Genomic DNA, 244,308 nt, shown 5'->3' on the forward strand with positions numbered 1-244,308 from the left:
GGAGGGATCAAGATGGCGTCTTTGAACTTAGAGCAGCCTGTCGAGTGTGTCACTGGGACCCCAGCGGCCCTTCAAGATGTCTTTGGGCCTGTTGGAAAGTGATGGGGTCTTACTAGCGCCCCTAGGCCTCAGTCGGCAAAGGGGGCAGGCAAGGAGTCCACTTGTTCAAGCCAAGTTTATGGTTTAGGGCCAACAAAGTCCCTTCCCAAGTTTATGGTGTAGGGCCAACAAAGTCCCTTCCCCAAGTTTATGGTGTAGGGCCAACAAAGTCCCTTCCCAAGTTTATGGTGTAGGGCCAACAAAGTCCCTTCCCCAAGTTTATGGTGTAGGGCCAACAAAGTCCCTTCCCAAGTTTATGGTTTAGGGCCAACAAAGTCCCTTCCCAAGTTTATGGTTTAGGGCCAACAAAGTCCCTTCCCAAGTTTATGGTGTAGGGCCAACAAAGCCCCCTCCAAGGTAAGACTGTGCCAAAGTTAAGTCCCTAAGACTCCATCCGACAAAGCCCTCCAGAACCCCCTACATGCAGATGTAGACTCCCTGTCTTCCTTGCCGAGTGAGGCTGCAGACAGCTCAGACCCAGCCCTGAGTCCACCTGGACCGGTGATTGATAGGCGCTGCGCTAAGGGTTTACATGGGTCACCTGAATTCCTTCCCATGACAAGCGTGTGACACTGGTTGGAAGTTAAAGTACAGAGAGCCCAAGGTCCAAGGTCAGCAAGTAACCAAGCAGGACTGGGCACAGAACCTCTCATCTGACACCAGCTTCCCCCACCCCACCCAACACCCTGTGGGTGGGGATCAAGATGCCCTCGGGGACACAATGGGCTGGTGAGGCTGCATCCACAGATCTAAGCTCCAAGGGCTGGGCGGGGGGCACCCTCCAGATACCCTGCCCCATCTGGGGAACATGTTGGTCAAAGGCATACAAGAGCTCATTCAAAGAGGTTACGTGTTCTTGCGGCTCTGAGATCTAGGTCACACACAGGATGGAACCTGGGGGGCAGGGGCGTGGCAAAGGCACAGCTGTGCTCGCAGGGGCACACAGACCCCAGTAAACCAAGCAGCCCTAAGGATGGAAACGTTCTGCCACTTCAGCAGGAAGCTGGCCGACCTCTGCAGAGGCCACTCCGCTCGCTGCACTCACTTCTTTAGTAAACCAAACCCCGTGGAATGAGCACTACGCAGCCTTGACCACCTTTCCCAAAGCAACAGTCTTTACCTGGAGCTGCCTCCCGGGACAGTAAGGCTGAGTAAACTCCAAAACCTGGTCCTGCATCACTAGACATCATGCCCCCCTCCACCCCCCATTCCTCTCTCCCCCCTCCCCCCCCCCCCCGTGTCAGTTCCTCATCTGCCAGCTGGTGAAAGGCAACCCTTCCATTGAAGATGTGGTGTGGGGTTGGGCGTGGGGTCCCGCAGAACGTGACTTTCTCTCAACCCCATAAGCAGGTTCTGAGAGAACTGATTTGTGTTCTGCAAAAAATCTTCTTGAATCTCTTTATAAAGCGAGGATGTGATCTATGTTAGCTGTGCCCTCACAGGCGTGGACGGGGAGGGGGCGGGGGACTGGCGGTGAGGACCTGGGCAGCTGTCCAGCGATGCCCTTCCTGACTCTGCCTGTCTTTCCTAGTCTTCTCAAGGGAGGCAAAGGCTTTGTTACACTGAGTTAGCAAATACTGAGCACAGGTCATAACAAGGCTGTACCAAGAACAGACCGAGTGATTCTTAGGTCTTGAGGTGACCTCTCCAGAGACCATGCTCTCCCCTGCAAGTCAGGGGTGATGGTGTTCCGAATGACAGTCACTCATTACCCAACAAGTCAGAATTTCCTATATTCTTGAAAATGGCATTTGTGGGTCTGAAAGGGATTACCCAGGTTCATTTTCTAATGAAAATATTTTCTTATCCACAACAAGAAGTCTTTTGGGCCTGGGTCAGTGCAGAACTTTGCTGTCAGGGGTGTGTTGTGAAGATAGAGGGGCAGAAGGAGAGGGAGAACATTTAAAAGAGGAAGTTAAGGGTTGACACACAAAGAGAAGTCCAGGAGAGCACAGAGTAGACAGAAAAAGGACGCCTGGTTGCCTGCCGTGGGAATAGGGCCTCTTAGCTGGACTGTGGCTGCTCCTCCCTCTTCACCCCTGGCCCCAATGGAGGACCCTGACCTGGTGCCAGCTCCTCCTGCCTGCTCTGGCCTGGCCTTGCCCACCCAAACATTAGCTCCATCTGCAAATACTAACAGGACAACTTATCTGCATTGCCTAACCAAGGTAAACAGCCCTACATATGCCCAGTCACTGCCTTCACCCCAAAGGGCAGTTGCTGGGCCAAAGGTATGCACAGGGACATTTTTTCAGTAACTATTTCCTCCTGGCAAGACTTCTGGATTCAGATGGTTTCGGTTGAGTAGTTAATGTCGTCATAGAAACCTGAATCTAGAAGGATTTTTAAAAATATATTTTTATTGATTGATTTCAAAGAGGAAGTGAAAGGGAGAGAGAGATAGAAGCATCAATGATGAGAGAGAATCATTGATCGGCTGCCTCCTGCACATCCCCTACTGGGGATCGAATCCACAACCCGGGCATGTGCCCTGACCAGGAATCGAACTGTGACCTCCTGGTTCATAGGTTGATGTTCAAACACTGAGCCACGCTGGCGGGGCTAGAAGGATCTTTAAGCAGTTATGAAGTCTATTCCCCGCCCCTTCCCCAAACTTTCTGCCATTTTTGGAGGAAGAAACCCGTAATGGCTGCTGGCCACACAGTGATTCACCCCTTTTTCAAACAGGAAGTCTTCCTGAGGTTTAAGCTAAATCCTCCAGGTTTCAGGGTGGGCCTGTCCCACTCTGCTCTTGTCTCTCACATAATCACCCATAGGCTTCACTACATACAGCCCAGCAGGGCACACCCATAGCAGGACTAACCAGCTGTGTGACCTTGAGCAAACCTCTCTGAGCCTTAGTTTCCTCATCAGTAAAATGAGGAAGGAGGCTGGACTAGAAGGTCTCTTGGGCCCTGTTACAAACTGAATGGATCCCTCCCCCCCCCCCCCCAAGAAAAAAATAATTCATATTGTAACCCTAAATAAACCCCCAATGTGACTCTATTTAGAGATGGGGCCTCCTAGGACATAATTAAAGTTAAATGAGGTGGTTTATAATTAAAGTTAAATGAGGTGGTTTGGGTGGGGTTCTAATCCATTGGCTGGGATGTTTATAAGATGAGGAAGAGACACCAGATTTCTCCCTGCTACACACACACACACACACACACACACACACACACACACAGGAGAGGTCACCTGCAAGACCAGGAGAGAGGCCTCATCAGGGCCCAGCCCCACAGGCACCTTGATTCTGGACTTCCAGCCTCCAGAACTGTGAGAACTAAATGTCTATGACACTTGATTATAGCAGCCCAGGCAGACAGGCCCTTCTCCTCTGTCATCCTGGAGTTGTTGAGATGGCTTGAACCCTGGTGGGAAAATCAGCAACCCCCAACCCCTCCAGAGATTCTGAGCAGGAGCTCTGTTTTTGGTATTGTCTATGTCAGTGAGATTCTTCTGCAGTGTTCTTTCAGCTATAGATCAATTGCTGTCCTTCACCCGCCCCTACTCACCACCCCAATCTCTCCACTGATGAAGGGCCCCTGACCGGAGCCACGAAGAACTGAAGGGCTAGGGTACCAGAGCGAGAGGAAAAGCGAAAGACTAGTGTATGTGTGTGTAGGGTGGTTCACCATGCTTCATCAGTGCCCCTCTCCGGGAGGTCTTTCCTGTCCCCCAATCCATACCTCAAAGTCATCTCTATGACAAGCACTACGGCCATGTCAGTTTGGTGATCTCCTTCCAAACCTTGCTGGTTACATCTTTTTGGCCCAAAGCAACTACCAAGGCTCTTAGCTAACAGAGGCCCATCCCCCAGTTATGACCTTGGGTACCACTCCCTTGGTCCACAGCTGACCTGGCCCCTCCCTTTTTATTCTCCCTGAGTGGTTTATGAACCTGGGCTCTGGAGAGCAGCTGACTTAACTTCTATCAAGGCCCCAGCACCTGGTAGCTGGACAATGTCAGGCCAACTACAGAGCCTCTTGAAGTCTTGTTTCCTCATCTTAATGTAGGGTCGCCTGCTAAGGTTACTGGGAGAATTCCCTATAATTACATGTGTAAAGCACTTAGCACGGTGCCTCTATAAATGTTCTATAGATTCTATAAATGTTCTGTAGATTCTATAAATCTATAAATGTCCTATAGATTCTACTTACCATTATGACTTCCAAAAATAGGCGCTGTGATTTTAGTTGACCACACCTTACTCACTCAGAGATGTGGGGACGGGGCCTGACTTTGGGTGCCTAAGCTGGGTTCTCCAACTTTCCAGTCAGTCCTATGAGCCTCCAGTACACTGACATAACCAGAGCTGGTCCCTGCTGTTTGTGACTACACCTCTGGAGCCCTCACTGGCCTCAAACTCCTTCAGCCCCAAACTCCCAGCAGCTCCCCATATGCATTATGCTGCTGCCACTGGCTTTTACTCAGGATCTCTCTAACTGTGCTCTTCTTTACCCAAATAATTCCCACTTACTCTTTGAAAGCTCTCAAGGGTCCTCTCCTTCAGGAAGCCCCTTGCCTGCTCCCTTCTTCTGAGCTCCTGTAGAACCTGCACACATAATATGGGGTTCATCAATCCCACTGGGCTCTGGGACCCCTGGGGAGTGTGGGATGAAATTGAGTTTTCTTTATCCTTCCCTAGTGTCTGGAGCACAATATTTACTTAATAAATGTTAGTGGCTGGTGGACAGATGATGGATGGATGGATGGATGGATGGATGGATGGATGGATGGATGAACGGATGGATGGACAGATAGATAAAAAATAACTGTGTCTCTAGTTGTCCCTGCTGTCTCTCCTTTGAGTGATTTTCAGCTAAAGTCTGACTTGGCTCACTTCATGGCCCAAATACCTTCAGAGCTTGTGCACTGCCTGCCAAATACAGTTCAGTCTCCTCAGTCTGGAATCTGGCCCCTAACTACTTTTTCAGTTCTTCTCTCCTTCTCTCCCACTATTCTCCAGCCAAATCATATAAGCTGTTCTCTACATCCTTGCTACTTAGAGCTACCTGCAGCATCAGCTTTACCTGGGAGCTTGTCAACACTCTCAAGCCCTATCCCAGACCCATTGTTCAGAATCTGTATTTAACAAGATCTCAAGTGGCTCATGTCCAATGAGAGTTTGAGAATCACTGCTCTAAGGTGTCCCCAAAGCTCCTGCCAGTTGTCTGTCAAAATCCTATACAACTTTTAGTGCTCAGCTTGCCTGTGCTCCACTACCTGTAACCCACCCCATCCCACCTGCCCCAACCAAGCCCACCTACACAGACTTACACAGGCGGGTACACACACATGCTGTGTCCTTCCCTGGAACTATCATAGTACTTGATTTATGCCTCTCTTATCACAGAGCTCACATTGTTCCCGGGGTTTAAGTACCTAGTATTTGAAACTCATCCCTCTGTTGTAAATTACAAAGGTCTGAATAAGGACCTTGTTAGTCTATTTTTTCCCATATCATGCCTCAAAAGATACCTTGCACCTAGCTGGCATTGGATAAGTGCATTAAAAATGTGAAGAGATTGTTGGAGTTAGGAACAAATGAAGGTCAGGTTCTTAATACAGAAAAATCCACAGAGTCCCCATTGGTGGCAGTTGCCCCAGGCACCTGAGGACAAGAGTTTTACATGCTTTCTCCTGGCATCCTTCCCTGGAACAATGGGGAGTTTTCCCATCCGCTCTGCACCCTGGAGTGAAGGGGAGTGAGATACAGCCTGTGGTGGCACAGGACCCTTTGGAGGCTGCCTGGCTTCCCATTCATGGGGTCGGGGTTGGGCGGGGGGGTGTCGGGGGGGGAGAGATGGAGAGGAGAGCTACCTTGTTGGAGAAGCACAGCAAAGCCTGCACTTTATCAGCAGTACTGAGTTCAACCTCTTCTGTTGTCAGTTCCAGTACTGAAATGTCAGGACACTCACAGACTTCCTGGCCTCCGTGAGTTCATGCACCTCCCAACTCATCTCTTTGGGAAGGCTTCCAAATGCCCTCACCCAACCACTGCCGGGCTGACCAGCAGGCCCTGAGCGACAGATGAACAGATTACTCTGACACAGGTTTCTGTGAAAGAGAGGCTAAGGGGCTGTTTTACTTGAGAAGTAAAAGCAGCCCTGTGCGCCTGCCTCATTGGCTTTCTATTGTAACAACAGCTTGAACTCAAATTAACCTCTGATATAATCAGCAGGGTAAGTATCCTTGAGAAAATATATGCTTCTACAAGGTCGGGTCTTTAAAGAATAAACAGAGAGATTCTAGCAAAACACCCCAGGGGATCGGACTTGTTTGGAAAAGTCGAGGTAGGGGCTGCTGCCTTCGATAAGGTCCCCTCAGAGGCCCCTGACCTTTCAGAGAATCCTCCTTACAGACATGCCAACCAAGTCCTGCGCTTCCCCACAAACCACCCCTTTTGGTTTTGCTGGCTGTAGAAGACAGAGGGAGGCAGCGAACTTTCTGCTTTGGAAGGTTGGGGTCTGCAAAGCGCATTCACTGCTCGAGTTCTGGTTTTGTAGACTAAGAAAAACAAAGAGAGTTACAATAACAGCAATGGTTAGTCCGATCAGGTACCAATTGGTTTTAGGAAACCACGTGGTGGGGTCTATCTACTCTAAATGCTCCTTTACCGTATGCCAAGTAGTAGGCTGCTTTCTATGTTCATTGATAGCAAGTAAGGACTCTCTAATTTGCCTTTGCAACATGTTTACTGCTTTAGTAAGGTTATCATGAAAGACTCCCTATAGATGCCTTTTAACATCAATCCAGTGATGGTGACTATTGTTCTATTTTAAAGGGGTGACACATATGTGTTTATGCTCCTAATCACAATTAAGCACTTGCCTGAATACTATAGGGTCCTGTATTTTCCCTAGATACTCAATGACTGCCTCTATTGCCTGTAGTCTAGCTAATATTTTTTTTTTTGTTTATGTGCGGTTGTATAGTGAATTCCTTAGTTATATCATAGGCCATCTTGTCTATAAATGTGGCCGCCTGCACTAACTCAGAAAGGGCTGCTCCAGCGACGCTGGCAGTAGTAAGAATAACAACAGCTGAGATGACGGCTGCGATGAGCATTCCCAAAAACCTTTTGGGCCGTAATTGGCTCAATGCTCTTCCTAAGACTTTGATAGCTGATGAGCCTTGCCATTCCCTGGTGAGATGAACGGGTATCAGGATTTCTGCTTGTCTTCTAAGGACCATAATAGTGCTGATGTTCAATGAAGTAATACTCTGAGTGGTAATAGAAGATGCAAAAAGATAAGCTCCTTCTCCAACCTGTATCAGAAAAGATGAACTATGGTTTATTAGTAGATTGGGGCCCATAACAAAGACATAGGGGTGAGTGGTGCAAGTCAGGCTATTGTCAGTATGATTATTAGCTAAAGTTATACTAAAGTGGCCAGAGGAGTTCTGGGAGTCACCGTGCCACAATTTCAAAGGGCTGAAAACATGGCCTAATCTCCATAAAGTTTCCTGAACTGGCACGCCTGGTACTTGAGGTCATGGGGAACTCATCCCTCCCTCAATCCAAACCTCGGGTATGCCTGCATAACTGATGTAACTAGCGTTAGATGTATGGTATGCCAGAATGTCAATGTGGTTGGCTTGAGAATGACCATGTAGGCTCCAACCTGTAGGTCTCCTGGGCCGTCAAAAGGGTATGATTTCCTTGACAAACTTCCCAATGGAACGCCACAGCAGAGGGGTCCCACCGCGTATTTTGCCTACACGGAAGGATGGGAGGCACAGTAGCATTGGTCAGATTACCACAGGCCAGACTGCCTGCTGAGAGAAATACTTAATTTACTAAATTGTTTTAAAAATGCTTCCTTATATCTGAAAAACAAAAAGTTTAAGAATTAGTAATATTTTTAATAAAAGTTACAAAAACTAATCATTTTCTATTTATTTAGTTCTATAATAAAATTGTTTCTTCTTACAAAACACAATATTTCATAATATTATAACTTATAACAATAGGTATAAATGAAAGCACATTAGAATTTATTTAATATGCCTATATAAATAGAATATAATTATTATTTCCTTATTTGACAGAGTTCCCCATGTATTTTAAGTATAAAATTTCCTTTAAAAGGTGAGAAAGTAAATTTTAAAATTTAAACCCTGGGAAGGTAGTCAAATATATTATTATATGTTATGATGATGATGATGATGATGATGATTAAACAGTATTAAGTATTTTATTTTAAATAATCAAGTTTCTGATTAATATAATGTAATTATTTTAATAATCTATATATATAAAAAGCCAGCGACCAGAACGCCAGAACGACCCGACCGACTGGTCACTATGGCGCCCACTACAGCCAGTGAACCGGCCAGATCGGGGGGCGGGGCCGGCAGCCAACCTCCCCTCGGCCCTCCCCCCACCCCCCAGCCGGCCCCGCCCATGATTGGCCCAACCCACCCCATCAGCCTGCGGCCCCTCCCCCTGGCTGGCCCCACCCCTGATCACACCCCCACCCAACAGGGGGCAGGGCCAGCCTGCCGACCACCTGCAGCCCCTCCTCCGGCCAGCCCCTCCCCCAATGGGCCCCCACCATCCCGATCAGCCTGCAGCTCCTCCCCCCGGCCAGCCCTGCCCCTGATCGCCCCCCTCTGCCCCAATAGGGAGTGGGGCCAGCCAGCCAACCACCCATGGCCCCTCCCACAGGCTGCTGGTCCCCAACATGCCCCCCACCCCATTTTGGGGCCGGGCTTTGGCCAGCCAACCTCCTGCAGCTCCTCCCTCCACCTGGCCCCACCCTAGATCGCCCCCCCCATCAGAAGCAGGGCCAGCTGGCCAACTGCCTGCGGCCCCTCCCCCTGGCCGGCCCCACCCCTGATCTGCCCCCCACCCTGATCAGAGGCAGGGCCAGCCAGCCCACTGCCCACAGCCCCTCCCCATGGCCAGCCCCACCCCCGATCAGCCCCCCCCCCCCCCCCCCCGCCACCCCAATCGGCCCATGGCCCCTCCCCCCAGCCGACCCGGCCCTGATCGGGCAGATTGAGGCAGGCTGGCCAGCCAACCTCCTGCCGTCTCCTCCTCCCAACAGGCCTGACCTCGATCCGCCCCGATTGGGACCGGGCTGGCCGGACCCCACCCCTGCACGAATTCGTGCACTGGGCCCCGTGTGTGTGTGTGTGTGTGTGTGTGTGTGTGTGTGTGTGTGTGTGTGTGTATAAAACTTTGCTTCTGAGGTAAATACAGGAAAAAGCTTCTTTTTTTCCCTTTACTTTTAGAAATAGGCTTATTTTTTCTAATGGAAAACATACATTCTTAAGAAGCATCAGAGAGATTGCATGACCTTGACAACTTTCAGGAGGCTGGAGGAAGGGAGGGTGTGTATGGGGCAAGATAGCAGGTCCTGGGGTTTGTTCCCAGGACTGCAGTAACTCCTGGGTCTTTAACGGCTTTAGTGTAAAAGTAGCTTTATTTTTTTTCTTTACAAGGAGAGTACTCCCCCACCCCCACCTTACTGCTGCTGCCACTTCTGCAGCTATTCAAGGGTATTTCTGTAGCTCTAGCCTTCTAGGATAAATTTTTGGGGAGTTTAAATAATTATTTCCCATATTTTTTTCTCTTTTTGAATAGATTAACAATATGAAATTATGAATATAAGAAGAGATTTTAAAAACAAAAACAAAAAACATACAGTAAATGAAAGTACTCACAAAAGGGTGAACTGGAACATTAGTCTTAGAACTTTATTTTATATGAATCTAGTATATTAAATAACATCAATCAGTAACTAAGTTATATTACAGACAGACAAGAACTTCTACTAGCTAAGAGTTTCTAACTGCTAATGTCTTGAGAGGGAGAGCAGGAAGGTCCCCAAGAATAAGAGTTCTTGGCAGCTGCTGGGAAGTTCTTGTAATCCCTGTCATGAGTTCAGCCTGTTACAAGTAGCTGGGGCCTCTAGCAAAGTGAAATATGCCTCATTTTTAAACAAATTAAACCAAACAACAAAGACACAAACCAACAATTAACAAAGACACTCTATGAGCAACATTTATAGACACGCACAACCTAATAAACCAGAGTCCTTTCCATGGATTTTTTCAGAAGATGTCTTTTAGTGCCTGGGAATGACAGCTAGGTGGCTAGTGAACACCTACAAACGGCCTGTTGTGCACAGATCTCATTATATTCTGTTCTCCATAAGAGATGTTGACTGGCATCCAGAGTTGTTTTTGCTAAAATCTGCCGGTCCCAAGGAGTCATGTGATAATTTTCAGACAAGGCATTAAGGAGTCCTTTTGTAAATGGACTGTTAGCCCCATTTTCTGTAACACTTTTCCTTATTTCAAGGTATTAAAGGAGAGCGGCTCATAAATTCTATTACCTTGTTGATCTTGCATAACTGGGCAAGACAAAAGCTCTCCTTCTAACCTGGCTTGCCTGACACAGGACCCCATAACTGAGGATTCAGTTGATGAGCCTTCCCACACCGGAGGCGGAGGATCGGGAAATATTTCCTCCAACGGCAGGGCTTTGGATATTACAGGCTCTGCTTCAGGAGAGGGCAGTGGTAAATCCTCCTGTTGCTCTGTAGGTTTTTGATCCTCCATGTAAAGTGGGCATAATGCAGCTCGAACAAGAGCTCACATAGTTAATGATGATAAGGGCACTCGTTTTCCCTGAGCCTAATTTCTTTTTAAATTCCTGCCCACTTGCTTCCAGAGATTAAGGTCTAGCATTCCAGCATCAGGGAACCAAGGATTATAAATCATAACAAATTTTAATAACTTTTTTAGTTGTTCTTCTGGAACACCAGGCACCACCTGCTTTTAATAACTGTTTCAGCACTGTGACATATTGCTGCTGTTCTGTGGACAACTGTTGCCCCATTATGAAACCTTAGCTGAGAAAGAATTCCCTTGAACTTGGAAATCTGAAGCAGGCTCCAATGACTTACTGCACAGTTACGTTCCTTTTCTTCCTCTTCATTTTCGAGGGTTTCACCGTGTTTCATTGTGTTCCTGGCCTCCTCACACGGGGCACCAGCTGCCGGGGCTGACCAGCAGGCCCTGAGCGATGGATGAACAGATTACTCTGGCACAGGCTTCTGTGAAAGAGAGGCTAAGGGACTGTTTTACTTGAGAAGTAAAAGCAGTCCTGTGCACCTGCCTCATTGGCTTTTTATTGTCACAACAGCTTGAACTCAAATTAACCTCTAGATACAACCAGCAGGGTAAGTATCCTTGAGAAAGTATATGCTTCTACAAGGTCGGGTCTTTAAAGACTAAACAGAGAGATTCAAGCAAAACACCCCGGGGATCGGACTTGTTTGGAAAAGTCAAGGTGGGGGCTGCCACCTTCGGTAAGGTCCCCTCAGAGGCCCCCCACCTTTCAGAGAATCCTCCTTACAGACATGCCAACCAGGTCCCGTGCGTCCCCACAAACCATCCCTTCTCAGGACCCTAGTACTGAGGACTTGGTTTTCTCTGTGTTAGCACTTGAATTAATAGAGTCAAGAATATCTATCGCCCTTCCCAATGTGGGCATCATCCAATTCGCTGAGGGCCTAAATAGAACAAGAGGGTGGAGAAGGGCAAATCTGTTCTTTGCTTCACCTGAGACATTAATCTTCTCCTGTCCTCTGACATGGTGCTCCCAGTTCCAGGGCCTCCAGATTCAGACTGAAATATACCACTTGCTTTCCAATATCTCCAGTTTGCAGAAGGCAGATTGTGAGACTTCTTGGCCTACATCATTGAATAAACCAATTCCTATAAATCTATCTATATATAGCCTATTCTTTCTGCTTCTCTAGGACCTCTAATATCCCAGGTGACAAAGGGTAGCACATCAGAGCTCCTCTCTGGCAATGAAACGGTTCTGTATCTAGATTGCAATGGGGTTACATGACTATACATGGGATCATATTATGTAGAAACACAAACATACTTCTAGCCTGATGCAGGGGAGCAAGGATCACGGACACCTTCAGCTTGGGCTGCCTCTGTTATGTCTCCAGAGTTTCTCAGGAAAAGAGGCAAAGCAAACAAACAAAAGTCAAATTAAAGGAAAAGGAAAATCCAGGTCAGGCCCAGCAGAGTGAGAGATCAGTTTACAGTCAGCCCCTTTCTCACCAGTGACCCAGCATTACCCTCACTCCTCAGGCCCGGGCTCACCGAGGACAGGCAGGGCCTAAGCTCTAAAGGCTTCGCATAGAACAGTTCTAAAAAAGAGCACTCCCACCCCCTTCTTGTACCTCCTTTCCCTTTACCAGAGCAATGTCACCTCAGCTCTCTGGCCAAGACCTTTGCCTGCCCACCTGCAGGCTAGGATGTCTCCAGGGACCGGGTCCATTTAACCATGGCCATTTTCACTGGCAGCTTGTAAAAACATTAGGTATGGAGCCAGGCTATGCAAATTACTCAAATGGAGGAAGCGGGAGCCTCCTGACAGCTCTCCCTCTCAATGAGTGACACCACCTGGGGACTGTCTGTGTACACTCCTTCTCAATACCCCATCCACTCAATTGCTCAGGCCAGGATCCCAACAATCCCTTCATACCAACCCTGCTACACAGACTCCATCATCAAGCCCTCTCAGCTCTACTTGGGAAATGTATCTTGAATCTGTCTCCTTCTCTCCACCATCACCCCCATTGTCTCTGGTTGTTCCCTCCTCATAGGTCTCCCCAATCCTACTTTAGCTCCTTCAATTTCCCTCTCCCACTCAGCAGCCAGAGTGATCCTTTAAAATCAGATCAAATCCATTGTATCACACCTGGAAAATCCAACTTTCTCATCCTGGCTGACAAAGTCCTCTCTGATAAGGGCCCTGCCTCTCAAAGCTCTTCGGATTCTTTCTTCCACCTTTCACTTTTTCCCTCAGTTATTCAAACAAGCCATGCTCTTCCTTTTCTCCCTCATCTTGTCTGGAATCTGCTTCCCATCTTCAAGACAGTCCAGCCTGTCTTTGCAGAGAGGACTCTTTCTCTACAGGCCCAATCTCAAGAGGCCAAGCAGTCACAGCACCTCACCCGACAGAGCACTTGGGTTGCAGTCTGGGTCTCAGGAAAGCAGACCCTGAGAGGAGCTGAGAGCACAGGATGTTCATTAGGGAGCTCTTGTGGGACCAACAACTGTGGAAGGGGAGCAGGAAGGGGGTCAGAGGGGCAAGTTGGCTGCGATACAGGCTCAACAACAGCTCCCGTGTGGAGCTCTGCCGTTGGAATGACCCTGGACTTGGATCCAGGATGGCCAGGTCTTTGTACTTGTATACCGATCAATCTTTGCATGCGGGCCTCCCTAGGCCATCTCCAGCAACATCCGTGGCGGAGCCCATCCCAGAAGGAACTGACAGCTCAAGGCTGCTCGCCAATACTGCTCCCAGAGCAAGGCCTCCAGAGACGGTCTGGGTGGCACATCACAGTACCCATCGTAGCTTATCTCTACTTGGTATTTTTCTGAGTTTTTCATTATGTATGTCTCCCTCTCCTAGAGTTTAAGTGCCATAGAAGCAAGATTTTGCCTTGTTTATCGCTGTGACCTCATGAGTGATGAATGAATGCTTCCCATTTAATTTTCACAACCACCTAGAAGATTCATAATTCTATTCTCATGGTACAAATGAGTTAAACAAAGCTTAGGTTAAGAAATTTACCCAGTAAGTGGCAGGACCAGTCAGCTCTGTCTAGTTCACAGCCAGCACCCCACCACACTGGGATCATGGTATGCGGCAGTGTGGTAGCTGGTCTTGTGTTGATGTGGGAGGGTACACATTCCATGTGTGGCTTTGAACAAGATTATAAATTACTAAAGGATTTGGATCATTCCCTACAATTCCTCCTAGTCTCAATGCTTAAATCAATGGCCACTCTGCACACAGAAATCCTAGTAAATGTGGGTTCACTGATTTGAAAACCAATCCCCTGATGCCCTTGTGCTTAACACACAAGCAAGGGGTCAAACAGATTAAACTGAAAAACAATTCTGCTTTCTCATGTCAAAACTGCTTCCTGGTTGGCTCCTTTCACTTCCTGTTCTTTGCCAACGCCCTCAAGAAGCCCAGCAAAAACCCACCTCAATCTGAAGATGACTTTGGAGCATTTTCCTGGCCCACTCTGTCTGTTAATAGACAAGTCACCAGCCTATGTGGTTTTGAGGATCCCCGTCTCTTCCAAAGGGCATTCTGGAATTTTGTCCATCTGACCCCCATCCATGATATATCTTAGAAAAACCCTCAGGGTGGTTTGACCCAATAGCTCACTCTTATTAGAGATACTGGACTCAGAAACTGCCATGATACTTTTAGAGTCATATGAACTACGACTACCATGCATTTGTCTTTAATATTCAAATCAAGCACCAACCCGTTATTGAGGAAGAAACATACAGGAAAAAATTCATGCGAAAATAAAAGGTTTATGCTTGAATCTAAGTGGTCAGTGATTTCTGGAAAATGGGGACATTATTTCTCTATTTGGCAAGGACACAGGACTCAGTCCAGGTCAGAGTGGCCTGAAAGATGGCATTCCTACTGCTTGCTGTTCAGGCACATTTTTCTGTGGGCAATCAAGTATTGTTTACTGGAAATTATTATTGAACTTTATATTCACTCTTTGCACACCTGAAGGGTTTATGAATTCTTCAAGGGCAAAGTTGGCTTGGTCAACTTTGTATCCAACACTGTATCTGGTACATAGAAGCTGTGGTAGTAATACTATCACTACTATCAGTTAACCTTTACTGAGCACTAACTATACAACAGCCACTGTATTAGGGCCCTCATGTCCATTATCCCATTGATTCTTCACACAACTCTAATAACTTATCCTCATTTTACAGAAAACTGTGGTCTATAGGTTAATAACTACCCAAGGTCATACAGGTAGGAAATACTGCAGCTGGTGCTCAATAGACATCTATGAGTGAGTGAATGACCATGGTCAGCCTGGCGCCTTCACTGCCCCTCAAACCTAGTAGGTATCTCTTGCCTCTGGGCCTTTACTGAAAAAAATGTAGCAGACCTGAGTGCTCCCTAATGGCAAGTGTATACAGGTGCACAGAGCTCTGGGGGAAATACATGAAGCTCACCTGTTCACCTCTTCCATTACAAAGCAAACAGTTCATGAAACTAGAATGACATTCTCTACCCATCAATCCAGATGAGAAATTTCCTGCCAGGAATTTCCAAATTTCCTGATCCCGAAGTTGCCTTGCTACCATCCAGAGTCAGTGAGAACCGGGAAATGTAGTGGGACCTGTTTCCACTTTCCAAATTCCCGAACTCAATTGATCAAGCCAGCCAAGTAAGAGCAAAGGTCAGGCAGAATTTGGGTCAAGGGCAAAAGTCCTGTTCTGAATGTGGCAGGGGCAGGTGGTTCAAAACATGGCCACGTGCATTTCCTGGGGGTTTAGCAGATACTTCAGAATTCCCATAGTCTGGAGGGAAGCATTTGCTGAGCACTTCACAGGGATCCTCCATTCCTAGCCTTGTAGTCCCAAATAAAGGCTCTGCTTTTCTCTTCTGCAAAACAGCAGCAGAGCAACCACATTTCATTAAACCTCATCTACTCCCTCCCTGGGGTGGGCAGGCAGGCAGAGAGGCATTTTAATAAAGCTCAAGTAAAGCACCTAAATCAAATGGTGACTAGTGAGGACATAGCAAGGTTTCCTAGAAGAGGCAAAGTCTGGACTGAATTTTGAGAGGTAAGTAGCATAAGCCAAGTAATACAGAACAGGATATTCCCAGCAGAGGAAACAGCAGATGCAAATGTGTAATAACAACAGTAGCTATCATCAAACAAATCCTTCCTATGTGCCACTCCTTGCAATAAACACTTCACAGGTATCAACACTAATTTAACTGAGTTTTTCATATCTTGCCTGTTTCCCCCATTAGAATGTCAGTTACATGAGGACAGGGATTTTTTCCCACCAGTGTATCCCCAGTGCTTATATCAGTCTCTGATACAGAATGTACCAAGTATTTGTCAACAAATCTTTCTCTTCCAATGGTTGCCAAGTATTTATATAAATATTTTGGTCTTATTTTATTCTTAAATTTATTGAAGGTAATGTTGGCTAATAAGATCATATAGGTTTCAAGTGTACATTCCTATGATACATGATCTATACATATTACACTACTAGAAGCCCGGTGCACTGCCCTCTCACAATCCAGGTCTGCTGGCTCCCAACTGCTTGCCTGCCTGCCTTCCTGATTGCCCCTAACCGCTTCTGCCTGCCAGCCTGATCACCCCCTAACCACTCCGCTGCCAGCCTGGTTGATGCTTAACTGCTCCCCTGCCAGCCTGTTTGCCCCCAACTTCCCTCCTCTGCCAGCCTGGTCACCCCTAACTGCCCTCTCCTGCAGGGTTGATCACCTCCAACTGCCCTCCCTTGCAAGCCTGGTCCCTCTCAACTGCCCTCCCTTGCAGGCCGGGTGCCTCCCAACTGCCCTCTCCTGCTGGCCGTCTTGTGGTGGCCATCTTGTATCCACATGGGGGCAGGGATCTTTAACCACATGGGGGCAGCTATATTGTGTGTTGCACTGATGACCAATCTGCATATTATTCTTTTATTAGATAGGATAGAGGCCTGGTGCACGGGTGGGGGCCAGCTGGTTTGCCCTGAAGGGTGTCCCGAATCAGGGTGGGGTTCCCTTGGGGCGTGGAGCGGCCTGAGCGAGGGGCCTGTGGTGGTTTGCAGGCCGGCCACGCCCCTTGGCAACCCAAGGGGAGGCCCTGGTATCTGGAATTTATTTTCCTTCTACAATTGAAACTTTGTAGCCTGGAGCGGAGCCAAGCCTGCTGCTCCCTCCGGGGCGGCAACCATCTCTGTGGCAGTTAATTCACCTTCTACAATTGAAACTTTGTAGCCTTAAGCGGGTGAGCCCAGCCGGCAGCCATCTCTGTGGCAGTTAATTCACCTTCTACAATTGAAACTTTGTAGCCTTAAGCGGGTGAGCCCGGCCAGGGTGTGTGGAAAGCTTTGCTTCCCCTGTTGCCGCCGGCAACCCTGGCCTGCTCTCTCAAGCTCCATTCTGCCACCATTTGTTTGAATTTGTTTACCTTCTATAATTGAAACTTTGTAGCTTGAGTGGAGGCTTAGGCCTGCAACGGCTATGGAAAGCTTGGCTTGCTCTGTTACCTGGGAAACCTTGCTCACTGTGGCTGTAGCCATCTTGGATTGGGGTTAATTTGCATACTCGCACTGATTGGCTGGTGGGCGTGGCTTGGGTGGTGGGCGTGGCTTATGTAGCGGAGTGATGGCTAATTTGCATATTGCCATTTTATTAGAGAGGATATGCCCATGCATCCCAAATAAAACTGACTATACAGTATCATGTAGGAAGCCAAAAAAAAGGGTAAAACCATGAGTCCTTATACACATAGATGCACACACTCAAGAGAATTTGAAATGCTTTTCCAATAACTATACAGTAGAACCACTTCCAAGGAAACAAACATTTGAAAAGTAATCCAACAATTTTGTTACTCCTCCAGAAAGAAGCATATTTAGATAACAGAAGATGGTTAAGTTTCCTTTGGACTTCCAAAGTAAAACACCCACACACACAAACACATACGCACGCATGTGCACGCACACACCACACACCACACACACACACACACTTAAATAAGAATGCCAAAAATATTACTTGTAACATGCTAAGGATTTCTAAATTTACTTTAAATTGACTCCATCTCCATTTTGTTTTAATGTCTAGGGAAGAACACCAGATTGAAAGCTGGGACAACTACACCCAGGGGCCAGCCATAGAGTAAAAGGGATGTTTTACTGAGAGCTTGTACTGATAAAAAAATTCATAATTCTTTAAAAACCAAGCTTTAGAAAGCTTACAGCTATGTGGCAAATCCACATTTAAAACCTGAGAGAGCCCAAATTTTGCATAGTGAGTGTAGGAAGTGGTCCTCCCAGGTAATTATGAAGGATCCTGGAGAGTGGCCATACCACCCCCTTGACCACAGATCACTGGTCCAAGGACAGACCTCTATGCCAAGTGGGACCAGCGGTTCTGTGGGTATGGAGATTTTGCTGCAGAGCACCTGTCACTTCTGTACATGCAAGACATAAAAGTCAGGGACATTTGGCAGCCAAGTTTACAGTTAGTGTTATGAACTGAATTGTATCTCCGTCCCCCCGCCCCCTGCTTTAATTCATTGGTTGAAGCTCCACCCCCCAGTGTGGCTATATTTGGAGATGGGGCCTTTGAGGAAGTAACCAAGGTTAAATGAAGTCATGAGGGTGGGTCCCTGACCCGATGGGACTGGTGTCCTTTGCAGAGAGGAAAGGCCATATGAGGACACAGTTGAGAAAACAGCCAATTGCAGGCCAAGGCTTCACCAGAAACTGATAATGCTGGCACCTTGATCTCGAGCTTCCTGCCTCCAAAACTGTGAGAAATAAATGCCTGCTGTTTAAGCTGCCCAGTCTGTGGTATTGTTATGGCAGCCAGAACAGACTAAGACAGTGAGGAAGAATAAAGCTGAGAAACAGAAAGCACACGAGAGTATTTAGTCATTTCTAAAGCCCAACAATACTCGTTGTCTTGGTTTCAAACTTTAGGATCCTTACAATAACCTCCCATGAGTTTAATAGAATTTAAATTGGGCATCTTTCATTTGCAACTAAATAACATACTGGCTGGATTCTGGACAGTTGGAAGTAAAAAACTGAATGTAAAAAACTTTAAAGCCATTTTGGAAGGGAACCTGAGATATATTTCATCTCTGCCTTTTAATTTAAAAACATTATTTTTAAAAATAGAAAAAAACAGCCCTAGCCTGTTTGGCTCAGTGGATAGAGCATCAGCCTGCGGACTGAAGGGTACTGGGTTCGATTCAGTCAAGGGCACATGCCTGGGTTGCGGGCTCAATCCCCAGTGAGGGGTGTGCAGGAGGCAGCTGATCAATGATTCTCTCTCTCATCATTGATGTTTCTCTCTTTCTCTCTCTCCCTCCCTCCCTCCCTTTCCTTTCCTCTCTGAAATCAATAAAAACAAAAACAAACAAACAAACAAAAAACAACCATTACCTCAGGTTTTTCAGAATGAGTATTATAAAGGTATTTTATGACACGGCTGTAGTTATTAAGAAATCTGAGGTCTGCTTTTCTTTGCTGGTGGCCTCACCATTCTAGGCCTATTTCCTTCTTTTAATGAAGTTATTTCTATTAATTACAAAAAACTCTGACATCACCAATGACTGATCTCAAAGCACTGAAAGGAGTTAAGCCCTCACACCTCTGCAAACTGAGGGTTTCTTCTAATGTTAACATTCCACCCATTCCAGGACCACCACCCCAGGGCCTGGCAGGGTCTGGGCCAGGATCACTCCTCTTTATATTTCTGTGTTTTGCTTATGTGTTCACTTTTCTAGTCTTGCTTGTTGTTTGGCTCTTCTAGGTACTATGTGCTGTGTGTATCCATTCTTCTGTCTAGCCACCAGGTTCTTTCCATGGGTCAAGTATAGAGACTAAGAATATGCAAGGGCCTGGGCAGCTTTCACCGGGACACACTCTTAGGTTCCCAGAGGTCTTTTTAGCTTTGCCCTTTAATCCTTTTGGAATCAAAGGATTAAAGAGCGGTCCAAAAGACTGGCAAAATTATGAGAATAACAATATTTTCTAAAAATCAGGCGGCTTTCCCCTCATTTTTTTCTTTTTTTTTAATATAAGCAAGCTTCTTGGTGTTTAACACAGAATCTACCTTACATATCACTACTCTTTTGGTCACCAGTAAGCTATTTTTGTTATAGTAATCTAACTGAATAATGTACCATCTTATTTGATCTTTCTTTATGGTTCCCAAAACATACTACACTTGTTCTGTCTAGATGACATATGAAAGGCAAATGAAGGTGAATTACAGCTGACTTTCAGATATCCTCTGAGTTGTGCATAATATACAGTATAATTATCTCTGGCTCCCCAAACAATTTAAAACAGAAATGACAAAACTTGTAAACCATTTTCCCCAACACAAAATAGTAACAAATAGCATGTAGGTCAGCAATGAAGATGGTGAGAAGTATTGGAGAATAGGGTTAACAGTTGTTAAGGACTTTCAAAACTTTCTTTTAAAATTAAAATTCTATTTCTTTTCAAACTCTAATGACTCTCAGCTGAATTTAAAAAATTTTAGCAATACTGATTACAGGCACTCCTTTGGATTATGTAAGTCAGCCCTGGAATGAACACCTAGAAAGAAATGGAAAACAATGGTTCTTGTGATTCTTTTCTGAGTTGCCTGCCTTACAAAGGCTTTTATCACCCAGGTTTGCACACATTCTGGTAAAAACATAAACACTCCTCATGTTAGACGTGCTGTGCCAACATTTTCTAATTAGCTTTAAGCCTATTTATTCCACTGGACTCCACAGGCTACTTTTTGTACTGATCCAAAGGTAAGCTAATAACTCAGGCACCCAGGAAAACAATGCAAATACAGAATGCTAAAGTGAGAGCAACAATACTGGTGACATGCTAAAGAAATCGTCTCTGAGACAACTTTATAAAGGATGAAGATGACCTTGGAAGATACTGATTTATCCATTTAGTAGGTTTCCAAAACCAAAACCAAATAAAATCCAACTACAGCATATTTAAATTACAACACTTTATTGCAGCATCGGCAAAGGTCAGATTTCTGAAGCTGGTGAAGATTGGGCAGCATTTCCATGTGAAATGTTACAACTTTACAAATTTTGTTTCTTATTTAATTCTACATGCAGAAACTGAAACATGGTAAAAGAAAAAATGCAAAATAGCTAGAAAAAAGATGTAATCAAGTTGTAGCATACAGATGTGCTCTTTAACTAAATTTACTATGCCTATTGAAAAGCAAACGAAAGACAACTATCCTAATAAATTAACAGATTGCCAGAAACAGACTAAGAACCCTCATTTCTATTTGGGGGAAGGGAGAAGGAACAAAACAAAACAAAACAAAAACAAAAGCAAAATAAAAGCTCTACTGTTTCCATACTTTGTTTAGAGACAGAGGCTGTAAACCCATGAAGGTCAACAAAATCTTCTGATCCACTTCTTACTGTCCTTCGTCCATTTTCTGTGACATGCTGACTGGCACATTTGTTTTCAATGATACTTACAATGGGCTCAGAATCCCTCTTCTCAGGCTGGTGTGACTTCCCTAAGTCATCTGAATCCATGCTCTTTGTAATACTAACAGTCTTTCACATTTTTCTTTTACCCAAATAGGCAATTTTATATCACTGACTCTGATGGATAAAACTGATTTTTGTCCCTCATCCCTTGTTCCAAATTCTTGAAACAAATTCCTAAACAAAAGCCTTCCTGGTGGATTATCTGGTACTTTGATATTTTTCATCATTTTGTTGTCCTGCATGTAAGTTTTTACTAGAAGATTTTACTGCTTGCGCTATACTTTCCTACTGTAGTTCTGGAGCCCCCAAATGTATCTTCTTCCAACATGGGATGTTCAATTCAGAGACACTGTAACTCAAATCAAGTTTAAAACTCAAGTTCATTTCCCCCTTACCATTACCATTACAATCACTTCTTCTCAGGCTCAGTTATCTCACTGACGCTCTTCTGGGTGTAACTGCTCAGTAGTCAAGTTAACCATCTCATTTCTTGACTGCCATTCTCAGAGAAGATTAACCCTCACGTGATTTCCATTACAAAAGGCCGTTTATGCCTTATCTGGAAGCGGCTTGTTCCGGTGTTGGCAGAGGCTGCTGTTTCTGCCTCATGGCCCCAGCCTGTCCCAGGTTGTTCAGATTCGCAACTCTCTAGACCGACATGCTGAGATGTGTCCACTGCTCTCATTCAATTGCTGGAGGACTCCACTATCCACAACATCAGATACAGGACCTAATGAAATGACACGTGCTGCTGGATCAACGTCTCCTAGAAGCACAAACAGGGCAATGTTAAAGAACTAGTAACGAGGACAAACCTCTGGTAAGAAAAGAACCCCTAAATACCACCAGCCATTGTTTACTGTAAATTAATCAGTGCTTTTTAAAGAGCACACAAACTCCTATTGGATTAAGACAATAGGAGCCTGAAAAGGGGCACTAAAAAAAGCAATTCTGACAGTGATCCAGGTATCTTTCCTACAACTACTTTCTAAGATGCTAAGAATTCGTGATTTTGTTATGGTTGGTTGAATTGTGTACTCCAAAGTCATGTTGAGGTCTAAATTCCTGGCACCTCAGGATGTGACCTTCTTTGGAAACAGGGTCATTGCAGATGTAATAATCAGTTAAGAAGAGGCCATATCAGAGTAGGATGGGCCCCTAATCCAGTATAACCATGTCCTTAGTACAAGGGGAATTTTGGACACACACACAAGCAGAATGCCACATGAAGATGAAGGCAGAGATCAGATGATGATGGAGAAGACAAGGGGCACCAAAGATTGCTGGCAAGACATCAGAAGCTAGGAGAGAGGCATGGAACAATTCTCCCTCACAGCCCGCAATAGGAACCAACTATGTAGATACCCTGACTTTGGATTTCCGGCCTCCAGAACAGTGAGGCAAACAATTCTGATGTTTAAGTCACTTAGTTTGTGGTACTTTCTTATGGCAGCTCTAGCAAACTAACAATTAGTTTTCCACAAGACAAGTACATTAGCAAGAAACTTTCAAAGATTAAAAATCCAAATATAAAAAAGTACATATTCTCCTGGACATATCCATAATTCATGCAGAACTGAACTAAATGGTAAAAAGGTCAATTAACACAAGTATTCCCTGAAAGAAAGAGAAGATAAAATTCTCCTGAAATCAAGAGAAAGCAATGGTCTAAAATAAAATACTTTAAGTACAGGAAGAGGAACAGAGTTAGAAAACCTATGTGAAGAAATAATGTCAGAAAACTTCCTTGATGTGAGGAAGAAAAAAGTCACACAAGCACAGAGTCCCAAACAAGATGAACCCGAAAAGACCCACACCAAGACACATCATAATTACAATGGCAAATGTTCAGGACAAAGAGAGACTCTTTGACAAAGAATCAGGACAAAGGCTACAAAAGAGAGACAGAAAGTTACATACAAGGGATTTCCCATTAGATTATCAAATGATTTCTCAACCGAAACACATCAGGCCAGAAAAGAATGGAAGGAAATTTACAAAGTGATACAAAGCAAGGGACTGAATCCAAGAATACTCTATCCAGCAAGACTATCATTCAAACTGGAAGGGGAAATAAGGAGCTTCATAAACAAAAAAAGGCTAAGGGAGTTTATCACCACTAAGCCAGCAATCCAAGAAATGCTCAAAGGACTGGTGTAAAAAGAAGAAATAAAAAGGTAAGAAGGAACACAGGAATAAAAAATAAAAATGGCTACAAACAAGTACCGATCTACATTAATAAAAGAGAAATATGCAAATTGACCATACCTCCGCAACACCCATCAGCCAATCAGGGGTGGGTATGCAAATTAACCCAACAAAGATGGTGGGTTAATTTGCATATGCAGGCCCAGAGCGGCTGGGTGAGGCGGGACGCCTGCTATGAGGGGGAGGGAAGGGGGCGGAGGGAGCTCCAGGAGCGGCGCTCCAGCCGGGAGCGAAGACTTGCAGGCTCCCAGGCGGCCGGGAGCAAAGCCAGGGGAAGGAAGGCCTATTCTTGCACAAATCTTCATGCAACGGGCCTCTAGTCAATAATAACTTTAAAAGTAAATGGACTAAATTCTCCAATCAAAAGATATCGAGTGGATGAATGAATAAAAAAAATGACCCATATATATGCTGTCTACAAGAGACCCACCTCAGAACAAGGGACTCACACAGACTAAAAGTGAAGGGATGGAAAAATATCTTTTAGGCAAATGGAAGCTGGGGTAGCAATACTTATATCTGAAAAAATAGACCTCAAAGTGAAGGCCATAACAAGAGATAAGGAAGGCCACTTCATAATACTAAAGGGATCGATACAACAAGAGGATATAACCCTGACAAACATATATGCACCCAATGCAGGAGCACCCAAATACATAAAAAAAAACTCCTGAAAGATATCAAGGGAGAGATCGACAACAATACAATCATAGTAGGGGACTTTAATACACCACTGACATCAATGGATAAATCCTCTAGAAAGAAAATCAGCAAAGAAACAGCAATCCTAAATGACTCACTAGAGCAGATGGATTTAATTGACATCTTCAGAACATTTCACCCCAAAGCCATGGAATATACATTCTTCTCAAGTGCACATGGTATATTTTCAAAAATAGACCACATATTGGATCACAAGCAAAGTCTCCCCAAATTCAAGATTAAAATCATATCAAGCATCTTCTCAGACCACAATGACATAATATTAGAAATAAACTACAATAAAAACAATCCAAAAAAATTCAAACGCTTGGAGGCTGAACAGCATACTATTAAACAATGATTGGGTTACCAAAGAGATCAAAGAAGAAATTAAAAACATCCTGGAAACTAATGACAATAAAAACACAACAATCCAAAACCTATGGGACACAATGAAAGCAGTCCTGAGAGGGAAGTTTATAGCTCTACAGGCCTACCTCAAAAAACAAGAAAAAATGGTAGTAAATCATCTAACTCTGTATGTAACTTAAAGAATTAGAAAGAGCAACAAGAAAAGCCCAGAGTTAGCATAAGGAAGGAGATAATAAAGAACAGAGCAGAAATAAATGACATAGAGACACACACAAAAAACAACAATACAAAAGATCAATGAAACCAAGAGCTGGTTCTTGGAAAGGATAAACAAGATTGATGAACCTCTAGCCAGGCTCACCAAGAAGCAAAGAGAGAGGACCCAAATAAACAAAATCAGAAATGAAAGAGGTGAAATAACAACAGACCCCACAGAAATACAAAGGATTGTTTAAAAAATACTATGAACAGTTCTATTCCAACAAACAAGACAACATGGAAGAAATGGACATCCTATCTAATAAAACGGTAATATGCAAATCATCACTCCGCTACACTCACAAGCCATGCCCACCAGCCACGCCCACCAGCCAATCAGAAAGCGAATATGCAAATACACCTAACCAAGATGGCTGCAGCCTCGGAGAGCAGCGGTTGTTGGAACTTGGATATTGGAGCCGAAGATCAGAGGGGAAGATCGGAGCCAGTGGGGGTCCCCTGCAGGCGATCGAAGCCAGCTGGGAGTCCCTGCAGGCGATCGAAGCCAGCTAGCTGGGGGTCCCTGCCCAGGGCCCGAGCCTCAGCCAGAGGCTTGCAGCCTTGGCTGCTGGGGCAGAGCCTGGCGATGGGAGCCAGCTGGGGGTCCCTGCCCAGAGCCCAAGCCTCTGCCAGAGGCTTGCGGCCTTGGCCGTGGGTGGAGCTGGGCGATTGCACCAGCTGTGGGTCCCTGCGGGCGATCGGAACCAGCTGGGGGTCCCTGCCCAGGGCCCGAGCCTCAAACAGAGGCTTTCGGCCTTGGCTGGGGGTAGAGCAGGGTGATTGGAGCCAGCTGGGGGTCCCTGCCCAGGGCCTGAGCCTCAAACAGAGGCTTGAAGCCTTGGCCCGGGGCAGAGCCTGGTGATCGAGCCAGCTGGGGGTCCCCTGCCAAGGGCTGTAGGCTTTAGGCCTTGACAGGGGCGGAGCAGGAGATCACAGGAGATAGGTGTGAACTACAGAGGAAACACCTTTTCTGACCGCTCATTGGCTAAGCTCCCTGTATGCCACTGGTAACATTCTTAGTAACTTGCGTATAAGAATCCAAAAAGGTGATCTAGGGCTTTTCCACCACACTCCTGGGGAAGAAAACGAAGGTCCACTGCTGGAGGGCTAAGAAATGTCATAACCTGCCCTACACAGTTTGGCTCAGTGGATAATGCCTAGGTTTGCCAACTGCAGAGTCCAGGTTAGATTCTGATCAAGGGCATGTACCTAAGTTGCAGGCTCCTCCCTGGCTGGGGCCCAGGTCAGGGCTCATGAAGGAGGCAAGCAATCTAAGTATTCCTTTCACTTTGATGTTTCTCTCTGTCTCTCCCTCTCTCTTTCACATTCTCTAAAAGTCAATGGAAACATATACTCAGGTGAGGATAAAAAAAAAAAAAAAGAAATGTCATATTCTATGAAAGACACATCTTGAAAATGCCTAAGGAAAGTTGTCATTTTTTCATGATGAATGTACTAGAGTCTGTGTTGATGAAAACACCTTGGTGGCTGTGGTGACTGGCAGTGGCTCCAGCAGCAGGGTGATGGGGCTGGTGCCTTTCCCTGATCAGCCTGGTTGTCTCTCACAAAGGGAGGCCAGACTTGGGCTTAGGCCCGCTCCTTATGGGGAGCGGGCCTAAGCCGTCAGTAGGACATCCCCTGAGGGCTCCCAGTATGTGAGAGGGGGCAGGCTGGGCTGAGGAGACCCCCCCACCCAGTGCATGAATTTCATGCACCGGGCCCCTAGTATTCCTAGAAAAATACAACCTTCCAAAACTCAATCAAGAAGAATCTAAAAATCTCAATAGGCCAATAACTATGAAGAAATTGAAGCAGTCATCAAAAAGCTTCCAGCAAACAAAAGCCTGGGGCCAGACGGCTTCCCAGGGGAGTTTTATCAAACATTCAAGGAAGAACTAAAACCTATCCTCCTCAGACTATTCAAAAAAATTCAAGAGGAAGGAACACTTCCAAGATCATTCTATGAAGCCAGCATCACCCTAATACCAAAACCAGATAAAGACAACACAATGAAAGAGAATTACAAGCCAATATCCCTCATGAACATGGATGCCAAAATCCTCAACAAAATTCTAGCAAATCGAATACAGCAGCACATCAGAAAGATCATACACCATGACCAAGTAGGATTTATCCTGGGGATGCAAGGATGGTACAATACCCACAGATCAATAAATGTGATACATCACATAAACAAACTGAGAGCTAAAAATCACATAGTCATATCAATTGATGCAGAAAAATCATTTGACAAAATCCAACACCTTTTCTTGATAAAAACTCTCAACAAGGTGGGAATAGAAGGATCATACCTCAACATAATAAAAGCCATATATAACAGACCCACAGCCAACATCATACTCAATGGGCAAAAACTAAAACCATTTCCACTAAGAACAGGAACAAGACAGGGATGCCCACTCTCACCACTCCTGTTCAACAGAGTACTGGAAGTACTAGCCATTGTGATTAGACAAGAAGAAGAAATAAAAGGCATCCAAATTGGAGAAGAAGAAAGAAAACTGTCCTTATTCGCAGATGACATGATACTGTTCATAGAAAACCCTAAAGACGCCATGAAAAATTATTAGACTTAATAAATGAATTTGGCAATGTAGCAGGATACAAAATTAACGCCAAGAAATCTATGGCATTTCTATACACTAATAGTGAACTTACAGAAAGAGAAACTAAGAAAGCAATCCCATTTACCATTGCACCAAAAAAATTAAGATACCTAGGAATAAACTTAACTAAGGAGGTAAAAGACCTATATGCGGAAAACTATAGGACACTGAAAAAAGAGATAGAGGAGACATAAACAGATGGAAGAACATACCGTGTTCATGGATTGGCAGAATCAACATCATTAAAATGTCCATACTACCCAAAGCAATCTACAGATTCAACGCACTTCCCATTAAAATACCAACGGAATATTTCACAGACCTAGAACGAACTTTCCATAAATTCATCTGGAATAAAAAAAAGACCCTGGATAGTTGCAGCAATCCTGAGAAAGAAGAACAAAGTAGGTGGGATCTCAATACCAGATATCAAGCTGTATTACAAAGACACTGTTCTCAAAACAGCGTGGTACTGGCACAAAAACAGACATATAGATCAATGGAATAGAATAGAGAACCCAGAAATCTACCCAAACCACTCTGCTCGATTAATATTTGACAAAGGAGGCATGAACATACAATGGAGTATAGTCTCTTCAATAAATGGTGCTGGGAAAATTGGACAGATATATGCAAAAAAAAAAATGAAACTAGACCACCAACTTACACCATACACAAAAATAAACTCAAAAAGGATAAAGGACTTAAACATAAGATGGGAAACCATAAAAATATTAGAGGAATCCACAGGCAGCAAAATCTCAGACATATGCTGAAGCAATTTCTTCACCGATACTGCTCCTAGGGCAATGGAAACTAAAGAGAAAATAAACAAATGGGACTACATCAAAATAAAAAGTTTTGCACAGCAAAAGAAGCCATCAACAAAAAACAAGAAAGCCCACTGCATGGGAGAACATATTTGCCAATGTTATCACCAATAAGGGTTTAATCTCCAACATTTACCGGGAACTCATACAACTTAACAAAAAGGAAGAAAAACAGCCCAATCAAAAAATGGGCTATGGAACTAAATAGACACTTTTCAAAAGAAGACAGAAGGAAGGCCAAGAAACATATGAAAACATGCTCAAAGTCACTGATTATCCGAGAGATGCAAATCAAAACGACAATGCAGTACCATCTCACACCTGTCAGAATGGCTATCATCAACAAATGACAAGTGCTGGCGAGGATGCGGAGAAAAAGGAACCCTCGTGCACTGCTGGTGGAAATGCAGACTGGTGCAGCCACTGTGGAGAACAGTATGGAGTTTCCTCAAAAAACTTAAAATGGAATTCCCATTTGACCCAGTGATCCCACTTCTAGGAATATATCCCAAGAAACCAGAAACACCAATCAGAAAGGATATATGTACCTCTATGTTCAAAGCGGCACAATTCACCATAGCTAAGATTTGGAAACAACCTTAGTGCCCATCAGCAGATGAGTGGATTAAAAAACTGTGGTACATCTACACAATGGAATACTACGCTGCGGTAAAAAAGAAGGAATTCTTACCATTTGCAACCGCATGGATGGAACTGGAGAGCATTATGCTAAGTGAAATAGGCCAGTCAGAGAAAGATAAATATCACATGATCTCACTCATTTATGGAATATAATGAACAACATAAAGTGATGAACAAAAACAGATCCAGTAACAGAGAAGCATCAATCATACCGTCAAACCTCAGAGGGAAGGTAGGGGAGGGTGGGGGTAAGGGGGAGAAATCAAGCAAAGGACTTGTATGCATGCATATAAGCCTAACAATGGACACAGACAACAGGGGGGTAAAGAGCATGAGTAGGGGGGGTGGGAGGGCAATGGGGGATAAGAACACATATGTAATACCTTAATCAAAGAAATTTTTTTAAAAATCATAAAAAAAGAATACTTTAAGTAAATTCAATGAATGATAGGCAAAAAAAGATCCTAGTCCTTGGTAAATAAGACACAGTTATATCACTTATAAGTGTAGGGGGTGCCACTTGACTAGTTTATAAGCAACCAATGATTCTGAGAGATTTAAAAATGTAAGAGCCCAAAAAGTACTTACAATTTACACTCTGGACTCCAGAGGGACTCTATTTTTAACAAAACTATTACTTATTTAACCTTACAGTAAGAACACAAAGAGAATATCTAATAACATATGCACACTCTCCTTAAGATGGATAAAAAAAAGTCTGATAGTCTGTAACCCTTTGCTACTCGGTTTTGCTATTACCTGGGAGCTTGTTAGAAACTAAGCAGAACCAGCAGTTTAATAAAAGATTATTAAAATACATATTTTAAAGTTTAAGGAGCAGGGATGTAATCCATATGAATTTGCAGCATATAAACCACATTAGTACTAACACCTACCAAAGATGCTAAGTTGTAGTTTTTTCAACACTAGCAGAGTGGAAAACAACCTTGTTCTGCACTATCAGATACCCAGATAATTGTTTACTTAGAGCATTTCTGCTATTTTAACTTGTTATAAACAAATGCTTATAAACAAGTGTTAGAGCATTACTACCCCATGAGAAAGACTGAGATTTTAACTTATTAGAAAATGAAAAAAACTGTAACACCTCAGAGCCTTATCAAAATCCACAGGTAAGAAAAACATTAAGCTGCTTTGATAACCAGTTTCTAAATAAACTTCCCTTTATCTGCCATATAACATCAACAATATTAATAACGTTTTTTAAAAGCACTAGCCAAGTTAGGAGTCAAATTGAAAACAGTTTTTGAGACCTCATTCACAGAATTTTCTTTTCACTCCTTTGTATAGGAATTCCCCACTCAGCATGTTCTCCTGAAGACATCTGGTGAACCACTGCTCTACATATACATCTTTCTGCTAAGTCTGGCCCAGCGTTAAAAAGAAAAGAAAACAAAGAGGCGCCAAACCACCAGGAAAATCCACCCCATCAGTTAGTATGACTACATTTGTTCACTTAAAAACAACTTTAAAAAACATTTGGTGCTCAACAGACTAAAAAACTCCTATTTACATGTCTGCTTATTCCTCTACACTGCTATCACAAGGACATTGTAACATCAGCACTGGCTTTGGAAATATCACAATAGTTGGCAGAGAGCCATTTTCAAGAGTGATGGACAAGTTAGGATTTTATTTTTGATTTTAAAAAGATATTTAAACCAGGTACAGAGGGGAGCTCAAGAGTTGGGATTCTCACAAAATCAGGAAGAGGGAGAAGAACTAGGGAGCAGAACATGTGGAAAAAGTTTATTAAATGACTACACATAGACTTGTAAAAGGCCCTTTGTCCATTTAACAAATATTTACTAAGCATCTATGTGCTAGGCACTAAAAGCTTTGCCTTTGCCCCCATTCTTCAACCTCACGGGGAACATCTAGCAAGTGATTGGCAGTGTCTTTGGAAAGACCCTGAGCCAGGGCAGCAAATACATACTGACCTATGTCAGACTTTAGAATACCAAGCAGACACCTGCTGGAGGAGTAGTGTTGCCCAGGGATAAAGCACGAGAGGGTTCCAAACAGAGGGAGGTGAAAAGATGGTAAAAGAATTAAAAGGCCAGCTTGGTTGGGAGTGGGGGGCAGGGGGGATTAGCAGGAGATTAAACCAATAAGGTAGTACACTCTCAACATGTTACCCAAGTGGAGGAGTTTGGACTTTATCCTATAAGCCATGAGGACCCACTGAAGAGCTCACATAATCAGACAGCAGATTTCATTTAAGAAAGAACACTGTGGGTACAGCAGAGACAATAAAATAGAAGGGGTTGAAATTGAAGACTGAGAAGTAGATCAGGAGGCTACTGGCAATAATGCAATGGTGATGGTAGCTGGATCTAGGATCTTGCAGTAGAAGTGGAATAAAATAGGAAAGTGTAAGAGCCATACAGCAGTAGAATTAGAGAATTTGTTAATTAACTAGATATGGAAATTGAGGGAGAGAGGAATCTAAACTAAAAACCTCCATTTGTAGTCTGGACAACTGGGTGGGCAGTGTTTCTATTCACTAAGCCAGAGAACAGGGAAGCAGAGTGGCTTGGGGGTTGGGGACACACTGAGGTTTATGTTCCTATGAGACATCTAGGTGGCTATCTAGAAGATAGTTGGATATATAGTCAGAAAATAAAGACACAGCATCTCTAGGCAGAGGCAAGTCCAGAAAGGAGTAAGGAGAGAGAAGTAGGATGAGTCAGTGAAAGAAAAGAAAGACCAGAAGACAGCAGAGCCAAGTGAAGTGAAGAGAGTGTGCCAAGAAGAAAAGGTCCATATGCTAAGTGCTCTGACAGCCTAAAAGACTCCTGAATGAAGCATTCAGAGGCAGCTTGGTGGCTGAAAGGCAGTTTCAGTGAAAAGGCAGGAAGACAGCAGACTTCAGTTAGCCTCACAATGTGAGGTGAGAAAGAACAAATGTGGCCAATTCTTCCAAGTTTGCCTAACTAGGGGCAGGCAGAGCTGCAGGGAGGAAAGAAAAACAAATTTTAACAAAAAATTTTTAAAAATGACTGAAAAACTGGTGCCAAATTAAGAAAGGCATGCCTTTGTGCTCATATATACATCCATTATAACATGTAAGTTTACACTACTGTTTTCCAATATTTTTGTTCCCTACTGCATAAGAAATGTTTGGTACTTAACAGACTTTCAATCAATGATTTTTTTAAAGAAATATATGACTAGGGCAGAATTAGCTCTCTCAAGTTACCTGTATTTGGTTTTCCCAGTGGACTATATAAATAGAGGGTTAACACATTTTTTCCCCCCTGACTTTTCAATTTTCCATAGTGCAGGACTGAATCCCTGGTAGGTGCTGGATGCATGTAAGTTGAGAGGAGCAAACCCTACTGCAGATATCAATTGTGTATCACCCAATGCATTTAGAAATTAGGAAGATGCTACACTTGCAATATGGACAGGTGAACTTGATAGAGAACATCAAGGTAAGAATATTCTAACAGTTCTTTCCTCCAATCATAAGACAAAAATAGGAAACAGGTATTATCAAGAATACTGTGGTATATATTTAAAGCTACTCTAAAAAAACATAAAAGCAGGAAACTAATATTTCCATGGCATGTTAACCTAGCTAGCTGCTTCTACATTTTGGCAGCAATAAAAGGTTTTATTAAAGAACTTTAATGAAATTTGGATATTAAATATAACCTAATATCGCCGAAACCGGTTTGGCTCAGTGGATAGAGCGTCGGCCTGCGGACTCAAGGGTCCCAGGTTCGATTCCGGTCAAGGGCATGTACCTTGGTTGCGGGCACATCCCCAGTAGGGGGTGTGCAGGAGGCAGCTGATCGATGTTTCTCTCTCATCGATGTTTCTAACTCTCTATCCCTCTCTCTTCCTCTCTGTAAAAAATCAATAAAATATATTTAAAAAAAAAAAAAAATATATATATATATATATATAACCTAATATCTTACTATGCTTAATTAGATGGGTTTGTATAGCATTTCTTTTCTTCCTCCCCGCCCCCCAGCATTTCTAACTTGAATTTCTAAAAACATTACAGCTAGTAGACGTTAAAAACAGATCCCTAAACAGTCATGACAAACCAATTTTCTAAATTTCAATTTTATTCAAGTGTCCTAGGCGAACATACAGTTCAAAGAAAACCATCATCAGGAACACACAATATATTAGTGAGTAAAAGATATAGGCTTAAAGAACATCTGCATTTTCGAGACTCTCCTCAACAATGAGCTACTCCTACTACTACTCGCAGCACACTTCCTTCTACACCTGTTCATCTGGGCCCCAAAACAAGGTGACATCTTGGGTCTGTTGTATATCCTCAGCCTCAATACTAATACTCAAGAGAGAGCTCAGTAGGAGCAGCAAAGCCAATGGCACTTTGACAACAAGAAAGAAAACTGAGTTGATGGTATAAGTTTTAGATGAGGTCCCAGAAAATCTTTGAATAATTTTATTCTTTAAAAGTAGATTTTAAAAAGAGGCTTTATTAGGGAACATGTTCTATGTGAAATTCCTTATAGAGTTTTAATTATTTAAGGTTTAGCAATTCAAGTTCAAGTAGAAATGACATAAATCCCAGCAGGACATTTCATCATTTAACAAACAAACAAAATAACTCAAAACAAACTCAACCTGCTTGCTTGCTTGAAAGTATAGCAAGCAGGTTTTGAGTTTTTGTAAACATTAAGATGACTAAACACTGACCTGAGAGATACTAACACAAAGCCTATGATTTCTCTCAGACTAATCTATAAACCAGTCTTCTCTAAAAATGCAAAAGAAAAAACTTAAAAACAGAAAAGACCCCTTGGAAGAGTGAAAGCCAACATCAGTGTGGCTGAAATCAAGACTTAAGAAAAAAACCAAAAACCTGTAACTATTTTATAAATAAGTTTTCTTTTCTCAAATACCTACAACACAAAGACTTTTCTATTTTGCTAATAATTAGGTCTTTATCATGAACTATAATCCAGAATTACCTAATTTATTCACAGAAGAGCTAAGGGAGAAATGAGAGAGACGGTCCTACCTCCCACCAGTCTTAAAGATTAGATCCGCATTAGGCGCTCCCTTTGGATGTTGGTAACGGGGCCTCCGCTCACGATTGGTGTTTGCTGGAGCTGGGCGCTGGGCAAGAGACTGCAGCATTTCTGTCATGAGGAGCAAAATAGAAAAGGTAGTGAACTCTGGTAAATGTTCTCTCCCATGAAGTCTATAACACCCTAGAGAGATCAAGTGTATTAGTTCAGTCAGGTTGCTAACTAAAGAAAAATGACCATTAAACAGATTAAAATGATTAAATACTGAAAGATCACATCAAGAAATGAGATGCACTCTTTAAAATCCAATGTCTCCATTACTGTCAATTTGGCCTTTATGTAAGTATCTTGTGAGGCAGTAAAACAGTATGAGATACAGTAATTATAAGCATAGTGTTTTTGGAACAGGATAATATTGGTTCAAATCCCAGTTCTGCTGTTAATTAGTTGTGGGACTTTGGATTCAGTTTCCCTAAATATAAAATGTAGATAATAATCGTTTATAGAATTGTGAGGATTAACTGCTTTGAAAAAGTACATAAAACAGTATCTGGCCCATAATTATACTGAGTATTAGCTATTATTGTTTACTAGAGGCCCGGTAGGGTCCCTCGGCCTGGCCTGCGGGGATCAGGCCAAAACCAGTTCTCTGACATCCCCCGAGGGGTCCCAGATTGCAAAAGGGTGCAGGCCAGGCTGAGGGACCCCACCAGTGCACAAATCTGTGCACCAGGCCTCCAACATCCCCCGATGGGTCCAGGATTCGGGTGAAGCAGATTCGGGGCTGACACTGCCCCAGCAGCAACCTAACCCACGGCCGATTCCATGAGGAATCAGGCTCCCTCCTCTACTGGTTGGAGCGTCTGCTCCCTGGTGGTCATTGTGCATCACACCTACTGGGCAAACGGCCAAACGGTCGGATGGCTTTTATATGTATAGATTATTAAGAATGCTGTCTATCCAGACAATGGGGGGGGTGGGGGGAGAGTAAAGTTCTGGGGTAGGGGTGGCCCTGAGCTGGAGGGGGTCAATGGGGGGGAAAAAGGGGACATATGCAATACTTTCAACAATAAAGAATTATATTATTTAAAAAAAGAATGCTGTCCATCAACTGGAAGAGGAGATGCTAGAAGTGGGATTTAAAGACAGAAAACTGAGTATTTATTTACACAACAATCACAAAAAAGCATTTTGTCAGCCTGGCCAGTGTGGGTCAGTTGTTGAGCATCAACCTATGAACCAAGGAGGGCACAGTTCGATTCAAGTTAGGGCATATTCCTGGGTTGTGGGCTCAATCGCCAGTAGGGGGCATGCAGGAGGTAGCCAATCGATGATTATCTCTCATCATTAATGTTTCTATCTCTCTCCCCCTCTCCCTTCCTCTCTGAAATCAATAAAATAAAATTTCTTTTAAAAAGCAGTTTGTCAGTACAATATTATAGAAGCAATCATATTATGGCTCTAAAATCTGGGTGCCACAGAGATGCCAAAAAGATGGCTTATGAGGTATCCATGGATTCTTTGCATAAGGTTCCAGTTAATCCAAGAATGTTAAGTATCTATAATAATAAAAGCATAATATACTAATTAGACCAGACATCCTTCCAGACAACTTTCCAGGCAAAACCAAGCTGAGAGGGAAGCCCGGGTCCTGGGAGCCTGCTGGTGGCTGGAAGGAAGCTCGGGTCCCAGTTGCTGGAGGTAAGCCCAGGTCCCGGGTGTCAGAGGAAAGCGGTGCCAGCAGCCAGGGAAAGGAAGGCCTACTCTTGCACGAATTTCGTGCATTGGGCCTCTAGTGTCTATATAAAAGTAGAGCCCTAATTTGAGCATACCCTCAAATATGAAGGAATATGGGTTCCTCAAGACCAGGATTCCCGAACAGGCAAAAAGAGATAATAAATATTTGTTGAGTTAATTTGGCTGACATGATTAAAAATGGATTATCTCACTTGCAAACATAGCTCTATTGGTATGGAATCTAACTGAATTATGGAATTAGTAAATTATGATGACAATTATTTTTATTTTACAAATAGGTGAGAGAAAAATGAAGATAGAATGGACTACAAAAAACATTCAACTTCTCAGACTAACTATATATAAAAACGGTATGAAAAGGTCAACATAACGTTTATATTCTATATTTTAAAAGACCTAAAAGAATAAAATTTTTCTACTTCTGTCCTATAAGTGATTTTATACCTTGATAATCTTCTTGTTCTTGTCGTTCATTGATATCTAGTGTGAGCTTTTTCATTCTCATCCTTTCTTCTTGTTCTGCCTGTTGCTGGTTCCAATGATTCGCAGCAAGTTGGGAAGACATGGGTACATTAAGGATCTTAAACTGAGGGGGGGGAAAAAAAGGAAATCACAAATGACTTGAGAAAGTCAAGAGGGAAAAACAAAGATTTCAAATAAAATAATAAGTAGAATTAAATGAATTTAGAAAAAAATAATGTCTTTCCTTTCCCGTAAGTCAGTAAAGACAGTAAAATCTAAGAACATACACAGAAAATAGTACTACTTCATTAGAGACAAACCTATTAGATTTGGATGGGAAGTGGAGGCCATCAAGTTCAACCTCCATGAAAAGCAGAAGCTCCTCTTCCCTGCACCCTGCTTGGCAGCGCAAACCTAGCAATGAGAGCATTTCCATTTTGTAGACCTTCTCATATAACTGTCAGAAAGGCTTTATGTAGCAAACTATAATCTGTATCCTTTTCATTTCTATCCTCTGGAACCAGTTTTGCCCTCCTGAACCATAATGAACAAATCTAGTCCACCTTCAGTATTAACAGACCTTCATAGTTCTCAAGATAGCTGTGATGTTGGAAAGAAGGAAGAGTTAAGGAACTGACATACAAGATCTATTTCTGTTAAGGGAGAGAGTCCTTATCTATGGAATATTTTTGTTTTTAGCAGGATGTCCTTGGTTTATAATTGCGCAAGGTAAGCAAAATAAGATAAAACCTATGAATTTATGGGATCCCTGGAAATTGTTAAGTAAGCTATGCAACTATCTGAGTAATAAATGGAGATGTTTTGTAACCTAATTTCTCTCTGCTGTGTATAATTTGCACCCCTCGTTATAGAGACCTCCTCTAAGATTCTGAACCAAAGGCATGTCTGATGCAGAAAGGAAGGGCATGGAGAGCTGTGCTCAGGATCCCAAACTTCTGCCTGCGTGACCTATGCCTTTAAAATGCCTGCATCCTTAAAATTATTAGTAAAGCTTAAAACTGCATAAGAATGCTAATTCATGCCCTAACTGGTTTGGCTCAGTGGATAGATTGTTGGCCTGCAGACTCAAGGGTCCCAGGTTCGATTCCAGTCAAGGGCATGTACCTTGGTTGCGGGCACATCCCCAGTAGGGGTGTACAGGAGGCAGCTGATTGATGTTTCTCTCTTATTGATGTTTCTAACTCTCTCTCCCTTCCTCTCTGTAAAAAATTAATAAAATATATTAAAAAAAGAAAAGAAAAAAGAATGCTAATTCATTTGAATCTGAGTTGACAATTTGATTCTCTGTAATATCTCAGATGTATTTTCTTAGTATTTATTCTCTTTTATGATATACATAGTCAATGTTTTTCTTAAAATGTTAATACCCAGAACACTAAGGCCAGATACAATGAAGTGAAAAATATTAAGTGCAGTCATGAAACTATCTATAAACCCAACTAACTACATTTTGTATTTATCACAATACAGATAATTAAATATCCCACATAGCGAGACAAAAATATATTTAAGGTAGTCCATTTAGCTACCAGCAAAGACCTCATCCCTTCTCCCCAATGAACTAAGTTTGATATAACGAACTCTTTGCAACTATTACTCTCTATTATGAGCTCAAACCATCTTTTAAAAAAACTTTAGTGAGGTATACTTAACATACAGTAAACTGTACATATTTTAAATGTACACTTTGATGAGTTTTGACATAGGCATACACATGAGATAATGAGCATATTCATCACTTCTAAATGTTCCTCTTGCGCCCCTTTGTAACCCACCTCTTCCTCTATCCTACCCCCAGGTAACTGCTGACCTGCTGTCACTATTCATTAGTTTGCACTTTCTAAAATTTTATATACATTATACAATCCATATTGTTTTATCCAGCTTCTTGTTTTTCTATTTTTGTTAATCCTCACCTGAGGGTATTTTTTCCATTGCTTCTCAGAGAGTGGAAGGGAGGGAGGGAGGGAGGGGAAGACAGAGAGACAGACAGGCAGACGTCAACTGATTGTCTCCTGCACGCGCCCTGACCAGGACAAGGGGCGAACCCACAACCCAGGTACATGCCCTTGACTGGAAATTGAATCTGAAATGCTTCAGTGCACACGCAAGCTCTCTAACGACTAAACCACGCTGGCCAGGGCTATCCAGCTTCTTTTACTTAGCACAATGATTCTGAGATGCATCCATGTTGTTGTATGTATCAACAGTTCATTTCTTTTTATTGTAGAACTAGAAGCCCGGTGCACGAAATTCATGCACGGCGGGGGGTTGTTTCTCAGCCCAGCCTGTACCCTCTCCAATCTGGGACTCCTGGAGGGATGTCCGACTGCCCGTTGGGATCGGGCCTAAACGGGCAGTCGGACATCCCTCTCACAATTCAGGACTGCTGGCTCCCAACTGCTAGCCTGCCTGCCTTCCTGATTGCCCCTAACCGCTTCTGCCTACCAGCCTGATCACCCCCTAACCACTCCGCTGCCAGCCTGGTTGATACTTAACTGTTCCCCTGCCAGCCTGTTTGCCCCCAACTTCCCTCCTCTGCCAGCCTGGTCACCCCTAACTGCCCTCTCCTGCAGGGTTGATCATCTCCAACTGCCCTCCCTTGCAAGCCTGGTCCCTCTCAACTGTCCTCCCTTGCAGGCCGGGTGCCTCCCAACTGCCCTCCCCTGCTGGCCATCTTGTGGTGGACATCTTGTGTCCACATGGGGGCAGGATCTTTGACCACATGGGGGCAGCTATATTGTGTGTTGCAGTGATGACCAATCTGTATATTACTCTTTTATTAGATAGGATAGAGGCCTGGTGCATGGGTGGGGGCCAGCTGGTTTGCCCTGAAGGGTGTCCCGGATCAGGGTGGGGTTCCCTTGGGGAGTGGAGCGGCCTGAGCAAGGGGCCTGTGGTGGTTTGCAGGCCGGCCATGCCCCCTGGCAACCCAAGGGGAGGCCCTGGTATCTGGAACTTATTTTCCTTCTACAATTGAAACTTTGTAGCCTGGAGCGGAGCCAAGCCTGCTGCTCCCTCCGGGGCGCCAGCCATCTCTGTGGCGTTAATTCACCTTCTACAATTGAAACTTTGTAGCCTTAAGCAGGTGAGCCCGGCCAGGGTGTGCGGAAAGCTTTGCTTCCCCTGTTGCCACCGGCAACCCTGGCCTGCTCTCTCGAGCTCCATTCTGCTGCCATTTGTTTGAATATGTTTACCTTCTATAATTGAAACTTTGTAGCTTGAGTGGAAGCTTAGGCCTGCAACAGCTATGGAAAGCTTGGCTTCCTCTGTTACCTGGGAAACCTTGCTCTCTGTGGCTGTAGCCATCTTGGATTGGGGTTAATTTGCATACTCGCCCTGATTGGCTGGTGGGTGTGGCTTGGCTGGTGGGTGTGGCTTATGTAGCAGAGTGATGGTTAATTTGCATATTACCATTTTATTAGAGAGGATAGTATTCCCTAGTATAAATATACCACAATTTGTTTATCCATTTGCTTGTTGATAGCATTTGGTGTTTCTAGTTTTGGGTTATTACAAATACAGTTGCACATTCACGTACAAAGTTTATTGTACACATTTATTTTCTTTTAAATGAAAAATGCTGGAACTAGCTAGTGTGTTTTACTTTTTAAGAAACTGAAAATGTTTTCCAAAGTGGCTGCACCTTTTACATGCTACTAGTAGTTGAAGAGGGCTCTGGTTCCTGCACATCCTTATTTTAGCCATTCTAGTGAGCATACAGTAATATTTCAGTTTTCATTTTCTTTTCCTAATCACCAAAATCACCTATTTTAAAACTCAATCTAGAATTATGCTAAAAGTTGACATTAACTTTACTGGACAGTATAGTTCTCATAATTTATTTTTCCTGCTCTTTGCAAAAGGAAATATTTGTCCACTATGAGTCTTTAAGTCCTTGAGAATATAATCTGTTTATGCCTGAAAACTGGGACTCATTTAAAGCAAATAAATTATCCCTTTTGACACTATGTGATTTTACTCAATCTTTAATTTGCCCTTTCAAGTTGAAATCTTTGTTCTTTTTTTTGAAATCTTTGTTCTTGATAAAAAAGGAAAGTGAATGGTGTTTTTCCCACATGCTCTCCACAAGCAGTGGGATTTACCCTTACTTGTCCCCATGATCCTGGACACAGCCTTTTAAGAAAGCACCTCATTTTCTTGAATCATATCGCCTTTAAAAATTGCTGGTTGCAGGCTGCTTATTGCCCAATTCTTGTGTATATGGTCTGATGATGGTCAATTTTTTCTTCTTTCACAATTATGAATTCTATACTTTCTTTTTTTTTCTGCCCCTTCTCCAAGTTTCCTTTCATTTCTACATTACAATCAGTTCTTTTATGAAACACATACTTGCCAGGAAGTGCTGGATTTTTGTAGTCAGACTGGGTTCATACCTCTGCCCTATCACTTATTAGTGTGACCTAGTTAATCAGTTAAGAATGTTCTTTCTCTCATAGGTAAAATGAGGAGATCAATACTACCTTTTAGGGTTGTTGTGAGAATTAAATGAGTATGTAAAAAATATGTAAAGTGGACAAGATAGTGCCTAGGACATAATGGGTACTCCATAAATATTACCTATTAGTAATGCATTTAAATGTATTAAAGTTCAGAATAACAGTCTTCCTCACTATTTCCTATACATTCTGAAAATAAAACTACTAGCAAAATAAACCCACAAGTCACTTTTTAAAAATCACCTTCTTAGAAAAATGAGATTGACAACCAACAAGCAGAAACTGAAATCCTTAACTACATCCATACGCCTGTCCTTAGGCTTGTGTAGTGATCTATAGCAGAATGCACTGTATCTGACAGAAGTTGCCCAAGTTAATGAAAAAGTTCAGCTCAGAATGAATTGTTTTCAGCACTATTTGTGTGGAAAGCATTCTGTTGCACCTGTATTTCAAATTCAGGTGCTATAAACTACTGGTAGAAAAAAAGCCTCATTAAAGTAGACATTGTAAAGAGAGCTAGGCCAAATTACTATAACACAAGAGGGAATAATGTCAAATTCTAGAGAGGAAGACTATAATTATGAATTCTAGAAAGGAAGACTATAACTATGAGAACAATTTCCAGAATGTGGACTTGAAGTAATTTCTTAATAGAACCATTGAGAAATCTGGTTAGCAGATATATCCGAGGTATAGGTAAATAAAACGTAGCTTGTTAGTATAAATCAACAAAGACAGAGCTACATAAATATATTAATTTTAAAGACATGATTGCATATAAAATAACATCAAAAGTATAGTATGAAATCAATAAATTTTAACTTATTGTTCTTATCACAATTACTTTATTTTTATTATGGTAGAAATTCTAGGCAATGTTAGGTATTGACTCAGTAAAATATAAAATATCTATTAATCTATTAGCTTTTAAGACATTCTCTGTTCCTAGTATCAAATGACTTATTTGAGATGGCAAAGGTAAATATATGCAAACACAGAGCAAGTGACAGAGTACTGTTTTACAAAATAATCATACCACCCCAATAAGAAGTGTAGATGGATAATTTCTTGATCACCATGAAATCACAAGCTGTAATTCTAATATGCTTTTATCTGTCATATTAACACACTCAGAAAGAAAATAGTGGCCATTTTTCCCCCTTATTAGGTTCCTGATAACAACATTTAAAATTTCCTTCATAAATGAGTAATGTCAAGCCTAATGATGATGGTACCAAGCATACTAATGAAACAGCATAAAATACTGCAAAAACAATTCTGGAATGATCTGATAAAAAATGTGAACAATATAGGCTTTCTATAAATTTCTAAGACTAACAATTTCTTCTAGAAAGTTAAGTATCTTCTAAAGGGAAATAATCCTATATAATCCTATATAATAAAAGGATAATATGCAAATAGACCCAATGGCAGAACAACCAAACAACCAATCAAAGCGTAATATGCTAATGATATGCTAAGGCTGCTCAACTGCTCATTATGATCTGCACTGACCACCAGGGGGCAGACAGTAAACTGGTCGACCAGTCGCTATGACGTGCACTGACCACCAGGGGAGAGACGCTCTCCAACCAGTAGGTTAGCTTGCTGCTGGGGTCCAGCTGATCGGGACTGAGCAAGACAGGCTAAACATGCCCTGGAGCCCTCCCGCGGTCCCTCCCCAGCTGGCCCACCTCCCACATCCCTCCCTGGCCCCAATCGTGCACTGGTGGGGTCCCTCGGCCTGGCCTGTGCCCTCTTGCAATCCAGGACCCCTTGGGGGATGTCAGAGAGCCGGTTTTGGCCTGAGCCTGCAGGCCAGGCTGAGGGACTACACAAGTGCACAAATTTGTGCACCAGGCCTCTAGTCCTACCTAATAAAAGAGTAGTATGCAAATTAACCATCACTCCACCACACCCACAAGCCACGCCCACAAGCCAATCAGAGTGAGTATGCACATAAACCCAACCAAGATGGCTACAGCCACAGGGAGCAGGAGGGAGGCTTGGGTTTCCCAGGCAACGGAGGAAGCCAAGCTTTCCGCCTGCCCTTGTCGGCCTAAGCCTCCACTCAAGGCTACAAAGTTTCAATTATAGAAGGTAAACAAATCCAAACAGAAATGACCGCAGCCACGGAGCTGGAAAGAGCAGGAGGCTTGGGTTTCCCAGGCAATGGAGGAAGCTAAGCTTTCCGCACACCCTGGCTGGCCCAGGCCTCCGCTTAAGGCTAAAAAGTTTCAATTATAGAAGATACACAAACCCCAGAAGAAATGGCTGCCAGCCACGGTGCGAGCAGGAGGCTTGGCTCCGCTCCAGGCTACAAAGTTTCAATTGTAGAAGGTAAATAAATTCCAGATACTAGGGCCTCCACTTGGGTCGCCAGGGGGCGTGGCTGGCCTGCAAACCACCACAGGCCCCTCACTCAGGCCGCCCCACGCCCCAAGGGAACCCCCACCCTGATCCGGGACACCCTTCAGGGCAGACCAGCTGGCCCCCACCCGTGCACCAGGCCTCTATCCTATCTAATAAAAGAGTAATATGCAGATTGACCATCACTCCAACACACAATATGGCTGCCCTCATGTGGTCAGATCCTGCCCCATGTGGACACAAGATGGCCACCACAAGATGGCCAGCAGGGGAGGGCAGTTGGGAGGCACCAGGCCTGCAAGGGAGGGCAGTTGGAGGTGATCAACTAACTCTGCAGGGAAAGGCAGTTAGGGGTGACCAGGCCGGCAGAGGAGGGAAGTTGGGGGCAAACAGGCTTGCAGGGGAGCAGTTAGACATCAATCAGGCTGGCATGGGAGTGGTTAGGGGGTGATCAGGCTGGAAGGCAGAAGCGGTTAGGGGCAATCAGGAAGGCAGGCAGGCGAGCAGTTTAGGCCCACTGGGATCGGGCCTAAACGGGCAGTCGGACATCCCTCGAGGGGTCCCAGAGTAGAGAGTGTGCAGGCTGGGCTGAGGGACACCCCCCGCCCCCATGCACTAATTTCGTGCACCGGGCCTCTAGCCTCTAGTTATAAATAAAAGACAAAAACACTTTATGACCTGACACAAGTTTTACAAAAGGGAAAGTTCTCAAGTAGTATGTGCTTTAAAAGAATAGAAAAGAGAAGGTAATAAATACAGGGAGCACAAGAGACAAATTTGCTGATGCCACCCTCTCCAGTGCCTTTGCCATAAAGCTGCTAAGATACTTTTAAAAGAGAGGTTCTACTTTATAGCAAGTTAGATGGCAAAAACTATAGTCACTCAACTAGATTTCCTGGAATATGATAATGGGTAATGGTGATTTACACTGTATTTTAAAGCTACTTCAATTAATAAAATAAACTGATGAACAAAACAGGTCCAGAGGTATGAATGCATGGAACAGACTGACATATCTCAGAGGGGAGGTGGGTGTAAAGGACAGAAACAGATTAACCAAAGAACTTATATGCATATCTGTATAGCCCATGGGTATAGATAGCAGTGTGGTGAAGGCCTGGGGTGGGGGAGGGGGCTGGGTGTAAGAGGAAAAGTGTGGGGAAATGGGGAACATCTGTAAAACTGTCAAAATAAAAAATAAATTTAGCCCAGTTGGCATGGCTGAGTGGTTGAGCATCAACCTATGAACCAGTAGGTCACGGTTCAATTCCCAGTGAGGGCACATGCCCAGGTTGCAGGCACGATCCCCAGTGTGGGGCATGCAGGAAGCAGCCGATCAATAATCAATGATTCTCTCATCACTTATGTTTCTATCTCTCTCTCCCCCTCTCCCGTCCCCTCTAAAATCAATACAAATATATTAAAAATAAATAAATTTAAAAATAAAGCTACTTCATAACTGTAGCTGAAATTGGGAAAAAATACATATATGTATCCAAACACATATACATAATCCCAAGTTACTATGACAGATAGTATCAGTTACTCCAGTCAAAAGATATGTAAAACAAATAATGATTCCTTATAAATATTAACTGAAAAAAGGGTTGTTTACAGGTATTAAACTGTAATAAATATATTGTGCATTTGTTTAAAATAAATAGCTTTAAAACATCATGATTTTATTAATTTAAAACATTTAAGTAATCAAAACATTTTATTTCAACTCAGTATTCTAATTTATAAATATTTAAACCTAGAAATAAATTATCAATAGAATTATCCTTCTTTCTTTCTACCTACTCACTTCAGTGGTATAAATTTTTATTTTCCTAATGACTACAGGAGAAAGTTATTTCTGAGCACAAATTTGTACACAAAGAGATCTTTCACTTAAGAACCAAAGATTCCTATAAAGGCAACACATTTCACATTTCTAGAAAAACCGTTGCACCAAAAGGGCCAACACCTAAAACTCAAATAAAGAAATAAAAACCTGAACAAAATATATTTTCTTTTTCAGACCACAAAAGACCAGTGATGTCTCTTCAAATAATGTTCATAAAGTTGAACCTTTTCCAAAATTCCAAATAAAGTTTGAGTTGAAAATGTACTTAATGACCAAGTATTCTGAACTCTCATTTCATGTTTGAGAATGTTTTTTAATAAAGTTCAATAAAACTGTTTTCTTAAAAATTAAACAAAATTTCACATTTTAAGAAGGACTTCTACTCATTTTGTATAAAGTTACATGGGTTACACAGTATATAATTTACCCACTTTAAACTAAAAATATTCCCTTTTAAGAAATAAGCACGCTGTCTTTTTTTGAACCACATGAGTTAGAACTTAAGTCTGCTGAAATAAATTTATTGTTCAAAGCTCAAAAGTATTTTTAAGAGAGGTTTTTTATTTCATTTATGCCTATCCATTCTGAAAAGGTCATATGGGATAAACAAGTTGACAAAGGTATAATGAATTTTCATGTGTGCCTCACAAAAGGGAGGGACAGATGAAAAACTTATTTACTATGTGTAATTATATTCCTTCAGTAGCTGCAAGAGCTACAAGGGAACAGGAACCAAGGTACTGCTAACTAAAGTTGTCACGTATTGCCCTTCACAATAAAAAACACACCTTTTTAACAGCGATGGTACATTTATACAATGGAAAACTACTCAGCCATAAAAAGGAAGAAAATTTTACTCTTTGCAACAGCATGGATGGACCTGGAGAATATTATGCTAATTGAAATACCAGGCAGAGAAAGATAAGCAACATATGATTTCACTCATATGTGGAATTTAATGAACTGAACTAACAAGCAAAATAGAGACAGACTAACAAAAAGCAGACAGACAGTTCTGCTGGGTGGCAAGGGTGTTGGGGAGATAGAGGTATTGAGCAAAAAAGAAAAAAAATAGAGAAGAAACTCATGGACACAACAGTGTGGTGATTGGGGGTGGGGATAGGTGGAGGTGGAAGAGGGTATAGGGGAGGGGAGAGGGGGGAGGGGAGGGGGAAAGGGGAAGAACACCCTTTTTTGGCGCCCAAACATCTGGTATTAAGAACTGAAAGCTTTTAAAGAAAAATAAAATGAAGCAGACCTAAAATGTGATGACAGAAATAGAAGTCGATCACAGAGAACTTAGTCCCAAGAAAAGCAAAAAGTCTGAACTTTGAATATCCTGGTAACTGTGGTAAACTAGCAGTTCCATGTGCACTGAGAACAGCAATTGTGCAAAGTTCAAAGAATTCCTCATTTTTCCAGAGAATGAGTGGAGGACAAGCGAGAATTTAACCTTGACGTGAGGGTGAAACAGGGTGAAACTTTCCTGAACGCACCATAACTGGAGAATGAAGGGAGACCTTATGACTGTAAAGGAATTATGAACACAGTGTCTGAAAAAGTTACAGCAGGGCTCTAAACCTAAGTCAAAGTTAACTATTAAATGAGTCATGATATAAATCCTTTCCAGCGTTCATTCCACATTCTAATTAACATATAGTTCTTGAATCACAAGATTTACCTGCACTACAGCAAAATAATGGTTTACTGTGCAACTTTGATCCTTTGTGTAAATATGAAATTACATAACAAAAGCAGAGATAAAATTTAGGCAATCATCTCTTTGAGGGTGCACTGGTAGGGAGGGAACAGAATATCCCTTCCAGCATAGGAGATACCTTATTAGAGGTCTTCCCTGATCATCCACCTAAAATAGCAATCTCCCTCTCATGGCCCAACCCAGTCGATTTCTATCCTCTTACCTTGCTTTATTTTTCTTCATAGCAATTTACCAACCTGACATTATGTATTTTATTGTCTGCCTTCCACAAATAGAATGAAATCTCCCAAAGAGAGGAGGGACTTTGCTTGCCTGCTGTATGTTCTGCACATAGAATAGTGCATGGTGTGTAGCAAGTAAACAATAAATATCTGTTAAATGACTATTTGAATGAGTGTGGGAGCCAGGTATTGGACTCTAAGAGAAGCTGTGGTAGCTACCCTATTTCATAGAATCTAAGATTCTATTATAAGATTATTTTACATACCACTAAACAGGAAAATGCTGTCAATTATCACAAGATTCTATCAACTCTAAGCAGCAGCTTGATTTCAAAAATGTTCTTACAGCACTGGTAATGCATGGTATATCTTAGAGTTGTGTCTGAGAGCTGGGCTTTATTTTCTTCATAGCACTTTTCACTATCTGCAAGTATATGATGTTTGTCTATCTCCCTCAGCAGGATGTAAGCTGTCAATGTATGAATCCCTGAAGTAACAGCTTAATAGTCAGAGAAATTATTCTGAGGGCCATCTGTGAAGTACAGGAAAGAAGAGGGAAGCAATCTAAGGAGAATGGAGAAGTATTCAGGGTCAAAAAACAATTATTTTTAAGAAAAACCGTAATAATTGAGCATTTTCCTTTTTTTTCATTATCAACATATTTCATTTTTTTAAATTTTTACTCATTTTTTTCTTAGAGGAAGGAAGAGGGTGTGTGTGTGGGGGGGGGGAGCGAGAGAGCGAGAGCAAGAGAGAGAAAGAAGCATCAATTTGTTGCCCCACTTATTTATGCATTCATTGGTTGATTATTGTATATGCACTAACTGGGGATGGAACCCGCAACCTTGGTGTATAGGGACAACGCTCTAACCAACTTAGCTACCTGGGCAGGACCTGAGCATTTTCTTGAGCTGTATCTGTCATCTTTTCCTTTCCCACTATGAGCATACTTAGGAACCTTTCCTACTGAAATACATGTCCTTTCCATTCAAAAATACCATTCTGTACAAGTCAGAGATGTGTCTTCTGAATATATACTAGATGAAATTATTTCTACCACTGAATACTGGCAATTCTTTTCCCCTTGTAGGCAAAAAACAATTTAGAACCTGAAAAATAGTTACTCCTTATACTTGATAACTATCAATTATGAAAACAGTGGGCAGTTTCTTACCTGTTGTTTATTGCCTTTTCTAGTTAACATGACAAATGGCATCGTATCTGCAGATTCTGCCTCTCCTTCTCCACCACCAAGTGGGGGCCCTTTCCTCAGCTGACTTTTGAGATGCAAGGGAATAGCAACATCAAGTTGGTGCACTTTAACAGATTCGCCACTTCGTTGCTTAAAGACAGAAATGAAAAAATATAAATACTCCAAGGCACACTGATATATGTCAATATAAACTGCAAACAATTCATTCAGTGTTATATTTCTTCAAGAACAATCATTAGAGTCTGAGTAATCTTTGTGAAATGCAGATGAAATCACTGGCCCCAAAACCCTTAACCCGTGAAGAACTGTGACTTGGCTCCTGGTTATCACTCCAGCCCCTCCGTGCCAAACACACAATGTTGTTGCTTCTACTAAATTTCCCTGTTCCTCTAATGTACTGTGCCCTTTCATTCATAATCACAGCATACACCTTCCCTCATATTTTATGACATTTTCGTATGTCATAACTGCCTGTTTATCTGTGAGTCTCCCCCCCAAGACTGGTGGGTTTCATCACTGTATATGCCCTTTTCCTGAGTGTTCTATAGTGATGCTTTACACACAGCAAGTACTCAATTCAAATTTACAAATAAATGGAATCTATTAATGCTCAGATTAAGTTCCTATTTGTTAATATCAATTATTTTTAATATTTACACTAGATTTACCAACCAATTTATTTAAACAAATCTTCACTGAAGACTTACTGTGTTAGGCTTGGAGATATTAATAGAACAGTCTCTACTCTCAAAGAACTCATTAATTAAATATGATTCATCCAAGTTATATAAGCTGTGCTGGAGATGGAGTTGACTGATTGGGAATGGATAGGTGCTGAGATTTCACAAAACTTTGAATAAAAATGGGACATTTGACAACATTAAAGGCCTCATACGACTTCTTCTGAGCAGATGGGATATAGAGGAAATTTAGGCACTGAAAAAACAGGTACAAAATTAAGGATATGAAACAGCACAATGCCATTTAGGGAACTCCAAATAAACCTCTATGTCTGATGAATGGAGCACAAATGAGGAAAAAGCTAAATATGATTATTCAAAGCTAAGCAGGTAATGCTGAAAGGCCATGAAGGTTTTCAAATGGCTTTACTACAATTTAAATAGTCTTTTAATAAAGGCTCAATATTTGCAAAAGACTTGCAAATCAAGCAAAATGGTAATGAAGATTTTATTGTTTTTTATTTCTAAGTTCTAATTTGTTAGATTTTCTTGAAATTCTCCTAGGTTCATAAGATTTATAAACTTTTTTACTTAAAACTTGAAAGGATCATGTTAGATGAATCTTGATTTGTAAATTATCTATAAACTAGAGGCCCTGTGCATGAAAATTCACGCACTTGGGAGGGGGTGGTGTCTCTCAGCCCAGCCCAGTCTCACAATCTGGGACCCCTTGGATAGGGTCCAGTCCCATCGCAGCATGGCTCTGGTTCCCCGGGCCTGTGGGACTGGGGGGGGGGGGGGGGGGGGGGGGACTATGAAGCCAGTCCGATCGCAGCATGGCTCCATTCCCACAGCTCCCTCCCGCTGCTGTGCCACGGGCGGCCGGGGTCCACAGATCCCTCCCACCGCCACGCTGCGGGCGGCCGGGACCCAGGACTGACTCCCGCAGCGGGACGCCGGGACCCAGGACTGACTCCAGCTGCGGGACGCCGGGACCCAGGACTGATTCCCGCTGCGGGACGCCGGGACCCAGGACTGACTCCCGCTGCGGGACACCGGGACCCAGGACTGACTCCCGCTGCGGGCGGCCGGGACCCAGGACTGACTCCCGCTGCGGGACGCCGGGACCCAGGACTGATTCCCGCTGCGGGACACCGGGACCCAGGACTGACTCCCGCTGCGGGCGGCCGGGACCCAGGACTGACTCCCGCTGCGGGACGCCGGGACCCAGGACTGACTCCCGCTGCGGGACGCCGGGACCCAGGACTGATTCCCGCTGCGGGACACCGGGACCCAGGACTGACTCCTGCTGCGGGCGGCCAGGACCCAGGACTGACTCCCGCCGTGGGTGGCTGGAACTGTAGCCTGGTATTCGTCGTCCATCCGGACGTTTAGGTTGTGACAGACCCCAACTCTTTATATATTAGGATTACACATTGGGGTTCCTGAGGGCTCAACTCTGGATCTGCATCTCTCTACTCTCCACACTTTACACCTGAGTGATTCATTCATTGCCATGGCTTTAAATATGCTCTCACAATCACTCCATTTATGTTTCTCTTCTGATCTCCAGACATCTCCATAGGCTTCTCAAACTTACCATGGCCAAGTGGAATGCCTGCTCACTCTGCCCTTGTTGACTGTCAGAGAGACTAGCAAGTGGCCCAAGCTAAAAAAAACTGAGTGTCATCCTTGACTCCTCATCCCCTACACCACTATCCAATCAAGCACCAAATAAATCTAGCTCAAATCCAGACTTCTCTCCAGGTGCCCTGGCACTATCAAACAGATGACTATCATGTCACACAACAGCCTCCCTAATCAGTTTCCCTGCTTTTAGTTTGTCGAAGGCACCTCCATATAGGGCTAGACCACTCCAAAGGTGTCCCATTCAATAATCCATTCTCATGCTGTGCCACCCTTCCACAGACTGACGATGTTCCATTAATACTGACCTTCGGGTTCTTTTCTGCCTCAAGAACTTCAACAAATCATTCCCCTATTTCACCTACATGACTCCATTTTACCTGTCTTTTCTAAAAGTCATGATCTCAGCCCTAGCCAGTTGGCTCGGTAGATAGAGTGTCAGCCTGTACTGAAGGGTCCCGGACTCAATCCCCAGTAGGGGGCATGCAGGAGGCAGCTGATCAATGATTCTCTCTCATCATTGATGCTTCTATTTCTCCCCCTCTCCCTTCCTCTCTGAAATCAATAGAAATACATTTTTTTAAAAAGAAAATATCCTATAAATACCCAATAAAATTATTTTAAAAGTCATGATCTCAGAGATGCCTTCCCTGATTATCTTATCTAAAGAAGGCCCTTTCCCTTACTTTCTACCAAAACACTGTTCTTTGAATTCTTGAATATTTATCACAATTTGAAAGTATGTGTTTGTTTAGTTGTTAAATATCTGCCTTCCCCATAAAACTACATTCTAAGAGTAGAAAGCAGGTCTGTTTTTTTTTTTACGTACTACTTTATAGTAAACCTGTTGCTGCACAGTGTTAAGCACACAGTAGGTGCTCAATAAATACTTGCTAGACAAATGAGTAAGTGGCTACTGACTCATGTAAGATAGGAAAAGTTACTTTATAAAGAAAATTGTTTTATTATCTTATCACATGGAGTATCCTATATAATAAAGAGATAATATGCAAATTAACCCTCACAAGATGGCTGTCTATGACCAGGCCGGCAGGGGGATTAGTGAGGGACAACCAAACGACTGAACAGCAGGATGCATGGGGCTACCAGGCTGGCAGGGAGGTTAGTGAGGGTGACCAATAAACTAAACAAGCAGGCTGCGTGGGGTGATCAGGCCAGCGGGGGGGGGGGGGGGGGGGGGCTGTGAGGGGCGACCAGACCGGTGGGGGGGGGGGGGGGGCAGCTGGGGGCAACCAGGCCGGCATGGGGGGCAGTTGGAGGAGACCAGGCCGGCAGAGGGGGGCAGCTGGGGTTGATTAGGCTGGTGGGAGGGGCAGTGAGGGGTGACCAGGCCGGGGGGGGGGGCAGTTAGGAGCAACCAGGCAGGCAGTTGGGGGTGACCTGGCCAGTAGTGGGGGGGGCGGGGGGCAGTTAGGGGTGACCAGGCAGGCAGGCAGGCAGGTGAGCGATTAGGAGCCTGCGGTCCTGGATTGTGAGAGGGATGTCCGACTGCCCGTTTAGGCCCGATCCCCGGGATCAGGTCTAAACGGGCAGTTGGACATCCCCCAAGGGGTCCCGAACTGGAGAGGGTGCAGGCTAGGCTGAGGGGACGCCCCCCCCCCCACCCATGCACGAATTTCGTGCACCGGGCCTCTCGTAGATTATAATGATTGTTTTATTTGATTTGTGCTCCTAAGTGACATAAGATTTATTTACTAAATTAAGAGCTTTCTAGATATATCAACAAATTTTTATATAGGTAGCAAGAAGCAAGTTGGCCTACTATACCTATAATAGTAATTTGTACATTATCATAGCTTTCAGCCTTAGTAGCATCAATATAAGTAAAATCCATTATTTTTTCTCTAAACGATTATTCCCCACCAGTATACAGACTCTAATATTTTTTTCCTAGTATCTTTAATCTTAATAATAATCCTCCTCTTTTAACTCTGACCTTCTTTAGCTACCTCCCCATTTCTCTTCCCTTTCTAGTAAAACTCATTTAGAGTTAGCTACATCTGTTAGCCATCATTTTCACCTCGTCCCTTCTCATTTTCTATTAAACCCACCCCAAGTAGCTTTCATCCCACCATTCCAACAAAGGCACTCTTGTCAAGTCACCAAAGTGTTTAACAACAGCTAGTATGTATAGGGTTCAAGTAAACAGTCTATGGGATTTAAACTCTATAGGAAAACATAATTACTCTAAATTACTGGCATGATGGAGCTTTTTCTAAAATCCAGTGTATTAATGTCATGAATACATTAAACAATTAACACTTCTTTAAACATCAAATAAATAATATTCCTCTAAATATTTATGTTATTCAAATTATATATCAAACTTAGAAATTTACAAAATTAAATTTTCCTAAATACTTATCTTCTGCAAAGTATGACTCCTAAACAAACGGCAAGTAAAGGGTCTTAGAGATGATTCAGAAAGAAAAGGTGAAAGTTGGTACAATGAAATTACTCTATTCCAGGTCTTATATTTACTACATTTATTCCCACACTATCTTAAAGAAAGGTATAAATCAGGACATGAAATCCAAGTACTGGCAGCTGCAAAGGCAAATATTTAGATAGTAGAGACCTTCCTATTAACCAGAACTGAATGTGCTGCAATGTTTTATATTAAGAAGATATTCTGAACTAGAACAACATTTCATACCTGAAGATTTTCTAACATCATTTTATCCAGAGCTTGAATGAAGTCCTCATCTTCTACACAGGGTACATGCTTAAGTCCACCTCCTTTGATCATCACCTCCTTATTAAAACAAAAAATAAGAAATCAGACCAGAAATTGTAACATTAATGTTTTGTATAACAAAGACTTTTGTATTGATAACTTAACTTGTTTAACATACTTAAGGAATGAGTTGAGTAAAATATATAACATTATTGAATATTAAAAGAACTTGTTAAAAAAAAGTATTTAGGAAAACAAACTGAAAATAAACACCTAAAGAAATAGTTTTCAATAATTATAAGAAATAAAACTGAAATACTAGGAAAATGTTGCACAATTTCAAGAAGCAAATTTTCAGCCATACATACAGTATTTTCTTCATCAGTTTCATTCTCCTTATTTGAATCCGTAAGATAATCTGTATTCTCTTCCTCATCTTCCTCTCCTTCCTCCTCATCATTATCAGAACCCTCCTGAAATTTAACATTAGATGATTAAAACATTTTGGAAAGGGTTATTACATTTTACATGCCTTAAAATGATTTTAAAACGTCTGTATAATTGTTTATTATTCCCAAATGTAGGGCAAAGTCAGCGGGCAACAGTTACTACATACCAGCAGCTGAAATCCCATTTCACTATCTTCCACTGATCTAATAATACAAAGATCCTTTGTAGAATCTCTTCCATGAATTCCACAAAGAATGGGTTTCCTGAACCTTGTGTATTTTTCTCCTCCCTAACTAACTTAAGAGCCTGAATTGGTCATAATTGGTTTTTAATATACATCCAATTCTGCAAAGAAAAGCAATAATTCATTTTAACATCATTACCAGTTGAAAGCAGTGACTCAATTTTATAATGCACTACAAAGAAAAAAAAAAAGAAAAAAAATTTTATAAAGCACTACACTGCATAAAAGCATCTCAGTTTGGAAGGTGCTCTCACATACTTCATTTTTTGTTTTGTTTTACCCAATTCTAAAGAAGGAAGGATAAGCTTTACTGTCCCCATTTTTATACGTGAAAAACCCAAAGCTCAGAAAAGTTTAAATAACACTTCTAAATTATCATACTCTCCTAAATGCTTTAAGCACCCAAGGAACACACACACACACACACACAAATACACCTTAATATTAACCTTAATAATTATAAACTTATGCTTAAACTAAAACAAATGAGAAAGTGCTGATTCCAAGGTTTAAATTTTATTTTCATTATTTTTTATTCTTATGCATCCTGCTTTTTATTTTTTAACTTTCTAAATTAAGTATATATAATAGAGACAGAATACTTAATGAACCCTTAGTTACGCATTTCACAACTGAACAACTATTAGCTCATGATCAGTTTCTAGTTTCTTCCATACCCCTAACATTCCCCAGTCTACCTCCAGATCATGAAGCAAATCTCATACATTCTATTATTTTAGCTGAAACTTTTAAAACTTAAGCAGGTTTAGAAGTAAAAAGGAAATAATTAAAACTATTAGCTTAACCTATATAAAAAATGACATTTTGGTAGGTCCAAATGGTAGAAGATCAATTTCATATGGCTTAGCCTAATAAGAGTCATAAAAACAACAGGGCATGTTATCATACTGCATGATGAATTTCAGATTTCATATACCATTATATCTGAGAGAAAAAAAGCTAAGTTCATTAATATGTAGTCAGTAATTTTTTTTTCATAAAACCCACAGGTTAAAAGTTCATATTCAAAAGTGAGATTAAGATACACAGGAGATCAAACAACATTTTTCTTCAAATTGCTTACTAAATAAAAATCCTAACCATAATAATACATGTCCATAGACTATACAACACCAAGAATGAACCCTAATGTAAACTACAGACTTTGGATGATAATGATGTGTCAATGTAGAACTTGTACATTGTAGGTTCATCAATGTGTGAATGTACCACTCTGGTGAAGGAGATTGAAGGAGGAGGCTGTGCATGTCTGGGATACTGCATGGAGTACACAGGAAGTCTCCTTACCTACCCCTCAATTTTGCTATAAATCTAAAACTACTTTAAAAAGATAGTCTTAATAAAAACAGCCCAGCTGGTGTGGCTCAGTGGTTGAGGGTCGACCTATGAACTAGAAGGTCACGGTTTGATTCCTGGTCAGGCCACATGCCTGGGTTGTGGGCTTGATCCTCGTGTGGCAGTTGATCAATGATTCTCTCTCATCATTGATGTTTCTATCTCTCTCTCCCTCTCCCTTCCTCTCTGATTAAATAATAAAAACAATCCTATGATCAGTATTTATTTCTTAAAAAACCCTTAATTAATCCAGAGATTTTATATCAGAGATACTATTAATTATATCCTATAGAATAAAAAGATAATATGCAAATTAACCCTCACGCCCTCACAAGATGGTTGCCTACGACCAGGCCGGCAGGGGGGTTAGTGAGGGACAACCGAACGACTGAACGAGCAGGCTGCGTGGAGTGACCAGGCTGGCGGGGGGGCGGGGGGGACATGAGGGGCAGCCAGGCTGGCAGGGGGGGCAGTTAGGGGTGACCAGGCCAGCGGGGGAGGTGAGGGGGGGGGGGCACAGTTAGGAGAAACCAGGACGGCAGGGAGGGGGCAGTTGGGGGTGAGGGTGACCTGGCCGGCAGCGGGAGGCAGTGAGGGGCGATCAGGCCGGCAAGGGCAGGGGGAGGAGGGCAGTTAGGGGCGACCAGGCAGGCAAGCAGGCGAATAATTATGAGCCAGCGGTCCCGGATTGGAGAGGGTGCAGGCTGGGCTGAGGGGACACCCCCCTCCCCCATGCATGAATTTCATGCACCAGGCCTCTAGTTTACTATAATACAACTGAGGGGTAGATTTTATTTTATAAAGGAAATTTTTGCTCATATAGTCAAAATACTCTAGTACAAATGTACCTATTTGCTATAAATAAAAGTCATCACCTCTTCTTCTGGTTCATTTACTTCACTTTCATTTCCAGATTGTTCTTCTGTTTCAGCTCCTCCTTCTTCTTCTTCTTCATCCTCTTCAAGATTTTCTCCTTCTGTCATAGAATCTTTTGAATCTTTGTCATTTGCTAGGCCTTGCAGTGAGAGGAAAGTAGAAAAATACATTTTTTAAAAGATAAAGGCAAGTTTTCAATACCACTTCATTTAAAAGTATGTATTAAGAAAATGCAATAGCCTTTTTTTTTTTTCAAAACAACAGTAAAATAGGAACAGAATTTAAAACTATTTTGATAAACATTTAAAAAATTAAACAGAACTTCCTTTCGGCTGATATATTTCTTAGTCACTAACAAAAAAGAAAAAAACACACATTTTCCCCTTTTCTAGAGCTTCAAACTGTTTATCTCAGTCTCAAAAAATCAAAGGCAAAAAGTAGCAGCACATAAGATGCACCTCAACCATATAAAATGTACCTCGATTCCACTTATTTTTTTCAGTTCCACATTTTAATAAATATTTCAAGAATCTCTAAAAACTCAGATATAAAATTGTCACTTTAATGGAGAAATCACATTTGACTATCTATTTGAATGTCTGCAAATTAAGACTAAGGAAAGGCAAAGCAATATGGTGACACACCTAGCAGCTGTGTCACCACAGAACTTAGTTTTTTCGTTCAGTAACAGCATTCTCCTCCTGAGGGAACTCCCTGGCTTGAATTTGCTTCTACCTCCCCATGTTCATCCACATTTCACTATCTACTCAATTCCTCTTATCATCTGAATACCAAACTACCTCTCTACTTTCAAGAGGCACATAATATGGCTTCATCGGATCTCTTTCCCATGTTTTCTCCCATGCCTTCTGCTATAGTGAGGTCAGATTCTTGTCATTAAAAAGCACACTACCTTGCAATCTTACTCATCAATACTCTTCTCAATATAAAATCCAATACTTTCCCCCCCTACTTGCTTTTACAGCACTTGGAGAGTTTATCAGAGCACTTTACATTTAAGAATATATATACCATGTAATATCTTTTAAAATTTCAGAAGTGTTACATTAGATTAGAAGACCCTTAAAAACAAAGAACTTCTTTTATACATATATTCAAAACTTACCAGAGGCCATATATTGATAAATACACAGTAGGTGTTCAGTAAATAGTTGTTTCCTCACAGAATCTTAGCCAATTAGTACAGAAAGAATGATGATGTGATTTAACCCTTCCATTTTATGAGGAATACTGAAGCCCAGAGTTTTAATAACCCAACCAATAAAAGTAAAAGAATTACTCCAATGTCCTAAGTCTAAGCAATTAATTAAACACTGACAAAGCCCGGCCATTGTGGCTCAGTGGTTGAGCGTGGACCTATGAACCAGGAGGTCATGGCTCAATTCCCAGTCAGGGCACATGCTCGATTGCTGGGTCAATCGCCAGTAGGGGCTGTACAGGAGACAGCCAATCAATGATTCTCTCTCATTATTGATGTTTCTATCTCTCACTCCCTCTCCCTTCCTTTCTGAAATCAATTTAAAAAATAAATTTTTTAAAAAAAACAGAAAAATATGGAAGTACAGTGTGATTAAAGTAGATAATTCAAGTTTGGAAATTTTTAAAAAATTTGAGAAGATGGATGAAGCTCAGTGAGATCTACTTTACATGGAAAATAATACTCAGATTTAAATTCCATTTAACTTAAATATTTTCTACCTACTACTTATTAGTTTTCATAGAAAGAAATAGACTATATATGTAAATTTTATTTGTTTATAGTGACATGAAGAAGCAAAATATTGGAAAAGTTATCAGGGACAAAAGTTATCAGGACTGTATAAATCTAAGCATTCTCAATAAAAATATCACAGTGGTGATAAACTCACATACCATCACACGCTTGTTATGTCCATTTAAAATGTGTCATGGGAAGAACTATATTGTATAAGTCTTTGTTTTGATAGCCACACTTCTAATTTGTAAGGAAAATACATACTATTTAATAACATTTTTATTTTCATTGCAAGTTAGTTTCAAAATATTCTGCATTTGCTAAACTATATAACGATCCAGTTGCTGAACCATAAGTCAATGCAATCTAAAGTAAACAATGCAGATTAAAATGTATATGTAAAAAACAGAGGTGACAAAATGCAAACTCTAGACAGTAAAATATTTAAATGTGTGTCAGAATTAAGTGTACTTGTAGAAAACAAATACTGTCCTCTTAAATTTGAGCTGCTTGGTGTCTCCATTTTCATGCTCATAACAGAGATGGTAATAAACTATAGTACTTCCTTTCAGATTGTGTTTTAATTTACATTTCTGTTTACTAGACATGCTGAGCATTTCCCCCATATACTTAGCATGTCAGAAAGAGCAGAGTTGACTTGATTGCTTAACCTAGTATTTTGATTTGGGCTTTACTTAAACTCTTCTGTCAAAAATCAGTAGCATTACCTTCCTCTATCATTCTGACAATCAGGCAGTACTCAATAAAAACACCAACTCTTCCCTGCTCTCCCTTATTTGATTATGCCCTGTTCATTTTTCTATTTGGGTATTCTATTTTATTACCAATTTACCTGTGTTCTTTATGTAAGTGCTAACAACCTAGCAAGAAAACTATTTTCATATTAATTTTTTATTGTATACTAGTGGCCTGGTGCACGGATTCGTGCACATTGAAAGGAAGCGGGGCCACACTCCCTCCTCTCTGGTTCCGGGATGTCTCACCTGAGAACTGCGGCTGCCAAGTCACTGAAGCTCGGCAGCTCCTTTGTTGAGCGTCTGCCCCCTAGTGGTCAGTGTGTGTCATATCTACCAGCTGGTTGGGTGGTTGGACACTTAGCCTTTTATATATATAGATGTTTTAAAAACCTAAATCTATACGTATGCTTTCTTCTATCATTTTAAATTTGAGAAAATTAACCTCTGAAAATATTTGATAATCAGATCTATTTTTAACTTTGAAAAAGTAAATATTTAACTCTTTAATCCACCTAGAGTTTGGTGATATAAGATGTGGCTCCCTATCAATTTTCCTCCCCAATGCTCACCTGTTGCCCTTATCCTATCTTTAACATTCCTGGCTCACCATAAATTATTGTTCTGTATTTAACTGGAAAACTTCTGGGCCTTTTATCTATCCGACTTATTTTATTTCTAATTTATGAAATACACTCTTTAAATTTATAATGTAATTTATTCTTATGGCTTCTTTCCTTTTTTTACTTTTATTTCCCTCCTTTTTGTTTCATTTATTATAATAATAGTGAGAACTTCCAAACCAGAATTAAACAATATTGCTTATTACCATCTTAATTTTGTTCTTAAATTTAAAGAGAACGTCCTTGCCAATAATTCTGTCTATACTAAGAAATCAAAATGCACAAGAAAATAACTCAAGCGTGTTATTTATAGTGGTGCAAAATTTGAAATAATCTAAGTGTCAACAGGAATTAAACAAATTATGGTACATTTATACAAAGAAATAGAGCCAGTTTTTAAAAAATATAATAAAGATTTAGAGAAATACTTTTTGTAAGGAAGAAATTTCATAATGTATTATGTGGTGGAAATCCACTTATAAAACTGTATAAACATGAGGAAAAAATTTAAAGAATAAAAGAAAATATATCAAAATGTTAATAGATAATTATCCTTAAGTATGGAGTATCAGTGATTTTTGACTTCTTGGTATTTTTCAAAATTTCTGCCATGAACATATATTACTTTTAATAATATTAAAAATTATTTAAAACTAACATTAAGCATAATTATAAGAGAAATTTTTAGTGTTTTTCCATTAACTATTATGCTAGAATTTTGTTGCTATAAAACTGAGATAATGAATTTGCTAAGTGCTTGAACCAAAAAAACTAGCAAAGGCTCTTGATACTGTATTATCTTCCGGATTTAATCAACAGGAAATAGATTTAATGTAGGTTTATTCATGTAGCTCTTCTTCCTGATACTTAGACTGTTTAAACAGAATTAAATTGGGACAACTCCATAGCACAATTTCCAGTTGCAACCATCTTTAGAGTTTCACTTACAAACGTTGACCTATTTTTCCTGTTCCATATTCTAAAAAGACTCCTCAGGAGAGTCTGAAGTCCTTTAATTTAAACTTCAGTCAATAAAGGATAAAGCACATTGCTCTCTTTACTGCTACCAAACTGGGTGTCAAACTAGTATTCCCTCATGCCCACTATACAGAGCATCATTCATAAAGGTCTTTGAGAAACAAGACTAAGACTCAATTATTTCAAAGCATAAAAAGTAAATGAAATAAATAAATAGATAAGCACTTTGCTTAAAATGATAATTTTATACAACTAGAAGTCTAAAAACGAAAAGAAAGTAGATAATTTGGGACAAAGTATAAAAAGATGCACATATGTCTTTATGGGTTGAGTAGTAAGAAAAGTTAATAGTTGCATAATCAGAAGCACCTTTAAAATTAATGCTCAAATACATAACAGCAATCATATTCTCCAAAAGAGGATTTACCTATGGAAAAGGAAACCCTACTAATATGCTGGATGTAATATAAAAAAAATAGTTTTAGAGGGGGAAAAGTACCAAATGCTTTCACCATGAAAAGTAGTTCTTCAGATATGCAATGTAGTAAATTTATACAATTAATATAATTGGTGAAGGTAAGAATCTCTTAAAGACAGACTTATAGGTCCCAAGTGCTAGCAGGAAATAAAATACTAGCTTAACAGCCTCAAAACATATGTCACTTTAAAATGACTAAAATGAAACCTGCTAAAAACTATCTGCAAGTAAATCAGAGTAGTAAAGTTACATATTCCAGTTATTTCCACAAAGTTAGCTCCTACAGTCCCTCGTGAGAGTTATTCAAGAGCTAACTCCTACTCAGCCAGTGTGGGTCAGTAGTTAAGCATCGACCCCTGAACCCACAGGTCCTCAGTTCTATTCCTGGTCAGAGCACATGCCCACTTGTGGACTGGATCCCCAGTAGGGGGCGTGCAGGAGGCAGCCGACTGAGTTTCTCATTGATATTTCTATCCCTCTCCCATCCTCTCTCTTTAAAATCAATAAGCATATATATTTTTTTAAAGAGCTACCTCTTCTTCCACAACAATCTCAAAAGGACACAGAGAAGGTAAATAGACCAATTCTCCTGTAGCACATTTCTCACATTTTCTCTAGTCCTTAGAAATAGAGACAACTAACTCTCCCAGTGAATAAGGTCTGAAATTCTGTAGGGTAGTTCCAAACTTCTAACAGGTATTCCCCTTCTATAGTTTCTAGCCTACAATGTCTTAAGAAATAACGCTTGTTACAATTACATACTGTATTGTAAGAGGTGCTCTAATTAAAAGTAGACTTTATATTAGCAACCAAAAATTCTAAAATTAAGAGAGGCCAACAGGATTGTATTTATTCAATCACTATCATTGGCTTCAATTCTTACATAAGTATTTACCTCCAATTTGGGATTATTTAATGAAATAAAAAAAATATGTCACCCATATGTCTTACCTAATATTATGTAACACTCAATATAAAAATGGAAAGTATACAAAGGTAAACTCTGGTAACATTATAAAGCAAATTCTAAAAACAATCTGCCAAATATCACCTTCATTGTCTCTCTGTAATTAATTGCTTACCTAGTTTTATTAAGAATTCTCGTTCCAAGTCTTGTACCTGCCTGATGGATTCTTCCAGAGAATTACAAAGTTTGATCTTTGGTCTTAGCAGTTCTAGTGTATCACTGATCATGTAATCTATGTCAATAGGAAATGGATGATCTTTTGTCCAAACCTCCAAACTTTTCTTCCACCAAACATAACGCTGATGACAAATAAAAGATAAATTTAGCTATAAAATATTAATAACAAAAATATTTTAAATAATAATATGTAATGTGACATCACCTAACTATAACAACTAAGCTAAAAAGTTGTACAAGACACCTACCATTTTCATTAATGGTCGACAGCAATGATCCTAATTCCAATTATTTCCCTCCATCTACAGTTTCTAAGCCATTTGGTGCCTTGAATCTAAATATTGTTTTATTATAATTGTTATAATCTTTTTAAAGACAAGGAAAAATTGTGAATAAAATACCAAATGAAATTTCAGATAATGAAACAAGTCAGAAACCCCACTCCCAAACTGGGTTTAAATGCTAAAGTTTACAAAAATAACCAGATTCAAAGATATAGTTTTGATAAATGTTCATCCTTTTCCCTATAATACCTGCTTTGATTTTTAAAAAGGTCAATTAAAGTATCTAAATATATGGGTGTTTTAAATATAAAAATTAATCAACAATCATTTATTGAACACCTACTGTGTATGTGGCACTGTTTGGATATTTTCCCTCTCTTCTCCTACCCTGGATCCCTCATTCTGTTTCATACTTTGTAAGTTAACATTAATTGAAGTGCACAACTCAGGAATTTACTTATGTATAAACAGGTAATCCTCTGGGTCAGTGGTCAGCAAATTCATTAGTCAACAGAGCCAAATATTAACAGTACAACGATTGAAATTTCTTTTGAGAGCCAAATTTTTTAAACTTAAACTTCTTCTAACGCCACTTCTTCAAAAAAGACTCGCCCAGGCCGTGGTATTTTGTGGAAAAGCCACACTCAAGGGGCCAAAGAGCCGCATGTTGCTCACGAGCCGCAGTTTGCCGACCACGGCTCTGGGTGCTTCACTCTTCTTCCCCAGTTTGTTCTAGGTCCTTGCTACTCAAAATTAAAGACCTCAATGCAGCTTGTTAGAAATGCATAATCTCAAGTCCCCACCCCAGACCAATTTAATAATAATCTGCATTTTAATACTATTCCCAGGTAATGTGTATGCACATTAAAGTTTAGAAGCACTGCTATGGGTGATCCTTTCTACCTGGCCTTCCAATACATAACTGTTCACTCTATAGTCTAGGCAGAACACACTGACCTCATCCCCAGGCCTCACTTCTTACTCCATCCCCTCAGGTTTAACCCTGCTGCATATTTCTGCTGCCTGTTAATCAATGTGGAAAATGCCTCTCTCTTTGTCTCTTGGATATTTTGGGATAGCTCTTTTCTCTCCACCTGGGATGTCAGATTAAAAGCAAATAAGGATTCTCTTCTGAAAGAGATTCTACTTTGGATGCTGACAATTACAGCTAACAATTTGCAGCAAAACTGGATTTCAATATAGGCAGTCTCCAACCTAAGACAGTCCTCAGAGACAAAGGGAATCTGATTCTCAAATGTGCAATCCCCTTCCTCATGGTAGGATAAAGTTAATAAACTGCTCTTCCCCAAGAACATTTACCCCCGCTTAACACCAGCCATTATGTGGATGTATTTTTTATACCTCCAGTTTTAGTTTTAAATGTATTTTCTTCATCAATGGATGAATGAAAACAATACTAGAAATAGTGATCATATAGACTTTAATGGTACTATTGATAACTTCTTTCAATAACATCTGGACAATTCAACAGTGAATTGTTCACCCTACTCAGTATTTTATGGGAAATAGTGATTGGGTTCCAAACAACCAACCTACAAAGTTAACTTCTGGAACACCTACTTTAAAGGAATTGTAGAAACATCTCCGTTTTTGTACCTGAATTCAATTTATACTATACTTGCTCTAAATCATAAGCTTACACAATTAACTAAAATTAAGATATGAAAAGCACAACTCAAGAGTTTCTTCCTGTGTTAAAAACATTTTTCCCAGAGTGAGTTTTTTCTTTAAAAATAAAGTTAATCATTTAAAAATAAGAATTTTAGATGTAAAACCAAAACACATCTGTGTTTTGGTTTTAATATACATTTATATATATATATATGTAAATATATATATAAATTAAATATATAAATAAATTAAATATATATATAAATAAAAATCACAAGTTTTTTAATTCATAAGTTACTGTACCAAATATAATTCATAAATTACCATTCCAAATTTATTAAGTATAACAAAATAATTTTCAAAATTAACAATCATATAAAAGTTACAATGCAATTAGAATGTTTATATGATAAAATTCATCAACTTTTAAAAATCTCTAAAGCATCCTTGCAGAAAGAATAAATCAAATTTAGTCTAATTATGGACATATCTCATATGTGATATGTGAATGCTATAATGTTTCTGCTTGAATATTTTTGTAACACAACCAATGTATTAAATGGTGCCAAACTGCATATTTCAGCTTATATACCTGAAAATATACAAGGAAGCAATCAAGTTTTCGTTTACTGGAACCTCTGTCAAAGTATTGGCCACAAGTATCCAAAATAGTGCACACTAGTCTAATTCTGAAAAGGTGCTCAGGAGGGTCCAGTGAACTTGGAGAGCCATCAGGATTAACACCAAATGAAGTAAAAGAATAAAGAGTTCTAAAAATAACAGCTGATTCCACCATGCGGTAATTATAAAGTTCCCCTAAGAACTTGGCACTGCTGATACGTCTCTGATTAAATTTAGGTTGATTAACCTAAAAGAAAAAAACAACAACAAGATTTGCATTAAAGAACAGTAATGTGGTTGAAAAGAGGCAAAAATTCCCCTCTGTCACTTGACAGTATCAATTACTGAAGAAACACTGAACAGAGAAAAACTAATGGGTTCTTTGCTTCTTTTCTAATAAGGTGGTCACTTGTGAGTATCCTTTTTCTCTCTTTAGGAAATGGGTATCTACAAAATGTTTAAAAAAAAAAAAAAAAGTTGCCCTGGTTGGTGTAGTTCAGTTGATCCCATGCACAAAAGGGTGGCAGGTTTGATTCCAGTTTGGGGCACATGTGGAAGGCAGCCAATCGATGTTATTCAAATAAATGTTTTTTAAAGTTTAATAAAAAATGTTAAATATTAAACTTATTATTAAGCTATCATTAAGTGAATTACTTGATAGTCTATTAAACAATTAAGATGTAATTCTCCCTTATCAGCCCCATATAACTTATTTTCTCTATAATCCTGAATTAACAATAAGCCTACAAAAAAAAGGGATCTGCTTACAGGAAATTTTACCAAATGATTAAAATTCTTCTAATTAATAAATTTATTTTCCCAATAGTAACCTAGAAATAATAAAAATGTACTATATTCTTCCAAAATAAGCTTAACTGGACTTGAGAAAAAGAGGCAAAATAAACCCCAGGATTAGCCTGAGAGAAGCATAGTAAATCTAGTACAGCAGGGTTTAAGAAACCACTAATTCTGAAGAGATAATAGTAAAAGATACCATATAGATAAAAGAAGGTCTTCAAATTATTTTTCAATAATAGAATTTAAAAGTTATTTAAATTCTTCCAAAACTCCAACTTGACAACTTTAAAGAAAGTCTGTGTTACCTCCATTCCTAATCGAATATCTTCTAAAACTCCATCCACAACATGGATTCCAACATCCTCTTGGTAGAGCACTAGTCCTGCTAAGAGGTTTGCCACACAATGAATACTATTATATTTCACATTCCAGATGTTTATCATACAACAAATAACATAATCTTTCACTTCTTGGTCCTGCCAGGGCAACTTTCGCATCTGTCTCAAAACCTAAACAAAGAGAATTTTGTTTAAATTACTAGACAAGTATATAATCCAATATACCCAATAGTATAGATATGGTATTATGATTACGCAGATAAAGAACTTTTGAAATGGGAAATACTTCAGAGATCCTCTATCAGCTTTTTCATGTTAGAGATTAAACATGAGATTTTTCTAATTATTGACAAAAGGTATTCACATTTTTCCTCCATCTTTCTATAATGTCCCCATATTTCCTGAGTTTCTAGGTCTTCAATCAAGCTAACAGTATACACTCATACACTAAGGTCACTGAAAGAAATTCCCAAGGTTCACCAAAAATAATGTTTCTTTTGTGCTTCATTTAATCTAAATAATCTTAGACACTTATTGTATAAATCAAAAATTTCCAATAAATAAATAAACCCAAGGCAAATTGGTTAAAAGATCACTTAAAATGGAGACATAACATCAAGACTGACATTACAGTGTCCTGTTTCCTCATATGTAAAAGGGGGGATAATAAAACCACTTACTAGTTTGTTGTAAGGATTAGACAAGTTAAAACATGTGAAGTATGTAGGAAAGTGTCTGCCACATTGTAAATACCCCACAAAAGTTAGGTATTACAATTTCAAAGACCCTACTGTCAATAAGATAATTAGCAGAGCTCTACCTATCATCAAGTTCTATCCATTTTGATTCTGAAAGAATATAGATATTATTGGCAGATTGCAAAGTATTCCTTTCATTTCTATATCCACAATCCATTTTTTAAACACTAAATATTTTCTCATATCAGATTCACTGGCAATTTTAATGTCATCTCAACTTCATAAGCATTCTATATTTTTCAACTTCTAGTCAATTCTAAACAGCTATCAAAATCCTTTTGTTTCAAACAACTATTTTTCCAACTCTCTGAAAGTTGATTTCAATTTTCAAAGCTGCCCTATCATTCCTATTACCTCTTATCCCACCCATGTATTATTTCATGCCTTTTATCTTCCCCTGATGTGTTCTCTGTCCAGAAGTTAATTTCCATTACTTTATCTCCTAAAAAGAAAAAAGTTCTACACTGTATTGTTTCAACTTGCAGAATAAACCAAGAAATGTTTTGCTCAACATATCTTACTTAAAAGTGAAGTTTCTAGCAAGGTAACTACAATAACTCAATTAACAGATCAGTGGTTCTTAAACTTTTCTGGAAAGTGACTCCTGCTGAGAATCTAAAGAAAGCCACAGACCTTATCTCCAGAAAAATACAGACAGCCCCAGAATTCAAAACTATGAAATTTCAGAGGGCCATGGGCTTCCTAACACCCATTCAAGGTTAAGATCCCCTGCTCTCAAGAAAAATATGTAAAGGCAAATTCATTACAGAATATGAATATATATATATATATATATATAACATCAAAATTCAATTTAGAAGAATGGCCCTTTTAATTAGAGTAAGAAGTTATTATCATAATAGAAAAATAAAACATTGTCCCATATATTATGTATCATCATATAAATTATTTCTTAGCATGATTTGGATAGACAACCATAATAGAACTTGGGATCTAATCCCAACTCTCCTAAACTTCACTCTTGAGACTTGAATAGCTCTGCTTTAATTTCTCCATTTACAAAATGTGAACAATGCAAAGTACTTGCATTTCTTATCTATAATTTATGAAGCACTGAAGCAATTTACAGATAAACTGACCTAGGAAAACTGAAATATATGTCCCTGACCTAAAATTTCAGGCACAGGCTAGAAGGAAAGTACACTGCTTTTAATACTATTATCATTAGGATGAAAAAGAATTTAGTTGAATATTATATTACCACAAACTCAAGTTGACCATTATTCCATGATTCCATTAAGATTTACCTTCTCAGTGGTGACCTTGGAGAGATCCTTGTACAAAAGTTTCCGGATATATTCCTGGAGAGGAGGACGTTTCTTTTTCACTGTTTTTTCGGCTGGAGGTGGGTTGCAGTAGTAATATGCATTCTCTACCATTGTGACATATCTTGCATCAAGATGCATTGCTTGTTTCTTTCTCATCATTTGTTCCTAAAATAAAAAGTCTACACTAGTCAAAATACTTTCATTCTAAGGTTTCTTTATTCCTAACAAAACTACTATTCTCAGTGATAATTTTAGGATAAAGGTCTAGAAAAAGAAAAAAAACAACCAGTTGGTATTTCTAAGAGTGTGCAAGCAGACTAATTATTATACCACTGATCAAATGTTTATAACAAATTAGCTAATAACTGCTTGGTCTTAGGCCTTTACTCAGAGAACTTTTGCTACAAATGTAATTTATAACTCTGCCAAACTACATGAACTCTAAGTATGACAAGTTTCATATATATGAGTGACTGAAATTAAAAACCAAAAATATGAATAAAGGGGTGCTGGCTGTCCCACATCAACTGAGAGGAAAAAAAAATTATTCTCAGAGCTTGTGCCATTCAATACTGTACCAGGTAAATCTGACATGTCTCTATAGACAAGAAAACTAAAAGCCCCAAGGTCTTATAAACACAGATCTAGTCAATCATCATCTACTTTAGGCTTTCTGAACTTGACATTTTGGACTGGATAATTCTTTGCTGTGGGGGAATGGGGGCTGTCCTGTGCATTGTAGGATGTTTTGTGCAACCTTGACCTCTACCCACTAGATGCCTGTTGAGAAACACTGACTAGCTGAAGATCTTAAAATAGCACCAATTCTTAAAATAGCATCATACTAAGCACTAAGATTACTGAATTTGTTCAGTCATTCAACAAACATTTTACTTAGCACTTACTATGTGCTAAGCACTATTCCAGGTGCTGGAACTTACCAGTGCATAAGACAGACATGATTCCTACCTTTGTGAAGCCTAACAGTCTGGCATAAGAAGACAGAATAAACAATTCAACAAGAAAACTAACAATCTTTTAAATAATAATTGTAATCAGTGGTATGAAGGAAAATAATACAGCACTAAGATGGAGAGTTATGAGGAGCCTACTTTATACTTTAGGTAGAGGGGGTTAGGGATGGCCTCTCTAAGAAAGTGAGATCTAAGTTATGACCTGAAAGATGACAAAAGGTTGAGAAGAGCCATGGAGAGAGCATTCACAACAGAGGCAATAGCAAGATCAGAGGCTCTGAGGCAAGAGAGTTATATGTTACTGGAACTAAAAGGCCATTGAGGTGCCCACAAGAAATTGCATGAAATTAGATATGAGAGGTAGAGAGGGCCAAGTAATAACAGATTCTGCTGACATGGTAAGAACTCTGGGTTTTAAGTATGTAGAGGGAAATGGCTAGTAAAGGACTCAGGGCTCTTTTTAAATCTAGTTTGTTGCTTGCCACTCCAGTTTTATCTGCAGCTGCTTGACTAGATGTGTCTTTCTTCTCTGCCTTGAAGACTCAGATTAGTCTCTAAAATAAACACCACTTTCCCAGAAACATATCCTGACATACCAAGACTAGATTAAGTGCCTCTTCTATCTATGCCCTATATTGCTTTTACACCATATATTCCAACTGCCTATTTACTCCTCTGACTCAGTAGACTCGAGGAGAGCATGGACTATCTTTTCATCTTTATACCCTACCAGAGGCCTGGTGCAGGAAATTCGTGCATGGGGGTGGTGGTGTCACTCAGCCCAGCCTGCACCCTCTCCAATCTGGGACCCCTCAAGGGATGTCTGACTGCCTGTTTAGGCCCAAACCTGGTGGGATTGGGCCTAAACAGGCAGTCAGACATCCCTCTCACAATCCAGGCCTGCTGGCTCCCAACCACTCACCTGCCTGCCTGATTGCCCCTAACCACTTCCGCCTGCCAGCCTGCTCACTCCTAACCACTCCCCTGCCAGCCTGATCGACACCTAACTGCTCCCCTGCCAGCCCGATTGCCCCTAACTGCCCTCCCCTGCCGGCCTGGTCACCCCTAACTGCCCTCCCCAGCCGGCCTGGACACCCCTAACTATCCTCCCCTGGAGGCCTGGCCACCCCTAATTGCCCTCCCCTGCTGTCCTGGTCACCCCTAACTGCCCTCCCCTGCAGGCCTGGTCCCCCCCAACTACCCTCCCCTGTAGGCCTGGTCCCCCCCAACTGTCCTCCCCTGCAGGTCTGGTCACCCCTAACTACCCTCCCCTGCAGGCCTGGTCCCCCCCAACTGCCCTCCCCTGCAGGCCCAGTCACCCCTAACTGCCCTCTCCTGCCAGCCTGGTCGCCCCTAATTGTCCTCCCCTGCAGGCCTGGTTCCCCCCACAACTGCCCTCCCCTGCAGGCCTGGTCCCCCCCAACTGCCCTCCCTTGCAGGCCATCTTGTGTCCACATGGGGCGGCCAACTTTGACCACATGGGGGCAGCCATCCTGTGTGTTGGAGTGATGGTCAATTTACATATTACCTCTTTATTATATAGGAAGATATATAGGATGGGTCTGACATAAGAGTTTGTACTCAGTGAATACCATGAAGCTGTTAGGGAAGATATTTCTTGATTTATCAGTCTAGCTTAAGTACCTCCTCCATGAGCCCATAATGTTCTCTGCATAGCTCTATTAAAGCACTTACAACATTGTATTCAAATTAGCACTAGATATGGACCACTTTGGCAATTGTATTCTTTGTACCACTTCTCCTAACCATGCCTGACACATAGGCCTCACAAAAATGTTAAATGATAAATAAGGTTCCTATCCAGAAAGCAAGAGACTCACTAATAAAGGCTAGCTTCTTTTGCTGTAAGAGGGGAAAAGGTCCACTGAGCCAAGAAAACCAGTCAGACAGGAAGGACTCTGATTTTTAGTAACGTGACGTTCATCCATACTACCACAATTAGTAAATATTTTCCCCAGCAAAAAGTAAATATTGAGGATTCAATGTTATAAATAAAAAGTAGATAATATAAACTAAGCTTTCCTAGCATCTCTATTACATTTTTATTTAATTAAATATATTGGGTAACATTGGTTAATAACAACATGTTTCAATTAATACATTTTTATTTGCAGTGTCTCATTTAACCTATCAGTATGAGCCAAAGAGTAGGAAGAATTTTCTCCTTGTTACAATTAAATTTGAACTTGGAGTAACTATTATATGATTAATATGATATAAACTTAAAGAGAATTTAGAAATCAATTCTATTTGATGGCCTTCACATTAATATCTTTGTTTAGGAGAAATAAATTCTCATGTTTCTTCATTTTTAAATATTATTGGCAGAGAATTCAGGCTTACAACTGGATTCTAAAAAAATAAGATACCTAGAGAAAATGACACAATCAAGACTTTTGTAACAGCAACAGTGATGTAATGACAGTGTATGCCCAGAGCTCTCTTGAACACTAATACCAACCCTGCTAAAGGCTATCAGCAAACTGCATAAATATTACCAATAAGCATAATAACTTAATTGATTAATAAACTTGATGGTCATTAGGCATTCTAATTAACTTAAGAAATAACTTCTCCCACAAGGTAATTTTTTAGACTTATATTTTACTAGAAGCCCGGTGCACAAAATCCGTGCACGGCAGGGGGTTGTCCCTCAGCCCAGCCTGTACCCTCTCCAATCTGGGACTTCTGGAGGGATGTCCGACTGCCCGTTTAGGGCCATCTAAACGGGCAGTCGGACATCCCTCTCACAATCCAGGACTGCTGGCTCCCAACTGCTTGCCTGCCTGCCTTCCTGATTGCCCCTAACTGCTTCTGCCTGCCAGCCTGATCACCCCCTAACCACTCCGCTGCCAGCCTGGTTGATGCTTAACTGCTCCCCTGCCAGCCTGTTTGCCCCCAACTTCCCTCCTCTGCCAGCCTGGTCACCCTTAACTGCCCTCTCCTGCAGGGTTGATTGCCCCCAACTGCCCTCCCTTGCAAGCCTGGTCCCTCTCAACTGCCCTCCCTTGCAGGCCGGGTGCCTCCCAACTGCCCTCCCCTGCTGGCCATCTTGTAGTGGCCATCTTGTGTCCACATGGGGGCAGGATCTTTGACCACATGGGGGCAGCTATATTGTGTGTTGCAGTGATGATCAATCTGTATATTACTCTTTTATTAGATAGAATAGAGGCCTGGTGCACGGGTGGGGGCCAGCTGGTTTGCCCTGAAGGGTGTCACAGATCAGGGTGGGGGTTCCCTTGGGGTGTGGGGCAGCCTGAGCGAGGGGCCTGTGGTGGTTTGCAGGCCGGCCACGCCCCCTGGCAACCCAAGGGGAGGCCCTGGTATCTGGAATTTATTTTCCTTCTACAATTGAAACTTTGTAGCCTGGGGCAGCAGCCATTTCTGGGGCGGCAGCCATTTCTAGGGCAGTTAATTCACCTTCAACAATTGAAACTTTGTAGCCTTAAGCGGGTGGGCCCGGCCAGGGTGTGCGGAAAGCTTTGCTTCCCCTGTTGCCGCCGGCAACCCTGGCCTGCTCTCTCAAGCTCCATTCTGCCGCCATTTGTTTGAATTTTTTTACCTTCTATAATTGAAACTTTGTAGCTTGAGTGGAGGCTTAGGCCTGCAACGGCTATGGAAAGCTTGGCTTCCTCTGTTACCTGGGAAACCTTGCTCTCTGTGGCTGTAGCCATCTTGGATTGGGGTTAATTTGCATACTCGCCCTGATTGGCTGGTGGGCGTGGCTTGGCTGGTGGGTGTGGCTTATGTAGCGGCGTGATGGTTAATTTGCATATTACCATTTTATTAGAGAGGATGTTTTTTAATTTTAAAATTTAATTATATGTTTAGTTTATAATTTATGTGCTTATGGCATGCCAATCTAACGTAATAGTATTAAGAGTACTTGCTCATTTGTATCATTTGTCAAAAGTTATTTTTTATTAGAACTTGTATATATATGTGCATAACCCATGAACACAGATGATAGTGTGGTGAAGGCCTGGGGCGCGGGCAGGCAAGAAGGGGTTGATGGGGGGAAAAAAGGGATATCTACATCTGTAATAATTTCAACAATAAAGTTTTTTTAAAAGTTATCTTTGGTTAAACTTAATCCCCATTCACAATATTGTTAACTCACTAAGCCAAGTGAGAAAAATACCAACGGCTGTCCAGGAATGGCAGCTCATATATATAGGCTGTTCTAGTTAAGGTAGAAAAGTTTGTTTCTATGACAGAGCAAGATAACAGGCAATGGTCAATATTTTTAACCCCTGAAGTAAATCAACAACCTCAAGCTCTTGCTAGAATTCTCAAACCCTTACCAAAAGTACACTGGTCCTCAAGTGAGATTCTGGAGATCTGAAAAGAAATCTTCCACATGTTTCCAATAGGGTACATGCCATTTCAATATGGTGATGGGAAAAGTCTGATAGAAGCATCTGTAATAATAATAATGATGAAAAACCACAAAGACAATACTTCAAGCCTATTAGAGAAAAAAAATATTATATTTCTAATGTGTGTAACAATTTTTAAAATGTCAGTATAAAAAACGAAAGCTAGTCTTTTAGTTTAATAGTCCTCATCGATGGACCTCTTTTGTGGTTTGCCATAAAAATCTTTTCTAAAACCTTCAATATACTTAATGTTTTTTGTTCTAGATAGATATATGGAAATTAGTATCAAAGCCCTTTCTAAATGTACTATTAAATGCCACATATTTAAACACATCACATACATAGCTTACATTCTCTAAATTATTTTGTTTTGGTTTAAATAACATTTATTTTTAAAATTCTGACTACAAAAGACTTATGGTATAAAATTTATAAACACAACACATTACCACAACATTTTAGTAGTATTTATTCTCCCAACCTATTTCTATGCATATTTTCTAAACCAAAATAGATTCAGACATATCACATCATTTGATATCTTGTTTTGTTTGTTTTGACTAACATGAATATTTTTCCATGTAAATTCTGAATCTCTTGGGTATAGTGCCAAATACATCAAGACTGTTAATTGTGCTGTTCAATTCTGTATATATAGTACTTACAGATTTTGTCTGCCTGTTCTTTCAGCTATTAAAGTGTTTTCAAGTCTCTCACTATGATTGTGGATTTTTTTATTTCTCTTTTATTTCTTTACTAGAGGCCCAATGCATGAAATTCGTGGCCTTCCTTCCCCTGGCTGCCGGCATCGGCTTCCCTCTGGCACCCGGGACCCGGGCTTCCTTCTCAGCCCCAGCTTCGTCCGGAAGGACATCTGGTCTAACTAGCATATTACGCTTTTATTATTATAGATTTTTTTTGTCAATTGTTTCTTTATATATTTTGAAGCTACATTACTGATTCAGGAAGTATCACTTTCATATTAAAATGACCTCTATATTGCTATCAACTAACCTTCTTTATTCGTTTTTTTTAAAATATGTTTTTATTGATTTTAGGGAGGAAGAAAAGGGGAGGAGTGAGAGAGAAACATTGATGTAATTGGCTGCCTCTTGCTTGACCCTACTGGGGATCGAGCCCACACCAGAGCATGTGCCATGATGGGGAATCAAATTAGCGACCTTTTGGTACATGGGACAACATTCAGCTAACTGAGCCACACAGGCCAGGGCCAACTAACCTTCTTTATTTCTAATTCAGCTTCATGCCTTAAAGTCTCCTTTGTCTGGTAATAATGAAACCAGGTGTCTTTTAAAAAGTGCTTCCACGGTATATTTTCCCCATCTTTTTACTTTAGCCTTTCTAATTTTTATAAAGGGGTGGGCAAAATAGGTTTACAGTTATACAAATAAATATACAATAATAAATAAATAAATACAAAGATAAACTGTGTTTCTCATATTCAAACTGTAAATCTACTTTTTCAACCTTGTATTTAAAAGTATGTCTTGCCCTGACTGGCTCAGTGGATGGAGCATCGGCCTGCGGACTCAAGGGTCCCGGGTTCGATTCAGGTCAAGGGCATGTACCTTGATTGCAGGCACATAACCAGTAGGGAGTGTGCAGGAGGCGGCTGATCAGTTTCTCTCTCATCGGTGTTTCTATCCCTCTCCCTTCCTCTCTGTAAAAAAATCAATAAAATATGTTAAAAAAAAAAAAAAAAAAGAGTATGTCTCTTATAGGTAGCATATAGTGGTGGTGGTGTTTTTAATTTTTTTTTAAGCAAATACCTTTTTAAAAAATATATTTTTTTATTGATTTCAGACAGGAAGAGAGAGGGAGAGACAGAAACATCAATGATGAGAGAGAATCATTGATCAGCTGCCGCCTGAATGCCCCACACTGGGAATCGAGCCTGCAACCAGGATATGTGCCCTGACCAGGAATCCAACAGTGATCTGGTTCTTAGGTCAACCACTGAGACAGGTCGGTCAGGCTATTATTTGTTTTCTATTTTGCTCACCTGTTTAATGTTCCTTTTTACCCCCTTCTTGCCTTCCTTTGGGTAAATCAAATATTTCTTAATTATTTCATTTTTTCTAGCATCTGTAACAAAAACTTCAAATTTGTCTATTAAAAATAATTCAAATAATTCAGCACTAACCTTTAAACAATGCAGTGTATCATTTTTTGTGAACATCTTAAATTTAGTTAGTTCTCCAATAAAACGAACAGTTTTGTTCTTTGTTTCAATATTGATCTGGTCCTTTTTTCGTACCTACAAATTAAAAGAGATACTGCTTAGATAATTAACACTTTGAAATCTCTGGTAAGAACTGTTATTTTAATGAGACTGAACTCACTCTAAATACTTTAAATAAATTTGGTATAATTTCCTGCTATATTCAAATTGTTTTACATTAAGGCAAAATAAGCTCTGTATAACACCAGTGCCAGAATGTGCTTTGCAAAAACAGTTCCATTGTGAAATAATGCATTTTATAAGGCTAAAAGGATCACAAAATAAGAAATCTGTTTAACTTAATTGTTTCTCAAATTTATTTGGCAACATAAATCCCCCTTTTGAAATGTTAACAATGACTAGTTAAGATTCCATTATATTAATATCATAAGGAACACACTTTAGGAGATGCTGCTTTACAAATAATGAACATCAAAAGCTCATTTAAGCAAAAATATTATTAAGGCTCAGTTAGTGTATTATAGTGACAAACTATATATTGCATTTTTTATTGTAAGTTCATTATAATGAAATTTCCAATATAATAACTATTCTCTTTTACCACTAGTCACAGCCATATATCAAAGTTCAAGTCCTTTGCAAATATAACCTCCTACTTAGGTACACATTTGAAGAAATACTGAATATGACAAAACCCTATTACATCAATGCAATGTGAACAAACACCTCAAGATAATGTAATTGGATTTAACCTCAAAATTACATTTTCATCAGAAAACCAAACCTAGTTTGGTTTCTAGTTTCTAATATTAAACAAAATTATATTGAATAAACTTGACTGTTTTAGCCTTGCAATTTAGAAAAGAGTACAGCCTTCATAAAGACCCTTTCACAAATATGTCTGATCAAATTTTTAATTTTTCTTACTTTTGTGAACTCCTAGGAATTACAAATGTGGATCCTGGGCAAGATATGCTGGGTTTAAATCCAAGTTCCATAATTTACTAGCTGTTATTTAAATTCTATGCCTCAATTTCCTCATTTGTGTAATGGAAATAATAAAAGTAACATACCTAGTAGGGGTGTTGTGAGTCTTAAGTGAATTGGTACATGTACAGCACATGCAACAGTACTTACAAAGACCAAGAAGAGTCCAATAACTATTAGCTACTATTAATTTTACCTATATTTGTATATTTTTATCACCAATAAATGGACATTAAATGTTTACTGAGTAAACAAATAAATGAAAATGCTGAATGTTTATGCATGTATTGTAGAAATGAAAGAACAAAATATCTATGGTCAGAACATCTCAGCCTGTATGGTCACTCTATGCCGTTTTTTGGGTATGTGATCTTAGACAATTCTCATAAACCCCTTGAACTTGTTGGTTCACTTGGTAAAATAAGGATAAAAATAAGGAGGATGATGGTGGTGGTGGTGGTGGTGGTAATGATAACTACACTTCACTTGATAATAAGCAAGCAATATACAGGACAAAAGATTATACAACCTTTTTTTTTTTAATATATATATTTTATTGATTTTTTTACAGAGAGGAAGGGAGAGGGAGAGTTAGAAACATCGATGAGAGAGAAACATCCATCAGCTGCCTCCTGCACACCCCCCAACTGGGGATGTGCCTGCAACCAAGGTACATGCCCTTGACCGGAATCGAACCTGGGACCCTTCAGTCCGCAGGCTGACGCTTTATCCACTGAGCCAAGCCAGCCAGAGCTATACAACCTTTAAAATGATGCATAAGAAGTGTTGTAAATGACACTGTAAAATGTTTCTGCGTGAGAAATAAAGAATGGAAAATGGTACATACAATATAAATTCATCCATGAAAAACTACGGAGAAATAAAGATAAAGAAAATGTACTAAAACATTACCGGGATTTGCTTTTAAGTGATGAAATTATGTGGTTTTTCTACCTTCTTTCTACTTTATATGTTTATATTTTCTAAATCATGAACACTGAGCATGTGTTTATTTTAGAGTTAAAACAATATAGAAATTAAAAAAGTGTAAAAAAGCATTTCAAAAATGATACACTGATGCTGAATATTTAGGGGGAGTGGGGCTGGGAAATACATATATGTTTTTAAAAATCTCCTTGGGTGATTCTGGATGCACAAGCTCTTAACAACTGCAGTGGAGTATCATACAATTTTAAGTATTACTGAGCATTACAGCTTTCAAAACATGTAACATAATGTATTTTCCACAATTACTCTTAAACATTATTGAGGTTAAGGAGATACAATCTCACTGACATAACAAAATTATAGAATTTTTAAATGAAGTATTAGAAATCAATTATCTTATTCCCTCATTTTCAGATGGGAAAAAAAAGGCTTTTCAAAAGATTGTAACTTATAAAAAAAAGACTAACTCATTCTGAATCCTCATTCAATATTTTCCAGTCTCATTTGTTGACTCCTTTAGATCAAAAGGTATGTCAAAGCACTTCTGCAAAAGCAAGTACAGATGAATTAACAATGTATAATTTTTATATATATTTTAGCTCAATGTCGTATAAAATTTTACTTATATAATTAATCATCTTTAGCAAAAATGGTGCTTACAGCTCATTTATTAATGACAGGTGAAACTGAGATTGAGTAACTAAATTCATAAGCAATATTAATAAAAACTCTTCAGATATGTCAACATATAAAAAGAATTTCCAAGGCCTATCATTCATTATTCTTCTATAGAAGGAATACTCACACCCCTAATCGTCATCTTAAGTAGACCTTATACTTTCTATTCACCATAATTTGCTCATTTTGTTTTATATAAAATTTATTTTTGCAATGACTCAACTAACTTTTTGGAAAATCTACTATAGGCTAAACACTAAGTAGGCACTAAGTCTATAAGTACATTTTCCTTTAAAAAAAAAATTTATTCTGTGGACCACTAATCTACAAAGTAGGATGGGCAAGACTTTTGATCTACTAGGCAGTGGTCGGCAAACTCATTAGTCAACAGAGCCAAATATCAACAGTACAACGATTGAAATTTCTTTTGAGAGCCAAATTTTTTAAACTTAAACTCCTTCTAATGCCACTTCTTCAAAATAGACTCGCCCAGGCCACGGTATTTTGTGGAAAAGCCACACTCAAGGGGCCAAAGAGCCGCATGTGGCTCGCGAGCCGCAGTTTGTCGACCACGGTACTAGGGTATGGCATATTGGAACTTCTATTTATGTTTTTGGTTTTTATATAATAATTTTCAGTGTCCTTTTATATGTTTTAGAAAGTACATAAAATATATGGTACAATTGTAAAGGCATACTAATTTATAAATAAATACGCCTATATTGGAATATGTGGTTAACTTATTTTACCGAGAGGCTTACTTAAAAAGCTAAGAGAACACTAATTTTAAAAATGTCAATCAGTTACAAACAACAGTGTGGTGATTGCAGGGGTGGAGGTGGAATAGGGTGTAAGAGAGATTAATGGTGATGGGGAAAAATTAAAAAAATTTTTAAATGTCAATCAGTGAGGGTGATGTGTTTATATTTATGTAAAAGTTGTCCCCTCCATTATCAAAGAAGCAGACTCTACTAAAAATTTAGAGAACTAGAAAAGAAAAAGTATTTCTCACTATTCAAAGACAGTCACTGCTAACATATTGATAACACATTTTAACGTAACTATAAGTTTATTATGTGTAAGATTTTATAGCTTGTTTTTCCCCAAAAAAAGTGCTTTCTCTATGAGATGAAAACTTTTTGGTAAATACCATTTTCAATGGCTCTATGTCATTTTCTTAATCCATTGTTTGGCTTTTATGTTATTTTCTGCTTTCTTTTTCCTATTACAATTCATAATGTGAATAAAGCTTTGGGGGTATATAGAATTTTTAGGACAGATTCTCAGAGTTGTCCAATGTATGAATACCTCTTAGGGTTTTGAAACATACTGCCAAATTCGTTCTCCAAATTTCGATCATAGTATATGTGAATGGTTTCATTTCCATTAGCTTTACTATTCTATTAGTCAAATTAGCAAATCTGTTGTTTTAACTAGAATACTAGAATTTCTTTGACTACTATATGTATTTCATACAGTTTTGCTAACCAGCTTTATTTCTCAGGCGAGATTCTTTAGCTAGGTCAAATAAAATCAGATGTGACAATATGGTGGAGTTAGGTAGAAGGCAGAGATGGGGACACCTGGTTAAAAAGCTATTCTCATATTTCAAGCTCTGGAAAATGAAAAGCAGTGGCAGTTGGTATGAATAGGAGACCATAAATTTGAGGAGGTGTTTTAGAAAATAGTATCAATAGAATTTGGTGACTACTGGCTCCTAAATGTCAGAGGAGCAAAAATTGAGGTATTTCTCTTAGTTGATCAGATAAAATATATTACAAATTTACAGGGAGAATATAGAAATTGATATAAGGAAGAGAAGGATAAAGACATTTTTTAGAAGAAATTAATGAGTTTATGAACATATTTAACTAGACGTACATGAGAACTTACTAAGCACCAGGAGAGAGGTTCTGGCAAGAGATATGTATTGGAGGTTGCTGGGAAATAGATGTTAACTGAACCCCAGGTAAAATGTGTTCCATCAAAAAGGAGGGTGAAGGAAGAAAGTCTGGGGAACACCAACACATAAACTCAGCTGGAAAAAAGAGCAAAGGACATTGAGAATGGTAGTCATAAGTAAGAACTAGGAGAAAGTGGTGGCAGAGAAGAATTATTATTATAATGATACTTATGTCCCGGCACTGTGGGATCAACTTTATATGCATTATCTCATTTAATCCATAAAAGCAATTGTTTTAAAAGATACAACTATTATCCCCATTTAATAGGCAAGGAAACTGAAGTTTGGAACACTTAAGTAACTTGGCCAAAGTTACAACACTAGCATGTGGTAGAGCCAGAATGACAGTTTCCTAAAAAGCAGAAGAGTCCAGCAGTTTAGAATTTGCAAAAATATCGACTAACATAAAGTAATTAGGAAGACACTGGTGGTCTGTGCCAGGGTACTATGATAGAACAAAGGATAAATGTCAGTAGTAGAAGAGACAAGTATACTTTAAAAAACTTGAACAAGAAGGAAATGAAAGAGAATGGGGGGAGGGGGATTGTTTGAGGTAAGTTTACTTGTTGCTATTATTTTATTTCCATTTAAGGATATTAGTGTTAAGCATATTTATAGCCTAAGAAAAAGTCATTGGCAAAGTGTGCAGATTTGGGGGTAGGGAACAAACAGATCTTGGGAAAAGTAGGTGTTTCTTCTCTTCCCCCAAATACCCCCAAGAGCAGTGGTTACCAAAGTATATTCCTAACACTGATATTCTTCTAGTGACAAAAGTATGCCAGTTCCTTCAACTCTCTTCCCAATTTTTAAAGGTGAGAGGGGAAGTATACATGAATAGTATTTTCTTTTTTTTTTTTTTTAAATATATTTTATTGATTTTTTACAGAGAGGAAGGGAGAGGGATAGAGAGCTAGAAACATCGATGAGAGAGAAACATTGACCAGCTGCCTCCTGCACACCCCTTACTGGGGATGTGCCCGCAACCAAGGTACATGCCCTTGACCGGAATCGAATCTGGGACCTTTCAGTCCGCAGGCTGACGCTCTATCCACTGAGCCAAACCGGTTTCGGCATGAATAGTATTTTCTTAATTTTAAGTTTCTCACCAAAAGCACTAATTATGCTTGGTGTAGCAACTTGCATTTTATTTAATTTTGGATTTGGTTAAGAGTGTATGCATATAACTCAATACAATACAATCATACTATCTGCTAGTAAAAGTTTCTTATTTGTATGATGATATTAAGTATATCAACAAAAATATCATGAATTCTGATGCATCTGTCCTTGAACTAGCAGCATTTATCAAAGTGTGTTCTTTGAGTGACTATTCAACCCCCCCAGAAGGTTCACAATGCACATTACCCTATCAAAGCTTTCAGACTTATAATGAAACAAAAATAATTTAACTTTCTTGATCTCAGTGTTTCCAAACTTCTTTAAACATAGAAACGTGCCATTACTTAATACTATGAAAATCTGAAATATACTTTAGCAGAAGCGGCCCAAAAAAATCGTAACCACAAATATCCTATTAACAGATTAACACCTCGAACAAGAAGCCCATCACTGACACTTGCTCCTTCCTCTGAACTCAAGGTAATGACTCTCAAACAAGTCATTTGGCAATTAAGCATGCAATTCCTTATAATATCAAATATATTTAGGGTTTACATGTTTATTTCTCTCTTGCTTCTGTGAGTGCTTAGTCTTATCTCCCCAACTACAGGTGAGATTCCTGACCTCAGGAATTGTTCTCTAAGTGCTCAGCAACAGTGAATTGTGTAAAGCAAGTGCAATAAAGTGCATACTGAGCATAGCAAACATTTATTTGCATTCCAAGCAACTCACTATAAAGCTAAATTTTGTAAACACAATTTTTCCATTGGTTAACAACATAAACACTTGAATTTCACGTCTTTGCAAAGCCTACCAATGCTCACTTTCAGTCACCTCTAACATATCATTTTACTCTTTTCAGGACTATATTTGAATCTTTATCACCTCCACAAGATGACTATGTAATATGGGTTTTGAAGAACCACTAACAGGCAGATTCCTGGGACCAGAAAGGAAAGGAAGGTGCCTACTAACAGGTCCCTAGTACTTTAGCAGGGTACTTTTTAAAGAATTCACCACTATCTAAGGTAAAGATTCTTAAGGCAAGAATCAATAAAAACATGGGCTACAACAGCATTCACTGAGATCACATCCTCTGTTGAACCTCATGTGCCCCCAATATTTGGGCCCCCAATACCTAAACAGGCATACTATAGGCACTGTGCCCTGACTGGTAATGGCCAATCCTATGTTTCTTCTGGGAAAACCTGCTGGCTCTCTTGAGAATGTTTACTTTACAAAAGCAAAAATGGCAGTACCTACAATGGAGAAATAAGAGAGCAGCAGCAGCTCAACCCCAAATTGTAATATCACTTAATCATTTCAGGCTTTGTTGAGTAAATTTGTATTTAAAAAATTTAGACCTATATTCTGAACTGTTAGGCCACTATCAGATTTCAAAAATATGCTTACCAATAATAAATCATATTTTTAAACTAAAGAATCCTCACTCAACTTTTAAGTATATGTATCTATGTAAATTACAAAATAAATGCTTAAATACATACATGAAATCTGAAATCCCCCCTCAGCATGGAACAAAGATCCTCTGCTACATCAGACATGCAGGGATGCAATGTAGCAACCAATCTTGCATAAAATGGTAGCAAATCCAACCTGCAAAAGTTATATGTGATATGTGTAAAAAGAAAGACAGAAGAAATAATTCATTAAAAAATTTAAACTTCCTCAGATATATTCACAAATTAATAATTAAAAAACTATTAATCATACAGACATTCTCATTTATTGCCATCATAATGAAGTAAACAGAAATTTAATTTGCTTTGTGAAAGCTTATTAACAATATAGCATTTTCCACCCAGTGCTTTAATCACACATTTGCAATTTTACTTAGTATGCAATTCTGATAAAATATCAAGTGAAAAAAATACTTAGTTTTTACACAGGCTAAATTTTTAACTACATAATTACTAAGTAAACAAAGTTAACTTAAACAGTGCAAAGCAGAATCCTTTTAAACCATTTACTTTACTTATCCATTGATAAGTTATTTAGAAACTTCAATGTCTAAAGTTAAAGGGTAACCAATAATCCAAAAGGCATCTAAGGGTCAAAACCATATCACAACCCACATACTAACTTATGTATTTTAATCACTATAGAACCCTCTCAAATTCTCGTGCAGTGCCTATTTATTCTTACTTTAGACAATAAATGGCAAATATGTGGTTACCAGTGCTGCCACCCCATATTATTATCAGAGCACTTTCTCATCAAACTTGAATGCAGCTCCAGAATCCTGCTTAACACAATACTCCAGGCAACCACTACCAATCAAAATCAACACATGAGCTAAAATTTACTTTTCATTCCTGCCATAAACATTATTTTATAAAACTTGATTTTGCAATGAATCAACACTCACCAGATTAGATACTGAAAATTAGAAGCAGCCAGAAACTAATCCTATATAATAAAAGCCTAATATGCTAATCGACCGGTTAGCCATTCAACCATTCAAAGCATAATATGCTAATGATATGCTAAGGTTGCTCAACTGCTCACTATGACATGCACTGACCACCAGGGACAGACAGTCAACCAGTTGCTATAATGTGCACTGACCACCAGGGGGCAGACGCTTCAACCAGTAGGTTAGCTTGCTGCTGGGGTCTGGCCAATCAGGACTGAGGAAGATGGGCTGGACATGCCCTGGAGCCCTCCTCCCGTGGTTCCTCCCCAGCTGGGCCAACCTCCATTGTCTCTCCCCAGCCCTAATCGTGCACCGGTGGGGTCCCTTGGCCTGGCCTGTGCCCTCTCACAATCCGGGACCCCTCAGGGGATGTCTGAGAGCCAGTTTCGGCCCGATTCTGCAGGCCAGGCCGAGGGACCCCTCTGGTGCATGAATTTGTGCACCGGGCCTCTAGTAAATAAATAAATAAACAAACAAACAAACAGCTGCACTGACAGCAGCAAGTAATGGGAGCTGGCAGTGAAGGAAGCTAAAAACTATAAAAATTCAACAAAAGAGCCCCAAAACGACAACAGCCTAAAGCCACTTAGACCACAAACAAATAATCCTATGTTGTAATTATCCCGGAATCTATCACTATAGAATATTACATGAAAATGGTTTGATCATCAGAGAAAAGTCTGAATAACATGAAAGGCTTAGAATTAGATCTCAAAAACTCCCAGCATGGACAGATTAAGCCTTAGCTGGAAGAAGGGACAACAGTGAAGGAAGAAAGACTGCAGGTGAAATTTGAAAGGTGAATACCGTATTTTCTGACGTATAAGACGACTTTTTAACCCAGGAAAATCTTCTATACGCCCAGTCGTCTTATACACTGGAAAATACGGTACTCTGGTTTCTCTTCATATTACATAGCTCTTTTGCCTTTTACTAAAGATTTCTGTGGGGAGGAACAATTAAAAAAATTGGGGGGGGGGGGGGAATATGTGGTGAAGAAAAGGAAAGTGCTCAAATCCATGCCTACGAGAGCCTCAAAAACTTTATATTTCTTTTACCATTAAAATTTCTTTTAAAAATTAACATTTAATTCTTACTAATCTGCCAGGCTCTATCTTAGGCATCTAACACACATTATTTAACTTGTTCATTCTATGAGGTGGACATTATTAATTACTATTTTAGAAGGGAACAGGTATTGAAAGAAGTCAACAACATGGTGGCTTTGTAGTAGGTAACTCAATAAGCTTTTTAAATGCATCATAAGAAACAATGAAAAATACAATCCATTATGTAAAAATCTGAATCAAAACATTTAATGGTAAATTCTATTTAAAATGTTTTCTAAAAATTACTTTAAAAGTTTTATCAATTTATGAGGTCACAGAAGTACTATTTGAGAGATTTAGAACCCAAGTCTCCTAACTCCTAGCACATTGCTCTTGTCACAGAAAATGCACACATGTGGGTCACATTACTCCTTGATATTACAGAAATGAGATATTACTGTAAAATACTCTCATATATATGTAATCATTTTCTGAATGTCTACTGCTACAAAAAAAAAGCCTGCCTGAGGCAAACATTTACTTTTCTTGCATAATAAAGTGATTCATACTAATACCAAATTTACTTTTTAAATTTTCAAACTTTAGTTAGAATGTCATATTTTAATATATTCTATCCGTTAGAATATTAAGTTTTACTTTTTTTCTTTTTCACATAATCAATTGCCAAATACAAATATAGGACTTTAAATGTATGCTTAGGTTCATCACTTCCAACTGCCACAACTATAGGTAAGAAAAATTAAGATGACAAAGTCATGGGATAACAAAGAGCAATGTGCTAGGAGTTAGGAGACTTGGATTCTAAATCTCTCAAATAGTACTTCTGTGACCTCATAAACTAATCTGACTTCATCTACTATTGTCTCCTGCTCACTGCTCTCACCAGCCCCTCACTAATTCTCAACACAGCAGGCAAGCTCTTACCTCGGAGCTATCACACTGGCTGTTCTCAGTTAGCTGCAGTACAGCTGTTAATTCCCCAAATAACTATTCATGCTGCTTACTCCCCTAGGAAGCAAGTCAGCCCTAATAACACCTCCTCGAGACCCATTGTGAATGCTCCCTTGAAACTGCAAATTCACCCAACCCAATCCCTGTACCCTGCACTGTTTTTTAAAAATAAAATTTATCACCTTCTAACATCTATCCTACCTAATAGACAAATATGCAAATTGACCGTACCTTCACTATGCCCACGATTGGCCAGGAGGCGCAGGGGGGCGGGACTCGGGGTGGGCGGGGTGGCCGACTGGGCTGGCGGGACGCTGAGCTCGCGTCGCCAGCGGTGGCTCAAGCTCAGCATCTGCGCCATGGCTGTGCTGCGGCACAGAAGGGGCCTCTGGGGCAGCGAGCTCACGTCCCACCACGGACCATCAAAAGCGGGGGAGCTGGGTGCCTGTCCGCTCAGGCACCAGCGGACAGGCACCCAGCTCCCCCGTGATCGAAAGCGAAAGCATGTAGGGGACCCTACACGTGCATGATTCAATCATGCACTGGGCCTCTAGTATATATATAAAAGCCTAAGTGACTGTTTAACCGGTAGCTATGACGCGCACTGACCACCGGAGGCAGATGCTCAACACACAGGCATGGAAACATGGAACAAACTGATGAAACATGGAACAGAAAGAGATTAACCAAAGATCTTATATACATACTAGAGGCCTGGTGCACGGATTCATACACCAGTGGGGTCCCTCGGCCTGGCCTGTGGGGATCCAGCCGAATTCGTGCACCAGGCCTCCAACATCCTCCGAGGGGTCCCAGATTGCTTTTGAGAAAGGGAGAAACATCAGAGCACAAGCCAGGCCAAGGGACCCCACCAGTGCACCCGGCCTCTAGTATTATATAATTTACTTACTTGTTATGTTTATTGTTATTTTGTTTGTCACCCTTCCCCATCAGAATGTAAGCTCCATAGGAGTCAGTTTACCAGCTCTCAAAACAGTGCCTAGATCATAGTAGGTGCTTAATAGACACTTGTTAGATAAATGAATGTCTCAGGTATCTCACAATTAAGTATATTATTAACTTTAGTCTATTCTTCACTATATTATAAAACATCATCCTATTTTTGTAAGAATATTAAACTTGATCAAGTTTCATATGTCAGATAAAAGCTCATTTATCAAATACCTTTTATCCAGTTAATGGGGGAACTAATCATAGGCCCTGACCGAGTAGCTCAGTTGGTTAGAGCATGTGTCATCCTGACATGCCAAGGTTGAAAGTTCAATCCCTGGTCAGAGCACATACAAGAATCAATCAATAAATCAATAAATAAGTGCAACAACAAACTGATGTTTCTCTCTCTCAAAATCAATCCAAAATAATTTTAATAAAATAGTCACACAGTTCTCACTACTGGTATTATATAGATTAATAGGTTTCCTATTTAAATATCTTTTCATTCCTAAAGTCAATCCTCTTTGATCATGCTAGATTTATTTATTTACTTACTTATTTTAATCCTCATGTGAAGATATGTTTTTACTGAATTTAGAGAGAGCAAGGAAAGAGAAAAATCGACGTGAGAGAAACATCAATTGCCTCCCATACGCACCTGATCCAGGATCAAACCCACAAGCTAGGTATGTACCCTGACCTGGAATTGAAACTGCAACCTTTTGATGTACAGATGACAATCCAACCAACTGAGCCACCAGGTCAGGGCTAGATTTTTATTTTTAATATACTATTAAATACGATGTTAGTGGTTTACTTAGAATTTTTATAACAAAATTCAAAAGTGAGATTGGTCAATACTTTTAACTTCCTGGCTTTTTTTTGTTATAAATTTTGCCTGTACCTTCATATTATAATATGACAAGTTTTCTTTTTCATGCTCTGGAATGAACAATATAGCAGAAAAATTACTTGTTCATAAAGGCTTTAAAAAAATCAATAAAACTAATCTATTTAAGACAAAATTAACTGATAATTTTTTACATTTTTCCCCATGATGACTCATCTATTTTGTCTTGAATCATTCTAAAAATGTGTATTTATTCCAAACAATTATCTGTTTCACTAAGATTTTCAAGTGGTTTTTAAATATCTCTAGCATATCATCTGGCTCATTTCTTAAACTTTTAATGTTTTTATGTTTTCTAATGCCTCTGTATTTAGATTTTTTGAAGAACTAGCTCAAGTTTTTAAATTTTAAAATTAATCATGGTTGTCTTTACAATGTATTTTTCAAAAAATTTTCAGATTATAACTTAGCATCAAAATTTTTTTTACCTAGGTCATTTCCTTTTTCTTCTTTTCCTGGGCAAGACACTTACACTTTGCTTCATTTCTTTCTTTTTCCAATTAGCTTAATCAACTTCAAAGTTTTTTCCCAGCCCCAAAAGAAAGGTAGATATAGCTATTTATTTTAAAATAAAGCAGTGTGTGCTATCCCTTCAGGCTCAAAACCTGTACACTAACAACACAGGTAAGTGGTTTCAGCTTCGGTAGGAATTTAAAACATAGTTTAAAGATTCCCCTCTTTTAAGCCTTTCCAGCTAGTTAGTAATCCTGGGTTTTGTTTCTATTGGAATTGGCTACATGGAAGTTCCATTCTCTCAGAATCCTCTACCCCCTATTAAACACAAGTTCTCAAACTAACAAGTTCCTAATATCCCTCTTTTTCCATTTCGCTTTTACAAATAGATAGTTGAAACTAAATGTCATCCTGCCCTATTTAAATCTTCAACTTTTATGATTCTTCATTCATCACTTCACAAAATAAAATCCCTAATATCATAAATAATATTTTTTAATGTTAATCCTGCACAAGTGTACTTTTCTGTCTTTTCTACAAATATGAGCCTGAAAGAAAATGGAGTGCCAAATTCTATATCGAGCACATTGAAGTTATTTAAACATAAATAGAACATTTTAATCAATTTAAAGAGCAAATTCCTGTTAAAATTTAAGCTAGATTTATTATTTAATTTGACTCTTCTGAAATTCAATTAGAAAATAAACTTACATCCTTTCTTTGAAAATTGAATTTCATAATCTTCTGAGACTGATAATTATTTTACCAAGAGTTAATGAGTGAATCTTTTAAAAGGATGTTTTTTCCTTATACAATAATAAAACCTTGCTTATACTTTCAAGGTCTCCTGAATCATACATTTAAGTATCCTCCTAGCAGTTAATGATCATCAAGTTAGTAAACATCCAGTCAAGTAATAGTACAATAACAAGAATGTAGAAACAAACACGCACGTTACTGAGAGGGGAAAAGGTTTTTATCTAATAAACAGTTTTCTAAAAGAAATTTCCAGTTTCTTTTTTCTTTTTAAAATCTAAAGAATTTCCCTGGCTGGGTGTTGCTCAGTGGGTTGGGCACTGTTTGTGCAATAAAAGTTTGCCAGTTTGATTCCCAGTCAGGGCATATGCCTGGCTTTTAAGCTCCATCTCCAATAGGGAGCATGCAGAAAGCAGCTTATCCAGTCTTAATTTCACATCGATCTCTCTCTCCCCCTCTCTCCCTTTTTCTCTCTCTCTAAAAAAAAAGAAAGAATCAAATCAATGCAATCTAAAGAATTTAACTGTTGAAAATTATGAATTTTATGTGTTCAAAATGTCTGGAAAAAAATAAGAGACAACACACTTACCAGTCAATTAGGAAACACTAAAGCAGATGATGATTCAAAAAAACATGAAATATAATATGCAAAAGATTGGGGTCATTTACTCTGAAATCAATATCCAAATGCTGAGACTTTTTTCAGAATGTTGATGTTCCCAGAGCAACAGCGCCATCAAGTGACATAACATACTAATAGATTTCCCACAAACTCAGTTTTTTCATATTTCCGAATTGAGCAAGAGGGAGGGGAGGAGGTTCAATTAGAATGTCTCTCATAAAAACTCCAGCAAATGGCTTTGCAAACGCCGCCGACCCGGAGCTGCCCATGACCAACCCTGGTGAACCCCAATGTTCTTCGCCATCGCCATCAACAGCGAGCCCTTGGGCTGCATCTCCTTCGAGCTGTTTACAGACAAAGTTCCAAAGCAGAAAACTTCCGTGCTCTGAGCACTGGGGAGAAAGGATTTGGTTACAAAGGTTCCTGCTTTCACATAATTATTCCAGGATTTATGTGCCAGGGCGGTGATATCACACGCCATAATGGCACAGGCGGCAAGTCCATCTATGGGGAGAAATTTGAGGATTAGAACTTCGTCCTGAAACATACAGGTCCTGGCATCTTGTCCTTGGCAAAAGCTGGACCTAACACAAACGGCTCCGTTTTTTATCTGCACTGCCAAGGCTGAGTGGTTGGATGGCAAGCATGTGGTCTTCGGCCAGGTGAAAGCAGGCATGGATATTGTGACAGCCATGGAGCGCTTTGGGTCCAGAAATGGCAAGACCAGCAAAAAGATCACCATTCCTGACTGTGGACAACTCTAATAAATTTGACTTATGTTTTATCTTAAAAAAAAAAAAAAAAAAAAAAAAAACTCCAGCAAACTCTCCTAAAAAAAAAAGTTGGATCAGGAAAAGCTGTTTAAGAATCAAGGGAAGCATTCCACCTCTGAAGAGTATTCCGTTTATATTAATCTAAAGAAAGGCTGAATGTCCATCTGCTGAAATCTGGTTAAATCTATATGGCTTCAAAGTAACTAAACCAATACCAGGTTTGCCTATATTTAAAACAAGGAACTAAGAGATTCTTAGGTACTTTCTCTGATTCTGATTGACTTCATACACAGTAGTTTGCTTAGGTGAGGGAGCTTTCTGAGGTGCTAGGTAGTGGTTCTAATCTTTATACATTTACTAGAGGCCCGGTGCACGAAATTCATGCACGAGGGTGGGGGTGGGGGGATGTCCCTCAGCCCAGCCTGCACCCTCTCCAATCTGGGACCCCGAGAGGAATGTCCGACTGCCCGTTTAGGCCCAATCCTACTGGGACTGCTGGCTCCCAATCCAGGGCTGCTGACTCCCAACTGCTCGCCTGCCTGCCTTCCTGATTGCCCCTAACTGCTTCTGCCTGCCAGCCTGTTCACCCCCTAACCACTCCCCTGCCAGCCTGATTGCCCCTAACTGCCCTCCCCTGCAGGCCTGGTCCCCCCCAATTGCTCTCCCCTGCAGGCCTGGGTCCCTCCCCAACTACCCTTCCCTGCAGGCCCAGTTGCCCCCAACTTCCCTCCTCTGCCAGCCTGGTCACCCCTAACTGCCCTCCCCTGCAGGCTTGATTGCCCCCAACTGCCCTCCCTTGCAGGCCTGGTCCCTCCCAACTGCTCTCCCCTGCTGGCCATCTTGTGGCGGCCATCTTGTGTCCACATGGGGCAGCCATCTTGTGTGTTGGAGTGATGGTCTATTTGCATATTACTCTTTTATTAGATAGGATGATATAAACACTTCTGAGAAATTTCAATTATGTATGTGTATAGATTAACTATAAAATAATATCCAATTAAGGGAAATTCTAGATTTCATTTCTGTGGAGTCCTTCAAATAAATAGGCTGAGAAATAAAATGCCAGCCTTTTGAGATTATTTTAACCACTATTTTTTTTTTATTATTCTAGAGAGGGAGGAAGGGAGAGAGGGACAGGAAGGAGGGATTGAAAGAGGGAGGGAGAAAAGGAAGGAGGGAGGGAGGGAAGGAGTGAGGGAAGGAGGGAAAGAGAGAAAGAGACAGACACATGGACAGACATTGATGTGAGAGAGAGACACTGATCTATTGCCTCATGTACATGCCCCAAGCAGGAATCAAACATGAAATCTAGGTATGTGCCCTGACCAGAAATTGAACTCACAGCCCATCATTGCACAGAATGACACTCCAACCAACTGAACCACACCGGCCACGGCTAACCACCATTTCTTTAATGAAGGAAGAACACAACTGAAAGTTAAAAACCTGTAAAAATTGTAAAGATGGATTAAATCAAATTTTAAAACTTGTAATATAACTGATACCAAGAAAGCAAAAGATAACTCATAAAATGGGAGAAATATTTGCAAATTATGTCTGATAAGAGATAGGTACAAAATATAAAGAACTCATAACTTAACTAAAAAAGACAACATAACTAAAAAGGGGGGCAAAGGATTTAAAGACATTTCTCCAGTTAAGATGGCCAATAAGCACATGAAAAGATGCTCAAAATCATTAGCCATTAGTGAAATGCAAATCAAAACCATAATGAGATACCACTTCACACATACTAGGATTGCTATAAGCTACAAGAGACATCAAGCAGTGGTGAAAAATTGGAATCCTCAATCATAGCTGTTGGGAATGTAAAAAGGTGCAGCCACTGTGAAAAGTTTGGCAGTTACAAAAACGTTAAACACTGAGTTACCAAGACACAGAAATTCCACCCCTAGGTATATGTACCCAAGAGAATTGAAAACATAAAATGTACACAAAAATTTGTACAGTCACTGCAGCATTATTCACATAGCTAAACAGAAACAACCCAAATGTCCAATAACTAATAAATGAATGGGTAAACAAAATACAGTATGACTATACAATGAAATGTTATTCAGTCTTAAATAGGAAGGAAATTCTAATCAAGGCTACAACATGAATGAATCTTGAAAACATATTAAATGAAAGAAGCCTGGCACAAAAAGCCACATACTATATGATTTCATTTATATCCAGAATAGGCAAATCCATGGAGACCGAAAGTAGATTAGTGATTTCTTAGGGCAGGGGAAAGGATGGGCTGAGAGAGAATGATTGACTGCTAATAGATATGAGGTTTCTTTTAGGGGGACAAAAATATTTTACAATTTGATTATAGTTATGGTTGCATATATTTAGAACACTTAACTGTATACTTCCAATGGGTGAATTGTATGATATGTGAATTATATCTCAATAAAGCCTTTTTTCCCAAAACAACCTATAAAGAACATTATGAGTTATACTAGAGGCCCGGTGCACGAAATTCGTGCATGGGAGGGGGGTTGTCCCATCAGCCCAGCCTGCCCCCTCTCACAGTCCGGGAGCCCTCAGGGGTGGGAGGCGACCCAGCAATCAGGGGAAGGTGATGCCCCCATCACACCTCTGCTGCTGCCACTGCCGGCAGCGTAAGCCTCAGCCGGCCCTGGTTACCTGAGCCTTGGGCAGCCCTGGGCAGCCACCATCCGAGGCTTGCCTGTGCCTCGGGCCAGCCCTGGTGGCTGGGGGGCTGAGGGGACTGGATATAATAGGATAGTTTAGTGCTTCCTAAACCAAACTACCAGTACACACACTAGGTAAGATAGCTAAATTCTCTACCACAGACTATTTATAGACATCCTATCCTATCTAATAAAGAGGAATATGCTAATCGACCCTCATGCCGTCGCAAATATGGCAGCGCCCACAGCCAATAAGGAGGGAATATGCTAATTGATTACCACGCCCTCAAAGATGGCGGTGTCCAGTCCCCTCAGCCTTGCCGAGGCAACAGGTGTGCAGCAAGGCCTCCAGAGTCCCCCAGTTCCCTCAGCCCCCCAGCTGCACAGGGCCGGCCCAAGGCACAGGCAAGCCTTGGATGGCAGCTGCCCAGCCGACGCCCAAGGCGCAGGCAAGCCTCAGATGTCGGCTGCCCAGCCGCCCAGGACCGGCCAAAGCTTGCACTGCCGGCAGTGGCAGCAGCAGAGGTGTGATGGGGCGGCACCTTCCCCTGATCACCAGGTCGCCTCCCGCCCCTGAGGGCTCCCAGACTGTGAGAGTGGGCAGGCTAGGCTGAGGCACCCCCCTCCAGTGCATGAATTTTCATGCACCGGGCCTCTAGTCCTATATAATAAAAGGGTTATATGCAAATTGACCAAACAGCAGAACGACCAGTTGCTATGATGTGCACTGACCAATAGGGGACAGACGCTCACCGCAGGAGCTGCCCCCTGGTTGTCAGTGCGCTCCCACAGGGGGGAGCGCTGCTCAGCGAGAAGCCGGGCTCATAGCAGGCGAGTGCAGCGGCGGTGGCAGGAGCCTCTCCCACCTCCGTGGCAGCGCTAAGGATGTCTGACTACTGGCTTAGGACGCTCCCCGGCTCCCAGACTGTGAGAGGATGCAGGCCAGGCTGAGGGAGCCCCTGAGTGTATGAATTTCGTGCACCAGGCCTCTAGTACATATATAAGACTTTTGGTTTCTCATACTCCTAGGCACTCAAATAACTATTAAATAATTCATTCTTGTTTTGTTAGCACATGTTTTGGTCAACTCAAGCTGAAGGAGCTGGATGGATAAAGGAGGAAATTCCGGCCACAAAAAAGAATAAAGATATTCAATAGGATTCATGTCATTTAGGGAGGGTGAGGGAGAGAAAATGCCACACACAGAGGGAGGCACAGTTACTAAAAGGTCCTTCCTACAGCGACTAGGTGGGCCTGGGAGGACAATGAAGCTAGGTGAAAGCAGGAGCTAAAAGAAGGTTTTAAGTTTTTCCTTGCCCCTCTCCCCAAAGTGTCCCAGCTTGCCCCTAAGTCCAGAGGGCTCACAGAGTAACCTGCTACTACCCCTAATACCACCTAACTGGCTACCCAGGAGAATATTCTAGGCCTGTTCACTCTAGGCCCATTTTGTTCCCTTCTTACCTCTCCCCCAAAGATTATCAGTCTTCTCTTGTATTCAAAGAATGGAGAAAGGTCTATGAGTATATGGGGGTTTGGAAAAAGGGAATGAGAAATAGAATGAGAAGAGACTTAGTAGCAGTTGACTACTATCTTACCATTCCAGCCTCCCTAAGGGATCAAGTTATAATCCTCAGGGTCAAGCCAAATTTTATAGGCAAGGTAGAAAGACACCTGAGGATCAAGGACAAAAGATGATCTTCAAAATTAACCCTTTGCACTCGCTTGCTTTTTTCTCGATTCCTTTATTCTACTCGGGATTTAATATTTTAAATACCCCAGATTTTACAAAGTGCGGCAGTAGAATAAAAAACTGGAGTTTCTTTTCATACAAACTTATTTATTTAATGTAAGAAAAGCCCAAATAAAGGAGGAGGGATGGAGGGAAGGAAGGGATAGGCTACCAATGCTAACCGTGTCGAGTCATGCTCGACATCCGAGTGCAAAAAGTTAAAGACTTTTCTGACCAAGCAAAAAGTCCACAGATATATCATTCTGTACATACCAAGGGGTATTTCTTCTTGAGAAAATTACTAGAAGATGAACTTCAGCACAACAACAGATAACTGGGGAAACAAGAGAAAGGGACTGGCAGAGAGCATAAAATGTTTTAAACTTTAGAACTGAGATAAAAACAAATGAGGGAATTAGAGTGATAAATTAGAATGTAAATGCTATGTTCCGATCAGGATATGTAATCAACATAGAAATAAAATGAAGGGAAGGAAAATGAAAGAGATGGGAAGTCATTAAGTCTGCCATGCCTACTTGTAATGCAGTAAAGTTCAATATCATTCAAAGTTGACAAATAATACAAGTCTAAGCACATTTAAGAGTTAAAAAAATAGCCCTAGCCGGTTTCCCAGTGGTTAGAGCATCGGCCCGTGAACTGAAGGGTCTCAGATTCTATTTCAGTCAAGGACATGTACCTTGATTGCAGGCTTGATCTCCAGCTCAAGTCAGGGCACCTGCAGGAGGCAACCAATCAATGTGTCTCTCTCACATTGATGTTTCTCTCTCTCTGTCTCTGCCCCTCCCTTCCACTCTCTCTAAAAATCTATGGAAAACATATCCTCAGATGAGGATTAACAAAAAACAAAAAAAAAGAGTAAAAAGTATATTAAGGAAGATAACATTATTAATTAAAATCAGATGGGTGAGGAGAGAAAGTGAGAAGAGAAGAAAGGGAAGGGAACATAGGCTATTTTATCATCATACTCATGGTGGTAAACAGTAAGACTGTATAAATCATCACTAAGCAAACCTATAATCATGAAAGTAACTAGTAAAACAAATATACAAAAACCATCCTAAAATCAGAAAACATATAAACCTACATGTAAGACAATACAAACAGATCACATGACTTTAAAAAATTAAATTGAGAACTCAATTCTTATCTGTCTTAGTAAAAAAATATAATAGTCTAACTTATAAGAAACATTTTCAGAATGGATCTCAAAGAAAAATTCAATTCAATAATATACAAGAGACTCAACTAAAATAGTGATTCTAAAAGACTGAATATAAAAGGGCAAAAGCATACCAGAATAAATGGAAAAAAAGGGGGGGGGGGTCAGAAAACCATAACCTTAATACCAGGTAAATTAGTGTTCAGGCCCAAAAAAGCATTAAATAAGCAAAGAACACTTTATAATGAAAAAGTATGAGATATGTTTTATCTTCATATAGCAGTTACCAGAAAAAACAACACATTATCAATTGTATTCGTCTTCTATTCATCTCTCTCAGCCCATAACCCAGCAAGTGGACAAAAAAAAAGTCAAGAAAACACAAGACCTTAATAAAAGTTATTTAATAATGTAAACCTGCCTGATCAATCCATTTAACTCTACAACATGAAAACAAAGAATGTAACATTTTAAAAATGTGCTCAGAGAGTATTGATAACAATTGACTATATAATAGGCCACAAAGAAATTTCAAAAAAAGTAAAAATAATTAGAGAATACTAGAGAATTAGTATTCTCTAATTGAAGTGCAAAAAGTATATAAATTATTAACCAAGTCAGAAAACAAAACAAAAAGTCCCACTATGTGGAAATTTCAGTTCTCTCTCAAACATCTCATTAGGTAACCAAAATAAATAGGCAAATAAAAATTTAAAAAGAAAAAGAAACTAAAATTGGAGAATTTCTAGAAAACAAACATAGAAATCACCCCATGTCAAAACTAAGAGATACAGCTAAAACCATGCTCAGAGGACAACAACATATTAAATATCAAAAAAGGAAGAAAAAAATGAAAGAAACTAAAAAAGAAGAAATTAACCAAGACAAAGGCCAAAAATAATGAGTAAGAAAATAGTAAAACAGTAGAGTAAGTACATAAACAATAAACCCAGAAACTATTTTTCTTTCTTTCTTTTGGTTAACAAAAATCTAAAATGAATAAGCTACTAGCTAACATAAAATCAAGAAGAGAAAAAAAGAAAGGGGAAGTACAAAGACAACATTGTAATGGTAAAGACTGGAATGTCCAAAATAGTTAAATATAGTACACTAGAGGCCCAGTGCATGATTAAATCATGCACGTGTAGGGTCCCCTACAAGCTTTTGCTTTCGATCGCGGGGGACCCGGGTGCCTGTCCGCTGGTGCACCAGGCCTTTCAGAAGCCTCCGGCGCAGCGAAAGCTTCTGAAAGGCCTGGTGCCTGAGCGGACAGGCACCCATCTCCCACGCTTTCACTTTCGATCGCTGGTGCACCAGGCCTTTCAGAAGCCTCCGCCGCACATGATGCCAGAGCGGACAGGCACCCAGCTCCCCCGCTTTTGATGGTCCGTGGCGGGACATGAGCTCGCTGCCCCAGAGGCTCCTTCTGTGCCACAGCACAGCCATGGCGCAGACACTGAGCTCACGCCGCTGCTGGCGTCACGAGCTCAGCGTCCTGCCAGCCCAATCGGACACGCCGCCCCCCCGTGCCTCCTGGCCAATCGTGGGCATGGCGAAGGTACGGTCAATTTGCATATTTGTCTATTATTAGGTAGGATACATAAAAAGAAACAATGTATCTTTAAAAGAACAAGGGAAATTATGTATTTATCTGAAAAGATCTCCACGCTATATTGTTATGTGGAAACAGTAAAGATCAGACTAATAGGTGCATTAAGTTGCCCCTGTGTAAAAATCAGGAAATTTAATTGCATTTTCTCGTCCTAGATGCAAAAGAAACTTTGGAAGGATACAAAAGAATCAAGATAGTGGTTTCCTATTGGGAGGAGTAGAAATTAGATGGGGAGACAAGGACAGAAATAACACTTTTCAGCATGTAATGTTTTATACTTCTGGGTTTTGAGCCCTGTGGATGATTACTTGTTTTTCCAAATAAATTTTTAAATTTGCATGACTAACATAAACTCACCAAGTATCTTCAAGCACTTAACTTGGTACCAAACACTACACTTGGTGTTGGGGATGTACAAAATGAAAAGGTCTAGTCTTCCCTTTTAAAGAGCTTATAGTTTTTACAGTTTGGTAGGGATATAGGCGGCAAACCAACATTGTGGTATTTCTTCATATGAAGACATGATGAAAGCACTATAAAAGAGCACCTATATCTACATAAAAGAAATAAGGACAATTATTCAGCAAAGATGAATATTATTTAGCTTTGATGCTAAATAAGACTTAAAGGCTGAGCCCGAGATTTTCAGAAGAATAATAAAGGATATCCCACAGATAGAATAGAAAAGAGATTCTTGGAAGTAGAGAGAGCAAAGGGTAGTCAAATCATTACAGATTAGGATTTTACAAGAGCAAGAGTGGCTAGAATTAAGACTCAAGAAGTTGAAATGGGGCATTAAATATCATCTTCTAGCTGTCAGGCAATGTGCTAAATGCTGGAGATAAAGAAGTAAACAGGGCCAAAAAAATAAAATAAAATAAACAAACAGGGCCTATTTCCTGCAGCTTATTCTAGATGTCAATGTCCAGAGAAACCAAGAAAGAGGTTTTGCAGTAGTTTGATACCAAGTCTCTGGCTTTTGCACATACTGTTGCCTCTATCAGAAATGCTTTCAACATTCCCTTTCCTCACCCACCCCTAGTCTAGATAATTCCTTTCTCAGAACTCAGATTAAATGCCCTTGTTCCGGCCAAGCCGGCGTGGCTCAGTGGTTGAGCATCAACCTATGAACCAGGAGTTCACAGTTTGATTCCCGGTCAGGGAACATGCCCAAGTTGTGGGCTCAATCCCCAAGGGAGGGCATGCAGGAGGCAGCCTATCAATGATTCTCTCTCATCACTGATGTTTCTATATCTCTCTCCCTCTCTCCCTTCCTCTCTGAAATCAGTAAAAATATATTTTTAAAAAATATTTTTAAAAAAATGCCCTTGCTCCAGGCAGCTTTCTCTCACCCAAGAATAAATCAGTTCCACTTGCTATGTACTTGAAAGCACACTGTGATTCTTCTTGGTAATTATACTTAGGCATCTTTATCTTTCTATCCAAACTATAGTCTGCATGAATACAAGAGTCAAGCCCCTCTTGTTCACCACTGTACCTAAGCACTAACCACAGTATACAGAAAACCCTTAAATGTAGCGATTTTTCAACATTTTTCATCTCATGGTGCACATAAACTAATTACTAAAATTTTGCGACACACCAAAAAATATATTTTTTGCCAATCTGTTAAAAAAATTGGCATAATTCTGACTCATTCACACCAGACAGCTATTATGTTGGCTGTTGTCATCTTGTTATTTGACAATCTAAGGGAAAAGAGGTCAGGGTCCCTGACTAGTCAGGTATTGCATGTTTTATTTTAAAAATTCTTGCAACACAGCAGCTGAAAATCACTGTCTTAATGAATTAATCAATGAGTGAAAAAATTTTAGAACACAACCCTACCTACCGGTATGGCTCAGTGGCTGAGTGTCAACCCAGGAACCAAAGATCACAGGTTTGAGTCCAGGTTAGGGCACATGCCAGGGATTGCAGGCCCAAACCTCAGAGTGGGACATGCAGGAGGCAGCAGATCGATGGATGATGTTCCTGTCTCATCGATGTTTCTACCTCTCTACCCCTCTCCCTTCCTCTCTCTCTAAAAACCAATTTTAAAAGTATTTTTTAAAAATTTTAGAACATAATTTAATCTTTCCTGATCACTTAGACTGATTTATAAGAAACCTAAATTTGCCGAAACCGGTTTGGCTCAGTGGATAGAGCGTCGGCCTGCGGACTGAAAGGTCCCGGGTTTGATTCCGGTCAAGGGCATGTACCTTGGTTGCGGGCACAGCCCCAATAGGGGTTGTGCAAGAGGCAGCTGATCGATGTTTCTCTATCATCGATGTTTCTAACTCTCTATCCCTCTCTCTTCCTCTCTGTGAAAAATCAATAAAATATATTTTTTAAAAAAAAAAAGAAAGAAACGTAAATTAGTGCTGGCTGGATTGCTCAGTTGGAGCATCGTCCAGTACACACAAAGGTTATGGGTTTGATTCCTGGTTGGGGCACACACGGGAGGCAACCGATCAACGTTTCTCTCTCTCATCGGTGTTTTTCTTTTTCCTTCCTCTCTCTCTAAAATCAATCAATAAATAAAAAAATTCTCAGGTGAGGATTTAAAAAAAAACACCAAATTATTATATGGATACATTTCAGATATGTAAGATTACGTGGTTTCTTCCTCATGGCTCCAGAATGTTATACATTCATTTTAAATACTTGTATCTTTATTTTTTCTCCTTTCAAACTATAAATTGTCACTTCCTACTACTTTCAAGTCTATGTTTTCTAGCAGATTCCAACTACTTCTAATTTGCAGAAATCTGCTAAGCTAAAAGCAGATAAATTCAGCTATAAAGAAATAACTGGCATAAGAACCAAATAGTAGTACATAGTTTTTGAGAACTTTTTCTTTTGGAGACAGGAGCAGGCAATGGTGGAGTAGAATGAAATGGGGATACAAAGAAGCAAGATGCTCTTTTATAATAAACTACTTAAATATCATTGCATAATTTCTTTTGTTAACAAAGCCTTTTATTTTTGCTAACCTTGGTTTATTCTGTTAAATAATTCCAGACGATTGTTATACACGTTTCTGCATTCAAATAAACAGTTGAACAGAAAAATGTGAAAGTAAACATTCTATTGTATAAGGTTAAAAAAAAAAGCATTATTTAAAAAAATTTGGTCCAAGATAATGGGGAAAAATAATATTTGAGTTCTCATCAATTCAAGGTGCACTTTTTCCCATTTACAAATACAGGGTGGGGCAAAAGAAGGTTTACAGTTGTTCATATGGAAAATAATTACAATAATAACACAAGAATAAACTAGGTGTTTCGTGTACTCATAACTATAAACCTACATTTGTGTGTAAGAAAGTGAAATATGCTTCTTAATCAAAGCCTTAAAATGGCAATATTTTTTTCTCTTAGTTGCACATAAAATAATGGTACACTTCGTAACTAACAGCATCTTGCATTTGATGAAATATATAATTTTATGCAATAAAAACATTGATCTTTTTTGCTTTCTCAACTAGATAACTGTTATCTACTCATGTATTAGCCCATTCCATCTCCCTTTCCCCACTAAAATAAAAAACCTAATGCTCATATTAATGATGCTGAGAAGAGATAAAAACCAATACAAAAAAAAAAAAGAAAAGCAGTGATTTGGTTTCACTGAGAAATCTTACCATTAAAAGATAATGGGCCCCTATTAATGAATGAACCAAATTAAAATCTTGCTTAAGAAATCTTTAGTAAAATCCCTTAGAATTCTTATCTTTTGTATCTATCTTGGCTATGTTATATGTAGTCATCATAATATTTAACAAAATTCTTTAATAATTTATTGTTGAATAAACAGAAATAAATCTTCTCCAGGTTCCTAAGGTGAATAATCTATAAGTAGTCCTGAAATTTGCAGATGAAGTAAGGCATTAAATTTAGTGTAATTTAGAGCATTAGAATTCTCTATAAGCATAACGCACACAACTGAATATACTACTTGAATTCTCAGCAACACATGTTAATGTGACTTCCAATTCTAAACTATCATAATTACAAAATAACTTGAAATTTTTCATTAAAATACAACAGCAAGAACTGAACACACTCAATTAGTGTAATCTTTACACAAAATAAAACTCTCCAAAAAACTTATATACCATTTATTATATTTTTTCTCCTCAGAAGCAAAAATGTAAACCAATTGCTTCTAGCAAAGATTATCATTTCTCTTAAAATAGGTTATATTTTCTCTTAAAATAATAGGAAAGCATCAGAAGAAATATTTCCACTTAGAGCTAATGACAAAAAGAACAAAAATCAATGAGAAACAAGTTATAGTAATAATGTCTGTTGACAAGGAATATTTTTAAAGAAGTAACTAAATAAAAACTTTGATCTTACAATCATCACTCAAGTAAAAACACTAAAAAATGACTCTTTATTTTAAAAAAAATACCTACCTTTGTCTGGGAACTATAAAGAGTGCCCGTACCAACTTCTTCCTATTTGCTTTTGTGTTCATGTTCATGCAAAAATCCATTGCTGCCTATAGGAGAAAAAGCAAACTTTTTCTTAAAAAAAAAAAAATCTTTATTTAGCTACTAAAAACAGAAACCCTGGATACTACAATGGATTTCCACTTATTCCTAAATGTTTCAAATGGTTTTAAAACACTAGTATTGTAAGCATATCCAAACTAAAAGATCACTGAGCTTAAACTCCTCTATCCTTATGTTATCTCAAAATACATGTTTCATAAACTTTTAAATTGCAACCTATTGTTAGAAAAAGAACTTTGAGTGGGTAGATTGATGATCATGCAATGTTTGGCAAATAATTACATTAAATGCACAATCAATGCTTTAACCTCATTCAAGTTAAAAAAATCAATGTTGATATCAGAAGCTTTCTGCAAGAACAGTTACCAGGAGCCAAATAAATTACTAATACTAAACCAGATAATCAAAAAGGAATAAAGATAAAGTAGGTAAGAGAGATAGGCATAGATCAGTCGTCAACAAACTCAACAGAGCCAAATATCAACAGTACAACGATTGAAATTTCTTTTGAGAGCCAAATTTTTTAAACTTAAACTATATAGGTAGGTACATTGTTATTAACTTAATTAGGGTACTCCTAAGCTGGCCTTTGCTAAAAACTCAAGGGGCCAAAGAGCAGCATGTGGCTCGCGAGCCGCAGTTTGCCGATCACTGGCATAGATTATTCCAAGGAACATGTAAGAGTAAGTGCCTCAACAATGACTGAAAGGTTCAGGGTCAGCAATCAGATTTAGTAACTTAATTAAACAAACCATATCACAGGACTATAATAAATACCCACACCTGTTATTTAGTATTGTTCTATATTTTAATAACAAAAATACGTTCAATATTTCATCAACATGTCTAACATCTAATATTTGTGTAAAAGAACAAATTAAATTCAGAGACAGAAACATGGAACAGACTAAAGAATCTAGGGGAGCCCTAACCAGTGTGGCTCAGTGGATAGAGCGTTGGCCTGAGGACTGAAGGGTCCCGGGTTCGATTCCAGGTCAAGGGCATGTACCTTGGTTTCGGGTACATCCCCAGTAGGGGGCGTGCAGGAGCTAACTGATCAATGTTTCTCTCTCATCTGTGTTTCTAACTCTCTCTCCCTCTCCCTTCCTCTCTGTAAAAAAATCAATAAAATATATATATTTTTAAAAAAGAATCTAGGGGAAGTCGAAGGGGAAGGGGGGGCGGGGCGGGCGGGAAGAAAAGATCAATCAAAGAACTTACATACATACTAGTAGCCCGGCGCACGAATCCATGCGCCAGTAGCTGGCCTGTAGCTCGCTACTGCCCTCCAGTAGCTCTCTGCCTGCTGACCCACCCTCCTGTAGCTCCCCCCACACCCCACACCCCGCCGCATAGCTTGCTGCCCTGCCACCTCCTGTACCTCTCCACCGCCCACTAGTAGCCAGTAGCTCCCTGACACCCTCCTGTAGCTGCACTGGATTTCTATTCTTTACTGTAGATGATAATATAATAAAACACCTCCCATTTGGTTAAAACTTTTGATGAAATAAATAGCATAACTGAAATTGATAATGTTTAAACTTAGGAAACTAGCTCACATTGAAAATATCCACCAAGACTAAAACTTTAGATCAATATTAGTCAAGAGAGCAAAATCTATTTAATTTTTTCTTCTGCTTATAAAGGAAATGTAATAAATGTCATTGAAGTTTACATTTTATAACATTAAAGATTATAGTTAATGAGAATAACAAAGAAAAACTGAAAATTCAAGCAATTCACTCAAATTAAAAATTCTGAATCTACTAATGAAAATCCCAAAGGTCATGTACTCAGAAAACTAGAAAACTTCACACACACACACACACACACACACACACACACACACACCAAAAGAAAAAAGAAAAAACAACTTGCATATCAACATCTTTGAAAAGTATATTTTAAAAAAATTTTAATGACTAATAATGGCCTAGGTTTCAACATAATTAGGAAACATAAAAAGTACTTCAATAACTATTTTAGACATTATCTTTTAAATATATATGTACTCTAAATTTTATAAAAATAGATTAGTCAATAAACACTTCTCTACCATAATAATGAAAGGCCAGTTAGATGAAAAACAAACAAAAAACAGAAAACCAGTATAATGTTCAAAACTCTCCACAGATTAAAAGTTCGTAAAGTGTATCAATGCCTGGTACACACAATAGGTATTCAATAAATGTGTCAGGTAAACGACTACAGGAGTGAGAAAACTGCCAGAATTAATAAACCTGAAGAAATTTAAAAAGAAGAAAAAAAAAGCTTCACATGTATATTAACTCTTAGATTTATTTAACTGGTTCTGCCCTATGGGGAGAAATGAAAGCAAAAGAGATGCCTTGGTTACAACTGCTGCTTGACAACTCAGTAAAAAGTTTTTCAAAAACTTGTTTCAAAATGTTTTAGGTAAATGAAAGTTCAACACCTATTTTTTTTTTTTTATGAAGTAAAAATAAATCCTTCTGATCATCAAATGCATGCAGAAATAAGCATTACCAAGTGACCTAAAAGAAATCTTCATTTTGGGTTATATAGTTTACCTTAATTATGGAGTTCAAAAAATTCTTAGATGTTTCTACCTATTTCCCAAATACTTTTCCCTCTTAAGCCATTTGGACCTTTGACAACATATATGGAAGAAATTCCTGTCATGAGAAAGCTGACTCCCAGAAGAATCCACCAGAGTCCAATCCAACAGGGAAGAGGGGCTCCCTATTTTTCACTTGACCCTCAGAAAGCTAACTTAGAATTTAATATATGGCTATTATTGGCCACAGCACTTAATACGGATACTTTCCAATAAAGATTCATAACAATATTGCTATAACATACAAAACTGATGACATCTTTCCCACCTTCAGCTTTCATTATGGTACTCAAAATGGACTTTGGGAGGTGGAGCAGGAGTATCAAGGTATTTCTCTTTCATCCTCTATTTATATGCAATAAATAAATTAAAATTTAGCAGGGAAAAGATTTAGTCATATTCCAAACTTAGAAAAATAAACAATTGTTTAAGAGGTGGTTTCTGATATACTCTATAAAAGAAAGAAAAAAAAAAGGCTTCTTTTTTTTTAATCCTCACCTGAGGATATTTTTATTGATTGTTTAGAGAAAGATATAGGGTCAAAGAGAAATATCGATGTGCAAGAGAAACACTGATTGGTTGCCTCCCGTACCCACCCTAACTGGGGATCAAACACACAACCTTAGTGGTGTACAATCAGCTGAGCCATTCAGTTGGGCTAGACTACCTAAAACTGAAATAAATCTGTAATTACAGTTTTGAAAACATTGATCTAATCAATGCAAAAAGTAAGGCAATTTAGAGTTTAAAGCCTGTTTGATTATATAAATAGTTACTGAAATACATCTAAATTATCTGAAGAAGAGATGCAGAAACCAAAAGTAAAAAATAACCTAACTTCTGTAGTTCTCTACAGGGGACCCTCAAAACGCTATGAGGGGGGAAAAAAGATAAAAGATTACATTACACTTTGACAAAAACACGGCCTAAAGCAACAATTTCCAAGCTTTGGGTCTCAAGAGCCTTTTATGCACTTAAAAATTATTAAAAACCCAAGGTGGCCAGTGTTTCTAAGTGGTTAGAATGTCAGCCCTCGCACCAAAGGGTCGCAGGTTCAATTCCTCCTGGTCAAGGGCACATACGTGGATTGCAAGTTCAATCCCCAGCCCCAGTTGGGGTGTGTGTGAGAGACAACCAATCAATGTGTCTAAAATCTATGTTTCTCTCTCTTCTCCCCCACATCCCCAACCCTACTCTCTCTAAAAATCAATGGAAAAAATATCCTCGGGTAAGGATTAACAACAACAAAAAAAAATTATTCAGGACCTGAGAGAACTTCATTTATGTGGCTTATATTTATTGGCATTTACTGTTAGAAATTAAAACTGAGAAACTTTAAACTTACCAATTCACTTAAAAATCCAATAAACCTATTAAGTGTTAACAGTTTTTGGAAATAACTATATTTAAAAAAAAAAAAAAAAATGTTGCCCTGCCCAGTGTGGCTCAGTTGTTGGTTAGGCACCATCCTGCGTACCAAAAGGTCTCCAGTTCAATTCCCCATCAAAGCACATACCCAGGTGGTGGGCTCGATCGCTGGTCAGGGTTCGTTCAGGAGGCACCAGATGAATGTTTCTCTCTAACATCAATGTTTCTCTCTCTCCCTCTCCCTTCCTCTGTCTCTCAAGTCAATAAAAGACATATTTAAAAACAACTAAAATAAAAATAAAATAAAAACTTAGGGACAGATGAGTGGCACTCTTTTAGAAGATAACAAGTCTGATTATCTATTATGCATGCAATCTGTTGTGATGTGTTTAGCTGAACTATATGAAGAAAACCCAACTTTACACATATAAATAGCTGGGAAAAGAGGTGAATTTTAATATCCTTTTCGGGATTTATAAATATTCTTTGATAAGTGGTAGGTTCCTAAGGGTTAGGAGAAATGTGGAATCTGAAATCTTATCAAATTTCCATGCTGTTGGATTAAAATCTACCTTGCACTGGGAGTGGATCTTTAACAACCAAGCAAGACTTGGTTAGCACTGTGCACTGATCACTCAGAACAATGGTTCACTGAGTTATGCTGGTCTTCCAAATACATACATGCTATTTTTAAATTACATTATTTAATATCACCACCATACCTATCAGAAAAATCTCATGGATAAAGTCTCCTCAGAAAACAACTGGGAAGCTGTCAAGTTTATGGTAGTGGACTTAAGTTTTCCAAAATTCTAATTTTTGTTGACAACTCAAATGTATTCGTTGGCAATAAATACTTTTAGTTGTTTTACTTGAAGTGTAAGATTCATCTTGTTCATGTTAGAAAATTGTCAGCTATTCTGAGTTTTGTTTTTTTTAATCCTTACTGAAGGATATTTTCCCATTGATTTTTAGAGAGAGGGAAAGACAGAGAGGAATATCAATGTGATAGAAACACATCGACTGGTTGCCTCCTACATGTGCCCCAACCAGGGCACCGGCCAGGAAGGAACCTGCAACCCAGGTACATGCCCTTGACTAGAATCGAACTTGTACCTTTCAGTCCTCAGGCCAACGCTCTATCCACTGAGCCAAACTGGTTAGGGCCATTCTGAGTATTTTAACAAAATAGATTGGGAAATTAAACTAAGAAAAGCTTATAAATTGATGGACTACAATCCACTTTGAATTAGATGATTACATTACTTATCATTAGATAACTTACGAGTTATATTGTTTTCTTGGTATCAATAAAATTTTACTGATCTACCCATTCTGTTTTAGTCTGTTTCAAATAACATATCCAATTCTAAACATCATTAACTATAGACAATGAGTGACTTTGACATCTATTCCAATCCTTTCAGAAATTTTTGGAGTGGAATACAAGATTATTTTAATGGTCATCGTGATTACAAACAGAATCTTATCATAATCTTTAAAAAAAACAAGAGAAAAAAAAAGAAAAATGTCGGCTAAACACCCAAGATGGAAAAAATAATCACAGTTCTTCCATCAGTTCTTTGAAGTAAAAATGGTATTCTATGAAAAAAAAAATTAGTTCAGCTTGCAACTCAAACACAGTTGTTTTTCCCAGACAACTTTAAGAAAGCAGAAGTGCTTTACCTGTCCTCCCATTTTGTCAGATTAAAAGGACAGGTACTCAAAAGTTGAAATGAAATAAAAGCACTAATTTGTATGGATTCATCAAGGAGATTCTTAAGTGAAAGTGACATTTTTTAAAAAATTCAAATGCATGGCAGATAAGACTACAAGGGCTACGAGTACAGCTTACTATCACTTCATTTTGATTTGTGTAAAAATGTCAGCGGCTTTATCCATAATCATTTTTGTAAATATTGAAAACAGTGAAAAAGGAAAAAAAAAAAACTTAATATTAGTATGAAAAGAGTTTTGACCTTATAGACCCCCATTAAGTGCCTAGGAAGACAGCAGTACTCTACAGAGCTTTTAAAAGTTTCTGTTCTACTTTCCAAACTGTGGGTCCCTATGTGATGAGGTGTCAAGCAAACAGGATTTTAGGGACAGTTCCACTTCCAAACTGAACATCTACAGATTGGCTCCAAATTTATGTGTTTATTTTCGATACCAATATAAGATCCCATTTGAGCCCTGACTGGTTTGGCTCAGTGGATAGAGCGTCGGCCTGAGGACTGAATGGTCCCAGGTTCAATTCCGGTCAAGGGCATGTACCTTGGTTGCAGGCACATCACCAGTAGGGAGTGTGCAGGAGGCAGCTGAATCGATGTTTCTCTCTCATCGATGTTTCTGACTCTTTATCCCCCTCCTTCTCCCTTCCTTTCTGTAAAAAATCAATAAAATACATTAAAAAAAAGAAAAAAAGATCCCATTTGAAGAAATGGTTCATTCTATAGCTAAAATAGTCCAAAAACTGCAGAGATTATTAATTAGAGTTATCCTACATGGTGTATATGCTTCAGTAAAGTTATACTGAGACAATCATACCTTGTCTATCAGATCTCGGTTCACACAGTTGGGCAATTGCTGTAGAAAAGCATCTACTATGAGCTTCAGATGAGATCCAGTGCTGGTTTCTTCATCCTCTTGTTCTAGGTTTAAAAAATACAGAAGCAATATAAGAATAAAAATATGCAATTATTAGTTATTTGGGAAATAGATAATCTAGAGCACTTTTCTTACCAATGAAAAAAATGAAGCATTTTTTGAGATTTGGCCCTAGAAAGTTTGAGTATCTCTAGAATCACAACCCCAAGTCACTACATCCTTTCATATATCAACAACTAGAAGCCCAGTGCACGAAATTCGTGTACGGCGGCGGGTTGTCCCTCAGCCCAGCCTGTACCCTCTCCAATCTGGGACTCCTGGAGGGATGTCCGACTGCCCGTTTAGGCCCGATCCCACCGGGCAGTCGGACATCCCTCTCACAATCCAGGACTGCTGGCTCCCAACTGCTTGCCTGCCTGCCTTCCTGATTGCCCCTAACCGCTTCTGCCTGCCAGCCTGATCACCCCCTAACCACTCCGCTGCCAGCCTGGTTGATGCTTAACTGCTCCCCTGCCAGCCTGTTTGCCCCCAACTTCCCTCCTCTGCCAGCCTGGTCACCCCTAACTGCCCTCTCCTGCAGGGTTGATCACCTCCAACTGCCCTCCCTTGCAAGCCTGGTCCCTCTCAACTGCCCTCCCTTGCAGGCCTGGTCCCTCACAACTGCCCTCCCTTGCAGGCTGGGTGCCTCCCAACTGCCCTCTCCTGCTGGCCATCTTGTAGTGGCCATCTTGTGTCCACATGGGGGCAGGATCTTTGACCACATAGGTAGGGGCAGCTATATTGTGTGTTACAGTGAGATCAATCTGTATATTACTCTTTTATTAGATAGGATAAACTGACAAACTTTTGCATTAGACACAAAGTATTAATCATAAATTGCATATAGTTTTATGGTAAATCTGTTACTTTTATCTACCAAGCATCCCTTCCTGCGAGTCTTCAATTAACAGCACTCTCATTGCTGCCTTTTGAAGAAAGTCCATGGGATTCTGATGGAGAAAGGTGCTGCCAGATCACAGGACACCTCCATTTCCCCTGGGTCACCAGCTAAGTCCTTCCATGACACTTATACAGACAGTGGAGAAAATCTCTTTCCCTTTATGTCACTAGCTGGTATGATTTGAGCATGAGGCACCCACCCTCTATTCATGACACCGGGAAAGAAAATCTGCAGCAGTAAACAATGAAGCCAATAGAGAGAAAAGTAATATGACAGAAGATAACCTTCTAAATAAAGAATCCTAAATAATAAAACAATATTTTTTTATTATTGAATATAAAACATTACTCAATTATAAATACAGATAAAATGATCACAGATGAACTGATCTACTAGTTGTCTTTTATCTCTCAACTATTTTATTTTATTTATTTTATTTTTTTGGTGCCCTGGCTGGGAATCAAACCAGCAACATTTCAGTGCATGAGACGACACCCAACCCACTGATCCACACCGGCCAGGGCTATCTCTCAACCATTTTGAATAACTCTCAGATACATTTATATTAAGACTAGAGGCCTGGTGCATGAAATTCATGCACTGGAGGGGGGGGTCCCTCAGCCCGGCCTGCGCCCACTCACCGTCTGGGAGCCCTTGGGGGATGTCTAACTGACGGCTTAAGCCCACTCCCTGCAGGGAGCTGGCCTAAGCTAGCAGTCAGACATCCTTAGTGCTGCTGTGGAGGCGGGAGAGGCTCCCACCACCGCTGCTGCACTTGCCAGCCATGAGCAGCTTCTGACTGAGCAGCACTCCCCCTGTGGGAGCGCACTGACCACCAGGAGGCAGCTCCTGTGTTGAGCATCTGCCCCCTAGTGGTGAGTGAGTGTCATAGCAAACAATCATTTCACAGTTCGGTCGATTTGCATATTAGCCTTTTATTATATAGGATTGTAAAGATTATATTATAGAATTAAAATAAATTCAGAATAATGCTAGGAAGTAGAGAAGCATAAGAAATATCTATTAAGATAGAATTTAAATGATCATTAAAGCTTACAGTCATACAAACTGGAACATACAATGTTTCAGATCTAAGTCAAATTCTGAAGCAATGATAGCTTGGAAACAAAAGGAAAACAGGAAAAATGAGTAAAGATCCACATTCTTAGGCTAGAGCTTTGGGTAGAAAAACTAATTAAAAATTTTGCAAAATAATGCTTACCTTGCTCATCAAGAAGTTTCTTTGTCAGATCTTCAGCTTCATCTGCACCCTCTAACTCCAAAGTGTCATCATTAATTTCTAGATTCTCCAACTCAAGTTCTAAATCATCAGGATTTGATACCTCCTTATTATCTTTAGGTTCTTTTGCCTCTGCTTAAAGACAAAGAATCACAGTCTCTGAATTAAAAGTCATATTGAAATTCTGCTTCAAAAAAAGATAAAAATTCACAAAATTTCCATTATTTGTCTTAGAATCTACATATATACCTGGCAACATTTGAGTATAAATTTAATATATTCATATTTTATAAAACACATATGCTCACTAAGAAGCAAGACCATAACTTCTAAATGGATGGATGGAGACATACACATATGAGGATTTCTGGTAAAGATGAGGGGGAAATAAAGTTGATTAGATAAAGTAGACTCAGGTTAAGGAGGGTCTCAAACTCTAAGATGAGTTCAGACTTTTTCTTTTATGCAGTATAACCTTTGCTGGGTCATGAGAATAACATTTAAATGTGATGTAATATGAAAATTAACTTACCAACAATATACAAGATAATATTGAAAGACAGGAAAAAATAGTATATAGAGAGACCAATTAGGAAAATATCCTTATAATTTAGATGTCAGGAGTTAGGGGAAATAAAAAAATTGCAACAAAACAAAATGTCCAGGAATTATTAAAAAACTAAATGAATAGCGAGGATAACAAAGAAAAAGAAACTGAACCTAATCAACAAGATTGGCATAATGTTGACAATTACTGCTCAGTTTACTACATTAGACTTACTTTGAAATTTTCATAAATAAAAAAACAAAAAATCCTGTGTTCAAGAATTTATGCTTAAGAGTGATGAAGTTACAGTATAAATGAAATTGTTACATTTCTCAGCCTCATCTTCTCTTACAGTCTTCCAATCACATAATTTCTGCACTGAAAGCAGAAATGTTTTACTGATACTTAATACCATACCATATTTGAGAGAATCAAAACTCTAGTATAGACTGGTTTTGCTGCTTCTAAATGGAGACTAATATCTTCTCATTCACTCTTCCTTTCATTCAACTAAAATTTAAAATCCTACTACATGCTTAGTGTTCTTAGCACCAAGACAAAAACCCTGCCCATATGGCACATATACTCATTCTCTAGTGTTCCCTGATGTCTGATTATCAAAAACCAACATTTGCTGACTAGCCACTATGTATTCAGAATGATACTAAACTATTCAACATTCAGAAAAAGCTTAAAATCTGACCTTTGTTCTCAAAAAATGCACAGTCTATCTGAGGAAATTAAACCAATATGCACTTGAGAGTCAAGTGGGGTATAGTGAGGAGAGGATTGCAAGCAGAAAGTAGAACAATGCATAAGGCCATGAAGCAAGAAGACTGGCTGTTGCACAGACTTTTTGAAAAGGAGAAAAAAGAGCAATGCATTAGCAGATACAGTTGGAGAGGAAGACTTTTTTTTTTAATATGTTTTTATTAATTTCAGAGGGGAAGGGAGAGGGAGAGAGATAAAAACATCAATGGTGAGAATCATTGATTGGCTTCCTCTTACACACAGCCCTTACTGGGGATCAGTTTGATATGCCCTGACCCCGAATCAAACTGTAACCTCCTGGTTCACAGGTCGATGCTCAACCAATGTGCCACACCATCCGGGCAAGAGGAAGACTCTAACCAAACTATGCAGGGTCCTCGAGACAATGTTAAGTTTACATTATACTCCAAATAAATGTAAAGTCATTAAAAAGTATTAGGTAGAAGAGTAAAAATCATGTTTTAGAATGCATAGAGGGAGCAAGAGCAAACACAGGGCAGCCAGGTAGGAGGATAAGAAATGATGGTAGCTTAGACTAGAATAGTAGCAGTAAATATAAAGTACATCTGAGGTACATTTAAGAGATTAAATTAGCCCTAGCCGATTTTGCTCAGTGGATAGAGCGTCAACCTGCAGACTGAAGGGTCCCAGGTTCGATTCCAGTCAAGGGCACATGCCCAGGTTGCAGGCTTGAATCCCAATGTGGAGCTTGCAGGAGGTAGCCGATCAATGATTCTCTCATCATTGATGTTTCTGTCTCTTTCTCCCCCTCTCCCTTCCTCTCTGAAATCAATAAAAATATGTATCTTTTAAAAAGAGATTAAATTAGTAGACTTGATTATTAAACTGACTATTCCCTCTTCTTCCACTGGATCCTAAGAAACACTGGAATTTAACAGATATATGAAAGTGGAAGCCCAAGTTAAGTACAAAGAAAAATCAGGAGGGTTTAGTATCACAGAAGCCATAGGGAAGAAATGATCCAAAAAGAAAGCAGTAAACTTGAATGGCTTGAGATCAAATGACACAAAGACTGGGAATTGCCCTAGAGATATAGCATCATAAAAATAATTGGTAACTTTGGGTAGCGGTGGTGTTTAAGTCAGATTGGAATGAATTGGAGAACAAGAAAGTAAGAAAGTGAAGACTCCATGTATAGCCAATTCTTTCAAGAGGACTCAAAGAGCTACAAGAAGAGTAGAGGCCCAGGGGGTTTCAAAGTATTCACTATTTGATTTTATCTGTTTTGTTTTGTTTTTAAAAGATGAGAAAATGTTTGTATACTAAGGTCGGGATCCAGTAGAGACAGAGAGAGAAAGTGAGAAAAATTGATACTAAAGACATAGAAAAGGGATAATGGATTACACAGGGTTCAGGAGAAACAGAGAGACAAGACTCAAAGAAAGAAAATGGACTGGCCTTTGATAGATGTAAAAGTTCACCATATCACCCAAGGAAGAAACATTATTTAAGTAACTAGAGGACCGATGCACAAAATTTGTGCAAGAATAGGTCTTCCTTCCCCTGGCTGCTGGAACCAGCTTCCCTCCGGCACCCAGGACCCAGGCTTCCCTCCAGATTCCAGCAGGCACCCGGAACCCGGGCTTCCTTCCAGCCGCCAGCAGGCACCCGGGACCCAGGCTTCTCTCTCAGCCCTGACTTCGTCCAGAAGGTCGTCCGGTCTAATTATCATATTATGCTTTTATTATTATAGATAAGGCAGGTGGATTTATAAATATCAGCAGAGAACTGTCTGATAGTTCCTACCTTCTCTACGATGTAGTGTATCATGCATAATCTTTTGCTAAGGAAGGAAACAGAAAACTAGAGAAAGAATAAAAATGTGTTATGCAGCAGGAAAGAGTGAGTTGAAGACAGATATGCTGTCAAGTTTCCATGCAGTGTTGAGAACCTGGTTGAGATTGGTGATCACAAATTTATCAAGTTATCAACCTATCTAATTTATAATCTTTAGAAGATCTCAACAATTTGGATACAGAACCCAATATGGTCGATGACTAAGTTTATCCAGGGTTGACATGAATCAAGGAAACAGAAAAATATACAAAAGAGAGATACTAAAGATGCACAATATTAATCTAGGAAAGAAGGGCCCACCCCCAAATCTCATCGAAATCCAAGTCAAGCTTCAAAGTCTGTCACAAAGGCCCATCTATTTCTTCTATAGGGTTTTATCTGACCTCCATGTGAAATGACTCCACTGTCTTGTCACAGTACTTTGTACTTTTTTTTACAGCCCTATTCCTATCTGCTTCAAATTATAATTCTTTGAGTCCCAACAATCTATATATATATAAAAGCCTAAATATACAAAGTGTCCCCTTGGGAGTTCAACCGACCAGGAGTTCGATCACTCACTATGACATGCACTGACCACCAGGGGGCAGCACAGAACAAAGGAAGGCCGCAGCCGCTAGGGACCCTATCATGCACGAATTTCGTGCACTGGGCCTCTAGTGTGATTATAAGTATAGAGATACCATGCTCATATTTGTCTCTACTGTGGTACTCAGTACCTGGTCTCACAAGAGAGACTGAGTCCCTGAACTCACTTCCTGAAAGAGAAATAAATATTAGAACCCTTCAAGTCAAACTTGCATGATAGGGAAAAACCCAGACATAGCAGAAATCATACTTTTTCAAACTCTTAAAACTAGAAGAAATATCGAGGTGACTAATATTGTAGGAGCTAGTCCTCACAGTAGGTAGGGGGAGGCTTCAACAGTATATATGTGGAAATATCTTTTTGTAAATTTTAACTGACAAACTACATAACAGGTATCTAAAATGAGTATTTTATTAAATATTCTATTCCTTTTACTTTTTTAAATACTTGAAATATTTCAATACTACTCTTCATAAAGTATAAAGTAATTACCTTAAGATAAAACTATCTTTGAGATCAATCAAGAGGTTTTAATATTTCAAAGTACCACAAGGGCCTCTTGTAAGGTTCTCTCACTGTAAGACGACCCCACTATCTTTTTCAAAAAAACGCCTAATTTTAGGATTCAATGTATTTTAACTTAAGATTGTGAAGAAGAATGTTATAAAAGAAATTGTTTTACTGTTCTTCTAATTAGCAATCCTAACAAGCACCAAAGGACAAAACTAATCCTTTTTTTAAAAATTTAAGTTAAAAACCTTTGTGTTTTGGTAATGATATGCTGATATGGGACAGTGGAGGATGTTGTGCCTGTATGGGGTGGGGGAAAATGAGAACTCTGCACTTTCCATTTAATTTTTCTGTGAAGCAAAAACTGCTCTAAAAAATTAAGTATACATTAAAATAAAAACCACTTTTCTGCATCAAAGAATATTATCAAGTAAAGCAAAGCCGAAACCGGTTTGGCTCAGTGGACAGAGCGTCGGCCTGTGGACTCAAGGGTCCCAGGTTCGATTCCGGTCAAGGGCATGTACCTTGGTTGCAGGCACATCCCCAGTAGGGGGTGTGCAAGAGGCAGCTGATCGATGTTTCTCTCTCATCGATGTTTCTAACTCTCTATCCCTCTCTCTTCCTCTCTGTAAAAAAAATCAATAAAATATATTAAAAAAAAAAAAAAAGAAAGTAAAAAGACAATCTTTACAATGGGAAAAAATATTTGCAAGCTATGTATCTGATTAGGGTTTGGTATTCAGAATATATAAAAAAAATTCTTACACTAAAAAGGCACGCCAATTAAAAAACAGGCAAATAGACATTTCTACAAAGAAGATATGCAAATGGCCAACACACATATGAAAAGATGTCCAACATCACTAATCATCAGAATAATGTAAGCAAAACTACAATGAAGCCGAAACCGGTTTGGCTCAGTGGATAGAGCTTCGGTCTGCAGACTGAAAGTTCCCAGGTTCGATTCCGGTCAAGGGCATGTACATTGGTTGCGGGCACATCCCCGGTAGGGGGTGTGCAGGAGGCAGCTGGTCGATGTTTCTCTCCCATCGATGTTTCTAGCTCTCTGTCCCTCTCCCTTCCTCTCTGTAAAAAATCAATAAAATATATTTTTTAAAAAAACCTACAATGAAGTACCACTTCACACTCATAAGAATGGCTATAATCAAAAAGAAAACTGGACAATAGCAAATGTTGAAGATATAGAGAAACTTGAACCCTTGTATGTTGCTATAAAAATGTAAAATAGTCACTGTGGAAAAGTTTGGCAGTTCCTCAAGAAAGTTAAACACAGATTACCATATGACACCACCATTCAATACCTAGGTATATAGTGAACAAACTGAAAACAGTGACTCAAACAAGAATGTATACATAGCAGCACTATTCACAATAGCCAAACTATGGAAACAGTGCAAAAAATCCACCAATGGGTGAATGGATAAATTGTGGTATACACACACAATGGAATATAATTCAGCCATAAAAAGAAATGGAGTACTTGTAAAGGCACAATGTGGATATACCCCCAAAACATGATATTAAATGAAAATAGACATAAGCGGACACACATTGTGCGATTCCAAGTTATAAGTTATATAAAATATTCAAAATAGATAAATTCATAGACACAAAAGGCAAATTGGTAGATATCAGGGGTTGGAGGAAGCGAGGAATGGGAAGAAACTGCTTAACCTTTTGTACTCGGATGTCGAGTGTGACGGTTATTGAATGTATCAATAATTTGAAATATAAAAAAATCCAAATAAATAAGTTTGTATGAAAAGAAACTCCAGTTTTTTTATTCTACTGCCGCGCTTTGTAAAATCTGGGGTATTTAAAAAATTAAATCCCAAGTAGAATAAAGGAATCGAGAAAAAAGCAAGCGAGTGCAAAGGGTTAATGGGTACTGGAGTGATGAAATGTTTCGGACGTATCTATATATATAAAATCCTAAGCAACCAGAACGACAGGTCGCTATGAGGCGCACTGCGCGGGGCAGGGCTGGCCAGCCAACTTCCTGTGGTCCCTCCCCCCGGCTGGCCCCAGCCCTGATCAGCCCCTCAGCCAGACCTCACCCATACAAGAATTCATGCACCAGGCCTCTAATGTATTATAATATTTATACATCAAAAGCAAAGTATAGTACTTCCTAATTTTAGTATAAAACACAAAAATTGCTAATCTTAAGATAATTTGAAAAGCAGTATAACACAGCAATTAAGAGCACAAGTCGCCCAACCGGTGTGGTTCAATGGTTGAGCATCGACCTATGAATCAGGAGGTCAAGGTTCTATTACTGGTCCGGGCACTTGCCCAGGTTGCAGGTAAAATCCCCAATGGGGAGCGTGCAGGAGGCAGCCGATCAATAATTCTCTCTCATCACTGATGTTTCTCTCTCTTTCCCCCACTCCCTTCCTCTCTGAAATCAATAAAAAGATAGACATTTTTTTAAAAGAGTGCAAGTCACCCTAGCTGGTTTGGCTCAATGGATAGAGCGTTGGCCTGCGGACTGAAGGGTCCTGGGTTCAATTCCAGTCAAGGGCACATGCCTGGGTTGCAGGCTCAATCCCCAGTAGGAGGTGTGTAGGAGGCAGCCAATCAATGATTCTCTTTCATCAATGATGTTTCTCTCTCCCTTTTTCTCCCTTCCTCTCTGAAATTAATAAAAATATATTTAAAAAAGAAGAAAAAAAAAAGAGCACAAGTCACTGACAGTCTACTAGCTGTTTTAAGTTATTTAACCCTGGGTAGATCTATAACCTCTTTGTGCCACAGTTTCATTACCTAAAAAATAGGGATAACAACAGTAGGTGCCTCAGAGTTATTATAAGGATTAAATAAATTCTTATGTGTATTATAAAGTGCTAAAATGATATTTGGCACAAATTTATTATTAAATAAAAATTATTAGTTATTATTTTTTAAATGGGTTCCCTAATAAATGCAACAGAATATGAAATTACTTTTTAAAAAGTTATCTGCTCTCTCTCCAAATCTGTCACCACGCCCTTCCATCTCTTCTTCATTTCTATGGTTTCACAGAATTCTCTTTAGAAAACATGGTACGATTGGCATTCAGGACCTTCCACCATACTGATAATCTCAAAACTTCTAATTTTTCTAAAGTAGCTCTTCCTCACAAAGAGAGATATCTAGCCTAGAAAGAGCATTCCACTAAAACAGCACTAAAGAGCTAACACTGTCCCTAACAATCCAACTAGGGGAAATTTAGATCTTATCAAGAACTCACATGAATTCACTGTATTATAAATAAACATATTCAAATTATTTCACATTAAATTGTTTTGACACTATTGAAAGTATATCAAACTCCATTCCATATTATTCTGTCATGCCTTTAATCTAATGAGTCAAGGTTCATATTATAAACTAGTAACTAGCCCTAGCCAGTTTGGCTCCAGTGGATAGAGCATCGGTCTGCAGACTGAAGGATCCTGGGTTCAATTCTGGTCAAGGGCACGTGCCTGGGTTGGGGGCTCGATCCCCAGTAGGGAGTGTTCAGGAGACAGCCGATCAATGACTCTCATCATTGATATTTCTCTCTTTCCCTCTTCCTTCCTCTCTGAAATCAATAAAAATATTTTTAAAAAGAAAAAGTAGTAACTAAAAAATATTTTTTTACAAATAATATTTTGAAACTAATTTTTATAGCACGTAATGTAAAAATTTGTCCTCTAGAATTTACCTTTAGAATCATCTTTGTTGGACTCTTTATTCTGACAACTTTTTTCATTATCTTTAAACAAGATGGCTGGAACAAAAGCTTTTAAATCAATGAGGTTCTCATAGAAATTCCGAGCATCTTCATCTTCCCATATACCACCTTCCAAGTCATATTCCCCAGGTTTACCAGGTGTAAATATATCAATTCCAGGCCCATGCTCTACAAAAAAATAAATCACAGAGAATTAAAACTATTTCAGGTTAAGCATGCTAAACATCACAAAATATTTCACATTTTCAATTTTATAACTAATGAATCTTGAGTGTTCAACTAACAGAAACTTCTTCAATCAATAAGCACTCTGGACTATTCACACAACCATCTTTAACATCAAATCACAAATTGTTTTAGATAAAGCTCTAAACAAGGACGGATTAGAGGACAGCATAGGATAAAGATGATTTTCTCTTCAATATTTTAAGCAATTAATATGAGAGTAAGTAGCCACTTGATATATTAAGCCTACCTTCATGAAACTTAAAACCAAGATAAAAAATATATAACCCTAGACATTTCTAAAACATCCAGCTTCAAGTCTCCCCTTCTCCATTAAGCCTTTTTTATGACTCCCAATCCTCTTATATCATAACTAGAGGCCCAGTGCACGAAATTCGTGCATGAGGGGGGGGGTGTCCCTCAGCCCAGCCTGCACCCTCTCCAATCTGGGACCCCTTAGGGGATATCCGACTGCCCGTTTAGGCCCAATCCCACTGGGCGGTCGGACATCCCTCTCACAATCCAGACTGCTGGCTCCCAACTGCTCTCCCCTGCAGGCCTGGTCCCCCTCAACAGCCCTCCCCTGCAGGCCTGGTCCCCCTCAACTGCCCTACCCTGCTGGCCTGGTCCCCCCCAACTGTCCTCCCCTGCAGGCCTTGTCACACACACCCCAACTGCCCTCCCATGCAGGCCTGGTCCCCCCCCACAACTGCCCTCGCCTGCAGGCCTGGACCCCCCAACTGCCCTCCCCTGCAGGCCTGCCCCCCCCCCCCGCCAACTTCCCTCCCTGATGACCTGGTCTTTCCCAACTGCCTTCCTCTGCCGGCCCGGTCACCCCTAACTGCCCTCCCTGCAGGCCTGGGTCCCCCCAACTGCCCTCCCCTGCAGGCCTAGGTCCCCCCCAACTGCCCTCCCTTGCTGGCCTGGTCTCCCCCAACTGCCCTCCTCTGCTGGCCTGGTCACCCCTAACTTCCTACAACTGTCCTCCCCTGCTGGCCACCTTGTGGTGGCCATCTTGTGGCGGCCATCTTGTGTCCACATGGGGGCAGCCATCTTTGACCACATGGGGGCGGCCATCTTGTGTCTTGGTGTGATGGTCAATTTGCATATTACTCTTTTATTAGCTAGGATTATCTCCCCATAGAGACCATAAACCCTTAATTAAAAAGCATCTTCCATATGCACCCCTTTGTTCATTGCAGTGTAATTTACAAGAGCCAATATATGGAAGCAATCCAAGTGGACAAAAATGTTGTAGTACATATATACAAAGGAACATTACTTGGCCATAAAAACGTATGACATTTTACCCTTTGCAACAGCATGGAGAGACCTAGAGGGTATTATGCTAAGTGAAATAAGCCAGTCAGAAAATAAACAAAACTGAAACAGACTCATAGACACAAAAAGTGGACTGGGGGGTTGCCAGAGGGGAGGAGGTGAAAGAGGTAAAGGGATTAAGAAGTTCAATGACTGAGCGTTGACCCATGAACCAGGAGGTTATGGTGAGGGCACATGCAAGGGTTGTGCCACAGTTGTGTGCTTGACCCCCAGTAGGGGGCATGCAGGAGGTAGCCAATCAATGATTCTCTTTTATCATTGATGTTTCTCTCTCTCTCTCTCTCCTTCTCCCTTCCTCTCTCTGAAATCAATAAGAACATATTTTTTAAAACATAAAAATAAAAAATAGAAGTACAAAACAGTTACAGGGATGTAAAGTACGCATATGGAATATAGTCAATAATCTATACTAGCCCTAGCCAGTTTGGCTCAGTGGATAGAGCATCGGCCTGCGGACTGAAGGGTCCCAGGTTCGATTCCAGTCAAGGGCACATGCCCAGGTGGCGGGCATTCAGGAGGCAGCCAATCAATGATTCTCTCTCATCATTGATGTTTCTATCTCTCTCTCTCCCTCTTCCTTCATCTCTGAAATCAATAAAAATATATTTAAAAAATAATAATAATCTATACTAATAAAAGCCTAGGTGGCTCTTGCACGCAACGTTATCACAAGATGGCCACCACAAGGAGCCAAGAAGAATTTAATCATACACCAAAACAAGACATGCTGACAATTATAGATGACTAGACACAAAAGTAGGAGATAAAGCAGAATCAAATGTCATCAGAAAAATGTGGACTAGGTGTTAAGAAATGAAACAGAGGTTTGGCTTGTAGATTTCTATGAAACCTACAACTTGTCCATAACAAACACATGCTTCTAATGACCAAAAAGATGACTGTATAAATGGACATCATGGGATGGCTAATAGAGAAATAAAGTGGACTACTGAAAGCAGGAGAAGCTGCATTCTCTCTGCCAAAACAAGACCAAGAGCAGACTGTGGTACTGACCACAAACTGTTAATTTCAAACAGAGTAAAGGTGAAGAAGAGCACTAAAAAAATAAAATGTAAATAACATGCCTGATGGATTTAAAGTCCACATTAAAAAAAAAAATTGGCACTGTTAAACTTCACTGGCCAAAAACCAGAAGAACAGTGGACTGAAACTGGAAATATTACTAGGGAAGAATTAAGACAATGAAGGAAGAAAAAGGAGAGGAAAAATCGAGGTGGTAATGGAAGAAATACTAAAAATTGTTAGAGACCAATGAAAGGCAAAAGTAAAAGGTGACAAAAGCAGGGTTAATATCCAGCATTCAGTTTTTCAACAATTATCACATAAAAGATAAAGAAAAGGAGATAGAAAAACAAAAAAAAAGAAAAAAAAATGAAAAGGAGATAGAAGAGAACAACAAAAAAGGAAAAATAGGAACTCTCTACCAGAAGATTAAAAAATTAAAGGGAAATTCAAACGTAGATTAGGAATGCTAAACAAACCAACAAGGAATCACTATCTGGCCAGGAGAGAAAAAAGGGGAGGTGGAAATAGTATACTGAAAATCTATACAGAAGAGACAAAAGGATGACAGATACCTTTGAGGAAGATTACTATGAGAAAGAACCTGTAATTCTAGAAAGTGAAGTGAAAGTTGCCCTCAGTGTACTGAGAAGAAATACATCACCAGGGGTAAATGAAATACCAATGGAATTATTTCAAGACACAAGTGCTAAATCTGTTAAAATCCTAACAAGATATGGCAACAATATGGAAAACAAAATGGCCTACAGACTCAGAACATTCAATATACAGGCAGTCCTTGGGTTATGTCGGACTCGACATACGTCATTTCATGGTTACACCGCCTTCTCCCATTTATTTATAAAAAAAAAAAAAAAAAAAACTTCCGTCATTTCAATGTATGTACATATGTGCTTTATGTTTATTATTATTTATTTACCACAAGTAAGGTCAGGAATTGTTATTTTTCTTTTAAATTTTTTTTTACTGTCTCACTTCATTACTGCTGTGTATGTGCTCCATGTGAGTGACGTAGGTGCTCATGTAGGGTGGGTTCTGACTAATGGCGAAATCGTGGTACATCGCACCGTAGGAACAGATCTCCGACGTAACCCAAGGACCTACTGTATAGCACAATCATCAAGAAAGGAGATGCCAAGGAGTACAGTAACAATAGCACCATTGTTCAAATTTCCCACACAAGTAAAGTGATGTGTAAGGTGATCCTATATAATAAAAGCCTAATAAGCCAAATGTCCAGTTGTCTGGTCGGCCATTCAACCAATCAAAGCGTAATATGCTAATGAAATGCTAAGGCCGCTCAACTGCTCACTATGACGTGTACTGACCACCGGGGGCAGACATCCGACAGGTCAACCAGTCGCTATGACGTGCACTGACCACCAGGGGGCAGATGCTCAGACCGGTAGGTTAGCTTGCTATTGGGGTCCGGCCAATCAGGACTGAGCGAGGTAGGCCGGACTTACCCTGGAGCCCTCTCACGGTCCATCCCTGGCTGGCCAACCTTCTGCATCCCTCCCCGGCACCAATCATGCACCAGTGGGGTCCTTAGGCCTGGCCTGCGCCCTCTCACAATCTGGGCTGAGGGACCCCCCCCCCAAGTGCACGAATTTTGTGCACCAGGCCTCTAGTACAATAATAATGGCTTCTACCTTACATGGTGTAAGAAATGCCAGATGTTCAAGATGGATTCAGAAAAGGAAAAGGTATTGAGATCTAATTGCAAGCATTTGCTGGATAATAGGTTAGTCTATGTGTCTTATACACTACAATAAAGCCTTTGATTGTGCTGATCATGAAAAGCTTTGGGTTGCTCTGAAAGAAATGGGTGTGCCTCAGTATTTGATTGTCCTAATGAATAAGCTGTATCTTGAACAGGAAGTCACTATCATGACAGAATAATCTCCTAGAGGCAAATGTGTCATACAAGGTTGCATTTTAACTGTTTGTTTAATCTCTATGCAGAACATATCACATGAAAAACTGGGCTAGACTCAGAGGAAGGAGGAATGAAAATTGGTAGAGTAAATAACAATAACTTAAGATATGCAGATGATACTATCTTACTGGCAAAAAGGAGCAACGATTTCAAACGACTTCTGATGGAAGTGAAAGAAAGTGCCAAAGCAGGACTGCATTTGAACATTAAAGACAAAAATCATGACTACAGAAAAAACACACAACTTTAACGTAGACAATGAAGACACTGAAATTGTTAAAAATTTTGCTTACCTTGGTTCACTTATCAATTCAAATGGAGACTGCAGCCAAGAAATCAAAGAAGGCTGAGACTCAGAAGGGCAGCAATGGAAGAATTAGGAAAGATCCCCAAGAGCAAAGATGTGTCATTAGAGACCAAAGGTAAGGGTCAGCCACACCCTTCTCTTCCCAATTACTACTAAAGATGAGAAAGTTGGACAATGAAGAAGTTGACAGGAAAAAACTGATTCATTTGAAATATAGTGTTGGAGGAGAGCTCTACCAATACCTGGACAGCCAGAAAGATGAACAAGTGGGTCCTAGAGCAAAGTAAGCCTGAAACATCACTGGAAGCAAAAATGACAAAACTGAAACTGCCCTACTTTGGTACATCATGAGAATGCAGGGTGCTTTGGAAAACACGAGAGTGCTAGGAAAAATAGAAGGCAGCAGGAAAAGAGGAAGACCACATATGAGATTAATTGACTCCATAAAAGAAGCCATGGCCCTAGCCGATTTGGCTCAGTGGATAGAGCGTCAGGCTGCAGACTTAAGGGTCCCTTCCCAGGTTCGATTCCGGTCAAGGCACATGCCTGGGTTGCGGGCTTTATCCCCAATGGGGGGTGTGCAGAAAGCAGCCAGTCAATGATACTCTCTCATTATTAATGTTTCTATCTCTCTCTCCCTCTCCCTTCCTCTCTGAAATCAATAAAAATATGTTTAAAAAAAAAAAAAAGAAGCTATGGGCATGAGTCTATAGAAACTGAGTAGAGTGTTGAGAACAAGACACTTAACATCACTCATTCAGAGTCACCAGGAGTTAGAGCTGGTTCGACGGCACATAATACACACACTGTACAAATACTCCCTGTTAAAACTTTTAAGTAAATAGGATTGCCAGATAGTTTTAAGATTAATAATTTATTTCAAAAAGATAACTAATTTATTAATACTTATCTACCTAACATAAATATAATTATTTTATCAAGTGGTTAGTGTGACAGGTTAGAGCAATATATTAGAGAACCTACCAACTTAAGGACAATCAAAAAGGAAGTTTAAAACACCTTTGAAATAATATGAAAAATAACTCCTCTCATCCTACCTAATAGACAAATATGCAAATTGACCACACCTTCGCCACGCCCAAGCCACACCCACCAGCCAAGCGACACCCACCAACCAATCAGGATGAGTATGCAAATTACCACAACAAAGATGGCAGCTAATTTGCATATCAAGACAGCGTAGAAAGAAGCCAAGAGCTGCAGAAGGGAGCAAAGCTGCGGAGAAGCAAGCAAGCCGGGGGGAGGAGAAGGGAGGAGAGCAGGCGGGGCTGGGGGAGAAGGGAGGAGCGGAGGCGGGGCCAGGGGCAAAGGAAGGAGAGTGGGCTGGCAGAGAAGGCGGGGCGGGGGACAAGGGAGGAGCGGAGGCGGGGCCGGGGGAAAAGGAAGGAGAGTGGGCTGGCAGAGAAGGCGGGGCGGGGGACAAGGGAGGAGCGGAGGCGGGGCCGGGGGCAAAGGAAGGAGAGTGGGTGGGCTGGCGGAGAAGGCGGGGCGGGGGACAAGGGAGGAGAGCAGGCGGGGCGGGGTAGAGTGCAGCAGGAAACCCTATTGCAGGATTTTTCCTGCAATGGGAATGCTAGTAAATCATAAACAGCCCTGGTAGGCATGCTCAGTGGTAAGAGCGTTGGCCTGCATAGCAGGTCTCAGGTTCAATTTCCAGTCAAGGACATGTACCTGGATTGCAGGTTCAATCCCCACCCCCAATCAGGGCGCATGCTGGAGGCAACCAGTCCATGTCCCTCTCTTAAATTGATGTCTTTCTCCCTCTCTTTCCTCTCCCTCTCTCTCTCTTTCCTCCCCCGCCCTTCCACTCTCTCTAAAAATCAATGAAAAAAATACCCTCACTAGTTGGGTGAGGATTATAAATAAGTAAATAAATAAATACATCATCATCATAAACAATTTATATCACAAACTGAAAGGTAAGATTTAGCTTTAACCTTTTGCACTCGGATGTCGAGTGTGACTCGACACGGTTAGCATCGGTAGCAGCTCCATAAAAAAAGCAAGCAAGTGCAAAGGGTTAAATAACAATTTGAGATAATATATCATTGAAAACAAACAGATTAAAAACAAGGATATAGATATACTAGAATTCCAAAGGTCAAATGCATTTTATCACCTATCCTATATAATAAAATCCTAATATGCAAATGGACCGAATGGCAAAACGTCTGGTCGCTATGACCGCACTGACCACCAGGGGCATATGCTCAATGCAGGAGCTGTCCCTGGTGGTGTGCTCCCACAGGGGGAGCGCTGCTCAGCCAGAAGCCAGGCTCACGGCAGCGCTAAGGAGCCCGGCAGGCGGGCAGTAAGGAGCAAGAAGTCCTGGACTGTGAGAGCCCCGGCCTAAGCCGGCAGAAGGACATCCCTCAAGAGGTCCTGGTCTGCCAGAGGAAGCAGGCCAGGCTGAGGGCCTCCCCCACCCAGGGAATGATTTTCCTGCACCAGGCCTCTAGTTTGGTAAATAAAGTGAATCTTTCTATAATTCAAGTATGGTTTACAACAGGCCCCTTGGATATAAACCAAGGACATTCGTTACAAAAGAATTCAAAGGAACTCATCATAATATTATGATTTAATTATTATTCTCTAAATTTAAAACCTTTTACATTCAGCAGAGCATTTCAAGTCGTTTTTCAAGGTTATTAGGTCTTATTACTACCACATTTTCAAATTTTTAAAGGCATGTAAAAGGCTTAAATTTTCAATACACATCTGGCAAATAATACCCTTTAGTGATAGTACTTACTAAAAATTATAATATTTGTTTTTAAGAATATCTTACCTTCTGGTGTTGGTTTGTCTTGAGGAAGATCTGGCATATTTTCATCCAAAAGATCTGCTAAGGATTGAGAATTTGCCAGCAGCTTCTGATAAGACATAGCAAATTCCTCATACTGTTTATGTCTATCTTCACTTAGCTCCCCTTTAGAATGTAGAATACGCCTATTAAAAAAAATTAAAACTGATAATCCTATCAAAATACATATGATCATGTAATGTTCCATATATCACACAAGCTTATTACCACAATATTCTTTGACAACATATTTTTATTAAACATTTTCAAGATATATCTAAAAACTAAAAATTTGTATACAATTCACCTAAGCAATTACATTTTAACATTGGTTCTTCAAAGAATAAGTATGATTAACAATTATGCCTGCAAACATAAAATTTAACATTATGCCACTAAATAAAAATTATTTAATCTTATTACAGTCATACTCCCCTCAGAAACACAGTTAATCAAAAATACTTAAAATAACTCCTGACATAACCTAAATGAGTTCACTTTCAAAAACAACAAGTTATACTAGTAGAACCAGTATCTTTAAACATTCACAAATATTTGAATCAACATTATCTTTTGGAAAAAGCACTTATCTTCCACATAGCCAATTCTTAATTTACTGTGCAAGTACTGGTTATTTATCCATGTAACAAATATTAACTGAACAATCCACTTAACCAAGCCCAGGTCATCTCTAGGAGCAGAGGACACAACTTCTCTTCCACTCTGCAAACAGTTTACTAATAAGTCACCCTTAATTAGAAATGCAAAACTATTGAAAATTTTCAAAATATATAAAGTGAAATAAAAATCGTACTATATTAGTATAGATGGTTGATATGTCTATAACTGGATCTAGTTTTTTTAAATAATTAAATATTTATGTAGTGTAACATTTGAAATTTATAAACCTAAATGCAAATATGACAGATTTCACAAAGTCAATTATAAATTATAAAGTGACTTTCAAAAGCAATATATATAAAGTTGTTTTAGTTCCTTGTCATTTGAGTTTTCCTATGAACAAGGAAGAAATGCTTTAGAAGATTTTTTGTGGTTATCTTCTTAAAATTTACAAAAAATAAAGTAGAAAGACTATGCCTACATCTCTTCGCTCCTTCTTATTTAAAACAATTTCCAGATTTCCTTATCTTACTCCATTCCTACCTACTTTTGTGTAAATCTTGTAACATTCCAAATAACATTTTCTATTTTAAGAATATCGGTTCCCATTACAAGCACAAGATAGATCAATGTATATATATATTAGTTACTATTCATTAGCTCCAAATTTTTTTTCAAAATATGGCCTATTAGGATCTAAAATGAGAAATTGTCAATCATTTTCTTATGATTTAAATATACATTAGACCATATAATTGTATGGACAGATTAGTAAAATATCATAATAGTTAATCCATAATAACTAAAAAGCATTTCCCTTAAAACTAAAAATACTGTTATAAAGAAGTTTCTCTCTCCATTTATTTCAGACTAATTTTACAGGAAAAACAAAGTTTCTTTTGGTTTTATGGTTAAATTTTAAAACTTAAAACAAAAATCCAAAGCATTTAAAAATATTGAAACTACGAAAGAAATGATTAACATTACTACTTTGAATGAGCTTGTTAGAACTTTCAATTACAATGTCATTTTGGAAGTTTAAAAAAGTCACTAAAATTAAATAAATGATTTAATAAATACTACTCATATGTTCTGCAATGTATTATTAGGAAAAATGTTAATTAATAAAAACTTAAGTGTTTATGCTGAAGCAAATTATGTTAAAAGGGTTAAGAATTGCCCTAGCCAGGTGGCTCAGGTGCTTGGAGTGTCGCAAACATAGGTTGCAGGATCAATCCCCAGTTGGGGTGCAACTGATAGATATTTCTCTCTCACATTGATGTTTCTCTAAAAAAACTGTCTAAAAGAGTCAATAAAAGCATATCCTCAGTAAAAAAACAAAACAAAACAAAAAAACTAGTGGTGGACCTAATCTGGCCTATGGACCAAAGTTTGCCAATCCCTGTCATAATTGGAGTTAACTTAGTATCATTATTAAATGTATTATAAATGAGCTCATTCTCTCATATCACATGATATGAAAAGCGATGAAACAATATTAATTCCAAGTCATATTCATTATAACAAAAATATAAGAAAGTAGCCCTTCACCCAATATATGTAAGAAATCATGGTCTGAAAATACCCCTAGAGTACATCAATCCTTGATTTCTGGAGTGTTTTTATATTACTAAAGCTGACAGAAAATAGCAAATAGTCCACTCTTAAATCAAGCATTATCTCATAAATCTTGTTACTTCTTTTATTCTGTATACTGTTTACTATTGTTTTATAGTTTTAAAAATGAATTTTTAAAATGCAGTTAGCATACAAATTTTCAAATCATAAGATGCACAAAGAGAAATTCTCATTGAAAAATCATACTGGCCCTAGCTGGTTTGGCTCAGTGGATAGAGCATCGGCCTGCAGACTGAAGAGACCCCGGTTTGATTCCAATCATGGGCACATGCCCAGGATGCGAGCTTGCCCCCAGTACGGGTATGTAAGGAGGCAGCCAATCAATGATTCTCTCTCATTGTTGATGTTTCTATCTTTCTCTCCCTCTCCCTTCCTCTCTGAAATCAATAAAAATATATTTTTAAAAATTTTCTGAAGGATTATGCAGGCAATATATTAATAGTGAACTAACATTTATCGTATACTTACAATGAGCCAGATACTATTATTAAGTGCTTTCACACACATAAATTCACAAATCTAGAACTTGAGCCCAAGCAAGTCTGGCTTCAAACTGTACTGCCTTTCAAATTGAAATTATCCACTTAATACTTAATACTGAAATTAGAATGTCTCTCAAATGCATATGTCAAAGGCAAGCTTTCGATATATTGAAGGTGCTAGTTTTATATCCTTTTTGGGGTCCTTCTTTTGTTTGGATATGACTTGGTAAGTACTGAGTGGCTAATGTAGTTACTAGACACTTTAAAAACAAGTACAGGTACTAAACGCAGATGAAGATGACTACTAAGGAAGATGTGAAAAATATAGTATGAAGAGGCAGGAAAGACAATGATTCTGTCACTTGCTAAGTCACACTGGGCAAGCTCTTTAATCCTAAATCTGATTTATCACATTCAAAATAGAGGTATTTCTTTCAAGGGTACTGTGATCATTTAAGATCATAACATCAATGTAAAACAGTATTTTCCTGAGGGGGAAAGAAAAGCCAGAGCCCACTGTTGAAAAGGCAAGAACCTCAATGCCAATATTATTTTGATCTTCTATTACTCAAATTAAAAAGAAAAAAAAAATCATGACAAGAACAGAAAATCCATTTTAGCTTTGACCTATGGAGTCATTCAAAATAACACAGAAGACATGGTTAAAATCTTGAAAAAGTAATCATGAAGCAGACCCATAAAAAACTCCTAGAGCCCGGGTGGTGTAGCTCAGTGATTGAGCATCAACCCATGTATCAAGAGGTCTCCAGTTCAATTCCTGGTCAGGGCACATGCCCGGGTTGTGGGCGTAATCCCCAGTGGGGGGCATGCAGGAGGCAGCCAATCGATGTTGATGTTTCTCTCATCAATGTTTCTCCCTTCCTCTCTCTCTGAAATCAATAAAAACATATTTAAAAAATTAAAGAAAACTACTAGGTTTTACTTTTCATCTCCTTTAGCACACTGTCAAATTTTCATAAGAATAACTTAAATTTCATGAGTATTAACTTACATTTTCTTTTGGTTTCATTTTAGAATTTGGCTTTTTTTATAATCTTGTGTGAAAAGAAACTAGAGCATAGCTAAACATATTTTTAATTTCATAAAGGAAGGGAGGAGAGAGAGACAAACATCAATGATGAGAGAGAATCATTGATCGGCTGCCTCCTGCACCACCCACACTGAGGATCACGCCCCCAATCCGGGCATGTGCCCTGACTTGGGAGTCGAACTGTGACCTCCTGGTTCATGGGTCAATGCTCAACCACTGAGCATGCTGGCTGGGCAAATATCCTAGCTCAGTGGTCGGCAAACTCATTTGTCAACAGAGCCAAATATCAACAGTACAACAACTGAAATTTCTTTTGAGAGCCAAATTTTTTAAACTTAAACTTCTTCTAACGCCACTTCTTCAAAATAGACTCGCCCAGGCCATGGAATTTTGTGGAAGAGCCACACTCAAGGGGCCAAAGAGCCACATGTGGCTTGCGAGCCACAGTTTGCCGACCACGGTCCTAGCTAATAAAGAGGGAATATGTTAATTGACCCTGATGCTGTCACAAAGATGGCAGCACCCACAGCCAATAAATAGGGAATATGCTAATTGCTGCCCCGCCCTCAAAGATTGTAGCACCCACAGCCAATGAGGGAATATGCTAATTGACTGTCCTGCCCTCAAAGATGGCAGCGCCCACAGCCAATAAAGAGGGAATATGCTAATTGACTGTCACGCCTTCAAAGATGGTGGAGGCTACAGCCATAAGATGGTGGCACCCAGTCCCCTCAGCCTTGCTGGGGCACCTACCACCTACCTCCCAAGTCCCCTCAGCCCCCCACCTGCACAGGGCCAGCCCGAGGCACTGGCAAGCCTCAGATGGCAGCTGCCTAGCTGATGCCCAAGGCGCAGGCAAGCCTCGGATGGCGTCTGCCCAGCCGCTCAGGGCCAGCCCGAGGTGCAAGCAAGCCTCGGATGGCGGCTGCCCAGCCGCCCAGAGCCACCTGTGGCTCAGGTAACCAGGGCTGGCTGAGGCTTGCCTGTGATGCCGGCAGTGGCAGCAGCAGAGGTGTGATGAGGCATCGCCTTCCCCTGATCGCCGGGTCGCCTCCGCCCCTGAGGGCTCCTGGACAGTGAGAGGGGGCAGGCCAGGCTGAGGGACCCCTCTCCAGTGCATGAATTTTCATGCACTGGGCCTCTAGTATATAGCCCCCGGTGCACAACATTCGTGCACTGTGGTGGGGGGTACCTCAGCCCAGCCTACACCCTCTCACAGTCCAGGACCCCTGGGGGATGTCCACCTGCCAGCTTAGGAGTGGGCCTAAGCCGGCAGGTGGACATTCCCCGAGGGGTCCTTAGCACTGCCGCAGAGGCAGGACAGGCTCCCACCACTGCCTCTGCGCTCGCCAGCCGAGAGCCTGGCTTCTGGTTGAGCGGTGCTCCCCCTGTGGGAGCGCACTGACCACCAGGGGGCAGCTCCTGCATTGAGCGTCTGCCCCCTGGTGGTCAGTGCACATCATAGCGACCGGTCGTTCCACCGTTCGGTTGATTTGCATATTAGGATTTTATTATATAGGATTTTTAAGTTCTCACCTGAGGACACATTTTTATTGATTTGAGAGAGACGAATGAGGGTTGGGGGTCAGAGAGAGAGAGATTGATCAGTTGCCTCCTGTCCACATCTCAACCAGGGATCGAACCCACAACCTGGGCATGTGCCTTGACCGGGAATCAAGCCTTTGTGTATGGGACAATGCTCCAACCGAGCCACACCAGCCAGGACAATCTAATATTTTTAAACAACAATGTCAAAGTCACTGAATCAAAATCAAGAGAATATCTACAAGGAGGTAACAATTTTAAAGCAGTTACAAAATTGTTAAAGCCCCTGAGTCTAATAAAGCACAATGACATAACATCTTAATAGTGCTTAAATACTACGCAGTTTATCGAACAATCTACCTGTAAAGGTAAGGTACAACTTACCTGGAAGGAAAGTGAAAGGTAACACTATTTAATTTAAGGTCAATGTGTTTTTAAGTTTCAGCATTAGTAATGTCTCTTTAATTTGCATTAATAAAAAAAAAAAAAACCTCCTGATTTTATTAACAATGGAGGGAAAGCCTACATCCTACCTTCATTTCTTTTTTTTAATAAACTTTAACACAAATCACTTACTGATGCTGAACTCTGTTTGCAATTATGAAGGTTGTAATTCACCAGTATTGAATAGAGAAACTTGCCACCATTCCCATCAATTAGGAGGGAAAAAGGAATTAAGACACTTCAAAATTATTCAGGCAAAAATTCTGACATTTCACTATACTGCAAGAAACAATTCTGTTACACAATTAACATTAAGTTATATTAGGTCATATTGCTTCTATGAGAATAATATCTCAAAGTACAAAGTATATCTTAAGTATAGAGCATTGAATATAATACAAAATCTACCAAGAAGTAAAGCTATTAACTCTAAATTGGAAAATATTACTAGATTATGTTTTTAAATGTGTAAATATTACTCTCCAGATCATTTAACCAAAATGTATTTTTAAAAATATTGTTTTAAGTACAAAAAGCTTATGAACTTAAATTTAATAGAATTCACCCAACCCTAGGGTCAGCTGTATCGATTGCTAATATCTAAATCCCTCAGGGGCTTACAAACAGAACTAGCTTTCTAATACCTATGTTATCAGCCCAGATAACATGAGAAAAGAACAGCTGGGACTCAGTGAGTCTCATTCAGTTACTGTACTGGCTTTCAATCATTCATTAATGTCTTTAAGAAAATATCAGAGATGTTTTTACTCTTTTTTTAACTGGTTGAACAAAAATTAAATATTGACTTTAATGAGCATAGACTAAGACTTCACAACCTAAGAATGAAATAATATGGGGAGTACATGTTACTGCCATCTCCCAAGCTACTTAAAATGACGAAGAGCACTTGGGATTTATAGACTGCAAATTGTATATTTGATTTTTTTAAACCATCATTATCAGACATTGAATAAAGGCTTAAAATAATTTAACTGTATATGAGTCTTAAATATCCACTTAGATTACTAGCATTATCATGCTTAAGAGAAACCATACTGGGGGAAACTACTGCCCATAATTTATTCCCATGATATAGAAAAACCTCAAAACACCTACTAGATAATGATTAGGAGGGAGAAAATGTTGGAAACTGGTCATTTTAACAGTACACTGTAATATGCCCTCTTAGAAGTAAGGAGACTAACATTAGACCAAGTAGGGACTCTGCACTAATCCATTCTTCAAGTCTTCTTTGCTCAGTCAGGTATTTAAATCACTTTACGAGAGGCTGCTCAAAGTGAAGATATCCTAAAGCATAAGTTATTTATTAAGCCAAATGCCAATTATTTTCCATATTGTGATTAAGATTCTCACATCCCCCAAACTATTACATCTAAGTGGACAATCTCCCATGACAAAATGATTATTACACTGCTAAGATCAATTTACACTAAATAAATAACCTCCTCTAACAGATTAATGGTTCTGTATTTAAATGTGTGAAAGTTTCTGGAGAAAAGCCACAAAACTGTGCTCTTTAGCACTACTATATCCTGCTGTATAAAATTCCCATGGTGACTTGAATAATGAAAAAACAGGTCTGCTTATCAAACTGCAAGTGACCAGTGGATAAGTACACTTAACAATACACATATAATCAATGTTCAAAATTATCATTAGGTTAAAATGCTATGCCAAAAACATCTAAATAAAGTTTACAAGAGATAAGTCTGAAATTAGGTTTAAAAAATTATTTCACTAGCTCAAGATGAAGAAATGGCTTGGCAACAGTTCATTTAAGAAAGTAGGCTTTAGCCCAGCCAGTGGTTGAGCGTTGACCTATGAACCAGAGGTCACAGTTCAACTCCAACTCAGGGCACATGCCTGGGTTTCCAGCTTGATCCCCAGTAGGGGGCGTGCAAGAGGCAGCCGATCAATGATTCTCTCTCACCACTGATGTGTGTGTGTGTCTCTGTCTCTCTCTCTCTCTCTCTCTCCCTCTCTCTCTCTCTCTCTCTCTCCCTTCCTCTCTGAAATCAATAAAAAATATATTTAAAAAATAAAAAGAAAGTAGGCTTTAGATGTATATAAGCCTAACAAAAAGTCCAAAGTATGACAAGGCAGCTACAAAACTAATGGAATTGTAGGTCCTAGGCAAAAAAACAATGCATCCAAAACAAATGTCCTAGAACAGTGAAGTATCTGAAAATCATGGAGCAAACTGAAGGAACCAGAGGTATTTAGCCTAAAGAACATGAAAGGGAAACATCTGAGCAGTTTGCAAAGACAGGGTGGGACAAAAGTAGGTTTACAGTTGTTCATATGGAAAATAATACAATAATTAATAAATGATAATACAAGAATAAAGTCTGTGTTTCCCATACTCACAACTTTGTACCTACTTTTGGCCCATCCTGTATTTGATAGTCTGAGTAATATCTGAATAAGAAGTCTGTGCTTCTCAAACTGTGATAAAGGAATAACTTTTTTCCAGTCCTTACAGACACTTATAAAATACAATAACAATAGCAAGACAATGGAAAATTGCTATTAAAATGTCTCAATGCTTAGTCTCAGTTTCTGTACTTAAGTCACTGTGAACAGGTAAACAGGTCATGGCCCCTGTTTGAGTAGCTTTATTCCATCTGTACTAGAAAAAAGTAGTAAGTTAAAGGGAACCATTTTATGGGGAGTTAAATTTCAGCTTGAATTTCTAGCCAATACATGTGTCCAATATTGGAATGGCTCAGAGCACTAATCACCTTGGAGAGGTTTTTAGAGAAAAAATTTGTGTGACATAACCTGTAAAATGGATTGCTACACTGGAAGGGTGATTAAGTTAAGTCATTGTAGAATCTCTCTAGCCTCTATGCTTCTGAGAGGCCAATCAAAAGCAAACACATAGAATCCTTAAAGTAGCCAATAAAAATAAAAGCATACTTAGAAAATCAGTTGTGATGTATTAGGTAGAACATATGTGAAAAGGAAAAATATGAAAAAAAGACAAAACACTATGTAAACCATAATTAAGAAACCTTAAATATGTGAGATTTATTAATAAAGGACCACTGTTTTCCTTTTTAACTCATTACTAACTATGTAAATACATTCTGGTTGCCCCTTCAAAGTTTAAAACAGTCCTCACTACTCAAACCACAGAACAAGTATTAATTTTAATTTTAAGAAACATTGAGGACCACCACTGCCATCTTAAATTCTCACCTCTGAGTAACCATCAACCACCGAAAGGTTTACCCATATAGCCTCTGCACCTATCTTGACCCTGACCTAACTGTACTATTGGCATGAACAATATTAGCCTTCTCTTCTGGTTAAATCATTCACTTTCTATTGGTAACTACTTAAATGAGTCTGTCCTTCCCAACTGCAGTCTTAAGGAAATAGAAACATGTACTCCCCATATTATTTCATGATCAATAGCAATTTCACACTTTCAACCATAAACGTTAAACAGTTGCAAAGTATTCAGCCAAAAGCTATTGCTATTGCCTCCTTTCTGTACCCCCTCAGTCCTCCTCCAAATCCACCATCTGTAGAAACTGAACTAAAGCCAATCAACTACTACTATTAACTTGTAGTTTGTTGAGGGCTCTTAGGTACAGATGTTACATAGTAGTCTATAATATCTTGTAAAAACAAAGGTGGCACCTAAATCAGGTGTCTTCACTAATTACCATATGTACATACATCATTTCTCTAGAATTATAAATGGATATCGTTAGAAGAAAGACTTCTATAAATGCAATTCACATTGTTGTATTTTAAATTTTTTTCATAGTGAATTCGGTACACTATTTTCTAAATTTCTGATCTAAAATACCACCGATAATGAACAACCCATTTTTTAAAAAAGAGCAAGTATCAATAGTGATATCAATAAATTAAAATACAAAACAATGAGAGCAAAGAGTGGGAATAGTTAAACACACAGAAAAAGAATAGCAGTTAAGTTAAAGTGATAGAAAAAAAAGAAAATTTATCCCTCAACAGTGAGTTTTTAAATCACAAGAAGAAAACAAATCCAAAGTAAAAATCACGATATGCTTGCCAGCTTTCTTTTAAAATCAGACTCAAAATCTATGAATAGACTCACATTTAACATGAGTACTTAAATTGTTACACTTTGGAAGTTTCCTGGAATGTTAAGAAATCACCTGCAATGAGCCCTTTTCCACAAGTTCTTTCAGAGGCATGAAGACTTTAAACATTTTTAAGTATGAGCTCCAAAATAAATTCTCAATTCTGAGAAACATTTGAAAATCACCTGTTTTGTCTCTCAGTATTCTGTAGCTCCCTGTGGTCCCTTTTCAGATGTTTGGTCAAAGATGTAAAGTATTCTTTTAAAAGATTCTGGAAAGGTTGTTGTTTCTCTGGACTAATTATCTCACTAGGAGGAAAAGTCAAATTAAACTTCTCTGCAGCACTCTTTACTTTCCTTGGTATAAGTCCAGCAATATCATCTCCACAATGTCGACAAAAACTAATCACCACAGAAACATGAGTATGTGATTCCCGATCAGCATTAATAATATTTTTAAGCTGTTCATAGATTAAAGAAAGACCTTCCTTGTCAGTGAAAATCCCAACTATTGTCAATTCCGCAATAAAACGTAAATCAGTTCTTAATTTGGTAATGTTAGGTGTTTTCTCTTCTTTCCTTGCTTCAAAATGTTTTTTCCAAACCTGCAGAAGTGATGGAGCAAAGTCGACATAGCGCTGGTGAAACAGAGAGCATAAGTGCACAGCACAATTCACATCAGATATTTTTAGCTTTGCTTCCACAATAGAAGCTACAGCTTCTGCAATGTATTTACTTAAATTTAGGCCACTAAAATCATGGGACAAGGAGTCTCTCTGTTGTTCCGTAATAGTTTTTAGTTTCTTGACAAAAGCGGTATTTTTCTTCAAACTTGAGTCTAGTCGGCTAAAGAAATTTTCCTCTGGTCGGTTGTCCGGAGCATTTTGGTTTTTGCTACGAAGTTCCTTTCTTAACTGATGTCGTTCCCATGCTTCCTGATGAAGCTGAAGAGATTCCTCTTTCTCTCTATATAAAAAAAAAAGCAAACAAGTAAAATACCCTATTTACTTCAAAGCATCACTGCCAAAACCCATAAAGGTGAAAGTCAATGAAAAAGTAATCACATAAGCATCACAATCTTATAAGAACAAAAAATGCAAAAGGCCCTTTCACTATTTTTAAGACATTTTATTAATGACTTAAGATAATAAGAACTCTGTACTGATAATACCATATATGGTAGAGGAGATGTTTTAAATAACTAAATTAAAAATCAGTCTGCCAACTGGTAAGCTAAATGGATAAAGCACTTTTATTTGGCATTTATACCTCAATAAAGCTGAAAAAAATAAACAGATAAAACACATGATGCTTAATATGAAAAATCCTCCTCTATTATAAAAACATAGTATGCAAATTGTCCCCTCGAATGGGAGGTAGTCCAGGAGTTCGACCAGGGGGCGGGGCTGGCCTGGGAAAAGGAGGAAGGCCCGTCAGCAGTGGCAGTGGCAGGCAGCCGGGGAAGGGAGGGAGGCCCCAGCCGGCAGCCGGCAGCCACTAGGGACCCTATTAGTGCACCAATTTTCTGCACTGGGCCTCTAGAATATAATAAAAGGCTAATATGCAAATTGTCTCCTTGGGAGTTTGACCGACTGGGAGTTCAACCGCTCGCTCTAACATGCACTGACCACCAGGGGATGGCACGGAATGAAGGCAGGACCTGGCTGGCAGCCGGTAGCTGGGGTAAGGAAGGCCCCTTGTGCCCTGATCACCGGCCAGACCTAGGGAGCCTACCTGTGCACAAATTTTGTGCACCAAGCCTCTAGTATAAAATAATATGCTTGGTAAGGATAAAAAACCTAAAACTGCCCTCGCTGGTGTTTCTCAGTGGTCAGAGCATTCGTCTGTGCACCAAAGAGTCTCAGGTTCAGTTCCCAGTCAAGGACACATACCTGGATTGCAGATTCTCAATCCCCAGCCCCAGTTGGGGCGTGTGCAGGAGGCAACCAATCGATGTCTCTCTCATCACATCAATGTCTGCCTCTCTCTCTGTCTCTTCTCTTCTCTCTCTCTCTCTCTCCTCCCTTTTACCCCCTCCCTCCCTTCCACTCTCTGTGGAAAAAATATCCTTGGGTGAGAATTAACCAAAAAAATACATTAAAAATGTTTTGAGACATTAAGTACCATTTTTCCGTACTTAAGCATTAACCAAACCTTTAATTAAGTACCTTGCTACAATTGGGTCTTAAAATTCAAGTGTAACTTTAAAAATTTGGAAAGGAACTAGAAGAAAACTATATGGTAAAAGCCCTACAAACTCAGTGTATCCTGAAAAGAATAGTTAAAAACAAATCTACCTATATTTCTACTAAAAAGATGAAACGTGTTTAAATTGCAGAAATAGTAAAATAGCTCAGGCAGGAGTGGAAGAGTGGGGATAATCTGACTTTGAGGTTTCTAAGATACCAAAATACATAACTTTTAGATACTTATTCCTTAAAAAGTAGATTTTCATCTTCCTGAGATAACTATCCTTGAGCTACCTGTAGTTCTGATTTTTTTTTCCCACTACAAGCCACAATGTTAACAAAAGTTGCATCCATCACTGGGAACAGGGATAAGTGAACATTTCTTGGAAGTCTCCCAGCCACACACAAACACAGGATTAATAATGAGTATACTTAAAGAAACTATAACTTGAGCAGGAGTGCAGCATATATTTGCATTAAGTAACTGAATTTTCATCAGCATTAAAAATACTTTAAGATATATAATGAAATATGTACAGATAAAATAATGTGATCTTTTAAAATACTCCAGGGGAACCCTGGCCGGTGGGTTAAGTGGTTAGAGCACTGACCCTCAAACCCAAGGGTCACAGGTTCAGTTCCAGTCAAGGACAGTCAAGGGCATGTATCTGGGTTGTAGGTTCCCCACCCTGGTTGAAGCATGTGTGGGAGGCAACCTATTGATGTGGCTCTCTCACATCGATGTTTCTCCTCTCTCCCCCTTTCTTTTCCCTTCCACTCTCTCTAAAGTCAATGGAAAAAAAATCCTCCAGAGAGGATTAACAAACAAACAAACAAACAAAAAATACTACGGGGGGGGGGGGGGGAGGGAGTACATAATTATTGGTGCTGCACAGATTGGGGTGCTGGGGAGGGAGTATTGGTTCATTATTCCATTCTACTTTTGCATATGGTTGAATTTTTCCAAAAACAAAGTTGGGTTTTTGGTTGTTATTTTAAGCTCTTTGTATTTGAGGGGAGAGGGAACAAAAGTTACAGTGAAATTAAATAGCTTTGGGAATTTTTAAAGAAAAGGAAAATATAAAATAAGCAAGAAGCGCCACCGGTGTGGATCAGTGGTTGAGCGTGGATCCATGAACCAGGAGATTAAGGCACATGCCTAAATTGCGGGCTCAATCCCCAGTAGATGGCATGCAGGAGACAGCCTATTGATGATTCTCTCTCATCATTAATGATTTCTATCTCTCGCTCCCTCTCCCTTCCTCTCTCTAAAATCAATAAAAAAATATTTTTAAAGAATTTGTTTAAAAAAAAATAAAAAAGGCAAGAAACTCTCAAGAATCATGGTTCTGAATATTCCAAACCTAGAATACATTACTATTGCCTTCCAGACTTAAGGGTCAATTCCTCATTAAAAATATAAGTACTGCCCTGGCAAGTGTAGCTCAGTTGATTGGCCGAGGTCCCATGCACTGAAAGGTTGCCGGTTTGATTCCTGATCAGGGCACATGCTCAGGTTGTGGGCTCCATCCCAGGTAGGGGGCAGGCAGGAGGCAGCCAATCAATGCTCTCACAACAATATTTCTCTCTCCCTTCCTCTCTCTAAAAATCAATAAAAATCTTTTTTTAAAAAAAAATAGAGGTACTGTACTAAAGCTTTTGTAAGAAATAGATGGCTGAGCTACTCCAGAGATCCATAACAACTCATGTTTGCAAACAGCTATATATGTAAAGAGAAGAGCTCCTGCCATTCAATAACTGTCATTTGCGCTTCATCCTAGTAGTCTTCCTATGAAGACTACCTCCTTTTTCACCATTTACTATATTATTTGCATAGATTTACAAGGTTAAAAATAAATTTAGATAAAGGTAAGAATGGGTGGCATTATAGAATTATACTTAAGGACAAAGGTTCAAATCCCAGTGCACCACTGTTTACTATGACCTCGGGCAAGTTACTTAACCTCTTTAACTTTTATTAATCTGTAATATAAGGATCATAAAACTTCATTAGGACTGTCTTAAGTATATTACAGATACACTTCCTAGTGCCTAGCACATAGTAAGAACTCAACAAATAGCAGCCATTAAGAACTAAAGATTTTTCAACTTAAAAAGAGAATGTACCATAAAAAATTGAAACTTTAAAAAAAAATTAATTCAGATTACCCTCTATCTCAAAAAATACACATTAAAGACTACTGTTTAATTCAAAGAATTAAAGCACCATAGGCATGCCTCTAGTCAGTGAAACTAACAGAATATACAAGATATTCCCAACTCTTAAAGAACTGCACTCCCAAGTTTCATTTCAAATAATCACTTTTTCCAAATATTTCCATCTTCCCATTTCTCACATCAATCATTAAAATAATGTTCTTACTTCAACTGGGCAGCTTCTTCCTCTTGCTGTCGTTTTGCCTGCTCTTCCTGCTTCTTTCTCTCTTCCTCTTCATGTTTCTTTTTTTCTTCTTCCTCTTTTTTCTTTAATTCCTCTTCTGCCTTTACCTTTTCTTCTTCTTTTTTCTTGCGTTCCTTGTCTTCTTTTTTTCTCTTATCTTCTTCCAGTTTCTTCTTTTTATCTTCAGGGACCTTAATAACCTCTTTCTTGGCAGGGAGCTTGATCTCGTCTTTTGGTTTCTCCCTGCTGCTCACTGGCCGCCTTTCACCACAATCTTTTTCCTTGTTGTTTAGCAAAGATTCTTTTTCTTCCATACTTGCCGGCTTTTTACGCTCAGCTGGCATTATGTTACCCAGGACAATCTGTAAGAGTAAAAGAATGTCAGTATTGTAGATGCAGTGACTTTTTTTAGCAATATGACACCATTGTTTTAAGCAGAACATATTAATGCAATTTGGCAATTGTGAGAGATTAAATAAACGCATGCAAAATGAATACTATTTCTGTGATAAAATAATTTATTGGTCGCTTTCCACACTCTATCATTATTAGTTATGCCTATGTCTAAGTACTTTTTTATTAACAAAAAACTCAAACAGAAACAAAAGTAGAGAACTCAATATAAGGAGCTTCCTTCCATATACTCAGCACCCTAATTCAATCATTATCAACTGCAAAATAACATATCATTTAATCATTAATATTTTAGTAATGTATCAGACAACATTTTGAATCAGTATTAACCCCAACATTTCATATCCTTTAAGAGACCCTAGTGACACTAATTTAAATTGGAGCAGAAATGAGTTCTTGCCCCCTACAAATCAACTGACAAAATAGAAGACTCACAAATGTTACCTCATTCTTCTAACCTTGTGAAACTTTCAAATTCAAAAACTGTCAACTATCTCAAATTAGACTAGACTTTTAATCTCTTCATTAACAATAGTCAAACTCATTTCTAAAAATAAATGTCTCTACTTAGAATGTAATTTTTATGGACATTGCTCCATGTTTTAACTCCTAAATCATGTGCAAGTTGTATGAGAAAATCAAAACATTTTCTATTTAACTTCCTAGTTCTTTATTAAAAACTAAAGACTTACACAGTATTCTTAAATATTTTCAAATATAGGCTTTAAATTAAAGCAATAAAAACTAGATTATCAAACAAAACATTTGCAATAGTAAGTATTTTATTACTTACTAACACACAAAGCATTTATTTCAGCACTTGAATAAAATGTTATCACAGAAAGACAACCCAGGCCAGCAGAAGCACTTGAGTAATTTTTGAAGGCACATGTCATTCTGTACCTTTTCTGACACCTCTTCCTTCCCTTTTTTCTCTTTTATTCTTACTTTCCTCCACGTTAATCCTATTTAAGCAATCATTGCAATATGAAAGAGCATAACTTACACATGTGGCAAGACCGTGTTAACATTTATGTTATCTGGAAAGTATAGTTATCAATTCTTATACCGCCTCAATTAAAAACCCATCTTTAATGTGAAAATATTATACCCTAAAGCAAGCAAACTTTTCAAAGAGGTAATACTAATAGCTACCACTCACTGGTCCATAGTAAACATATACTTTATCTCGTTTAATACTGAAATCTTTATGAGGTGGGTATTATTTTCCCTATTTTATAAATGCGTAAACCGAGACTTGACCAAGTAACCTGACCAAGGCCCCTATAGCTGGTGACAGAGATGGAATCTGATGAACCCATATTCTGAACCAAAGTTATTAAGAACCTTGAGAGTACTAAATGATGAGTTGGAAGACTTCATGATAGATATTAAGAAAAATCACAGAATTATGTATCTCAGAGTAGAAAGAGTCCCTGATAATGATTAAGCAGTTTTTACATTATGTTTTTAAATTTTGGCAGATTCTACCTTAATAGTTCCTGGGCAAGTTAATTCTTAAGGTACCAATACAATCTTATTTATGATATTCATCATTATGCGTAAAAAATGTTTACAAAGAATTTGTATTTTGATATTAAGCATCAACAAACCACATTTCAGCAATACAAGGAATAAAATAAATAAATTTACAATTAATGTCTCATTTTCTAAGATAAAATTAGATACCAAATAAACTTGAAACATTAAAAAATTCACTTGAAATCTGACAAATTCATACAGGATAAAGGATTACCATTTATTAGCTCAACAAAGTCTCCCAAATGTTTGTGACTCTCTACAGTTTTCATTTTTTTAAATAAAATTTTAAGTGCCTACTACACCAAACTGTAGTAAGCATTCATAAATTAGATACTGTTCTAGAGCATACTAAAACAGACTCTAAATAAGACCATTAAGTCTTGGTACTGGTATCTTCTTTGTATCATTTTATCCTTATATTACAAACATATACTCCAAGTATATACTTGGAACTAAATTTCAGTGAACAAAAAAATATGACAAAAATCTAAAGGTTCATGTAAAGGTATCAATGGAACATGTAAAAAAATAACATTGGCTTTGAAGTCAGGAAAACTTTAAGTGTGCATCCCAACTCTGCAATCTGGACAACTTCTGAATCTATTTATTAATAAAATGGAGATATTGCTACCTTTCTTACAGAGCTCTTAAACTTCTAACATAAAGGAGGCATTAATAAATATTTATATTCTCTCACACAGAACACTAAAGTTCATTATGAGAGATTTTTAGAGTTAGGACTACTAGATTTTCATTTATTCCAGTTCTCAATTTTTACATTGAGGTGGCAACAGAAGAGTGACATGCCCAAGATTACACAACTAGTTTGCTGGTTGGGTCAAGTCTCACTGTCCAGTGCTCTTTTGCACTATATACCCTGACTCTAAGATTTAAAAAGCCAAATAAAATAAATATACAAACGATATAATGTAGATCAGTGTGCTTGTATTATGCCAATTAAAAAAAAAACTGAGCATTAAGTTAGTTAATGAAATGCTAAACTTCTTTTAAATTATTTTAATAAATCCATGTTCAATAAAGAGTCAAATATTTCATCTAAAGTGTTTCAAAAAGTATTTCAGGTAAAAACTAGAACTTTAAATAAAATCTATCTCGAAATAATAGGTAAAAATTAGCAATCTTTTAATTAGAATATAATTAGCTCTTACAGTTATTTTACTGACTACAATTACATTCATACGGTCCCTAAAAGAAACCCATACTTTAAAACCACCTTTCTAGCTCCCAAAATAGTGTCTTGGCCCTTGGGCTTTATGTTTTATTTGGTTTTCTAAATATATTCTGAACTTCCAAAAGAAAGTAAAACTACTTCACTAGTAAAGCAGGTACCATCGCAGTGCACTGGGGGACAGAGTGCCGAGAAGGGGTGTTTGCCTTTTAAAAATACCATATGGACTCTGTATGAAATCACAATCAGACTGCTCTGAAAACACTCCAGAGTAAGAGAATGCTGTTTACCTTTTAATTCTGTTATTCAAATGTTCTAAGGGGGTTAACAGCAAAGGGGCATAATGTACCAGTCTTTGAAGTAAAGACCATCCTTAGTATAATAAAAGACTCAAAAGTTTTTACAAATGTCACCGGTGTTCAAAAAATGGTTCTCCTGACCAGCTGTACAATTGTTATAAACACCTGCAAACCATGATAGATGAGAAGGGTGAGTTTCACTTTGGTCTGAAGCATCACTGTGTGCAAGTCCTAAAACAAAAAGGGCTGAAGGTCCGGTCCAGTGTGCACCCTCAAGCCTATCCGCTGGCTCTGCTTGGCCAACCTGGAAACCAGACATCCTGGGATCATCTCCTCCTCCAACAGGACTAACGAGAGTACCAGGAGCCACGGGATGAAGGCAAAGTGAAGATGCACCAGCTTACCAGACGACAAAGAGGCAAACCAGATCATCTACGCCCACCATTCCCAAACACACCCCTACCCCTTCCCCTAAAAACACGCCTCTCCCACAAACCCCTGTGCTCGCCCCGTCCCCACACCTACCACGCTTCCCCGCCGCCAGTTCCCTTCCTGTGGGCATCCACGGTCACCTTCGACTACCACCCTTGCCCCAACCCTAACTTCACACCCCACGGTCCCCCACACCGAAGACCGAAACTCTCCGGCTGGTCTCCCCGCTCCACATCCTCCCACACAAGCACCCTCCCCACTTCCTCGCCCTCGTCTCCCTCCCGGCTCCTCAAGAGCTTTCCCCAACCTCCCCCGCTCGACTCCACACCCCCAAAACACCTTCACCCCGACACAGCAAGCTCCCCGCCTCCAGCCGCGAGGCCCAGCCCCGGCATGTGGGGCAGGCGCCCCTCATGCCTGCCCCGGGTCAGGGGCTCCGGCGTCGGTGGGCGCCTCCGAGAAAGAGGTCTGAGGAGGACGACGCCGGAGCCGCGGTCCGTCTCCTGCTTGCCGCCCCCGGAGCGCTGGGGTGAGGAGTCGCCTCTTGGGTACCACAGGGAGTAGGAGTCCAGGCCGGTGCTCCTCAGACCCGCTCCTCCCCGGTCGTTGGAGCGGAGGGGAAGGGGGTTCTCCGGGACTCACCTCGAGCCTGTTGTCAACATTAGCCCCGGGTTTCCCAGCACTAACTCCAGCTCGGGCTCTCCCCTCCCTTCCCCCCACCTATCTCGCAGCCGAGGGCCCGCCTTCCCTCAGCTCCCCCTCCTCCCTCCGCCCGCCGGCCCTCCCGCCTGCCCGCCCGCCACTCACCAGCGCGGACAAGCTGTGAGTGGGGGCGGGGCGGAGAGAGGTGGAAAGGAAGAAGCTCTCCCCTAAATTGCCAGATCGAACACAGTTCCGATCGCCCATCCTCCAGCGTACCGCTGCCCTTAGCTTAGCTACGAGGTGGCAGATAGCGAGCAAAAGGCTCAGATAAGTGCCCCACACTTAGTGGCTCGTTCGAATTGTCCCCTTGATGAGAGGAGAAAATTTTTTTTAGACAGGCAGTCAATAGGACAGCCACAACCAGCACCTCGAGCCAGGGCCCCAGCTGAGGGGCGGAGTGTTCCGAGAGCCGGAGGCAGGAAGTGGATTGGTCGCCAGGAAAGGGAAGGCGCCTGTATCGGAGATGCGCAAGCGCAGGCCTGTGGGAGAGGGGAGAGGGAGGGGAAGCGAGAATGGGCGGGGCGGGGCGGGGCTAACAGGAGGTAAGTAAGGGCGTGGAACAGTAGGAGAACTACGGAGCGCCGAGAAGGACACGTTTGGCCACGTGATTCTCGTGGGAGTTTCCTGGAGTTAATACAAGGAAGAGGTCTGAGAAGGGAAAGTTTGATTGTACTAATTCGAGGAATGAGGGTGAAGATTTAGAAAACTGGAACCTGGAGGAGCTAAAGAATATAGCTGGTGAGGAAGGTAGGAGTTGGTTAGGCATGGGTCTAGATTTTAGAGTGACCTGAGAAAGTACGAAAGTCCCGTGGGGAAATTTATAGGAGCAGTTTTAGGTGTTCGACATAGAAACACCTCAGCGTGAAAAATCAAGGCTCTTTCCATACAGGTTTTTTTAAAATATATATATATATACTTTTATTGATTTCAGAGAGGAAGGCCGAGGAAGAGAAAGAGAGAAACATTAACGATGAGAGAGAATCACTGATCAGCTGCCTCCTGCAAGCCCCACGCGGGATGGAGCCTGCAACCTGGTATGTGCCCTGACCTGGAATAGAACCGTGACCTTCTGGACCTTCTGGTTCATGGGTCCACGCTGAACCACGCCGGCTGGGCTCCGTACAGGCTTTAGAAAGTACCGGGTTCTAGCAAACAAATGTTAAAAATTACAATGGAATGACTTCCCTTGGTTAATTGAATTAAGTCATTGGTGTGTTGTTTTTAAATAGTCTTGTCATTACTTCCAAATGCGAACCCAAGTCGACTCTTTAAAATAGGTATCATTTTATCCACACAACTTACTCTCTCTTAAATTACTAACTTTGTGCATCTGGCCTCCGATTTTTATTGAAACAGTGCGAAGGTCTGCCAACATGATCTGGCTAGGTGTTCGTACAGTCGGTCGGCTTTGGCTAGTCAGGAGCCAAAGAAACCAAGGTGCAAAACTGGTCTCGATTCTTTTTTTTTTTTTTTAATTCTTTATTGTTTAAAGTATTACATGAGTCTCCTTTCCCCCCCCCCCCCCATTGACCTCTCCCCTCCATCCCCTCCCCCAAGCACAAGCCCTCACCTCCCACTGCTGTCTGTGTCCATTGGTTTTGCTCATATGCATGCATACAAGTCCTTGGTTGATTCTTGCTTGAGTGCGGGGCCCACCCGGTTTCCAGTCCCACAAAATGAGCTGCTATATTTGAGGCAAGTGTAGTTTTCCACTTATTCAGCTTCTGCCCATTTGCCTCTCTGTAGTGTTTTACTTCCCATTTATTCTTAGCAAATTGCCTCCCAAACTGAATGTTGATGCTTCCTGTGCATATTTAAGTTTTAGTGTTTTTTTCTTCAAAACACTACTAATAGGTTAATCATTGAAAGGGGAATAAAAGAGAAAAACAAATACTGCTGTCAGTACCATTGGTAACTAAGAGAGAACTGTCCCCAAACACTGGTGATAGCTACCCAGATTTTAAATATATTTTTATGGATTTTATATATTTAGAGAGAGGGGAAAGGAGAGGGAGGGAGAGATAGAAACATCAATGAGGCCGAGGCCGGTTTGGCTCAGTGGATAGAGCGTCGGCCTGCGGATTGAGGGGTCCCAGGTTCAATTCAGGTCAAGGGCATGTACCTTGGTTGCGGGCACATCCCCAGTAAGGGTTGTGCAAGAGGCAGCTGATCGATGTCTCTCTATCATCGATGTTTTTAACTCTCTATCCCTCTCTCTTCCTCTCTGTAAAAAATCAATAAAATATATTTAAAAAAAAAAAGAAACATCAATGAGAAACAGCAACATTGATTGGCTGCCTCCAGCATGCTCCCTATCCCTGCTGGAAATGTGCCCTGACCGGGAATCTAATTGGTGACCTCTTGGTGCATGGGTGGATGCTCAGCCACTGAGCCACACCATACAGGCACCACCCACATTTTTAAGTTTTTTTCCCCATTTTGTCTGACTAACTTAACATTTACCCCATGTGATTGATAAATAAATCCCTCTTATCCTCGATTAAGTCAATCTTTGCATTTCATCAGGTGTTGAAAGAGGGCATTTTTATTGAGTATTTGTTATTTTACATATGTTATTTTAACTAATAATCACAATAATCCAGTAAATATTATGATCCCTATTTATAGGAACTGAATCATAGAAAGACTAAGTAATTTACTCGAGATCACAAAACTAGTAACCATATTATCTAGTAGTAGTATACTCAAATCTAACTCTAAAAACCCAAGTTCTTTCTGCTATATTCCACTGCCTTTATGTAGGCTTTTACATTGACTGACAATGCTGCCAATCATTTTTTTTCCAAAGAAAGGATGTCAAGCCAACCACCAAAACGCTTATTATGTAGCATATCATTGCAATTTGTAACTGGAAGAAACACTGCCCTGAAGAAACCATCATTTTTGTATTTTGATAATATTCAAACTTGACTATTTTCTGAAACTACATTATATTAAGCTTTAAAATGTTTAGATATTTCATTATTTGAGAATATTCTCAAAATGTCCATTCTTGGATCTCTTACCCTTTGAGACAACATGGAGGGACCTGGAGTGAAATAAGCTAAGTGAAATAAGCCAGTCAGAGAAAGACAAATATCACATGATCTCACTCATATGTAGAATCTAATGAACAAAATAAACTGATGAACAGGGTGGATCCAGAGACATGGAAGCATGGAACAGACTGAGGAATCTCAGAGGAAAGGCAGGGGAGGGTGGGTGGGTGGGAAGTGAACAACCAAAGACCTTGTATGCATATATGCATAATATGCATAACCCATGTAGACCAAAAAAAAAAAAGCCTATTCTTTTTGCCTGCTTCAATTCACATAACTCTACCATGTAAAAGAAAGAAACAAAAAACAAAACAAAATAAACACGAAAACTGCTATATATACATATACTTTTCTTTCATGTAATACTATTTTCTACTTAAAACCTGGTTATAATTCTGCTTCACAGAAGAAAGCAAATGGCAAGAAAAGGGATTATAATCATAGGGCATGACAAACGCTGAGTGTAAAAAACAAAAACGGGCCTTATGTGAGATGGACTATATGGTCCTCTGCTGGGTGTCTGTTGTTAATATAAACAATTCTAGCTGTGTTTTTAAAGCCAGTGTCGAGTTTAGCTAATTTAAATGAGGTTAAACTATTTTTTTTAAATATATTTTTATTGATTTCAGAGAGAAAGGGAGAGAGAGAGAGAGAAACATCAGTGATGAGAGAGAATCACTGATTGGCTGCCTCCCACATGCCCCACACTGGGGATCAAGCCCTCAACCCCAGGCATGTGCCCTAACCGGGAATTGAACTGTGACCTTCTGGTTCATAGGTCGTTGCTCAACCACTGAGCCATGCCAGCCGGGCCTACCTGGTTCTCAAGCAGCCACCTCTTTATGGAATATCTCTGGTGGAAATTTTTCAACAACTTGACCTCTGTCTCTTACTAACAGTTTCTGAAATGAATGTGCTGAGCTGTATCCATTCAATAAGAAATCTAAGTGTAGTCCTGGTTGGCATGGCTCAGTGGTTAGAGTGTCGACCTGCGAACTGGAGGGTCTCAGATTAAATTCCTGGTCAAGGCCACATACCTGAGTTGCAGATTTGATCTCTCGGTGCACCTATGGGAGGCAAACCAATCGATGTGTCTCTCTCACATTAATGTTTCTCTCTCCCTCTCCTCTCTACCTTCCACTCTCTCTAAGAAGCAATGGAATAAATATCCTCACTTCTCGGGTGAGGATAAAAAAAAGAAATCTAAGTGTTGAGGGTACATTAAAACAAATGTAAATGTTAAGTATATGAAACATAATAGTACTAGCTATCAAACTATATTGAAATTTCTCATGGAATTGTAAGATTGAAAATCAGTTTACTAACACCAGCTTCTACTAATTTCACCAAAAGACAAGTGAGGTATTGTGGGGTTATTTTTTTTTAAATAAGCAAATTAAAAAGTTAAATGGCCCTGGCCAGAGAGCTCAGTTGATTAGAGCGTGGTCCCCATATGCCAAGATTGAGGATTTGATCCCCGATACAAGAATCAACCAATGAATACATAAATCAGTGGAACAACAAATTGATGTTTCTCTCTCCTTGCTTCTTTCTCTAAATCAATAAATAAAAAAATGTTTAAATAGGTTATTTATTCAAAATTTAAAAAATAAAATAAAAAGTTAAACAGAATAAATGCTGCAAAGAAAATAAACAGGGAAATATGGAGAGGAACAGGCAAGAGAAGAATGCGGCTATTACAGGGTGATCACGAAAGTCCTCTTTATTGGTGCAAAATTTTATCTAAAACCTGAAGAATTAGAAGGTCCCAGTTATCCAATTACAGATATCAAATAGGTAGTTGGAAATCAGAGGAGAATTTTGGCCTAGAGATGACATCAGAGCGTCATCAACATAGCTAGTATTTAAATCCATAAGAAAAAAAGATCGCCCAACTGGTGTGACTCAGTGATTGAGCGTCAACCTATGAACTAGGAGGTCCCGGTTGGATTCCAGGTTAGGGCACATGCTCGGGGTTGAAGGCTCAATCCCCAGTGTGAGACATGCAGGAGGCAGCCAACCAATAATTCTATTTCTCTTTTCCTCTCTCTTCCTCTCTGAAATCAATAAAATTTATTTTTTTTAAAAAAGGAGATCACTAAAGAAAATGTAAATAGAAAACAGGATCCAATACTGAGCCCTGAGAAACTTACAAATAGAAAGGTTAGGTCTCTAAAAATGTCCGTGAGTAAGGAAAGCAAAAACCTGGAGTATAGTATTTTTTTTTTATAAATCTTTATTGTTCAGATTACAATTGTTTCTCCTTTTTTCCCCCCATATCTCCCCACCACCCGGTTCCCACTCCCCCTCTGCCCTTACCTCCCCCTGCCCCCCGCTGTCCTTATCCATTGGTGTATGATTTTTGTCCAGTCTCTTCCCGTACTCTTCACACAGACACCCCTTTCCCCCTGCGAATTGTCAATGCACTCCCATTCTATGCCTCTGATTCTATTATGTTCACCAGTTTATTCTGTTCCTCAGATTTTTAATTTTCTTGACTTTTAGATTCACTTGTTGATAGATATGTATTTGTTGTTCATAATTTTTATCTTTATCTTTTTCTTCTTTTTCCTCTTTTTAAAGAATACCTTTCAGCATTTCATATAATACTGGTTTGGTGGTGATGAACTCCTTTAGCTTTTTCTTATCTGTGAAGCTCTTTTCTGCCCTTCAATTCTGAATGATAACTTTGCTGGGTAGAGTAGTCTTGATTGTAGGCTCCTGCTATTCATCACTTTGAATATTTCTTGCCACTCCCGTCTGGCCTGCATAGTTTCTGTTGAGAAATTAGCTGATAATCGTATGGGTGCTCCCTTATAGGTAACTAACTGTTCTTCTCTTGCAGCTTGTAAGATTCTCTCTTTGTCTTTTGCCCTTGGCATTTTAATTATGTGTCTTGGTGTGGTCCTCTTTGGATTCCTTTTGTTTGGGGTTCTGTGTGCTTCCTGGACTTGTAAGTCTATTTCTTTCATCAGGTGGGGGAAGTTTTCATTCATTATTTCTTCAAATAGGTTTTCAGCATCTTACTCTCTCTCTTCTTCTGGCACCCCCATAATTCTGATGTTGGTTCGCTTGAAGTTGTCCCAGAGGCTTCTTACACTATCTTCAACTTTCTGAATTCTCTTCTCTTCTTGCTTCTCTGGAGGAGTGTCCTTGGCCTCTTTGTATTCCAAATCTTTGAGTTGATTTCTTGCGATCCTCTAGTCTGCTGTTGGGTCTCTGTATAATATTTTTTATTTCAGTCAGTGTATGTTTAATTTCTAGTTGGTCCTTTTTCATATCCTCGAGGGTCTCATTAAATTTATCGGCCTTTTCCATGAAATTCTTGAAAAACCTTATAACCGTGGTTTTGAACTATATGTCCAGTCGCTTGTTCTCCTCCATTTCTTTGGTTTGTGATCTGTTTCCTTGACTCCTCATTTTCTCTGCTTCCCTGAATTGGTAGGGTAGTTTTGTGTACTAGGTGTCCTATTGGTTCAACGGGTCAGCCTCCCAGTTACCTGAGGTGGACACTCTTAGTGTACCCTTGTGTACTGTGTGTCCCCCAGCAGGAGCTACAGCAAGGACTAGTTTTCTCCTCCTTTGCTTGGGCGGTTTTGGAGCAGTCTGACTGGAGCTGCAGTTAATTTGGTTGAGCTGCCACAGAACAGGCCATTTATATGCAAAAGCCGCTGTGTGGAGCCTGGGCGGGTTTGTAGAATGTGCGGGGCAGGGTCTCAGGGCGGGGCGGGGTCTCAGGGTGTCACTAGGCTAGGGCATGGCAAACGGCGATGGCTGGCTTCAGCCGTCTCTGCCTTTCCACGTTTCCAAGTCCCCTCATCCCATGCTCCAGTGCAGTAAACAATGATTGCTGGGCGCACCTCTGCAAAAAAGTCACTCTCACTTTCTGACCCAATGGCCGAGAGAGAGTCCAGCTTCTCCACGTAGGTGTCTGGGTCCCCCGCGTGTCCCCAAAAACTGGATTTCAGAATGATCGGGAGCTTGTCTCCCTGCGGGTTGAAGAAAAGCCACGTGCCCAGTCGCCCGCTGCCAGCCCGATTCGTGCCTCCGTACCTCACTCAGCTTTTCAGCGTTTGTGCTCCTTTCTCTCCTTAGTTGTAAATCTACCACTCAGCCAGCTTTTCCGTGGTTCTGGGTGGTAGACGTTTTGTGTTTTAGTTGTATTTTTGAAATTCTTGTGTGAGGCAGCAGATTAGTTGTTTAACTTTGCTGCCATCTTGGTTCCTCCTCCCCTCCGAGAGTATCCTATCTAATAAAAGAGTAATATGCAGATTGACCATCACTCCAACACACAATATGTCTGCCCCCATGTGGTCAAAGATCCTGCCCCCATGTGGACACAAGATGGCCACTACAAGATGGCCAGCAGGAGAGGGCAGTTGGGAGGCACCCGGCCTGCAAGGGAGGGCAGTTGAGAGGGACCAGGCCTGCAAGGGAGGGCAGTTGAGAGGGACCAGGCTTGCAAGGGAGGGCAGTTGGAGGTGATCAACCCTGCAGAAGAGGGCAGTTAGGGGTGATCAGGCCGGCAGAGGAGGGAAGTTGGAGGCAATCAGGCTGGCAGGGGAGCAGTTAAGCATCAACCAGGCTGGCAGCGGAGTGGTTAGGGGGTGATCAGGCTGGCAGGCAGAAGCAGTTAGGGGCAATCAGGAAGGCAGGCAGGCAAGCAGTTGGGAGCCAGCAGTCCTGGATTGTGAGAGGTATGTCCGACTGCCCGTTTAGGCCCGATGTGGGATTGGGCCTAAACGGGCAGTCGGACATCCCTCCAGGGGTCCCAGATTGGAGAGGGTACAGGCTGGGCTGAGGGACAACCCCCCTCCGTGCACGAATTTCGTGCACCGGACTTCTAGTAGTATTATGAAAGCCAAGAAAAGATGTCCTTCAGGAAAGAGAAAGTGATTAACTGTCTCAAATGTTGCCAGACAAGTGCTAATTGGATTAACCTCATAAGGATCAATATTGACTTTGTAGGAGGCAGTTCAGTGAAGTATTTTGGGACAGATTGGTATCTGAGAAATTTTAAGGTGAAGAGCAGCAGAAAAATATAATTCTAGTTGAATGTGAGCTCAGGGAAGTCTTGTTTGTATCTTTTACTTTTATATCTTTTTAGCATTTATTTAATGATAGATATAGAGAATGTATACTGATGGGAATGATCCAATAGTGAGGGAATATTAATGACATAGGGGAGAGGAAAAACGATAATATAGAAGCAAAATACTTCTGGCAGTGAGAAGGAATGGAATCTAAGGGACAAGTGGAAAGAGTGCCTTTGAGAGAAGCAGGGGCATTGCTACCTGATATCAAGAGAGAAGACACAGAAGATGGGGCATGTACAGATGGGCTAATAGATTTGGTTGGGGGGAGGGACTATAAAGGACATCCTTCTTGATTGGTCCTATTTTTCTCAGTGAAATTGGAGGCAAGGTCAGCAACTAAGGTGAAAGAAACACCTTGAAGAGTGTGAACGTAGTGGAGAGGTATAGTAATGGTTACCAGGTCATGCTGGAAGCTACTTGAGGTTTGTGTTATGAAATGAAAGAAAAACCATCCAGCTTACATATGCCAGTTTCTCCAATTAGGTGTTTTTGTTTGTCTCTCTTTTTTTTAATATGTGTTGATTTTAGAGAAAGAGAAAGGATTGTAGTTTTTCATAGGGTTTTGTGGCTAGTAAACGAGGTAATTCAAATAAAATCACTTAACACAGATTTCATCGTATGTGCTGTGTTAGCTATTACCAAATCATTTTTGAAATAATAAACACAATTTAAATGGCTTTGCAATTTGAATAAATGGTGCTTCAAACAGCCCTTTCTTTTTTGTCCTAACACTTGTGTGATACCAGGGCACTTGAAACCTTTTACTCCAACATTATAAATTTTGCTAAGACAATGAACTTTAAAGTGAATATCTATCCTATATAATAAAAGAGAAACATGTAAATTGACCGTAACTCTGCTATGCTCGCCAGCCAATCAGGAGTGAGTATGCAAATTAACCCAGCAAAGATGTCAGGTTAATTTGCATACACAGGCACCAGGTGGAGAGCAGAGCTGGAGAGCTGGCAGAGAGTGGAGCGGCTTGGGGAACTTACCTCCCCAAGCCACCAGACGGAGAGCGGAGAGGGAGAGCTGGCGGCTTAGAGGACTTGGCAGAGTGGGAGGCCGTGGGACAGAGACAGAGCAGGAAGGGAAAACCAAGAACACCGGGAACACCAGGAATTCTGGGGATAGTAGTTCTGGTGGCAGCCCCAGGACTGGAAGCAGAAGCCAGAGCACGGGGAGCACCAGGAATGCTGGGAATCATAGTTCTGGTGGCAGACAGATCTCCTAGACCAGTGGTTGGCAAACTGCGGCTCGCAAGCCACATGCGGCTCTTTGGCCCCTTGAGTGTGGCTCTTCCACAAAATACCACGTGTGAGCGTGCACGTACAGTGTGATTGAAACTTCGTGGCCCATGCGCAGAAGTCGGTTTTCAGCTCTCAAAAGAAATTTCAATCGTTGTACTGTTGATATTTGGCTCTGTTGACTAATGAGTTTGCCAACCACTGTCCTAGACACTAGAGCAAAGTGAGCCTGGAGCAAGTTACTGTTGCGGTGGGGGGTGGAGGGAAAGCAAAGGTGAGAGACATAAGTAAAGTCAGAGTGTCTAGGAAAAATTAAAGGGAAGATATCCTAAAACTTCCAGGAAATCTCCACCAATGAAGCAAAGAAAAAAAAAATGCCTCTATTATTCTGTGAGCAACAAACCAAACTGGGTTGGGGTCTCAGACAATTCACTCATATGATTGCAAAGACAGACAGAAACTCCTGGATTGGAGAGGGCTCTCCTGAGGGCTCCCAGACTGGAGAGGGTGCAGGTCGGGCTGAGGGACTCACCCCCGTGCACGAATCTTCATGCACCGGGCCCCTAGTATTCATATAAAAGCCTAAGCAACTGGAACGACCGGTCGCTATGACGTGCTCTGACCACCAGGGGGAAGACGCTCAATGCAGGAGCTGTCCCCTGGTGGTCAGTGTGCTCCCACAGCCAACCTCCCCAAGCCAGCCAACCTCCCGCAGTCCCTGCCGGCACCTGAGCTGGGACGGGGAACCGGAGATGGGTGGCCCCTTTCCCAGGGAGGCCAAAGGCTGGCTCCCTCCGGTCCCCAACCTCCCATGCCCCATCCCTCCCCCTGGCCAGCAAGCCCCGATCAGCCCACTGCAGTGGTGGCGCAGTGGCGAGTGAAGGAGGAGAGGGGGAGGCAGGGAACTGCATAGTGGCGGGGTGCTGACGATGTCGGCATCCAGCATCCATTCCTTCCGCACCCGGCCCGGTGACCGTTGCCTCCTCTCCAGCCCCAATCAGCCTGGCCCCAATCAGCCCTGACCGCCAGCCAGGCCTAGGGACCCAACCCATGCATGAATTTCGTGCACCAGGCCTGTAGTTAATAAAAAGTGAAAAGTCACATCGCTGCTTATAATTTTATTTATCATTTAGAGGCCCACTGCATGAAATTGTGCACTCAGAGTGGGGGGTGTCCCTCAACCTGGCCTGTGCCCTCTTGCATTCCAGGAGTCTTCGGGGGATGTTTGACTAAAGGCTTAGGCTTGCTCCCCGTGGCAGTTGGATATCCTTAGAGCTGCACTCAGGGTTTCTGGCTGAGCAGCACTCCCCCTGTGGGAGCGCACTGACCACCAAGGGGCAGCTCCTGCATTGAGCGTGTGCCCCCTGGTGGTCAGTGCGCATCCTAGCAACTGGTTGTTCTGCCGTTTGGTCGATTTGCATATTAGCCTTTTATTACATAGGATTTAATTATCTTACAATATTATTTGTCAATTATATATCAACTAGAGGCCAGGGGCACGGATTTGTGCACATTGAAAGGAAATTAATTAGAAGGTGGCCGGCAGGGTGGGATTGGGCGAGACAGGCCGACACACCCTGGAGCCAACCTCCCATGGTCCCACCCCGGCCGGCCGCACCTGGGGCGGTGCCTAGGCTCAAAGGGCATCTGTGGAGTGAGCAGGGTCCCTCCGGTAGGTGGGGTGCCTCGGCCTGGCCTGCAGGGGTCAGGCCGAAACTGGCAGTCCAACATCCCCTGAGGGGTCCCAGAGTACAAGAGGGCACTCTGCAAAGTTGCTGTCGCTTGGCAGCTCCTGCGTTGAGTATCTGTCCCCTGGTGGTCAGTGTGCATCATACCTACCAGCAGGTCACTTAGCCTTTTATATCCTAGTAAATTCGTGCACGAAATTCGTGCACAGAGGTGGGGTTCCCTCAGCCCAACCTGCACCCTCTCCAATCGGGGACCCCTTGTGGGATGTCCAACTGCCAGTTTAGGCCTGATCCCACAGGGGGCGAGATCAGGCAGGCAGAGGCAGTTGGGGGCGAGATCAGGCTGGCAGGGGAGGGCAGTTAGGGGTGATCAGGCAGGCAGGCAGAGGGGTTAGGGCAATCAGGCAAGCAGGCAGAGGCAGTTAGGTGTGATCAGGCAGGCAGGCAGGTGAGCGGCTAGGAGCCAGCGGTCCCAGATTGTGAGAGGGATGCCCATGACGTGCCAGGTCTCCCCATCGGACACCACCGAGGTCTGGTAGGACAACAGCTGCACGCCTGCCTCTGCCAGGAGCCCAATCATGGTAGACAGCATGGCAGGGTTGGAGGGCTGAGCCCGGAACAGGAGCAGGGGCAGACCCCTGTGGAGAGGCACTTCTGGTCTGAAGGCAGCTCCGTTGAGTGCCTGCAGCACAGGTGTGGTGCCCTGGACAAAGCCCACAGCCTGGTAGGGGGCACTTGCCAGGGCCACGCTCAGGAAGCCTTCCCCGCATCCTTGCTCTCCTCGCAGAGTGCGATTATGGGAGGTGGTTACATTGAGGCTGGCCTCCTTCACCAGCAGCTTGGCGTTCACAAAGTTCACATCCGCATGATTAGAAGAGTCTTTGAGGAGGCAGACAATGACTGCGGGGCTCAGGCAGTTCCCGGCATTCCTCAGGGATAAGCCCTGCGTTACCACCTGGACTGTCCTTTGGGGGACCCTGCCCAGGCTCGCATCAGAGTCCCCAGAGCTTCTGCCAGACCGATCCAAGGTTTGGTTTGCAGAGAGAAGGCGCTGGTAAGGGCCTGGGCATTTGTGACTCCCATGAGGGCTCTCCGCTTCACCATGTCCACAAACTGGACAGCGATCTCCTCCCCGCAGCAGCTCTGGGCCTCCTTGGTGCTGGCGCCCAGGTGGGGGCAGCTGATGACATTCTCGTGGTCCACCAAGGCGTGGTCCCGAGGCGGCTCCTCCATGAACGCGAACAGCGCTGCGCCCGCATACTACCCCGACTGCAGGGCCCGGAGCAGGGTGCCCCCTCCATGGGCGCAGTTCACCACACACACGCCCTTCTTATACAGGGTGAAGGTGCTGTCGTTCAGCAGGCCTGTCGTGGAGGGCAGGAGAGGGGTGTGCACAGTGATGAAGTCACAGAGGGGCCAGATCTCCTCCAGGGGCAGCTGCTGAACGCCAAAGGAGGCTGAGACCTCTGGTGAGATGATGGGGTCGTACCCTACAGTCTTCATCCCGAAGGATTGCATCCAGATGGCCACCTCTCTCCCGATCCTCCCCAGGCCAAGAATTCCCAGGGTCTTTCCATTCAACTCGGTTCCCATGAACTTCTTTCGGTCCCATTTGCCATCCTTCATCGAAGCTGTTGCCTGGGGAATCTGCCTGGCCAGACACATGATCATCCAACCGGTGAGCTCCGCAGCACTAAGACTGTTCCCATTGGGAGTGTTCATGACCAGGATGCCCTTCCTTGTGGTGGCCTCCAGATCCATGCTGTCCACACTGGTGCCAGCCCCACCCACCACCTGGAGCTTCTCTGCTGCGTTGATGATATCGGCGGTCACCTTGGTGGCCAAGCGGACAATAAGGCCTTCACAGTCCTGCAGCTTGGCTATCAGCTCCTCTTTGCTCAGGTTCTGCTTCTCCACCACCTGCAGCCCTCCATCTTGCAGGATCTTCAGGCAGCAAGGGTCCATGCTGTCACTGATGAACATTTTCTGTAGATTTGTGAAGGCCATTGCTGAAGCTGGCCTCCGGATTGACACTCTCCCTGGACAGAAATACCTCTAAGCCCCTAGATTTGGTTCTGATTGGTCAGTTTCTATGCCAGTGAGCGTCAAAAGCTCCACCTCCTAAGCAGCCATTGGATCCTCACATTTCACCCAGATTTGGTTCTGATTGGTCAGTTTCTATGCCAGTCAGCATCTCTGGGCCTATCAACAGGGCCTAATCAGAAAGGCAGAGCTGATCAGCAGCCCTGGTGGAGTCCTGGAGAGAAATGGAGGTGCGGCTGCTGGCCAGACTGGGAGAGAAAGAGAGAGGCAAGTGCTGGTCAAAAGGTGCCACAGAGGCAACGGATCAGTCCCTGCTTCTCTCTTCAGGCCTCTCTCTGGCCCTGATTCGCAGCCCCCTCAGCAGTCTGTGCTGGGGCACTCCGCCTGCAGCCGATGCAGTCAGCACTGGATTACCATGGCAACCCAGCACTGACTTCCGGTCTGGTAGAGCTTCGGTCGTAAAGTCGTTACACCCTGGCTCTTTATTATAGAGATAATAAAAGGCTAATATGCAAATTGTCCCCTCAGGAGTTCAACTGACTAGGACAGTGATGGCGAACCTATGACACGCGTGTCAGCACTGACACGCGTAGCCATTTCTGATGACACGCGGCCGCATGCCGAGGATGAAACATTTGCTGCCCCTGAGGATGAAACATTTGCAACTAGAGTCTTAGAGTTAGTTTTTTCCTCAAAGTGACACAATACCCGAGTTATGCTCAGTTTTTTGGCGAAGTTTGACACACCAAGCTCAAAAGGTTGCCCATCACTGGACTAGGAGTTTGACTGTTCACTATGACGTGTGCTGACCACCAAGGGGTGGCATGAAACAAAAGGAAGGCCTCAGCTGGCAGCAGTAGCCAGGGGAAGGAAGGCCCTGGCCAGCAGCCGGAAGGCCCCAATCGGCCCTGATCGCCAGCCAGGTCTAGGGACCCTACCCATGCATGAATTTCATGCACCGGGCCTCTAGTTTAGTATAAGGTCCCATGTCTCAAAATTGATGTTTCTTTTTTTTTTTTAATGAATGTATTGGGGTGGCATCTATCCTATATAATAAAGATGTAATATGCAAATGGTTGTTACGCCGTGAAGCATAATGACCGGCTGTGTAATGACTGGATCACGGATCAGCAGGAGGGTGGGGCAGCGAGCTACAAGCGGGTGGCAGAGAGCTACAGGAGGGGCCAGGGCAGCAAGTTATGGGGGGACAGGGGGGCAGAGGGAGCTACAGGAGGGTGGGGCAGCAGGCAGAGAGCTACAGGAGTGCAGCAGCAAGATACTGGCTACAAGCGGGCAGTGGAGAGCTACAGGAGAGGGCAGGGCAGCAAGCTATGAGGGAGGGTCAGGGGAGCTACAGGAGGGTGGGACAGTGGGCAGAGAGCTACTGGATGGCAGCAGCGAGCTACTGGCACACGGATACTAGTCCTATCTAATAAAAGAGCAATACGCAAATTGACTGTACCTCCGCTACACCCACAAGCCACATCCACCAGCCAATCAGGAATGAGTATGCAAATTAACCCAACCAAGATGGCTGTGGCCACGGAGTGAGCAGGAGGCTTGGGTTTCCCTTGTAATGGAGGAAGCCAAGCTTTCCGCACACCCTGGGCGGCCTAGGCCTCCACTAGAGGCTACAAAGTTTTTTTTTTTTGTTTTTTTTTTTAAATATATTTTATTGATTTTTTTTTACAGAGAGGAAGGGAGAGGGAGAGAAAGCTAGAAACATCGATGAGAGAGAAACATCAATCAGCTGCCTCCTGCACACCCCATACTAGGGATGTGCCCGCAACCAAGGTACATGCCCTTGACCGGAATCGAACCTGGGACCCTTGAGTCCGCAGGCCGATGCTCTATCCACTGAGCCAAACCGGTTAGGGCAAGGCTACAAAGTTTCAATTATAGAAGATAAGTAAATCCCAACAAAAATGGCGGCGTCCACAGAGCTGGAGAGAGCAGGAGGCTTGAGTTGCCCCCGGCGATGGAGGAAGCCAAGCTTTCTGCACACCCTGGCTGGCCTAGGCCTCCACTCAAGGCTACAAAGTTTCAATTATAGAAGATAAATAAATCCCAACAAAAATTGCTGCAGCCAAGGAGCAAGCAGGAGGCTTGGCTCCGCTCAAAGTTTCAATTATAGAAGATAAATAAATCCCAGACACCAGGGCCTCTGCTTGGGTCGCTGGGCGGCGTGGCTGGCCTGCAAACCACCACAGGCCCCTTGCCCAGGCTACCCCACACCCCAAGGGAACCCCCACCCTGCTTTAGCTGGTTTATCTCAGTGGATAGAGAGCCAGCCTGTGGACTGAAGGGTCCCAGGTTCAATTCTGGCCAAGGAATGAATCAAACATGCCTGAGTTGCAGGCTTGATCCCCAATAGGGGACGTGCAGGAGACAGATGATCAATGATTCTCTCTCAACATTGATGTTTCTATCTCTCCCTTCCTCTCTGAAATCAATCAAGATATATTTTTTGAAAATAGTATGTAAGCCCCAAGTCTAACCATCTCTTTATGTTTTACTTCTTTTCTGTGAACTATGTACATAAATAATAAAATTATATGCTTTTTCTCCTGTTAATCTTTCTTGTTAGTTTTATTCCCACCCTCCCACTGAAAGAGGGTAGAGCAAAAAGTTTTTTCTCCCCTGAAAATGCTTTATTAGAGGAAAGAAAAATCTGTATACTGATACAGGCATGTGTAGGATTAAACCAGAGTGAAAAGAGCAGAATATTTTGGAGGAAACCATCCTAAACTAGGGTTTCATTTTTGTTTACCAAGCAATATACCAATTGTTAACAGTCCAAATATAGGACTCCATCCCCCTTTTATGTGATTTCCATTTAAAGATAATTCAAATTTGTAACACTGAGTGTTGAGTGGATGAATAAAGAGAAATAAACAGATACTTCTTTCTTAGTGTGTGTCAGGCATTAATCCACCCAATGAGTCTATTTAGAAGATACTGTTTTCTTTGTTTTTATAGGTAGGAAAACTAGGGCTTAGCATGGTTAAATAATGTGCCCAGGATGACACAGCTACTAAATAGAATCTCTGCTTAGGACTGCCCGATTCCAAAGTTCATGCTCTTATGTAATATTTCCTACCATTCTAAAATGTTTTTCCTACCTTATATAACCAAATATCGACACACATAACAATACAGATATCCCCTTTTACATAATCAGAATGTAGAATAAGAAAAGACATGATTTTATAATCTAGTTCAAACAAGATGGATCAATATATATATAAAAAAATGTCTGCATAAGTCAGACAGTGTGCTGATAAATCTGTGCCCATGATAGCACAAAGGAAAGAAGACTGGCCTGGGTATTAAAGACCTAATGTCCCATCATAGAGTCTGGCTACTGCAAATGTAACATAGTGAAAGTAGGGCAAATCATTTGTAACCTGGAAACATCATTTAAAAATGAGTAGGTTACACTTTATGATCTCCAATTTTATTATTTTAATTTAATTTTGGCAGTATACCTTATTGTTTCCAAGTGTTGACAAATCCAAGTGAAAAATGGTTGCCTTCATAACTCAGGATGATAATGTCACATTGAGAAATATAACTGGAAAAAAAAGTTATTACTTAGAGAATCCTCTGGCATCATTTCAGTTCTTGTATCTGTTGCTAAGAGTAAGGTAAAGGAATGGGTGTCATTTCTAACTATTTTTTCTTCTGGAAGGGTCTACACTGCTGATATAAAAATACATTATACTTACCTAAGTTTTCCTCATGAAATAGTCATTTCATTGTGTTTACCTCATTCCAATTTAATGAAAGACTCATCTAAATAGGGGTGCCCCTTTGTATTAATCTTTTCATACCCAATATCAATCTATACTAATAATAGAGTAATATGCAAATTGTCTGGGATGCCATCACAGTAACAGTAATGACTGAACAGCAGGCTGAGTGGGGTGACCAGGTCGGCAGGGGGGTTAGTGAGGGACGACCAAACGACTAAACAGTAGGCGGCGTGGGATGATCAGACTGGCAGGAGGGGCAATTGGGGGTGACCAGGCCAGCAGGGGGGTAGATTGGGGTGATCAGGCCAGCAGGGGGGCAGTTGGGGGCAACCAGGTTGACAGAGGGGACAGTAAGGGCCAACCAGGCTGGTGAGGGGGCAGTTAGGAACCAGTGGTCCTGGATTGTGAGAGGGGTGTCCGACTGTCGGTTTAGGCCCAATCCCCAGGATTGGGCTTAAACCGGCAGTCAGACATCCCCCGTGGGATCCCGGATTGGAGAGGGTGCAGGCTGGGCTGAGGGGAGCCCCCTCCCATGCACGAATTTCATGCATCAGACCTCTAGTCCTAATATGTAAAAACTCTGGGTCCGTCACATCCACAACGACCGGGAGGCTCGACCAACTGGAAGTCAGTCCTGCAGTCAGTGCTGGGTTGCCATGGTGACCCAACACTGACTGCTACAGCTGCAGGCATGGCGACCCAGCACTGACTGCTGAAGGGGCTGCAAATCAGGCCCTGAGAGAGGCCTGAAGAGAGAAGCAGGGTCTGAACCGTGCCTCTCTCTTTCTTTCCAGGCCTGGTCAGCAGCTGTGCCTCCATTTCTCTCCAGGCCTCCACTGGGGCTGCTGATCAGCCCCACCTTTCTGATCAGGCCCCATTGATAGGCCCAGAGACACTGACTGGCATAGAAACTGACCAATCAGAACCAAATCTGGGTTAACTGTAAGGAGCCAATGGCTGCCTAGGAGGTGGAGCTTTTGATGCTGACTGGCATAGAAACCGACCAATCAAAACCAAATTGGCTGGCAGCAGAGGGCAGTTGGGGGCAAGTTCAGGCTGGCAAGGGCGGGCAGTTAGGGGTGATCATGCAGGCAGAGGCAGTTAGGGGCAATCAGGCCAGCGGGGGAGCAGTTAGGTGTTAATCAGGCCGGCAGGGGAGTGGTTAGGGGGTGATCAGGCTGGCAGGCAGAAGCGGTTAGGGGCAATCAGACAGGCAGGCAGGCGAGCGGTTAGGAGCCAGCAGTCCCGGATTGTGAGAGGGATGTCTGACTGCTGGTTTGGGCCTTGGACAGGGATTGGGCCTAAACCGGCAGTCAGACATCCCCCAAGGGTCCCAGATTGGAGAGGGTGCAGGCTGGGCTGAGGGACACCCCCCCACCCCCAGTGCACGAATTTTGTGCACCGGGCCTCTAGTTTAATAATAAGCTAATAGCAATGGCTATCATTTTGGGGGAAGAATGTCATAGCAGCCAGTAGAAGAGTTACATGAGAGAATATGTGATTGACAGGCCATAAGGAAGAATGCTGTGCATCCTTCACTTGTGCATTTCTAAAAATTGTCACATGGGTATGGTAGATGGCCTCTAAGATGGCCCTCAAGGATCCCTACCTCCTAGTATTCATGCATTTGTGTAATCCTCTCTCCTTAAGTGTAAGCTAGATTGAGTGACTTCTAGTGAATATATGCAGCAGAGGTCATGGGGTATTAGTACCAACATTAATTTACAAAATGTTGTAAATTCATTTGGGGCTCTCTGTCACTTAGGGCAGCCTGTTGCCATGTTGTGAGCTACTCTTTGGAGAGGACCACACAGCAAAGAATTGAGGGAGGCTTCTTGCCAACAGCCAATGAGGAACTCAATCCTGCCAACTGACTGAGCAGAGGGAAAGTTGAGTCTCCCCCAGTTGAGCCATCAGATGATCACAATCTCAAACAACAGCCTGGATGAAACCTCCTGAGAGGCCTTGAGCCAAAAGCACTAAGCTAAGCTCTGTCTGGATTACTGACCTGTAAATTCTGTGAAACAATGTATGGTGGTTGTTTCAAACTACTACATTGTGGAGTAATTTGTTACAAAAGGTAATATGATTATTATTTTAATATTAACTGTTATATACATATACTTACATAAATATATTTTATAAGTATATATATTTCACAATGTTGAGGAGGGGAATTGTGAGGACAAAGAGAAAACCCTGAGTATTAGCCAGAGGAAAGAAAAGAAATTAAGAAGAGGCTATTTTTAAAGGAATTTCTATTACTCAGGGAAGAAAAGAGATTAAGTACTAGCAATAGAGAAAGGATGTTATTTTTCAGCTGGTCATGAAAAATATTATTCTTAACATCTCCAATAAAAGTGGGTAGGAGTAAGGAAATAAAGTGAAATTAGTCAACTTTGGTGATAGATGAAATTTGGTTTATATATAATATGTAATAACACATAATATGTGTTCCATTATCACAATAATTTGAAAATTCTGTTTTTTAAACATATTTTTATTGATTTCAGAGAGGAAGAAAGAAGATGGGAGAGATAGAAACATCAATGATGAGAGAGAATCATTGATCATCTGCTTCTTGCACGCCTCCCACTGGGGATCAAGCTCTCAACTCAGGTATGTGCCCTGTCCGAGAATTGAACTGGAGACCTTTTCATTCATAGGTTGACACTCAACCAGTGAGCCACACCAGCCGGACTGAGAATTCTTTTTGATGAAATGTTGCTGGTGGAAGAAATTAGTCTAGCTTCAAAAGTATAACTTCTGGTATGCTTCAGGCTTTAAAAAATAAAGCCAACATTAAGAAAATATCATGGACTGAAGGGACCCAGGTTCAGTGACAGTCAAGGGCACATAGCTCAACTGCAGGCTCGATTCCCGGGCCTGGTTGGTGCTCATGCAGGAGCCAACCAATGGATGTGTCTCTCTCACATCGATGCTTCTCTGTCTCTCGTCCTCCCTTCCATTCTCTAAAAAAAAAAAAGAGAGAGAGTCAATGAAAAAATATCCTCAGATGAGGATCAACAACAACAACAAAAATGAATAAATAAATATAAAAAATCACAAAGTGTTTTACCTGTAGTATACCAATCCTATCAGATAGATACTATTACAATTCCCATTTTGCAGATAATGAAACTGAGGCTTAGAGAGAGTTTAACTAACTTGACCATGCCTATTGAGCATAGCACCAGGATTTGAGTACAGACAGTTAAACTCTGACACCATACATTTACAGGAACAAATGTTTCTGGGGTACCTATTTTGTGCTAGGCACTATCCTAGGCACTTAAGATTCATCAGTGACCCTAGCTGGTTTGGCTCAGTGGATGGAGCATCAGCCTGAGAACTGAAGGGTCCCAGGTTCGATTCTGGTCAAGGGCAGGTACCTTGGTTGCAGGCTCCTCCCTGGCCCAGGCCCTGGTCAGGGCTCATGCAGGAGGCAACCATTGATGTGTTTCTCTCACATCGATGTTTCTCTCTGTCTTTCCCTCTCTCTTCTACTCTCCCTGAAAAGCAATGGAAAAGTAACCTTGGGTGAGGATTAACAACAACAACAAAAAAGACGCAACAGTGAGCAAAGCCTACAGAGATCTTTGCCCTTGTGGAGCTTACATTTTAGTCAGGGGATAAAGACAAAAAATGATAAACAGATTTGTGGTATGTTAGGAGATGACACATGCAATTGTAAGAATTAAAAGTAGAGCAGAGCAAAGGGGACCAGAAATATAAAACGTGATGAGGTTAGTTGCAATTTGAAGAAGGATATTAGGTATATCTCATTGAGAAGATAATGTTCTATTTTCCTAATTTTCTATTATAATTCTTAAAATTTTAAAAAATATTTAATATTCTAAATATTTTAAAATGCTGAAAAGTATAATACCCATGATCCCACCACCCACAATTAAACAAGTACATTTTGAAAGATTTTTTTCAGAACTTTTCAAAGAACTAAAACATTGTATAAATAATTAAACCTCCTGCTCTACCCATCCTTTCTATCCCCCCCATCTATAATAATAAAAGCATAATATGCTAATTAGACCAGACAGCTGAATGACCTTCTGGACGTCATTCCGGACGTCCTTCTGGACAAAGCTGCAGCAGCAGGAGCCGAAGCAGAGGCGGTTAGGCAGGCAGGCGAGCAGTTAGGGGCGATCAGGCAGGCAGGCAGAGGCAGTTAAGGGAAATCAGGCAAGCAGAGAGTTTAGAGGTGATTAGGCAAGCAGGCAGAGGCAGTTAGGGGTGATCAGGCAGGCAGGCAAGCAGTTAGGGGTGATCAAGCAGGCATGCAAGCAGTTAGGGGCATCAGGCAGGCAGGCAGAGTGGTTAGGGGTGATCAGGCAGGCAGGCAGAGGTTGTTAGGGCATCAGGCAGGCAGGCAGACTGGTTAGGGGCAATCAGGCAGGCAGGCAGGTGAGTGGTTAGGAACCAGAGGTCCTGGATTGAGAGGGTGCAGGCCGGGCTGAGGAACCCCCTCCCCCACGTGCACGAATTTCATGCACTGGGCCTGTAGTATAACCATATTTACTGAGATTGGTAGTCATTCTACCTATCCATATTTTTATACTTTTACTACATATGCTCATATCATTAAAATATATACTAGTAGACCAATTTTGTATATTTAAAAAATTTATATGAATATCATTTCTATCTCTCCCGCTCAATTGTATATTCTTGGTGTTTATTTTATGTTGAATGTGTGGATCTAATTAATTTATTTTTAACTAGAGGCCTGGTGCATGAAATTCGTGCACTGGGGGTGGGGTGTCCCTCAGCCTAGCTTGCCCCCTCTCACAGTCCGGGAACCCTCGGGGGATATCCTCTGTGGGAGGTGACCGGGCTGATCAGGGGAAGGCACCACCCCCATCACCCTGCTGCTGCTGCCACTGCTGGCCACCACAGCCACCAAGGTGTTTTCATCAACACGGACTCCAGTTCCTTCACCACGAAAAAATGACAACTTTCTTTAGGCATTTTCAAGATGTCTCTTTCATAGATATAACATTTCTTTCTTTCTTTTTTTTTTTTTCCTCACCTGAGGATATTTTTCTATTGATTTTTAGAGTGTGGAAGAGAGAGGGAAAGACAGAGAGAAACATCAATGTGAGAGGCACACTTTGATTGGTTGCCTCCTGCATGAGCCCTTACCTGGGCCCCGGCCAGGGAGGAGCCTGCAACCTAGGTACACGCCCTTGATCAAAATCAAACCCGGACCCTTCGGTCCGAAGGCCGAGTCTCTATCCACTGAGCAAAACCGGCTAGGGCAGGATATGACATTTCTGAGCCCCTCCAGCAGCAGACCTTTGTTTTTTCCTCCAGGAGTGAGGTGGAAAAACCCTAGATCACCTTCTTGGATTCTTATTACCCAAGGAAGTGGTATACCACAAGCTTAGCCAACGAGTGGTCAGAAAAGGTGTTTCCTCTGCAGCTCCTGAGCAGAGGCAAGACTGCTGGCGTGCCACGGCTGCGTGGTTGCTGGGGGCCAGCCCCCCCACCCCCCCCGCGGGTTTGTGTCTCTGCTCCGGCCCCCCTGCATGTTGTTCTCTCCTGCTCCGGGGCCAGGCGTGGGCCACCCTGTGTGTTGTTCTCTCTGGCTCGGGGCCCACGCCTGGCCCCTCCTCCTGAGCTGGTTGTGACCAATATGACATCCTGGCCTAATTTGCATACTACCTCTCTCTCTCTCTTTCTATATATATATATATATATATATATATATATATATATATATATATATATATATATATTTCTGTGTAGAATTCCATTGTATGAATAAATAAAGCCCACATTCTCAACTTCTCATCTACTGAGCCAGTACACATCCTTTTACTTTTTATATTAAGCTTTAGAATAAAAAACATTTAGAACTTGAAGGAACCTTAAAACAATGTAGGCTATGAGGAAATAAGGAGCTTTTGATCTCCCAAGTTCACAGAATTCCAAGGTCACATAGCCAATCAATGGAAAAGATGGAATTAAAACCTGGTAGCCCAATACCCAGCACAGCACTCATTCAACTACAACAGCATTTTAATTCTAGATGTCTGTAATATCTGTATAAAACTACTAAAGGCCCAGTGCTAAATTCGTACACAGGTGGGGTCCCTCGGCTTGGCTGGTGATTGGAGCCAATCAGGGCCATCTCACCCAGTCCCCATCAGGGCCAGCCAGCAGGGGGGAGGCACTGTGGGAGGTTGGCTGTGGGAGCGCACTGACCACCAGGGGGCAGCTCCTGCATTAAGCATCTGCCCCCTTGTGGTCAGTGCACATCATAGCGACCAGTCTACTGGTCATTCAGTCATGCTGTTGCTTAGGCTTTTATATATATAGATATTTCTTTATTGATTTCAGAGAGGAAGGGAGAAGGAGAGAGAGATAGGAACATCAATGATGAGAGAGATTCATTGATCAGCTGCTTCCTGCACCCCCCTGCGACTGGGGATCAAGCCCACAACCCAGGCATGTGCCCTTGACCAGAATCAAACCCAGGACCCTTCAGTCCACAGGCCATCGCTCTATCCACTGAGCCAAACCGGCCAGGGCTATAGAACTCTTTTTATATAACTCTATATATCTATAGTCTAAATAGAAGTAGCACAGTAGTAAAAAAGAGAAAAAAAATACTTAAAATTTCCAGGAATAATAAAACTATTAAACTAAATTATATTGACTATAGTTTTAAAACAGCATTAATAACCTATTCATCATTAAAATAATTCTTTCTCCACAGTCGGCTATGCAAGTTTTTTTTTAAATTAAATGCTCTTATTTTAAATCATTTGTGTCTGTGTTTTGTTTTTATTTAGAAAATAAGAACACCAGACTATGAGATTGCAGAACAGGCTTGAAGACAGAAGTCAGTTGAAGTTCTCTCCTAGTTTGAGCAGCAGCAAGGGCCCATGGAATTACAAGGCACAATTCTAAAACCTAGTTCTCCCAAAGCTAATATGGGGGAGCTAATCCTCTCTTCTCTTACCACTTAGTTTCCCAACTGTTACCTACTGGCATGTCTTGATTGCTTATTACATGCAAAAAACTATAATTCCAAAATCATTTCTTGGAAGAAAGAAATAGTTTTAACATCTATGCTTTATCTTACATTCCCACCAGCAGTGAATGAGAGTTCCTGTTACTCCATAAATTTACCAAAATCTGGTGTTGTCAGTGTTTTGCATTTTGGTTATTTTAATACATGTGTAGTGGTATCTCATTGTTCTTTTAATTTGCATTTCCCTAATGACATATGATGTGGAGCTTTTTTGCATATGTTTACTTGCCCTCTATGTATCTTCTTTGATAAGGTGTCCCATTTTTTTAAGTCACATTGCTTGTTTTCTTATTGTTGAATTTTATGAGTTCTTTGTATATTTTGGATAACATACTTTTGTAAAATACATTTTTTTTCCAGACTTTATATTTTTAGTGCAGTTTTAGGTTAACAGCAAAATTAAGGGGAAGGTACGAGGTTTCCAAATATCTCTGCCCGGACACATGCACAACCTTCCCCATTATCAACATCCCCCACCAGAGTGGTACATTTGTCACAGTCAACAAACCTACACTGACACATTGTAATCACCCAAAGTCTATGGTTTACATTAGGGCTCAGTCTTTATTTAAAAACTTTATTTATTGATTTTAGAAAAAGGAGGAGAAGGAAGAGGAGGAGGAGGAGGAGGAGGAGGAGGAGGAGGAGGAGGAGGAGAGGGAGGAGGAGGAAGAGAGACATCGATTTGTTCCACTTATTAATTCAATCATTGGTTGGTTCTTGCCCTGACATAGAGGGGCGATGCTCTAACCAATTGAGCTACCTGGCCAGGAAATAGGGTTCACTCATGTCCTTGGCAAATATTTTCTCCCAGTCTGTGGCTTGTCTTCTCATTCTGAAAGATAACACACCAGATAGTGCCATCCATCTAATTTTTAATATGTTGCTATATATCCATCATTATTTTAGAAATAAAAATACAAAAATGAATAAGGCACTGTTCCTGGCCTCAAGGAGTTCACAATCTAGTGAGGAAGACAGGCAGAAACGGATGACAAAATTGTTTGAAAGGCCCACCATTATCCTAGGCCATTTCATTGTTCATGTAGAAGACCCTGTCCTGTACCCAAACCTCATTGGACCTTAACTTTAGCTCTGACAATTTTAACCTTTGCCCCTCTTCAGCAAGTCCCTCCAATTACCATGCCCAGGCAAATATTTCATTTCTAAAATCTCACATGCCAACATACTATTAACTGAGAACTTTTAATCCTTGAGTGCTATCTCTCTGTAGGCTCATTTACTACCTTAGTAAGATAAGCTTCTTTGTCCTGATTTTCTCTCAGTCTATCTACCTGCCTTGGTTTACTCCCTGTTCTATTTACTCCTCAGCATATGGGACTCCAACTTTTCAATCACTCTCTTACTCTTAATAATAATTATAATGATGGTAGCTACCATTTATTGGCCATGTACTATGTTCCAGCCACTGCGAATTAGGTGTTTTATATAATAAATATTTTACAGGTGAGCATATGGACTAAGCGTTTAAGGCTTATGTAGTGAAGGGGATCAAGGCATGCCAACCCACAATATGTCACTGTGGTGTATTAATTATTTTGAGCCTAAGGCAATTGAGAAACAGCAAACACAGGAGGAGCTATCTGCCCTTCCCCTTGCTGCCCAAAAGCAGGGCATAAATTGCCCTTTGTAAAGATGACATAAAATTCCATTTGTAAAGGCTCCCCACTCCCATACCAGTAAGAGAATGATACTTACCACGGGAAATGACATGAGGCTACATTAAAAAACCTTACTAAACAACCCTTACCTACCATAGAGTTCCTAGTCATCTTTCACAATTTACTATCCCTACGAGTCACAATTTACTATCCCTACGAGTCACAATTTACTAGCCCTAAGAGCCCAAACCCCTTTTCCTTTGTCTAGTCACTTCTCCACTAGCCTTTTGTTAAAATGGTATATAAGCTCCCAGCTCTAATCACCTCTTTGGGTTTCTACTTCTTTTCTGTGAAGCTCCTGCAAATGTAGAAATACTAACATCAGTACGAACATATGCCCGTTCTCCTGTTATTCTGTCTTTTCTCAGTTTATTCACATGCCTCCAGAAACAGAACCTGAGATGGTAGAGGAAAAGTTTCCTTCTTCCCTGTGGTAGTAAATAGCAAGGCCTCAATCCAAATCCGATCTCTCTGACTCAAGAGCTCATATTTTTTTCCCACCAGGCCACACTGTTCTATATCCTTTGAAGACATATTAGATTCTGGGCAGAAAAGCATTATGCAGTTTCATATCAGTACATGAGACTAAGGGTGAATTATTGCCCTCAAATTAAGAACTGACTAGGTCTCAGAACAGTTGGGACTAGGGACTTCTAAAATCATCAGGATTTTCTCTCTCTCATAGTTTGTCTCACCATTATGAGGTAATAAATCCTTGTTAACTTAAAATAAAAAACCTGGTGAGTAGAAATTGAAGATAATAATTTAAAATTTATTATTTTATAGGTTTTGGTAAGAATGAATATTTTAGAAGGGCAGAGATCTTAAATGAATAATGTTCTTTATAGTATAACAAGCATCATAGCAATGAGGAAGAGAATGTAAAGTATTAGACCTCAGGCCTGCAAACTAGATTTAAGTACTATCTCTGCTGCTTATTAATTGTACATGCCTCAGATCTGTAGAACATCAAATCTGCAAAATAAAGGTGCTAATCCCCACCTTAAATGGTTTTCTGAACTTTATATGTCCAACTATGTATCAGATGTCTGCACTCAACAGTCTCATAAACACTTCAACATCAGTATGAAATTAATCCTGCTTCACAGGCTTTTATTTTTCCAAGGAAACCTTATCTCAGTTAATGGTACCACCAACCATACAGTACTCAATTCAGAAGCCAGGAATTGTTGTCCCCACCTCCCTACTTACTCTTTTGTTTGTTTGTTTCCTAATTACCAGGTGCACACACACAAGGTGTTCATGTGAGGGTTATAAGGACATACTGATTTGTTTTAAAATCTTTATTGTTGAGAGTATTACAGATATCCTCTCCCCCGCTTCCCCCATTACTCCCCTCTACCTGGTTTCCATCCCACTCCAGGCCTTCACCACCCTATTGTCTGTGCCCATAGATAATGCATATATGCATGTAAGTTCTTTGGTTAATCTCTTCCGGGTCCCCCCTCCGTCTCCCTTCCCTCTGAAATTCATCAGTCTGTTCCATGTTTCCATTCCTCTGGTTCTATTTTATTCATCATTCTATTTTGTTCATTAGATTCCTTGTTTGTTTATTTTGATTTTTAGATTCAATTGTTGGTAGATATGTATTTATTAGCATTTTATTGTTTCTTCTTCTCCTCCTCCTCCTCCTCCTCCTCCTCCTCCTCCTCCTCCTCCTCCTTCTTTTTCTTCTCATTCTCTTTCTCCTCCTCCTTCTCCTTCTTCTTCTCCTTCTTCTGAACTGTTTTTCCTTTGCTGCTTTTAAGATTCTCTCTTTGTCTTTAACCCTTGCCATTTTAATTATGATGTGTCTTGGTGTGGGCCTCTTTAGGTTCCTCTTGTTTTGGGGACTCTCTGCACTTCCTGGACTTGTAAGTCTATTTCTTTCACCAGGTAGGGGACATTTTCTGTCATTATTTCTTCAAATAGGTTTTCAATATCTTGCTCTCTCTCTCTTCCCTTTTGGCACCCCCATAATATGAATGTTGGTATGCTTGAAGTTGTCCCAGAGGCTCCTTATACTATCTTCCTATTTTGGGGTTCTTTTTTCTTTTTCCTCTTCTAATTGGATGTTTTTTGCTTCCCCATCTTCCAAATAGTTGATTTGATTCTCAGAATCCTCTACTCTACTGTTGAATCCCTGTAAATTATTTTTTATTTCAGTTAATGTATGCTTAATTTCTGACTGGTCCTTTTTCATGTCTTTGATGTTCTCACCAAGGTTATTGAAATTCTCACTAAGATCCTTGAAGCTCTCATTAATATCCTTGAGCAACCCTATGGCCATTATTTTTAACTTTGGCTTTCCTTTTCTTTCTTTCTTTTTTTTTTTTTTAATCCTCACCTGAGGATATCCAGCCTCCCCCAACCCCACCCCATTGATTTCTAGAGAAAGTTGAAGGCATGTAAGAGGGGGGGGGGGGGGAGAGAGAGAGAGAAACATTGACATGAGGGAGACATAATGATTGGTCGCCTCCCACATGTGCCCTGACCAGGACTGGGGAAACTGCAACCGAAATTCATGCCCTTGACCAGAAATCAAACCCGAGACCCTTCAGTCCATGAGTCGATGCTCTAACTACTGAACCAAACTGGTTAGGGCTGTTTTGAACTCTAATAGTTTGCTTGCTTCCATTTCATTGAGTTCTTTTTTTTTTCTTTTTTCTTTTTTTTTGAGATTTCTTCTTTCATTTGTGACATATTTCTTTGTCTTTACATTCTGGCTGCTTCCTTGTGTTGTTTCTATATATTAGGTAAACTGCTATATCTCCTGGAATTGGTAGAGTGGCCTTCTGTAATAGGTGTCCTGTAGGGCTCACTGGCTCAGACTCCCCATTCATCTGAGGTGGGCACTGTAGGTGCATCCCTTGTGGGCTGTATACACAGTCTTATTGTAGTTGAGCCTTGATTGCTGTTGGTGTCACTGGGAGGAATCAACCTACAGGCCAATTGGCTCTGAGGATCAGCTGTGAGTGGAAGAACTGCTGTGCAGGAGATACCCCTATGGAGCAGGACTTGCTTCAGTGGGGCTTTAGTGCTCACTGAGTCTGCCCCTTGAGCATGTCACTTATGGATGTGTAAAGTTGTAATCTGGTATAGTCTAAAGCTGTCCACCGGGCCTACCTGGAGGTGCAAAGTCAGTCACTGCCTGGGTCCACTCTACAGGAGCCACAGAGTGATCTGCAGATGACTGCTTCTTGTGAAGTGCCCAGAGGAGGCCAAACTGTCTTGGGCCTCTTATTGATAAGTATGAGGCACACTGATGCCAGATGCTGCTTGTTTGAGAGATGTTAGGAAAGTCTGAAGCTTGAGCCAGGACAGGCCATTCATATAGAAAGGCTGCTGCAAACAGCTTAGGTGGGGTGGCAAATTGGATGGAGCAGGGTCTCAGGGAATCACCAGGGTGGAGTAAACAGTGTGAACCAGGCTGATGGAAACTTAGATATGGCTGCCAGTCAGCTCTGCAACAGGGGAGGTCTCAGCATAGGAACAATGATCCCTACAAGCACTCCTGTCTGGGAGAAAGCCACCCCAGAGTTCTTGCTCTGATGCCAGACAATCCAGTTCCTCCTCATATGTCCCTGGATCCCCTCAAGGTGTTCTCCCAGCACTGGAGCTCAGAGGGAGTGAGCTGTAAATTCATGCACTGGCCCTTTAAGAGGAACTGCCTGGATCACTCAGCCACAATTCTCACTGGTTTTTTACAGCCTGAAGTTACATGGACTTCTCTTCCCAGCTCTGGAACCCTGGGCTGGGTGCCTGGTTTGGGACTGGGACCCCTTGTTCCTCATAGGAAGCCTCCATAGCCAAGATATCCCTCCTGATTAAAAAAATACCACACGTGGGTGTTGGACCACCCCGTTCCACCCCTCCACCCCTCCTTCTAGTCTCAGTGTGCTTTCTTCTTTACTTTTCTAGTTGCAGGACTTCCATTCAGCCAGATTTCAAGTGGTTCTAAATGATGGTTGTTCTGAATGATGGCTGTTCTGTATTTTAGTTGTAAGTTTAATGTGATTGTGGGAGGCGGTGAGTATCACCATCTTGGTTTCCAGGGTCCATACTTTTTTTTTTTTTAAAGATTTTTTTTAAATTGAATTTTACAGAGAGAGGAAAGGAGAAGGAGAGAGAGATAGAAACATTGATGAGAGGGAAACATTGATTGGCTGCCTCCTGCATGCCCCCCGCCTGAGTGCAGGTCCACAACTGGGCATATGCCCTAACTGGGAATCAAACTGGCGAACTTTTAGTGCATGGGTTAATGCTCAACCACTGAGCAACATGGCCTGGCTCCCTACTTACTCTTTTTAAAAAATATTATTTCTATTGATTTCAGAGAGGAAGGGAGAGGGAGAGAGTGATAGAAACATCAATGATGAGAGAGAATCATTGATTGGCTGCCTCCTGCATGTCCCCTACTGGGGGTTGAGCTTGCAACCCGGGCATGTGCCCTTGACCGGAATCAAATCTGGGACCTTTCAGTCCACAGGCCCATGCTCTATCCTCTGAGCCAAACGGGCCAGAACCCTACTTACTCTTTATGTCTAATCACTGCATCCTATGTTCTACTTTCATTAATTCATGTACTCAAAATTTATTTACTGAGCACCTGATGGGTATATTAGGCACAGGAATAGAGCAATGAAGAAAATACACATAATTCCCATGGTCTTGTATCTTAACTTTAGTGGGAGGGCCACCCATCAGGGAGTCATACCATACTCACATTAAGCTGCATGAATTTAAGCAATTATGTAATTACTAGAGGCCCCACATGCAAAATCACGGGAGACCCAGACCCTCCGCGCCAGTGGGACCCCAGACTCCATCACATCGCCGCGGGACCCCAGACTCGGCTGCTCCGCTGCGGGCGGGACCCATCAATGCACCTCCTGGTGACCAGTTATTTGGTCGTTCCTGCATTCCGGGGTTCTGGCCACTGGCTTTTTATATATATAGATGCTTGGGAGGTAGAGTAGAAAGAACCATTAAACTACTATAACTAAGCAAGAATTTAGATAACTACAATTATGACATATCTGATACTCAGGAAGTACTTATCAAATTATATAATGTAATAAGGAAATGTATGGAGTGCCATGAGAGTGTACAGTATGGAGAACTAAACTAGTGAAGGGTGTCAGGAACACTTTTTTTCAGAAAATAACTCTAAGCCCAGTGGAGAAGGAGGGTAGGAATTATTCAGGTGTCTGTGTTGTTGGGGTTGGGGTGAGGAGGAGGAAGAGCTTTCCTGGCAGAGGGAATGACACGTGTGAAGACCCTAAAATAGGGAGGAAAAGGTGTTCAAGGGACTAAAAATAGTGTCACTGAAGCATAGTGAAACCTCAGAAAGTTTGATTCCATGAAGGTGAAAGGAGAGGCAGGCAAAATCACAGCAGACTAGGGGTTACAAACACAAGTGGCTAAAGAACTCAGGCAGGCAGACCCCATAAAGGTAAGAGTGGTGGAAACGAGACTGGCATACACATGCCATCTAAAGAGGACAGTCAGCACTCAAATCCAGCTGATTACTGCCATAAAGGAGAGTGGGTTCAATGTGGCCAGATCTTCTAGCTTTTTAAGAAAAAATGGAAATCTGGACTTCAATATGTAATTTTCCACATTTTTAATATTAGCATCCAATTTTTAAAAATCAAGACATTGTGATGGCAAACAAAGCATACACCAGAAGTTTAGTTGGGACCTGTGGGCCACCAAGTTTCCAAAAGATGATATTTTAACATAGCATGGAGACTGGTATATCATGAGTTCATAGAGATACACTAAAAAGTGAAGATGGCAGTAGACCGGATTCCACATACGTGGATCCTGAGTTCAGAAGAGAGGTCCATGCTGATGATCTATATTTGGTATCATTCTTATAATATTGTTCATTAAAGCCATGAGTGTGAGTGAAGTTGAGAAGGAAAAAGGTTTGGAAGTTTGAAAAAGCATGGCACATTGAAGTTTCTGGCTGGAAAATGGGAAGATGGGAATTTTAAGGAATGAGTCAAGGTTAGTGATCTTTAAAGAGCTTTAAATCTATGCTAAAAAATTTAGAATTTTTCCAAAGAAGAACAGGGAACCATGATAAGGTTTCAGGCAATAGTAATATGAGATATGAATTTTAAGAAATAACTCTGACTTTAGTGTGGAAGAAGTATGACTAAGCAAGGAACCCAAGGCAAAAAGACCATTTAGGAAGCTACTGTGGTATTCCAGGAGAGCTGTTGATGGCCTTAACTAGGGAAAGTGGATGGATCTGGGAACTATTTTGGATGTGTTTAGGGTCCAAAGATGGGATCTGTTCATTCTTATATTTGCTAGCCTTTTTTTCCCCCAGCATAGAGTCCATGTTTTCTTTCTTTCTTTTTTGTAATCCTCACCGGACAACATGTTTTTCTTGAATTTTAGGTAGAGGTAGAGGGGTTGAGGGGAGGAGGGAGAGAAAGAGAGAGGAACATCGATGTAAGAGAGACACATCCGTTGGTTGCCTCCCTTATGCACTCCACCTGACCGGTGATGGGACTAGAAACCTGGGTATGTGTCCTGACCCAGAATCAAACCCGAGACCTTTTGGTGTACCAGACGACGTTCCAACCAACTGAGCAACATCGGCCAGGGCTCATGTTTTATTATTTCAATCGTTCTCCAGCTAATATCTTCACCGCCTTTGCCTGTTGGCCTTTCTATCACATCTGCCTGGACAAACTCTAGCCCCAAATGAATCCAATTGTCATTCTGACTCTCTCAGTACCGAGGCAACTGAGCACTAACGGAGGAAACCACAAAAGAGCCGAAATTAGTATCTCTAATCATGCTCATCAATCCCAAAAGTGGTACATTTTACCACTCTCCTCAAGAACAGTTTTATACCGTCTCCACCTTTCTCTACTCTGACTCACGTCCCCACTCCCAAGCACCTCAGGTAATTCTCTGGGGGGAAATGATCTGGTCTCATATTTCCCATTGAAGAAACTCCCTGAGAATCCCACCACTGAATCTACAACTACGTCTACTTTTGCACCTGCCTTCTCTGTCAGGGCCCAGGAGTTGAATGAGTGAGCTCATATGTGTAATGCCCTTAGGAGTAGGGGGTAAGCTGAACAGGAATGGAATGATGGATGAGGACTCAGATTCCCTCCCTCCCCCACCACACTGGCAAAGTTCAAGGTGAGTCAGAATAAAATAGTTTGGGGAAACTCTGTCAGAGATAGACTAATGAAGAACCTCAAATATCTCTGCATAGCTGAAACCTCTTACGACCAATTTCTTTTCACTCATATTCTATCCCTTTCACACAGGCTCCTCCCCCTGTTTTGTACTTTCTCCCTCAATATCTCTTAATTAAAAAGGGTGAGACATTTGATTTTTTTCTGGCTCCTTCTTGCGTCCCTGGGTCTCCGTCCAAGCTCCTTTCTACGAACCCAGACGCTCACTTCCCTTTGTGTGAGCAAACCTACACGTGTCTGTGCGTTTGTGCCTGCGGGTTCCAGCAGAGGGGCTGCGGGAAAGTCCTCCAGGCGGGAGGCTGTAGGACACACCGAGCACCAAGTTCTGTGCCAGAACGCCGGGGGCGCGGTCGAGCTCGGCCCCCGCACGACACCCGTCTCCAAAATGCGGGGCGACCCTCCGCCTCTAGGACCGCGCGTCCCGCCGGGCCCGGGGCGTGGCCCCGAGGGGCCGCCCGCCAATCGGGCGCTCGGGCGCGGGGGCGTCGTCCGCGGGCGGGGCTCCGGCTGCCCGCCCCCCGCGAAGCGATCCCGGGCTCCGGGCGTCTCCGAGCCTCACTTTCCGCTCCCGGTGGCCGCTGCCCTCGTGCTCGGGGCCGGGGACTTGGCGGGGTATGGCCTCGGTCGCCGTGGCAGCGGCCAGACGGAGCCTCGGGCGGGCGCCTCCGCTCCTCCTCCAGCGCGGCTACCAGACCGAAAGGGGCGTCTACGGCTACCGGCCGAGGAAGACCGAGAGCCGGGAGCCCCGGGGCGCCCGGGCGCACCCGCCAGGTCCGATGGGGCGGGCCCGGGGCCTGGGGCCTGGGGAGGCGGGGTCCTTCTTGCGGGGCCTGCAGCGGGGTGCTGTCGTGGGGGGCGGGGGGCTTCTGGGGGTCTGCAGGCTGTGCGCAGGCCGGGAGGAGCAAGGAAAAGGGGGGGGGGGGGTGCAGAGAGAGGAGGCGTGGGTGCTGTCGGTGTGGGGTCAACCCTGTGCAGCCTCTGGAGTTGGGGAACTTTGAGGTCAGGGTCTCAACGTCGGTCCCACGCTCGGGTGATCTTCCCACCTTCCGAGTTCCGACGGGTCTTGGGCGCTCTTGCCTTTGCTTTTCCCTGTAAACTCGTGGGAACTGAGCTCTTTGCGGAGGCGGGGCCGCGGGAAAAGCAAAGTTCCAAGATCTCCCAGCTCCTGGAGTTTACACAAGGATACATTTCAGGGCCACGACCACAGCATGGTTATTTATTACCTGTTTATGTCCTCTGGCTCAGCCTCGAACTTCAATTTCAGCGTTTAAAACTCTTTGCTGAATTTAGAACCATGTTACTGGAGTTTTAATGGATTAGAGGACAAACCTCTCTCTTGTGTGGCATGCTCGTGGGCAAGAGATTAATTTTGAATATTTGATTTATGCTCCAAAGTTATTGTATCTTTATTCATCCTCACAGAGTAGAAGACGAATACAGATCAATTATCAGAGTAAAATCATTTGGTATCGTTGATCCAGGCATTAGATTAACAGTGAAGATCCCCTTCATCATCTAAGCGCCTGACCTTTGAATCTTACATCACACGCTGGTATCTCACTATTTTGCTCTTGACCTCAGGGGACATTTGGAATAAACCTGATTTCTCTCTCTCTTGAATGCAATGGGGTTTCTTTAGGGAAGGCATTTGGGAACTACATCGTTAATCCATTGAGAGTAAGACTATAGGTGTCTTATTTCACTTTGCAAAATGAGTGTCAAAAATGTAGATGTCCTTTCTCCAACGTAAGTGTGTGTTCAAATCACTTTGATATTTAAAGTGCCATTTTCCAGGCCTCCTTTCCTCCCTCTACCCGCTGGGTTCCAATGCAGTGGTCTGAGATGAGATACAGGAATATGTATTTTTATCAGGCACCCCAGGTAATTCTCTAACAGGAAATCCATGGCCATCAGTGGCCAAATATTGTTATAGTCAGTAAGAGATGTATGTGTGAAATGTGTTTGACAGTCTCTTCTTCATGTAAGATCATATTAGTATGTGCTCAGTTATTACGATCTCATTTGAGGTGTTTCCTCACAATTGGTCTCTATTTGATTCCTCGAATTATTTTATAATAACTCTTTTTTGTAGATCATTATATCCTACTAGGCTGTGTGGGAGAAGGGGGAAGGAGAGTTGTGTATATTACGTCCAATAATATCTCATTGGCCAGAACTTGGTCACCTGTCTATATACATGCAAGGGAGATTGGAAAACATGGTCTTTATTCAGGGTGGCCATGTGCCAGCTAAAAATTATCTTGAGAAAGAAGAGGAAAATAGATATCAGAAAACAACTAGTAATCACCATATTTGAACCCTTTGGCCACTCAAGTATCCTAAACTTTTCTTTCCAAATGTAAAACGTGTTCATCTCTTTCCATTCAACTCCTGGATCCAGCTCAAAGTCCATTATTTCTGGAGACTATGTGGTCCTCTTCATCTGGTCTGGCTGTGACTCCTCATGTGAACTGCCACCCACCCCATATATACGCCTATGATATATAAAGAAAACTTCCATCTGTAGAAGGAAAGAATGAGGGATCTATAGAAGCCACTGGTTCAAAGCAGTTACCAATCCTATTGGGGAGGAATGATAAAAGCTCCCTGTTGTGGCTATGTAGTAAGTTCACAAGTTTATCTGGCCCTTCAACACTGCCCTCTGTCCATTCCTCTGGATTTGCCTTACGGATTCTTCTTTATCCAGTATCTTCTGTGGCCATCTTTGACATGGACATGCCCTTCTCGGGGGCTGCACCCCTTTCACAGTCTACTTTGATAAGGTTAGGAGCTTGAGGGTTTCTTTACGGGGGTCATCAGTTACAGGTTTTATTTTTTTCTGGCCAGAGTTGGGATTTCTTAGGCAGTATAGTTTTCTTATAAAATTCATAGGTCTGCAGTCTTTTTACTTCTGGTCATTCTATGAGCAAATTGCTTAAAGATCTCTTCTAGCCCTGGCTAAAAAAGGTTGCAGTTTGATTCCTGGTCAGGGCACATACTTAGGTTGTGGGTTGAATCCCCGGTCAGGGCACCTATGGGAGGCAACTGATCACTGTTTTGCTTTCACATCGATGTTTTTTCTCTCTCTCCCTTTGCTCTCTAAAAATCAGTTTAAAAACACCATATCCTCAGGTGAGGATTAAGAAAAAAGATCTCATCTAGACCTAACATTTATTTAGTGATTGATTTTAGAGAGAGAGAAGATGGGGAGGGAGTGAGGGTGGGGTGGGGGGGTGGGAGAGAAACACTGGTTTGTTGTTTCGCTTATTTACCCATTCATTGGTTGCTTCTTGTATGTGCCCTGACTGGAGATCTAACCTGCAACCTTGGTGTAGGGGGACCATGCTCTAACCAATTGAGGTACCTGACGAGAGCCTGTAGACCCAATATTTAAGCCACAAAACTTCAGTCTGTTATTTATTGCTTCTGTGTTCTACATGTTCCGCTCCCTAAATTTAATGTTGCTTACCTGACATCAACCAAAATAATAGGCTTGAGTGGGAAGGCAACACTCTTTATCGGATCTTGAGGTCTCAGCTGGCTTCCCTTGTCTAACAGAGAATGCTTACTAGAATGTACTTGAAGAAGGATTTTGTCTGTTCTATCTCCTATTAGCCAGCCTTTTCAAAACCATGTTTTCTAAATACTTCCAATTTTCCAAACTCGCCAGGGTCTACCTTCTAGGGACCTCCATGCAGAGTGAATTTCCTGCCATCTCTTGTTGCTGATTAGCTAGCTCCAACTTGACCTCATCTTTCTCCCAGGGCTTTCCTGAAAAAAAAAAAAAAAAAAAAAAGCTACAGGATCTGTGGGCATGTAGTCTGCCTTTCAGGGTATTGCAGGTGACAGTTTTACCAAGTCAGATAGCAAAACGATGTTCGTCAGCTTTCTATTCTGAACTGTATGGGTCACGGCACCCACTACCTGGCTGCTAAGCCAGTCATGCATTTTAGCTTCTACTATGGCAGCAAACCACCTCGGGGACTGAGTTCTATAGCAGATAGGATGATTTCAGGGTTGTGCCAGAGGCCTGGAATAATAATGACAAGTAAAATAAGTAAAAATCTAAGCTGGTATGACAGCTTTGCTCTGCAGTTTCATAGGGGATCAAGCTCCTTCTTTATTGTTCCTTCATCATCCTGTGGGTATTGCTTTCAACTCTGGTCTGAGATAGCTCACCACTGTGTCCATATATTGGCCAGTAGGAAGAAGGAAAGGGTGAAGGGAAGAGAACCAGGCAAGACCCAAAGGTAGTATGTATCACTTCTATTACCTTCTTATTGGTCAGAATTTAGTCACATGGCCACACTGGCTGCATTGAAGACTAGGAATGTGTATCTCTATTTTGGATGGTCATAAACTCAGCTATCTATTACCATGAAAGAGAAGGGGAAATGGATATTGAGAGTTATAGGAATCTCTGTTGCAGATGTATTGTAAAATTCTGGGTAAGCACTCCACCTTCAACTTTTTCACCTCATACTTTATATCAAATTTTGAGCACTATGTATCTCAAAGACTTGCTTTCTTTATATGTTCACGAACTAGGATCCTAGTCTAGACCTTTAATTCTGGTCTGCTACAATAAAAAATAAGTTTAATTCAAGGGTTCTTAACCTGAGTTCATGAACCCCTATGAAAAGGTTTCAGAGGGTCTGTGAACTTTGCACAACTCTGAGAGTCTATCTCTTCTAGGCAAATGGCTCATAGCTTTTCAAATATATATATATTTTTTTTATTGATTTCAGAGATGAAGGGAGAAAATGAGAGATAGAAGCATCAATGGTGAGAGAGAATTATTGATTGGCTGCCCCCACTGCACGCCCCACACTGGGGATCGAGCCCACAACCCAGGCATGTGCCCTGACCAGGAATTGAACCCTGACCTCCTGGTTCATATGTCGACGCTCCACCACTGAGCCATGCCAGCCAGGCAAGGGCTCATAGCTTTTATTAAATTCTCAAAGAGATGCATAACTTCAAAAAGGTTAAACTGCTAGCCCCTCTGGTATTAAAATTTGTAGCCTAGTCCCTTCCAGTCTTTCTAAAACATTGATTTCATTGAGTCATTTTCTTACTCAGGTCTCCAAAGTCTCTACTTTGCCTCTCAGAATAAAATCCAAATTCTTTAGCTTGATATTCAATGCCCTTCATGTGTCTTGACTCATCCTATCTTTTTTTTTTTTAACCTCTCTCCAACATAAATAACCCCACATTTCAATCTTTACCACAAATTCTTCTTCCTCGTTCTGTGCCTTTTCACTTATTACCCATTCTCCATGGTCCAGCTCCATTCCCAGTTCCTCCACGATATCTTTCCAGACAACACCAGGCTATCCTGATCTGATCTCTCTCAATTCTCAGTATGGAGCCCTTTGGACTCTATTGAACTTTTTCTGATTGTGTATAAGGTTCTGTCTAGTAAAGACCTAGTCTTATATTTTTCTCAGCTCTACACTTAACTGAATACTTATTAAATTATTCATTCTTATTAATACATGGAAATATGGTTCTGTATTTGTAATTTATTTGTGACATTTAGTACATTTGAATTTTGCATGTACAACCATAACCTTAAGTGTCAAGAAAGGAAGCACTTTATATATTGGGTAATCAACTATATTACTATTACTATATTAGTAATAGTGTATACTATTAATAAGTTATTTAAAAAGTTATAACTTCTTTTTTGCTGATGAAGTCAATTAAGACTTGTTGGGTTTTTCTTCTGTGTAAGTGTGTGCTTATAGTCAGTTCCATTAATTAGAACAGGAGGCTTATGAGGCCAAGGACATGGCTTGTTGGGCTCTAGTCTTTTTCATGTCACCTGCCATTTGTCCTAACCGTTGGCATGTTGGTTGAGAGGAATGACCGAGTTGGTGTGATGGATCATGTACATAACTTTCAGTGCTGGCAAAGTAAATTAAATGACAAACCCCACTGAAAATGACTCAGCATCCTCCAACATTAAAGGAGATATAAGAAGAGGGAGGAGGGATAGTCAGACTTATGGTATCTCCCTTCTCCCTTTGCCCTTCGTCAACTGTCTTTCTTCATATGTTTATCTTGGCTGAAAAGCATTGCCTTCATAGTATGACTACACCGTTCACTAAGATTTCCATTGTATTAGGCTTAACAGAGATACTGAATTTGCTTCTTGTAATCTTTTGGATGGCCGAGGTTTCACTAGTTAAAATTTGACCTGTGATGAGTGTTCTTTGTGGCTGACTATTAGTAACAACATGTACTTTAACCTCTGTCAACCTCCATTTCTAAGTACACTTGAGTTTATTTATCGACAATCCCAATTTAAAATGGAGATGGATTTAGGAGTGGTGATTTACAGATATAAATTTCGCTATGGCAGAATTTAGTGAGCATCAGGAGATGGGAGCCATAGGATTCCAGTGTTTAGTGCAGTGATGGGCAACCTTTTGAGCTTGGTGTGTCAAACTTCGCCAAAAAACTGAGCATAACTCGGGTAGTGTGTCACTTTGAGGAAAAAACATTATTTCGCGATATGTATAGTTTAAATAACATAAATGTATAATTGTTATATATAATTGTATTTAATAAACCAAAAACTAAATATTTAACTTACCTGCTTAGTGACTTCTTTGTTCATCCGTCAGTCGGTTTCTTTTGTTGGTCTTGATATTATTTAGCTTGTGTGGGGTGCTGTGAACTAAGATAAGTGAGGGGGAGGGGGAATTCTTTAACTAACCTGCCTATTAGTGACTTTTTTGTTGCTGAATTTCATTGGCTAAATCTTCAATTGAAGGTTGGTATTTTGTACACTTCAGGCCCAAGCAAGCGCTACTAACTTTATCTGTCAATCTGTTTCTTTTGTTGGTTTTGATATTATTTAATGCTGAGAATAAGGCCTCACAAAAGTATGTAGAGGGAAAAATTGTGAGTAAAGCCATTGCTATATTTTTCAGGGTGCTAAAAGTGTCTGGCAGTCGGTTCCAGGCACTCCAAATTTCCTGTTCGTAGTGGCACTCCTCTTGATTCTCCAAGCGGCACCTTTCCAGATTCTCAAGCTTTGACCTCAAGTCGACAAACACCTGAGCCCAGATACTGTCTTGAAATTCTGCAAGTTGCATCTCCAAATCATCAATTTGCATCCATTGGAAACCATTTAATTCCAAACTACTGTAGACTACAACATCAGGATACTTAATTATTTTCATGGTCTGTTCTAGACTTCTAAATTGACTAAATCTATCACTAAACTGGTCAAGTAACGAGTCTAAAACATGCTGGTACTTCATATGCAAGAGTTCCATTTCATTTTGTACAGCTGCACTGGCCTTCTCAAAATACTTTGTTACTCGAGGAAAATACTTATAAGTTTTAGTTCCTACATCTCGCTTGAAAATTTTAACTTTACTTTCAAAAGCTTTTATGTATCCAAACATAATGTCAATACTTTTGCCAAAACCTTGTAACTTTAAGTTCAGTTCATTAATATGAACAGAGAGATCTGTAAAAAACATCAGGGTGTTGACCCACTTATCATCATTAAGCTGAGGAAAGTTTCCCAGATCCTTATCGTCAACAAATACCTTAATTTCTTCAAAGCACTCCACAAAGCGCTCAAGAACTTTGCCTCGGCTCAGCCATCTTACATTATTGTACATCAGCAGTCCACTGTAGGTAGAATCAACCTCCAGTAAAACTGCCGAAAATTCTCGCTTATGAAGGGGGCGAGCAGCTATTAAATTAACTATTTTTGTAACAAGTGACATTAAGTCGTTTAAGTCGGTGAATCCTGCCTTGGCACATAAAGCCTCCTGATGGATAATACAATGAAAAGGAACAATCGGATGTCCAATAGCTTCTGTAAACAATTTGACAAATCCGACTTTTTTCCCCACCATATTTGGTGCCCCATCTGTCGTCACTGACACAACTTTAGAGATATCAATGCTTAGGTCACGAAATGTTTGTATAACAACCTTACATATTTCGCTTCCTGATTTACTTGTTGACACTGATACTAACTTTATCAACTCTTCTCTCATTGTGAGACCATCAGAATATCGACCAATAATGGCCAACTGAGCATGTGATGTGACATCAGTAGTTTCATCAAGAAAGATCGAAAAATATTTACACTTCCTTATGTCTCTCTTTAATTGATGTTGTACGTTTGTGTTCAGTCTCATTATGCGGTCTTTTATGATATTTAGACTGAGTGGTAACTCAGATATTCTCTTAATAATTGCATCTTTATTCTGCATATCGTGAAATAGAACTGGTGCACATCTTAGGAGAGTTTCTTTAATAAATTCTCCCTCACTGAGCGCTTTTCCATGCTGAGCTATAGAGGGAGCAATGCTCAAACTTGAAGATGTTAAATTTGTAGAGCCTTTCACAAATTTAAGGATGGAATTAGATTGGCTCTTATAAAGGTGTAGCTGCCTGGAAATGTATTCCTTCCTTTCATCCTCACTTTTTTCCAACAGCTGAGAATGATTAGTTTCAAAATGTCTATTTATATTCCACGTTCTGCTTACTACCGTTTCAGTACATAGAACGCAAAATGATCTGCCGTTTTTTTCTATAAAGCCATACATCTCAGTCCATGTCTCTTGAAAGGGTCGGCCACTGCTACTACCACTTCCTTTACTTAACCTTAGTTTTTTATTTTTTGGGTTCTCCATCAGGGGCCAGTGACAGAAGATAGAATTATAGATAGCTTGTTAGGCCTGCAGGCAATTAGGGGTTAACTAGCCTAACTAACCACAAAATGGTGCATATAACTGTCTTTTAGGAAAGGGCGGGGTTAATAAGCAGAAATAGGGGTTAATAAGGATGCACAACAGTAATAGTGGTGAAATGGAGTCTGCACTATGGAGCAAGATGGTGTTCCTTATGTGAATTGAAATGGCTGCCGCTATTTCTAATGGCGGGAAACGGCACCCATAGCATGCCACAAACCCTCGCCTCTCCCAGCCTCCCCCTCACTTATCTCAGTAATGATGGCTTAGAAATCCATGACACCCCAGAACAGTAGATAATGGTTGCTGTGGTTAACTGTTATTTGGTTACTGGTAATGGCAGGGCCCCCAGAGATGCGTCCCCCGCTGCGTTCCGCTGCTCCCTGCTCTGCTGGCGGAAGTGAGGGCAAAGATCCCGGCTTAACCGAAAGTCCCAGAACTAGACGATCTGTGCCGGACTTCTGTTGTTTTGGCCTACAGACCTCCGGCACAGAGTGTCTAATAGGGGAGGATGAAACATTTGCGACTAGAGTCTTGGAGTTAGAGTCGCAAATGTTTCATTCTCAGGAGCAGCAAATGTTTCATCCTCGGCATGCGGCCGCCTCAGCGGCCATGTGCCATCAGAAATGGCTACGCGTGTCAGTGGTGACACGCGTGTCATAGGTTTGCCATCACTGGTTTAGTGGTTACTGACCTTGGCACTGAGCTTTAGTAGTTGAAGTGAGATGTTGTAGGTATATTACATATTAGAAATAACAGGAGCCTTTACTGGGGTTATGGGGAAAATGGTTGAATAAAATTTTACTGCATTAGAGATTTAAAAAAATTTAAATAATTCTGGAGCACAAATGCAGACCAAAAAGGCTAATGACATTAGCTCTTGTACTAAAAAATAAAGTCTTAATGACTTTTAGTTTTCTCATCCTTTTGCTATAAGCTCTGGACTTCCCGCTTCAATTAAAAAATTCAATTATAGTTGATATAGACTATTATTATATTAGTTTCAAGTGTACAACATAGAATTTTTGTTATAGTGTAACTACAGGCCTGGTGCACGAAATTTGTGCTCTCAGGAGGGCGGGTCCCTCAGCCCGGCCTGCGCCCTCTTGCAGTGTGGGAGCTCTTGGGGGAGTCAGACATCCTTAGCGCTGCCGTGGAGGTGGGAGAGGCTCCCGCCACCGCTGCTGCGCTCGCCAGCTGTGACCCTGGCTTCTGGCTGAGCAGCACTCCCGCTGTGGGAGCGCATTGACCACCAAGGGGCAGCTCCTGTGTTGAGTGTCTGCCCCCTGGTGGCCAGTGCGCATCATAGTAACCAGTCATTCTGCTGTCAGGCCGAAACTGGCTCTCCAACATCCCCCGAGAGGTCCCGGATTGCAAGAGGGCACAGGCCAGGCTGAGGGACCCCACTGGTGCATGATTGGGGCCGGGGAGGGATGCAGGAGGTTGGCCAGCCAGTGAGGGACCGTGGGAGGGCTCCAGGGCATGTCTGGCCTGTCTTGGTCAGTCCCCATCCGGACCCCAGCAGCAAGATAACCTACCAGTTGGAACGTCTGCCCCCTGGTGGTCAGTGCACATCATAGCGAGCGATTGAGCAGCCTTAGCATATTATTAGCATACTAGAGGCCCAGTGCACGAGATTCGTGTACTCAGGAGGGGGGATCCCTCAGCCTGGCCTGCACCCTCTCACAGTCTGGGAGCCCTTGGGGGATGTCTGACTGATGGCTTAGGCCCACAGGGAGCAGGCATAAGCCATAGCTGGACATCCTTAGTGCTGCCACGGAGGTGGGCTGCTGCACTCACCAGCCGTCAGCCCACTTGTGGCTGAGTGGAGCTCCCCCTGTAGGAGCACACTGACCACCAGGGGGCAGCTCCTGCATTGAGCATCTTCCCTCTGGTGGTCAGTGCGCGTCATAGCGACTGGTCGTACAGCCGTTCAATTGATTTGCATATTACCCTTTTATTATATAGGATTACGCTTTGATGGGTTGAACGGCCAACCAGACAACTGGACACTTAGCATATTAGGCTTTTATTATATAGGATGGTTAAAACACTGGCTTGAAGTCAAATTCCAGCTTTTCAATGACCTGTGTCACCTTTTGTAATTCACTTAACCTTTGCAGTTTACTCTTCTGCAAATAAGAACACCTATTTTCAAGTTGTTGCAAGGACTAGGTAAGATGATGTGTGTGAAAAATCCAGCACAGTGTGTACCAAAAATTAGTACTCAGTAAATGGTCACTGTCATTTATTACCAATCTGTGACCCTTAGGTATCTAACTTGGCGATGATTTAAGAAAGAATTAGGGAAACATGGAAAGGACCAGACCAAGGTTTCTATTTAAAGTCTGGGTTTTTTATTTTGTTTTTGAAAAAAAGAAATAGCTGGCAAAATTAATTTATTTTATAAAGATATGTTTGATATGGGAAGGGAGGGCATGATATGAAATGAATTCAGTTGCACAGCCTAGGTCTATCTGAGTTTGTTGCACAGAATATAGTATTCTAGTACAAAGGCTTGGCTTTTAATGTGGTTATCTCTGAAGTTCCTAAGTTGAAGCTGGAGGCAACCATCTCATTTTTATAGGATTCTAAGGGACTCCACTTATGTATTTCTCTTTCTTGGAATCTTCAGTGTTTGTATAGCTATCTAACATTCTTACTTGCTTTATTTTTATTTATTTATTTATTTAAATTACTTTATTGATTAAGGTATCATATATTTGTCATCAACCCCCTCCCCCTGTTCCCTTCCCAAACCCCCCCCACACGCAAGCCCTCCTCCCCCTGTTGTGCGTGATCACTGGTTAGGCTCATATGCAATCTTACTTGCTTTAAGCATATGCTGCCTCGAATGGAAATATGCTGTGGATATGATCTAGATTTTTTTTTGGGGGGGTGAGGGGAGAGACTGTTTATGACCAGCTGATGAAAGGGAATTGTAGTGACTTTTAGTTTAAGCACTAAGTTTAGTTGAGTTTATCTGTCAGTGTGCTTCATGCTGATTAATATGAACAATATTCTTCCTGATAATAAAACACCATTCAGTGCCCCTACCATGTTTGCTTACAGCAGAGAATAAAATAATTGATGTAGAAATCCCTATCATAATTTCTTTTTTCACTTCCTGTATTAGCTAAGATTCTCTTGGTCACAAGCAACAGAAACCAACTCTGGCTATTTTAAGCAAAGAGGAGACTCTATTTGAAAGATACAAGGGTATCTCCTAGAACTGAAGGATATGTGGAGTAAACCAGAGGTAGCTCTGGGAATATTGGCAGAAGCTGTGTGTGGGCTCATAGAGCACAGCTGTTAGGTACTCAGCTCCAGTGTCACCCATAATGTGTGTTGGGTGTCCTTCAGGCCATGCCACATTAGGAGTTAGTATATAGCTGCACTCAATGCTAGGATTTATTACAGTGAAGGAATAAGGATGCACAACTGGATCAGAATGGACAAAAGCACAGGAAGAGTCTGGAGGAACCATTGTGCAGGCTTTCTTATGCTCTCTCTCCCACAGGGGGTAGCAGAATGCACACCTCTTCAAGTGACAAAAACCTGCAACATGTGTGGAATGTTTCTGCCCAGTTAAGCCAATTAGAGGCTTGGCACCCAAGGTTTTTATTGGGGATGTTCCTGTAAGCACCCTCTACACATGCCACAATTCCAGATTCCCACTAGAAAAGCAGGTATTCAGCATAAACCACATTGTTTGCACCATGAAGGCATAGCGAACCACCCTTATTAGTTAGAGACAGGTGAGGACATTCCTGAAATCCAAGTTCCCAGACACCAGCCAGAGCCTCACCTTGCAAGCAGGCTTTTCTAAAATAGCTGTCTCCAGGTAATTCTTTTTTTTTTTTTTAATTGATGAGAGAGAGAGAGAGAGAGAGAGAGAGAGAGAGAGAGAGAGAGAGAGAGAGAGAGGAGAGAGAGAGAGAGAGAGAGAGAGAGAGAGGAGAGAGAGAGAGAGAGAGACATCGATTTATTGTTCCACTTTTTATGCATTCATTGGTTGATTCTTGTATGTGCCCTGATTGGGGATCAAATCAGCAACCTTGGCACATCAGGATGAAGCTGTATTCAACTGAGCTACCCAGCCAAGACTCTCTGGCTTCTTAGGGACTTAACTTAAATTCCTCTGGACTTTTGGAGATATCATGAGTTCTGAATTGTTTGGACAGTGTTATGCCTAACATAATGGTATTCGTTTTTCTGTTACAGTAACCCTTTGATTTATACAATAATAGAAAGTTATTTTAATGAAGAATATATACATTCTATTGCTGTGTTCTCATCCTCTTAAGTATTTTCTTTCTTTCATATTTTATATTCTTTAAATATCCTAATTTAATTACTTTTATTACATATTTTGTTTTAAATATATTAATACTTTGTAACAAATACTTTCATTATTTGCTAGAAAAACAGCATTTGAAACTAGAAGTTTGTCAGTTAATTTTTTAGAAAGTCATTGACACAAGGATTATTATAAAGACGTGAGATGCTTCAAGTTATTTTAACCTAAATATTTATAGTTTTGTTTGCATCTATGCAAGATTTAAAGAGAGCCTATGAAAGCAATCTGAGTGCGGAATCTTTCTATATGTTTATAGTTTCTCTCCTAATATTTTATTTTTTTCTCACAGCAACAGGCTTAGGAACAAATATAACTGATTTTTACCAGCATTTAGTCAGTTGGTGAGGGCAGAGGTGCAGGTGTGCTGGAGAGAAACCACTAATCAAAAGCTTTCAGAATGCAGTGGGCAGCAAGCATGTTTAATGGATACAATGAAAAGAGTTCTATTGTACATGTCCATTGTGGAAAACTTAGAAAATATGATAAACCAAAAAAATCAGAAATTTTGACATAGGGTAAATTACTAAGGTTTTGGTCTGTTTCCTTTATATATATGAAGTATATGTATAGATATATACACATATATGAAGTATATATGTTCTAACGTGGTGCTACATAGACTATATAATGAAATAAATATGTTATATTAGAGGCCTGGTGCACAAAAATCGTGCATGGGTTCGGGGGGTGGTTCCTCAGCCCGGCCTGCGCCCTCTCGCAGTCCGGGACCTGCTGCCTGCCTGAACTCCCATAACCACTCTGTCTGCCTGCCTGCCTCATGACCCCTAACCCCTCTGCCTGCCTGATCGCTCCTAACCACTAGCCTGCCTGCCTGATCACCCCTAACTGCTCGCCTGCCTGCCTGATTGCCCCTAACCGCCTCTGCCTGGGTCCTCACCGCAGCGGCTTCATCTGGAAGGACGTCCGGAATGACATCAGGAAGGTCATTCGGCTGTCCAGTCTAATTAGCATATTATACTTTTATTATTATAGATACTATTAACACAAACAACATTTTAACAAAAAGCAGGCTCATGCTATATGTATTGTATTATTATCTTTTCTCATCTAAATGGACACTTTCCCATTAAGCATTTTCCTACAACATGATTTTGTAATGACTTTTGGCAAATGGAGATTAGTTAACAGTAACAGTATGTCCCTCAGAGGCTGGAGGTTTATAAAGAATTAGAGGATTAATGATACGGAAATGTTAACGAGGAGCCAGGAGGCATTGACTCCACCTTCAATATTTGAGGAGTATAGTTATGGTTGATCAATAGTTTCACCTTCTACTGGTGGCCTGTGGGGAAACCAGATTCCAGTTAGGATAAGAGTTTAAGGAATGTTCAGGGATGAGGTTAAGAACGTCCAGAGGTTTGTTAATCATGAAATAAAATTCCAGAGGTCACATGGAAGGGCTTGTGGGTCAGAGAGGGAAGGATGTAGGATTGTGTGTGGTAGAAGAAACCAAGGCAATGAAATGAGGGTCTAAGAGAAAAATAAATTGTCAGGAGGGTTGTAGGAGAATAAGGTCCCAGAGGCGGGAGGAGAATAAGGTCCTTCTCTCTGCTCTTCCGGAATAGTAGATGCCACATGCTCTTTCTGATTTCTGTTGGCCACTTCATTAAATGTACACACGCACACACACACACACACACACACACACAGGGTGGGACAAAAGTAGGTTTACAGTTGTTCCTATGGAAAATAATAGATTAATAAGTAATAATACAAAAAAATAAATTGTATTTTTCGTAAAATAAACTCTTGTTTCACATACTCAGAACTGTATGTGAAAGTAGGTTTACAGTTCTGAGTATGTGAAACAAGAGTTTATTTTACGAAAAATACAATTTATTTTTTTGTATTATTACTTATTAATCTATTATTTTCCATAGGAACAACTGTAAACCTACTTTTGTCCCACCCTGTATATAAATATATTTAAGGAACTTTTAATAATGGTTGTCTTATAAAGGCCACTCCTTCTTAAAAATACATCCTTCCTTTGGCTCTATGGCATTGCAGGATTCCTGCTAACAACCTCAGTCACTTTTGGGCGGACTCTTCCTCTTCGCTCACCTCTAAAATATTGGTACTCTATCATGTACCTAGGGTCACTTTCTCAATCTACTTTCTTTCTAGGTGATCTCCTCTACTTTCCACAGCTTCCGGTATTATCTACTGAATTCCATCTTTGTTGGGATAAGTCCAATAGTAAATATACATGGTTACCATCACCATCCTCATAGCAATCTAGTAGTCCTTTCAAAAACATTCTCTCAGTAAACATCACCTTACAGAGATCACTGCTCCAGTTTCTAAATGCTCACTAGCCAAGCTTTTAATAATACTCTAGAATGCTTACATGGGAGTTGGCACAAAAGGACAGTGCTTTAGACATGATCTATCTGGATTTTAGCCACAAATATGAAGATTTCCTACTTCATAAAATAGCAACTAAGAACTTTAATACAATTCAGAATAGAACCCTATGGCAATATACAAGACTAACCTCTATCCAGAATTCAGTTCATTTACTGGGATTGTTTGATTAGTGTAATAGACATAATATGGATCCTCCTAACTGCAATGTTAGTGCAAACACACCCTTTACATATTCAATACATCTCTGTTCTGTCTTCTGAGCTTTTGCCAATAGGTACACTTTGCAGTATACTGAATACAAACCCAGGCACATATGTAACTGTGAAATCGTTGCATAGCAATACATGTTGAAATAATGGTCATTAAATATTTGAAAATATGCTAATAGTTTTCTTTGGATTCTGGAAATAAAAATGCAAATTTAAAAAATGTTCAGGAAATTGTGTGCCCTCTATAGCACATCTGCTTATCCTCAGGGATTTGTGCTCAGTTTGTATAAAACTACCTTGACAAACTCAAGGTTAAATGAATGTGGGCATGAGGGACCCCCAACCCCAATTTTAGGCCTTGCATGTAGAAAGGAAAGAAAAGCAGCTTTTGGCTGAATATGAAATCATCTCAGATAGAACTGGATTCATTGAAAGATAATGGCTTCCCTTTATGTGGAGACTGCGGGATCACTCATTTAGGGCTTTACAAAGGGGATTTTTTTTTTTTTTGGCATTATGTGAGTGACATTATAATTTTTAGTCTTCATCTAAGATTTTATGAGTCTGTGAAATAACTATTTACTTGAGGTCCTTAAGAAATAAGAAATAAATGTAACATTGATTTTGTAGTTCTCTCTCTATATTTTTAATGTAAGGTGTTGAAAAATATCTTAAACAATAAGAGGACTAATTATCCATAATTTCAGCATTGTAAGAGGTGTTTTTTTTCAATTTGAGGTATTCCATTTTAATATTATTCATATACATAATTATTTTATAAATGTATAATCATAGTCCTATTTACATTTTTTTAATGACTTTAATTATCATGAGATACATTTAAGGAAATAAGTGTGTTTTCCTGGATTCTGAGTCTTTAATCCTGAAAAACTACTGGCAGATGTGGTGGGTAGGAGCAATGCATTAAAAATGTTGAAGGCCACAAGGCTTCTTTGAAAAACTAACTTTTGTGGTTTGTGGCATTTCCTAAACTGTTTGTATTGCTTTCTTCCCCCCTAAAATAGTTGATCATGGACTTGCCAGGTTGGTGACAGTATATTGTGAACATGGTCATAAAGCTGCCAAAATCAACCCCCTCTTTACTGGACAAGCCCTGCAGGAGAATGTGCCTGAAATCCAAGCTCTTGTGCAGACCCTGCAGGGACCCTTTAATACCACAGGTAAAACCCATTGACAACAGACCTTCCATGACAGTTACCTGCCAACAGAGGTGGGGCTCCTTCCTCTGTTCTTGAAGAACCCATATGCTCACTGGAGTTGAGGCTTTCATGGGGTGTGAGGAGACAGTGAGGAGCACTTTCAAGCACTATCAGGGAGGAGCAGTCTTAAAGTTCTAGAATGGTCTTTCAATAGGGCCCATTTCATCTGCATTCAAAAACCAATAGACAAATGACCAACAGGTATATGAAAAAGTACTCAGGGAAACGCAAATCAAAACCATAATGAGATCACCTCACACCTGTTAGAATTGGCTATTGTCAAAAAAAAACAAAAGATGCAGGTGTTGGTGAGGATGTGGAGGAAAGGAATTCTTGTGCACTGTTGGTGGGAATGTAATTTGGTGTAGCCATTGTAGAAAACAGCGTGGGGGTTCCTCAGCAAATTAAAAATAAAACCATCATATGATCCAGCAATTCCACTTATGGGTATTTATCTAAAGGAATTGAAATCAGGATCTTGAAGGGATATCTGCACTCCCATATTCTTGCAACATTGGTCAATCAATATCAAAGATCTAAAGTTTATTGTAAGAAACATAAGAAATATAAAGTAAATGTTTGTTTTTTTGCATGTGACATTCTTGATACTTTTTATTTATTTATGTATTTTTAAATATATTTTTATTGCTTTCAGAGCGGAAGGGAGAGGAAGAGAGACAGAAACATCAATGATGAGAGAGTATCATTGATCAGTTGTCTTATGCAGGCCCCACACTGGGGATCGGGCCCGCAACCCAGGCATGTGCCCTTGACTGGAATCGAACAAGGGACCCTTTAGTCCACAGGCCGATGCTCTACCCACTGAGCCAAACTGGCCAGGGCAATGTTGGTTTGTTAACTCATGCTGTAGGTTTAGGCAGATGACTGATAACTGATTTGGTACTGAGCTAATGACACTACAAACTTCCCTTTTCTTTGGTTGAGTATCAGAGAGATTTCCTTTTACCTTTAAATGTTGCTTTGGAATCAATTTTAATTCACATTAAGACCAACTGTTTAATGATAAACATTGCTTTACAGATATTTATTAAGACTTGGACATTTTGGTAGATAGATATTTGAGATAAAGGTAGGACATAAGCTGTGTAGCTATGAAGCAGATGAAAAAGTGGGTTTGAAGTATTAGTTTAAATGACTCTAGAATCAAAATTTGACATAAAACAGTATGGCTGTATGCTTTTGAAGAGAGATTTTTTTTTTCTCTTCTAGTTTTACTACCTTGTGGCTTTTGATCATATTTTTAGATTTGCTTCTAGAAAAATGTAGATAAGCACTGATAATGACCCAAGTTACTTGGAATGAAATGCTCTGAATTGAAAAAATTATTTTGGTATGTTCTATAATTAGTTACATGGTTGATTCTTCTTTAAGAGGATCTCTTTGATTCCATTTCATAGGATTATTGAACATGGGGAAGGACGAGGCCTCTCTTGAGGAAGTATTAGCCTATCTCAACCAAATCTACTGTGGGCAGATTTCCATTGAAACCTCCCAACTTCAGAGACAGGAGGAGAAAGACTGGTTTGCAAAGCGGTTTGAGGAGCTGAAAAAGGAGACATTTACTACAGAAGAGAGAAAACATCTGTCCAAACTAATGCTAGAATCTCAGGTATAAAAGCAGCAGCTAATAAATGGAATAGGTCAGCTCATTTCCTACAAAGATATATAACTACTGGAGAGAGGGAATTAGGCATTAAATCTCTGAACATACCCCTACTTACCCCCTCCCCATTACCTCAATACAACAGACAATATAACACAAACCAATTTATTCTGAGGAGGAAAAAGTAAATCGCCAAACAATGGAGCTATTGGTTCTCCTCAGAGTCAGAATACTTTTTATATGTGTGTCTATTCACTCTATAAAAGATTACAAAATCCTTAAGATCTTTTCTTTTTATTTCCTGAAGTAATAAAAAACTATGCATGGAAGACAAATCAATATGAATTAATGGGATTGAATGTTTGTCAAGGCTATTCTCAGGTCTCAGGCATATCAAGAGGACACAAATTTTATTCCCAATAATTCAGACAGTTGGCCAGTTTGCAGCCTTGATAAAATGGTACTGTGGAGCCTGATACTGAAACTCAGGTACTGGTTGAGGCTGCAGAAATCTGAGGCTCTGCCCCTACTATGGAAGAACCGACATTTAAGGGGGTTCCTCTTGGGTTAAGTTATTCTACCTCTCAGGCTATTTTCTCTTCATCCCTTACTGTGGTCGGGTGTCCTTGGCAAGGCGTTCCTGCTGGACTCGGGGTGACATGTTTTTCTCTGGGGTAGGTAGTGAAGGGCACAACCACAGCCACTTGATATGTCTGACTTTGACCTAAGTAGTCCGCTAATGTGTGACTAATGTGTCTGATGTGACGTCCCATAGGAATTTGACCACTTTTTGGCCACCAAGTTTGCCACAGTGAAGCGATATGGAGGCGAAGGAGCTGAAAGCATGATGGGCTTTTTCCATGAGTTGCTGAAAATGTCAGCCTACAGTGGGATCACTGATGTCATCATTGGGATGCCCCATAGGGGGAGACTTAATTTACTGACAGGCCTTCTGCAGTTCCCTCCAGAGGTAAGATACTTTCTATGACATACAATAAAACCGATGGTAATAATTCCTTTTAGAAAAATGACTAAGTATTTGAATCATTGGTCCAGGATATAGCTTAGTTAATTGATGGAATCCATTACTGCTGGATAGAATGGGTATTTAGGTTGATTTTTCTGCATATCCTTATATGGGTTCTTTCTTCTTTCAGGGAATTTAAAGTTTAGTTTATTTCCTTAAGGATGATATGAATAGATAAATTCTGTTCTTTGAAGCAAGCTTTTCTTACTTCATAAAAATTATTCAAAAGAACACAAAGATTTGCACAATTTTACCTTCCAAGAAGTCAATGTTACCTTTCAGTTATTTACAGAGTTTATAGTTAATAGATTGTACTAAAACTAATGATACATTGCTATCTTAAGAGACCACCTAAGTGAGTGGTTTTATAGATAATTGGATCTTGGTATTTCTGTTCAGTCCAACTGAGCTGCTCTGCTCTATAAGTCACTCAAAAGACTTGGGAATCAGGACTGAAGATCTGATGTCAGAGAACATCAGAGAGATTTGATATTTAATAAAGTTGTGGCCATTATGTGTGAATAAGCCTCATTACTGTCCTTTTCCAGGGGATTATAAATAACCACAAATGTTAAAGGGACTGTCAAAATTAGATGGAGTGAACGGAGCCCATTGAAGATGTGTTGTCATTAAGAAGATTAGAAAATCTAGGTAGTATCATGTCTAGGGGCCAATCTCTACCACTATTACTCAGACCTCAGTGTTTCTGATGCTAAGAGATTAGTAATCAGCTTTTAAAAGACAAATACCTTTAAAAAGGTAGCGTATGACAGGATAAAGTAATTGGCAGATGGAGCATGTGCTTAGATACATGCAGAAATTCTTAAACCAAAAATTGCATTCCTAAAATATCTCAGACAAAGAAATCACTCAAAGATGCAAAAGTGATTATAAATGATCATACTTGTCATAAACACATCTGTATATACACTATGTATGGTTCTATTTGTAGATAGGTAATTAAGCTTTTGCAGACTAGAGAAGCTTCGGGGTCATTCAAACGATTTGGCAAACTGAGAATAACATGCTGTTTTTGGTTAATACTTTGGTTTGAGACCCAGCTTTGTTATAGGACCTTTAACAATTTAATTTCTCTTACTTGTTCTCTTTAAAAATGGGTAATAAGGTTTGTCTCGTAGAAGACTGAAAATGAAGTGAGACAATATATGTAGAAAAGTCCTTTGAGCATTGGACTTTTATAGTTTTTTTTTTTATTGTTTAAGGTATTACATATGTCTGTTTTCCCTGATTGACCCCCCCATCCACTCCCACCCCCGAGGGCAAGCCCCCACTGCCCCAGTGTCTGTGTCCATTGGTTATGCTAATATGCATGCATACAAGTCCTTTGGTTGATCTCTCATCCCCCCCCCCCCACCCCACCGCTCCCCTGCCTCTTGTCTCTGGATCTACTTTTGTTCATCAGTTTATGTTAATCATTATATCCCACATATGAATGAGATCATGAGATATTTATCTTTCTCCGACTGGCTATTTCGCTTAGCATAATGCTCTCCAGTTGCAAATGGTAAAAGTTCCTTTTTTGTGGCAGTATAGTATTCCATTGTGTAGATGTACCACAGTTTTTTTAATCCACTCATCTGCTGATGGGCACTTGGGCTGTTTCCAAATCTTAGCTATTGTAAATTGTGCTGCTATGAACATAGGGCTGCATATATCCTTTCTGATTGGTGTTTCTGGTTTCTTGGGATATAGTCCTAGGAGTGGGATCACTGGGTCAAATGGGAGTTCCATTTTTAACTTTTTGAGGAAACTCCATACTGTTTTCCATAGTGGCTTATGCTCAATTAATATTTGACAAAGGAGGCAAGAGCATAAAATGGAGTCATGACAGTCTCTTCAATAAATGGTGCTGGGAAATTTGGTCAGATACATGCAAAAAAATGAAACTAGATCACCAACTTACACCATACACAAAAACAAATTCAAAATGGCTAAAGGACTTAAATGTAAGATGGGAAACCATTAAAATCTTAGAAGACTTCATAGGCAGCAAAATATCAGACATATGTTGTAGCAATATCTTTACTGATACAGCTCCTAGGGCTATGGAAACTAAGGAAAAAATAAACAAATGGGACGACATCTATAGTTCTTTAGATGTAACTTGAGCTAAAAATATAGTTGTCTCCTTTCTAAACAGGATTAAATTCTATTATTTTCCTCTTGACTTTTAATGAAATTAATTGAAAAAGTTCTTTTGAAAATATATTCTAACAAGTGTACTTAAGAAAATTATTGTGGAAGATGGAGCATGTGCTACAAGGCAGAGGTAACTTACAGTCTATGTCATGTTAGACTCCTCATAAAGTGTTACTACTTCATTTGATTTTGAAGATATTCAAAAAGTTCTGTGCATTGGAGCAGTTAGAAATTTGTGCATATCTTTAAATAATGGATGGTAATAATTATAGAAGCATGTGCATGAAGTTTTTTTGTATTGAATAATTTAAACTAGCCACTTCTCGGTTATGATAAAAAAACACACACATTTTTTTTCTTGTATGTGTATCTGCAATAGCTGATGTTTCGCAAAATGCGAGGCTTAAGTGAATTTCCGGAAAATGTACCAGCCACTGGAGATGTCCTGTCTCACCTGACCTCCTCAGTTGACCTGGACTTTGGTGCGCACCATCCCCTGCATGTGACGATGCTGCCTAACCCCTCACACCTGGAAGCTGTTAACCCTGTGGCTGTCGGGAAGACTCGGGGAAGGCAGCAGTCTAGACAGGATGGGGACTACTCTCCAGACGTTTCGGCTCAGCCTGGGGACAAAGTCATTTGCTTGCAGGTACTTCTAGCTTCAGAAAGTGTGATCAGGGTGTGGGAAGATGAGGGAGAAAGAATGTCCAAGTTGGTAGGTCTGAAAGGAGATGGCAGGCATTCAAGATGAAACTGAGATGCACTTTTAGGGAAAATAAATTCTGGGGTTGTTTTAAAAATCAATAACAGATATGAGGTGTAGTGTCAAGGCAACGGACTTTAGACTGGTTTTCACTGTGCTTTTCCTTTCTCAAGTTATGATTAATTAAGGGGTTATTGACTGGCATACCTACTACTGCTGGGAGGATGGATGTCATTACTTCTCTGAAAGTATGGCCTTCTAGGAAACCACATGGCACCCATATATCTAACAAGGCTACACGAGTCTAGATTTATTTATTTTTTGCTTGTTTGTTCTAAAGTGACGGTTTTTGGTATTAAGGTAGAGAATACAAATTATTGTCTTTGCTGGTTTGGCTCAGTGGATAGAGCGTCAGGCCGGAGAACTGAAGGGTCCTGGGTTCGATTCCAGTCAAGGACAAGGGCAAGTACCTCTGTTGCAGGCTCAATCCCTGGCCCTGGTCGGCAGCATGTTCGAGGCAACAATGTGTCTCTCTCACATTGATGTTTCTCTTTCTCTGTCTTTCCCCCTCCCTTCCACTTTCTAAAAATTAATCAATGGAAAAATATCCTTGGATGAGGATTAACAACAACAACAAAAGAATACAAATTATTAGTGTGGCTCTTGCTTCCCCTGCACCTCCCCCAAATTTTTCATAACCCAAAAGGTAGGTATCTTTTAGAGGTTTGGATTGTGGGTCCCTTTTTTAAAAAAAAAAAATTTTTTTTTATTGATTTTACAGAGAGGAAGGGAGAGGGAGAGAGAGACAGAAGCATCAATGATGAGCGAGAATCATTGATTGGCTGTCTCCTGCATGCCTCCTGCTGGGGATGGAGCCTACAACCTGGTTCATAGGTCGACGCTCAACCACTGAGCAATGCCAGTCCGGCTTGCTTTTTTTTTTTTTTTTTTTTAAATAGGAGTGTTCGTTTCAATGTGAACCTTTAACTACTAGGGGATAAATAATCCTGGATATCAGTAACCGAGTCTTCAAACCCAACAGAAATCTACAAACCTATATATAAGGCAGTAGAATATATGGCTGTGTATACAGATAACCACAGTATCTTATTCATGTTAATTTTTCACGGGCCAGAAACTTGTGGAAAATACTTGGGGATAGGCAGACTGATTATGATACGGCATTGTTAGCGTATGGGGTCTGGGTCCAGAGCGAGTCTGCCGAGGGCCTCTGTGGGTTCTTGACTTCACTTAGGAAAGATTTCACAACACGAGTCCAGGTGATGTTGAGAACATGTTTATTACAGTTGGGGACAGTAAAACAAAGGAAGGGCTTAAGGTAGAAGAAGCCACAGGAGAGAGCCTAGGCCGGGCTGCTGTTAGCTCACTGGGAAGTAAAAGTCACAGTGACAAGTGAGCCACGTTGGGGCTGCTGTCAGTTCACTGGAAAATCAGAGAAAAGGGAGGCCTTGGACACAGGTTCAGGGGGAAAGCCCGGGAGGAGCTGCCGATGCCCACTGCTCCCCTGGTTGTAAGTCTTGGGGACCCTTAGAGTTTAGGAGAAAGAGAGCAGAGATACAAGGTGTGGGCATGCTTCAGTGAGAGTGTGCTGTGGGTCCTTTGTCCTGAGGCTTTTTATCTTCCTTTGGCTGGCCAGAATCTGAGAGAGGTCTCAGGGGAGCGTCTTAACAGAAGATTCATTAGCTTTCCAGGGATGTCCTTCAATATGTTGATTCATCAAATTGTGCATATAGAGGGGTCAGGGTTAGTTTTATATTCAAAGAACATCATTGAAGAGGGACTGGGACCGAGGCTGGTCTGCCCTGAGACAGTCTGGAATGTGTAAACTTATTTGCTTCTAAGTGTCCTTGATTAGGGAAGATAAAATCTTGTGATTCATTAGCTGCCTGTAAATTGCTGAAATTGTTTGGCCTTGTTTAATTGTTTTGTCTCAGTTTTCCTTATTTCACTTGTCAAGGAATTTCCCTAGCTTCTTACTATGCTGCCACAGTATTTCTAAATAGAAAACTCCAAATAGCCAGATATTCTCTCTTTTTTCTTTTTAAAATTATTATTTTTAATTACAGTTTACATTCAATATTATTTTGCATTAGTTTCAGATATACAGCGTATGGTTAAACAATCCTGTGCTTTACAAAGTGTTCTTCTCAATATTTCCAGTACCCACCTGGCACCATCTATGTTATCAACTATATTCCCTATGCTGTACTTTACATGAGACTGTTTTGTAACTATCAATTTGTGCTTCTTCTTCTTTAAAAAAAATATATATATTTTATTGATTTTTTTACAGAGAGGAAGGGAGAGGGATAGAGAGTTAGAAACATCGATGAGAGAGAAACGTCAATCAGCTGCCTCCTGCACACCCCCTACTTGGGATGTGCCCACAACCAAGGTACATGCCCTTGACCAGAATCGAACCTGTGACCCTTCAGTCCGCAGGCTGACGCTCTATCCACTGAGCCAAACTGGTTAGGGCAATTTGTGCTTCTTCATCCCTTCACCTTACTTACTGATTTTGCATGTGTTTTATTTGTTCTATAAATTACAAAGACAGATATTCCCTTTACCTTTCTCTTGACTTAATTCATGATACAAAATTTTTCCTAAGTGAAGTCAAGAACCTCCACATTACGGGTAGTCATTTACATTTACCCACTACATTAAGCAGATCTTAAGATTGATTTCTGAAGTAAGAGGTAAAAATGGCATTTTCTTTGAAGTTATGAGAAACTGACTGCCCACCTTTGCCTGCTTTGTGTTCCCGAAATATTTTCCCTGTTCTGTTTTGCATGCCTAGCTCAAGTACACGATTCTAATTTCTTGTGGGAACTCTAAATTTGGAGCCTATAAAATCATGGTGAGTGAGATGCTACTTTTTCTGCCTGTCCTCTGTTTTCCTTAGTCCTGGACCTGGTAAAAGTGGCTTCTCATTTGTGATCTCCTGTGTGTGTCCAAGCTCCCCCCTCCCCAACCCCAGTCATGTTTGACTGAGTGGCTGCCACTTCACCCAGCATTTGTTTGTGCTTATGGGCCCTTAATCCCACAGAGCTTTATGGAGCATAGTGGAGTGGTTTCTTTCTTTACTTAAGAGGGAAAATAAAATTAGCAAATGACAGGTGTGCTTTAGTGCCAAGAATCCCAAGGCCAGGATAAAAGGATGCAGGTTATGAACATATATGTTCTTATCAAAGCCTCTACTCTAACATTTTTGTAAAGGAGCAGAAAAGGCACTTACCTTTCTTCCTTGCTTTGCTGACCCCCTTTTACATCCTTACCCCACAATGAATCCCATCAGCAAGGGAGCCTAAGGGTGAGAAACCCCTTGACCCTTTGTGGCTGCCAGCTGGACTTTACAATGTAGCACGGTATAGAAAAGACAAGGACTCTGGAACCAAGAAGACCCGAGTTCACATCCTGGCTTTGCTGCCTTGTAGTTTGGCATGTTTGGTTTTTACATTGTTCTCTGAATCTCATAGGTAAAATGAGAGTATATTAATTCTTCATTGTATTCTGAGGATTATGTGAGAACAGGTACATAATAAATTCCTTAATCCAGGAAAATGGCTTGGAGGAGTGGAGAAATAAGTAGAAAAAAATGGCGGTATCACAATCAGAGAAGGTCTAGCATCTAGTCCAAGCCATGTGAAATATATGTTTCTGAACCTAGGTTTTCTCATCTGTTAAAAGGACAGTAGTGACTTCCTTATCTGCCCCCTCCCTCCAGCCTGGCTGTTGAGTGGATCAGTAGAGATAGTGTATAGTGCTGTGGAGATAATGTAAGGGTATGTTATTGCTATGAATAAATATTCCAGAATGTCAGTGATCCCTCTGGACCCTAGCAATGGGGAGGTGTGGACTGGAAATTTCACTTAGGCAGAGGAGTGCTTCCTTTCTTACTCAAAATATTCTACTTATAGAAAAATAACTCTCTATGGGACATTAACAATATCATTAAAAATGAACTTCTAAGTATTTTTCCTTAATTCATATTTAGGTATTTTAATTCTGTTATCATTAGAGTCATAAAGATTGCTTTAAGTTAGGGCACATCAGATCATTTTATTCTTTAGTTCAGCATCTTAGCTGTTTATGATAATTGTCTTTTTAGCAGAAAGTCTGTAGGGCTTATATTTTCTTCTAAGATCTTCTAAGATCTACAATTTCCTCATTATTAGCTTTTAGCTTTTCTTAAAAAAAAATCCCCCTTCTCTTTTGTGATACTGTGATCTAGCACACTTCAAATGTTCTGGAAGAGTAGCATATTTTAGACATTCTCTCATAACGTTTTGTTTTTCCCTCAAAGCAGTTGATTGGGGGTTTGATTGGGCAAAGGGAGAGTTCAAAGCCGTGCACTATTCCTTATATCTCACAGCCTGTTTCCATGAAAGTTTTACTAGGCCTGATTTTCTTTCCTGGACCTCCAATAGCCCTTCCTTCTGTGGTGCTGCTGTATGTTCTAGACTGTTGATGAGGATACTAGAATACTGGGGATAGGTGATGATATGGGATGGAGAGAGGAGGTCAACTGGTAGTAGCTGCAAGAGGAAAATAACTGATTTAGCATCTTTGAAAGTTGCTTTAGATCAGCATAACTGTTCTAGAAAATCCTACAACCAGCAGATTTTTAGGAGGGCAGGGGAGCAGTGAGAAGGTGGTTGTTTTTATTCCTGTTATTATTTGAAAACAATTTATTCCAGTCTGAAAACATAAAAATTTTCCATTGTGTTCCTTTTCTTTTATTCTCCCCCATAATTTAGGTTCACGGTGATGCTTCTTTCTGTGGTCAAGGGATTGTCCCTGAAACATTTACGCTCTCTAATCTCCCACATTTCAGAATTGGTGGAAGTGTCCACCTGATTGTCAATAACCAGCTGGGTTACACCACTCCGGCAGAAAGAGGAAGGTCTTCCTTATACTGTAGTGATATTGGTATGTAACTCAGAATTGTTGGTGTTGCTGGGTCAGACAAGGAATTTCTAGAGGAACTTCTAGTTCAGCTTGGAACAGTGAGCCTCACTGGTTAGCCCATTTTAAATTTTGGATTAGATACTTTCAGTGTTGTTAGTAAATATTTATTTTAAATTTTGAGCATAGTCGTTACATCCAAGGAAATAAGACTAGAGTGGAACTTAGACGGTGCAATCTCAAATTGTTTAAATATCCAGTTAAATGATCTGGAAACCAGAGATCAACATTAAAGTAATTGTCTTTACGATGTTCAAACTTGGAGTACTCAAATCTTAGTAAAAAAGGATATGTTTAATTCAATAAGGGATTAATATCTAAAATATATAAAGAACTAATACAACTTAATAATAAAAACAATTCGATTAAAAAGGGGGCAGAGGAATTGAATACACATTTTCCCAAAGAAGATATACTGATGGCCAACAGGCACATGAAAAGGTGCTCAACATCACTAATCATCAGGGAAATGCAAATCAGAACCACAATGAGGTATCACGCATACCTTTGAATAAAAAAGCCAGGAGACAACAGGTGCTGGTGAGGATGTGGTAAAAAGGGACTTTTATGCACTGTTGGTGGGAATGTAAATTAGTCCAACCACTATGGAAAACAATATGGAGATTCCTCAAAAAATTAAAAATAGATGTACCATAAGATTCAGAAAATCCACTCTGGCTATGTATGCAAAGGAAATGAACACAGGATTTCGACAAGATACCTGCACTCCGTGTTTATGACAGCATTATTCACAATAGCCAAGATATTGAAGCAACCCATATGTCCATCACTGGATGAATGGATAAAGAAATATGGTAGGTATACACATGGAGTATTATTCAGTCAGGAGAAAGGAATACATCCTGCCATCCATTTGTGCCAACGTGGATGGACCTTTGAGCACAGTATGCTAAGCAAGATAGGTCAGACAGCAAAAGACAAGTATTGTATGATATCACTTATATGTAGAATCCTAAAAAAAAAAAAGTCAAAGATGTGAAAAAGCAGAGTGAAATGGTGGTTACCAGGGGATCAGGGTGAGGGGGAAGGATAAAGGTACAAATGAGTGAATAGTAATGAATAGTAAATAAGCCATAGAGATCTAATGTGTAGTATATAATGAATATAGTCAATAATACTGCACTATAGTGGTATAATGTGATAAATATTGCTTCAATGGCAATCATATCACAATATATAAAGTATCAAAGTAATATTCTGTATATCTTGAATTTACAAATTTTAATATGTCAAATTTATTTTATTTATTTTTATTATTATGTTTTAATCCTCACCTGAGGATATTTTTCCATTGATTTTTAGAGAGAGTGGAAGAGAGAGGGAAAGACAGAAACATCGTTGTGAGAGAAACACATCTTTTGGTTGCCTCCTGCATGAGCCCTGACCAGGGCCCGGGCCGGGGAGGAGTCTGCTACCAAGATACGTGTCCTTGACTGGAATTGAACTTGGGATCCTGTGGTTCACTGACTCATGGTCTATCCACTGAGTCAAACTGGCTAGGGCTCAAATTTATTATTATTTTTTTTAAAGTATATGTTCAGCCACTAAATTTGGCCAAGTAGTCTGGTTAGACATCAGATGTGAAGAATGATGGTTGCCTTGTTTTAACCTGTGAAAATTGGCAGTATTAAGAGAAATGCAGGATTATAAATATCTGTATACTTAAATGATATTTATTGATTTTTAGAGAGAGGAAGAAACATGCATTTGTTGTTCCACTTATTTATGCATTCATTGGTTGCTTCTGGTATTTGTCCTGGCTGAGGATCGACCCTGAAACGTTGGTGTATCGGGATGACACTCTTAACCAACTATGCTACCTGGCCAGGGCAGAAATGCAGAGCTTTTAATACCCAGTCCCTATTTCACAGAGGTGTAAGAAATGTTAGATGGTAGGATCTATTCTGTTTTAGACCCAGAGCCTGGCCCGGATGTGCTTTGGGACTATGTGAATTTTTTGTGATTAGTTAGAGATACTGAAAACTCATTCTTGAATTCCTCTTTGGAGAAAATCCATTTTCCCCCCCTAGGATGCATCCTCTCATAATCCTTTTTTCTTAGAAGGAAAGATAATAGTAATAATGTCAATAACAAAATAACTGTTAGTTATTACACACCAGGCACTGTTAAGTACTCTATATGCATTAACTCATTTAATCTTTACAATAATGCTAAGAGATAGGAGCTATTATCCCAGTGTTACAGATAGGGAGACTATCTATAACATATAAGGTCACACAATAAGTCACAGAATTGTGACTTGAACTCATTCTTGTCAGCTGGACTCCAAAATTTGAGTTAACAACCAGTCCAAACTATCTTTGAAGATGTGGTATGCCTCTCCACGCAGGCAGCAGGACTTGGCGCTGGGCTAATTTCATCTGGCTCACTTCATCTTGTCTTCTCTGCCTCAGGGAAGCTTGTGGGCTGTGCCATCATCCATGTCAATGGAGACAGCCCAGAGGAAGTGGTCCGTGCCACACGACTGGCTTTTGAGTACCAGCGCCAGTTCCGGAGGGATGTGATTGTTGATTTGTTGTGCTACAGGCAGTGGGGCCACAATGAGCTGGATGAGCCTTTCTTCACCAACCCAGTCATGTACAAAATCATCAGGTACAATTACACACCTTCATTTAAGGTGCCCTCTCCCCTTAGTGTCACATTATGATTTTTGTTAGACATTCTCAATTAGAATGACCAACTTTCCTGGTTTGTGTGAGACACGAAGCTTTCAGTGGTGTATCCCAGGACTTTGGGACTCCAAAGTCCTGGGCAGACTGGGATGGTCACCCTATGGGTGTTAGGAAAGCTCCCCATATTCTTCAAATTCTACATATTTCATCAATGAACAGGCAAAGTGGGCAACTCAACAACCTCACTTAGCAGATGGGAAGATGGAATAGGAGGACTTAGGCAGAGCCTTGCCTGAAGTTACTTAGTATGGCATTAACAGGGTCAGAAATAGAACCTCCATGATCCACTTCTGCAAACTATAGATGGGGACCTACTCTGTACCTTGGCACGATGTTGGATTTTAATGAAAGTCCAGAACTGTGCTGTCCAATATAGCAGTCAGTTAAGTGGCTACTGAATGCTTGAAATGTGGTGAGTCTTCATGGAGACATGCTGTGAGTGTAATCTACACACCAGATTTCAAAGATTTAATATGAAAAAAGATGTTAACTATCTCAACAATTAATTATATTTATTAGATATTAAATGACAATATTTTGGATATATTGATTTAAATAAATGTGATTAAAATTCTACCTGTTTCTTTTTACCTTTTCACCAGGAAGTTTTAAATTCCACATTGGCTTGTATTATACACTGAGTGGCCAGATTATTATGATCTCTGAATGCATAATAATCTGGCCACTCAGTGTAGACTGACCACAGAGTTGGGATTTTAAAATAAGGTTTTTCCATGTATAAGAACTGCATTGTGGGTAGTTAGAAAGAAGCAGAGGACTTACTAGCCAGAGGCTGGGGGCCACTATCTCCTGGTCCTTTGACATATCAAGATTTGCAAGCTTTCCCTTATACATAAATACACTGAGTGCCAGATTATTATGCGTTCAGAGATCATAATAATCTGGCCACTCAGTGTATTTCAGCGCTGAATCGGAGGGTTAATGTGACAGAAAAATGTCACTTTTTAGATACTAGAAAGTAAAAATAGATCCCTCTTCTCTACTTTATTTCCTCATAGACATAAGTTAAAGCAGAGGAAATAACTTGGTGACATTTTACGAGCCTTTCTAGTCATAGGGAGCAGACTGCTTTTGGAAGAACAAATCTGGGTTCTTTATTTAGCTCTGAGCATAGCAGCTGAATTACTTGATGTGCCCCAGTGCCCCATTTAAAATAATCTATCCTGCTAACCTCTCACTTTGGTCAGAATTAAATATGATAATAAATCTGAACAGACCTTATAGTTTAAAATGTTATGCAAATATTGAGTGGCATTATTATTATTGTTATAAAACCCAGGAGCTGAATAGGTTCAGGATTCTTAAAGACACCTGAAACAGATGTTGGCAATTTTGGGTTTAATATTTTTTAAAACAAAGGGGTGCTGAATGGGTAGATTATGTAGGTCCGTCCTATAAATAACTGAATTTACCAATTGATTGAAAAATTACTAATTATTTCTACCTGAATGTAGATGAAAATTCATAAAGATAAATTTGTTTTCTCTTGCTTCCCTGGATGAAGTTGTTACTCACCACTGCCTTTTTGAAGAAAATAATTTATTGGAGTGAAAGTCACGTAGCATTAAATGGACCATTTAAAATTCAATAGCACTTAGTACATTCACAATGTCATACAACCACCCCCTCTATCTAGTTCCAAAGCATTTCCTACATGCCTTTTTGCAGCGATGACACACCACATATCTTTGACAATAACTGTATCTGTCTCTCTTTGATTTTCACAAACCAGATTGATTTATTCCTTCTCTTTCTTGGACAGAGCCCGCAAGAGCATTCCAGACACTTATGCAGAGCACCTTATTGCCAATGGACTCATGACCCAGGAGGAGGTATCAGAAATCAAAGCCTCCTACTATGCAAAGTTAAATGACCATTTAAATAACCTGGCCCACTATAGCCCCCCTGCCACTCACCTGCAGGCCCACTGGCAGGGCCTGGCTCAGCCAGAAGCTCGCATTACCACCTGGAACACAGGTGTGCCCGTAGACCTCCTTCGGTTTATTGGTGGCAAGTCTGTGGAGGTGCCGGAGGAACTCCAGATGCACAGTCACCTTCTGAAGATGTATGTTCAGGTGGGGAGCCCTGAAGTCTCTGATTATTGTTTGTTTCTTGTGCAAATTGATATTTGGTCATTTGGTTGGCTAATTTGTTTGACAAATATTTATTGTATGTTGTTATGTTCTAGGAACAGATCCTAGTGGTGTTTTGGTACTGATAGTCAATTAACTCAGATTTTGTCTACTTCTCTTTTTCCTTCCTTCCTTCCTTCCTTCCTTCCTTCCTTCCTTCCTTCCTTCCTTCCTTCCTTCCTTCCTTCCTTCCTTCCTTCCTTCCTTCACTTATACATGTTTAATACATTAAATGTACATGTACTACATGCACATTATTAAATACTAGGGGCCCGGTGCATGAAAATTCATGCACTCGGGGGGGTCCCTCAGCCTGGCCTGTACCCTCTCGCAGTCCAGGACCCCTTGGGGGATGTCCACCTGCCAGCTTAGGCCTGTTCCCTGGGGGATCAGGCCTAAGCTGGCAGTCAGACATCTCTCTGGCAGCCCGGGAGCCCTCGGGGGATATCCGACTAACGGCTTAGGCCTGGTCCCGTGGGCAGCGGGCCTAAGCCGTCAGTCGGACATCCTTAGTGCTGCTGTGGAGGTGAGAGAGGCTCTTGCCTACCGCTGCTGCGCTCGCCAGCCTTGAGCCCGGGCTTCTGGCTGAGCGGTGCTCCCCCTGTGGGAGTGCACTGACGACCAGGGGGCAGCTCCTGCGTTGAGCGTCTGCCCCCTGCTGGTCAGTGCACGTCATAGCAACCAGTTCTATGGTTCGGCTGATTTGCATATTAGCCTTTTGTTATATAGGGTACAGCGATACCAGAATGCCTGTTTGGATTGTTCTGACCAGAAAACACTTTCATTCTTTTGGGTGCCTTAAATGTAATAAATAAAAATCAACACACACACCCCAGAGTCAACTGTTCAGAGCCTTAATCATGTTGAGGTTTTACATATTGTCTCACGTTAAATATGCATGTGACAAACACTTCTGGTTTGCCTGGCTCTCAGGGATTTCCTGAATGCTGGACTTTCTGTGCTGAAAACAGGAGAACAAGGAGTTAAAGGCCTTCATCTTTCTTAAACTTGGATGAAGAAACTTTGCCTTTTGAATTATTATTTATTTATTTTTAAAAATAGATTTTTATTTATTTCACAGAGGAAGGGAGAGGGAAAGGAAGATAGAAACATCGATGAGAGAGAATCATTGATCAGCTGCCTCCCGCACATCCCCTACTGGGGATAAAGCATGTGCCCTTGGCTGGAATTGAACCTGGGACCCTTCAGTCCACAGGCTGACGCTCTATCCACTGAGCCAAACCAGCCAGGGCCTTTTGAATTATTTTTAAAACACTAACTTCATTTTGTTTTTTTGTTAATACTCACCCGAGGATATTTTCCCCCCATTTATTTTTAGAGAGTGGAGAGAGAGTGAGAGACAGAGAGAAACATGGATGTGAGAAAGACACATCGATTGGGCATGCACCCCAACTGGGGCTAGGGATTGAGCCTGCAACTGAAGTACGCTCTTGACTGGCATTGAACCCACAATCCCTCAGTCTGTGGGCCAACACACTAACCACTGAGCTAAAGTGGCTGGGGCCATTTGGGGGTTTTAATTATAGGTATAGAGACTATTAAAACAAACTATGCATTCACCATCCAGGTGAAGAAATAGAATATTATAAATAAGTTCCCTGTGAAACCCTCCCTGCTGCCATCTCTCATTCATCCACAGGGTGAACAACTAACCTGAGCACCTGTGTATTTTGCCTGTTTTAAGATGACAGATGATTGCTATTAGACTTTCATGTATTCTTCTGCACTTTCTGTTTTGTTTAACATTATGTTTCTGATACTTCCCATTGTTGCATTACATTTTTTTAACTGTGGAAAAGGATAACTTTTTCTCCCCATTCAATTTTACAGTCTAGGCTGGAGAAGGTGATGGATGGAACCAAGTTAGACTGGGCCACGGCAGAAGCTCTTGCCTTAGGCTCATTGCTTGCTCAAGGTAAGAAGTTTCTGTTTAGCTGCACAGCTAGTAGGAGATGCTTTAATATGATGTTTGTTACATGTGATCTCTGCAGATTTTTAAAAAAATATATTTTATTGATTTTTTACAGAGAGGAAGGGAGAGGGAGAGAGAGTCAGAAACATTGATGAGAGAGAAACTTCAATCAGCTGCCTCCTGCACACCCCCCACTGGGGATGTGCCCGCAACCACGGCACATGCCCTTGACTGGAATCAAACCTGGGACCCCTGAGTCCTCAGGCTGACGCTCTATCCACTGAGCCAAACCAGTCAGGGCATGATCTCTGCAGATTTTTAAGTGATAGCTACCTCCTATTATTTTTATTGACCAGAGAGATTCTAAAACACGTTATCTTTTCTTACCTGACAATATTATTTAATCTTAGTATATCATGTTGATAACCTTCATCAGAGAATAGAGCAATCATACCTGGAAAAAAAGGGCTCAGGGCTGGATATTTTCCTCTAAAAACTGTAGGGTAAATGATGACTCTCCATTCTTATACAATCTCACTTTGACTACAGACCTTTACATATAGGACTGGTATCCTATCTAATAAAAGGGTAATATGCAAATTAACCATCACTCCGTCACAAATATGGTGACGCCCATAGCCACAAGATGGCAGCGCCCAGTCCTCTCATCCCTGTCGGAGTCCCCAGTCCCGGGGGGGAGGCTGCTGAGAGTGGGCAGTGTGAGCGGCCTGGTGGAATGCTTGCTTCGTCGCCACGGCGATGAGGCAAGCGTTCCACCCCGGCAGTGGAGGGCCTCTGGGCAGCAGGCACAGAGTGGCTGGGGGTGGGGGAAGCGGGAAACGCTTGCATCGTCGCCCTGGTAATGAGGCAAGCGCTCTGGATGACCTTCTGGACGACCTTCTGGAGGAAGCCAGGCACCGCGGCTGCAAGGGCTGAGCCCCTTGCACGAATTTCGTGCATCGGGCCTCTAGTATTTGAATAAGGATAATCTATTATGCTAAGAAAACTCTCAGGATAAGTTGATATATAAGACTTCAGGGTCACCATGTCTTATTACCAGGTTATTCATAGGAATCTGGTTTTTCCCCCCTCTTGCTTGCTTAAGGTTATAATGTCCGTCTGAGTGGCCAAGATGTTGGCCGTGGAACGTTTAGTCAGAGACATGCAATGGTTGTTTGCCAGAAGACTGATGATACCTACATCCCTCTGAACCATATGGACCCTCATCAGAAGGGGTTTCTAGAGGTAGGATGTTTCCTTACCTATTTTAAAATCCATATGCTGATGATTATAGTTATAGAATTCTTTTTTAGCCTATCTAATAAAGAGGTAATATGCAAATTGACCATCACTCCATGGTGGCTGCCCCCCAAGATGGCTGCCCCCATGTGGTCAAAGATGGCCGCCCCCATGTGGACACAAGATGGCTGCCACAAGATGGTCGGCAGGGGAGGGCAGTTGTGGGCGATCAGGCCAGCAGGGGAGGGCAGTTGGGAGGGACCAGGCCTGCAAGGGAGGGCAGTTGGGGGTGATCAGGCCTGCAGGGGAGGGCAGTTGTGGGCGATCAGGCCAACTGAGGAGGGCAGTTGGGAGAGACCAGGCCTGCAGGGGAGAGCAGTTAGGGGTGACCAGGCCAGCAGGGGAGGGCAGTTGCGGGGGGGGGGACCAGGCCTGCAGGGGAGGGCAGTTGGGGGAGACCAGGCCTGCAGGGAAGGGCAGTGGGGGCGACCAGGCCTGCAGAGGAGGGCAGTTGTGGGCGATCAGGCCTGAAGGGGAGGGCAGTTGGGGGCAACCAGGCCTGCAGGGGAGGACAGTTAGGGGCGATCAGGCTGGCAAGGGAGGGAAGTTAGGGGTGACCAGGCCGGCAGGGGAGGGCAGTTGGGGGTGACCAGGCCTGTAGGGGAGGACAGTTAGGTGCGACCAGGCCTGCAGAGGAGGGCAGTTGGGGGTGACCAGGCTGGCAGGGCAGGGCAGTTATGGGCGACCAGGCTGGCAAGGGAGGGCAGTTAGGGGTGACCGGGCCAGCAGGGGAGGGCAGTTGGGGGGGACCAGGCCTGCAGGGGAGGGCAGTTAGGGGTGACCAGGCCAGCAGGGGAGGGCAGTTAGGGGTGACCTGGCCGGCAGGGGAGGACAGTTAGGGGCAATCGGGCCAGGAGGGGAGCAGTTAGGCATCGATCAGGCTGGCAGGGGAGTGGTTAGGGGGTGATCAGGCTGGCAGGCAGAAGTGGTTAGGGGCAATAAGGCAGGCAGGCAGGTGAGCGGTTGGGAGCCAGCAGTCCTGGATTGTGAGAGGGCAGTTGGACATCCCTCGATGGGTCCCAGATTGGAGAGGGTGTAGGCTGGGCTGAGGGACACACCCCTCCCCATGCATGAATTTCGTGCACCAGGCCTCTAGTTTTTAAGTAAATGTTTAATTCTTTGGTCATGCATCTTCTGTAATACATGCATATTTGTTCTTCACATTTCCTTGGTGTGCACATATAGCTTTTGTAATACACTTATAATTGTTTTCTAGTTTTTTGTTGTTATTAATCCTCACCTGAGGATATTTTTCCATTGATTTTTAGAGAGAGTAGAAGGGAGAGGGAGAGAAAGAGAGAGAGAAAATCTATGTGATGAGAGACACATCAATTGGTTGCCTCCTGCATGCACTCTGACCAGGGCCCAGTATCAAGCTTGCAACTGAGATACATGCCCTTGACCACAATAGAACCCAGGATCCTTTAGTCCTCGGGCAGATGCTCTATTCACTGAGCCAAACCGGCTAGGGCTAGTTACAGGATTCGTAAAGCAACTAGGGATTCAATGCTTTTTGAAGTAAAAGGATGCTGAGTGGATAGACAATATAGGTCTATAAATTTGGACTGGAAGTAACATATCAGCAAGTAGACTAGTTGTTTTACTCTGGCTACTTATCCTAACATATAAAAACCCTGGGTCCGTCACATCTGCAATGACCGGGAGGCTTGACCGTTCGCCATGCTGCGTGCGCAGCAGGCGAGCGGGCTGAATTGCTGACCTCTCGGAGAGAGAGAGAGGTGGGGCTGATCAGCAGTGGCAGCGGCTGCTGGTGAGGTCCGGATAGAGAAGCAGGGTGATCAGACCCTGCTTCTCTCTCCCTTGCCACCAGCCAAGCCTCTCTCTCTCTCCCATAGGTCAGCAGTTCAGCCGCTCACCAGCAGTCTGGGGCAGCTGCTGATCAGCCCTGCCTCTATGATGAGGCCCGGAGATAGGCCCAGAGATGCTGACTGGCATAGAAATCGATCAATCAGAACCAAATCTGGGTGAATTGCAAGGAGCCAATGGCTGTCTAGGAGGCAGAGCTTTTGATACTGACAGGCATAGAAGCCGACCAATCAGAACCAAATCTGGGTGAATTGCAAGGAGCCAATGGCTGTCTAGGAGGCAGAGCTTTTGATACTGACAGGCATAGAAGCCGACCAATCAGAACCAAATCTGGGTCGACTGTGAGGAGCCAATGGCTGCCCAGGAGGTGGAGTTTTTGATGCTGACTGGCATAGAAACTCACCAATCAAAACCAAATTGGCTGGCAGAGGAGGGCAGTTGGGGGTGAGATCAGGCTGGCAGGGGAGGGCAGTATGGGGCGACCAGGCCGGCAGGGGAGGGTAGTTGGGGGCGATCGGGCCGGCAGGGGAGCAGTTCGGGGTTAATCAGGCCAGCAGGGGAGTGGTTAGGGGGTGATCAGGCTGGCAGGCAGAAGCGGTTAGGGGCAATCAGGCAGGCAGGCAGATGAGCAGTTAGGAGCCAGCAGTCCCGGATTGTGAGAGGGATGTCCGACTGCTGGTTCAGCAGTTGGACATAGGGATTGGGCCTAAACCGACAGTCAGACATCCCCTGAGGGGTCTCAGATTGGAGAGGGTGCAGGCTGAGCTGAGGGACACCCCCTCCCCGTGCACGAATTTCGTGCACCGGGCCTCAAGTCTGTAATAATGTAAGTGTCAAATGGATGTTCTTTTTGTCAATCAAAAATTGACCTTATAGACTGCATATTGCTGGATTCATTAAAGTCAAACTAAGATGTGAATAATTAGCAACATTTCTTTCTTATAAAAAAATCATTTCATCAAGTTACTTTATTCACTAACGTTTAGTAAGCTTGATGTGTTAATCTATTGCCACATATTTCCATGTGTCAGTCAGTGAGCTATACTCGTTAGAGTCAAGGACAGGGGCTGGGTCTTCTCATTTTTGTCTCTCCAACAACTAGCATATGCCTGGTACATGAGGTTTATTAAAATAAGTTATCCTGTAAGGTACAATTAGTGGCCTGTCCTCTTTTTTCCTACTCTAGCCATTTAAGAGCATAACCTTGAGTTCATTGATATCAATATTTATAAAAAAGTTTACTTGTCAAAAGGAAAATTCCAGGAAGATGACTTACAGGACATAGTGCTTAGCTTTCTTTAAGTTAGTCTAAAGCTACCCCTGTGTCAAGTCAGATTAGTGATCTAAATACTGAAATGTTTAATATCCCCCACCCATCAATGACTCTTATTGAGTTGTGATTTAATGTAGTGTATCAATTAGCTTTAAATATTAGTATTTGAAAAGCCATAATTAAATGCCTTGCCTCTTTTATGAGGGAGCTGTCAAAGATTTCTTTTATTATATGCAGATTTATTATAAAATTTATTACAAGATCTCATGTACTTTATGTGCAGACCCTGGGAGAAACACCTGATTGATCTTAGTTTGTCTTTATTGTGTGTACACCATGAATTCTGCAATTAGAAATGGCTTCGATAAAACAGAAAATAAAGCAATGAATATATGCACTTTTCAAAAAAATATATAATGGCTTCTATGAAGGGGTAGAGGCCACAGTAGCCTTGATAAAAGTAAGTAGGTTACTAGATCATGTCTTTTCCTCAACTCTGTTCTGCTTCTCAATCTTAATTTCTCTCTTTGCCTGCACTTACTTTTCACAGTCTTGTTACATATTATGTATACTTACAAGCCATCTTAAATACTTTTTAGAATAAATAACAGCATCAATAGATTCAAGAAAATAAGGTATACTAGTATACAAAGTACAGTAGCTGCATTGGAGAAGGAATAGCTTATTCTACTTGGGGAAATTGGGAAAAGTTTGGCGGGGAAGCCAGATTTTAGCTAGGACTTGAAGGACATTACCAGGTAACACCTTCAGAAAATTTGACATATGAAGTTTTTAAGCTTGTTGTCAAAACAACAAAATAGCATACATATCAAATCACATATATATCAACATATGTGTAACTCCATCTATTGAAAAAAATCCGCATTATTAACTGGTACACCTGGTAGAAGTTGCTGTTCTAATACATGTATGGAGAACATTTGATGTGGACACAATAGCACATAAACAAACAAACAAAAAACTGAGAAGAGCCAGGTCAGTGTTGCTCAGTGGTTGAACGCCGAGATCATGGTTTGATATACGGTCAGGACATCTGGGTTGTGGGCTCGATCCCCAGTAGGGGGTGTGCGGGAGGCAGCCTGATCGATGACTCTTTCTCATCATTGATTTTTCTATCTGTCTCTCCCTCTCCCTTTCTCTCTGAAATCAATTAAAAAAACAAAACTGGGAAGAAAGAGGAACTGATATGCCCATGGAACTACAAATAGCTTCATATGACTGGAGGTTAAACTGCAAAGTGAATACATGAGTAAAAAAGCAGATAAGCCAGATAGGACTACTCACTTGTGAAAGACTTTTAGTATTATGTAAAAGAGAAACAATGGCGGAATTCTGAACAGGTGATCTTGATTTCCATATTAGAAAGATCATTCCTAATAACACTTTGGAAACCTCAGTTGAAAAAGAATGAGGCCCGCCTGGCCGGTGGTGCTCAGTGGTTAGAGTGTCGGCCCACTCACTGAAAGGTCTCGGGTTCAATTCCTAGTCAAGGGCACGTACCTGGGTTGTAGGTTTGATCCCCAGATTGGGTCAAGGCGTGTGCCAGAGGCAACCAATTGATGTATCTCACATCTATGTTTCTCTCTCTCTTTAGTATACTCTGGATTCTGCTTTCATAACTTCCCGCAAAAAAAGCTCTACCTGAGGTCAACCCTGGACCTTTTAGTTGCCAAATTCAATGGCCATGTTATTCTTCCTCTTTTTTTTTTTTAAATATATTTAATTGATTTTTTACAGAGAGGAAGAGAGAGGGATAGAGAGCTAGAAACATCGATCAGCCGCCTCCTGCACAACCCCCACCGGGGATGTGCCCGCAACCAAGGCACATGCCCTTGACCGGAATCGAACCTGGGACCCCTCAGTCCGCAGGCCAACGCTGTATCCACTGAGCCAAACCGGTTTCGGCTATTCTTCCTCTTTTTGGGACTTCTCCATCCTTGAGTTCAATGACTCAGTGACTCTAGTTCTCCTCTTGCCTTCCTGGATGCTCAGTATAGGGAAATACTTTTCCAATGATAGCCACCTAAATGTTGTTTTTCCCAAGACTCTATCCTTTGGTCATTTTCTCACTCTGCTCTCTCTTAGGAAGATTCTCCAACCCCTGTGGTTTCAAACATTCATATACCCTGATTACTTCCAAATCTAGATCTCAAGACCAGATGCCTGCATTAGCTCCAGATATTATCCTATATAATAAAAGCCTAATATGCAAATTGTCCCCTCGACCAGGAGTACCACCAGGGGGTGGGGCCAGTCGGCCAACCGCCTGCAGCCCTTCCCCCTGGCCGGCTCCGCCCTGGCTGGCAGTGGCGGCAGGCAGCTGGAGGAAGGGAGCCGGCAGCCGCTAGGGATCCTACCCATGCATGAATTTTGTGCACTGGGCCTCTAGTACTTATATAATTGCCTGGTAGAAACCTCTCTGTCATTCATCTCCCTCCTCCTCCTCCAAGTCAAATGTCCAAATTGAATCCATCATCTTTCCTTTTCCTGCTAGGAAATCCACCAAATCTGTTCCCTTTTCTTCACTCTCTGTTTAGGTGAATGCCATCATCATATACCAGTTGTCTAAGTCACGAAGCCCGAAGATAACTGAGACTAGTCTTTCTTCTCCATTTTCTACATCTACCACTAAGTCTTTTAGCTGAATAGTTCTCAAATCTGCCCCATCTTCCATCGACACTGTTAGTGCCCTAATTCAGGTCCCCATGATTTCCTGCCTAGATAATTGAGAAGCCGCGTTAGAAATTGTCCTTAGGCCCTAGCTGGTTTGGCTCAGGGGATAGAGCGTCGGCCTGCGGACTGAAGGGTCCCGGGTTTGCTTCCAGTCAAGGGCACATGCCGGGTTGTGAGCTCGATCCCCAGTAGGGAGCATGCAGGAGGCAGCCAATCAATGATTCTCTCTCATCATTGATGTTTCTCTCTCTCCCTCTTCCTTCCCCTCCGAAATCAATAAAAATATATTTAAAAAAAGAAATTGTCCTTAGTTCACATTCTTTCCCCCCAAAAGGATTTAATTAATTAATTAATTAATTAATTAATTAATATCTTTATTGTTGAAAGTATTACATATGACCCTCTTTCCTCCCATTGACTTCTTCTAGCCCGCCCCCTGCCCCAGGCCTTCATTACCCTATTGTCTGTGTCCATGGGTTATTCATTTATGCATACAAGTTCTTTGGTTGATCCCTTCTCTTCTACCTACCCAACCCTCCTACCCTCTGAGATTTGCAAGTCTGATCCATGCTTCTATGTCTCTAGATCTATTTTGTTCATTAGATTCTACATGTAAGTGAGATCATGTGATACTTGTTTTTCTCTGACTGGCTTATTTCACTTAGAATAATACTCTCCAGGTCCCTCCATGCTGTCTGAAAGGAAAGAGATCCTTATTTTTTTACTGCTGAATAGTATTCCCTGGTGTAAATGTACCACAGCTTTTTTATCCACTCATCTACTGATGGGCACTTGGGCTGTTTCCAGATCTTAGTATTGCAAATTGTGCTGCTATGAACATAGGGGTGCATACGTTCTTTCTGATTGGTGTTTTGGGTTTCTTTAGGATACATTCCTCGAAGTGGGATCACTAGGTCAAATGGCAGTTTTTCATATTTAAATTTAAAAAAATATATTTTTATTAATTTCAGAGAGGAAGGGAGAGATAGAAACACCAATGATGAGAGAGAATCATGGATCGGATGCCTCCTGTGCAACCCACACTGGGGATTGAGCCTGAAAACCGGGCATGTGCCCTGACCAGGAATCAAACTAACCTACTGGTTTATAGGTTGATGCTCAACCACTGAGCCATACTGGCCAGGCCATATTTAATTTTTTGAGGAAACTCCATACTGGTTTCCATAATGGCTACACCAGTCTGCATTCCCACCAGCAGTGTACTAGGGTTCCCTTTTCTCCACATCCTTGCCAGCATTTGTCATTTGTTGATGGTAGCCATTCTGACAGGTGTGAGGTGATACCTCATTGTCGTTTTAATTTGCATCTCTCTGATGATCAGTGACTTTGAGCATTTTTTCGTATGTGTCTTGGCCATCTGTATATCCCCTTTGGAGAAGTGTCTATTTAGGTCCTTTGCCATTTTATAATTGGATTGTTTGTCTTTCTTTTGTTAAGTTGTATACGTTCCTTGTATATTTTAGATATTAACTCTTTATGAGATGTATCATTGCCAAATACGTTCTCCCATACAGTGGGCTCTCTTTTCATTTTGTTGATCGTTTCTTTTGCTGTGTAGAAGTTCTATTTTGATGTAGTCCCATTTGTTTATTTTCTCCCTACTTTCCTTTGCCCTAGGAGATGTATCCATAAACATATTGCTACGTCAGATGTCAGAGATTTTTGTGCCTATGGCTTCTTCTAGGATTTTTATGGTGTCACAACTTATATTTAAGTCTTTTATTTATTTTGAGTTCATTATTGTGTATGGTGTAAATTGGTGTTCTAGTTTTATTTTTTTGCATGTATCTGTCCAATTTTTCCAATACCATTTATTGAAGAGACTGTCTTGACTTCATTGTATGTTCTTGCCTCCTTTGTCAAATATTAATTGAACATAATGTCTTCGCTTGATTTCTGGGGTTTCTGTTCTATATGCCTGTTCTTTGTGCCAGTACCAGGATACTTTGATTACAGTGGCTTTGTAGTATAAATTGACTAGTGTCCTGGTGCATGGGTTTGTGCACATTGAAAGGAAATTAATTAGAAGAAATATTTTAATATCATTATCCACCCTTTCTCTATAATAGAAGTGTCAACCAAATTCACAATCGACAATGACAGATCAAAACACACATGTGCAGTAGGCACCAGAGGGAGCTTTATATGTATCATGCATGTGTGAGTCAAGTTAGCCTTTTATATATAGAGATCAATTTGCTTAATTAGACCTGGTTGGAGGGAAGGACCAGCACTTAGCCCAGTGATGGGCAACCTTTTGAGCTTGGTGTGTCAAACTTCGCCAAAAAACTGAGCATAACTCGGGTAGTGTGTCACTTTGAGGAAAAATCATTATTTCGCAAATGTTTCATTCTCAGGAGCAGCAAATGTTTCATCCTCGGCACACGGCCGCCTCAGCGGCCACGTGTCATCAGAAATGGCTACGCGTGTCAGTGCTGACACGCGTGTCATAGGTTCGCCATCACTGACTTAGCCTTTTATATATATGGATACCTGGTATTGTGATTTCTCCAACTTTGTTTTTCTTTCTTAAGCTTGCTGCAGCTATTCAGGGTCCTATATACATTTTTGGAGTATTTGTTCTATATCTGTGAAATATGCCATTGGTAATTTAATAGGGATTGTATTAAATCTATAGATTACTTTGGGGAGTATGGAAATTTTAATGATGTTAATTTTATCAATCTATGAACACGGTATATTCTTCCACTTGTTTATATCTTTCTCTATCTCTTTTTTCATCATCCTGCAGTTTTTTAAGTATAAGTCTTTTACGTCCTTGGTTAAGTTTATTCCTAAGTATTTTACTTTTTTGTTGCAATTGTAAATGGGATTGATGTTTAGTTTCTCTTTCTGAGAATTCATTGTTGGTGTGTAAAGATGCCATGGATTTCTGGGTGTTAATTTTGTATTCTGCTACATTGCCAAATTCATTTGTTAAATCTAGTAGTTTTTGGTGGAGTCTTTAGGGTTTTCTATGTACAATATCATGTCATCTGCAAATAATGAGAGTTTTACTTCCTCCTTTCCAATTTGGATGCCTTTTTTGGTTTCTTCTTGTCTGATAGCTGTGGCTAGGACTTCTAGTACTATGTTGAATAAGAGTGCTGAAAGTGAACATCCCTGTCTTGTTCCTGTTCTTAGGTGAAATGGTTTTAATTTTTCCCCATTGAGTATGATGTTGGCTGTAGGTTTGTCATATATGGCTGTTATGTTGAGACTAGAGGCCCGGTGCATGAATTTGTGCACCAGTGGGGTCCCTCAGCCTGGCCTGAGGGATCAGGCTGAAACTGGCTATTGGACATTCCCCGAGGGTTCCCAGAATGTGTGAGGGAGCAGGACAGGCCGAGGGACCCCACTGGTGCACTATCGGGGCCGGGGACGCAGGAGGTTGGCCAGCTGGGGAGAGACTGCAGGAGGGCTCTAGGGCATGTCCAGCCTGTCTAGCTCAGTCCTGATCGGCTGAACCCCAGCAGCAAGCTAACTTACCAGTTGGAGCATCTTCCCCCTGGTGGTCAGTGCACGTCATAGCAACTGTTTGACTGGTTGACTGTCTGACCCCTGGTGGTCAGTGCACATCATAGCCAGTGGTTGAGCAGCCTTAGCATATCATTAGCATATTACACTTTGATTGGTTGAACGGACGACCCGACGACCAGACACTTAACATATTAGGCTTTTATTATATAGGATATGATCTCTCTATTCCCACATTGCTGAGAGTTTTTATTAAAAATGGGTGTTGGATTTTATCTAATGCTTTTTCTACATCTATTGATATGATCATGTGATTTTTGTTTTTAGATTGTTTATGTGATGTATCACACTAATTGATTTGCGAATATTGTACTAGCCTTGCATCCATGGGATAAATCCCACTTTGTCATGGTGTATCATCTTTTTAATATATTGCTGGATCTGATTTGCTAATATTTTGTTGAGGATTTTAGCATCTAAGTTCATCAGGGACATTGGTCTGTAATTCTCTTTTTAGTGTATTTATCTATTTTTGGAATTAGGATAATGCTGGTCTCATAAAGAGAGGTTGGAAGTATTCCTTCCTCTTGGAGTTTTTGGAACAGTTTGAGGAGGATAGGTGTTAGTTGTTCTTTGAAGTTTTGGCAAAACTCCTGTATGAAGCCATCTGGACCAGGATTTTTGTTTGCTGTGTTGTTGTTTTTTTAGTTTTTTTATTACTGCTTCTTTTTCCTCAATTGTTATTGGCCTATTCAAGTTTTCTGATTTTTCCTGATTCACTTTTGAAAGATTGTATTTGTCTAGGAATTTTTCCATTTCATCCACATTGTCCAACTTATTGGCATATAGTTGCTCATAGTAATTTCTTTTAAAAAAACTTTATTATTGAAAGTATTACATAAGTCCCCTTTCACCCCCCCATTGATCTCTTCCCTCCCACCCCAGGCCCTCTCTACGCCTATTGTCTGTGTCCATGGGTTATGCATATCCTATATAATAAAAGCCTAATATGCCAATTGTTCCCTCAACCGGGAGTTTGACCAGGAGTTTGGCCAGGGGGCGAGGCCGGTTGGCCAACTGCCCGAGGCACCTCCCCAACCGGCGGCAGCAGGCAGCCAGGGGAAGGAAGGCCCCGGCCAGCTGCCAGCAGCCGCTAGGGACCCTACCCATCCAGGAATTTCATGCACTGGACCTCTAGTATGCATATAAGTTCATTGGTTGATCTCTTCCCACCCACCCTCCTCTGCCTTCCCTCTGAGGTTCCACAGTCTGTTTCATTCTTCTGTGTCTCTGGGTCTATTTTTTAAAATATATTTTTATTGATTTCAGAGAGGAAGGAGGAAGGAGAGAGAGATAGAAACACCCATGATGAGAGAGAATCATAGATTGGCTGCCTCCTGCAAGTCCCCCACTGGGGATTGAGCCCACAACCCAGGCATGTGCCCTTGGCTGGAATCAAAGCCAGGACCTTTCAGTTCGCAGGCCAACACTCTATCCACTGAGCCAAACCAGCCAGGGCTCTGGGTCTATTTTTGTTCATCATTTTATTTTGCCCATTAGATTCCACCTCTGAGTGAGATCATGTAATACTTGTCTTTCTCTGACTGGCTTATTCACATCGCATAATACTTTTCAGGTCCATCCATGCTGTTGCAAATGGTAAGAGTTCTTTCTTTTTTATAGCTGCACAGTATTCCATTGTGTAAATGTACCACAGTTTTTAATCCACTCATCTGCTAATGGGCACTTAAGTCTGTTTCCAAATCTTAGCTATTGTAAATTGCACTGCTATGAACAGAGGGGTGCATATATTCTTTCTGATGAGTATTTTGGGTTTCTTAGGATATATTCCCAGGAGTCTAATCACTGGGTCAAATGGGAGTTCCATTTTTAATTTTTTGAAGAAACACCATACTGGTTTCATAATGGCTGTTCCAGTCTGCATTCCCACCAGCAGTGTACTAGGGTTCCCTTTTGTCCACATTCTTGCCAACACTTGTCATTTTGTTGATTTGTTGGTAGCCATTCTGAGAAGTGTGAGGTGATACCTCGTTGTTTTGATTTGCATCTCTCAGATGATTAGTGACTTTGGCTCATAGTATTTTCTTACAGTTCTTTGTATTTCTGTGGTGTCAGTGTTACTTCACCACTTTTGTTTCTGCTTTTATTTATTTTGGCCCTCTCTCTTTGTTTCTTGATGAGTCTAGCTAACGGTTCATCAGTCTTGTTTATCTTTTCAAAGAACCAGCTGTTGGTTTCATTCATCTTTTTTATTTTTATTGTCTATGTAATTTATTTCTGCTTTAATCTTTATTACTTCTGTCCTTTTACTTATTCTGGGCTTTTCTTGTTGTTCTCTAATTCTTTAAGTTGTAGGGTTAAATAGTTTATAATTAATTTTTCTTGTTTTTTGAGGTAAGCCTGTAGCACTATGAGCTTCCCTCTAAGGACTGCTTTTGCTGTGTCCTAGAGATTTTCGGTTGTTGTGTGTTCATTTTCATTTGTTTCCAGGAAGTTTTCGGTTTCTTTCTTGATCTCATTGGTAACCCATTCATTGTTTAATAACATGCTATTTAGCCTCAATGTATTGAATATTTTTGAGTGTTTTCACTGTAGTTTATTTATAATTTCATTCAATTATGGTCTGAGAGGATGCTTGATATGATTTCAATCTTATTGAACTTGTAGAGACTTGTTTTCTCTCCTAATGTGTGGTCTGTCTTTCAGAATGTATAATTTGGGGTGATATGTTTTATAAATGTCAATTAAATCCATCTAATTTCAGTGTGTCATTTAGAGTCACTGTTTCCTTGTTAACTTTTTGTCTGAAAGATCTATCCAGTGATGTCAGAGAGGTGTTTAATTCCCCTACTATGAATGTATTGTTGTTAGTCTCTCCCTTAAAGTCCTCTAGAATTTTTTTTAATATACTTAGGTGCTCCTATATTGGGTGCATATATATTTCCCAGCATTATGTCCTCTTTTTGGATCGATCACTTTAGTATTATGTAGTGGACCTTTGTTATCTCTTGTGATGGCCTTCATTTTGAAGTTTATTTTGTCAGATATGAGTATTGCTAACTCAGCTTTTTTTTTTTTTTCATTTCCATTTGTATGGAAAAATTTTTCCCATCCCTTCACTTTCATTCTGTGTGAGCCTTTTCTTCTGAGGTGGATCTCTTCTAGACAGCATATAGGTTGGTCATATTTCCTTTCCATTCAGGTATCCTAAGTCTTTTGATTAGAGCATTAATCCATTTATATTTAAGGTTATTATTGATAGTTAATTATTTATTTCCATTTTAATTTTTTATGCCTATGTTTTTCTCTCTCTCTTTCTTCTCATTACAGCAATTGCTTTACCATTTATTGCAGTGCGGGTTTGGTGGCAACAAACCCCTTAGCCTTCTTTTTGTCTGGGAAGCTCTTCATTTCACCATTTTGAATGATAGCCTAGCTGGATATAGTAATCTTGGTTTCAGACCCTTGCTTTTGATTACCTTGAATACTTCATGCCATTCCCTTCTGGCCTGTACAGTTGCTGATGATAAATTAGCTGACAGCCTTATGGGAGCTCCTTTGTAGGTAACAAATTGCTTTTCTCTTACTGCCTTTAAGATTCTCTCTTTGTCTTTAATTTTTGGCCTTTTAATTATAATGTGTCTGGGAATGGGCGTGTTTGGGTTCTTCTTGCTTGGGACTATCTGTGCCTCCAGAACATGTGTGAATTTTTTCTTTACTTTATTATGTAAGTTTTCTGCTATTATTTCTTTAACCACGTTCTCTATCCATTGCTCACGTTCTTCCCCTTCTGATACTTCTATTTTGTGAATATTGTTACATTTCATAATTTTCCCACAGCTTTCTTATGCTGTCCTCCTGTTTTTTGTTTTTTTCTTTTCTTTGTGGTTCTATGATTGAATGATTTTTTTCAACCCTGTCTTTTAATTCACTGATCTGATCCTTGGCCTCCCCTAATCTTCTGTGTGTTCCTTCCAGTGTGATCTTTACTAGTGCTGTGTCATTCTTCATAGTTACTATATCTTTTCTCATGCTGTTGAGCATCCTTGTCTTTATTATCAGTGTTCTACGTCTGATAAATTTCTTATCCCCATTTCATTTAGCTCTTCTGGAGAATTCTTTTGGTTTTCATTTGGGGCTTGTTTTTTTGTCTCCACATTTTGGCTGCCTAATTGAGCTTATGTCTGTGTATTAGGTAGATCTGCTGCAACTCGCAATCTCTAGTGCAGGATAGTGTCAAATGCTGTTTCTGACTGGCCCTGAATACCCTTTTTGGAGCCATCACCAATCTATTGCTTGTGGCTCCCTATGCTGGGGATGAATGCCTTGGGAAAGGATCAAGATTTGTGCACCAAGGCCTGATTTTCCTAGCCCTGGGCCCTGGATTGGATCAGGAAAGACTCAGAGCCTCCAGAGACCTGCCTCTGTCTATAGTCTGATTGTTATTCAGTCTTGATTAGTCTCCGGCTATTGACCACAGGGTGGGGCAAGTGGTTTTCCAACAGAGTGGGGCAATTGCTTCTGGCTACAGGCTGATTGTTATTCTCAGTCTCTTAATGGGCCTCAGAAACTCCACAGGGTGCAGTAAGGGGTTTTCGAAGAGGGTGGGGCAATTGCTTCTCCCCCAGGCAAAAGCTGCCTGCATGGTGAAGGTCTGCAGGAGAAAGGCGTCCTCTGCAGTATGAGGGAATGACTCAGCACAGGAAACTGGGGTGGCTGCCTTCCGAGCTCTAACCCCACAGCCCCTAACCCTGGCTTCTGCTCACACAGTTCCAGTCTACTCTGTCCTCCCTCTGTCAGATTCCAAGGTGAGTGGCTGCACACAAAATTTTGTGTGTTGGCCCTTTAAGAGGGTGCCTGCATTTCCAGCCATCTCTCCCTGGCAGACAGCAACCCTGCTGCTTTTCACAGCCAGATGTTGTGTGAGCACCTTTCTCAGTTCAATGATCTGGGTTGAGAAGCCCAGCTTGGAGTTTAGACCCCAGAGTTCTCAGTGGGAACCCCCCACAGCTGAGATATCCCTCCAGAACTTTAGCTGCTGTTTGTGGGAGCCCAGCAAGCCCTTTTGAAGTCTCTATGCAGTCTTCAGTTCCTGTCCTTCATTTTCAGGGTTCTCTCCAGCTAGTCATCAGTTGATCATTCAGGATGGTTTTTCTGTATTTTAGCTGTAATTCCAGTTTGGTCCTGGGAGCATGTCACTGCTCATCTTTTTTTTTTTTTTAAAGAATAGTTTATTGATTTTTAGAGAGAGGAAGGAAGAGACGGGGAGAGAAACACTGATGTGAGAGAGAAACATCAATCAGCTGCCTCCTGCACACACCCTGACTGGGGCCAGGGATCGAACTTGCAACCCTGACCAGGAATCAAACCCAAGACCTTCTGGTGCATGGGATGACCCTCTAATCCACTGACACACTGGCTGTGCTGTGACATTAAAAAAAAAGTTTATATGACACAGTTTTACTCTCAGCTCCAAAGGTGGGTCATCTGATAAATTAATTTTGCTAATCCTTAAAGAAAATCTTTAATGCTCATATTCTAACATCTTTCACATCTTCCTCTTTTTGTTCCAACTTTCCCATATGCATCACTCATAGAGGGCTTTTTCCCAGAGGCATATAGAGACTACTAAAAACAAAGCTTCTCTCTCTGCCCTTCCTCCCTCTTAAGAGGTTTGCATAAATGTGAATCTTTTACCTTTAGTGACTCATGTTGCCATTTCTCTGCCATGACAGTGTCTCTCTTCTCTTCCTTTGCATCAGGTCAGCAACAGCCCATTGTCAGAAGAGGCTGTCCTGGGATTTGAGTATGGGATGAGCATTGAGAGCCCTAAGTTACTGCCCCTCTGGGAGGCTCAGTTTGGCGATTTCTTCAATGGTGCCCAGATCATCTTTGACACGTTCATCTCTGGAGGTTGGTTTTGGCATATGGGTGTATAGTGGATACATGATGCTAGCCTTATGGGGACAATTGAATGAAAAGGAGCTATAGCTGCTTTTGAGACTCTTTGTACCACAGATCCTGGGGAGAGTTGGGGGTTGCCCTATCATCCACTGGGGCATGGCAGCTATCAGAATTAAATAAACTGAGTACCACTCAGCTGCTATGCAGGGAGCACCTTCCCACCTGTGGGGGAATGTGTTTGGCTATAGGAAGCAGGACATGTACCTCCCAGGTCGTAAGTAGTTTGACTTTCAGATCTACTCTTGGAGTTTGTTGATTAGCTATGACATCAATCACAAACAGGGAATGGTCACATAGTTGAGGATTTGTGAGCAGAGTGAATGTCAATCTTGAAAATCTGCTTCCCTCAATCCAGAGACACTCAAGTATCTGAACATTGGAAGTTGTGCATCTTGATCATTTTTAATAATCATTTATAAAAAAGCAGGACCTGCTTACTGTAAAAATTCAAAGTATATAAAGTACAAGTATGAGTCTCCCCCACATGCTCACCCCATTTTGGGGGGTAAGCACTCTTGGATTATGAGTGTGCACTATAGATCCTTCCCTTGGTTGTGTTACTCTGTGTCTGTGTAGTTGTGAGTAAGAAACATGCCAAGCAATGTCATCCCAGTAAATGTAATTTAAAATAAAAACAACAATAAAAAGGAAACGTGCCTTAAGGAAACTGGACTTTGACATGTCCAGAGACTGTTCGAAAGTGCCTGTGCCTTGAACTTGAGGACAGTGGCCTGTGATGTCAGGGGTTCTGTGAGGGAAAAGTAGGAGCTGTCCAGTCTTGGTAAGAGTTGTGCCTGAGTGGATCCAGCATGGCCATGTTGTTCTGGGAGCCGGATGGTTACTGTTGAGTTTGTGTTCCACTTGCTAAATAAATCCCAATATGAACCATTCCAGGGTTTCAACTGGTAGGATGGATATTTTTTCTCCCAACTATCGTGTAACAATGCTGGACAGTACATGTAATGAAAATGGTTCTAGTGGGTCAGGCAGCTAACTAACTTTTGTTCCTCTACCCAGATCAGATCAGACCAGACTTTTCATTTCTGCTTCACAGAGGTCTCACTCCCTCCTACTGTTTTCCAGGAGAGGCCAAGTGGCTCCTCCAGAGCGGCATTGTGATTCTCCTGCCCCACGGGTATGACGGGGCTGGACCTGACCACTCCTCTTGTCGCATAGAGCGTTTCTTGCAGGTATGTCCAATGCCTTTTTGATTCCAGGAACCTTTCCATGATTCTGAGGGGCTTTGAACTAGAATTGCCTCCTGCAGGTACTTAATGTGTGCCTTAAACCGTCAGACATTGTAGTATTTGAATGAAACAGATTTAATGCCCTGGAAGTGGCAAGCCTGGCGGCCTCGTCGCCTCCACTGAGCACTGTAGTGGCTTCTGCTCTAAATTTTGCCTTTATTTTCCCACCAGGGTTGCCTATGCACACCCTCTCTCCAAATCGACTAGTAATAATTGTCAGGATTTTGATGCTTTCTTTTCTTTCCATTGTTTCTGGAGTGGGGTTAGGAGCCATGTCTTAGCTTTTTGTTAACACCAGGGTCTTCTGAGATTTAATTCATTGTCCTCAACTTTTCAACCTTGTTAGCTGCTTTTGATTTTGTTTTGTCTTTAAAACAAACTAACAGCCCTGCCTGGTTTCACTCAGTGGATAGAGCATCAGTCTGCGGACTGAAGGGTCCCAGGTTTGATTTGTGTCAAGGGCACAAGCCCAGGTTGTGGGCTCGATCCCCAGTAGGGGGAGTGCAGGAGGCAGCCAATCAATAATTCTCTCTCATTATTGATGTTTCTATCTCTCTCTCCCTCTTCTTTCCTCTCTGAAATTAATAAAAATATTAAAATAAATAAATTTAAAAACGTTTAAGCAAGTCGTTCTAAAAAAACAAATCAAACTCTTGTGTTTATTTCATTAGAAGAGTGGGATTATGACACCATCTTAACTCAACAGTAATCAGAATCTGTATTTTTTAAAAGGTCCCCTCCAGATGCTCCTTGAAATCAGCTGTGTTTGGAAACAACTGTGTTAAAATATGCAGACTCAGGCAAATGGGGGAAGCATCGGACCTCTCCTTTGGTTAATTCTTCATAGGCTGTAAATTTACTTTCTGGTATTACCTGTAATGGAGGGAAATATTTTTTTTTTCTCACCCTTGAGAGCCCTGTGGTCCCTTTGGAGATTGTAGGCGATGATCTGAACGTTCTCCTTTCTTTCATTTCTGTCCCAGATGTGTGACAGCGCAGAGGAGGGGGTGGACGGGGACACCGTGAACATGTTTGTGGCACACCCCACGACTCCTGCTCAGTATTTCCATTTGCTCAGGAGACAAATGGTCCGGAACTTCAGAAAACCCCTCATTGTTGCTTCTCCGAAGATGTTACTCAGGTTCCCTGTAAGTGGGAAACGCTGTTTGGAAGCCTTTCTTCTCTCGTCATTTTATTCTGCTGTGTTTTTTTTTTTAAATCTAATTATAGTTCTAAATTATAGAAACATCTATTTAGTTTTAGTTGGCTTTGCTTTTCTAAAACTAAATCAACCTATCAACACACACCCTCCCCTCTCCCCCTTTCAAGAATAACTGGTAATATAAGTAGCTCTCAGTTTCATTGTAATGCAGGACAGGATAGCAGATATTACCACACTGGTATCCTGGTCTGAGAGGAAACAATTTTATAGAAAAAGTTTAAAAGTCCAAATGGTCTACTAGTAGACACTACTGTGTTGATAGTAGCAACTTGGGAATTTAGAGCATTTTCATGAAAGGGAGTGGTGTTATTCATTGACTTTTTTTTTACACATTTTTTCTGTTAAATGATTTATCACAGGTAGAGAGGCCTGTTTCAATAAGCACAACATCATAACAGTATAGCTTATTGTACACTGCTTTAAAAGCGTACGTTTTCTCTTGGTTTACCTGAACTAAGTGTTAGGTGCACAATATATTTTTAAATAACAAATATGCTAGTTTTCAAATGGCAGAGTTCAAGGTAATAAATACTAATAAGCATTTATTTATCCTGTCTGCTATACTTTTTTTTTAATTTTACATGAGAATCTTAATTAGAATGAACATTAAAACACTTGCATTTATTTGGATGCTACAGCTGAGGTGAAATACAGGTAAGTGATTTATGATATGGCTGTTCAGGACTATCTTGTGCTTTGCACAAAGGTTGGAGAGTGTAGATTTGGAATTGAGGGGTATTGAGGAAAGTTGCAAGTGACTTGCTTTCACAGGTTGCATTTTTAAGCAGTGCCTAGCCTTTGGAGAGGAGTAAGGAGACACTCTCATGGTCAGCACTTGTGTGATACTGAGTGAAATGAAGACCTCCTTAAAATTTGCACTCTAGGCACCTCACCTGTCTTACCCTAGTTCTGACTCTGAGGGTCAATATCAAATGTAATGATATTAAATATAATGTATGTGTAGTATCAAGTATTAAGTGAACTACTAGAAATTTTATTGAGAATCTCTTGCTATTTGAAACTGAGAACAAGAGTTCATATTCTGGCCCTAATGTTTTACTCCTTGCCCCAAGTCTAATATGTAACTTATCCTATAATAGAGGCCTTATTTGGGAGCTTTAAAAAATACCAACAGCTATACTATAGATTTTAAAGTGAAAAACTACTCATTAAGTAGTCAAATATCTTCCTTAAACATATAAATTCTTTTATTAATTGAAAATGAGTACGACCGTTATTGAATTCTGATTTCCTCCTGAAAATTTGATTATTGGTACACATGATCTATTAGAATATAAGTCAACCCTTTCTTTTCCATGGTCTATTCAGAGATGACTTGCCACGTGATGAACATGACTCAGGGCTATAGGGAGTTTTTAGTCAATTGGTACCTAAATCCCACTCCAATTTCCCACCCAGCTCTGAATCCCAGCTTCTTTTGTTTCCAGTCCTTCCTAGTAGGACTGATGAAGGGATATGGTTCAGAATGGAGAAAGGTCACATTAATTAATAATAAGACTAGCTGAATAGTTAATATTAATTTTTAAAGTTATATCACAATATCCCAGCACCAATGTGGCTCCCCACAATGGCCTAGCAAAATGCCATATACCCATTTGGGACTAGACTGTAGGGAAACTAAATGATAGCAAAAGGGATCAAATCTCTAACCTTGGCTTCATCAGTTTTGTACTCTAAGTTCTATGCAACAAGCATTTATTTAAATTGAGCTCATTAATAATTTTTTTTTATCACAGAAATATTCACTTCTTGTTCCTACTTGTTCTGACTTATAGATTTCATTTAAAACTTATAATAAGAAACTTAAAGAGAGAAATAGTTGCCTTAGCTTCGCTGTTTTGGTTCACAATATAAATCTATAAAATGTTGCTTCTAATTCCAAATAATTAAAGCATACTTTTTAATAATAATAAAGTTGTATGATCAAACTGAAACTTGGATTCTTAAAATTTTATTGTGGCACCAGACAAAAGGCAATCTTACCTAACCTCGGGAAAGGAATTTATTCTGAAGTATTCAGAATTAAATATTTCTGTAAAGCTATTGTATTTATTAGTACATATGTTTACTTATGTTCCTAGGTGAGAATTTTGATACTATTTCTTGGCAAAGATCCCTTATACTAGTAAGTAAAAGCATCTTCAGCTCCTTTCAACTGTTTGATAGATTTATGGCTTTTCCCCTACTCCTTAGGCAGCTGTATCAACTCTTCAAGAAATGGCACCAGGAACAACATTCAAACCGGTCATTGGTGATTCATCTGTGGATCCAAAAAAGTAATTTGATGTGTATTTGTTTTTCAGAGTTTTAATTGGTGGGAGAACTAGCTCATGTTAAGGAACCCAAAGAGACCCAAATCTCCTCCTTCTTAATATTAGTCCTTTAAGTGAGCGAGGTAGGAGTTAAAATATGCATGGAAGAGTGAACTTTGGAGGCATATGTTGCTAAAGAAGGCTTGCCAGGGCATTGTATATGTCTGAGCCCAACTACAGAGCTCCACTGCTTTATTAGTGAAGCCTTTAAATCTATGTGGTCTCCCCTTTCTTCTGATAAAATTCTTATTTTGAGGTATTTCTCTCTCATCCTACTGTCCCTTTTCTACCAAACAGTGTTAAGAGTCTAGTGTTCTGCTCTGGCAAACACTTCTATGCTCTGCTGAAGCAAAGAGAATCTTTGGGGGCCGAGAAACATGCATTTGCCATTATCCGAATAGAGGAACTCTGCCCGTTCCCGTTGGACTCATTACAACTGGAGATGAGCAAATACAAACATGTTAAAGGTAAAGGGTTCTTTGATTTGAAATATCTGCATGTGAATGTTTTCTTTGAACTATCTCAAATGAAAAGAGGTTATGGGGCAGTGAGAGTTATTAGAAAACTAGAGGCCCAGTGCACGGATTCGTGCACCGGTGGGGGTCCCTCGGCCTGGCCTGCCGGGATTGGGCCGAAACTGGGGATCAGGCTGAAACCGGCTCTCCAACATCCCCCGAGGAGTCCCAGATTGTGAGAGGGCTGTTCTTGGGTGACGCACCCCGGAATCAGACTCCCTTCTCTCTGGTTCCCGGTACATCACCTGAGAACTGCAGCTGCCATCACCGCAGCTAGGCAGCTCCTGCGTTGAGCATCTGCCCCCTGGTAGTCAGTGTGCATCATAGCTACCAGTTGGAGCGTCTGCCCCCAGGTGGTCATTGCATGTCATAGCTACTGGTCGGATGGTCACTTAGGCTTTTATGTATATAGATAGATTGGATCTCATGGAATCTAGAAATATGAAAATAATACTTCTAGAGCCAGTATCTTCATGTCTTTTGTGGTGTTTCTTACAGTCTCCCCTTCTCTCATCTAAGGCATCTAATTTCTTGAGAGTTTGGAGGGAATCACTATCACTTACGACAATCAACTATAATTGTAAAAGATAAGCCTTTCAACAAATGGAGTTAGAATAATTGGATATCTTATGCACCTTACACAGAAATTAAATCAAAATTGATTATAGACCTAAATGTAAAATGTGAAGTTGCAAAACTTTTAGAAGAAAATCTTTGTGACCTTAAGTTGGGCAAAAAGTTCTTAGCTATAACACCAAAAACATGTTCCATAAAAGAAAAATTGGACTTTATCAAAATGAAAACCTCTGCAAAGAAAATAAAAGGACAAGCCACAAGCTGGGAGAAAATATTTGCAGATAAATATCTGGCAAAGGAGTGTTTAAAGAACTCTTAAAACTCAACAGTAAGAAAATATTATTCAATTTTTAAAGAACTGAACAGGCACTTTACCAAAAAACTAGATAGCAAATAACTATATGAAAAGATGCTCAACATAATTAGTGATAATGGAACCGCAAATTAAGTTAAAATGAGATATGGCTACATACCTATTTGAATGGCTAAAATGAAAACAAAACAAAACAACAAACTGACAATATCAAGTGATGATGAGGATGAGGAGCAACTGTAACCCTCATTCACTGCTGGTGGAAATGCAAATTGGTTCTGCCATTGTGGTACACAGTTTGTCAGTTTCTTATGCAGTCACACATAGAGCTACCATACCACCCGACAGTCCCACTCCTAGGTGTTTACTTACCAAAGAGAATGGAAAGCATGTCCCCAGAAATACTAGCATGTGAATGTTTGTAACAGCTTTATTCATAATTGCCTTAAACTGGAAACAAACAAAATGTTCTTCCACCATGAGTGACTAAACAATCAGTGGTACATCCATATTGAGGTCATACTACTCAACAATAAAAGAGAGTGAACTATTGCTATCAGCAAAATCACAAATGGATTTTGCTAATTCAAGGAAGCCAGACCCATACTGTATGCTTCTATTTATCTGACATTCTGGAAAAGGCAAAACTGTTGGGATAGAGGAAAGATCAGTGGTTGCCAGAGGTTGGGGGTAGGAGAAGGACTTGCATACAAAGGGACAAGATGAGGGAATTTTTTTGGGGTTGATAGAATTGTTCAGTATCATGGTTGTGCTGGTGGATACATTACTATGTATTTGTCAAAAAAAAGACAAAAAAAAAAGACACTATGCCATGTTGGAAAAATGTGTGTGTGTGTGTGTGTGTATATGTGTATATATATATATATATATATGTATATATATACACACACACATACATATAGTATGTGTGTATGTGTGTGTGTTTATGTTGTATATGTTTACTTGAGGTACTGAGATGGATTTTCTTCTTTTATAGATTTTATTTGGAGTCAGGAGGAGCCTCAGAACATGGGTCCATGGTGTTTTGTTTCCCCAAGGTTTGAAAAGCAGCTGGCCTGCAAGGTACTATCTCTGCCTCTCAAAGTGTTCTTGTATCTTGCTTTTCCTGGAGTGCCAACAAATGGTTTTATCCCCTACTATCGATCCAATTCTTTTAAACATAAACTAAAATATAAAGTCTAGTTTTAGGCTGTTCTTTCAAAATAAAATGCTGAGTGTTTATCAGTCTATGTGCACATACTAGTAGCATGTAAAAACAAAAAGTGGCTATACTTAGAAAGTAAAAGCCCTTACCTGTTGGCTGCTTTCCCACTAGCCTCCTCAGCGTTCTTGTCCTAAAGGTCAACATCCAAGCCACGGGGGAACTGAGTGATGAGCAGCCTTGTTTTACAACATGGGAGTAGAGATACCCAATGATGCTTGATCCAGACCCATCCACACAGCAGAGATCCCTTACAGGCCAAATTCTTCTTAATTACGCTGTAGGAAGGGGAAAACAATGAGAAGAGCAATTGTGCTTCTGTTTTATCTTTCTATTCTGCTTAAATTAGAACTCTTTTCACTCATTTGATACTAGTTGGCTAGGCCCAAATAATTTTCTCATGTAAATAACTCTAATTTAGGAAACTACCGCTAAAACCAACTAATAGTTACTGAAGAATAGAACAAATTTGAGAATTTATATTCCCTTATTATGCCTGGAATTTTGTTGCTTTTTAGTTGTGACAGTCTATTCTATGTAAGTCATTACTTTTCCAAAAAAGGTGATTTATGTTAAACAAGCTAAGAGAAATACAGGCACCTGCTTGGGTGGACTAAGCAGAGTTCTGATTGGGTCACAGTGTCGTTTTATTCCTTTTCTGCCCCAATGACAGCTCCGCCTTGTGAGCCGACCACCTTTGCCGGCACCTGCTGTAGGAATTGGCACCGTTCACCTGCAGCAGCATGAGGATATCCTTACCAGGACCTTCGCTTGATGATGTACTTGGAAGAAATACAACTTCCTGTTAAGGAAATTGCCACAAAAAGAAAGGCCGGCTTCCTCTACTCTCCTTTTCCCATTAGGTAACATGGAATGTCTGCGTTCCTCTAAGATGTTGGGACTGATTAGGACAGTTTAACCTGGAATACATGGAATAGCAATGGAATCAATATATAAATCAGACAAGTAACTTTTATCCTTACAAATTCGATCATGTTACAGTTTGGTTAGATCTGAGAGTTATAGAGCTAGGTCATAATCAAGATCTTTCAGATTCCACTCTCTCATTAACTGTATATGACCAGGAAAGTTCTTTAGCTTGACTTTATAGCTACATATAGATTACCTCAACATTACCTCTAGATTTATTTGATGCATGTCACTTTCATTAATTTTCCCCTTCTTTATTCAAAGTCAAATATTTTCATTTATGTCGGTTTTGGTGTAGTCTTCCAGCCACTGTGAAAAATGTTTCACTAGACACTGTAGCAATACTATATTATTTCTGATTTCTGATTTCAAGATAGTTGTTTTACCCATTGTCCTTAAGTATATTAAATACAAATCTCTGGGTGTGATCTTTTAGCATAGTGGTACTAAGTGAAGGAGTTTTGTGTGTTTTTTAAAATACGTTTTTATTGATTATTTTTTAGAGAGGCAGGAAGGCAAGAGGGAGAGAGAAACATCAATGAGAGAGAAACATTGATCAGCTGCCTCCTGCACAACCAGGCATGTATCCTGACTGGGAATTGAACTGGCAACCTCTTGGTGCATGGGATGATGCTCAACCAACTGAGCCACACAGGTGGGGCAAGTGAAGGAGTTTTAGGTACAATGAAATTGGTTTGTGGCCTGCCTTGCCATAGTAGCTTTCTTCCCTAAATTGTTCTTGCGGTGGTATTTCAAATGACTTTGGATGTCTGATAAAGAGAATTTCAGCCCCTGGTTAATCAGTCTTGCCTTTAAACGTCCCTGCTGCAGTGTGATGTTTATTTGCGGTGTTTAAGGTGCACTTTAATTTTGACAGCAGGAACTTCCCAACACCAGGTGCTTGGGAATTTCTAGGGATCACCAACCCACTCCCTTATTCTGAAATTAAATGGTACTGGAAGCATAACTAAACAGCAGCAATCTGTGCAGCTTTACATGGCTTGGTGCTGCAGAAGCTCTACCATTGACCATTCTTGTGATACTTTTTCTCAGAAATGATGGTGGAAGTCCTGGGGCACTGGAATGCCCTCTTCACTTTTACTGGCAACTGGTAATATTTTTCAGAATCAATGTATAAGTTGTTCTGGTCACAGCAGTAGATTTGTGGTTCATATCTTACATGTATGCATTAGTGCATTGACAACATTTCTGTAGTATTCAGATCCCTTTTATTCTTATACACCATAATGCTTCCTTTCTGTGTCAAGCCTTATAAATCATGTAATGTGGTGCCACTCATGTAAATGACTAAAATTACAGAGGTCTATTTAATGAGAAAGGTTACAGTATTGTATATCAAACTAGTAAAAAATAAAAGCACAGTGTCATTTTCAGATCTCTTGGTTTCTTAACTTAAAAAATTTTTAAAGTGTAAGACAAAAATGAGAGGGAAAACTAGATTTTTTTTCTTAGTTTCGTGTAGATCTCTTCAAATTTCTAACTTTATACCTCAAAAGTCTGTTTATGGTATCTTGTTATATCTTCTCCAACTTGAGCCATGAGCTGTGTACCTCATCCTCACTCTCAATCACTACAGCAACAAGGGCCAGCATTTTGAATTTCCTTGCAGGAAGAGACCATTTGAAAAATTCCAAATCAAATGCTCCTATGATAAAATACTAGATTAAAAACATAACAAGGTAAAATAAAATATTTTACTTTATTCCTTTTTAAATTTTGATAATATGACTTTTGTATCCCATTTATATCTATCAATGCTACATTTCATAGTCAATGAAGATTACAGTTCAAAATTGGGTATTCAGTGAATAGAATGACACATTATTCTTTGTAAAATAAAATTTTATTCCTTATAAGACCATTTGGTTCGGTTTTTCTGTTTTCCATACATATACTATAAGGAAGCATGCTATATTCTAAAACATACCCTTTTTTTTAGTCCTACTGTATTACTTTTAAAGTTTTATTATTTTTAAAAACTTCTTTTATTTTTTTTACGTCTTTGTAAGAGACATTTATATTTATAAAGGAAATCTCCATTTGTAAGGGTGTCTTTCTATCCATTGTTTTGGTCCATCTAGGTTAACACACCTTTGTTGTTGTTGTTTTATTTTATTAAATCTTTATTGCTGAAAGTATTTCAGAGTCCCCTTTTCCCCTCATTGAACCCTTCTAGCCTGCCCCCACGTCTTCACCACCCTATTGTCTGTGTCCATGGATTAACACACCTTTGAAATGCCCCTCTTTTTAGACCCCTCATAAGGGTAACCACCCTCAAGTGAGCACAAAATTTTAGCTATCCTGTAATGCCATTCTAGAGATTTCCTCGCCTTACTTCCTCCTACTGTCACATAATCTTCTTTACATTCCCCCATTAGTTCCAACTGTATTTAAAGCAGTGATGGCAAACCTATGACACGTGTGTCAGCACTGACACGTGTAGCCATTTCTGATGACACGCGGCCGCATGCCGAGGATGAAACATTTGCTGCTCCTGAGGATGAAACATTTGCGACTAGAGTCTTGGAGTTAGTTTTTTCCTCAAAGTGACACACTACCCGAGTTATGCTCAGTTTTTTGGCGAAGTTTGACACACCAAGCTCAAAAGGTTGCCCATCACTGATTTAAAGGGATGCAGTTCCCTACCAGAACTCCAGTTGGAAGGCAGTTCCTGCCGGGGTCCTCGCTGGTGGGTAGGTGCCATGGGACATGGCCTCCAACAGGCCAGGGGGAAGCGGGAGGCGCAAGAGGACCAAGTTCAGCAAAAACCAACTTCAGGTTCTTATCGAGGCCTTTGAAAAGGACCCATACCCTGATATCACTGTCCGAGAAGAACTAGCCAAGCAAACCCAGATTCCTCAGTCCAGAATCCAGGTGTGGTTTCAGAACCGGAGAGGTAGACAATCAAAGGACTCCCAGAGGAGGCCCTGTCTGGAGGCAGATGCTGTGGCTCCCGCATCCCGCCAGGGTGCATTCGCTGCCCCCCCCCCCCCCCCCCACCAAGGCCTCCAGGGCCTACCCCCCCTACGTGGCCCCGGTGGCAGAACTCTCCAGAGCTATGCCGACCGATTCTCCTGGGGGGCGGAGCGTGCTTCTGGGCCAGCAGTCCGGGGAGGGGGGGGCACGCTGGTATGCTGGTCGCCCATGTGGCCTCTCCCTACCTGGAGACTCCAGCCAAGGCACTGGGGGAACCTTCCGGGAGTTTCCATCACTCTCCGTCTTCGGGAGTCAGCCCTTCAGCTATGGGTGCATTTCCTGCTCCCCAACAGCCCTTCCGGGAGCAGCTGGTGGCATAGACACTCATCTGGGGGACCCCAGGCCGCTCATATATGGGGACTGGGCCCTGCAAGGGCAGGGGCAGCATTTTCCTTGTGATGGGCAGCAGCCATGGGGGGCTGGCAGCCTCTACCTGCTCCCCAGCAGCCACTGTCCCAGCACCCTGGGGTCTGGAAGCAGCCACCCCGCCCCCTTCAGCCCAGGAACACGGGCTGGATCCTGCTGAGACCAGATGCCTCCAGGAGGAGGAGGAGCCCGAGCTGTTTGGCTCAGTGGACAGACCGTGGACTGAAGGGTCCCAGGTTTCATTTCGTCAAGGGCTTGTAGTTCGCTTGCAGACTCAGTCTTGTGGGAGGCAACTAATGGATGTGTCTCTCTGACACGGAAGTTTCTCTCTCTTTAAAAACTTCTTGACTGACAATAGAAACAATATCCCTTTCACAAAATTGAGGAAATATGGTTTAAAGAAATTAGGGATTACATAGGAAGTCACAGATTTAAGAGTGAAGACATTCAGGTCTTGAGGTTCCAAAAGCTTTACCTACATTTTTCTTTAATGTATCAGGATATTTGGTTTTCATCTTCAGCTTCTCATAGGGTTCAGGCTAAAACTATTATACTTTTGAGAAATTTGGATAAAATGTTTAATTCCTCAATATTTATAACACGCTATTACACAAACAACTCCTAAATTACTCTATGGATGTAGCAATTCATTGTCATGTCTGTATTTAAATCTGAAAAAGCACCATCTAAAGCAGACTGTTATTCCCCCACTGCCAATTATAAAATCAGTTAATTTTTTAAAAAATTTTAATAAAAGTATATTGCTTTAGTGTTGTTTCCCTGTGTCTTCTCTGGCTTTTATGGAAAACCATCCATAATTGAATAAAAGTATTAAATTACATACTTTTCTCATACATAGTAAGAGTAAATAGTATTTCCTCAATGAATAGTTTATTGGACACCTATTGCATATATGGCATAGTTCTTAATGCATGGACATTAAAAACACATGGGAGTGAAAAATAAAATGGGTTCCCCTCTGTCCTCAGTGGACTAACAATCTATTTGAGAAGACAAAGCATTTTACTTGTAGAGAGAGAAATGTTTTTGTTGGATGTACTAAAACAGTGTGGGGGGTCAAGGAAGAGTGATATTCCTAATCGATGTAGATTAGGTGGCATGTGTGGTTATACAGAAAAAGTCATGAATAGCATGTAGTAGTAGAAAGACTGAAGAATGTTGGAAGGGTAACTAATAAAAGTTATCTAGAGTGTCAAAGCTTATTCCCAGGCTCTTACTTGAAACATAGAGTTGTCCCAGAAAGAGGCAGTAAGGAGAGGTGCGGGCCACTCTTTTCCTTCTGTCAATTAGACTTTCCATTTAGTGCAGCCTACTGAAAGGAAGTTATATTCACGAAGTTAGTGCCCAAACTATATTTAAGTCAACCATTCGCAGGTTACTGTAGATGATACCAAAAATTAGGTAAGATCCTCCCTGCCAACTAGAAGTTTATGGTGTAGTGGAGATTCAGACAAGTATGAAAATGACTAATACAAAGTAGAACGAGGTAAGAATGAAGTCATAGGACATGAGATGATGACTATGGCAGATTTCATTTTCCAAAAGCGGTCAGGGCAGTATTTTGTGTCCCATACGCTTTCAGAACCTTGCCACACTGCCACACTGCCACTAGAGTTGGGGCTTATTTCCCTTCCCTCTTGAAACTGAGCAGGCCTTTGTGCCTGCCTGTATAAATACAATACACTGAAAGTGATGCTGAGTCACTTTCAAAGACATGACTTGGCAGCCAGCTGCCATGTTGTGAGAAAGCCCAGGCCACGTGGAGAAGGCCCATGGGGATGTTGGAGCTGATAGCTTCACCTGAAGTCTGCTGACAACCAGCACCAAATGCCAAACTTGCAAGTGAGAGAGCCTTCTGATAATCTAAGTATTCAGCCTTGGAGCTGTCCCAGATGACCTCGAGTGGAGCGGAGACCCATGCAAACCATGAGTGTGTGTGTGTGTGTGTGTGTGTGTGTGTGTGTGTGTGAGAGAGAGAGAGAGAGAGAGAGAGAGAGAGAGAGAGAGAGAGAGACTGATTATTAAAGTGGTCAGGAGAGATTTTAATCAGTAATATTCTACTGCAATAGGAAAAACAGTCCTGCTTAAACTCAACTCACTTTGATTTGTACAGGCAACTGGGCAGTTTAGGAGAATGAGAAAACGGAGGTGGTGAGTGGGTGCTCATAGTTAGGAAAGTTGAACATTTCAAAAAGCAGGAAGGAGGATTTGGTTCACATGAAATACATCTGGGTTTGTTAACTGAAATTGATGGAAGTTAGGCTCCTACCTTCCGACTAAGGCTGGGAGACAGAGAACCTACCTTCAGGTGTTGCCTGGAACAAAAGGTAAATTCTGAGCTTTCCCAGGCTGACATTTTAAGCGTGGGCACGGTGATCCTAGGGATGGAGCTGTTAGAAAATGTTAGTATTTGTTCAAGTCTTTACAGGCTAATGTAAGGCCTAGTGGAGGAAGGGCTCAGAGGAGTCTGGCTAGAGTGTGCTCAAGGAGTGAATCCCACACACACAAGTATTTTGTTTCCTTCTAGTACATAGACCTAAGCATTAGAACAGATCATTGGATTATGAGGCAGGATAGTAAGGAGCTAGAGAAATTCCTTGACAAGTGGAATAAGGGAAACTGAGACAAAATAATTAAACAATTTGAGCAGCTTAGAGTAGTCAGCTAATAAATCACAAGAACACTTAGTAGCAAATGGTTTACACATTCCAGACTATCCCAGGGCAGATGGGCCTCAGTCCCAGTCCCTCTTTAATAATGTTCTTCAAAAATAAAACTAATCAGAAAACAACCCTGGCCCCTTTACATTCTAATAAATCAACATATTGGCAGACATATCTGAAACACTAATGAATATTCTGTTAAGACCTTCCCCAGACACCTCCCTAGGATTTCACCTGCCGAAGGAAGATAAAAGGATCCGGTGCAAGCTCTTTCTCCCTGGAGCACACCCACACCTTTCCCTTCCCGTAGTTCTTCCCCGACAGTGTGAGGAATGCTCACCTGTCTGAATTCAAATAATGGATTCGGAGACAGAAGTATGGCGAAAACGAGCCTTTTAATACAATCTCGAGAGGGGGTCTCTGGTTTGTACAGGCACACATGGAGTAGTGATCACAGCCTATTTATCCCCCAGGTACCAGAGTCCCTCCTCTGGTTCCTCATTGGTTGAGTACTATGGATTAATAGTTTCCTCAGAGGTCGCCTAGGTCTTATTATCTCCCATTGGGCCATTTTAAAAAATGGGCTGAGGCTTTTCTAGTTGTCTCCACCAGCCCCATCTAGTTGGGGTGGGCACCTGGGGAGGGTTGGGGGTGGGGGGGGGGGTGGGTGCCACCGTGATGCTGGCTCGTGTCTACAGTTCTTTGTTCTTATATCCTTTTCCCTCCCTACATTCTGTTCACCCTGGGGAAATTCAGTAACCGATTCCATTAAAAGGTGCCTATGCTGGAGATGGATCACAGAGGCCTAGTTCCTACAAGAGGCACGCAACTCCTAAATTCTAAAGGACCCCGGGAGCCTTGCAACCAGGGCAGCAGTGCAGGCCGTGGCAGCTGGACCTGGGCTCACTCCCTGAACCCATCTCCAAGGTCCCCCTCCCCTGACTTTCTCCTGTTGCTTCTCCTACCTTAAGCCCTTTCTTTGTTGCACTGTCCCCAGCTTTAATACTAGTAAACATTAAGTAAACAAAAGGTCACCCGGACTCCTGTTGTGAAATCCTAAATGAAGTCAAGAACCCTCACTACCCTTAGGCCCAGGCAGACCCGCCCTGGGCCCCGACCACCTCGGTAACAATGACAGGTCCTTAGGGAAGTTTGAAATAACTTGTTTCAGCAGATGTTAGAGAAGTTACACTGCAGGGGTTTAAAATTTGAGTTTGGAAAATACATGAGAGCTTTGTATGTGTCCATCGTGGCTTAATTGCACACCTGTAGGATGTGGTTATTATCCTTATTTTACCCAGGTAGCTCAGAAAGGCTACTTGCCCAAAGCCATTACGTAGAGAAGGGATTAAAATGGGAGGGGGTTGACTAATTTCTAAACCTTGTACACTTCCTTGTTCACCATGCGGTCCAAGAAGGGGTAAAAGACTAGTCCGGGGGCAAAATCCTGATCCCTCCATTTCGGAGAAGCTGAAGGAGCCTGCGTCGTACACAGTGAGATTTCACAAGATACTACTTTTATCAAGTGTCACAAATTTTTGAAAACTTCCAAGA

General features: G+C 40.8%; 3 protein-coding genes and 1 pseudogene across 9 annotated transcripts; 2 read left to right on the forward strand and 2 right to left on the reverse strand.

The window, feature by feature from the left end:
• Positions 1-20,282: 20,282 nt before the first annotated feature.
• UPF2 (UPF2 regulator of nonsense mediated mRNA decay) lies at positions 20,283-144,752 on the reverse strand (the record flags this gene model as incomplete). 4 transcript variants are annotated; one of them, XM_079767591.1, is made up of 22 exons in its annotated part: positions 144,646-144,752; positions 140,110-140,489; positions 135,724-136,503; positions 125,643-125,803; positions 117,948-118,145; positions 109,986-110,135; positions 107,764-107,867; positions 101,154-101,239; positions 82,132-82,240; positions 74,890-75,003; positions 72,651-72,767; positions 67,331-67,516; positions 65,272-65,475; positions 64,140-64,415; positions 61,570-61,753; positions 55,918-56,057; positions 53,361-53,465; positions 52,972-53,070; positions 47,929-48,096; positions 36,096-36,237; positions 33,884-34,004; positions 20,283-21,978 (listed from the first exon to the last, which is right to left on the reverse strand). In XM_079767591.1, the coding sequence occupies exons 2-22, from the start codon at positions 140,469-140,471 to the stop codon at positions 21,969-21,971; spliced, it is 3,816 nt and encodes a 1,271-aa protein (XP_079623717.1). In that variant the 5' UTR covers positions 140,472-140,489; positions 144,646-144,752. The 4 variants fall into 4 exon arrangements, with proteins under 4 accessions (XP_079623717.1, XP_079623716.1, XP_079623719.1 ...); XM_079767590.1 differs by having other exon boundaries at positions 20,284-21,978; positions 109,986-110,138; XM_079767593.1 differs by lacking the exon at positions 20,283-21,978 and having other exon boundaries at positions 33,880-34,004.
• LOC307098856 (peptidyl-prolyl cis-trans isomerase A-like) lies at positions 88,237-90,136 on the forward strand (annotated as a pseudogene). The gene has a single exon. The product of its transcript is annotated as a peptidyl-prolyl cis-trans isomerase A-like (transcript).
• Positions 144,753-145,047: 295 nt separating the features above from the next.
• LOC307097611 (D-3-phosphoglycerate dehydrogenase-like) lies at positions 145,048-157,802 on the reverse strand (the record flags this gene model as incomplete). Its single annotated transcript, XM_079767705.1, is given in 4 exon segments — positions 145,048-145,184; positions 156,288-156,758; positions 156,761-157,055; positions 157,059-157,802. Coding segments are annotated over 4 exon segments (1,647 nt in total).
• Positions 157,803-178,101: 20,299 nt separating this feature from the next.
• DHTKD1 (dehydrogenase E1 and transketolase domain containing 1) lies at positions 178,102-238,475 on the forward strand. Of its 3 annotated transcripts, XM_079769483.1 has the most exons (17): positions 178,102-178,335; positions 194,276-194,431; positions 195,889-196,100; positions 196,870-197,064; positions 199,661-199,930; positions 204,766-204,937; positions 207,409-207,607; positions 209,471-209,783; positions 211,692-211,776; positions 212,879-213,018; positions 228,148-228,298; positions 229,433-229,539; positions 230,580-230,744; positions 233,033-233,115; positions 233,449-233,618; positions 235,553-235,638; positions 236,451-238,475. In XM_079769483.1, the coding sequence occupies exons 1-17, from the start codon at positions 178,179-178,181 to the stop codon at positions 236,550-236,552; spliced, it is 2,763 nt and encodes a 920-aa protein (XP_079625609.1). In that variant the 5' UTR covers positions 178,102-178,178; the 3' UTR covers positions 236,553-238,475. The 3 variants fall into 3 exon arrangements, with proteins under 3 accessions (XP_079625609.1, XP_079625610.1, XP_079625611.1); XM_079769484.1 differs by lacking the exon at positions 199,661-199,930; XM_079769485.1 differs by lacking the exon at positions 195,889-196,100 and having other exon boundaries at positions 178,195-178,335.
• Positions 238,476-244,308: the final 5,833 nt, after the last annotated feature.

This window comes from Cnephaeus nilssonii, assembly GCF_951640355.1.
Source record: "Cnephaeus nilssonii genome assembly, chromosome: 4".
Lineage (NCBI taxonomy): Eukaryota > Metazoa > Chordata > Mammalia > Chiroptera > Vespertilionidae > Cnephaeus > Cnephaeus nilssonii.

What these genes read in the sequence shown, in the direction of transcription:
- DHTKD1 (XM_079769483.1), top strand. Translation starts at nt 178,179, where the DNA reads ATGGCCTCGGTCGCCGTGGCAGCGGCCAGACGGAGCCTCGGGCGGGCG. An exon ending in CGCCCGGGCGCACCCGCCAG is followed by an intron (nt 178,336 to 194,275) that starts GTCCGATGGGGC and finishes CCCCTAAAATAG; the next exon opens with TTGATCATGGACTTGCCAGG. An exon ending in CTTATACTGTAGTGATATTG is followed by an intron (nt 204,938 to 207,408) that starts GTATGTAACTCA and finishes TCTCTGCCTCAG; the next exon opens with GGAAGCTTGTGGGCTGTGCC.